At 43.3% G+C, this 274,847-nt stretch overlaps 3 protein-coding genes, 1 long non-coding RNA gene and 3 pseudogenes across 8 annotated transcripts; 2 read left to right on the top strand and 5 right to left on the bottom strand.

Moving 5' to 3' along the window:
- Nucleotides 1–22,533: 22,533 nt before the first annotated feature.
- Nucleotides 22,534–27,284, bottom strand: LOC127194880 (phosphoglycerate kinase 1-like; annotated as a pseudogene).
- A 115-nt stretch (nt 27,285–27,399) lies between these two features.
- On the bottom strand, nt 27,400–67,884 carry Strip2 (striatin interacting protein 2). The gene is made up of 21 exons (XM_051151813.1): nt 67,759–67,884; nt 62,198–62,267; nt 58,703–58,777; nt 57,650–57,787; nt 54,783–54,903; nt 54,030–54,098; nt 53,759–53,865; nt 53,030–53,157; nt 51,241–51,444; nt 49,897–50,132; nt 49,580–49,645; nt 49,255–49,318; nt 48,468–48,539; nt 44,073–44,147; nt 43,441–43,538; nt 42,865–42,991; nt 40,432–40,532; nt 36,756–36,822; nt 31,193–31,297; nt 29,139–29,343; nt 27,400–28,281 (listed from the first exon to the last, which is right to left on the bottom strand). The coding sequence occupies exons 1-21, from the start codon at nt 67,882–67,884 to the stop codon at nt 28,031–28,033; spliced, it is 2,505 nt and encodes an 834-aa protein (XP_051007770.1). The 3' UTR covers nt 27,400–28,030.
- Nucleotides 67,885–75,780: 7,896 nt separating this feature from the next.
- On the bottom strand, nt 75,781–232,938 carry Ahcyl2 (adenosylhomocysteinase like 2). 4 transcript variants are annotated; one of them, XM_051151795.1, is made up of 18 exons: nt 133,619–133,677; nt 133,365–133,447; nt 125,051–125,159; nt 118,397–118,540; nt 117,553–117,653; nt 110,334–110,436; nt 108,226–108,320; nt 103,866–103,972; nt 101,839–101,955; nt 97,291–97,354; nt 96,769–96,857; nt 92,152–92,222; nt 89,802–89,896; nt 82,458–82,556; nt 78,789–78,857; nt 78,608–78,686; nt 76,830–76,950; nt 75,781–76,280 (listed from the first exon to the last, which is right to left on the bottom strand). In XM_051151795.1, the coding sequence occupies exons 2-18, from the start codon at nt 133,419–133,421 to the stop codon at nt 76,274–76,276; spliced, it is 1,527 nt and encodes a 508-aa protein (XP_051007752.1). In that variant the 5' UTR covers nt 133,422–133,447; nt 133,619–133,677; the 3' UTR covers nt 75,781–76,273. The 4 variants fall into 4 exon arrangements, with proteins under 4 accessions (XP_051007752.1, XP_051007748.1, XP_051007750.1 ...); XM_051151791.1 differs by lacking the exons at nt 133,365–133,447; nt 133,619–133,677 and adding an exon at nt 232,511–232,938; XM_051151793.1 differs by lacking the exon at nt 133,619–133,677 and having other exon boundaries at nt 133,365–133,567.
- LOC127194432 (proteolipid protein 2-like) lies at nt 94,961–95,403 on the top strand (annotated as a pseudogene).
- LOC127194782 (60S ribosomal protein L29-like) lies at nt 143,163–163,519 on the top strand (annotated as a pseudogene).
- LOC127194436 (uncharacterized) lies at nt 177,944–200,452 on the bottom strand. Its single transcript, XR_007831253.1, has 3 exons — nt 199,985–200,452; nt 178,959–179,046; nt 177,944–178,867 (listed from the first exon to the last, which is right to left on the bottom strand). It is a non-coding gene; the product is annotated as an uncharacterized LOC127194436 (long non-coding RNA).
- Nucleotides 232,939–242,045: 9,107 nt separating the features above from the next.
- On the bottom strand, nt 242,046–272,445 carry Smo (smoothened, frizzled class receptor). Of its 2 annotated transcripts, XM_051151790.1 has the most exons (13): nt 271,638–271,786; nt 250,160–250,272; nt 249,155–249,360; nt 248,295–248,504; nt 247,947–248,119; nt 247,420–247,639; nt 247,199–247,322; nt 245,935–246,027; nt 245,444–245,552; nt 244,260–244,445; nt 243,788–243,936; nt 243,134–243,268; nt 242,046–242,885 (listed from the first exon to the last, which is right to left on the bottom strand). In XM_051151790.1, the coding sequence occupies exons 3-13, from the start codon at nt 249,299–249,301 to the stop codon at nt 242,452–242,454; spliced, it is 1,980 nt and encodes a 659-aa protein (XP_051007747.1). In that variant the 5' UTR covers nt 249,302–249,360; nt 250,160–250,272; nt 271,638–271,786; the 3' UTR covers nt 242,046–242,451. The 2 variants fall into 2 exon arrangements, with proteins under 2 accessions (XP_051007747.1, XP_051007746.1); XM_051151789.1 differs by lacking the exon at nt 250,160–250,272 and having other exon boundaries at nt 271,638–272,445.
- Between the last annotated feature and the right edge of the window lie 2,402 nt (nt 272,446–274,847).

Here is a 274,847-nt window from a genome sequence, read left to right on the forward strand (position 1 = left end):
GACCACAAACTCACACAGAGCCACGTGCCTCTGCCTCCCTGAGTGCTGAGATTACAGGTGTGTGTCACTGTGCCTGGCTCAACAAAAACAACTTTATGGTTGGGGGTCTCAACAACACAAGGCATTGTATTAAAGGGTCGAAGCATTAGGAAGGATACAAGCCATTCACTACAGACCTTCAGTTTGGCCAATATTTCTTCCCGGATATGACATCAGAAGCACCGCCCTGGTGCTGTGATTCGGCTATGAAGTGTCCCTCCCCGGCCCCGTTCAACTGAGTGTTTGGACACTTGGTTCCCAGCTGGTGGGGCTGTTTGGGACAGACACCTATTCCTCCTCCTGTAGGTGGCGCAGCCTTGCTGGAGCAAGCATGCCACTGTGCTGCTTGTGGGGTGCTGGTGGGGTGTACTTAGGTGTTTTACCACCCAGCTCCCTTGGCTAATTTCACACTGCTCTAGCCATGGTGTCCGTATCTCCTTTGGAACTGTAAGCCAACATAAGCCCTCTCTCCTCTAAGGTTTGCCACGGTAGTATCATACCAACAGAAAAGTAAATAACATGCCATGAAAAACAAGTTGCAAAGCTTGCAGTCAAAATGCAAAATGTCTGCTTTCCAAAAGGTGTTAAGCGAATGAAAGCTAAGCCAGGGACTGGGGAGGAAATACTTCTAAAGCATGTGACAAACGGTGCCCAAAACACAACGGGAAGAGAACCACCCAATACAAATCAACAAAATATTCAAATTAATTCTTTCCTGAAAAAGAGACACGGGAAATAGCACATGAACAGACACTCGACGTTGCTAGGCATCAGGCATTACAAGATACGAAATACACACCAATAAGAAAGGCTTGTTGTGTGACGGATGAAATCATGCAGGGGTGAGGAAATGCAAGAACCTGCCTCTCACTGTTGGTGGAGGCTGAAACCCACAGACCTGCTTCAGAAGATAGCCTGGTGGCTTCTTTTCAAATTGAACACGCCCCTAGCATTTGGCCTAGCAATTCTACTCCTTACGTAGTTACCCAAAGAAATGAAAGCATGTTCTATTTAAAGGCTTGTACATAACATCTCAAAGTAGCTTAATTTGTCACAGCTAAAGGCAGAAATACTCTCAGATGTCCATCAGCGAATAAATGGGTAAACACTGTGGTGTAACTACAAGACAGAACATTACAGAGCAATGAGAAAAGAGTAACTACACGGAGGATGTCAAAGTAAGTAAGTAATGCAAACCAGCCGGGCCTGGAGCACACGCCTTAAATCCCAGCACTCAGGAGGCAGAGGCAGGTGAATTTCTATGAGTTTGGGGCCAGCCTGGTTTATGTAGTGAGTTCCTAGGCGGCTAGGATGACATGGCGAGCGTCTGTCTCAGAAATAAATAAATACATACATAAATAAAAAGTCAGCCCTGCCCCAAAGCTGATAACGATAGAGCCTATATGGAGAATATATTGCTAGCACCTTTACCCATGGAGCCCCCTCACCAGCAACCTCATTCCTTCAGTTGGCTCAATGCAACTTTGTGGCTCCATTCCTGGGTCTCAGAAGACAACTTAAAACCTTTAAACACCATAAAGATGGCTACTTGGCTACAGCTCTGCTGGCTTTCTCTAAGGCTCCCAGACTCGCAAGTCCCTCCTGCTTCTGAGGCCTTGCCTTTCCTGCAGGCTTTCACAAAGAATGTGTTTCATCTTTTCCTTCGGAATCTACTCAAATATCACCTCTTTACAAAAACCTCCCTAGGCTCCTGGGGGCACTGGATACACCAATCAGCAGTAAAGCCTTTGCCCAGTATGCAGTGACCTGGATTCAACTCCTATAGCCAGTAAATAAGAAAAACTCCCATTTCCCCTTATACCTAGAGTAATCATATAACCATATTACCCAAACCATATATATAGCAACAACAACTGAACATAAACTGAGTCTGTCTAGCCAAGGTGTTGCTTCCAAGTGCTCACTCAGTCCACCCATCTGTAAACTACCCATCGAGATCTTTGCTTCTTAAGTGTCATTTGCTAGCTCCATACCTGGGGCATATTTTTTTCTTAAACTACAATATTAGTTACTTTTCTTTTGCTGTGATAAAACACTATGACCAAAAAAACAATTTACAGAGGAGCGAGATTTCTTTTGGCTTATAGAGGGAGACTTCCAAGCAGTGAGGGAGGCCTGGTAGCAGGTAGTCAGGGCAGGAAGCTGAGAATGAACAGGAAGTAAGGTGAAGCTATGAAATTTCAAAGCCCTCCCACAGGGATGTACTTCCTCCAAGGCAGCTGTACCACCTCCCTTACTTAGCAGCGCTGCCACCTGGAGACCAAGTGCTCAAATATCTGAGTCCATGGGGACATTTTCCATTAAAACCATTGCAACTACGGAATAGTAATTGACAGCAATCCAGAGGGTTTGTTTGTGAGTTTACCACTGAACTCCTGAGCCTAAACCATTGTCTGCCACAGCACATAGGAACAGCATTTGCTGAGTGAAAAAATAAATTGCAACCAGGGGTGAGAGAAATGCCTCAGCAGTTAAGAGCACTGTCTGCTCTTCCAGAAGTCTGGAGTTCAATTCCCGGAAACCACCGGGTGGCTCACAATAGTCTATAATGTGATCTGATGCCCTCTTCTGGCGTGCAGGTGTACATGCTGACAGAACACTCATATAAATAAAATAAATCTTAAAAAAATACATTGCAACCAGATGCTGTGTTGACGAATCTGAAGTGTCTGACAGAGTCACGTTTTGATTGTTTGTTCCCTAGAGGTCCTTGAGTAGATGGGGCTGGATAGCAGAAGCAGGTCTTTAGGGGTGGGTTTTTGGAAGTTGTATCTAGCCCTATCCTCTCTGCTTTCCGACCTGCCACCATGTGCACAGGTACTGTTGGAGTCCTGCTGCTGTGGCTCTACTGTGCCTTCCCCACTGTGAGGGACGGAAACTTGTGTGAACCTGAATACGCCCTTCCTTTCTCGAACGATTTCTTCAGTTATTTGGTCACGGCCACCTGAAAAGTAATTTAATATAGACGCAATGCAGGTACAGGGTGTAGAAAGCAAGTAAGTATTTCTGCCTCTGCCATTCTCAGTTTCAAAATGCCCTTTTCATTCATTTAACGAGTATTTCCAAATGTCCAGTGTTCCCGTCTCTATGCTAGATACGGAGGAAAGTAGATCTCAGTTGCTGTCTTCATGAGGCCCACAGTACAGCGAGACGGGGGTGGGGAGGGGTGGGGGGGAAACTAGCCCTTTCTCACAAATGCATTGACAAAACAGCAATTCTAGAAAGAAAAACGAGGCTGGGAGGGAGCCCACCAGTTGCAGAATGAGGCCTGAAGAACAGGAATACTGGCAGAAGCAGGGGACACGTAGGATGGCGTTAGGTGTAGTGTGGACACCTCCCCCCAACCCCAGGGCCAACCTTACTTTCTACATTATATGCAAAAAATGCCACCATGCAACTCAGGGCAGCCTAGACAGTCCCTACTGGCGTGTACTTAATTTTGGGGTTCCAAACCTCCTTGCTGATTTCCCTCTATTTTCCACACTCCGCCAAAGAATCTTCCAGGAGTGAAAGTAACTCCACAGACCGAGGGCAGAGCCTGGGATCTGCTGCTGCTGTGCAGCTGATGCAGACCGCTCCCTCCTAAGACCTGCACCCGGTGGCGGTGACAGAAGACCTGGGTCTCAAAGGCCACCCGGGTTAAGGAGAGAGCTTGAGAACGTCTCACTTCAAGGTGGGTATTTCTTTTTTCTTTCTTTCTTTTTTTTTTTCTTTTTTCTTTTTTCTTTTTTTTTTTTCAAGGTGGGTATTTCCACCGTCATTTCTTTCCCAGCTGAGCAGGTGATTGTGACACCAGTCCGCAGTCTCTAGATCCAGGCCCCACATCCTCACCCCCACCCTACCCCGCGCCCGGGCGCCCGCTCCCGCCGCCTCCCAGGCATCCGGTAGCGCTCTCACCGACGTGTTGCCGCCGGCCCCTGCCGTGGCCGCACCTCCTGATGGGCGCCCTCGCGGTGTGCGGAGGCGCAGATGCTCTCGGGGGAGCTGGGCGAGCTCAGCAAGCAGCCAGCCACCGAGCCGCTAGTACGCAAGGCCGGCTCACCCCACCCACTCCAGGCGCTGGCCGCGCGACACCCCGAAAGCAGGCTGCCCGGCGCGGGGGTCTGTGCTACGGAACCACGCACTGTTTACTTGTTGCCATGGCAGAGGGGCGGGGCGTGCAGAGGTGGGGCGGGGCCAGGCTAGTCATCCCTCTGTCTCTTTTCTCTTTGCTTTGCGTTTTCCTGACGGTGGTTATGAGTCCCAGCTAGGTAGGATAGTTTTCTCTCAGACAGTACGACTGGGCGGGCACGAGGAGAAGGGGCGGGGCGCCAAGAAGAGGCTAGTGAAAGAGTACAGGCTAAACCAGTCTCTTGAAGCCATCGGAAACTCCTTGACCTCTTCTGGAAAATGAGAATAAGGTCTTTGAGGGTTGAGGTGAGAATAACAGAAATGTTGGTAGAGTCCGATGCAGGCCTCAGAAGAGGAAGGTAGACAGGGTTCTTACATTTTGGGTGGGATTAGTTAGAGGAGGTAGGTATACAGTTCGCGACTAGCCTTGTGAGTTTTCTCCCCAAAAGGGAAAGCATTTGGGATATAACTCCAATTACTTTTTATATTTTTGGTTGCAAGCCTAGCCTTTAGCGGCTGACCCCACTCTTCCTTTTTTTTTTTTTTTTTCTTCCCGAGACAGGGTTTCCCTGGCTGTCCTGGAATCACTTTGTAGACCAGGCTGGCCTCAAACTCACAGCAGTCTGCCTGCCTCGACCTCCCGAGTGCTGGGATTAAAGGCGTGCGTCACCTCGCCCGGGTTAAAATGAATAAATCTAATAAAAAGTTTTTAAACTTTTAAACACCTAGAGTCCCAATAGGATGTCCTCACATTTATCTCACATTCCTGGTAGGTGAAGACTTTCATGGGACATGCTAGTCCCATGGGCTAGTGTCCAGTTATAAGTGAGTTTATACCTGCTTTGCTGGCAGTTGTACTGTTTTGCCGTGCTAGGGCCTGAGCCCAGGACCTCCTACTGGCAAAGCAGATGGCTCAGTGCTGTGCCATCCCTTCAGCCTCTGCAGGGTCCTTTTATTTTTTATTTATTTTATTTTTTATTTTTGGAAGGCTAATGATTTTTTAATTTATTTTTTTAATTTATTCATTCATATTACATCTCAATTGTTATCCCATCTCTTGTATCCTCCCATTCCTCCCTCCCTACCATTTTCCCCTTACCCCCCCCCCCCCCCAATGACTGTGACTGAGGGGGACCTCCTCCCCCTGTATATGATCATAGGTTATCAAGTATCTTCTTGGTAGCCTGCTATCCTTCCCCTGAGTGCCACCAGGCCTCCCCATCCAGGGGATGTGGTCAAATATGGGGCACCAGAGTTCATGTGAAAGTCAGTCCCCATTCTCCACTCAACTGTGGAGAATGTCCTGTCCATTGGCTAGATCTGGGTAGGGGTTCGATGTTTACTGCACATATTGTCCTTGGTTGGTGCCATAGTTTGAGCAGAATCCCTGGTCCCAGATCTGCCCGTCATAATGTTCTTCTTGTAGGTTTCTAGGACCCTCTGGATCCTTCTATTTCCCCAATCTCCCATGCTTCTCTCACCTAGAGTCCCAATAGGATGTCCTCCTCTCTATCCCCCTTTCCTGGTAGGTGGAGACTTTCATGGGACATGCTAGTCCCATGGGCTAGTGTCCAGATATAAGTGAGTATGTACCATTTGAGCCTTTCTGCTTCTGGGTTAACTCACTCATTGTGATCATTTCTAGTTCAATCCATTTGTCCACAAATTTCGGGAATTCCTTGCTTTTAATAGCTGAGTAGTCCCTGTCTCAACCCCCCCCCCCCCCCCCCCCCCGCCAAATAGCTGAGTAGTAGTCACAGTGTAAATGTACCACAGTTTCTTTGTCCATTCTTCAACTTTTAAGGCTAAGTTTTGCTCGATTTTCTCTGGACTGATCAAACAAGAGGATTTATGTTCTTTGAAATTTTCATCGACAAGACTATGTTTTGTCTGGCATCTTTTCCCATGAGTTTATATATCCGTGATATGGTAAATCCTACTTGTGTTTTTCCTTTGAGGACTGGCTTTTAATCCAAAGATGGGGGTGGCCCACTTTCCCTGATTTTTTTTTTTTTTTTTTTTAAGGTTTTCCAAGGTTAACTCCTACTGGGATCATTCCAAGGTTTGTTCCTGTTTTTCATGCAATCATCAACTTCTGGTGTGGTGTCATGGTGAAGTGGGTGCCTGACTGCAAATGAGGTTAAGAAGAAAATTTGGGAGTTTGAGGCCAGTCTGGTCTACAGAGTAAGTTCCAGCACAGCCAGAAATGTTACACAGAGAAACCCTGTCTGGGGTGTGTGTGTATGGAGTGTGGGGTGGGGAGTGTGGGGGGAGGGGAGGAAAATTTGGGAGTGATGATGGGGTGGTTTGAATTATAATAACCCCCATAGGCTTATATGTTTGAATGTTTGGTCCCTAGTTAGTGGAACTGTTTTGGGAAGGATCAAGAGTGTTATTAAGAGTCAGCTTAAAAAAAAAAAGTCAGCTTAAACTTTTTACATAACCATAGCCCCTAGTTGAGACCTACTTGAGTTCTTAGCATAACTTTAGTTCCTCTGTTAGCATCTGCTTTCGCTCTTAGCATATCAGAAGCTATTTTACTCCCACGTCTGGATTTTGATAATAAAGTGAAATTAAGTTCAAGTCCTTGGGCCCTAAGTACCTGAAATCAGGACACAATACCAGGTTCAGTACTGGCTGCTTAGGATAAAACAATACATGATAAATGTTCTGCTGGAGTTAAAGACCAATGATGTTCTATTAGAGTTAAGGCCGCAACATCTTGCTACTTTCCTTACTCCCATAGAACTGAAAAGCCCCCACAAGTTCCCCAACCCTAAATCCCAGCCAATCAGCTTAAAGTGCTTTGCCTAGTTACCTAGATACAACAGAAAATTAATTCTCAGTTGGATGAACACGTTGTACTGGAAAACACTGGTTGTGGTTTTTCACTTTAAAAACTCACTTGAAAAAATGGCTCAGTGAGCTAGGGGGTGGTGGCTCACTCGGGAGGCAGAGGCAGGTGGATTGCTGTGAGTTCGAGGCCAGCCTGATCTACAAAGTGTGTCCAGGACAGCCAAAGCTACACAGAGAAACCCTGTCTCGAAAAACTAAAAAAAAAAAAAAAAAAAAGCTCAGTGGTGGGGGAAGGGCCTGGCGCACGCCTTTAGTCCCAGCACTGGGGAGGCAGAGGCAGGTGGATCTCTGAGTTTGAGGCCAGCCTGGTCTACAAAGTAAGTAAGGACAACCAGGGCTACTCAGAGAAACTCTGACTCGGGCGTGGGGGAAGAAAGGCTCAATGGCACAGTCTGGCTCCTGAGTTCAGATTGTGTCCCTGGCCAGTTTTTTATTCATCGTTCAATAAATTTCTTTTGATCTGAGTCTGGTGTGCGACTATTCCTGAACCCTAACAAAGAGGTGTGGCCTTCATGGAGGATGTATGCTAGGGGCAGTCTCTGACATGGACTTTGTTCTAGCTTTTTGATCACTTCCCTGTGGCAGGACTGCCTTGCCAGGAACTCAGGGGAAGAGGACCTGCTCAGTCCTTATGCAACCTGATGAGCAGGGCGGGGGTGGGGGGTTGGGGGGTGTTGGGGGGCTGAAGGGGGTGGATGGGGAGGGGAGGGACTCCCTGTTTCTGATGAATAGGGAAAGGGGATGGGAGGAAGGAAGGGAAGATGGGACTTGGAAGAGGGGAGGGATAGGGAGGGCGATAACCAGGATGTAAAGTAAATAAACAAAGAAAAAGAAAAAAAGTCCATGCCAACCCCAGCCCTCCCTCTTCTACCTCCAACTTGTGGATAAGATGTAAGCACTCAGCTACTGCTCCAGCACCATGGCTGTCTGCTGCCATGTTTCCACCAAATCTTCTGAAACTGTAAGCCAGCTTCCCAAGTAAATGTTTTCTCTTATAAGCTGGCCATGGTGTCTTCACAGCAATGGGACAGTGGCTAAGACAGATGGTATAGTCTTTATTCTGAAGGAGGCAATAGTTACACAAATACAGGGTTCACTATATAGTCTGAATTTGCTCAATGCAAAATGAAAATAGAAGAAAAGAAAGCACTAATATCTCCCCCCGCACCCCCCCCCATCCCTCTTGACTTTCTCAGGTCTCTGTATAGCACCACGCACTCCCAGGATGCTTCAAACCTTCAAAGTACCTAGCATCACACCCTACCAAACCTGTCTTTAGCCTGATGTCCCTCCTCCCTCTGAGATCACTACCCTGTTCCGGGTTGTTTGGTCTTTACCTGGGCTGCTGCAGTCCTGATTTCCTGCTGCCCCTTTGGCTTCTACACTCATCCATTTTTGTTTTTGTTTTTTGAGACAAGGTTTCTCTGTAGCCTTGCCTGTCCTTGACTCACTTTGTAGACCAGGCTGGCCTTGAACTCACAGCGGTCTGCCAGCCTCTGCCTCCCGAGTGCTGGGATTAAAGGCGTGCGCCACCATGCCTGGCCTCATGCATGTTTTAAAGCACAAATTTAACTATGGATCATCCATTTTCCAAAACCGCCAGGGACTATTTCCTACAAAGAGTTATGAAGGCTTCGGTTTGGCATCTCTGGCTTTTCATCCCTCTGCCTGCTTTTCTAGCTCTTGGTTGTACAACAGATTTTTTTTTTTTTTTTTTTGGTCACACTCCTTCCTTTCTGGGGTTTGTTGTACTGTCACACCTCTTGGCCTCTGCTCCTGTGATCCTACTACTTCAAATGCCCTGTTGATCAGAAGCCTTGTTGAAGGTTAAGGCCAGGCAAACTGTACCACCTCTGCCTCTTAGCCTTGCTCTCGATCCCTGCTGCAACCGCCTGCACACAGTTAGGTACAGCATTTGCTTACTTCCTTTCTCCACAGTGAGCAGCATATTGTTCACCTAGATGAGAGCTGGCAAGCTTCCCACTTATTCTTTTTTTCCTTACAGTGCTGGGACCTAGCTCCGAGAGACACCTCTAGCCTAGTAACTACAGACAAGGAACAGTTTTCATGATTCAGTGGGAAGTAGTGTCCCCTCCGTCCTACCAAATCTGCTGACCATTTCATGCTCAGTGACCTCTGAGCACAAGTTACTAGAAGACACCACAGTCATTTTCTGTTGCTATAAGATACTCAAGCCTGGGAGTTGCAAGATTTATTTAGCACACAGTTTTGGAGACTGAAAGATCAGATGTCCCTTCTGTTTGTCCTTTTGTGAGGTCACAAAGGTAGATGGCATCAAATCAGGCAGGCATCAGAGAAGGCAGAAAATAGGGAGCCGGGAAGACCCAATGGTTATGCTCACTATTTTAAAAAATAATTTATTTCTTTTTATTTTTATGTACATCGTATGTCTGTGGGTGTCAGATTTTGGAGTTACAGACAGTTGTGAGCTGCCATGTGGGTGCTGGGAATTGAACCCTGGTTCTCCGGAAGAGCAGTCAGTGCTCCCAACCACTGAGCCATCTCTCCAGCCCTAGGCGCACTCTTTATACAATCCATTTTCCTTTATTTCTTCTCTTTGCCTCCTGAGTACTGGGATTGCAAGTATGTGCTATCATGTCTACCTAAACAAGAGCTGGCAAGCTTTCTACTTTTTTTTTCTCTACGGTGCTGAAGACGTAGCTCTGAGTGACACCTCTAGCCGAATAACCCACTTCAGCTAGCTCAATTCCAGTGACCTAACTAACTTCTAATAACCCCTGACTTTTTATGATTCATAATTGCTTGTATATGTGTGCACGTTTGCAGATGTGGAAGTCATAGGGTCACCTGTGGGAGTTGGGTCTTTCCTTTTACCACCCTGGGTATAGATCAGGCTGTCAGCTTTCTGCGAAGGGCCTTTGCCTACTCAGCCATCTTGCCAGCCTGTTTTTGTGTTTGTTTTTGAGACAGGATTTCAATATTTAGCCCTGGGGTGTGTGTGAGACTCACTGTGTAAAGCAGGCTGATCATGAACTCATGGATGTTTCTCCTGCTTCTGCCTCCTGAGTATTGCAGATTTTCTGCCCTCCACTCCAGAGACAGGTTTTCTCTGTGTACCCCTGGCTGTACTGAACTTGCTTTTTAGACCAGGCTAGCCTTGAACTTACAGCAATCTACTTGCCTCTGCCTCCCGAGTGCTGGGATCACAGGTATGCACAACCGTGCCAGCTGGAGCCTCGCCCGTTTTTTTGAGAGGGTTTCACTCTGCGTGCTCACTGCCAAGGAGAATGTTGGAGAAAGAGAGGAAGCAGTGGAAATGTTGTAAATACAATATGCTCATGCAGGAAAACTCTCAAAAATTCGAAGTTTAGAGAAACAAACAAACAAGTCATTTAACTACGATCCTCCTTGTCTCTGCCTCTTAAGTGTTGGGAGTCTGGGATTGTGTTACTGTGCTACCCCATCACTTCAGTATTGCCACACTGGACATCAAGCTTCTATCATGGGAAGGCGTGGTACCACTGATGGGGGAGACCAGAAGTGGCGAGAAGTGGCGCGGGGATGATGAGGGCTGAAGACTGGGCTCAGAGGAAGGTCATTAGTCATCATGGAGACTGTCTATCCTGCAAGATGACAAACTCCAGGGACATATGCCTTATTCAAACTACAGCATCTTCCCTCATCTCTCACTTGTTTCTGGGATATACATCTTGCTTCTGGCTCATCCTGTCCTCATGTGGACAGCCCATGTCTGTCTGCATCTTGCTGCCCTCCAAGTGGGAAGTGATTTCAAAGCCCAGTCCTCAGCCCTGTGTCCCACCTCGGTACCCCACGTGATGGCTAGTCTGGTGATGTCATCTTGCGAGATAAACAGTCTCCGTCATGACCGATAACCTCTCTCTGAGCCCAGTCTTCAGCCCCCGTCAGTGATAGCATGCTCTCCTCGTTGTGCACCTGTTATGTTCACTGACTCATTTCCACCAGTCTTGAATGATGACACCATTGACCTAGGCCTGGAAATCACCTTGTATCAGACCCTCCTGTGACATTCTCATTGTGACAGACTGCCACCCTTCCAGTACCGTAGATAATATTAAGAGAGTCTTGGCAGCAGACAGCCTAGTGAGCACTTTGCACATGTCATCATCACTTCCACCAGTGGGATAGCTTCTATTGTGTTCCGAGTTTCTCAGTGAAGTCAGAGAGTGACTAACTTGAACCAGGTTCATTTAGCAGAGTCAAAACCCCTCTCTGTTCCAGTTTGCTTTCTATTGCTGTGACAAACACCATGACCAAGAAGCAACTTGGAACAGGAAAGAGCTTATACATCCTGACCAAGGATGGACTCATCACTGAGCGAAGTCAGAGCAAGAGTGCAAACTGGCACAGAGGCAAGAACCATGAAGGAACGTTGCTTACTGGCTTGCTTCTTATACACCCCAGACCACCTTCCTAAGGGTGGCACCACCCACAGTGGGCTGGACCCCCCACATCAATCATTAACCAAGACAGTGCCCTACAGACATGGCCACAGCCAATTTGATAGGACACTGGGCAGAGCGCAGGGAGCCTTGTGGAAGGTGGGGGGAGGGGTGGGAGGGATAAAAGGACATGGAGGGACAAGAACTCCAAAAGAAGACCAACAGAGTCAACTAACCTGGGCATGGGGCGGGGCGGGGCTTGTGCACAGTGAATCGCCAACCAAGGACCATGCATGGACTGGACCTAAGCTCTCTACTCATATGAACCTGACAGACAGCTTGGTCTTCATGTGGGTCCCCCAGTACGGGGAACTTGGTCTGTCTCTGACAGGATGATCACTTCACCCTGATGGGTCTGCCTTGCCAGGCCACAGGGGAAGAGGATGCACTCATTCTTGATGTGACAGTATGCTGGGAGAGTGTAGGTGAGGAGCTCCCCTTTTCTGTGGGGGAGGGAAGGGGACAAAGGGGAGAGGGAGTAAATGGAGGGAGGGTGGGACTTGGAGGAGAGGAGTGAGGGGGCCATGACTGTGATGTAAAGTGAATAAATAAAATTAAATTTAAAAAAATATAATTTTTTTTTTACAAGAACAAATCCTGCAGTATAAATGGGAAGGCGTTAGTGTTGGCAGCTACTAAACCTCACTTCAAAAAAGCTATGGTTCACTTTATTTATGAATACACATCCTTATGTCTTCTTTATAAATAGTAAAATTAACTGTGCTGTTGTTAAGAAACATTACCAGAATTGAAGTGTGCATTCTTAGAACAGCTAAATTTAGGGTGTTCCCTCACTATCTTTCTTAGAAGTCACACTTGAAAATCCCTATTTCTTCCTTGCTGCTGTTCCCTTCTTCCTTTTTTCTTTTTAGTCAAGTGTTCACTTCACGCAGAACCCCACGTCCTCTATGGTCCTGATACTGAAGAAGGAGATGCTGAAACTACAGTGTGGAAGGAAGTTTCCTCGGGCAGCCGGAGGGGTTCCAGCAATGGACACCTAAGGCACCGTGAGGAGCTGGGGTGGGCCTTGGAGTGGAATCAGCAATTTCTGGGAAGGGACAGAATTAATATGTTTGAGTCGAAGGGCCTTAAATATTTTGTAAATACTAAACTCTACTGACAATACAAGAAAAGTTCCATATAACATATACATGAACGGACATGGCCATGTTCCAGTAAGGCTGTTGTGGAAAGTGAAATCTGAACTTCATAGAATTTTCATGTCAGAAAACATTTTTCTTCATTGGATCCCACACCCCCCCCCCCACTTGATCACTTAAAAACGTGAAACCAGTTGGTGATATAGTTCAAGAGGTACTGAGTACTAGTACTAGTACTGAGTACTTGCCTAGTTTACATGAGGCTGTGTGTTCGATCCCTGGCACCACATAAATTGCTCATAGTGGCACATGTCTACACTCTCAGTACTCAGAAGGTGGAGGCAGGAGCATCAGAAGTTCAAGGTTAGAGCGAGGAACAGGCTCAGCCTGTTAAATGCTTGCTGCTCAAGCATTTGGTCTGCAGCACCCATGTGAAAAAGTCTGCTACTAATCTCTGGCCTCCACATACACAGGTGTGTGCACAACCATGCACCTCCACCCAGGGAAGTTCCAGGTCACCCTGGACGACATAGTGAGCCTGAGACCAGATTGACCTACATAGATCCTGTCTGAAAAAACAAAATAAACAAAAACCGAAAAAGACATTAAAAACCTTTCTTAGTTCATAGGTTGTATAAAACTTGTGGTAGAAAAGAAAAAACTTGTGGTAGGCCAGAGTTGGCCATGAGCTGTAATTTGCTGACCCCTGATGTAGAAAATTGAAGTGCTCTTTATTCTTTGGGGGGCGGGGTGTCTTTGAGAGGGAGAGACCTGAAAAATAAGCCATAAATTATTTATCTGGCCAATTATTAATGCCTAAAGCCTGAGTACTTCCCAGAGGACGCTCAGACACACTCTGATTGCATTTATAGACTTGGCAGTCTGGATATCCAGATCTGCTTGGAGGAATATTTCAGACTCTTGGTCTATTGCTGCTATGGGAATTGAGTGAATCTCCCCACCCCGATTGCAAATTCCAGCACACACACACACACACACGCACACACGCACGCACGCACGCACGCACGCACGCACATCTCATTTTTCCACTTATCCCATTTTTTTGCTGAACTACTTAAAGGTGATATTAGGGAAGAATTATTTAATTGTTGAGTAACCACGATTGTCTATTTCTGTGATAAAACACCATAACTGAAAGCAATTTGAGGAAGAAAGTTTATTTCGCCTTACAGATTTTAAGTCCATCACGGAAGGAAGCCAGGGCAGGAAGTCGGCGTAGGAACCTGGAGGCAGGAGCTAAAACAGAAGCTGTGGAGGACACTACTCCGCGCTCCTTCCCCAGGGTTTACTCAGCCTGCTTCCTTATTCCATCCAGGACCTTCCCCCCCTTGCCCCCATGCAGCAGTGTCACCGCCCTCAGTGGGATGGGCCCCCCTACAGCAGTCTTGATCAAGAAAATGCCCACAACATACACTATGGAATACTACTCAGCTATTAAAAACAAGGAATTCCCGAAATTTGTGGACAAATGGCTTGATCTAGAAATTATCATAATGAGTGAGTTCACCCAGCCGGGCGTGGTGGGGCATGCCTTTAATCCCAGCACTCGGGAGGCAGAGGCAAGCGGATCGCTGTGAGTTCGAGGCCAGCCTGGTCTACAAAGTGAGTCCAGGATGGCCAAGGCTACACAGAGAAACCCTGTCTTGAAAAACCAAAAAAAAAAAACAAAAAACAAAAAACAAAAAACAAACAAACAAAACGAAAAGAGACAAACGGTATATACTCACTTATATCAAAACACTAGTCCAAGGGATACGTACCATGAAAAACTTTACTTACCAAGAAAGTGGGTCAGAGGAGAGGACATCCTATTGAGACTTTAGGGGAGAGTAGCATGGAAGAATGGGGAAATAGTAGGACACACAGGGTCCTGGAAACCTACAAGAAGAACTTTATGACAGGTAGATCTGGGTCCTGGGGTCCTCCTCAAACTAAGGCACCAGCCAAGGAGAATATAAGCAGTAAGCTTCGAACCCCTACCAGGATCTAGCCGACGAACATGATATTCTCCACCGTTGAGTGGAGAGTGAGATCTGACTCTCATGCGAACTCTGGTGCCCCTTTTCTGACCACGTCCCCTGGATGAGGAGGCCTGGTGGCACACAGAGGAAGGATAGCAAGTTACCAAGAAGAGACTCGATATTCTAAGAGCATATATAAGGGAAGGAGGTCTCCCTCAATCACAGACATATAGGGGAGAAGGGGGAAGTGGGAGGAGGGGAGGGAGGGAAGAATGAGAGGAAACAGGGGAAGGGCTAACAATCGAGATGTAATATGAATAAATTAATAAAAAATGTAAAAAAAAAAAAAAAAAGAAAAGAAAAGAAAATGCCCACAGGCCAATCTGGTCGGGTATTATCTCAAAAGTTCCCTCTTCTAAAATGACTCTAGCCTGTGTCAGGTTGACATTAAAAACCAGCCAGCAAGCTGGGCGGTGGTGGCACATGCCTTTAATCCCAGCACTCAGGAGGCAGAGGCAGGTGGATCGCTGTAAGTTTGAGGCCAGCCTGGTCTACAAAGTGAGTCCAGGACAGCCAAGGCTAACACAGAGAAACTCTGTCTCGAAAACCAAACCAAACCAAACCAAACCAAACCAAACCAAACCAAACACAAAACAAACAAACAAACAAACAAAAAACCCAAACCAACCAACCAAACAAAAACAAATCAAAACAAACAAACAAAAAAACCCAGCCAGCAGAACAGTATTGCAGAACTGCCTCTGACATGGCCAGACCTGTAATCCCAGCACCTGGGAACCTGAGGCAGGAAGGGAATTAGGAGCTTCAGGCCAGTCAGGGTCACAGAGTGAGGCTCTCAACTAAATGTAATAAATAAATAACTCCACAAAAAATACATAAGTGATAAAAGCAAATATAGAACAGGGTGTATTGCATTCCCAACAAGGCATGAGTATGTGGGAGGACATAGGAATTTTGGGAGTTTTCTGAAAGGATAAAAAAAGATCACATAGGTGGTGATTACTTCTGTGGAACAAGACAGGAAAGTAGCTGCGGGGAAACTACACTCTGTGTGGTGTGTTACTGGGTTCTTCATGTGTATCTTCTTAACAAAAATACTAGCAAATGACTCTAGCTTGATACTCCTTCATATATTTTTTTCTCAAGTCTGAAAAGTTTTACTTGATTCTTTAGTTTTACTTTTAAACAAAATAAATTACTTATAATGATAAAAGAAATGGTAAAATAAATAAATTAAAAAAAAATGATAAAAGAAAAACAACTTTGCCATGCTTTAGAGTTGCTTTTTTTTTGAGTGTGTGTGTACATGTATGTTGATGTACACATGCAGTGTGTGTGTGTGTGTGTGTGTGTGTGTGTGTGTGTGTGTGTGTGTACATGAATGTGGTGGCTGGAGGTCTTTCCCAGTTGCTCTGCACCCTGCTTCTTGAGACAGGGTCTGTCACTGGGCCTGGAGCTCGCCAATTTGGTTAGGCTGCCTGGGGACTGAGCCCTGGTCCTTCTACCCAGGGGTTCAGGTATGTCTTAACACAGGGGTGACAGGTTTGTGCCACTATGTCTGGCTTTACGTTGGTACCTGGGGTCCTCATTCTTGCCCAAGAAACACTTGCCCAACTGAGCCGTCTCCTCAGTCTCCTATTATTTAAACTTTTGATGAGCATTAGTTGGCGTGGTGAACTGGATCGTGGCTCCAAAGACAGATTGTCCACATGCTAGCCCCCAGAAACTGTGACTATTACATTGTTTAGCAAAACATTGAGACTTACTATATACGACAAAAGTTGTGATCAACTTCAGGCCTTTTTGAGAGAAGTTTAGCCAGGTGGATCCTCGTGAAAGCAAAGCTGAAGCCATCTCGAGAGGAGGAAACATTGTGACCACTGAGGCAAAGACTAGAGTGATGTGCTGCAAACATAGGCATCGCCTGAACTCCTGGACGCTGGAAGAGGCAAGGAGCAGCTCTCCCCCTAGGAACTCTGGGAGGGGGCAGTGCCAGCGAGCCCTTCACCTGACACTTCTGGTTTGTGGCAGTGGAGATTTAACGGAGGGGAAGGGAACTGTTTTACTGCTGAGCTCTATATTCTCAGGTCCATTTAGGTTGTTGTAAGGTCACCTCCGTTCCAATAATTTGAAACAACCCTAGGAAGTTAGTATTGTAAGAAAAATATGCAGCTAATGGCTAGTTTAGTTTTGTATTCCACAGAGACAATGGTTCTTCTAAACCATACCAAAAGTTGCCAGTATTGTATTGCTGCCTAATTCTGACACAGTTGTTATTAATGATACTGAAATGGTGAGGTTTTTAAAGAGACTTATTTAATTTTATTTATGTGTATGAGTGTTTTACCGGTATGTATGTAAGTGCACCATGTCTGTGAAATGCCAGTGGAGGCCAGAAGAGGGCACTGCATCCCCGAAACTGGAGCTACAATTGTGAGTTGCCAAGTAGGTGCTGGGAACTGAATGCAGGGCCCCTGCAGCAAGTGCTTTTATCCACTGAGCCATCTGTCCAGCCTCCAAATGGTGAGGTCTTGTCAGTGAAAACACCAGAGGTTGGGTGAGCACTTAGGAGATGCTATAGAAGGAAGTCCTCCTGTGCTTGGAGTTTAGCCTAAACAGCCCCAGATCCCTTTCTTTTAAAGAAAACACGTCTGTTCTGGCTGCCATAACAAAACATCATGACCTGGAGGCTGAGAAGCCCAGCACCAAAGCAGATTCAGTTGTCATGCTCGCAGCTGGTGCCTTCTGACTGCTCTCAACAGTGGGAGTGAAAGTTCTCTCCAGAATTTCGTTTTTGTTTTTTTCGAGACAGGGCTTCTCTGTGTTAGCCTTGGCTGTCCTAGAGTTACTTTGTAGACCAGGCTGGCCTCGAACTCACAGGGATCCACCTGCCTCTGCCTCACGAGTTCTAGGATTAAAAGCCTGTGCCACCATGCCCGGCTCTCTCAGGAATACAAGCACTACTCATGTTTAGGAGGCTCTGTCCTCATGACCTATGTCCCAAAGGCTCTACCTCCTAGCACTCTTACTTTAGGGACTAAGATTTTAACAGAAGAATTTGGAACAGGAGTACATATTCAGAAGGACATACTACCTGGTCTACAAAGCGAGTTTAGGACAGCCAAGGCTAAACAGAGAAACCCTGTCTCAAAAACAAACAAAAAATCTTGGGTCCAACAACAGGTTTGGTGTTTTAAGGAGTATAGTAGATAATATTTTGGAAGTTAACTTATCTGGCTATGTTCTTGAAAATGTATAAAGTGCTCAGGCCTTAATTTTTTAAAAGATTTATTTATTTATTTATTATACAGTGTTCTCCCTGCAAGCCAGAAGAGGGCACCAGATCTCATTATAGACAGGTGTGAGCCACCATGTGGTTGCTGGGAACTGAACTCGGGACCTTTGGAAGAACAGTCAGTGCTCTTAACTTCTGAGCCATCTCTCCAGCCTCTCAGGCCTTAATTTATCTGTACATTTTAGATAAGGATTTCTAAGAAAATCCCAGAAGTTACTGAAAGCTCACTAGGGGAAAATAACTGAAAACATGGGCTATGTCAACCCTCTGTCACTGCAACAAAATACCTGAGGTAGCCCGTCATGTAAGTACACGCTTTTTTTTTTTTTTTTTTCCGGGTTTTTCGAGACAAGGTCTCTCTGTGTTAGCCTTGACTGTCCTGGAGTCACTTTGTAGACCAGGCTGGCCTCGAACTCACTGCGATCCACCTGCCTCTGCCTCCCGAGTGCTAGGATTACAGGTGTGTGCCACCACGCCCTGCTGGAAGTACACGCTTTTAATCCCAGCACGTGGGAGGCAGAGGCAAGCAAACCCCTGTGAGTTCAAGGCCAGCCTGGTCATCATAGAGTCCCAGGCCAGTCAGGGCTACAAAGGGAGACTTGTGAAACAAATGAATAATCCCACAAAACAACAGCAGAAACATGAGAGAAATGTTATCGTGGCTCACAGCACTGGAGGGTCCACACTTGCTGCTTGGGTCCCTGTAAGGTTACCGCATGATGGCAGAAGCAAATGGCAGAGCAGCTGCTTATCACATGAGCCAGGAAACAAAGGAAGGGGCTAAGTCTCACGATCCATTTTGTGAGTGGGCTCCCCAGTTACCAAATATTTTCGCCCCAGCCTCCACCTCAAAGACCACACCTTTAATACATGGACTTTGATGGGAACATCCATCCAAGTTATGTTGAGCTGTAGCAATTAATGCATGCTTTCCAAAGCAACCTACTAGGATTTACTCACACCAACCAACCTTTCCAAAACCACCGCATGTTCCAGGGCCTTGCTGGTGAGTCAGGCCTCCTCTTGCTCTACCCCATCTTAGAGATTATGTGTATAGATTATCATGGTATAGACGTTCTTATTCCGAAATCTATGGTTTGTGTTTCATGTTGAAAAACATCATATAAAGTTGCATTAAATAGGGCTGGAGAGATGGCTCAGAGGTTAAGAGCACTGTCTGTTCTTTCAAAGGTCCCGAGTTCAATTCCCAGCAACCACATGGTGGCTCACAACCATCTATAATGAGATCTGGTGTTCTCTTCTGTCATGCAGGCACATATACAGACAGAATACTGTGTAAATAATAAATAACTATTTTAAAAAGTTGCATTAAATATGTGCAGTGTGATTAGGCCATGGGGGGTAGACTCTCATAAATATGATTAAGCCTGCAAGACTAGTACTGGCTGTTTAAAAACCTGCTGTTCCACAAAAATGTTGTTTACATCTCTTACTATAGAAAACATTGACTTATCACACAGAGATCCTCTTGCCTCTGTCTTCCCAAGTAGCTTTTAATTTTTAAATTTTGAGACAAGGTCTTACAAGTTGAGAAAGTCACAGCTGAAGATGCCACAGACCACTGAAACCAATGCTTCTCAGTAGCTCACTAAAAAGCTCTTGAGGTTCTCAGCATGTCAGACAGTCAGACTCCTTTTCTCAGAGCTATTTGAGAATCGCTGTGACTCATAGATCCTGTCTATCTGTATGTTTAATTGGTCGGAACTACTTTCAGAAGATAATGGACTTTTGCACTTTCTTTTGCTACTAGGTTTTTAACCTGGAATCCTGTAGTGTAGGGGATTCTGGGAGTTGTAGTTCAGGCTTTTTTTTTTTTCTTTTAAAGTTCACAGAGGCCCTGGACAGGAATGGTGATGATTCACAATTGCTGAGCTAGCATCTGGTCTACCTCTTTACCTCCATGTTTCTGAAGATATCATACAACTGTGGTAGACATTACTGCTGTTCCTAGTTATATGCCTTCCTGTAGGGAAGTAACAGTATTAAGCTTGGCCAGCTGAGGTGCTTTGCTGTGAGCTCCGGAAAGTTATGCCACGTCTGGCAAATCCATTTGTCTGACTTGGCCTCTTATTCCCATTTACTGAGAACAAAGTCTTTTTCCATGAGCCACCTCTGAGCTTAGAATCAAGAAAGAGAAGACAGGTCTGACAAACACCCACAATACATACTTAGACCCATACATTAGAAAGAAATTTTTAGCTGTTTTTGTTGTTGCTGCTTGTTTTTATGACACGGTTTCTCATTGTACATTCTAGCCTGGCCTCAAAGTCACTGAGAGCCCCCTGCCTCTGTCTCTTCAGTGCTGGGATTAAAGGTGTGGTCCTTCTGCCTCAGAGTGCTGGGAGTTCCACAGGCATGTGCCACCTCACCTGGCCAAAAGGTTTGTTGGTACAAGTCACTGAGAATCTTGGGGTTTTGTTGTTAGACACAGCACCAACAGTATGAGATTACCATAACACATTCTTCACACTAGTGGTTGCAACTTAGTGTTCTAAAGACTGACAACCTATGATACAGTGCAAAAAATTGACAAATCAATGCCTGTGGTCACTCGAAGATGAAAAGTGCATCTCTGGAGGCAGGTAGTATTGGAGATTGAACGACCAGTCATAAATATGTTAGGCAAACACCCTACCATTGTGCTATGTCCCCTAAAGTCCCAATCCTCCCCTCCCCTGCCTTGGTAATTTTTTATATGGAGTCTCACTAAATTGCCTGAGTTGGCCGTGAACTTTCAACCTTCCTGTGAGATTACAAACCAGTGCTACCAGGCTCTGCTACAGAATGTTCCTCCTCCTTTCTTTCCCCTTCCTTCTTCCTGCCTCCCTCCCTTCCTTTTTTCTTCCTTCCTTCTTTAAGGCAGGTTTCAAATAGCCCTGGAGGTCCAGGAACTCACTAATAGCCTAGGCTGGTCTTGAACTCCTAGGGATCCTCCTGTTTCTGCCTCCAGAGTGCTGGGATCACAGGTGTGTGTCATGTCTGACCTGGGTAAAAGGATTTGAAACCAGAAATGTTGGCAGCAGGAGTTGGTTAGTATGAACTGCATTTGTTAAAATATTACCAGAGGAATGGCTCCAAAAAGCTGGCCCATTTTCAATCAAGGATAGGGAAAAGGTAATTCAGAAATTTCAATATTTAACAAAGGTTGAACACTGTGATTATTTATCCAGCTTATAAGAAAAACTATGAAAATGGTTTGAATCAAAAGGCTGTTTTAGCACATTGCCCTAGGGTAAGGACCAAACAGAATGTGGTATTCAAAAGCCCTAGTAAATTCTTTCACTGGACAAAAAGGCTCAAAGAAAAGAGATTCTACAGAGACCTGCCACATTCAAAGGGCCTGTGATCAAATCTATAGAGTCATGTAAAGGAGTCGTGACTGCTGGCAAACTGGAATTGGACTTTTAAAAAGCATTTGATAATGACTGTTCAAGCAGAAAATGACACCTGTTTGTCAACAGTCCTTAACCAGGAAGTACACTAAGGAAGGTACTCAGCCACCGAGAGTACAGGACAAATATCTAGTCCCCTCTTCAGACATAGCAAAGGGTATTCGAGAAGGAACTAGCTGGGCGTGGTGGCACACCCCTGTAATCCCAGCACTCAGGAGGCAGAGGCAGGCAGATCGCTGTGAGTTCGAGGCCAACCTAGTCTACAAAGTGAATCCAGGATGGCCAGGACTACAAGAGAAACCCTGTTTTGAGTTAACTCAGAAGCAGGAATGGTATATACTCACTTATATCTGGACACTAGCCCAAGGGGCATGTCCCATGAAAGTCTTCACTTACCAGGAAAGTGGGACAGAGGGGAGGACGTCCTATTGGGACTCTAGGTGAGAGAAGCATGGGAGAATGGGGAAATATAAGGATCCAAAGGGTCCTAGAAACCTACAAGAAGAACATTATGATGGGTGGATCTGGGCCTAGGGGTCCTGCTCAAACTATGGCACCAGCCAAGGACAATATGTGCAGTAAACTTCGAACCCCTATCCAGATCTAGCCAATGGACAGGACATTCTCCACAGTTAAGTAGAGAGTGGACACTGACTTTCACACGAACTCTGGTGCCCCATATTTGACCACGTCCCCTGGATGGGGAGACCTGGTGGCACTCAGAGGAAGAATAGCAGGCTACCAAGAAGAGACTTGATAACCTATGAACATATATAGGGGGAGGAGGTCCCCCTCAGTCACAGTCATAGGGGAGGGAAGTAAGGGGAAAAGAGGAGTGAGGGAGGAATGAGAGGATACAAGGGATGGGATAACAACTGAGATGTAATATGAATAAATTAATAAAATATATTATTAAAAAAAGAAAAGAAAGAAAGAAAAGGAACTAACCCTGTGCCCCTTGTCCTCAGTGGACATCTTTATTGTTTAATGTCATTCATTTCTCTGAACCTAGAACTGAAATTTCATCTTATTTCCATGTAGAGCCATGAGCAGTATCCCACATGAGGAAGATAATTAAGCTGTTACAGCTTACTTTCTTTTACAGGTAGAATACAGACAGTGGTTTCATCACTAAGGAATTTAAAGGGGATCTCGAAGTGCAGTGAAGCACCCGTGCAGTAAAGATAAGCTGAGATGCTGGGCTCCTGATGTGACATCTCTTGGCAACTTGTGCTAACTCCAAATGGAGATATAGAAAATACTAACCGAACTTAGCAGCTGTGCACAGGAACCCAAAGGTAGGAAAATACTAACCATTGCTGAGAGCAACCATCCAGGAAGGACTTCACCCCCTGGGGCTTTTGGGTTGGCACCACTCCCAGTGTTCACTAGGCTGATCTTATCCTGTATGCCATTCGGCACAGTGTGTGGCACTGGAAGCATCCCCACTCTCCATGACAGTAATGCAACCCCTAAAAGTGACTTTCACTACTGCATCAGTGAGGAACTTGGCTTCCCTGGAAAAAGCTTCCCACTTAGATACCCTGAGTGGTATCCAAACAATCAATTTACCTGGAGCCATAGTTAAAGATATTTCTTGCTGCTGCAGCATTTGAGTCCAAACCTACCCAGTCAGCATCCAGTCTTGGCATTCTCATTAAACTTGTCAACGGGCAAGGTAATGTTTTGGACATGAAACCTTTGATGACAATGGCTACTTTGTCATACAGAGAAGTGAGAATCTCCATGTTGTTCACTTTAAAGAAGGTAAAAGCCATTCCCCCCACCAATGATTATCTTATTGAATTTGTTCAGCATTTATTAATCAGCCAGATCTTGCATGCTTTGCCCAAGACGGCCAGGGTCACTTTGAGCGCTCTAAAGCCTTGGCAAAGTAGTTCAGCTCCTTCATAAAAAAATAAAAAAATTCCAGCCTTCTGCATTAGATTCATACCCACATGGCCTGTGGGCACAGTTCCTAGAGCGTCACTGACATAGACACCCCTGCGTTTGGACAGTGGCCTCTGGAAAGCACCTATTTTGCCTGGCTTAGCTTTAGCTTTGTTCCCAGAAGCATCCTTCCCCCCTTCCTTCCTCCACACGGAAGAGGAGGTTCTCCAGCTGGATGACAGACCCAGCCGCTGGGTTGGCATGGAATTTCTCTATTTCTGGGCCCACACAATCCCTCAAGAACAGAACATTCTTGCCCAGCAGAGATTTGAGTTCTGTAGCAACTGCTTCTAAGGAGTACTTGTCACCCAGGGGAACACCATCATGTGGCTCACGAGGACAACCGGGAACAGCAACCACGATCCTCTGGTCATCACTCTCTGGTCATCCCAGGAACACTGGCATCCATTCTCACGGTGACCCACTCCCCTTCCACATCCTGCTTATCCAGAGTCGCTTGCTAGAAAGCAACATTTTGGCAGCACTTCAGGTGGAGAAGCCAGGAGCTGAAAAAGAGGAGACTACTACAGTTGGCATGGGCTCCCGAAGCATGCGCCTTTTTGTTTGTTTGAGACAAGGGTTTCACTATGTAGCCCAGGCTGGCCCTCAAACCACAGTCTTCCTGTCTCAGCTTCTTTCTTTCTTTTTCTTCTTCTCTTTTCTTCTTCTTCTTCTTCTTCTTCTTCTTCTTCTTCTTCTTCTTCTTCTTCTTCTTCTTCTTCTTCTTCTTCTTCTTCTCTTCTTCTTCTTTCTTCTCTCTCCCTCCCCCCCCCCCCCCCCCTTCTTGACAGGTTTCTCTGTGTAGCGTTGGCTGCTCTGGACTCACTTTGTAGATCAGGCTGGCCTTGAAACCACAGAGATCTGCCTGCCTTGGCCTCCTTGAGTGTGCCACTATGCCCAGCCCTGCGTCTTTCTTTCTTTTTTTTGTTTTTGTTTTTTGAGACAGGGTTTCTCTGTGCAGCCTTGGCTGTCCTGGACCCTCTTTGTAGACCAGGCTGGCCTTGAACTTACAGCGATCCACCTGCCTCTGCCTCCTGAGTGCTGGGATTATAGGTGTGTGCCACCACGCCCGGCTACTGCCTCAGTTTCTAACCCCAGAGAAGAACCCTGAGAGGTACGGAACTACATCTATAGAGTAAGTAGCGTAAAGATCTTCCCTACCCAAAAGACTGGGGATTTATTTTTATTTGTTCAGAGGATCACAGAATCACCATGGACTGATAGATACCAAAGTTTAAGTTCATTTTAAGTTCAAAGCAAGTACAGCCTGTACTGCGTGAGAACCCCACCTCAAAAACAGAGCAAAACAAATATAGCCTTAACTGAGACATCATTGACAAAAATATTGTATGTGTTTAAGTTGTATAAAGATGTCCTGGTATCAGGTGGTGGTTGTGCATGCCTTTAATCCCAGCACTCAGGAGGCACAGGCAGGCAGATCTCTTGAATTTAAGGCTAGCCTGGTCTACAGAGTGAGAAACTCTGTCTTGAAAATAGGAGAAAAAACAAAAGCAAAAACCCACCAAAATAAGTCTCAGGGTTGACAGACACTGCATCTGCGTCAGCATCAGCCTGAGACCCTGTGTCAATAAAGAAGAGAAAGGCACTGCACGCAGAGCTGATGAGATCCTGGACTTGGAGATCTCACTGGATAAGATTTGATAGGAACAGATACTCATTGGCATGACCACAAAAGCACTGCACCACCCCATACCTGTCACTCTCGGGCAGGGCATGCTTCTGCACACTGTCAGGCTTGCCCGTGTGAGCCAACTGCACGGCATCAGCCAACGGCACGAACAATCTCCTTTCTGCCACATCCAGGAGCTCTGAAATGCACTTGCATGGGATGGTCTGTCTCTTTCTTTTTCCATTAACTATGAAACAGTTTGTCCTAGATAGAAACAGCCAGGCAGAATAAGAGTAATTTTATAGAAAAGTCAATTCAGTAATCCAAGGTGAGTCAATGGCTGGGTCCAGACCCACGATGACGAAATAAACATTTGTTACATCATTGAGATCTATATTTAATCCTGTATCCTTTTCTATCAAACATGACTTCAAGATTATCTTGTGTTAAAGAATTAAAAACCGAATATCTAATTCCAGGTTTTTTTTTTTTTTTTATTAAAGTGGTTTGGTGAGATGAACAATATTATCAATCAACACAAATGACTGAGATAGTCACAAATAAGGTCCTTATTTTACATATCGTCCAAACAGCATGCTTCTGTGTGGTAACTGTAATCACCATTAAGTGTCAGTTAATCTAAAGCTATTCCTAACTAAATATACAAGCTCTCAATCTGGGAGACCTGACCCAGTTATCTTAGACGTGAGGCTAGCTGTCGATCCCAGAAAGCTAGCCACAGAAAATTGCAGGGAAAAAAAAAGATGTGATTTGAAATGAATCATTCATCCTTGCAAGGTATAGTAGCTTCTCCATCTGCACTGAGAATTAATCTTCTCAAGAGTTATAAATAATAGCACATGATATATTAAAGCCTAGCATACTTCTGTGCCTCAGAAAGCATTTGTGTGTGTTGTGTATATTGGGTGTGTTTTAAAGGCAACTTATTTTCTCTTTACACAATCGAATATGATACAACTTTAAAGTATATTGGTGAGGAGTTGGGGATTTAGCTCAGTGGTAGAGCGCTTGCCTAGCAAGTGCAAGGCCCTAGATTCAGTCCTCAGCTCTGGGAGGAAAAAAGTAGATTGGTGATTACTCTCTTTCCTGGAAAATTACCTTTTCACTCAGATGTCATTAAAATCACAGTAGCCTGACCCCAGATTAACAAAATGGCCTGCTGCTACACTCAGTGACCTGCTTGAAATGAGGATTGCTGTCATGCTTTGATACAAATGTGCAAATCACTTAAAACACTTAATCTGTTGCACACTTACACTTATTGTCACTTTCCACAGTAAGAAGCCCTGATACCCAAAGCACAGAGTTCCTGACTGCTCCTTTGGATAACGCTGGTCTCTAGCATGATTTAAAATGGTATTGTGGTCGACAAAAGGAAGAGGAAATGAGACAGTTTGGACCAGCTCTCTAGGAATAAAGCATCCTTGTGCCATCATAAGGTTCAGTAGTGTGTGGGCAGTAAGACCTTTGAAATAAAAAAGCTCAAAGATTTAAGTTGAAGAGCAGAAGTGAAAATAATATGACCATATCAATTTCTTTTTCTTTCTTCTTTCTTTCTTTCATTCTTTGTTTTTCAATACAGGGTCTTTCTGTGTAGCCTTAGCTGCTGTCCTGGACTCCCTCTGTAGACCAGGTTGGCCTTGAACTCAGAGATTCGCCTGCCTCTGCCTCCAGAGTGCTAGGATTAAAGGCATGCACCACCACGCTCGGCTTCAATTTATTTCTAAAAAATCTTATTTCTTAATAAAGGAGGAGTAGAGACATAAAATGTATACTTCCAGTACTAATCATATTGGAACTGTTAGCCATTAGAAAGAGAGACAGAAAGAAAAGGGTAAAAAATAATGAACATGAAAGAGAAAATATAAACTGATGCTGTTGCTTTTAATAAAAAAAAAAAAAAAAACCCCAAACCAACCAACCAAACAACAACAACAACAAAAGCAAACGGACAGATCTCAGTAAATAAAACCTCCTAAAATCAACTTATTTAAAAATGAATTGGCAGCCAGGCATGGTGGCACACGTCTTTAATCCCAGCACTCAGGGGGCAGAGGCAGGCGGATCGCTGTGAGTTCGAGGCCAGCCTGGTCTACAGAGGGAGTCCAGGACAGCCAGGGCTACACAGAGAAACCTGCCTCAAAAAAAAAAAAAAAAAAAAGAGAGAATTGGCTAGAGGTGGTGGCCCATGCCTATAATCCCAGTATTCAGGAGACAGAAAGAGGGTCATTACAAGTTCAAGGCCAGCCTGGCTACATAGTGAGTTCCAGTTCTGTCAGGGCTACATAGCCTGACCCTGTCTCAAACAGCACGACTCCTCTCCTACTCAAGTGAGGATTTGGGGTCATACTAGAAAGTGATTTTCCTCAGTGTACCCGGCCATTTTAGAACTGAAGTAATTTGTGAAAAATACAAGCTATTCTTAGAGAAGGCCATATTATATTAGCTGCAGTTCTTCCCAAACGGCAAATCATTCAATGCACTATAATACACGGGAAATATTTTTTTACATTGAACATATATCTTCAGGAAAAAACCCTACACAATACACTGTTCTGTAACATGCAATGTTTTAGAGACAATTATCCTTTATAAAGATGCAGTGCTCTCAAATCATCTTAGAGCCAGTGATCATTTCATAAAGAGGTGTCAATATTTTAAATGTGAAATACAGTCTAAAGTTGGTTTTGCTAAGTTATAAGTCCCAGGCATTTACAGTGAGCAGGAAGAAAATCTCATTTTATGGCCTATACCTATCCCACTGATTGAGGTGAATGTCATGGGTCAAAAGCCCTTTCACTATTTCACTATTGTGGCTAGCAAAGGCTAGTCTGGCTTTAGGCAAGACTAAAGCAGGTCTCATCAAAGAGCCTGTCCAGGACTGATCCATTGGGTGGTTTCAGGGCCAACTAGGTACCTAGCTGAGCCTGGGGCGAGCAGATGATGCATTTGCTTTGACTCCGGATCCCAGTCTTGTAACCACCTCCAGGCCTAATGGCAGCCAGGATAGCCCTGAATTACGCTGGACATCCCTGCTGCATGCTGAGCTGAAACTCTCCCTGTCACACGCTCCTAGAGCTCAGTATGAAGCCTGAATGGGCAGGATCCGCAAAGCGCAGCATTTGGAGCTCAGTGACTCTGGAGCAGCTCCTCCCAACAGATGGGCTGTGAAAACACCTCTCTCTCCAGCCAGAGCTCATAGGAGTAATAGAAATCTTCGGGCAGATCCAGCCTCTGCCCCAGCACGCTCTGCAGGCAGTTATCCACAGGTGAAAACTCTGAGTCCTGCGGTGTATCATACCGGCGGCTGTTAAAGGCCTCAATGTTGGCCCTCAGAGTACATTCTTCTGCTTGGAAGTCCCATGGCCTGGCATCGATGTCTGGCATAGCAAGAGAGGAAGGGAAAGATACATACAACCGGATGTTACTCTCTTCCACAGAGCACGGCTTATGGGATTCTAACAGTGAAACGGCTTAGAATTTACTGTTAAGAGCAGAGTATAAAGTAGATATATAGCATGCTTGCAGGTTTAAAAAGTAAACATATGTTCACATATAAACTAATATATACAGAAACGATTTTTGGCAGCTTAGAAACTAGTAACAGTAGTTACTGATGAGAAAGGAGATGGGAGGACTTTATACTGTAGTTCTTTGTTGTTTATTTCTTTCTAGGAGTTTATTATTTCATCCAAAAGAACGATTAAATTGCTTTTATTGAGCTTTCCCTAGGGAATTAAAATTTCCCATTGGAATACAATCACCTCTCAAGGAAAGGGAGATTGGAGCAGATCATGAAAAATCAGTCTGGCCAACTCAGCAGGGCACAGTGGCACAATCCTTTCCCCTCAGCATTTGGGGGCCAGAGGCAGGCAGATCTCTTGAGTTTGAGGTCAGCCTAGTCTACATAGTAAGTTCTTGGACAGCCAAGGTTATATAGTGAGACTCTGTCTCAAAACAAAACAACCAAAACAAAACCAAAAACAACTCCCCTCCCCCGAAAAACCCTAAAACAAAAACTATAAGTAGGCAAACATTTTACCATATCATAAAATCTGTATCATATTTAGGGGCTGGGGAGATGGCATAAGGACCCAACTTTGGGTCCCTAATACCTACATAAAAGCCAGGTGCAGCAGTACACATTTACAGCCACAGCGCTGTAGGATTCCCTGGAGCTCAGTGGCCCAGTCAGCCTGGCTGAATCAATGAGCTTGAGCTCCCAAAGAACACTCACCATTTCCAAAAGCCCAGTCATCGTTCATGCGGTGGCGTACTTTCTGGTAAATGGCTGACATGGTCTTCATATTGCTTTTCCTCCACTGGCGCCCAAGGTACTTAGTCTGTATCTTTAGTAGCTTCAAGACATAAAGCTGTAGCATGGCCTGCTTAACTTTGAGGGCTCTCTTTAAGATCGGAGCTGATTTAAACACCACCAGCATCTGCCCAGGGACACGGGTGACAAAAATCATCGTTATGTCAAATTTCTTAGGGTTTCCATCTCAGACAATATAGCAAACCTGGCTAAGACCTATGGTCCAAACTCTACATAGGAATTAGTCTTCAAGAATATAAAAGAACCACACACACACACACACACACACACACACACACACACACACACACATGCTTGTATGCGTGTGTGCGCACACACACACACACACACACACACACACACATGTGTACACTTGCAGATTAAGCCAGACATAGTGTCAAATGCCTGTAGTCACAGTATTCAAGGCTGATCATGAGTTCAAAGCCAGTCTTGTGATATACAACAAAACCAAAACCCAATTCATTTAAAGTTTATAATATCAGACTGGAGACATGGCTAGCATTTAAGAACACTTGCTGCTTTTTCTAGAGGACCTGGGTTCAATTCCCAGCACCCTCATGGTAGTTCACAACCATCTGTAACTCTAGTTCCAAGGGATCCAAGGCCTTCTTCTGACCTCTGAGGGTACTAAGCACAATGTGGCACATATACATACATAAAGGCAAACCATGAAATGAATAATTAAAAAAAATTAAAGTTTACAATATATAATTCAAAATAAACATTATCTACCATATATACCATTTCCACTATTACTAGTTTCTGCGTATAATTGGAGATTTTTGGTTTGTTTTTCAAGACAGGGTTTCTCTGTGTAGCCCTGGCTGTCCTGGAACTTGCTCTGTACAATTAGGCTGGCCTCCAAGCTCCTGAGTACTGGGATTGAAGGCATGAGCCATCACCACCTAGCCTTTTTGTTATTTTCTTAAGATTTAAAAGAACTTAGTTAAATTTTGTCACATGTATGTGTCTTTACACATGTATGCAAATACCTCATAGCACTAGTGCAGAGGTCAGTAGACCACTTTTAGTTCTCTCTTCCACTGAGGGTTCCAAGACTCAAACTCAAGGCACCAGGAATGCATAGCAAGCATTTTTGCCAGTTGAGCCGTCTCACTGGCCCTGGAGATAATTTTGTCTACGGGTATATAACATATATATTATTTTTATATTTTAACACAAGTAATAGCCAACTACACTGTTCTATATCTTGCTTAATTTTTAAAAAGTGTATGTGTGTGCACATGAATGTGAGTACAGGTGCCCTTGGAGACAAAGAGACATTGGCTCTCTCTGCAGGTACAGGCAGATGTGACCTGCCTGACATAGGTGTTAGGAACCAGACTTGGGTCAGCAAGAACAGTACATGCTCTTTACTACTGAGCCATCTTTCTAACCCCCACATCCCATAGGATCTTTTTATACATATCAGGCTGGCTTTGAAATCACAAAGATCCTCCCTGCCTCTTCCTTCTCTGAGTGTTGGGATTAAAAGCCTCATTTAATTTAATAATATATCTTGAAAATTATTCCATATCAGCAGAGAAATACCTCATTCTTTTAGTTTTCTTAGTTTAGTTTTTATCATATCCTACTGGAAGGACACATCATAATTTTTTTAAGCAGTTGGTCTTTATTAGTGCACATTTAGGTTGTTGCCAGCCTCTAATTATTACAAGCAGCATTGTAATAATGCTAGACTTGCAACATTTTTAGGATGTGAAGCATAATCCAAGCGTGTTTGGCTTCTCTTGTTAGAGCTGCCTTAAGAATGTGTCTATATGTAGTTCCCTGAAAAGAAACAGCCAGGGAACAAGTGCCTGGAATTAGGTAGCGCAGAACCATATGCAGCACTCACCGGTTATCTACAGATCTTTCCAAGTAGGCAATCTACAAACACTAATGATTTAAAGTACAGCGGAATGGACACTTGTGTGGGCTGAAGCGCCGCTTACCATGGTCCTCGAGTGCTTCCACTTGGTCAGTTTATTGAGTAGCCTCAGGAGGTTAATGCAGGAAAAGAGGTTCCTCCAGCAGAACTGGCTGTTGTCTCCAGCTTCCTGAAATAGGAGCATCCATCACCACCTCAGAACCCACACAGATTTCCTCCCCCTAGAAGATTGCATGTTTCTGTTGGTCAACTCAGGTGAGTATCCCAGTGTGAAAGGCTGCCTCCTCACTCCCTGCCCTTTACACACCAAAGGGCATAATATCCCTCACCCCAAAACTTATAGCTCAGTAACAAGAACTCTGCACCTGAACCCCAGGCAAACAAATGAATAAACAGAAATAAGATAAAACAACTGCAACAGTTGGGGGTGGTCGAGACAGGGTTTCTCTGTGTAGCCCTGGCTGTCCTGGAACTCAGATACCCACCTGCCTCCTCAGTGCTGGGATTAAAGGTGTGTGCCACCACAAGACTTTTTATCTAGAGCAAGTATTGGCTAGAAAGGCAATACATGAACAGGAACTTGACTCCAGCAAACTTTCTGTGCTTCTCACTTAGAAACAGATGAAATGTTTACTCCCGTATACTTTGTACTCATAAGTGATGTTTGCAATTGCTAGGAGTTTGGTCCCATTCTGGGAGATTGTACACTATTTTAGGAGACTGTACACTATTTTGGGTATAGCTGGCTCCCATGGGATCTAGGGATTGATCCAGGTTGCCAGAGTTGTTTGTAGCAAGTGCTTTCTTTTACTGGTTGGGCCATTGGATTATCTTGATTAGGTTAACTGATTGGGTGAGATCCACTCTAACAGTGGGTAGCACCATTCCCTGCGCTTGGGTCTTGGGTTGCATAAAAAGGAAAGAGAAAGCCAGCTAAGCTTACGCATTCATATCCCTCTTCCTTCCGACTGTAGTTATGGTGTGACCAGTTCCTGCTGCCAAGATGTCCTTACTGTGATGGGGCTGTGAGCCAACATAAACCCTTCCTCCTTAAACTGCTTATTCAGGGCATTTTTCATCACAGCAACAGGAAAAGAGAGAAGGAAAGCTCCAGTAAACTCATCCTAAATGGGCACTGTTATTTCATGTCTCTGACTGACTATTATGTAGTGGTAGTAGTAGTATATCTCTGTGTGTGTGTGTGTGTGTGTGTGTGTGTGTGTGTGTGTGTGTAGAACTTGAGGAAGCAGTCCTCATCTTCTACTACATGGATTCTAGGTCTGAACTCAAGTTGTCAGGCTTGACAGCAAATGTCCCTACTTGCAAGTGTCCCCAAAAACCTTTCTTTTGAAGGATCGTACCTGGTTAAACAGTGTCTACAGGAAAGCTACACACCTTGATACTTGAGTGCAGTGATTGCATTCCGGAAAGAAAGCGCAGACTAAGAGTCACACTGGGACACTGGAAGCACTTGGTTAGGGAGCTGTGAGACCTCTGATAAGGGTTAGGGAGAGGACTGGGCATCTAAATTTAAGTGAAGTAAACACATTTTATGTCTTTTTTCTACAAAAAAAAAAAAAAAAAAAAAAAAATCAAGCCCAAATTTGAACAATTTCCTAACGATCCATCTTTTAAACATTAACTTACAAATTCCATTCCCTAGATTTAAAAATAAGTTCCAAACATTTCTTTGCAAATGACTAGTCATGCAAATTTTGACTCACTGCTAACTTTCCACAGCCCTCTAAAAGGCTTTGGCTATCCAGTTCTACTCACATAGGACAATGAAAGGTGACACTGGACAAGGACAGTTTCTGACTGGTTTTTCATTATTTCATAAATACCACCTTGTCCTTATCCTTTGATCTTTAATCTACAGGTGGGCCACATGCATGCCCATATTGTTCAAAATATGCCATGACGGGTAAATATTGTCAACTTGCCAGGGTCTGGAATCACCTTGGAGACAAGCCTCTTGGTAACAAGTGAGAAACCTACGTTTAATGTGGGCGGCACTGTTCCATAGGCTAGTTTTGACTACAGGACAGGGAGAAGGTGCACTGAGCTCTCTGCCTCCCGAAATGCAATGTGTCCAGCTGCCTCAAGTTCCTGCTGCCACGTGAGTCCAAATAACCCCACGCTTCCTTAAGTTCCTTCATCAGTTTTGTTTTCTTTGGTCATAGCAACGTAGCAGGTAATGTTATGCTTCTGACTAAATCACAGGGATCACTGGGTTAGTTTTGCAGCAGTGACAATGGGTTTACACAGAATTTTCCACACTTTCTATGAAAAAGCATTTGGGAAGGGAAGGAAGGAGGATTTTGAGTTTGAGGGAATTTTGGGCTACACAGTAAGTTCTGGGTGAGCCTTGCCTACACAAATGAGCCCTGTTTCAGTAACAAATAAACAAGAGACAAAGGAAGGAAGATGACACATAACCTGTAAGATTCCCCTTTAGAATTAATAGGTCTACAAACAAATTATGGGACTGCAACTCTGAGCTCATTTCACTATACTCTAAAGCAGTAGTTTCTGCATATTTTCATCAAACATACTCAATATAAAATCATTTTATGTATACTTCCAAATAGATGTATGTTTGCTTATAAATTATAAATGTACTATTACAGTAATATGTTATAAAACATCCAATGTAAAAATGATGAATATATATAAAAGATGCAATATCTGCCCAACCATCAATGGTAATGTATCTGTTTAACATGTACTTGGATTTATATCCAATATGACTTAAAAATAAATTGCTTAATAAAATTTTACTGCAAATATGCAAATTTAACCATATTAAATAGAACATACATATGCAATAGATTTATATATAACTATAAAGTTTGTTAATGAAATTTTATATAAATGATTATGTACATTCTAGTTGTAGTAAAATATAGACAATGTTTATATGCAGGTCATCGGTAATATTTTTATTTTATTCCTCATACTTTTCTGTTTATTCATTTTTCTCCCATAAGCGTACTACTACTAGTTTTGTAATCAGGAAAAAAAGCTTGAAGTTATTGAAAGTAAATAACATATATCAAAGGCAGTAAATTTCTTGTGCTTGCAATTTGGTGAGCCTGAAAAGAAATAAACTTACTAGCCCTTTCTGCCTACAGGTATTATTAGTGTAGGTAAACAGACCACTACATTGAGAACCTGTGTGAGATAAATTTGCTAGGTGCCAAAATTGCACTGGTCTGGAGAAGCACATATATTTTAAGAAAAAAGTCTGTGGTTACTAAACAAAACCACCAGATGCCACTATTGTTTCCACCAAAAAGACTAAAATATCACTAAGACTTTTAATTAACTAAGTATATGCTTTTGTTCATTCTTCATAGTAATAAAGTCTTAACAGAAGGCATAGCCATATAAACAATTACTTGTTCATATCCCGAGAGGTCAGCTGGAAGTTATGTGAAATCATAACTCCCATTAACTCCTATGCAGGAGCTAGAGGAGCTGGAATGGAGGCCAGACACACACTGCTATCAAGAAAAACATTCAGGGGTGGCAAGATGGCTCAGTGGGTTAAGGTGCTTGCTGCTCAGCCTGATGACCTGAGTTTGATCCCTGGGATCCACATGTTGGAAGGTGAGAGCCAACTCCTGCAAGTTGCTCTCCGACCTCTACACCTGTGCTGTACCACACATGCACACAACACAAATAAGTCGATAAATATAAAATAAATGTAATAAAACTTTTTTTTTTTCATTTAAAAAAGTAATAGATTCAGGTCACAAAGGCTGAATTTACATTTGAAATACTCTACCAATAGTATAATGTTTGTTTTGTTTTGTTTTTGTGACAGGGTTTCTCTGTGTAGCCCTGGCTATCCTGGAACTCACTCTGTAGACCAGGCTGGCCTTGATCTCACAGAGATCTACCTGCTTCTGCCTCCTGAGTGCTGGGATTAAAGGTGTGTCCCACTATGCCAGGGCAATAGCAGGGTTTTAATGCAACTATGTAACACTGTTTATGCATTTTAATATATCATTCCTTCCAAATTTTAATCTCAGAGACACACTTTCCTACTTTCTTTTAAAGTTTATTTTATGTGTATGGGTGTTAGTCTTGCATATGTATTTTGTGCACCATGTGCATTCAATGCCATTAGAAGCCAGAATGAGGCATCAGATTTTCTGAAACAGAGAGTACAGATGGCTGTAAGCTGCCATGTGGGTGCTGGGAATTGAAGCAGCCAATACACTTAACCCCTGAGCCATCTCTCCAGCCCCAACTTTGTTATTTCCAACTCTAAAGTCTTAGCAGTTAACTTCTCCGCCTATAAAATAGTAATATTGAGCAGGGCATGGCAGCCTTTAATCCCAGCACTAGGGATACAGAGGCAGGCAGGTCTCTGTAAGGTCAAGGCCAAGCTGGTCAACATAGCAAGTTCCAGGACAGCCAGGACTAAATAGGCCCTATCTCCAACAGAAGAAAACAAACAAAAGAGTAACACCAGCTTCATAGAATTGTTTTACAGATTCAGTATTACCACGTTAATAATAAAGGTTAGGCGAGTTTTTACATCTCTGTAGGAGTAAAATTATTGCCGCTTCCTTGGCTGCTGAGATCACATTTAAATAAGACAGGGACTCTATTCCGATAGCAAGGAATGTGTTAGCTATGATGTTTCAGGACATGATCTTTTGACTCATGTCTAATTTGGGGTCTGTCATCCATGAGAAGTGGACTGTGACAAGTCAGTTCACCCACTGAGTTTTCATGTTTCTCATCTTTGAAATATAAAGGACTGAGTTAAATGGCTCTTGGCATGTGCCCCCCCTCCAAAAAACAACTCAACTCCTATGGCTTATAAAACCTGCACCACAGGAGGAATTTTCTATTTTTGCATAACGGACTTTCCTGACCTAGCATTCTGTAAGTATTAAAGTTGGGGACAAAGGGCTGAAGCACCCCTGGGTAATATCCTTTAGCATTACGGAGGTCTTCAACGTACCAGACACAGTGTTAGGCTCTAGGGATATGAAGATAGATGATGGACTGTTTTGATTTGCCTAGACCTGCTTTAGGATGAAGATCTTCCTGGGTAAGGAATTTTCTAAATCTATATTCCTGGGCTTGATAACTAACATGAAAAGGAGAAGCACATTGCCTATACCACAACATAAGGAAGATGGATTTGTGTGTGTGTGTGTGTATGTGTGTGTGTGTGAGAGAGAGAGAGAGAGAGAGAGAGAGAGAGAGAGAGAGAGAGAGAGAGAGTGTGAGTGAGAGAAACAGACAGAGAAACAGAGAGAGAGAGAGAGAGAGAGAGAGAGAGAGGTGGTGGTGGTGGGAGAGACACCAGAAGAGATTCTGCTGATAATTAGCATAGCTTCTGTTTCAATCTTATTATGTTTCTAAATTCCCTCTCCTCCTCAGTGTTTTCACTGACTTTCCTCTTCTCTGTAAGATGCTAGGCTCAGCTTTCCCAAATCCTTCAGCAGCTTTAAAGCCCTGCCGCCTCTGTGCTCTTGCCAATGTGCCTTCATTGGTCTGAGACACCCAAACTATGGAATCATGGAACTGGAGAAGACATGAAGAAGCAAATGTTAGCCTCTGCCATTAGCCACTTCAAAGGCCACAAATCCCCATCTGCTTACCAGACTCTCGGTAGTAAGCTCTGGCAAATCTTGGATGGTGCAGCACGGGTAATCCAGCACTGAAATGCTGTAAGATGCAGAGATAAGGACAAGCATTAGGCAAATGGCAACCACAGGAAATTCCTACCTACCTCTGAAAAGGCAGAAATGATTCCTCCCCAGCTTAGTGACCTTCGCTGAAATTGAGGGCACGGGTGCTGGCAACTCCCACTCTGATCTCATCTCCTCAGTTATCAAGGAACCATGGAATTCTTTTAGGCTGGTCCTATCTGGTACATGCAAAAGGATGGTCCCTTTCTGTCTTAGCTCTCTTAGGTTCTTTAGGGGATATGTAAACTTTAGTGTATTTGCCTCTGCATTTAAGTGTGCATGTGAATGTAATAGTATTCCCAGAGATGCCATCTGAACATACTTCACTAAATAATAATCTGTGGATATGAAGATGAAAAGAAGATCTCTTGGTTTTTCTCCTGATCCTTCTGAAAGCCAGGAACTCTGGGGGTAACTTCCAGTGCCACCCTAGAGGAAGCTGTAAGCACAGAGCAGCTCCTTATAGCACTGTTAATCAAACAGTAGCTCAAGAATAATAAATAATAATGTCTGTCCCCAGACAGTGAGAATTGCAAGAAAGCCACAGGCTCTGCAGTGAGCCCAAGGTATCAGGCAATCTGGCATGAGTCAGAAAAGGAAACAGGGCACAGTCGCTCAATAAGTAGCTGGTTTTTTCTTTCCTCTCTCCTTCACTAGTACAATGCAGAATTTGGGCTAGCTGATCCTCCTCCTCCTCCTTCTTCTCCTTCTGTTTTTTTTGAGACAGGGGTTTTCTTGGCCTTGGCTGTCCTGGACTTGCCTTGTAGACCAGGCAGGCCTCTAATTCATAGAGAGAGATCTGTCGGGCTCTGCCTCCCTGAGTGCTGGAATTACAGGTATGTGCCACCACGCCCCAGCTGTGGGCTAGATTTCTTTGCTCCTCTTCTTCCTCTTCCTCCTCCTCCTCTTCTTCTTCTTTTTCTTCTTCTTCTTCTGTTTTTTCAAGATAGGGTTTCCCTGTGCAGCCTTCGCTGTCCCGGACTCGCTTTGTAGACCAGGCTGGCCTTGAACTCACAGCAATCCACCTGCCTCTGCCTCCTGAGTGCTGGGATTAAAGGCGTGCGCCACCACCGTCTGGCGGGCTAACTAATTTCTAATGTTCCTTCCCCTCCTATTGGGACTCTAATAGTCAATGAAATTTCAACACTATCTGAACTAATGCAGGGCTAAGGGTGTTAGCGAAGCAGGGCCTGTAAACTGAGTATGACTGCTTTGGACCTGTCTCTACATTTTGAAAGTTAAAATTTCTAAAAGCAAATCATTTTCCTGGCTTGAAATGTTACCACTGTTCAAGAAACCCTGGTCATCTGACCTAGATCAGGGTAGGAGAGAAAGGTCTGCTCAGGAGAGAGCAGTGCATTTATAACACTGCTCATCTACCTAATTAAGTCTTCTGGGGTCTCTGGATTGGCCTGTTAGAATAAATATTCTTGGTTCAATCAACAACTTAGAAAGAACCATAGCAAAACAGGTGCTGCAACTAGGAAACGGAGGGCAGAGAATAAAGAGAGGGATATGTTCTAATGGCTCAGTGAACTGAAGTGTAGCTCTGTCATGTTGTTCAAAGACACACAAGTGCCGTGACCCCGAGAAACCATCTCCTTTGAGATTACGTGCTCAGGAAGTGGACGTCCAGGTCTCTGGGCTTCAGCCTTTAAAGGCTGCTACTCCACGGTAGAATTTCAAGCAGTACTGACTGACACATGAGATACTCCCTTTGCCCCTTCCCTCTCTACTCACACCACGTATGATATCAGTTTTAGACTACTTCAGGAACTCTGGTAAATTCTACTGACAAACTTGCTATGCCAGTTCATGTGGAAATAAATTAAAGAATAAGATCTACTCTACAATCCCCCAGGCTCAGGTTGGCTGGAGGAGTAGAAAGCAATCTGAATTCACAGAAAAGTCTGTGGTTTTAGTCTTTTTTTTTTTTTTTTAAAGATTTATCTATTTATTATGTATACAACATCTTGCCTGCATGTGTGCCTGCCCACCAGAAGAGGGCACCAGATCTCATTATAGATGGTTGTGAGCCACCATGAGGTTACTGGGAACTGAACTCAGAACCTCTGGAAGAGCAGCCAGTGCTCTTAACCTCTGAGCCATCTCTCCAGCTCCCTGTGTTCTTATTCTTATTTAAAAGGTTGATTGTGTTAATATTGTATGTGTGGTATATATTATTCATGTGTGTATGCATGTATGTTGATGACAGCTATTGCAGTACTTTGAATAGGTATGGCCCCTTGTTGGAATAGGCATGGCCTTGCTGGAGGAAGTGTGTCACTGTTGGGGAGGGCTTTAAGGTCTCAAGCTATTCCCAGTGGGGTTCGCAGTCTCCTTCTGCTGCTTAGGATCAAGATGTAGAATTCTCAGCTCTTTTAGCACCATGTCTGCCTGTACACTGCCATGCTTCCCGCCATGATGATAATGGACTAAACCTCTGAAACTGTAAGCCAGCCTCAATTAGATGTTTTCCTTTATAAGGGTTGCCTTGGTCATGGTGTCTCTTCCCAGCAATAACACCCTAACTATGACAGGCATCTCCCTCAGTTACTTTCTACCTACTTTTTTTGAGAGAGGGTCTCTCACTAACATGGAGCTCAGTGATCTGGTTATGCTGGCTAGCCAGTGAGCTCAGGAATCCACCTTCCTAGTTCTGGGATTACATATGTACACCACCACACCCAACTATTTATGTGGTTATAGGGGTCAGAACTCACATCCTCACGCTTGTATGGCCCTTTATTGACTGATCCATCTTTTTAGGTTTACAATCTTGTTGTTCTTGAGCAAACCAACTCACCTATCTAACTTTGTCTCCTAACTGGTGAGATGAGAACAAAACTTGTACTCTCTCTTAGCATTGTGAATGTTAAGTGGAATTATTAATGTAAAAATATGTTTTGGGCTGGAAAGATAGTTTAGCTCCTAATGCCAGCACCAACACTGAGTTCCACCCCCAGGACACATATGGTGAAGAAGAGAACCTATTCCTGCAAGTTGTCCTCTGACCTTTACAACATGCCTTTGACATGTGTGCACCCATACACAGGCACGAACATAAAAATTCAAAAAGTAATGCTTAAAAAGGCATATTTTAAATACAAATTGATCTACCCAAGTAAAGGTCTATTATTTACCTTTGGTTATAGATTCTAAAACTTCCCCTGGTGGTCTGGTGGGCAGGACTTGACTCTCTCATCATCATGAATTTTGCATAACACTTTTTGTTTACAAAGCAGTATAACTGGTCCAGTTACTGAAGCTTACAATTTCTACTAAGAGCAGAGCTGTTCACACAAATGGGCTGTTGTATAGCACAAAGATCTCCTATATCCGTTCATCTTGTAGCTTTATTTCAAAATATTTTTCAGGTTTTGAAATGATTAATTATGGAATCTACACGAAGAGAAAAACTCACATATTCCCATCAGTTAATTAACACTTCAAGAAGACTGAACTGAACAGAGAAAGCTCTAAGAAAGGAAGGACTAAGGGTGTCAGAAGAACTGAAAGGTGCAGAGACGTAGGAACTCCCTTAGTTATGCAAATTAGCACCCTGAGATCTGCCTGGAGTCCATACCTGTTTTTGGCAGTGATATAGGACAGGACATTTTGATTGAAGAATTTCAGGATCAAGGGGATGCAGTTGGCAAACACTAAATGCTGTGACACATATTCAAACTGAATTAAAAGATCAGAGCAGAAAGGTTTGCTTATTTGGGGGAAGATATGAAACATGTATATATAAAAAAAAATGGCAGGGAAGTACAAATATAACAACATCCATTCCTAAGAATATCTACTGTCTACTGTGTTACCAGTCTGTCAGGTTCTGAAATGGGCACACTCATATTTGGCCAGCCTATCTTACATACAGACTATCTTATACCCTATAGTGGATGCTACAAGTTCTTGGTCAAAAACACACATTAAACACACTAGAAAGGAAAGCATAGCCCAAACAAATAGCGGGATCTCTGTGAATTTTGTTCCTAAGCTCAGTGGGAAAGAAGGTCTCCCCAGGGAGCTGGCTTCACACCAGACCTCTGGCTCACGGTGTTTTGACGGTGACTGATACAGCAGAGACAGGTGCACTAACTCTTGGCAGCTGCTAGCACTCATGAGGCTGAAGACAGCACAGCGTAACCACTGGAGTGCAGGCCTCAGCAGCATGTCCAGTATATGGCGTTCTCTCTAATACTTAGAATACCCATGTACCAGGGAATGAACAAACAAGAGACTCTTCAGCCAGCAGACACCGCACTGAGAAACCCAGTCTGTCTCTGACGAGATAAACACCAGGACTTGGGGCTCCATATGGTTCTCTTAAATCCAAATGGGGTTTGTGTCCAGGAAGACCTAGCTGGGTCATAAAGGCAAAGTTACAGAGCTTGTTGCCCTGGATTCTGTTTATGACGCACCAAAGAGCACCAGAAAACAAAGGTGGTCTCCAACTTAGAGACTCGGAATGCGGGGACAGTACAGAAACAAGGTCGAAAAGGTGGAGAGCTGTGGTGTTTTAAACCCCTATCTCTGTGTCATCAGCAAGAAGTAGCCATGGCAGAAAGGTCAGCTGCTTTCTCTTCCTCAATATGTGGTTAGAGGTGGGGAGTCAGCCTCTGCCACAACCACTTCTCCCGGACGCCACCCAAATATATTTTCCAGAGTTCCAGACAGAGAAGCCAGCACATGCCTATCAAAAGACAGGAAGCTTTAAAATGTGAGCCATGCTCAGGCTCTGTCAGGACTTTATGACACGGCCAGGCCCATCAGCATATCTGTCATTTGGCTATACATCTATCTACTGTTTACCAAGAGAAACAATGTCTCCCATGCAGTCTGCTCTTTTCAATCCTGATGCTGGTCAGTAAACACTGCAGGAAGCCACAGTCACTGACTGGGTGGGCCTTTCCTGTTCGCTGACTCACTCTTCTATCAGGCTTTATTTTGAGTGCTTAGGTGGAAAATAGGGTAAAGCCTCGGGGCAGAGATGAGAAGGCTTTCTCAGTCCCACGCTCTCCCTAGAGTAGAAGCATCCATTTGCTTGTTTTGGGCATGCCAACAGCACCAAGGCAAACAGTGCATATGATGTGCTTACATCTTACAAAGCTTCTGTGAGCTGCTCATCCTTAAGGAATCCTTATTTTATCCATTTTTTTTTTGGTCGGGAGGGGGCTGGTAGGGCTTTTGGGGTACTTTTTCTCTAGTTGTTGTTTTGTTTTGTTTCGAGGCAGAGTCTCACTGTGTAGCTGTCCTGGAACTCACTCTGTAGACTAAAATGGCCTAGAACTCACAGAGAGCCTCCTACCTCCTGAGCACTTCGGCTTATCCCTATGTTATAGGTGAGGAGACTAGGGTTAAAAGTCAAGACTTTGCTTTCCCACACTGTGGCTTCACATATCACTAGGACTTCTCTATCATGCCCACTCGGAGGCAGAGCTCCAGCAACATTTAATTACTTTCTAAAAGTCCTCTGCTTGCTCTCCTTGAATTGGTTCTTTTCTTCCCTGGTAACCCCCCCCCCCCATTTCCTGGATAACATCTGTTTCTCTGGGACTCAGGTTAAATGTCACCTCTACCTCAAGTTGGCTTAGGTATTTCTACAGCATCCAGTGCCTGTCAGTATTACAGCACTCTACAATTGGACTGTATGGCTTGTAAGAGCATGAGCCGTGCCTCATTTAGAATTAGACCTCAGATGTCAGAGAAGTGCTCTGCACACAGCTGTGCAAGATGCCCGGTGACCTCTCAGGAATGTTTGAATGGATTCTGACTGGCTAGTACTCTTAAGAATCATTCCCCAGGCAGACTTTGAACTAACTTACAAAGAATACAGACTTTTGCCTCTCTCTAGGACAGCTCCCCACATCCCACTCCACATCCTCACCATACTCTCATGCTACAAGCAGCTGGGCTTTCTAACCAAGGCCAAAGGCAAGGCTCAGCAGTACAAGCATTCCTGTGCTGCCCCAGGGCACGAGGAGCGGATAACCCAGAACTTCTAACTACTCACCTGGTAGATATGGTTGAGTTTGAAGTGTTTGAGAAGCAGAAGGAGCAGGGCGGAGATACTCTTTACAATGATCTCCTTGTGTCTGTTCACGTCAATGCCTAACTTCATGCTCTGCAGAACAGTTATGCTACAAGGGAGAGAGGTAATGAAAGGAGGGCTAGGAGGACAGACCAAGTAGTTGGGCTAGATTTTATATATACAGTCTATACGGTTAGGACTTAGGAAACCTGATTTTCTGTGCTAGAGAACTCTCCAAAGTTCCCATTTACGATTCTGCCCAAGAAAAAGCTTTCGTGATCTCTTTGCTGATGTATCCTCTCTTGGGCAAACTCATCCATTGGCACTGTCTCCCCATATATACAGCAGCAAGTCACTAGCACTGAGGTTTTCTGTTGGACCCTAGTTCTGTGTTACACAGAGCTCAGTAGAAGCCCCTGCAGGGGACAGGAGGTATGTGTGGAAAAGGAGAGATTCCTCTGAAGACAATTCCTATAAGTGTTACTAAAGTGCAGTGGGACAGAGAAGCCCTGAAGAAAAGCACTAGTGTCTAGCAGCTGCCCCAGTGGAAGCACTCACGGCATCTCCTCAGGCAGGACATCTGCCAGGATATTGATAGAGTCTGTCTTAGCCTTGGAGGTGGGGGCTGCAGCCAGCAGAATCTTAAGCAGAGCAATCTGGGAGATAAAAAAAAAGAGGAAACCCACCCTTGTCTATCCCACTCAGCAAGACACAGGGTCTTCCAAACCCCTCTAGTCCAGATGAAAGGCATTTCAAAGCCTTTATCTAAGATTTTCTTTCAGTGACTAAGCCTTGCCAGCATATAGGAATGCAAACAGGTGTTTATCCTGAGGCCTGTCTGTGATGCCAAGGAAGAAAGCCAAAGCAAGCTTCTGGGCTGTTTTGCTTCAGGGCTCTTCCTTCTAAAGGTAGAACATAACAGAGTGGGAGGGTTGATGCAGAGAGATAAATGGGAGAATAAGCCCAACATTCTCCCCTCTTTTTCTTCCTCTAACCCTACCAGCATCTCACCACTCCCATCTAGAAGCTGCAGAGACATGGCAGACGTTGGCAGAACTCATGGCTCTGATGCACCCAGGCCCCAGGAAAGGCTAGGGAGAATGGCACCTTCTGAGGAGCCACAAGGACCGTTCAGAATTCTGAATTCCTCTTGGTGGAGATGGGCAGTACTGGCCCAGCCAACTCCTTACCATGTACTGGGGGAGGCTGTACAGCATGCCCTGGTAGAGGATTTCACTTGGCGTTTCTGGTACCACCTCTTCTCCCTAAGGCAGAAAACACAGACTGTTTTCAGGTTACTAAAGGCTACATGTTGTTGGTTGGTGAGGGGTAGTAGGAACAGAGAACTGCGCTGGGAATCAGCTCTGGTATACTATCCTGACTGTATTAATGATTCATTATATGGTTTTGGATAAGTGACCATTCCTCTTTAGGCTCTAGTTTTTTCTTTGAGCTGGCTTAGATGACTTCTGCTATCTTTTTCTGGTCCCAACTATTGATGAGACTGGTTTCCCCAGTATCTGCAATAATCACTCTTTCTTTCTTCTTCTTTTTATTTATTTATTTATTTATTTATTTATTTATTTATTTTTGTTTTTTGAGACAGGGTTTCTCTGTGTAGCCTTGGCCATCCTGAACTCACTTTGTAGACCAGGCTGGCCTCGAACTCACAGCGATCCACCTGCCTCTGCCTCCCGAGTGCTGGGATTAAAGGCGTGCGCCACCATGCCCGGCTCTTTCTTTCTTTCTTTCCTTTTATTGAATGTCTATGATTTACACGTAATACACCAAAATCTCTCTTCTCCCCCCAGTAAAATAAAACAAACAAACAAACAAAAAATTTTGTCACAGGGGCTGGAGAGATGGCTCAGAGGTTAAGAGTACTGTCTGCTCTTCCAAAGGTCTTGAGTTCAATTTCCAGGAACCACATAGTGGCTCACAACCATCTATAATGAGATCTGGTGCCCTCTTCTGGCATGTAGTAGTACACGCAGGTAGAGCACTCATATACATTAAATAAATAAATAGATAAATAAATAAATAAATAAATAAATCTTGTCACAGAAGCTGTAGTGTATCACGCAGTATAGCCTTTTGTCCACATATGTTTACTTTCAAATGTTCATTGCTCCGAGTAATGGGTCTGGTTTGAGGCCCACACTATCGTTACCGGATCCCCACTAGGACTGCTATCAGCTATCCTGTTGTTGCCGTGTGTCAAGGGCATTCTTAATCTTTGAATCTGCAGGTCTGGCCCCTTCATATGTTCCAGCAGGTCATACATGGGGTAGATGTTGGGGTGAGGTTCATTCAAAGCCCTGGATCAGAGCCTGCTCTCTTGTCCTCATGGCACGGCCAGCTCTCCTGCTCCTGTGTCCTCAGGGCAGGGCCCGCTAATAATCTTTCTATGTCATACGCTCAATCAGGAGTCAGAACTTCAACCTAGGAGTTGGCTTAAACCAATTCCTGCTTTAGTGCACACATACATACAAAACCACCCTAGATATACATGGGTTTAACCTAAGCTATAATACATCGGACATACTGAGATAAGCTACACAGAGAGACCTCCCCTGGTGTGAGTCAGAGATCAACCAAGAACCATAGAGTTTTTCTATCATCTAGGAAGGGGAGAGGGAAGATAGATAGTGCAATAGGAAGGGTTATTGATGGAGTTAAGTAGCTCATGATGAGAGAGACAAGATGAGTACTAGCAAGGAAGACTTTAAAGGGTTGGGAACTAATTTTCACCCTCTCCAGTATCCTCATCAACATCACTTTCTGACTAAGTGCCCCATGTGTACCTTTGCCTTCCTCATGACCCTAATGAATCCCTTTATTAGAATGGGACAAGTAGGGTTCTCAGATGCCCGAGGCAGCCCAGGCCTCACTGAAATCTTTGGCCAATACAGTCCTTTTTTCCTTGAGGTCCCCTATCACATAGTGAGAGTCACTGCCAAAAGACTTGGAGGCAAGGGGGAAAAATTGGGTCAATGGACACAAGTCTTACTTAGGCATTCAAGAGAGCCTGGTGAGCCTAGCATGTGCACCTTCCTGCTCCCCAAAAGGCCTACTACCTTCTCTCTCTTCAACCAATCCTCTCACCCCAGAGCCCCTCAAGTTGCTGACTCTGCCACAGAAAGACAGAGTAATCAGAAAGATATACTACAGGGCTGGAGAGATGGTTCAGAGGTTAAGAGCACAGTCTGTTCTTCCAGAGGTCCTGAGTTCAATTCCCAGCAACCACATGGTGGCTCATAAGCATATATAATGATATCTGGTGCCCTCTTCTGGCCTGCTGGCTCATATGCAGGCTAAATACTATATAAATAATAAATATATCTTTTTAAAAAAAAGACGTACTACATCTTTGGAATACCAGATCTGCCAGTCTCCTCTGCGTTCTGACATGTAAGGTAACTTCCTATGCTGAGAACATAAGCCAAAGCCTCTACTTGGGCTTGGGGGTTCCACAGTCCTTCTTTTTAAGGTTTATCTTTATTATTTTTAATTATGCATAGGTATGTGCATGTAGGTATGAGAGCAGGTGGAGTTACACATGGTTGTTAGGCAGCCATGTGTGAAGAGACTCTGCCCAGTGTGGCCAGCAAGGTCTGGCAGGCCTCGTCCTTCTCCCTGATCCCCTCTGCCATGCTAAACATCACTAGATTACATTCCTAGAGCTGGTCACTAGGGCCTATTCCTCATTTGTCTAATTCCTCCTCCTGAGGTGACTACCAAGGTCCAGCTATCAAAGTATTCAAGTCCAGCAATTGAAAGTCCCTTTCGGCTCACCTAATTGACATGTCCAATTAAAATTAAACACCTCATCCTAAGGCAGGGTTTCCCCTCTTACCTTTATAAACTGCCATTTGCCTATGGGTCCTCTCTATCCAGAGACAGTTCTTTGCTCCCTTCTGGGACAGACATCCCTGCTCTCTCTCCCTTGTTCCCTTCCCCTTCTCCCTCATCTTCCATCTCTTGTCTTTGCCTCTTACTCCCTGGACTTTGTCTCTCTGGGGCAAATAAATCTCCTTTGTGCTGAGAACTTGGTCTTGAGGTATCTTGAGTCAGCTTTTGAGGTTCCCTACAATGTGGGTGCTAGAAATTGATCTCAGGTCCACTGGAATAACAGAAAGAACTCTACGTGCTTAAGTATTCCTTCCAGTTTCTCTTGATAAAATCTATCAGACCTTTAGTTAGTTGCTTTTTTTGGATCATTGAATTTCCTTCCTTCCTTTCCTAAACAGGCTCTCATGTGGCCCACATTGGCCTCCAACTAGGTAAGTAGCTGAGGACGGCCTTGAACTCCTGACCCTCTGCTTCTGCCGCTCAAGTACTGGGATAATGCACACACCATAGTTTCTTTATGCTTTAGCATGATGCTCTCTACCCCACATCTTCTTGTAGCCACCATCTCACTTCTTTCTGTTTCCTTATGCTGTTACCTACTTGTTTTCTTCACGTTCCTTTTCAATGTACTTGGAACAAGCTTTCAGCCATTTTACTGTGGTCGTTCTTAACAAAGTCACCAATTACCTTAGTGCTGTCCAATGCAACAGGCACTTCTGTCCTTATCGTGTGCCATCTACCAGCAGCACTTGCGGCAGCCATCACTCCTTTTTTTAAGACTTGGTTTTTATGGTGTCAGACTTCCTTGGGATCTTAGCCTTGTCTATAGTTTTTACCAATATAACAAATCAATGACTCCCAAATTTCCTGAAGCCAGTCCTCTCCCTAGAACTAACTGCCTAGTAGTTCTGCATTTGTACTTAGTATGACCAAACTCCTCCTATATTCGAGGTGATACTTACTCCTGACTCTTCTCTTTGCCTCTTGATGTGCATCTAGTTGAACTGCAAGTCCTGTCAGCTATGCTTTCAAAAAATAACCCAAATTCATCTACAACCCTAGTCTAGGTCACTATCAACTTTCACTTTAACTGTTTTGAGATGTGTTAATGCCTCCCTTCTTTGTTTAGTCTAATCTTTGCACATAGACAGTGTTTTTAAAAACCTAATGTCTCTCCTCTGCTTAAAATCTCCAACAGTTCTCCTTTGTGCTGTGAATCAACTTCAAGCTCCCTCCCTCTGCTAGCAGGTTCTATGTAAAGTATTCCCTGTTCATCTGTCTGACACCATCTCCACATGTCCACCTCTTGCCCAGATTTCTTTTGCTGCCTCTTGCATTCTGTGCCCGCCCCTTCTACCCTGATTCTACTTACAGTGCTTTCTCCTCTGATGTTCCTATGGCTGGCCCCTTTCCATACTTCAGATCTTGGTTACATTTCACCTCTGAGACATCTCATCTACCCCAACTGCCCAACTGAAAACAATTTACAGATAGTTTTATGGTGCCATCCTATTTAAATTATCTTTATGGGATCTACCATTCTGTAATGGTCTTGTTTAATTATTTAACCAGTTTCCTTCTCTAACTTTACAACAGTATGGGGCCGCTGTCTTGCAGGACACACAAAGAGAACCTAACATGCTGGCTCAGTGCATGCAGAGTGCATGCTTTGTGACAGCACTGCAGACAGAGTTCTTTCTTCTCTCTCCTGTGCGCTGGATTCCTGGACTTACCAAAGACATGGGGCATTTCTCCAGCTCCTCCTCATTCTTCATCTGTATGTCTGCAATGGAGATATACTTGTGCTGGCAAAGATAAGAAAACACCAACAAGGGTTGAGAACCTAATTCACACATGTCCCAGTCTCCTCCTCAACTTTCTTTGTTCACAAGGAAATAGTCCATGGGTCTATCATCCCAAATGCACATAAAACTTTCAGAAGCAAGAATCTTACTGACCTCTGCATAATTAGCACTGAGGAGTGCTTTGTAAACAAATTCTGTATGTTAACTTTTCTGTATTTGTGGATACTAGCAAGTACTTAGTCATTTACCTTTGAAGTCCAAGGGGGAGCCAAGACCTTGGACTACTGCTCAGACATGTGTGATGTGTATGTATGTATGTAGCTATGACTCCACATTCTTTGTGTTTATACATACACTGGATATAAAAATTCCTATCTAATCTTTGGCCTTTAGAAGCTAGTGGTCTTATGAGGAGAGAGAAATAAAAAAAAAAAAAAAAAAAAAAGGAAGCAAAGAATGGGAAAGGAGAGAGAATGGCAGGAAGAGGGGACAGGGGCAAAAGAAAGAAATTGTCTTTTTTCATCCACCTGAATGCAGGAAACTGAGTTAAGCAGAGAGAGGCCTGACTTTTCTTAGTTGGCCAAAAGGCCTGCAGGAGGAGATGCAGAAGTCCTAAGTATATCTAGAAGAAGTCTACCCAGTACCCAAGGCAGTGGTAATCTGATTTGCTTTGATGGCTTCCTATGCCCGAAGAATGAAAGCCCACCCTCATCACCTGCTTTAGAGTCTTCACGCTCTCGTGGATGGGTCGAGGTAATCCAACCAAGGTATCTGTGTCTCTGTAAAAGACACAGAAAACCAAACCATAAACTCGATGGAAGAGAAGACTACCCATATACTCTGGGATCACAGGGACCACACGCGTCAGCATCTCCCCCTGGTAGCCTACACCTTCTTATGTAAGGTCACAAAAATGACAACAGCATGCAAGAAGCATTTCTGAAAATGAGGAGCTTATATCACACAGGCTAGGCTACTGGAGAGGATTCATGGCCTCCAGGATGGACTTCGTATCCAGTTGTGAATATCTAATCACTTACTGCCCCAGAGTGAATCCAATGAACTTGTTTCTGCTCATCTCCAAGAAGTGTTCAATGTCTTTCTGTCTGAGATGATGGTGAAGAGGCCAGTACCAGAGAGAGGAGGAAAACAGAACAAAATAACATTGAGAAAGAGAACGCCTCAGAGCCCAGTTCTTTCTTCTGGAAGGACTAGAGCAGGGGAAGAAGACAGAGGCCATCCTGGGGTTGGGATTACCTCACCAGGCTAGTGAACACTGAAAACGTGTGCTGTTCCACCCTGGCCCTTCAGTGACTGAAACCCCATTGCTCAGGATCCTGGGTGCCATTAAACCTACCTGACTTTTGGGGCCCAGGGAAGGCCTTTGGGAAAGGCCACCCGGTCAGCAGAGAGCGGTGTCTGTGAGGGTGGAGGTGGCACCAGAGGATCCTGTTCTAGCAGGTCTAACTCTCCATCCAAGGCTCGTTCTCCATCACCTGCAGGCTCGTCTTCCTCCTCGGTGGCTGGTTCCTCAGTCTTGAAGAGATCCCGTTCATTGTAGATGTCCAGGCTGTCTTGCTTGGTGAGGAGTTGCTGGGGGCGCATGGGAGAGAGGAAAGGATACAGAGCTCATGGCAGCCTCGTCTGAAGCCATTCTCTCTGGACCTCAGGAAACATGCGATGGAAAGCCATCTACTGTGAGAACACTGCATTATCCACTTCCACCTTAAAACTCACAAGATTCGGTCATAGGACAAGCTCTTGGGAAAATGACCGTGGCCAAGAAGCAGAGCCAGAGAGTACCAGTGTGATACCCAGCCAGCTTTCTGAAAGCTTCCTAATTATGCTCTGATTAGGCGAACATTCATTTAGTGTGCTTTCTGTCAGCACACACCAGCTGGCTGGCTGAGGAAGAGGAAGACAGAAGCTTGCTGCCAGGCAAAAAGAGAGTGAGTTTAGAATGTTAAATCTTATTGCATAAAGAAGAAGAAGAAAAAAGATTGGACAGAAATAGGCCAAAAAGTTAACAGTCACTGTCTCTGGTTGTTAAGCTTGTGGGTTATTTTTTTTTTCTCTTCAACACATTTTTATATTTGTTCTAAATTTTCTACAATGAGTAAGCATTACTTTATGAAACAAAAAAGAATGGTTAAAAAAAAAAAAACAGTCATACTGCCTACAGTTTAGACTGGATTGTGTGGCTCTGTTATCTTTAACTGGTAAACTCTAGTAGGTCAGATGAGTTCATTAAGATGTGCCCATGGCTCAATGTAACTCATTTAGAACTTCTCAAGACTGTACACTGCCCAGAGCCCTAAGTAGACATCTCTCAAACGTAAGCTTGTGGTCCAAGGCTAGACAGAATATGGTGGTGGCTCAAAATAAAACTTCTTGCTGCCAAGAAAATGGTGATTCATAATAGACATGAGATTTGCTTGATGCTCTTTTCAGGGTCCTCAGTCTCAGAATTCTAACTTAACTCATATTTAGGGTGCTAAGCAACTCAAGTCACTGAGGTCCAGACCAATAATTCACACATGGCCAGTGGAGGGGCCAACGGACAGACTCAAGGATTCATGCTGGCTACAGGGCCAACCTGGGTAGCTATTTACTGTCCTTTCCTACCACATCCATAACATCTTAGATTTTTGATTTTTTTAACCAGTTAATACCCCAATACTACTGTATGCTTGGTCCATACCCTTCGAGAACCACGGCGGCCCCGCAGCTTGGAGGGTGGAGGGGCCAGCTGAGATTCCCCCAGATCAAGAGTGTAAGAAGGCGGGGAGGCGGCACGCATACTCTTTACGACCTGGATACTGTCCTCAGCTAGTGGAGGCAGGCCCAACTCTGCACGCTTCTGTATTTTGAGAGCCTGCAGATGCTCAAATCCACCGAGGGTAAACTAAAGAGTGAAAAGGAAAGGGGAGGTTATCCAATACCAAATCCTCAGTATATTACATTTATGTATTTAGAAACACACACACACACACACACACACACACACACACACACACACACACACACACACACACCAGTAACTGAAAAAAAAAAAAAAAAGAGGCTACAGATTTCAGAGACAGCAAGGAGCAAGGGGTGGGTGCATGGAAAGTGTTAGAGAGAGGAAAGGGAAAGGGGAAATGATATATTATAATTTCAAAAAATTGTTATGAAAAAAGGAGAAAGAGAAGAGAGGAAGGGAGGACAGTCATAGAGAATAAAGTCAGAGAAACATGGATGGAAGGAAAGAACTTCAACTTCCAATTTCCTCACACTGCCTCTTGAACAAGGAAGCAGAAAAACATGAAGGAACAAACACGGTCACTACTTCAGTCGAAGGACATCTAGGGTCAGAATAAAACACAGCATCACTTATTGACCCAGGGCTGAAACAAGCACTAGAAATTAGAAGGGGCAGGGGCTCTGCTTTAAGAAACAGAAGACAATCCCCGCTTTGTTTTGTTTCCTGAGCAGGGTCTTACTGTGCAGCCCAAGCTGGCCTTACGCTTGCAGTTTGAGTCCTCTGTCTATCAAGTGCTAGTTTGCAACCATGCACCACCATCCTTAGCACAATCGTTCATTTTAAAAAATGTTCCTTTTGTTTTAATTAATTATTTGTTTTATTTCATGGGCACTGGTGCCTTGCCTGCATGTATGTCTATGTGAGGGAGTCGGATCCCCTGGGACTTTGAGCTGTGACAGCTGGGGGCTGCCATGTGGGTGCCATAACCTCTCATTTTAAGGAGGACATTCAGATGTTATGCTGTCCTAGAGTCACATAGTTTCCTCTGCAATCAAGAGATGATTCTCCTGATGAGACCCACTAAGAGGGTATGCTGTTCCTCTAGTTCTACAGGACGGGTGCCAGAGGGAGACCGTGGGAGGAAAGATCAGGTTGACTAATAAATAACAAAGTATTAACTATATACTTGTAAGGATGCTCATCCTCTATTGGAAGAAAAGGCATGCATTAATCTTTTTGTTTACTTTTTTGTTTTTTTGTTTTTGGTTTTTCAGGACAGAGTTTCTCTGTGTAGCCTTAGCTGTCCTGGATTCACTCTGTAGACCAGGCTGGCTTCAAACTCTCAGAGATGTGCCTGCCTCTGCCTCCCTGAGTTGGTATTACAGCCATGCTCCACCACTCCTGGCTGCATGCAGTATTCTAACATTTCATAATTACAAAAACAGGTACAGAATTGTCCAAAAGCCAGATTCCCAGTGGCCAGCTAGTGTGCTTTCTGTGAAACATTAATTCTGTTAGAGAAAGGTGCCACTGACACCATCAACTTAAGGAGTGATATCCATTAGACTCATCCAATAGAAACAGAGGCCTGATGATGCAGAGTGTGTGGTGGCTCCTGGAGGCCCTTTTGCTGTTCTTGGTTAGCTGGAGCTAATCCTGCCCTACTCTGCTGCCTAGCTTCAGCTCACAGAGACAGCTTAGAAGAGTCTGGCCAGGTAAGAGGGAATGGAGAAGCTCAGCAGCTCACCATGACCACCTTCCAGAGCAGAAGCAGAACCTTCTTTATTGGAAAGTGAGGGGCCAGGCCACTGCAGAACTTGGTGACCATGGAAAACAGCAGGAGGGCAAAAGGCTCTTCGTTGTGAGTGGAGAAGCCTGAGGTATAAAGAGAATCAAGAGAAAGTGAGATGAAGTTGCTGACATCTTGTCCTCACACCCCTGAGTCTGGGCACAGAGGAAGGCACTTGCCTCCCCTGAAATATTCCAGAGTACCTCGTCCTGTAAAGGAGCCACAGTGAGCCCCCAGAAGAAATTCCTTTAAAGGACAGGATTGAGCTACTGTGGTAAAATAGTGTACCCCAACCCCAGAGATTAAGGTAATGCTTTGAGGGCCATACAAAACAGGAAGTGACAGTAATGACGTGGCTAAAGGACTGGAGGTAGTTTGTGAACCACACTTCATTCTTTGCTTGCTTATATCAATAAATACATATTTTTAAATGCGTTCACATCTGATCCTTTGGTATTTAAGGCAATTCAACTCATTTCCCCCCATATGGGATTCATGATGAAATGAAAAGGGAATGACTATCTTCATTTCTAATCAAGGAAACCAAGAGACACAGGAGTGCAATCAAACCCAGTCCTCATGCCTTGTGCAGCATTTCTGTCTTAAAAAAGAAAACAAAACAGACATTCTGTTCCCATCCACCCTCAGGACTCTATGCACACCCCCTGCTCAAAAGCTATTTCTTACTCAGTTCAGTTCGGAAGGTCTCTCGGGCTGTCCTCCACCCACAGGGGTCTATTTCTCGTTCCAGTCGGATATTTTCCACCATTAGGTACATGACACTCAGCAGTACCCTGGGGTTACAAAAGGACCGTAAGAGATTCCCAAGACAGTTCCCAGCCTGTAGCCACAGACTTCAAAGATAACACCAGTGGGAGTCCCATCAGACAAGATTAGATAAAAGGTTAACATCCCACTCATGTCGGACACCCTCTGTCCAAAGCCCATGGTCACTCACCTGAGCTCGGTGCTGTCAGCAATGGAGACAGCTGGTTTCCGAAGGGTACCGCTAGAGGCCTGGTTGTTGCTGCCATGGAGAGGAAGGAAAGAAAGGAACCTGTGAGGCCCTTTTCTTCCCTGTGCTCTCTACAACACACAGACACCAGTATCTGCTATTCCTGGGGTACGTAGGCACTGGGAACCTGATCTAAGATAAAGGAACCCGCAGACTGCCCTTGCAACCTGGTAACTCCTCTCCATGGTGAACACAGGCAAGCGGTAGGGTCTGTGACATCAGAACAGATGTGAAATGGTATGACAAGTAATAAGCAGACTTCAGTGTATCCAAAACTCCTGCATGGCGGGTGCAAGAGAGAGAGGGGTCAGTGTGGTGGCAGCAGCAGATGAGGCCACGTCTGCAGCTGTAACTCAGGAGGGAAATATTAGGCACAATGACAGAAATTGGTCTATTCCTCTTGTGCTTATGATGGAAAAAGTTTCCTTTATGAATTCCAGAGTTGGGCTCAGCTGAAAAGGCGCTAGATTAAAAAGGCAACCAAGTCAGGAGAGGGCTGTGAAGCCCAGGGTTGTAGCCACTACTTGGTTCAACCTGGGGGAGGGAGAGCACAGTATCAGGAAAGAAACCTGGATAGAGGGGATCAGTGAGCTGTGAGTGGAGGTGTGAGTAGGCTCCGCCCCCACAGGGAATTCCATAGACAGTGTAAACCCTTCAAGAAAGTTTCTAAGCCAGCCCACCCCTAAGGCATCTCACTCGATTTCCATGTGGAGTAGCTCCAGGAAGGCCGAGAAGGTCCCCATCTGATAGAGCAGGAAGCAATTGTATCTGGACCAATGTAGCACATCGACCTCTGAATCACATTCCCCAAAAGTGCCTAGAGGATCAGACAACTGCTGTAGGATGGAGCTGGAGAGGGCAGGCATCCTGGGTCTTTCTACCCACGACATGATCTTAAAACTTTCCTAGGAGCTGGAGAGATGGCTTGGTGGTTAAGAGCACTGTCTGCAGTTCCAAAGGACCCAGGTTCAATTCCCAGCACCCACATGACAGCTCACAACTGTCTGTAACTCTAGTTCCAAGGGATCTGATGTCCTTACACCAATGCAAATAAAATAAATTATTAAAAAAAAAAAAAGCTGGGCGGCGGTAGTGGTGCATGCCTTTAATCCCAGCACTTGGGAGGCAGAGGCAGGTGGATCACTGTGAGTTCCAGGCCAGCCTGGTCTACAAAGCAAGTCCAGGATAGTCAAGGCTACACAGAGAAACCCTGTCTAGAAAAAAATGAATAAAAACAAACAAACAAACAAACAAACAACCTTTCCTAATACTTTACAGAATAATCAGGCTTACAGAATTTGGGCAGGGTCCATGAGAACTTCCTTAGATGAGTGAGTCAGTGGGGAAGTCAAATGTGTTCATCAATGGCCAATATTTTTTTAAAACCCATTTATTTATTTTTACTTTATGTGCACTGGTGTTTTGCCTAAATGCATGTCTTTTTGAAGGTGTCAAACCACTTGGAGCTGGATTACAGACAGGTGTGAACTGCCGCGTGGGTGCTGGGAATCGAACTCAGGTCCTCTGGAAGAGCAGCCAGTGCTCTTCTCCAATGAACGGTCTCTCCAGCCCCATCAATGGCCAGTCTTAAATCCCTCCAGAAGCAGATCCTGAGATAAGGATTCAAACACAAATAGTCTATTTGGGAACGGATCCCAGGGATCACCAGAAGAGAGACAGGGGAAGTGAGAGAGATAGAAGGCGGCAGCTGAAAGAGTTCAGTTCCAGGGAACTTTCTGGAAACAGTATAAAACACACCACTCAAGAGTTATTTCACCCAAGAGGAGTGAGGTCATCAAGACTGTCTTCTCAAGCTTGTTAGTCATTCTTTTTTTAAAAAAATTTTAATTAATTTATTCTTGTTACATCTCAATGGTTATCCCATCCCTTGTGTCCTCCCATTCTTCCCTCCCTCCCATTTTCCCCTTATTCCCCTCCCCTATGACTGTTCCTGAGAGGGATTTCCTCCCCCTGTATATGCTCATAGGGTATCAAGTCTCTTCTTGGTAACCTGCTATCCTTCCTCTGAGTGCCGCCAGGTCCCCCCCTCCAGGGGACATGGTCAAATATGAGGCACCAGAGTACGTGTGAAAGTCATACTTATGAGGACTGAGCATATCAACTCCCTCCGCTTCCTGACTGCCCAGCGCAGGCTGCAGACAGAGCCGTTAAGCAAAAGGACCTTTGTATTGGCAGCTGGAGGTTGGTTAGAACACCAGACCACAGAGAACCACCTTGTTTACCACAGCTTCCCTTTCCTAGCTCTACCTCCTATTTATTGTTTTTTTTTCTCTTTTATAATTTTTTTTGGCTCCCATTTTATTGGTGTGCCAGCAATGCTCACATGCTCAGAGCTTATTTTCATTGCTCTAGCAAGGCTATGTAGGTGCCCCTTCCAACACCTGGCTGACAAGGTTTCTTCTGGGAAGCATTACCCAATTAATCGTATTTAGTTCTGGTTATCTCCACATTACTCACAGCATCCCCTCCTGCTGCTGTGTTGGCTTGAGCCTCCAAATTGCCACGAGGAACCTCAGTGCAGGTGCCAGGGTATCAGCTCTTCCTACATGGATTCTCTTGCTAATCTCTACATACACCCAGATTAGAGGGGGAAATCCTTGTAAGAAGCCCTGACATTAGCCGGGTGTGGTGACACAAATCCTTGTAAGAAGCCCTGACATTAGCCGGGTGTGGTGACGCACACCTTTAATCCTAGCACTTTGGAGGCAGAGGCAGGTGGACTGCTGTGAGTTCAAGGCCAACCTGTTCTACAAAGTGAGTCCAGGACCGCCAAGGCTACACAGAGAAACTCTGTCTTGGAACGAAGAAGAAGGAGAAGGAGAAGAAAGAAGAAAGAAGAAGAGAGAAGAGAAGGAGGAGGAAGAAGAAGAAGAAGAAAGAAGAAGAAAGAAAGAAGAGAAGAAGAAGAAGAAGAAGAAGAAGAGAAGAAAAAGACGAAAGAAGAAAGAGAAAGAAGAAAAAGAAGAAGAAAGAAGAAGAGAGGAGAAGAGAAAAGAAAGAAGAAAGAAGAAAGAAGAAGACAAAGAAGAAGAAGAAGAAGAAGAAGAAGAAGAAGAAGAAGAAGAAGAAGAAGAAGAAGAAGAAGAAGAAGAAGAAGAAATTATCCTGACATGCACAGGGTATGTATGGCTTATGTCTATAATCTTAACTAAGGAGGTAGAGGCAGGAGTTCACAGACATTCTTAGAGAAATAGAAAGAATAGGAAAGAGAGAGCCAGGCATGGTAGCACACACCTTTAATCCTAGCATTTCTGAGGTAGAGGCAGGTAATCTCTGTGGATTCGAGACTAGCCAGAACTACAAAGTGAGATGCTGTTCTAAAAAAAGAAGAAAAAAGACGAATCTGATGCACTCACTGAGACAGAGGCAGGTTCCAAGAGATCCAGAGTGGCATCTTCCCCACAAGGACGGCTACTCTTAACACGGCAAGGCCTGCCATTGGGAGGTAAGGGTCCCTGCTTTCCTTCTCCCAGTAAGGTCGGCTTTATGCACTTCCCTCTCTAGCTCCTACCCCTATCAAATCAGCAAGAACAGACACTTACCTTGGGCTAGATAGAGAATAGCCCGGGCCACCTTAAGCCGTTGTTCCTTACTGACCACCTCCAGTCGGTCCAGAAGCCCCATCACATAGGTCTTTTGGGCATCTTCTTCCAACTCCAGCCATTCCTTAGTGTCTTGTACTAGGGGTATAAAGCCACACACAGCCAATGTTGGCTCCTCCCACTTCTTCCTGGAAAGGGCCCTGATAGGAAACCCACCTCGGATCTCAGCTCCAAATGATTCTTTGCTCCAAAACCTCTTCTTATTTTTATTTCTTTATTTTTTTAAATTAAAACATCTATTTATCTATATATCTATCTACACAGTACCGAGGATTGAACCCTGGGCCTTTCACATGCCAGACACGCTCTAACTCTAAGTTATGTCCCTAGCCCAAGCTTTCCTTATTTAGCCAAGAAAACATAAGGGATCGGAAAAGGGCCCAAGATGTCCTAATCTGAACCTACTCTGTATGCACATCTTTACCATTCCCACTTTTGTCCACACACCATGCTCTGTCCTCCGCTTCTCCTCAGGAGTCCCTCTGTCTCCATCCATGTCCAACTCCTAGTCATCCTCACAGGCCCAATACAAGAGGACCTCCTCCACGCAGACGCCCAACCCAAAAGCTCCATCCCCAATGCTCTGAGCCTTGGCTACTCTTGTGATATGCACCCAGTCCACTGCTACTGGACTAGGCAGCTTCTTTGTAGAAGCTGCAGATAACTTCCACCTCTGCCTCCTGTATCTCTGACGCAACAGATACTCAAAACACATTTGTTGAATTTAAAATTAAATTGCCACCGAGAAAGTAGTAAAACGGATCTGAAGGGATCACAGGAAGGGCACAGAAAACTGCTCTCGAAACCGAGAGGAGCAGAACAAAGCCTGGCTCTCAGCAAGGCCACTTCTCTTGGAGTCATCGTCTCTGTAAAGATGGGTATGTCGCTGTGAAAGGGGCGAAGAAGCAAACTTTGATTTGGCCTTTTACTATATCAGACTGGGATATCAGGGAGGAAAGTAGCATGTTTCTCTGAGTAAGGACATAACATCACCTTGAGTCCTGAAATCGTCTTCAAAGCACTTCCTGTTAGTGGTGAATTCCAGGTTCTCTGTGTAGCTGTACAATTCTGTAGCAGAAACATAAAACAGAGTCACATTTAGAACCCCCAGTAGAGAATCTAGAGTAGAGAGGATCGCTTGAAGGAGAGGAAGGTTCCAAAACATTCTTGTGTCCAATTCAGAGCAGTTAAAAATAGCTATGTGTGTCCCTGGGTGATTAAACTATCAAACCTGTCCTCCTGCCAGATGGCTGGCAGCAGAGAGGGAGGGCAGCCCTCAGCATTTGGTAAGGCCCGGGGCGAGGGTTGGCGCACAGAGGCCTTCATGCCATCACTTCTGTTTCCCAGGCCAGGGCCAATCTAACTGTGGGGAAGTAAAGGGCAACAGAACCCGGGATCTTGGAGGCAAGATTCTACGCTGTTTAGGAGGCCACAAGGTGGCTGGGAGCCAGTTTGATCTCTCTATGCTTAGTTTCCTTGAAGGGTATAGAAATGTAGGTTCCTACATACGGACACCGGGGCAGACATTGTAGCAAGTTGCGTGGAAAGCACCTAGGGTTGCAAAAGAGGATTTTGTATTCAGAAAAATCTAACCTTATTTATCACAGTCTCTGACTATAAGACAGAAGAAGGGCATCCCCTGCCCTTGCAGTATCAGAACATTCACTGTGCACCCTCATTTTACAATGAATTAAAACTAACAGATTGTCTATTCCATCTATACCACAAAGCAATAGAAGTTCACTTACACTCCAGCCCGCTAGGTGAAGGCTGAGAATTACCTCGGAGTTAGGACACTTAAATCCCGTGTCTCAGAATCTGAGGGCAGCCAGAAACAAATCTCAATTTTAAATCTTAAATATGTCCATCATTGGTTCATTAAAGGAAATGCGAGTATATGTGTATGTAGCTATTAATTTAGATCAGGAAGGTCAGGGAAGACAGGCCAGGAAGGTAAACAGTGCTGAACTTTATCCTTAATTTTAAAATGCTAGATAATGGAATTTCATATACAGATAAATGTAAGATAAATTTTAGATATGCATGTATCTTCTACTCAGACCAAACAAATATAACATGTGTCATATTTGCTTCAGACTACTCTGCAGCCTTATTCTTTTCTCTGGAAGTAACTACTATCATGAAATTGGCATGCATTCCTCATGTGCCCATTTTTAGAATTTTATTACATGTGTATGTGTCTATAAACACTATTCCCAGCACCCATATGGTGGCTCACAACTACCCATAACCTCAGGTTCAGGGCACATGTATAGTACACACACGGGCATGCATGCAAAACATTCATATACACCAAATAAAAATAAATATAAAATGAGTTAGACAATGTATACTGTTCTATTTTTATTTTGTTTTGTTTTTTTCTTTTGGTTATTTGGGGTTTTTTTTTCAAGACAGGATTTCTCTGTGTAGCCTTGGGTGTCCTGGACTCATTTCGTAGACCAGGTTAGCCTCAAACTCCCAGAAATCCTCCTGCCTCTGTCTTCATGAGTGCTGGGATTACAGGCAAACACCACTGCGCCTGGCAATATTGTTCTATTTTTTTAATCTTAGCATTATCATAACTGTATAAATTATTTTCTTTGCTTCAGTTTTGCTTTGGGTACATAGTCATACTGAAGTACGTTGACTCAGATGAGTTATATTAATGGCTATATGTAGACCGACTATGCTTATATGCTAGTTTATCTGTTTCCCTGCAGATGGGAATTTTAGGTTGTTTTCAACTTTTAATAACTAAAAACAATGCTGAAATAAACATGTTCTTCTGTGTAGGTATAAAGTTCTTTAGGTTAAACATCTAGGAATAAAAGTACTAAATCATAATATGTGTACATCTTCAACTTTGTTAGATATGACCTAATTGCTTTCCAGTTTTATATTCTGTGCCTTTATACTGTCCACATAGCAATGTAGAAAAATGCTCATTAGGCCTTTGAGGTGTTTTAAATTAATTAGTTAATTAAATTAATTGTGTGTATATGTATATGGGTATATGAGTGCCATACTGCACATATGAAGGCCAGAAGATAACATGTGGGAGTTGGTCCTCTTTTTCCACCACCATATGAGCCTGAAGCTGGAGCTCAGGTCATGAGGCTTGGAGGCAAGTTGCCTTACTTGCTGAGTCATCTTGCCAGCCTTTAAATTTTGCAGTCTGATGATTGTGGAAATAATATCCTGTTTTAAAAAATATTTTATTCCATTAATTAATGGGCTGAAAAAATGGCTCAGTGATTAGAAGCACTGGCTGCTCTTCCAGAGGACCTGGCATCCACATGGTGGCTCACACTGTCTGTAACTTCAGTTTTAGGGGGTTTGACAACCTCACACAGATATGCATGTGGGCAAAACACCAATGCACATAAAACACAAAAACAAAACCCAAAAAACCCTGAATGTCTTTTCAGACACACACACACACACACACACACATCTTCTGTGGTACTGTAGACACAACAGTGAGCCTCATGCATGCCCCTTCTTAGATTTATTGACTTTTTCTTTTTTGTGAGTTCATATTCTTTGTCTTCTTTTCTATCAAGGTTAGTCATCTCTTTGTTAGCTTTCTCTCTTTCTCTACACATATTCACATTCCAGATTCTAATCCTTTGTTCATTATTAAACCTAGCTATTTCTGTCACTCATTGCAAAATTTATTCTCTGTGCTTATTCACCAGAACTTCTGCAGAAATGTTTGTCTTTTTATCTGAGAAAGCATGTCTCAAAGTGTCATTTCCATGTGACAGAATATTTAACTTTCACACCATTTCCACCCGAAGCTCATTTATTAATAACTAGCATTCATAGCACATGTGATATGGAGGCCCGCAACGTGAGGAGATCACGTTTGCCCTATTCTGAAATTCCACACAGGGACAAGCAGCCCAGAATTGAGAGAGAAACGGGATCACTTAACTCCAGCTCACAAATATCCACAGCAGAGCTTGACTGTGACTGAGGCAGGTGATATGTCCAGCCTTGTTCAGCCAGACACTTACCTATAATCTCCTTCAGCTGCGGCTAGAATATTAATAAGGGGAGGTATTAGGAAAAGGAAGGAAGAAGGGTAGACAGAGAGAGATAGAATGTGATAAAGAAAGGGTGGCAGACAGAACAGGCATGCGGATACATAGATTATAGGTGGATACATAGATTTCAGGCAGATACATGGATTCCAGGAAGAGAGGTAGATAACAGAGAGTGGAGAGAACTGACTTGAGAGTGCAGCAAAAGAAAAATAATTACCAAGAAAGAAGAGTAGACTGAACAGATGATGAATACTTCTACCGTGGAGAATTCACAGAAGGAAATGTAGAACAGGTATTTGTTACTAGGTTGGGGAAGGAGCACAGTGATAGCAGCCCTTGTTCAATAACTATTTGCTAAGACCAGAGAAGCTGGCTGGGGAGAGTTCAGGCCTGTTCTCTCTCCCCAACCACACTTCCACTCAATACCACATCATACCTGACAGCTCTGCTGCATGCCCGTCTGCATCTCCATATTCAAACTCCAAAGTAGGGCAGTCCACAGAGCCCTATAATAAAGAAAAATTTCTGGTAATGGGAAAACAGGTTGCCAAAGAAAGAATATATCCCGGTTTCATGTTTTTCCCTCTTGGAGGCTAAGGTCAGGTCAGAGATGCGTTTCAAGCCAAAGTCTGAGGCCTGGCGCAGGGAGGGCTGGGGATTCCTACCCAGAACCAGAACAGGAGCAAGGTGTGGTAATATGAGCCCATGATGCTCCACTCTGGAAGCAGAGGCAGGAGGATCCATGTTTAAGGCCAGTCTGGGCTACACAGTGGGACATTGTCTCAGAAACAAACAAACGGGACTGGGGCTGTAGCTCAGTTGGTGGAACGTTTGGCTGGCATGCACAAAGCCCTGAGTTTGATCTCAAGCACCCCATAAACAGGGTGTGGTGGCATACACCTGTAATCCCAGTATGAAGCTGCATGCTGAGTTTGAGGTCAGTCTGGACAGCACAATTCTCTGTCTCACAAGACCAAACAAAAGGAAAGACGTGATTGGAGCCTGTGTCTGAACTCCATGAAACAGAGACCAGAGGAACATTTAGCTCATGTCTGGGAAGAAACATAGGCAAGACCCAAATGGAGAAAATGAAGTCTGGCCCAAGTTCTGTCATTAGCCCACAGGTCTGGGAAGAAACATAGGCAAGACCCAAATGGAGAAAATGAAGTCTGGCCCAAGTTCTGTCATTAGCCCACTAAATATGTCGCCTGCAGGAAAGTCCTCATCTACTAAAAAAAGAACATGGCTTTTGAGCTCTCACATTCAACAACTACCCAGAGTTAGTGTAATACAGTAGCATTTACAGGCCAAGCTGCATCAAATACTAAATTTCCTATGGTTCTGTATGTATAATCTACTTTAAAATATTTTAATATACTTTCACTCTCTAACCTCGTAAGATTTTATGAGAATTTCCTTTTAGTATACTTTTATATGAAGTCTGTTTATTTATTTAGACAATACTGCAACTGTAGACATGTGCCACCACCTAGTATATGAGTTGTGAGGGATTAAACCCAGGGCTTTGTGTGTACTAGGCAAGCACTTTACCAAATGTGCTCCATCCTAGCTTAGCTTCATTGAGACAGGGTCTAATTCTATAGTCCAGCATGCCCCAGAACTCATGATGTACTCCAGGCTGGCTCTGAACTCAAAGGACAATCCTGCCTCAGCCTCCTAACTGCTGGGATTTAAGTTACGACTCACTGTGTATGGCCCTATATGAATTTTAAAAATTCTGAATTTTGCCAGGCATGATGACATAGGCCTTTAATCCTACCACTCAAGACAGGGAGGCAGGAGGCTCTCTATGAGTTTGAGGTTAGCTGGTCTACATAATGAATTCGTAGTCTGCCAGAGCTACATAGTGAAAGAGACTCCTGTTTCAAAAAAATCCTGAATCTTAGTTCTGTTACATATTATGTGATCATGGTGAAGTTTACTTCGCCATGTCTCAGCATAGTATAAAGTACATATTTTGTCTTTGCCCTTGGTTCCTAGCACAGTATTCCTAAAATCCTTAAAATGTTCTGATGGTATTGCATGTTTCTCAGGAGCCCGTTAACTATACTAGAATTAGTGTTACTGCAGTAACTCATGGTGGGCCCTTACACAGTTCTAAGCAAGGGATTAGCCCTACCAAAATGACTAGGCATGCTTTGAAGCTGACCATTGCTGTTATAATGGGGATAGTGGTGGTGTGCACACACAGATTGAGTTCACTTTCATGGCCATGGTTCAATTGATCCCTATCACACTCCATATGAAAATCCTGAAACAGGGGCTGAGGCGTTAGCTTGGTTGGTTAATAAAGTACTTGCTGTGTAAGCATGAGGCATTGATAGCCCTTAGAACCCAAGAGTACATGCTTGTAATCCCAAGCCAGCCTGACCAGCTTAGGCTAGTTCTAGACCAGTAAAAGACTCTGGTGACTGGCTTAGGAATGACACTTGAGATTACCCTCTGGTCTTCACACACATGCACACGCATGAACACATCCATCTTCACAGAAAGAAAGGGGTAGGGGCAAGGGGTGAAAATATCCAAGGAACAATGACTTTGGTATTGCTGAAAAAATAAAATGGCTATACTCAGGCATGGCCATGCACGCCTTTAATCCGAGCACTTGGGAGGCAGAGCCAAGGGGGTCTCGGTGAATTCAAGGCCAGCCTGGTCTACAGAGTGTGTTCCAGGACAGTCAAGGCCACACAGAGAAACCCTGTCTCAATAAAAAACAAAAGAAACAGCTGTGCTAAGAGGATAGTGGCTTTAGAGAGGACATAGAATTGTACAGCAATCCAAGCCCATACTTGTCTGTGAGTGTCTTCTGTTTGGTTGTTTCTGATTTGTACCTTTTATTTTAAAATTAGAATCTGAATTCAGTCATTCTAGCAAATTATCAATCAGACTTGGGAGGGGGTAAGGAACAGTGAGCCCAGTTTGCAGTTGGTCACGTAGAAATGTGTACAATGAAGTGGGAACAGTCTTGTGTGCACACCGAGTCTGGGGAATTTGGTTGGCATCAGTAACTACTGTTGGAGAATGCTCAGCTTCCTCATCCATAAAATGAGGACAATAATAAGACTTTCTTCACCAGGTCACTGAAATACAAGAAAGGCCCATAGCATAGAGCTTTCTCGATTTGTGGCAATTATCTTGATCTTCTAGCAATTTTTTTCACAAGTCCTGGAAAATCATTTTCCCTAAGGACTGCCCTCTACTGGAAAGCAAAGAGAAAAAGCAGATCTGCGCAGTGCAGGGATGGCAGGGACCTAAGACAAGCACATCCTTTACATTGGAAGATGGAGGTGAAGCTATTTTTCCAGCAAGGCTTTTGGAGGCAATGAGCCCAGACAGAGATGATTACTGCAGTTGTTCATTTCCAAGCATGAAGAATGCAGCTGCAGAAATTCAGCAGGTAAACAGCAGTATCAGAGAACTCTGAGTATTAACACTGCGCTCACCGGCACAAGCAAAGCCCTATGAGAGCCTTTTCCTGATAGGTGAGGATCAGGCTCCTACTTCAGAAGGGAAATCTAGCATACCACTCTGCAGCCATTTTGTTTATTAGCATATTGCCCGCTCCCTGCCCTTCCTAGAACTCTACCTCCAGCAGGGGAAAGCTCCTGCCTTACTCACCTACACAGCTTCATCTCCTAATACCTTCATTTATCTCCTTGAAATAGTTGATCGAGAACAATGTCTCACTTCCTGTGCTTTGTGCTGCCAAGCTGTGAGCCTCACGTCTCTACCATGCCTTCACCACCACGACAGACCTCTGAAGCCATGACCCAAAACAAATCTTTTCCTCCATCGGAAAAAAGAATAATGTCTCTCTTGGGGAAGGAGGTACAAGGTACTTCTAAAACAAAATTCCTAGCAAGGGAACCTTGACTGTGCAAAGTGGTGACTTTTGGGGCAATCTCCCCTCTACTTTTACCTTTTAGAAAACAGGAGCTGAGGGTGGAACTTGTTTTGTGGGACACCCTCTGCCATTTAATGAGAATTGTGACAGTTGTAAGTACTGACCAATTAATTATGTGAACTGTGCTAAATACCGTATGTTCAATTATCTCAACCCTCTGAGTTATATACAGTGTTAACCCCATTTTACCAAAGAAACTGGAGCTCAGATAGGTTAGGTAATTTGTCCAAAGCCACACATAATAAATGAAGGTGCTGAAACAAACAAACAAACAAAAACCTGGCCCAACATACACTGAAACTTGGCAGACTTGGTCACTCACTCTGCCAAGTGTCTGATTTCAGGAAAGTTGGTTTTATCTATTTTACTCTCTAAATTCCCTCCCCGCCTCCATGCTAGGGTCCTAGGTCCAGTCCATGCATGTTCTTTGGTTGGTGCTTCCATCTCTGTAAGCCCCCATGGGTCTAGGTTAGTTTTCTCTGTTGGTCTTCTTATAGTGCTCTTGTCCCCTCCTGGTCCTTCTATCCTTCCCTCTCACTCTTCCACAGGACTCCCCAGCTCTGCCTAATGCTTGGCTGTGAGTCTCAGCATCTGATTCCATCAGTTGCTGTGGGGAGGTGTGTGTGTGTGTGTGTCTCAGAGAACAGTTAAGTTAGGCTCCTCTCTGTAAACATAGCAGAGTATCAATGATGTCGGGGTATGGCTCTCTCCTGTGGGGTGTGTGTATGTGTGTGTGTCTCTCTTTATCTGAGGACAAGGAGGGAGGATAGGGGAAGAGGATGGGAGGGAGGGGCAGGGAGTCGAGGAAGGAGGGGGCTACGATTGGGATGTAAAGTGAATACATAAATTAAAAATAATTAAAAAAAAAAAAAAGGATAAAAGAAAAACATAGCCTGGCATGATGGTGCATGCCTTTAATCCGAGCACTCTGGAGGCAGAGGCAGGTGGATTAAGTGAGTTCGAGGCCAGCCTGGCCTACAAAGTGAGTCTAGGACAGCCAAGGCTACACAGAGAGACCCTGTCTCGAAAAAAAAAAAAAAAGAAAGATGAAAGAAAAACCATTATTGTCTTTTAAATGCTAGGCAAGCACTCCACCACTGAGCCACCTCCTCAGCCCTATGTCTTTTACATACTAAAATGAATGTGTTACTTTCATTGTGGTAGCACAACCTGTAATCCCAACACTTCGGAAATGGAGGTAGGAGGATCAGTAGTTCGAGGCTTTCCTAAGCTACACAGAGAGTTCAAGCCCAGCCAGGGCAAATGAAACCTTCTTGTCAATAGACTTTGCCCTGGGCAGTCTCAAATAACAAATTAAGATGAAGTCAAATAAAATAACGTCTAAACCAGATGACCCCCACATCCCTTCCATACACATTTTGTTCCCCCAAGTCCCTGCTCGGATGCAGTTTTGCTCTTGGTTAATAGATGGAATATGGCTAGATAAAGGTGAGGGGGAGTGATCTGTCCTAGTTAGGTTGTTTTTTTTTTTTTTGAAGAGGAGTAAGGTATACAAATAGTCCATCCCTCTAGCTGCATCTTGGGACCGCTGCACTCAAATGCTGCTCTAGTTCTATCCCAGCTTGAATCGTGTCTCTTAACCCTCCGAAACAGGGGCTAGGTGCGAGAGGTCGGCGCTCCCTAAGCTACCTCCATCACCCCGAGGGCATGAGGTAGCGAGGGAAGGCTGGTGCTCCAGGCCGGTCTGGTCCAGCCCAGAGCCAGTTGCTGCAGTCTGAAGTGGGAGGGCGTGTTTCCCACCTGCCCACCCTTCTCTCCCGCTGCAGAGTTCGGCTCCCGCCCCTCGGTGCAGTCCTTGCACCTCAGCGCGTTGTCGTCCGCCCCCCGCCCCCCGCCGCCCTCCAAATCGGTAAATCCGGATCCAAATTCCGGCTTCACCATGCTGCAGCTATCAAGTATCTGGAAAGTATCTGTTACGCTCTTCGCGCGGGTTAGGAAAACCGCAGGCCACGGGCTAGAAAGCCGGCGACCCGCAGCGGGAAGGGACCACGCCGTGGGCCGCGTCACCTCGGCCGCCACTTCCAGCCGGCGGACGTCTCCGGGTTCCTCACCTCCGACTCCCGCCGCTGGCTGCGGAACGCTTCGCGGCCCTTGGGTGCAACCGGCTTCCCTTTGCCGCCGTTGCCGTTGTCAGTAGCGGGCGAGACGGCGGGCCCCGGCGCCGCCGGGTCATCCATGCTGGGCAGGCTCCCTTCAGCTGCTTTGCTTCCGCGGCTCCCCGGAGCGCCTGGGCAATCTCTGCCCGGGGCGACCCCGCCACAGCTCGCGCCCGGAGCCAGGCTCCGCCCTCTAAGCGTCTATTGGCTGTGACAACTCTCTGCGGCCCCGCCCCGCGTTGCGATTGGCTGATCAGCCAGTCGGAGGTGGGGGCTCTTTCAAGGAATATTTTCCCCTCACACCCCCGGCATTTTTTACTGCTCTGCTGCAGGCAGCTTAGGGCTAGTAGGCGCTCTGCCTTCTCGAATTCTGGACCCCGAGCGCAGGCGGTTTATCTCCGCGGTGCCTGCTCCTTTCAGAGCTGTCCAGACCCCTAATCCCAGCTGTTGGAAGTCTCTTATGTCCTGCTTTGTCGCAGTGAAGGGTTTGGCTCTCGGGATAGCCTGAGCCACCACACCACAAACTTACCTTCTCTGGAAGCTTTCTGAAGAGAACTCTTGACAGGGAGCGTGGTGGTCGCGGGAAAGGCCGTCATTGAAATCCCTGATGCCCTTGAGGGGCTGCTCCTGGGTTATCTGTCCCCAGCTATGTGGACAACCTTCCACGTGGTGAGGATAGCAAACTCTCACCCTCACCTGCTGCTCTTTTCTCTGAAGCAATCCCTAGGCGAGCAAGATGGCCCAGTAGGTAAAGGCACTTGCTTCTAATAGAATACTAAGGATTTTGATCCCTGGGTCCGCACATGGTGGAAAGAAAACAAACAAACAAACAAACAAACAACAACAACAACAACAAAAAAAAACCCAACAACCAAAGTTGTCCTCTGACATCTGACCTCCACACATGCTTCATGGTGCTCTTCCCAATTTCCACATATACAAATAAATATTTGAATTAAGGAAAAAACCCTACATTCTAAGAGCTCAAGGTAACCTGACAAAGCTGTAAGTTCTGTCTTTTTCTAAATGTATTGGCTGGTCTGGATTGACAATAGCTGAGGGCAATGAGGGACCAAATCGCTACCATAACCGATTTGCCTTAGGAAGACGGTGAAGGGATCATTGAGTTGGGGACCGGGCCAAGTATCACACTATGTGTTTTCTGAGTACTACACCTCTTTCTGACAGGTTATTTTCATGAATCCGTTTTTACTGATGAGGAAATCCTACAGCACAGAGAACACCAAGGTTCCCAAAATATTGAATTGCACCTTGTCTCAGTGTGGTAACTATGCCTCTCTCTGGAAGAAACTTCCGTTCTCTTGGTTTATCAGTCCTAGCGTTTCAACTGTGGTGATAAAACACCACAACCAAAAGCAAGTTGGGTAGAAGAGGATTTACTTCATCTGATGGCTTACAGTCCATTTCTGAGGGAAGCCAGGGCAGGAACTGAAGCAGAAGCCATGAAGGAATGCTGCTTACTGGTTTGTTTCTCATAGCTTGCTCAGCTTGCTTTTTTAAAAACACAACTCAGGATCACCTGCTCAGTGGTGGCACAGCCTACGGTGAGCCAGGCCCTTCCACACCAACCACCAATCAAGCAAATGCCCCATAAGCTTGCCCACAGGTCAATCTGCTGGGGGGCTTTTTCTCAATGGAGGTTCCCTCTTCCAAAATGACTCTAGCTTGTGTAAAATTCACACAAAACTAGCCCGCACAGCTACTGTTATGCTTATGACTCCTTCTCCTCTGGGAGGACCTGGGGCAGGGGTCTCTTAATTTCATTCAGGTGTGTTACTGTCAAACCAACTTTGCTGGGATCCTAAACTGTAGTATTTGTGTTTTCCTCAAACAATGGAATTATCCCTCCTTTCCTATATCTTAGGGACAGTTTTATTCTTTAGCCATGGTCTCACATTGTAGCCCAGGATAGCCTAGAACCATGTAGCCTAGCCTGGTCTCTTACGGTCATCTTGCTTCACCCTCCTGAATAGTGGGATTCATGAGACATTGCATGCATCTTAACTTCATATCTTAAAAAAAGAAAACATTACTTTTTTTATGTGTATGAGTGAGTGTTTTGCCTGTGCCCCCTCCTGGTGCCCATGGAGGCCAGAAGAGGGAGTTAGATCTCCTGGAACTGGAGTTACAGAGGTTGGGAGCTGCCATCTTGGCCCTAGAAGTTGAACTCAAGTCCTCTGCAAAACCAACTTGTGCTCTTAATCACTAAGCCACCTGCCCATACGCTCAACTCTCTTTCTCCCTTAGCTTTTTTGCTAGTAGGTAGGTGGCAGGGGAAGGGGAACACTGAACAAGACCGAATTCCTTGGAAATTTCTGGGCACCATTCATGGCCCCTAATATCTCACTAACACCAGTCTTCTATTCCCACTCCTACAGTGCAGTTCCATTGTTGTTGAGTCAAGGTCCCCTGTAGCTCAGGCTGGCTTCAAACATGGTTTAACTGAGGATGACCTTGAATTCCTGATCTTCCAGTCTCTAAAGTGCTGGGAGTACAGGTGTGCACCACTATGCCTGGTTCTTCCTTGGCTTTTGCACACATTTTGTACATTTAACACTGGGGTTCACAGTCTATGTGCTACTGATTTATCATAGGAGTGTCCCATACATTTTAAGCCATTTGGTAGACCTTTTGGGTATTCCTGAAAGATGCCAGTAACACTTTACCCTTAGTTATGACAACCAGAAATGTGTTTAAATATTGCAATATGCCCTTTGGGGAGTAAAACCTCCTGTTTTGTAAATAAACCTCTTGTTTTGTAAATAAACTCATGTAAATGTCCAAGAAAGTCTTTGTGGCTCAAGGCACAACTATTTGATTTTGGAAATTTTTTATAATTTGTTAAACTCATAAAAATGTACAATCTGCATTAAGATTCAAAACCCACGCCTAGTTTATCCCTGCTTCAGTGTGACAGACTTGCCATTAGCACAGTCCATTTGGTTTCTTACTAAAAAGAGTTCATTATCTATCTCTCCAGTACCTCTTCTCTTATGCAGTCTGAGCTCTAGGATTGACAGTCCCAGAAATGATTCTCCAGTGAGCAGTTAGTCAGCAGCATCCTCACAGACTAGTTTTGAGGACTCCTTCTCTTTCTGCTTATCCCTAGGGCAAAGGGCAAAGGGCAAAGAGCTGAGGTCATCTTTTCCTGTGGCTTCTATTGAAAGGCAACTGCTGAGCCTAGAGCTCCATTTGGCTTTGTTTCAGAGATGAGACTTGAAAATGTAAAGACTGCAAAGAATCATTTCCCAGTGGATTATAAAACAACAAAGCCCAGATAGATGTTCAGAACTTGTCATGAAGAGGAAGGTGTCAGGGGAAAACTGGATGACGCCACAAGAAACTTCAACTGAAAACTTTGAAACTGTAGGCTACTCAGCTTATTTGCTCACCAGAGTGACAATCTTGAGTACCACTGGTCACAGAAGCATGCATACCTGGGAGGTAATTTATCAGGCTGGTCTATGTGTCTTTCTGTTTGCTAAGAGATGTTGCCAGTATTTTAAAATCTATACTACTGGAGCTAGAGATGGCTCAGTGGTTAAGAGCACTTGCTGCTCTTCCAAAGAAAAGGAGTTCAATTAGCACCCACATCAGGTGACTCTACCTGTAGGTAGTTCGGCACTATCACTCACCACAGCACAGATACATAACTACAATTAAAAAAATCTTAATAATAATAATAATAATAATAATAATGATATTATTATTAATAACCAACCCCCAACAACATTATACTATCAAGTTCACTTGTCCCAAAATTCAGGCTTCTGACAGGGTTGATGGTACAAACAGGAACAGAACAAACTCCTTTCTCCATTTAAGCACTCCAATTCACAAGGTAAAACACTTCACTAAATAGATAGTACCTGGCTCTAAGGCAGCTTAAAAAAAGATGCAGGAAGTCTTCAAATATGTTGTTTTCTACATTACTAGGAAAACAAGATAAAGAGCATACGTGGCACATGATGCAGCAGAGGCAACAGGGCCCTAGTCTGAGACCCAAAACTGGAGGTCATGCAGTAATCAGTGTATACTTGTATCTTTGTTTGTTTTGTTTTTGTTTTTTCGAGATAGGGTCTCTTTGTGTTAGCCTTGGCTGTCCTGGACTTGCTTTGTAGACCAGGTGGCCTCGAACTCACAGTGATCTGCCTGCCTCGGTGTAATAGTGTCTTTAAGCAGTATACCCCTGCCCCCTTAAATGTGTATGAGAATATTGCCTGAAGTGTCTATGCACCATGAGCATGCAGTGCCAGTGAGGTTGCTGGATCATTAGTAACTGGAGTCACAGATGCTGGTGAGGACCTGTGTCCTCTGAAAGCACAGCCACTGCTCTTAACCACTGAGTTACCTCTCCAGTCCTTTTTTAAGCAGCATTTTTAAAAAATACAACAAGCTAACAAAACTTTAATACAGATTAAGTAATACATGGTTCACAAGCAAGTGAACTATAAGAAAATTACCCTCAACGGCTAACCTTCCAATTGTTGAGACAGAACAGGCAACTGGACTCATATTACAGTTACTGATTTAGAGATAAACTTCTACCTGAACCCTTCCCCCCAACATACACACTTTCCTTTGGCTGAATACAGTCTAATTCCGCTGTTCATCAGATCTTTGTTCCCACCAGAAGGACAACACAGTATATTGGGTGACCTAGATCCATGCTTTAAGACTAGTTGTTGTTTTTACTTTTTAAAACCCCACCGCCCTCATCTCAAGGTTATGGTTCTGAGGTGTGTTCCTTACACACATAGCCAGATGTGGGCTGAGGTGGAATGGTAGGGGAGGGACAAAGTACTTGCTAGCAGAGTGTCTCAGTATAAATCAAGACCACCTCTCAGTGCATTCCTTTAATCCCAGCACTTGGGAGACAAAGGCAGTTAGATCTCTGTTGAGCTTGGAAGGCCAGCCTGGTTTACAGACTGAATTCTAGGACAGCCAGGGCTGCACAGAGAAACCTGGGCTACCTTCTCTTTTTTGAAAAACAAAATAAAACAAACACCCCCTCCCCCCAAGACTCTCAGGTGATGGTCGCTTAAACATATCTGGTGCTTACTGCATCAGCTTTCTGTACCTTCATCCTATGGTAGGTGGCCTTGCTAGTTTGTTCCCCACACACCTCTTGTCCCTGAATTCCTAGTTCACAGAAGCAAGTGGCATTCTCAGGACACAGATCAGTTTTAAGAATACTTTATTTTTTGAGATTACATAGTCATTATTGCTGATCTAATACAATCACTTAGACATAAAGATTTCCAAGAGCTTCTCAGAACTGTGATCCTTAGAGCTTTCGTTCCTTTCAGTAAGATGACAATAAGAACTAGATGATTATTTATATAGATATGTATATATATATATAGTTTATACTTGTCATTATATAATTTGCTGGTGTTATCTATTTTCTTTCCATAATTTTCCTTTATTAAAAAAGCTTAATGCAACAATGCATTCTGATTATTTTTTAAAACCATGACAAAGTTAATTCTGAGGAAACCACAGGAGCAGCAATTTCAGATCTGTTCAGAGAAAAGCCAAGCAGCAAAAAAAGCTTTGCGGGAGTGTGTGGCCATGGGGAGCCGTGCTCTCACAGGAGGGAAAAACATGAGGAGGGAGGAGGGCAGAGGGAAAGTAGATTAAAGGCATTTTGTTTAACAAAAGAAAGGGAACATAATTCCACTAGGAAAGTAAGAAGACCTTGAAGTAGCACAAATTCATTGTAGATATATGGTATGTAACCCCTTGGGCCAGGGCCACATGCCTAGAGACAATCAGCCTTCTTTTCCTTGCCTCTTGGTAGCTAGGGTGCATTTAAGAGGAGGAGGTGGAATAAGAAGAGATTTGTGCTGATTCCAAGGTTATAGGGAACAGTGATTTGGTTCTAGCATTAGGACATATAGATAGGAGTAGGAGTGTGTTAGGGTGTACCCTGACTCCTAGATAGGAGTTCTGGGCTACTTCCCCTCTTTTTCCCCAACTCCCTACAAGCCCTCTGTACTGGGGATTCTCCCAGGCCTGGCACACGCTTATCAATGTCCTATCACTGACTTCCATCCCTATTTCTGGCTGCTTTCTTAATGGTTGATGACACAGAAGTCTCCAGATAGAAGGGAACAGCTGTCACCTGTAACTCACAGGCAAATACCTCAACCACGGGCAGCCGAGTGCAACTTAGCTTAGAAACCCATGTGGCTGCACACTATGGTGTGGCAGGGCATACTCTTTAAGAACCTGCCATGGAACGCTCTGTAGAGAGCAAGGCCTTGCTGAAAATAGGCAAGTTATGACTTGGGGCCCAGGCCAGATACCTGCCTAATGGAATCTGCTCTGGACATAAGATGAGGCACAGAGACCTGAGTCTTTTGCTAAAGAGATACAATTAAGAGGCAGCCAGGCATGGTAGCACATGCCTCAGGAGGCCAAGGCAGGAGGACTGCTGCGAGTTTGAGGCCAGCCTAGGTTATAGAGCGAGACTACCTCACAACAACAACAAACTCCAACAACAATAACAAAAACCCAACAGAGGTGGTAGTGGGAGAGTGATACAATCAGCTATTGATACTGAAATCAGAACGAGGCAAACAGAATCAAATATCCTGGAGGAATCTTTAGCCTTTATGATCTTCCTTACAAAGCAGAATACAGCCACATGATGCCCTGAGAGGGATCCATCTTCTGGGCTGAGCCAGCACACCATTTACTAAAACAAACAGCCTGCCCAAGTTCTGTTTCCCTATCTTCAAAAATAAGGACACTTCCAGACTAGCTTCCAGGGCACACACAAAGACCAAGGGACAATGGAGATGGTGGTAGCGGGGGAGAAAATCTAGACAAAGTTTTAGTGATTCTGCGTGTCCTCTGTGTGAATGGCCTTGGTCTTGAGACTTTGGAGCACAACAATATAAGAAATACATGGAAACAAACACGAGACTTCTAAATAGAGGGGCCACAGAAAGACTCATTCAACACAAGACTCCGAGGGTTCCGTGTTTTAATTCCCAAAACCAGTGGATCCCAATGGAAACCTTGAAACCAGTCAGTCACTCTCCAAAGGAAATCCCACTCTTGAGTGGAATGAGAAATTTCACACTGTTTACATTACTATTTTATAATGCTGGAGTTACTTAAGAAACTCCCTGAAACAGAATCCTTAAACAGAAGGGGCCAGATCATAAAGATGCAGCAGCAGCAAAGAAAGATGAGCTATCAGATTGCACGTCTCACTTTCACCAATGGCAAGAGCCAAAGGGAGGAATGTCTGATGAGGTTCAAATTAGATCCCCACCCCCTTCCCTGGTATCCAGTGATTGAGCCCAGGGCCCATACATACCAGGCAAGTGCTTTATCACTGAGCTATATACTCCAAGCCCTCAATCTAGTTTTCACCATCTGGATACACTTTAGAGTCACTGGTCTTCTGCAGCCAGGTTGCAAAGTCTTTCCTATTAAACAGGCAGACTTGCTTCTTTAGGAATCAAGCTGTACCCCACTCCAAAGTCTCAAGCTTCCAAATCTCTACCAAACATTTTTGCCAACTCAGTTCCAGAGGTCGCTTCAGGCAACAACACAAGTTTCAGGAAGCACCAGCCCCATCAAGCCCTCCTTTTCTGAGACAGTGCCAGTCTCGAGGGGGCCTCCTAGGAAATGGTCCAGTTAAATGACCAGGAAGCAGAACTATGGGCCCAGTGGAGCTGGTCCCCTACTTCCTGAGCAGAGTTTAGTGGGGTTAGAAATCAAAACAAATGCCTGGCCAACACCAGAGCTACTTAGATCATGGAGGCACAACCCTCTTGGAACTAGAAAGCATTGAAATGGACATAATATTGGAGGAGAAAAAAGAAGTCCTGGGTAAGAAGAGAGAGCCCAGTAGGCACAACACAGGCACAGCTGAGTTCTTGGTGCAGCTTCAAGGCCTTACCACTCCTGCCTCACCAGCCTTTTATAAGGAAGGCAGTGACAGTAACTACGAAGGCTGAGAATTCAGGCCCTGTTAAATCAGCGGCTTCCTAAAGGCCTCACCTGGGACAGGACCAAAGCTTTGAGAAAGGCAGCTGCTGAAAATTTATTCCAGAAAACCCTCAGTAACAAGGAATCTGGCATCCCTGAACTAACTCCTGAGCCTGGAAAGAAGAACAGCCATCACTGAGGATTCCACCAATGGGCAGTGATGCAAATGATGCACTAGGAATGGTCGGCCCATTTCTTTCCTTCCTCAGCCTGTCCTCGGTGGCTCTCAAGGCCCAAGGAGTAGTAACCACACTCTGGGCCAAGGCTACAGGCAGCGGATTCTAGATTTTAATAAATAAATAACCTAACACATAGTATGAGCACGGCGGGCAGCTCTGATTGGAGAAGCAGCTTGCTGGGTTCTTCCTTGGATAGTAGTGGAGTTTTAAAAGGCTTGGTTCTATTCCTTAAAATGTCTTCTGGCTTGCATTACAGGAACTCAATACCTGGAGGGAAAAAGAAAGATGAAACTGATGCTATCTGCCGGTGGGGCTGGAACATAAAGGAGTCTACCTAAAGGTGTAGCAAGGAGACACGGGCTTTTTTAATGTATATAGTAAGTAGGTATCTGTGGCTCTTTTTCATATTCATGAAAAAGGCTATGGGCCAGCGAGACGGCTCAGTGCACAGAAGCACCTGCCACCAAGCCTGCCGAGCCCCCTGGGACCCACATGGTACAAGGAGAACTTCCTCCCACAGGCTGTTCTCTGATCTTCGCAGCAATATGCATCGTGCACATGCACCCACCTTCCCCTCGACACACGACCACAAAGCAAATAAATAAAAACATAATTTTCAAAGGCTAGTATTTGGAGGGAAAGAGAACGTCAATGTTTAAAGAAGACCTCAGAATATTTGAGGTGGGAGACATGGAGTAAATGTGCTATTTTTCTGAGTTCATGTAAAGGTATGTGGTAGAATATGCAAGGATTAGCTGTACCCCAGGAAGCTCTTCACTACCCAGCCTTCCCTGATTTTTGGGGAGCCCAAGGCACCTGTAGTAATTGGGCTTGAAGGGCCCATTCTTGTTGAGTCCCAGATACTTGGCCTGTTCATCTGTCAGCTCTGTCAGGTGGGCATCAAAGGTGGGCAGGTGCAGGCTTGCCACATACTCATCTGCAAAGACCACAGAGGGCAGGGTGAGCATCCTGCTTCTGATCTGGCTGTTCTCCTCCAGCTAGGCCTTAAAACGCTGGAAGACACGTTCCAGTTCTTGGAGATGAGAAAAACGTTTGACTTTTGCTCTTAGGTCTTCAATTCTAAGGGATGATTGCCTTCAGCTTCCAGTCCAGTGACTCTCAAAGCCAAGCATTTTTTCCCAAGAACACTTCCCACCCTGAGCTTTTTCCCCAGAGAAGAAAGAAATAATGGGATATCATGGGACTTAAAAATAAGATACTCGCTGGGCGTGGTGGCGCACGCCTTTAATCCCAGCACTCGGGAGGCAGAGGCAGGCGGATCGCTGTGAGTTCGAGGCCAGCCTGGTCTACAAAGTGAGTCCAGGATGGCCAAGGCTACACAGAGAAACCCTGTCTCGAAAAACCAAAACAAACAAACAAACAAAAAACCCAAACAAACAAACAAACAAACAAACAAAATGAGATACTCTACCTGTAGTTCTGCCTTGACAGCTATACTACATTTATGAAAATACTAAATTAACACCCATGGGAGTTGGGGAGAAATATCAAAAAAGGATCTAAAACCATGCACATTTGTATCTTTTGAACACATTGTATTTACAGGTTCATTATACATCCAAAGAGAACACCGACTGACTGCTCTGTTCATTTCATACCTTCCAAACTCTGGTAGATTTTTATTTTTGTTTTTTTCCTTTTTTTCGACAGGGTTTCTTTATGTAGTCCTGGCTGTCCTAAAACTTATGTAGACTAGGCTGGCCTCAAACTCAGAGATCCAGCTGCCTCTGTCTCCTGAGTGCTGGGATTAAAAACCTGTGACACCACACCAGACCCACCCAAACTGTATTAAAGGGAAAACATAGCAACTTGTAACAGCAAAACCAAAGATGATTTATTTACTGAGTTTATAAACACAATGTATCTATCACCTAGGTGCCTGAGAAAGGCTCTTTAAAAATTTAAGACAGTTGAGTGTTTCTATTATACCAATCACCCACATAATTAACTCTGAACAGGAACCTGTATCCCTTAAAATGGCACAATCAGTTAGCATGTTTGGCTGTTAATTGAAAGGTTTGTGGTTCGAGCCCACCTGGGGCCATGTGACACAAAGAAGAGGCTATTCAGCATCTTAGAACTGAAGTTAGGCAAAGATCACAAGGCCAGAGGTATTCTTTTTTGGGGGAATGTTTTCCTCCTCCTTTGAGATTTTTGCATACATGATACCTTAAAAGAGAAACGTCTTTAAGATTCAATTGGTAGGCCAGGCATGATAGCACATACTATAATTCTAGACAGAAAACAGGAGTGAGCTCAATGCCAGCCTGCCCTGACTACACTGTGAGACCCTGTCTTAAAACATAATGTGATGCAATGCAATAGGAGTAACAAAATAATTCTCAGGCAGGTGTTCTAAATCACAGCAAAAAGCAAGAACCTTCTTAGAAAAACCTATATGGAAAATTACACAAGTCACCTTGGAATAAAGTCTAGCGTCCTAGCTCCTACTTTATATGATAAGGATATATTTTCTTCCTTACCCACCCCACAGGAAGTCAATGCCTCCAGGCTTCCTTCAGCTTCTGACAGTGAACTACTTTGGTGAGGATGGGGAAGGAAGAGCAGCTTACCCATTTTCTTGGGCAACAGGTACACATCTTGCTTATAGCGCCCCTCGGGAGCATTGTAAAGTTCTATCAAGGCGAGAGCCTAGAAAAGCAGAAACATATGTGCTACATCACCTTCCGCAGCTGTGGAAGCGGCTTGCTGAGGACCCTCTTCAGCCTGCTGCTGTTCCACTGCAGAGCTTACCTGAGTGGTAGCAGTGATGGAGAGCACAAATGTAGGCACTGTGGAGCAGCTCAGGTTCAGTAGACGGCCCTGGGGACCAAAAGAGGACAAAAGGGCATCAGGACACTTGCTGCCAATTTCCAACTTCTTCCCAACTGAGATTGCAAGACAAAGCAGGCACTCACCAAAAGATTAATTCATATCCTTTTAGCTATTTTTCTCTGCCCCCCCTTTTGAGACAAGGTCTCTCTGTATAGCTTTAACTATCCTAGAAGTTGCTATATAGACCAGGTTGACCTCAAACTCACAGAGATCCTCCTGCCTCTGCTTGCTAAGTGCTGGGATCAAAGGTATGAGCCACCGTGTTTTAAATGTTTAAACATTTTTAATCTAGCTGGGTGTGGTGGTGCACGCCTTTAATCTCAGCACTTGGGAGGCAGAGGCAGGTGGATCGATGTGAGTTCAAGGCCAGCCTGGTCTACAAAGTGAGTCCAGGACACCCAAGGCAACACAGAGAGACCCTGTCTCAGAAAACCAAAAACAAACAAACCAACAAAAAACAAAAAAAAAAAACCCCAAAACATTTTTAATCTAAAATTTATTTTTTAACTGATATATCAAAGCAAAATTTATACATACATATAGGGTACCATGTAATGTTTCCATATAATGAGTACATATATCTATTTCCTTAAAGTTTTTCATTTCTTTAAATCTTCTCTTCCAGCTTTTTAAAATATCTAGTTCATAACTGTTACCTATCATGACAGCATGAAGACAGCACGACAGAATTACTTACACTCCTAGCTACTGAAACTCAGCATTCTCTGATCATCCCCTACCCCAACCACCCCACAGTTCCAAGACTCTGGCAACCTTTGTTGTTGTTGTTGTTTTCTTTTTTCCCTGATTTTTGTTTTTGTTTTTTGAGATAGAAACTCACTGTGTAATCACAGAACTCTCAGTTCTCCTGCCTCAGCCTCCTGAGTGTTGGCATTACAGAGGTGTGGTACTATGCCTGGCTTACCAGTATTTATTCTTCTCACAACTTCTATGTGATCAATGTATTGGGCACAAGGCTCATAAATCTGGTGAACAGACTATTCTGACTTACTTTGACATTCTCTTGCTGATTTATACTTATTTGCTATTAAAAATAATGCTAGATCTAACCTTTTCTTTTTGTAGATAGTCTTATTATATTCTCTAAGCTGTCCTCAAACTTATTAAGTAATCAAGGCTGATCTTGAACTCCCAGTTCTTCTGCTTCCATCTCCTAAATGCTAAGAGCACTACTTCCGGCCCCTTCGCCAGCGCTTTCAGACCGCACAGGAGGATTGTGTATTACTTGTCTATGTCTGGCTGAGGTCTCGTCAGCAAATGACAGGAGTTATTTCTCTGGTAGGATGGCATCCATTGCAGGCACGCACCACATCTGCTTCAGTCAGTCCCACTTCTTGGCTGATGAGAACAGCCTGCGATGAAGCCCAGGTGTTTGATGTACTGACTTTGTTTCTTTAGATGTATAACAGCAGGATTACTGGAGTACACAGAAGTTCTGTTGTCAAGTTTTGAGACGCTCACACTGTTTTTCATAATTTGCTGTCTTCTACCTCTTTGGTAATGGCAATTCTTTTTAAAAAAATTTATTTATTATTTATTAAGTATACAGTGTTTTGCCTGAATGTATGCCTGCATGCCAGAAGAATCTCCTTATAGATGGCTGTGAGCCACCATATGGTTGCTGGGAATTGAATTTAGGACCTTTGGAAGAGCAGGCAGGGCTCTTAATCTCTGAGCCATCTCTCCATCCCCGATAATGGTAATTCTTACTGGGATGGCAGCTTAGTTTCATTTTCCTGATGACTAGTGATGATGAACAGTCTCCCTTTGTCTGTTGGCAATTTGCATGCCTTCTTTGGAATTAACTGATATCTAAGTGAAAGCACTGAAAATTTGGTAAATGTTCTGCTTAAATAACTTGTGGGAGTATATAAAAAGGAACGAAGGCAGTCATATGACATTGGGATTGTGCAAAGACTTGTGTTTCTCTCTCAATTTTCCCATTCTCTAGAGCAAAATACCCTTATTCTGAGGGTTGACATTTCTTTAACTGTCTCAGGAAAGGAGCGAGTCAAGGCAAGGAACAATCTCTCCTGGCTGGGAGGGGAAACAACTGTGGGTTTATGAAGCTGTGATGACTTCTGAGCTTCTTAGTTTGTCTCTCAGCTCCAAAGGCAGGTAGCCTTGAATTCCAAGTGAACAATAAAGACAGTAAAAGAGCTAAAACCTGTTCCATGATTTTTTCTTTCTTCCTTCCTTTCTTTCTAAGTCTGACCACTGTTTTTGCTCAGCTATAAAGCCAAAACCACCTCTAGTGCCTGCTTTTATCACCAAAATTGCCAAGAGGGACCTCCCAGGGCACTTTAGAAATGTTGCCAGACAGTGGGCTGACGTCAAGGCTATTAATAAACATTTAACAACCTGTTCTTCTATCCATACACATGCCTTCCCAGACATGCCCTAAAGCATTTAAGAATGTTAGCTAAGTGAGGACAAACAATAAAAAGAATAGTAGGGGCATGTAAAGTTGGTCTAATGTGCCCCTAGGTAAGGAGCTGATACTGTTTACATTCTCATATTCAGTTTCTTTAATAGAAGAAATAAAACCAAAGGAAACGGAAACCCAGGAAAGGTCTTTCTATCCTCTTGATATTTGGGGTCTTTTCTTAAAAGAGAAAGCTTCACAGGAAGAACAGGAAGCACTCCCAGTACCCAGGAACCCTGGGCCAGGTGGGCAGAGCCTTCACTGCAGGAAAAATGGTCATTAAATGACAAAGGCTACAAGACATGCTAGTCAAGACTGTGTGAGGGCCAGTGAGGCCGGCTCAGCAGGCTGCCAGCCAACCTGACTACCAGATTTTGATCCTCAAGATTCACATGGTGGAGAGAACTGACTCCTGCGAGTTGTCCTCTGACCTCCACAAGCACAAGTGGTAACATGCATATGACGCTCTCCCACCACAAATAAAAAATAAAAGTATTGGAAATATAGCTCATGGTGGAGCTCTTGCCTAGGATGTGTACATGTGTGAGGACTTGAGTTCAATTCCTAGCACTGGGAAAAAAAGAAGGCAGTATGTGTGAGCTGGATAAACAGGATGGGCAAGTATCCACCAAGGAACCTTAACAGAATGATTAAGCTGAGTACCTAACCACACATCTGGCTCAGTTCATCAGTTCAGAAGACACTAAAATAGAGACAACTACCAGCAAAGACACAACTTTCCCAAAGCTTCCCAAAGACAGCCTGATATATAGCCTGGAGTATCTACATTACTTACTGACTCAACCCCACAAAAGACGCTATCTCTCTGGAGCGTCACTCACACCACTGTGAGTGGTGTGGCATTGACTCTGTCTGCTAACTCCTTCTACAGTGATAGTCATTATCTGACTCATCCTGGAGAGTGACACAAAGACAGGATAATTGGTGAAAAGTGAGGAACCAAAATAGTTTCTTAATTGCTGAATGAAAAAAACTTTCACAATGAGAAGTAAAACCCATTGGTAAAGCAGTTAACACTGCGCTTAAGAGAAGAGTCAAAAGAAGCAGGGACACCAGGAGGAGGGGCTGGGAAGGGAGCCTCTCCTGTCCGTGGAGTAGCCCTATGTCAGCTTCAGTCTTACCTCTGCCAGCAGTACTATCCTTTTGCCATCAGGCCATATCACGTGGTCAACCTGGGATCTTACTCTCTCCCAGGTCAGCTCTGGTGTCCGCAGGCTCGCCTGGAACACACACAGTGAGAACATCATTAGCTGTGGCAGGTCCCTCACGTTGGGGACAGACAGATGTGGAAGGGAGCCATTTCAAACAGCAAGTCGAAAGAAGCAACCAGCATGCCAGATGGAGAATACCTGTCCTGGGTTGGTTAGGACTGTTCCATTTCAGAGAATTTAATCTTAGGCCCAGCCAGGGAGGGATCACTCAGGATGTCATTCCACAACATACACTGTACGCCCACTCTCTGCTGAGCACAGTAAAAGGTGCTATGGGAAATACAAAAGAAACCAAAGGCATGGTTTCCGCCTTCAAAAAGCTCACATTTTAGTTGGGGACACAAAACAATACATATGTGAGAAGAAAATACAAAGCAGCATGCAAACAAGTGCAGATTAATATGGTGCAAACCGAATGCATAAGTGCTAGAGACAGAAAACAGAAGATCAGAGCCAAGTGGAATTAGCTGGAGAAGGCTGAATGTCCTAAACACAGCATGCTGAGGACCATGGTTCTGCCCGCATGGTCCTGGGTCCCAGGTTACATACACCTTCTCAAAAGGCTGGTTTACCCTACAGCACCTCTGTGCCCTAAGTGCAAATGTGAGGTAGCTTTTAGAGGAATTCTAGTGGTGGAGTAAAGCACCTAATGGCTCACCCTCTTTCCACTTCTGTATATTGTATATTCAGAGAACAAAAGAAAAGACGGTAAGTTTATTATCAGCAGCAATCAGATGACAGTCACAGGGTGTGTAGACTTAGGACAACTATCTCCTTCTTCAATAAGCAATGGCTGAAACAGAAAGGGAGTCCATATTCCAAAACTACCCCATTAGTTCATCTGGCAGAACTGAAAAGTTCTGCTAAATACCAATCCTCAGACAAGAGAAACACTTTCAGTTACACAGCAGTTCTAGGCTCTGTAATAAAGGACAAACGCTGAGAAAGGAACACACGTGATTTCTGCATAGAGAGCATCTTTTCATGTCTAAAACTCCAGAGTTAAATCTCCAAACCTCTAGACACACAATGGGGTTTAGAAAATCATGATCTCTGTTTCTAAGGAAATGACAATCTAATAGTGCAAGAAGTGTATTCATGACTGCATTTACTCATATTCTTTATTAAGTATGTTGGAAATATACATTTTGAGACATAAGTTTCATAAATTGATTCAATCATTAAGAGCTATTTCACAATAACTATCAAAATGTTATAGATACCTAATTTTATCAATTAATTTAATTTTTAGACTCTTATAACAAAATATTTAATGCCTAAGAATTTTAATCTAAACCAGGTGTAGTGGTGCATGCCTTTAATCCCAGCACTTGGGAGGTGGAGGAAGGAGAATCAAGAGTTCAAGGCCAGCCTGGGCTATAATAAACAAAAGCAAAACCAAACAAAGAATGGTCATTCTAACATTATCTATAATGGCAGATAAGTCTAAACCAATAAGGGAATGACTAAATAAACCAGCTCCAGTGGGTTTATGTAACACATTAAGAAAACAGTAAGATGGCAAGGAAGAAGAGAAAGAGGATGAAATAGTAGTAATGATAATAGTCATCCTAACAACAACAGTGACAGAGGTTTGATATGTAGCTTACTATACTATTCTTGCCCAGCACGTGTGAAATCCTAGATTTGACCCCCAGATTAAAAACTGTAAGCAAATGATGTGAAGAGTTAAAAATAACTGAAATGGGGACTGGAGAGATGGCTCAGCGGTTAAGAGCACTGGCTGCTCTTCCAGAGGTCCTGAGTTCAATTCCTAGTAATCACATGGTGGCTCACAACCATCTATAATGTAACCTGATGCCCTCTGGCCTGCAGGTGTACATGCAGACAGAGCACTGTATATATAATAAATAAATAAATATTTTAAAAAATTAACTGAAGCAAGCAGACAACTGAAGAAGTTAAGGATATATAAAAAAATGAATCCTTTAGCCTTTGAAAATATCACATGGAGGGGTATGAGCGCCTCTGGCTAAAGAACACAGCTCTGTGGTGGCACAGGCATTTTATATTGAGATGAGATGAGATGTTGAGCAGTTCGGAATTTCCTTGTTTCACATATTACTTCCAGGGGAAAAGCAATCTCCATGACGGGGAACAAAGAGCTGACAACATGATGCTGTGAGTCTGCCATCTTAGGAAGTACTCCGTGGGAGGAATATGGTGGAATCAAGGAGTGGACAACTGTTTATGAATGTAAGAAGATGGTTGCTGGTGAGAAGAGGCAGTATAGTAAACAGTGCAGGAATGGCTACAACACAGGCATTGTTTAACACCCTTGGTGGTTAATTTAAAAGGAGGTTTAAAAAGAACCCCGGGTAACTTATCTCCACTTTCCAGGGCAGGTCAGTGTTCTGACTACGGAGATGCCTAGTTGGCATCACACTCCCTGCTGCTGTTTCCTTCCCTATGGTTGGCACAAGAATAGCTCTTAAAATCAACCACCTGGGGCTGGAGAGGAGTTCAGTGGTGAAACAAGTGTTTTGAGGTTCAGCCTCAGGAACCACACTCCGAAAAGGGTGGGGGCAGGGGGCGAGGGGCATTTAACTGGCTTTGCTGTGATTCACATTAATGCTTCTGCTTAGGAAGATGCTGTCTCCCACTGTGGGCACACGCCCTGGAAATGTTCTGTGCTAGCACACACTGATCTTACATGGTTCTGAACAGTGCACAGTGTCTCCCACATGCAGCACAGCTGTGGTTCCAGTCCTTTAAAACAGAATCGACAGCACAGCTTTGAAAAGGATTCTTTGAAAGCGTGTGTCTGTAAAGGTTTACCACTTGAACTGTGAAGCTGGCAATCACACAGGTCTTCCACGTGAGTCAGGAGGTATGAGAAAGAAAGAGCTGGCCAGCAAGTAGCCTACAGCAGGCTCTCCAGTAGTCACAGAACTCATAGTTTCCAGGGAAAAAGTACAGCTTTCTAAATGGCTAACATTTTTCATGAACTATTCTGTCCTGAAATATACAGCAAGTAATATCTCAAAGTTAGGCAAAACCAAAAATTCCTACCCAAAAGAGGAAAAGAAAAACCTAAGTAATTTTTGGGAGAGGGGAGACACACTCAGAGGCTGTCACTGCACACACAGCCCACGAGAGCCTGGAGCTCTCTAGGTAACCTAAGCAAGCCTCAACCCCATCACCCTCCCACCTTGACCCCCAAGTACTGGGGATTTACTCTAAATTTTTATCACAAAACTCTGGCTAGGCAGCAGGTGGATCTCTTTGAGCCCCTATAGATTGAGACCCTGTCTTAAAAACCAAACAATACAAATCTAGCTGGATAAATGTTACACAGTAACACTAACCTGATTTATAGAGAATTTCTTCTCTAAATTTTGGTTACAAAAGATCAATTATCTATCTGAATGAATATTTACCAAGTAATTCTACATATTAAAACTAAGATGACTTTAACAGAGAATCTCCTTTCTCTGTTCACACTCTGCATCTAGCTGAGTTAGCACAGCCCACTGGCTACACAGGGCCTTTCCACCTCTACTGCTTACCCGCCGAGCCCAGCAGCACCTCCACCATCTTGGGGAGCCTCCTGCTCTCCCTACACCTACTTGCGCCCAGCAGGGTCTTCTTTACACAAAAGCCATACTGGCATTTAAAAATATACACCGGATAGATTTTGTTGTTCATTTGTTCATCACTGTCCAGTGGCCTCTCATCTATTTAGATAAAAGTCTAGTTACTGTGACCCACAAAGCTCTGCCTTATCATCACCTCCTCAGGTTGCCTCCTCTACCCTCACCCACTTTCCTGTCCATTCTGTCACTGCCACCAGACTTTATCTTTTTAAAAAATTTTTATTAATTTATTCATATTACATCTCCATAGTTATCACCTCCCTTGTATCCTCCCATTCCTCCCTCCCTCCCACTTTCCCCTTACTCCCCTCCCCTATGACTGTGACTGAGGGGGACCTCCTCCCCCTGTATATGCTCATAGGGTATCGAGTCTCTTCTTGGTAGCCTGCTATCCTTCCTCTGAGTGCCACTAGACTTTATCTTTAAAGGTTACATTTACTTACTTATTGATCACTTATTTCTCTTTGTGTATGTGCTGGCATCTACACGGTGTGTGTATGTGTGCAGGTCAGAGGATCACGTATGTACAGGAACTGGTTCTCCCCTTCACGTGGGTTCCATGGATTCAACTCAGGCTTTCAGGGCTGGTTGCAAGTGTCTATACCTGCTGAGCCATCTTGCTGGCTCTACCACAGCTTCTTGGGCTCTTTTACTTGCCATCTTGGTTTTCCCTCTCTTTGCAATGTTGAGACTGAACCCGGCCCTTGTACACTCATTCCAGACAAGTACTCTGCCACTGAGCTACATCCCTGCTTGACCATTCTCTCTGAATACACAGTCCTCAGATGCCTTGCTCTGCCTTTCATTCAGCTTCCCCCTCCCAATATTATAGCCACAAAAATACCTTTCTTGGCCATTTCAATTAGAAGAGTGTTCTCAACACCCTTATCTTGTTTTTCATTCAATACAACAGACAATAGCTGTTGACTTATTTATTATCCATCTCTCACACATATAAACTCCATAAGCAGCAAGATGTTGTTCAGTTAAAACTTGGTATAGAGCAGGCCAAATATTCAGTATATACTTGCTAAATAATGAATGAGTGTCCCAGTTCTAATTATTGGCTGAGTGTGCTGTTTTCTTGCTTGTGTTTTTGAGAGAGATCTTATTATGCAGCCCTAGGTGGCCTTGAATTCCCAGCAATGTGTCTTACCTTTTTGAAGGGCTGGGATTACAACCTTGAGTTTTCTGTTACCTTAAGCTTTGTTTTACATGCTCTGTGACACCACCATTGAACACTAATAATTAACTTTCAAAAGCCCTCTGGGCAGCATCTTCTCTGGACTGTTTAATTTAGCATATGAATTCAAAGGAAAAAAGAGAAGGCTCTTGGCTCCTGTTGTGGCAAATATGTGAGTCTACCTAGCATTAATGGCAAAACCAAGCCTAGTTTCAACATGTTCTCCAGGGTGATCCTTCCCCCTCCCCCTCCGAGGCAGGGTTTCTCTATGTAGCCTTGTCTGTCCTGGGTCCTGGACTTGCTTTGTTGCCCAGGCTGGCCTTGAACTCACAGAGATCTGCCTGCCTCTGCCTCCCAGAGTGCTGAGATTACAGATGTGCGTAACCACCAGTTTGATGCTTCTATTTAAAATAACAACCTAGGGCTGGAGAGATGGCTTAGCCGTTAAAGGCTAGGCTCACAACCATAAATATAAAATAACAACCTAGGACTCGGTCTCCTCTACCATGCTCTACTTCGTTTTCCTGCTGTGTTTTCACTTTTTAACCTTAATAGCTTTATTTGTTTATTATGTTTACTTTTATTCTCACTCACGCATAAGCTCTAGGAGGACAGGAACTTGTTATGTTCACTGACTCTAAGCATCTGGAATTGCAGCTGCATGTAGCCATCAATCACACAATAACATCTATGGTGGAAGTTAAATGGCCTCCTGACCTTTATTCTGAGGAGTCACTCACATCTTTAAAGGGAAACCTAGGCCTTGGAGTCAAGACACCTGAGTTTTGTTTCTTTTCCTCCTCTTCTTCTTCTTCTTCTTCTTCTTCTTCTTCTTCTTCTTCTTCTTCTTCTTCTTCTTCTTCTTCTTCTTCTTCTTCTTCTTCTTTTTTTTTTGAGACAGGATTTCTCTGCATTGGCCTAGTTGCCCTGGAGCCTATACTCTGTAGACTAGGACAGCTTTGAGCTCAGAGATCTGCCTGTCTCTAACTCCTAAATGCTGGGATTCAAGGTGTGCACCACCACACACACCAGCTCAAATATCTAAATTTTGTGCTTAAATTTTATTTTGAATCAATTGTGTGACTTATCAGTGTACTTAATGTCCATGCTTCCCAGTTTAAAGTTAAGAATAACTCCTCACAGAATAGTCAAGGGAATGAGAAAAAGTAAAAGCATGAGAGGTAAATGATTGCATTAAAGTTATTTAGAGCTTCCTGGGGTTTTAGAAATAAACCCTCTTTCCCTCTTACTCTATCTTTGATAATTTAGTAAAGGTGCCCTTTTACTCACAGTACATAAGTGAAATGTAAGAGGATCCACTCCCCTGCCAAGAACCAACTATCAACTACAGTGACAGGACAGAGTAATGATGCCGCGGCACTCAGCCCCTAGACTAGCCATGGGCTTGGTGTGTTCTTGCTATTTCCTTCTTTCCCTCTGGTGCTGTGGTGCAGGGTTAAACCTAGAGCCTCAGTGTGAGGCAAACACTCTGACACTGAGCTATACCCCCAGCCAGCTATTTCTAATACCAAAGAACAGAATATGGGGTTAAAAACAGGAACCACAGAAAATTAAGATTATCCAAGAAGGCTCTCAGTGTCAGCTGGTCTTACCTGAAATGCTGAAGCTCAATCACAGCAGCCCTCAGTGGAGGTGAAAGCATGCTATGGTTGAGCCAGTTACCCATAGAGAAAGACAGATGTGCCAGAAAATACCATAAAAACTTAAAGCCAGAGTCAAAGTCATACTGAGGGATACTTTGGTAAGTCTGAAAAGAAATAAATACACCTCTATTAACTATTACTGGGACAACTTATTAGAGGTTTGGATGAATATAATCAGATTGGAGAACTACAGCAATAGACTTTGCAGGTTTAAGAACACATGCTGTTACACAGTGGCTCTGCACTGAAGGTGGTAACTACAGGCCCAAGTACTGCAGTTAGACAGATACGTTAAGGGGGGACGTACGCCAGTGAAAGAGGGAGAGAAAAGAAGAAAATACAGTGTCTGATAGACACAGCCACTCTAAGGAAAGGCACTCACTCTAGGCCACAGTTCTCTCTCCTTTGAGGGTTTCAACGGTCTAGCCTGTTTAGCTCATCTTTTTAGAAAACTGAACCTCCCCAAAATACTGACTACCATTCTGACTCACACTGAGTTTATCCAGCTCCCAATTCTTCACACAGAAAGAAAATGTTCCACAGTCTGAGTAGGTAGTCAAGCCTGTGTGGAAGGAGACAATCATTTGAAACAAGTGCGACGAAAAAGCTTTGTTTTGTTCCTAAGCACAGGCCACAGGACTGGAAGTGACAAGATGTGGACGCTGCACTGCAATCGTCATGCTTAGAATAGCTGATGGCCCTGCCTTTTCCTCTTTCAGCTTGTTACTTGGGGAAGAGAGAATGAATGAAAAATAAAAAATGCCCCAGTAATGATCAGTAATGATCTTACCACATCAATCTCAGTGTTGGAATGTCCCATGTTACAAACGATGCAGCTGTTCTTCATACGGTCCAAATGCTCTCTGGTTACCACATTCTTGTTACCTGAAAAACAGAAGAGATACCCACATGAAAAGGAATGAAGTTAGACCCCTACCTCATATAACATACAAACACAGATACACATATAAAATCAATATATAATGAAATATATAAAAATAAATTCTACAGAGATCATATATATATATATATATATATATATATATATTTTTTAAATTTGGGTTTTCGAGACAGAGTTTCCCTTGGCTGTCCTGGACTCACTCTGTAGACCAGGCTGGCCTTGAACTCACAGTGATCTGCCTGCCTCTGCCTCCCGAGTCCTGAAATTAAAGGCGTGCGCCACCACTGCCCGGCCATATTCTTAAGAGCAAAAACCGTAACAATCTAAGTTGTTATAGAAATCTCAGAGGAACATAATAGAGAATCCGGTGGCTTCAGGTTCGGAAACAGTCTACTCCCATATAGCACTTCAAACACAATCAACAGAAGAAAAATAGAGACTGGACTACATCAATAAACATACAAATCCTTGCTATAAGTGACCCCACTAAGGAAGAGTTTAATGGACAGCCCAGGGAATGGAACAGAATCTTTGTAAACAAATAGTGAAATAGGATTTCTACCCCAAATGTATTGGGGACTCTTACAACAAGAAAGACAAATAAAATGAACAAATGACCTGAAAGAATGTTTCTCTAGAGAAGATATGAATGGAGAACATCAGTAGCCATCAAAATCATGTACTGCTTTATGTTCACTGGGATGGCAATAATAAAAAACACAATAATACAGGTGTTGCTGAGGGTGTGGAGAAACTGGAGCCCTCGAGCATGGTAGGTGGAACAGTACAATAGTGCTGTCACTTTGAAAAACAGTTTGGTAATTCCTTAAAAGTAGAGTTACTATATGACAGTAATTTTATTCTTGGTTATACAGACAAGAGACCTGAAAACATGTCCACATGAGGACCTAGAGTCAATCTTTGTAGCAGCATTATTCATGATCACCACAAAGTGAAACCAACCCAAACATCCATCTATATTCAGCAGAAAAGATAAATTGTGTTATAGCCACACAGAAAGGAATGAAATATTAACACTTGTTATTATATAGATGGGACTTAGAAGGATCATGTCAAGTAAAAGAGGCCAGTCACAAAAGACGACATACTGTGTGACTTTGTTTTACAAGGAATGTCCAGGAAAAGCAAATACGCACAGACAGAAAGATCAATGGTTGCTTGGGTTACAGGTGTGTGAAGGATGTAATGAAGTGTGGTCATTTATGACAGAGGGCTTCTTGTGGGTATGATGCAAACGTTCTAGAATTAGATAACAGGATGTTCCATAATTTAGTGAAAACCACTACATTGTACACTTTCCAAAGGTGAACACTGTGCTATATGGATTACATCTCAATAAAAAGCTGCTGTAAGCACTGTGCAACCCTGTGAATTTCTTATAAAGCATTGAATTTTGGTACTGGGGATCACCCCTAGACCCTCAGAGCTATATTTACAGACAAAACTGCACACACATGGGTGAAATGCATGACATGGATTCACAGCCCAGTTAAGCTATTAAAATAAGTTCATTCAATCCCTAGCATGGGGAGGAGGGGAAGACCCATGGGACTGATGAACGAAGCAAGAACTGCTCCTCATAGCCATCCTCTGCCCCTGTTCTTGATGAAGCTATAAACACATTTTATCTCCTCGCTCTAACAGAAAACCAGTGCTCCTGTGGTCTATGGCTCTAGTGTACAATCTGAGGAAACCAGCCACTTTCAACATTCCTCCCGGATGTTAAAAATCTACCCATCTTAGAATTAACACAACCACTCCCATTTTTCCTAATTATTAACTAATTTTGCTTTCCCTGTCATAATTTATATTTGATTTTTTGTTTTGTTTTTGGAGACAGGGCCTTACTATGTAGCTCTGGCTGTCCTGGAACTCATGAGACCAGGATGACCTCAAACTCCTCTGCAACCCTAGTGTTATGAGTAACAGTGTGTGCCATCATGCCTAGCCAAATGTTTGCTTTTAGGGTAAAACAAAAGATAACAGGCTTAGAATGGAGCTCAGTGGTGGAGTACACATCCAGCAGGCTTAAGGTCCTGGTAGTAATCACTGGCACATACTCCTCAACCTAAAGTCTACATCCTAGGAGGCTGATACTTGTCCACCCTCACCTCTGGCTTTAACAGTCTGGCTTTATCCAGAATGCTTCCAATCACTTTTCACTTGCTCCGTGAAAGCATTCCCAAGCCCTGCCCCACTGGGTATATCACAACCATACCTGTACAGGTAATAACAATGTCCACTTGTCGGATGACTTCATTTAGTTTCACTAGTCGAAATCCATCCATACTGTAGAAATAAAGCGGGATCGATTAAACTCAGCCTTAAAAGCAAGCACCAAGTTCCCTGTTACAGTGTCACTCCTTGGATAGCTGGAATGTTCCCAGTCAGTTTATCTTGTTTGGTCTTTAAGACAGTGTCACTGTATAGTCCAGGCTGGCCTCCAACTCAGGCTCCTCTAGTGTGTTCCTCTCCAGTGCTGGCTCTTCACATCTGGCTGCAGCTACTCTTCAATCAAAAATCCAAATCATTTCCTTAGCTTATACAGCTTTGAATCCCTGGAACTATTTCTTCCAAATAACAGGGAGCCAAGCAAGGGCTACCATGAGATTCCCAACCTGAATTTTTCTAGAAGTGACATTAGCCGTTGAGTCTGTTCTCACTGAACTTGTTCTTGTAAGATCATCAATTATCTTCTGAAATAAAAAGTTTTTTTTTTTTTTTTAGTCCCTTAGTCACTTGATTTCTCTGCCACATTAGACATTATTTACCTTCTTAAAACATAACTCCTCCCTTTTTTGTGGTGCTGGGGATTGATCCCAGGACCGTGTGCATGTATGGCACTTGGCACTTGCCTCCATTCTCAGGCTCTCCCATACTTAAATACTGGCACTTTGTGGGGTTCTTCACTGGACTCTTCTCTCTTCTTTCAGCACTCATGTTTATCCTGCCTTTGGCTGTCAACCATCACTCACATAACAGGCACACTCCTTTCTCGCTGCCCAGTGCTGAGATTAGAACCCAGGATCTAGCAAACGAGGCTCTACCATTTACCTACACCTCCAGCTTAGATTTCTAGGTACTTCATAGCCAATGATTAAACACTCCCCCAGATATTTTCTCAAGGATCCCCAGAAGAAACTCCAACTTTGTCTGAAAGTAAGCTCATTATCCTCTCCACACCCTCATCTATTTTTCTTCTATATTTTCTACCCTGGGCAATAGCATTACTGCTTAATCCAACTGCATGAGCCAAGCAAAATAATTGTTTCTTCCTAATTGAAATTATAACCAAATCTTCTTGGTCTTTTTTCTCAGTTCCTTAAAAGTCTCTTGAATTTATGGCCCCACACAATTATTTTTGGTGGTTTTGAGACAGGGTCTGAATTTACTTTGTAGACCAGGCTAGCCTTAAATGTGAGGCAATTCTCTTGAGGTGTGTGTGCCACTGTGTCTAGTTCTGCCCCCTTTTACATACATTTACAGACACTCTGGCTGTGCTAAGCTCCGGTCAGCAAAGTATGGCCCAATCTCATTGACTCTAGGTTACATCTCTCAAAATCATTTTGCAGAGTGATTTCCCTAAGTGTGATTTGGAACATATTATTTACATGTTTAAAATTCTTCAGGATAAGACCTAAATTCTCATACTGATGAATGATTACTGCCATAGGATTCTAACCTCAGATATTACCACTCTCCTAATGCACCCTATCTGTGAACTCCTTAAATACTCTGTACTGGCCCTTGTTTGGCTATGTACTTGCTCCTTGTGGAAGACACATACTTTCAAACTGAGGAAGACAAAATAAAATATAATTGCATAAGTTTTAATACAGCTTTGCTACTTTTCTGCCTACAGTGCCTCAGTCTTCTGTTTAGACAGTTGTCCCCTGTGCTCCTACAGCACTGCATGCTGTTCACAGTGCTTATGACACAGCACAGGTGTTGTTTGTGTTCTTTTAAAAGCAGAGCCTTATAACAGGGCACAGTGGCACACACCTGTAATCCCAGCACTTGGGAGGCAGAGGCAGGCAGATCTCTGTGAGTTAGAGGCCAGCCTGGTCTACAGAGTGAGTCCAGGACACCCTGTCTTGAAAAACACCAAAACAAACTAGCAAACAAATAACTAAATAAAAGCAGAGCCTAGCCCCCTATGTCTACTCATCTTATTTACCCTCAGCACATAGCTTGGTACAGCATATACAACATAGTAAATGACTGGTTCATGGTTGTGAGATCATTTGAACTGCACTGTCATTAGTGTCTTGTTCAGGTGTCTGGAATGAACAGATAGGACTAGAAAAGTTATGGCCCCATGTACCAAAGCCAACTAGAGAAAGCCAATTATCTATTGTGGACTCTGCTTTGGCGCTGATGGCTGGGCTCTGTGAGTGGCAGGACAGAGGGAAAATGCTTTATTCCAGCCTTATTTTATCCCAATGTCCTTCTTCCTGAGGTTTAGTGGTGAACACTGCACAGAGAATATAAAACATAGATATACACTACATAAACTTGGACTTTGCAGTAGCTTTTTGTGACTATGGTATTTCTCACTCTGTAGAAGATGGAGGTAATTTTAGTAACAATTACCACTTAGTGAAGATCCATTTTGTGACAGCAGCTCTGAGCACTGTTATGTTTATTAGTTAATGTATGACAGTATCTAATAATTATGTGACTTAATTCTCATAATACTCTGAGGGAAGGATGATTATCTATATTTTATTTATTTGCTTGTTATTATATTTTAGTCAGAGTATGACTATGTAGCCCTGGCTGGCCTGGAACTCACTATGTAAATAGACTAGGCTAGTCTTGAACTCAAGAGATCCTTTTGTCTCTGACTCCCAAATGCTGGGATTAAAGGTGTGCCCTGCTAGAATCCACATTTACGAGAGGGAAAAGAAACTTAAAAGTTAAACATTTTTGAGACTGTGGGACAGACGACTGGGTGTGCGGCGAACTTGAAGCCGTGAGCCAGAGAGAAGAGCTTCTTTTGCATCCTGGGGACTCCAGCACACACCATGGCGGACTGTGAGCGCCTCTCAGCCCCTGCCTGCTGGTCAGCCTGCACCAGCTTTTCGAGCACCAGAAAGGGAATGCTCCTGTTTGCTGAGACTATACTGTGCCTTCATCTGCTTCAGTGTGTCTGCATCGGCATACTCGTCCCTGTCGGTGACTGAGATGATTTTTGCTGCTGTCCTATTTGTCTTCTACATGTATGACCTGCACTCCAAGATATTCATCAACTGGCCTTGGACTGACTTCTTCCGGTCCCTCATAGCAGCCATCCTCTACTGGTCACCCCCATAGCTGTCCTTGTAGAAGGAAGAGGCGGCTCCAGAAGCATTGCTGGGGGGCTGGGCCTACTTGCTGCAGTGCTCTTGGCTATGATGCACATTTCACCTTCCCTCTAAAGCAGCAAAGACATATGGCGGCCCCCACTGACCCTACAGATGGACCATGATCCTCTGTCTCTGCTACCTGCCAAAACAGCTCCTCCATCAAAAACTTCCCCCTGCCTGGTGTGGTGGTGCACGCCTTTAATCCAAGCACTCAAGAGGCAGAGGCAGATGTGAGTTCGAGGCCAGGGCTACACAGGGAGATTCTATCTAAAAAAAATACCTCTTCCTGTTTCTACAACATTCCCAGCCAATTCTCTGACCCCACTGAAAGCGTTTAGGGTACAAGAAATTGAACCTAGGCAAGCACTTTCCATTGAGCTATATTCCTGTAAATGTGCCTTTTTTGAGAGTTTTGTCTTCCAGCCTGCCAATCAGCCTTCCTGGGTGTGGTCACCTTTATGGGTATACCTAGGCTCCCCCTTCGCTCTGCAGTAACAGCAGCTGACATGAGTTCTGTTTGAACCATATTCCCCACACAAGCTACAAAATGAGTGACCCACTACAAATAACCTTTTTCTCTGTGTGAGGTGAGCTGTGAAGGGCTAAGTAAATAATACAAATATTGTTAAAGTCTAAAAAAAAAAGTTTACAATTTTTTTGAACCTTAAGAATGATAAGAATACAGCAGGGCCTGGTGGTACATGCCTTTAATCCCAGCACTCAGGGAGGCAGAGGCCGGCCTAGCGTACAAAGTGAGTCTAGGACAACCAAAGTTATATAGAGAAATTTCCCATATATTCTTTGCATGAGAGTTAGCAGATCTCACTTTAAGTTTAGATTTGTCTGATATTTTCTCATAGTTAGATTCACATTGTACATTTTTGGGAGGACTACCACAGAAGTCTTTTCAGTGTGTTACATTAGAAGGTCTCTGACAGCTTACTGGATTTCCTTCCCCTCTCTTCCTTCCTGCCGAAGACGGAACCCACGTCCCAGCACATGCTCCACACTAAACTGCACCCGCTCTCTTTCTTCCCCTCTCTTCCTGGCAGGATCTCACTCTGTAGCCCAGGCTGGTGAGACAAGGTCTTATTCTGTAACCAAGGCCTCAGCTTCGGGAATGCTAAGATTACAGGCCAAGGTATCCCTGTGGAGGTCAGGGAACACCTTTGTGAAGCTGGAGCCTGAATGCAGGCCCTCAAGCCTGCACAGTACGCACTTGGTCTAGTAAACCATCTTTCAGGCCTGCCTTTTCTATTTGATCATTATTTTCAAAGGGGCGGAGATTACATATGACGAGACATTAGTGGGATATTTGTCCCTCAAACCAAAGCATTCCCTGCTACTACTTCCACAGGAATTCTAAGTTTCACTTCTCTCAGAGCAGAACTCTTGACCTTTGCAAGGCAGACGCCTAGAGTTCCCTTAACAGCTCCCTAGGGGTCTGGGTCTAAGACGTGGCATGGCAGAAGCCCTGGCGTGCTTACCAGGCTTGCAGGGCACAGATGGGGTCAATCTCAGTTACATACACAATGGAGCCCATGGCTTTCAGAGCAGCACAGCACCCCTTTCCCACCTGAGCAGGAAAGAACACACACAGTAAGTCAGCGGAAACACTTCTCAAAGCTTCTGGTAAAGCAAGGTGACCCTCTTTCCTCCCTCCAAAGTAAGTTTGCTGAATAGATTCATGCTTGGGGAAAAAAACAAGAAAAACAAATAAATGTAGTTCAAAAACAAATCTTTGGCCCTCCTTAGCACATTCACATGCACGAGAACACCCACATTCACGACTTATAACCAAAACACAAGCTACAAGAACATCACAAACTGGTGCTGGAACAAGTCAGAAAATCAACTTGAGAAAAAACACAAGGGAATAGAAAGGTACTTAACTTGAGGCCTCCAAAGTGATGCGTTCCCATCTAAGATGTGGCACAGATGCACTTGTCTGTACATAACATTCTGGCACATCTTAATGAAAATATACAAGTAAATAAAAGGTTCTTTACCTCTCCATAGCCACAGACCACCACCTGCTTTCCACCAAACATCATGTCTGTTGTCCTTTTAAGTCTGAGGGAAACAAAAACAAAACCCAAAGCATTCAATCAGAAAAACACTCTTTTGTTTCTACCCGAGACTTGTTAATTTTGTTTTATGTTTTCATTTTTGAGGGATAGCAATACAGTACATATTTTGTCTATCTAACCATTTCTAGCTTTGTGAGTTTTATGCCCTCTGACTTTAATTTCCCTGTCTTTCCTGGGAGTGGTGCAAAAGGAAGATGCAGATTACACAGTAGCTTGTCAACACAAAAGCAACGTGCGCTTTTATATTTTGAATAGATATGAAAAAAAAAGATAAAAGGAGGAGACAGTATTTTTAATGTAGGAAGTATAAAGGTCTGGCTTAATGGAAACATTATTCTACCTTACTGTTTTAGAAAGATAGTATAACTAATGCATGCAGCAATATCAGAATGGCCAGTTAGTCCTGCATTGATTCAATAGGGGAAGTAATGGGCAATAATGCAGAGAGGCTAAGAAGCCGCTGATGGTGACATGCAGTGAGCTCTCTGGGGTTGGCTCGGAGCAGGTATAGTCTACCTTTGTCGGGGTCTCTATGAAACCATCCGTGCTGTCTCCAGAGATTTGTGCAAAGAATGTGTAGGAATAAGTTCCAGGATCTCTCCGGGTACAGTGAGATTAATATTTCTGAGAATCTTGGTCAAGACAAAAAGGATTGAACTAAAATCCAATCTATTTTGAAATACACAGTCTCTCCAAATACATGTAAACCTTCCTACTTATTTATCTGCTTACCCACTCTAGTGCAAAGGGTTTATAAAGGAAAATAAGAATCCTATTATTTTTGAGAATGATTTGGATACAGCTGCATGTGCCTAGATGAGGTTCATTTCACACTACTTAAGTGTGAGGATGCTTGTTCTCCCTGAAGAGGAACATCTGGTGGAGTACCACATACTCAGAAGTCATGGATCAGCAGAGTGGTTTTGCAGTGGCTAGCACAGCAAGGAGAATCAAAGGATCTATTTCTGGACTTCCTTTCCTTTGACCATGTTTCTGAAGCTTTTCCTCATCTCTTCCACAGGAAGTATCCTCTCTTTGTAACTACACATAGCTATGATGGTCTGGTAACTTCATTTATCCTGCTCCTCTGCAAATGATAGTCAGGCTACAGACATGGATGGATTCCAGTTAGGCAGTGATCTCAGGATCTTCCTCAAGGATAAAGGACAGAAAAGACTTCACTCAAGGAAGGATGGTGAGTTGGTGGTGGTGGTGGGGGCAATAAGCTACTTGGTGCTATTTAAGGGTCATGATACTCTCTTAACTTCTCTTTGGTTCTGCTACCCCCAGAGCCCAGGAATTGCCAAAACACTATTTCTCAATTTGAAAATCCTAGCTGAGCTCTTTGGTCAATAGTGATGTCAACTTGATGGGACAGACGGAGAATCAATCACCATGAACATGCCTTTGAGGAAGTTTCAAAATTAGGTTAGCTACTGCGGGAAGACCCTTAGTGTAGGCAGTGCCATCCCATGGGTGGGGGTCCTGGACATAATGAAGAGGGGAGAGGGTGCATCAGCATTCACCTCTGCTTCCTGATTATGGATACTATGTGATCAGCAGCCTCACTCTCCTGCTGCCATGCCTTCCCTTGCCATGACTTCCCTGTCACGTCTAAATAATCCCCCAAGTTGCTTTTGCCCAGTATTTGGTCCTAGCAATGTGTTAAGTAACCATCCATCTCAGAACTAGAGGAGATTAAACACCAACTTTCCTCACATGGATGCCCTCTTAGCCCAAGTGCCCACCTCTTCCCCACCCACACTCTCTTCTTTTTGGTTTTGTGAGACAGGATCTTATGGAGCACAGCTTGGCCTCAAATTTGTTATGTAAGAAAGAATAGCCTGAAACACTCAACTCACCTCCTTAGCCTCCTGAGTGTTGGGATTACAGATGTATGCCACTATGCCTGGCCTCTACTGCAGCTCTCTCTGGAGCAGTTTTCCTCTCCTTTCATCTCTCCTGCTCTCATTTCTACTGAGAGAACAACTGCCCTTGACCCAGCTGCAGTCTTGCACTGTCTGAGGTACCAGTGAGCTCTCCCTATTTAGATGACTAGCTGGAGCTGTCCTGTCTCCTGTCAAGTCTAACTTTAACTCTTTTTTTTTTCTTCTCTGTCTTTGGTTTTTTTTTTTTTTTTTTTATTTACACATTTTTAATTGAAAAACAAAATAATTCATATTACATCTCATTTGCTATCCCATCCTCCTATTCCTCCCTCCGTCCTGCTTTCACCCTATTCCCTTTCCCTATGACTGTGACTGAACATGATGCTAGGGTATCAAGTCTCTTCTTGGTAGTCTGCTATCCTTCCTCCGAGTGCCATCGGGCCTCCCCATCAAGGGGACATGGCCAAATATGGGGCACCAGAGTTCATGTGAAAGTCAGTCCCCAGTCTCCACTTAACTGTGGAGAATGTTCTGTCCCTTGGCTAGGTCTGGTAGGGGTTTGATGATGACTGCACGTGTTCTCTTTAACTCTTGCTACTGCTTCTCTCTTTCTCATGTTTGTACTTTACAACCGCATCTCTTTTACCTAAGGAGTAAACTATGGTTGGGAGGGATTCTATCCATTTTTCTGAACTAGAATAGTTATCTTCATGCGTCTTTTACTGACCCTGGCCAACTTTAGGTTCACAGGTCTGGTACTTGGAAAGTCTAAAAGACAGTTGTGGGTAGATAAGTATTAAAAAAAAAAAAAAAAAAAAAGAAATATATACAAGTTACTATAAATGTGGTCAGAATTGAGGTATCTGTCACAATGACCCTTACATATGGACACTCAATGGCTGACTACTGGGCTAAGAATTTATTAAAACAGTCAGTCTATCTGATACTATTGACTCCATAATAATGTAATAGGTATCAATAGTTAGAACATGCACTGAATATTCCACCGAACTGGAAACAAAACAAAACAGCAAAAACCTTCCCTGGATTCTAACTTAATCCTAAGACATACTATGCAGAGGTACAGATATACTAGAAAGACAGACTAGGGGTTGTGTTTGGTGCACATGCCTGTATTCCTTTGTAAGATCAGAGCAGAACTGTGCTATTGAGGCCATGGGCTATGTATCAAGTTCCAATCAGCTGGGTCTACATAGTGAAATACCACCCTGACTTTTTTTTAAAGGATGAAGGAAACAGTCAACAAATTACTCCTATCTCATTTAACCATCACAATAACTCCATGAAGTAGGTCATAAAGTTACCATTTTACAAATGAGGAAATTTGCACAGAGGATGAACAGCAGATGTAGTCAGTAAATAAATAATGGGACCAGTATTTAAACTGAGGTCTTTCTGGATCCTGTGCCAGTGGTGTCACTACCTAAAGTGAACGGTCACAAATGCAGAATCTTTCTTCATTTTTTCTGTTAACTCAAATGTGATAGAAACACCATACTTGGCATAGTCTAAGCTACCTGGGGGGTATGATTTGGGTCTAGAATGTTCCCAAAGGTTCATATGATAAAGGCTTGGTCCCCCTGCTAGCATTACTAAAGCATGCTGAAAACTGTAAGAGGTAGAGTCTAGTGGGAGGCTTTCTAGAAATTGGAAACATGCTCTTGAAGGGGTTGAGGGGACCCAGCTCCTTCCTTACTCTTATGTCCCATCAGAAGGCAATCAGCTTTGCTGCATCACGTGATCCTAACTAACCACATGCTGCCCCACTGCAAGCCCCAAAGTAAATACGGCCACCTGCCCACAGACTAACACCTCTAAACCCGGAGCCAAAATCAAGTTCTTATCAAAATTTGACTACATGTGGTGGTGGTAGTGGTGTCTTCCTAGCAGCGATGAAGGAATGCCAGAACACAAGAGTGGAGACAGGGCGGAGTACTGCCAGACTTGTAACCCTCATAGAGCAGAGAAAGCAGAAGTACCTCTGGGAACTAATTCTTTGCCTCCAGAAGGTTCTAGACAGTCAAGAAATTATATGACAGCAATAGCACAAGAACTATATGGTATGCTATGGGAACCATGACCTGATATAGGATCATCTCCTTCAAAAATCACACAAACTGTTTACCAGTAGCAGTTAATCTCATTTCTTTTAAAAATGTTGCTTATTTTTGTGTGTATGAGTGTTTTGTCTGCATACATACAGCTTGTGTATGGTGTGCATGCCTGGTACCTGTGGAGGCCAGAAGAGGGCACCACATCCTCTGAGACTGAAATTATAGACAGTTATCAGCTACCATGTGGATACTGGGAATCAAACACAGGTCCCCTGGAAGAGGAGTCAGAGATCTTAATGACTGCACCATCCCTCCAGGCCCCAGTCTCATTTCCTAAGTGAAACAGATTTTCTTGTAATGGTGATAGCAACAGAGCTCTGGCTTATACAGTGTCCTGGGTGTGATATGGTGAAACATGAAGCACTTCCAGAAATAACTAAAACCAAAGAAGCTGGAACCTTCAGTTAATAACCTAAGATCATCTCAAAGATAACAAGCATTACCCATCAAGAATAGATTCACGGCAACAGTAGAGGTTATCAAATTTCTGTTTAGTGACTGAGTCATTGACATTCATGGCCGGAACACACAGCTTCCCAGCTTTGGACAGTTGGTACAGCCTGAGAACGAGAGAAGGCAGAAGAACATAAGACAACGAGACATTACAATGTACTGTTGGTTCTGTCTGATCTCTAAAGTATACTGAGGGACTGAGCACGAAAGCCTAAGAAACAACCAATTTTATCCTACAAGACAGATACTGAGAAACATATACTTTTTTTTTCATTTTTAATTTTTAAAGACAAGAGACTTCTGTTTTGAGACAGGGACTCACTATGTAGACCAGGCTGGCCTGGAACTCATAGTGATCTACTGGCTTCTGCTGGCATCAAAGACATGCACTACCATGCCCATTCCAAGACTGAGACTTTTAAAAAATTGTTTTATTTCATGTGTATGAGTGTTTACTTGGATGCATATATGTGTAACACATGGGTTCCCGGTGCCTGTGGAGGGCAGACGAGGTGTCAGGTCCTCTGGAACTGGAGTTACCAATGTTGTAAGATGCCAGGTGGCTCCTGGGACCTAAACCTGAGTCCTTTACACATGCAGCAAGAGCTCTTAAACCACTGAGCAACCTCTCCAACCTTCATATACATTTATAGCCCTTTTGATGAAATATGAGGTAACGTGGGGGCAGGAGAAGTGGCTCAGTGGTGAGAGTGTACTTCCTGCTCTCCCAGAGGCCATGTTGATCCCATCCACCCATCACTGCAGCTTCAGGAAATCTAACACCCTCCTCTGGCCTCCATGGTCACCCACAAACAGCATGCATTCATACAAGCACTCACATACACATAAGTAAATACAAAAATAAATATTAAAAATAGCTTTAAAAGAACTAATTTTAAACAATACTTTAAAAATCCAGCTCAATCTTACTACTTTAGGGTAACAACTTTTACTTTTCAATAGTTTCAAATTCATAACAATATACAAACCCATAAATTGCATTGCTATACATACACAAGTCCATTAAAAACTAAGTTCATTAGAAATAATTAGTATTTATTTTAATAAAAATTCACCCCTGGGACTGTGAGGGCTCAGTGGGTAAATGCTCCTGCCAAGGCTGACAATCTTGAGTTCTGCAGGGCCGGTGTGGTGGTGGAAAGGAAGACTAATTTCCAAAGTTGTCCTTTCCTGTGATATGTTTGTGACATGCAAGTGTATAAATGTGTATTACACATACACACATTTTAAAATGTAGTCCTTTCTAAGAATCTAAAGGTACATTGTTGTTTGGTTTTAAATTTTATGTACATTGTTTTTTCCCTGCATGTGTGTCTGTGTGACGGTGTTGGGTCTCTCTTGGAACTAGAATTATATACAATTGTGAGCAGCCATGTGTGTGCTGGGACTTGAACCTGGGTCTTTTGAAAGAACAGCCAGTGCTCCTAACCACTGAGCCATCTCTCCAGTCCCAAGCTGTAGTTTTATATATTAAAAAAGATTAGAAAATATTAAAACGGCTATGGTGGCTTGCTTCAAATTGATTTCCCTAAAAGTTTTTTTGCCCCCATACTTTCAATTCTTTATGGGTAAGACTATCAGAAATTATTCCAATTTTATCCAAGGAATCACTGTTCTCTTGTGATGCTACTAAAGCCCTGCTGTCTGTGAGATGTGGGATCCGTGAGGGCAAAGGTGTTTTCTACTGTGGGTCTCCAGTACAGAACAGTGCCTGGCTCATTGTAACAGTTCAATAAATATTTATTGAATGGATTAAACCTGTACAAGAAGAGCAAGGAGCCACTGCATCAATGATAAGAAAACATAAGGACCCTACTTGCTTCTCCATCCAAGCTACTCACTATTTTAGGTTTGCAATTTGTGTTGTTAGTAAGTGTCCAGGCTTAGGCCCCTTACCTCATAAGATGGCTCCAATTTTTAGCATAATTGAATGTGTTTTACAGGCATGTGACCATAAGACTCTATATCTAAGCCACAGAAGTCTGCTAAATCTTACCTGTGGACTCCAGTAACACTCTCCTCGACTATGCCTTTGATTTTCTTAAACATGTTGGGATACTTTTTATAAATCCAGTGAGTAAGATCTCCTCCATCGTCCAATATCTGCAACAGAAGCATCCGGAACGTCATTTGTCTTGTGGAAGGGTTAGGCGGCAGTGCCACTCAGGGTCATCTATCTCAAGTCCTAATTACAGAGACCTAAACATTTCCACATAGTTATGAAAAGTAACTGAAAGCCAGAGTTAACACAGTAACTTGCTAAATCAAAGAGTCATTGCACTCAAGAGGAGCAGGAGAGAAAGGCCAGCTGCAAGTCTCTCAGTCAGATGACCCCAGCACATATCGACTTGATCAGCCCATGCTGCACTGTAAATGTTTTCTTAGGGATAATCATCAGCTCAGGAGGCCATCAGGACCTCTAGCTCTTGAATTTACTGCAGATCTTCAGAAAGCTCATTTCTAACCACTGATTTTAGTACTTTAAATAAATTCAGCTAAGGTTTAGCTTAAATGAAAGGACATATAATGAGTCTCCCTCTCAGAACAATGGCTTTTAAAACTGAAGTTGTTATTCCTTCACTTCTCACAAAGCACAGGCACTCTCCCACCCAGTGTATCAGGCAGCACTGGAGGTTTTGCCTAGCTCAACCTTCCACTCTGTATAAGCCAGATTAAAAATAACTGGAGAACCGTGCAGCATGTAGGTGTATAAGCATGTCTCTGAACAGCTCATCACTATTTCAGGTTGGGATGAGAGATAAATACAATGCTGTGCCAACTAGAGCCTCCATCAGCAGGGGAAGGCAGTGGTACGTCAGCCCTGCAGGACTGTTTGAAGAGCTCAAAAGGCCTTTTCCTGGACCATCGTCTCAGAGATCACTCTCTGCTGGCATGCATCTTTTTTTAGCTTCCAGGGTACCAGCACGTCAAGTATCAAAAATGCCACCCTGAATCCCAGGGCACATAAAGCACCCTACCTCAAGCCTGTCACCTGATCTGTGGCTTCTGCTCCTACTACTAATCTATTTTGTCTGACTCAGTCAAACCTTGCTTGAGGGCAGGGATGGAGGCAGGACTCTTGTTAGAACTCTTGGCCTTGCTACACAGCCACAAATAGAACTCCCAAGAACCACTGTCCTCAAGAAACCCAAATGAGAGGGCCAGGGATACAGATCAAGGGTAGAGACCCTAGTTTTAATCCCCACTATCATCCTTCACCGCCCCCAAAAGGCTGAGGAGATAGTTTAGTTAAAAAGTGCTTGCCTTACAAACATAAGGGCCTGAGTCCAAGCCCCAGCACCCACATAAAAAGCCAAGCACGGTAGTGCAATGCTTGGAAACAGTGCTAGGGAGGCAGAGATGGGACCAGTGTAGACTATTTGTGAGGCCCCACACCTCAGTGGGAGACAGCTCCTGAAGAATGACACCTGAGGTTGTCTTCCAGCCTCCACAACATGTGTACACACATACATATGTACCCACAAATCCCTCCAACTCTTCCCACACACAAGAAACCAAAACCAGTATGCATGGATTCTGTGAGGTTTTTCACTTGCACCTCTGATCCCTCGCCACAAGAAAGAATAGACAAACACCAGAGTAACTGGAAACTCTGCGGGGTAAGTCTCACTATGTTCATTTATTTTTCCCTTTATTATTTATTTTTTGAGACAGAGTTTCAGATAGCCCAGGATGGCCTTGAACTCACTGTGTATCTTAGTATATTGAATGACTGTACGTGTGTGCACTGGTACACTCACTTGTATATATATGTATAGCAGCCAGAGGTCCATGCTGAGCAACTTCCTCTATCACCCTCAATCTTAAAAAAAATTATTTTGGGGGGAGCTGGAGAGATGGCTCAGCAGATAAGAGTACTGTCTGCTCTTCCAGAGGTCCTGAGTTCAATTCTTGGCAACAATATGATGGCTTACAACCATCTATAATATGATCTGCTGGCCTCTTCTGGCAGGTTTACATGCAGATAGAACACTCATACATATTAAATAAATAAATTTAAAAATTTTTGTTGATGGCTTTTTTGCGTTATTTATGTATAGGTGTAGTGGATTGAATGAAAATACTCCCCCATAGACTCATAGGGGATGGCACTGTTTGAAAGGATTAGGACATGTGGCCTTGTTGGAGCAAGTGTGTCACTGGGGGTGGGCTCTGAGGTTTCAGAAGCTCAGGCTAGGCCCACCTAGACTCTCTCTTCCTGTGTCTGCCAATTTGGATGTAGAGCTCTCTGTTACCTCTCCAGCACCATGATAAGAATGGACTAAGCCAGCCCCAAGTAAATGTTTCTTCATAAGAGTTACCATGGTAAAAAAAAAAAAAAAAAAAAAAAGAGTTACCATGGTCACGGTGTCTCTTCACAGCGATAGAAAACCTAAGACAATAGGTATGGGTGTTTAGCCCGCACGCACATGTGTACCACACATATGCCTGTGACAATCAGAAGAGGACAACAGATCCCCTGGAACTGGAGTTACAGATGGCTGTGAGCTGCCATATGGGTGCTCTCCAAGATAAAAAGGTACTCTATTCTTCATCATCATCATCATCATCATCATCATCATCATCATCATCATCATCATCATCTTGGGTTTTTTCAAGACAGGGTTTCTCTGTGTAGCCTTGGCTGTCTTGGGCTCATTTTGTAGACCAGGCTGGCTCAAACTCACAGAGATCCTCTGGCCTTTGCCTTCCCCAGTGTGTTACAATGCCCAGCTCAACTCTTAACTGCTGAACCAACTCTTCAGCCCTACTTCCCACCTTACTTTTTGAGACAGGGTATCTTAACCTGAGCTTACTGTTTGGATGAGACAGGCTGACTACCCTGGGGCTGCCCTTTTTCCTCCTCCCCAGTGCTGTGTTAATAGGCCTGCCACCATACCTGGCTTACAGTGCTGGGGATCAAAGCCAGGGTTTCATGCATGCCAGGCAAACACTCTGAACTATATCCCAGCGCCCACTTTTCCCTTCAAACAAAGGTTTCTGGCACAGGTGAGGAGCCGCTATTTATAGTATTTATTCAATGATTGCAGCTTGTCCTTTCTGACCTACTGCAGAATGTTCTTGGCCTCAGATAATCTTCCTATTCCTTAGGTTGTAATGTAAGGAAAAGTCTTGGTCACTGAGTCCTGTTTTGTGAGGTGACAACTGTTTTGATCCTTGTAACTGTCTTCACTAACTTTTCTGGTAGCTGTGTTGGCTCCACAGATTTTAAAGGCTGTCTGGGTACAATGCCACAGCCTCTCTGTGTTCATGACTATAAAATTAGTTTTATACCCAAGAGATATGTTCCCTACACCCTAACTTCCCTATTGTCTGTCAGTCAGACTCCCTCTTTGTCACCTAAATTTGCTGCAATGAGCTGACTCATCTTAGAGCCACCACCATCCCCTCCCTCAAGCCATGTGACTTGGGCCACAGGTTTCAGCAGAAGCTGCTTCTGCTGGGCACCAATGATGCCATTTTGTGATTGTCAGCAGCAATGAATCATTTCTTTACTTTTTTTCTTTCTTTCTCTTTTTTAGCTGATTCTCTAATTTTTAAAATAATAATGCAGAATTGTTTGTAAAGCAGGAAATAAATCATATTTTGTGGCTTTCTTTTACTATGAATAAAATTCTGCTTTCAAGAATATATATATATGCATACACACACACACACACACACACACACACACACACACACACACACATATATAATGTGTAAATCCAGGGCTTCAAGCATGCTAAAGCAGGGCTCTCCCACTGAGCTATAACCCAGCCCTACATTTAATTGTTTTTATTCTTCAGTTCTCGGGACTAAACCTAGGGCTTTATGCATGTTAGGCAAGGGCTCTCTGCCACTGAGCTACATCCACAAAAGGACTGGATCTTACAAAATAAGAGAAGAAATTTGCACTTGAAAGCGCTCCAAGCTATGAAGAAAGGCGGTGTGCCTTTCCAAGTCTGTTTGTTGGTGCTGATGGTGACTGTCACTGGAGCAACTGTGAAGAGCCACAGGGGACAGAAACAGTTTGCTTCTGCATTTTAGCTGGTTATGTGTGAATGGTTATGTGTGAATGTTAATGTTACTGATCAGTGCAAATGCTTCTACGGTGGCCCCAAACTCATGATCTGCCTGTGTCAGCTTCTGTGTTGGGATTACCGATGCACACTGACCTAAGTAAGACTGCAGTTATAACAAGTTTAGTATCTAGAGGTATCCTAAGTAGATTTGCTAACTTTGGCTGGAAACCCAGGCACATTGGACAGAAGCAGACCCACTTCCCTCCTGACCCTCGCCAGTCTTTCCTACCATCACGCATGCCCTTTGAGCTGCATTAAGAGAATCTGACCCACCATGTTTGGCTGCCAGCCCTCCACATTCACACATCTGTCAATGCACCACCAAAAGTCATCTTCTGACTCTCCTTTCCAGGCAAAGACAGGAAATCCTAAAAACAACAAAAGAAACAAAGGGAAACCATTAAAGGCTACAAAAGGGCCAATCCCAAATTTTAACAGGGATGTGCTGAGTTCCACCAACTCCAACTTTCTCATTTTGCTACATCCTTTGGATTAACTCTTTCAAGCTGGTTATTACTGCCTTCATGTCCCCTATCCATTCACTTTCCTGTAGTGGCTCTTCTGCTCTTCTTGGCTCAAAAAGGACAAGCAGCAAGAATGTAAGAGCTGCTAAAAATAGGGCTGATGGGAAAAAAGAAGAAACCAGAAATAAGTACTTGATCCATCCAAGCTGGCAGTCTCATCATCTCCCAAATCCACTTGTTCCCTTCTGTCAGTAATGCCACATGCCTCACTGGAAAGCTCTCAGACTCTTATCTTGTAAAGGGCTCATCCCCCATCAGCGTGGTGAAGCGTTACGTCCACTATGCAGGCTGCTTAACTTAGCTGGGTGAGAACTAAATCAGTCGGAACTTTTCTAAATCCATTGTTTGTGCATTTCTGAACATAGATTTATTTAGTTTTGCAGTGTTAGGGAAAGTAGATTCAGAGTACACTTGGCAAGTGTTCTACCACTGGATTTCACCCCTAGCCCCAGTCGTTCATTCCTTCATTCGTTCAGGTTGTTTTGAGTCATCTCACCATGGAGTCCAGGCCAGCCTCACTCTTGTGGCCGTTCTCATGCCTCAGACTTCTGAGGGCTGACTGGAGGTGTGAGCCATAATCCCTAACTTTCTTTTTTTCTTCTTCCTTTCTTTTTCTTTTCTTTTTTCTTTCTTGACTTTTTGAGACAAGGTTTCTCTGTGCAATAGCCCTGGCTGTCCTGGACTCACTTTGTAGACCAGGCTGGCCTTGAACTCACAGAGATCCATCTGCCTCTGCCTCCTGAGTGCTGGGATTAAAGGAATGTGCCACCACGCCAGGCGTTGGTGGTATACTGGTGAGCATAGCTGCCTTCCCCAACTTTCTTTCAAAAATTTTTAAAATTTTGAACAAGATTTACTAAGATTCCCAAGCAGGTCCTGAACTATGATCTTTTGGCCTTAACCTTCCTAGTGGCTGGGATGACAGGAATATGTCACTAAACCTGGTCTTGAATATGGGATTATTAGTAGTGTGGCATTTTGTCAAACCAGTCTTTTTATTATCATTTATGTAAGTATGTTATCTTCTTTACCACAACATAACATTCTGAGAGCAAAGATATTTCTCATTATCTCTTAGAGCCAATACAATAGTCTCTTGTTGGGGAAAAAAAAGAAAAAGAAATGAATGTCTATGCACAATTTACTCTCTCTATATTTGATATTTGTATAATTTTCTATTATATATAAGCAATAAATTTTTACAAATAAGTGAAAAAACTAATGCAATACCAAGAATGCTAGCAAAAGGAGCTATATATTTACATATTTATAAAAATATTACACACACACACACACACACACACACACACTCTGCAGGGTTTGCTTGGTATCTCCTAAGGGCTCAGAAGCAGTTTTGGTACCCAGATCTGTGTATACTGCTACGCAGAGGGACAACAGACAGCTGACAGAATCCAAATTTCTCTTTCTTTTGTCCTTCAAGTGTTAGTAGATGCTGTGGTCATTTATCTGCCAGGGCAAGTCCTCTTCAGTGCTGAGGCAGACACACTAAACAGTAAACCAGGGAAGCCTTTTACTCGAAGACTTGCAGGCCACTCAGTATGGCTCAGACATACATGTTACCTCAAGTGGTGAGTGGTGTTCACTGGTGCTCTATGAGTCAAAGCAAAGTGATTAGCAAACACCAGGCATACGCAGCTGTTTGCCAGCTATAAGAAACCAAGCTAACTAGATCATGTTTGATAAAAGAAGCCCCCAAAGGGAACCAATCCATCAGTAATAGGGCTCTTTCCTTCAAAGGCAGCTGCCTTTCTGTCAATCATCCTTAAAGATTTACATTGAAACACTGGAACTTCTTGACTTATCTTAGCTAAAGAAGAGAACAAAACCAACTCTTACCACTTTCTGCCAGAGCAGCAGCCACTTCATTGAGAGTGGAGTAGATGTTGCAGGCGGCCCATCGGCACTGCGCCCCCAGGGCACCCAGGGTTTCCATAAGCACCTGTGTTACAGAGTAAGGTGATCAGCAAGCCTGTATCAAACACCTGCTCAAGACTTAGTGTATCTTTTGTTTTGTTTTGAGACAGGGTCCTACGTAACCCAGGCAACCCTTTCCCCTGTGTCCATTTCTTAAATGTTGTGACTACAGGCATTTGTCACCATCCCTGGCTAAGTTTATATCTTTGACGACACAATATGCCAAGAGTAAAGTAGGCCAAATTTCCCAAGTTGTGTTTTATAGAATATTTTTGGTATTTTCAACACAGGGCAGAGGAGCTGGCTCTAGTAAGACTCTATACTTTTCTCCAGTAAGATTTAATTAAGAGTATCAGAGAAAAAAATATTTTAAAATCAAAATGCAGACATTCAGTTGTGCTTCTGTTTAGGATACAGAAGGCAAGAGAGTCCCACCATGAAAAGGCTGGTAGGGTTGGGGATGCGGTTCAGTTGGTAGGGAGTTTGCCATGCATACAAGAAGCCTGGGGTTGGACGCTTAGTACCTAATCAAAGCAGGCACACTGGCACGGGCCTGGAATCCCAGCACTGGGCAAGTGGAGGGAAGATAACCAGATGTTTAAGGTGAGCCTTTAAAGTTTAGGGTCAGTTTGGAGTATAAGACCCTGATGTGGACTGGGATTGTTTCATTTTTTGCAAAGCACAGGAAGAAAAAGTAGTTGCATATACTACATATACGAAGATAAGAAAAATTAGCTAAAATGTAAATTAAAGGCTAAATGTAGGAAGAAAGTGTATAATTTGGAAATTTGTGTTGCTCCAATTAGACGTAAGCTTTCATACTTACAGGCAAGCTCTTTCCCAGGAGTACCTGCCCAGTACTCAGGTGAAAAACTAGAGTGGGGGGGGGGGGGGCCAGTGACTGCTACCACACTAGTCTCTTCCTGGAAGCAAATACCTTAAGTAACAGAATTTAGTAATCATGCCTGTGATGAGAGCCATGCAAAGACCCACTCAATTCTCATGAAAGGAGATGAAAGCAAAATTGGGAGGGTTGCAGAGAGCACTCTGAGGTAACCCTGGGGCTGGTCACTATTTATAATACTAAAGACCCATTATTCTCTTTCTCCACAAAAGACAAGAACATATCTTACACTAGACCTACCAACTAAAAGGAAAAAAAATGGCTGCTATAGAAAGCAATAGGGACACTAGGAAAGTCCGGCCCTCACAGAGGCTTGCTTACTACTGGCTGGATGAGAAGATTCAAGACTCTCCCTTTCTCTTACCAAGATGACTAGCCCTACCACAAAGGTCGGGCAGGCCCCTGAGGAGGGCCCCATCTGTGGCACACTGATGTTCAAGCGTATGAAAGCTGAGGGTGAACCAGAAAACACTAGTGAAAGCCCTTTAGGAACTTACATTCTGCCTGAGTAACCTATACTATGCACCCACTGCTGAGGAAACCCAAGGCCTGCAGCACACAGCACAGCTGAAATGGCTGGCAGTTCATGACTCTAATAGAAACTAAAAAGTCAAAGATTTTCAAGGTGTTGGTGGTGCATCTGTCTAGCATGCTGGAAGCCCTGGATCTGACCTGCAGCACTACATACCTCAGGCATGGAGGCACATGCCTAGAGTCCTAGCACTTAAGAGGAAGAAGCAGAACCAGAAGTTCAAGGTCACCCTTAGCTACAAGGTGAGTTCAGATTCAAGGGCAGCGTGGTTATAGTGAGATTGTCTCAGAAAGCAAAACAAATAAAACTATGACAAATGCCAGAAACACAAAAACCCACAACATAATGAAAAACCATATAAGGTACTGAGAATTCTTTCAACCATCTTTCCAGATTGGGCATTTTCACAGACAGAACCAGTCAACTTAAAGATAGCAGAATAGAAATTACAAAGTAAAATACAAAGTGAAAAAGAGAGTAGTAAAATAAAAACAAACAAACAAACAGAAGAGACCACCCAAGATGAATGGGACATCATCAGACTTGACACATGTCACTTAAGTTCCCAAAAGTGAAGATGGAGAGAGAGAACAGAGCAAAAGACATCCATTTAGAGTTAGTGAATGGTCACTTTCCAAAAATTAATGAAAGAGGATCCAGGAACAATATCTGAATAGTGCCAAGATCCACTGAAAGCAGTCCTTGTGAGTTCCTTTAAAAAGGTCCGATTCCAAGGTGTGTATGGGTAAGGGTAGACAGGAGAAGATAGATCATCATGTACCCAAATCAGGGATGTGCTCGAGGAATGAAAAGGAAGGGCCAAAGACAAGGAAAGGTGGGAGACAGTAAGTAAATGCTTGCCTAGCAAGCTCGAGGACCCAAGTTTGATCTACAGAATCATTTTGTAAAACAGAACAAAACAAAAAGTTGAAGAAAACAGATCCCTGAAGCTTGTTGACTGGCTAGCCTTGTCTACATGGAGAGCATCAGGCTAGCGAAGAGACCTTGTTTCAAAAATCAAGGTGGATGACTCTTAGGAAAAATGACACCTGATGTTGTTCTCTGGCCTCTATGCACATGGGCACACACTGGCATGTGTGGATAGACAGACAGACAGACAGACAGACAGACAGACAGACAGACAGACACACACACACACACAGAGAGAGAGAGAGAGAGAGAGAGAGAGAGAGAGAGAGAGAGGTTTTAAAGTGGGGGGGAGAGATGTCTCATTACGTAAAGTGCAATGCGGACCCAAGTGTGGATGGCCAGCACACATGTGAAAACTTGGCACAGAGTGTAATCTCAATGGTGTGTGCCTGCATTCAGCACTGGGGGTGGGGTGGGGGGTGGAGACAGAAGGGGCCCTGAGGCTTGCTGGCCAGATAGCCAGCTAGTCTAGCCAAAACAGTGAGCACTAGGTTCAGTGAGATTCTACCTCAAAAAATACAGTGGAATGTGATTGAGGAAGATATCTGAGGCTGACTTCTAGCCTCCACATGGACACACAGGTGTACACAAATGCATATGTGCACACATACATAGACCAAACACACACTTGGGGACACACACACACACACACATTTTTAAAAATTAAAAATAAAGCCACATTTGGGGATTCTTTTGGACAAGCTGAGAATAAAATAAAGCATCAAAATATTGAAAATAATAATTATAATGCATTAATAAGAATAGGAAACAATCGGTTGGGTATGGAGAAATGTTGAGGGAATGTCAAGGATTTCTGGAGCAATTTGTGAGTATAATGACTAAGAACTCACATTCAAAATGTTCAAGTAGGGTGTGGTGTATACTCATAAAACCAGCCCTCAGGGGCAGGAAGTTGGTTAGTTTGAGGACAGCCTGGGCCACACAGACAATTCAAGGCTAGTTTGGGTTACATTCATAGTGAGACCATCTAAAAAACTAAACACAAGGGACTAGCAGCATGGCTCAGAGGTTAAAGGCCCTTGCTGTCAAGCCTGAAGAGAGTATTGGATTACCGGGAACTGGAGTTACAGGCCATTGCAAGCCCCCCAGAATCAGACTCTGGTCTTTGGCAAGAACAGAAGCACTCTGAAGTGCTGGCACATCTCTCTCAGCCCCTTCACTTGACTTATTATAGTTTAGAAGCAGCAGCAATGGAATTAGGTTGGAAGAACTATGGGGTACACCTGAAGTAAGACATGATCAACTGCATACTTGAGGGAGCACAAGAGACTTTTCCTCCCTCCCTCTCCTTCTTCTTCTTTTGAGGGATGGAAGGAGGGTCTTATGTAACCCAATGACCCTGCTGGCCACAAGCTAGCCCACTATGTGGTGGAGGATGACCCTGCACTATTCTTCTTATCTCAACCTCCCTAGAGCTGGGATTACAGGTATATGCTACCGTCTTGGGTTTATATGGTGTCAGGGATCAAATCCAGGGCTTTGTGGTGCTAGGCAAGTACTCTACTAACTAAGCTACATCTCTGGCCCTCAGTCTTTATATTTCTATATTATACAGAGGTAATATTTGAATGTTATATAATTAATATGAACGTATAATTAGAAAAATTACAGAGATTAAAAAAAAAAAAAAAAAGGAAGAAAAATACTCCTGTAAGGATAAAGTAAAAATTTAGGGTGGAAATAATAAAATGATACTAAAATTGGTAAACTAATGATTAATTAATTCAGGAAAAATAGAGAGGGTGGTGACATTCAGTTAGTCTGGGGTAAAAACAAGCTAGATATAACTTAGCAACATGAGCCAGTAAGTAGAGAAGCACTTCCTATTTTAAGCTACCACACTCAATTCTCATGCGAGAGGCCCAGAAAGGGTTTTAAGCATGATTCTGCCTCAATTCATTAGTCTGTAGCTCCAAAAAGAAATTACTTTTTAACTTATTTTATTATTTTTAGAAACCCAAGATTCTCCTTTCCTCAGAGAACATGTGACCCAGCAAGGACTCTGAGGGAATGCAGATGTTATCTGCTCTCACAGAATCTACCAGCAAGAACTCTGAGGGAATGCAGATGTTATTTGCTCTGACAGAATCTACCTGCCCTTCGTTAACAATGTGACCATGTAAGTGTGTACTGAAGGACAGACAGTTTCTTTCAAGTTAACTGACATGCTGCGGGGAAGGCTCAGTGAGAGGATGTCTGTCCAGTCTACATAGGGCCCTGGGTGCAATCTCCAGTACTGAAAAAACAAACAAACAAACAAACAAAGCAAACTACCTAGCTAACTAACTAACTGGGTGTGGTGCACATGTCTGAAATCCCAGCACTCAGGAAGGAGAGGCAGGAAGATTAGGTGTTTGACCAATACTAGCTTCATCTGCTACACAGCAAGTGCAATGTTACCGTGGATGGTATGCGACCTTGTCTGAAAATAAAACAAAAGAGCTCAGTGGGTATAGTTCAGTGGGTAAAGTGCTTGCAGTGCAAGGATGGAGACTTGAATTCTTTTTTTTTTTTTTTGGATTTTTGAGACAGGGTTTCTCTGTGTACCCTTGGCCATCCTGGACTCACTTTGTAGACCAGGCTGGCCTCGAACTCACAGCGATCCGCCTGCCTCTGCTGGGATTAAAGGCATGTGCCACCATGCCCAGCTGAGACTTGAATTCTTATCACCAACAGCCAAGTAAAAGCTAGGTGCCATGGCGTGCCTCTGAAGGCCTGGTGATGGGGGAACGGGATAGGTCTATCTCTGGAGCTTGCTGGCCAGCTGGTCTAGCAAATTCAGTAAGCTGCAGGTTAGTGTGAAATTCTTTTAAAAAAAAAAATAAGGAAGAATGATTGAAAAAGATACCAACAACCTCTGGCCTCTATGAAAACACACACACACACACACACACACACCCCCCAGAGCAAATAGATGGAGAGAGCACATGCACGCTAGCTAGCCTTTTGCGTGGTGGCATACAGCCATCATTCTAGCATCTAGGAGGTTGAGACAGGAGGATCATGAATTCAAGATCACCCTCAGCTATACAGCAAGCGTGAGGCCTACCTGGGCTACATGAGACTGTCTCAGGAGAAGGAGAGACGGAGAAGGAAGATGACTTAGAGCATAGAAGTCCCATAAAAGGTACGAGAGCATTTTCAACACACCAATTCTCCTACTGATCTCGATGTATTTGGAACTCATCACCTACTACATTTTTCAGGGATGACTCAAGACAAGAGATGAAAAGTACTATGGGACCACTTAGTTTGTCACAGTGATTGTTCAAGGTTCTACTGCCATTAGTGGGAGGGCCAGGCATCTGTAACACTTAAGTATAGGATAGCCACTTATAACAAAAAACTGCTGATCTGGTATAACTTTCAACCGTTGCAATGAAAGTTCACATGGGTGAAAACCCTAACATAATTTTTTGTTTTTAGAAACTAATTCCATCTTACATAGTGACAAAAGTATTTTTTATAGCTTCAATAATAGTCTTTCTAAGAAAACAGCAATTGTATAAGTGAAGAGAGAATGCTGACTTTTTACTGTAGTTGTTGAAAAGTTGGAAAGAGTAGCTTTTTATTTCATAAAGTAATAAAATCAAAATGTTATTCTAATGCTGTGGATATAGTGCCACATTGCCAGCTGGGCATGGTGGTGGATGCCTATCATCACAAGAGAGAAGGATCAGAAATTCAAAGCTAGCCTTAGCTACAATAGCAAATTAGAGGCCAGTATAGGCCGGCGCTTTCTTCCACCCTCTGCAGGTACTGCATCACATGTACACACAAGAAAAACACCTGCTCATACAAGATAACCTCCCTACATATCCATCTCTGTGAGTCAGTCAACTGATAGCATCTACATGATAACAGTCTATTCCATTATAGTATTGCTTAAGCATTGACATGTTGAAATATATTTTTATTATAAATTACTTTATTTCTCTCTATTTTAGTTCTGGTTTTACATTTTAAAAATCACATAAAACACATAGGCTATGGTATATCTGAATTCCACCTCAGAGTAATTCAGGGGCACTGTAATTTTCTTATGAATAGAAGACAATCCTACTGAGTAGTGAATCCCTGGTCTAAGCCAGTCATGGGGATCCTACTCCCCTTCTTAGAACTAGTGGAGCCAGGGCACGTGACCCAGTCCTGCTCAGGGTAACATGGTAGCCTCTCCTGCAGGCCCTCAGCAGAGCTTTCCTTGCTCTCAAGAGGGCAGAACAAATTGTCCTTCCTTTTCATGGCTCCTGGTGACTAAGTAGCTGTAAGCACCTTCCTATCAGCTGGAAGATGAAGTAGGCAAACTGTGGAGACAGTGCCCCCCAAATCACAAAGAGGTAAAACAAGCCTCCCCTACCCCCGTGTGCACAGCCTTCCTTCCAGATGGAGTTTTAGCAACACAAATAATAAATTCCTGTATGCTGAGGCCAGGCTGAATCAATTTTCTGTTATTTGCTGCTGAAGGCAGCTCTATATGAAGACTGGTGGGGTGACACGGGGAGATGTGGGCTGCAGCAGGGAAAGCACTCACTGGCTCATGCTTCAGCCTGTGCTTTCCTAGCTGCACAACCCAGGACAAACTGCTCAAGCATTCTGGGCCTCAGTTTCCTTGTTTACAAAATGGAAAAAGGAATACTGGCTTACATAGCATTATGTGGATTAAGGAGCTAATACTGTTAGCCTGGTGCTGGCAGGTTGCAAGCTTTCAATAGCTGGTGCAATTATTAACTGTTATTAGGAGGGAAAGGACTCACAGCGGTCTGAGCAGTGATGTGCGTACAACCCACAATCTTGGCTCCAGCCAAAGGCTTTTCTCCTTGGGCTCTCTTCCTTAAGGCCATCAGGGCAGGCATCTCTGAAAAGGCCCCATATAAACACAGGATATTAAACAGAGGGAATAAGAGACAAAAACTACTCACTTAAGTTCCTGTGGTCAGCTTCTGTTAGATGACATTCAAGAATGTCCTCTGAAAGGCTTCCAGAGACAAATGCTCCCCAGTTTTGTCCCCTATACGCCAATCCTTCTCATCCAGGGGTTTCCTCTAGAACCATCGGAGTTCACATCTGCCCCAAAGTGCTTCCTTCCTAAGCTCAGACTTTTAAGTATCCTTCAGGAGGTAGACATACAGATTCACACTTCTAATCCCAGCACTTGGAAGGCTGAGATAAAGAACTATCTTGAGGGCTGGAGAGATGGCTCAGAGGTTAAGAGCACTTTCTGCTCTTCTAGAGGACCTGAGTTCAAGTCCCAGCAACCACATGGTGGCTCACAACCGTCTATAATGAGATCTGATGCCCTCTTCTGGCCTGCAGGTACACATGCAGAAGAGTACTGTATACATAATTAATAAATAAATAAGTAAATAAATCTTTGACCCTGTCTTGAAAAAAACAAAAACCAAAACAAACAAACAAAAAGCAAACCTGTCTTGGATGCAAGGTCAGCCTAGGCTACAGAGTGACTTGTTTCAGATTTAAAAAAAGAAAAAAGAAAAAAGTATGGTTTAGTACTGGACTGAAGTTTGGCAAGTCAGCTGACCCAGCATTATTAACAGGACAAAATGACACAGGCAGGTAAAAAGGCATTTACTTCTTTACCTTGCTCAGCAATTTCAATTTCTCTGCGCCCAAACTCTGCCTGTTTGATATTCTTGACACAGAAGTCACTGCTTCCCTTAGAGTTCTTTTGCTGCTTATCCCTGGGCGACGTCTCATCATCAGAGCTATCCGTATATGAAGCAGCTGGAAAACAAGTGACAAAATCAATCAGGGAAAAGACCGGCTTCCTCCAACATTCCAACCCCCTGGACCTTCACGAGTCATTAGCACCAAACAAATTAACACCTCTAGCAAGTTCCTTAGACAAACATGGAGCTGTACGACTCATCGCCTATACAAGGCACTCTCCACAGTTCAGAAAGGGGAAGCTGAGAGCTACGAAAGGCATTCTCTCTCCGTGGCATTCATTTGGAACCTAGCACTAGCTTTTCCTTTGGATCACAGAGACGTATAACACTTGAATGTACAAAGAAGGGGAAGCTGTCTGATGAAAGCCACAGGTTAAAGTTCCCAAGGGTTTTTAGCCTCACCACCACTCTTCTCTGCTTGCTGCTTAAACGTCTGAGCTAATGTGCTTTGTAGTGCAATAACAGAACAGATAAGACCTAAAAAACAAGGAACTCATGGGAAAGTAATTAAGAACTACACAGAAGGAGTTTGTTTGACATAACAGCTGTGTTCCTCAGGACTGGCTCTGATGAGGCAGAACTGTTCTTGCAGACCCAATTAGAAACTGACAATGAACAATTCAATGTGTTACCCTCCTCACTGGCCTCCACAAGAAGGGGTCCTCCATGTTTCAGATTCCCGAAGCAGCAAAGAAATGCCCTCTTTTGGCACATTCAATGCTCTGACAACTAACCAACTAGCAATACATACTAGAGCAAGGCACCTCAGCCTTCCTAATGCTGCGATCCTTTAACACAATTCCTCAGGGTGTGGAGGCCCCCAACCACAACATTTTTTTGTTGGTACCTCACAATTGTAATGTTGTTACTGCTATGAACTGTGATAAATATTTCTGCTGGTCTTAGATGACCCCTGTGAAAGAGTCATTTGACTCCCAAAATGGTCTGGACCCACAGGTTGAAACCCCCTGCACTAGAGGGTAAAGGGGCCACACTTGATTGTGGCCAACAGGCAGTTACTGCCACTGAATTCACAGCCTTAGTAGAGATCTTTTTAGTCTTCATATTTCCTAATCATTTACTAGACAATCTGAAGCAACTTTTTTCTTGATTTTTGTAACAGAGGATAGTTCTTCCTAATCCTTGAAGTTTGGTGGAGACTACAGGACAAATATAGTATTTGCATCTCTCAGAGCAGTTAGCACTGCCATCAGGTCCAGGGGAGAAAGCTGCCAACGCTCATAGCTCCTGTGGGCTGGGCGCTCTGAGCATTAAAGCCTTTCTGGGATTTCTTAGCAGAGGGTCTGTCCCGGTAGGCTGTAAAAGGCAAGTCTGACCTTGCCCAGTTAATCAGGCACAGTGCTGCATACTGTGGGGCTGGTCAGCAGGGGCTTGAGGATCTCTCTTTCTCTGGAAAACTGCCTTAGTGCAAAGTCCTAACATGAGTGCACAGGAATGAGTGCGCGCCAGGGGAGGCGAAAGAATTTGTAAACCCCAAAGGGACTTCTGTTCTTACAAGGAACTAATCTGTACAAAAACCTTTTGGTTTCTCTCCTAGGGTAAGAAAGCTCAAAGTACTTTTGGCAACAGAGCTAGAAATAGCTTTCTGAGCATCGTCTGTTTCATCAGTCAGCAGTCGGATACAGCTTAGGAACTACCCCTCTAGCCCTGAGAGAAAAAAATAATAATAGCTTCCCAATCTTGATCCGAACTTACAAGGAAACTGAATTTGAAAAAAAGAATACATGATTTTTATGTTTCTAGTGGCAAACACTAAGCAAGGTAAGGCATGCAGTCAGCTGACAAGGCTACAGATGGAAATAAAAAAGAAACTAATAAGGGCAGGTGGGATGGTGGACAGCTGAAATCGTAGCACTGGAGAGGCATGTGGCTAGCTGTAGTGACTCAACCATTGAGCCTGGCGTCCTCCCTCTACCCTGAATAGTTCCCTTCCTACTCTTTAGCTCAAGGAAGAATCAGGAGGGGAAGAAAGCAAACTAAAACAAACAACACAAGACAATATTCCTGCAAGAGAAGGAAGCACTCCAATTTTAACTGGTTTGTTTGTTTGTGTTTATTTTGTTGGTTTTTGAGACAGGATCTCTGTATGCAGCTCTAGCTATGTAGACCAGGCTGGCCTTAAACTCACAGAGATTCTCCTGCCTCTGTCTCCCAAGTGCTGGGATTAAAGGTGAGTGTCACAACACCACCTAGGCTCCAGTTTTTGTTGTTGGTCTTTTGTTTCAATTTAAAGAACAAAATGGTTACATCATTTCCTTATTCTAAAGCTGAGAAAACCATTTTACTTTCTTCTCAAACAGGGTCTCCTATGCAGCCTTGGCCGTCTTAGAAGTCGTTATGGAGACTAGGCAGCCCTCAAACTCACAAAGATCCACCTGCCTCTGCCCCAGGTGCTGGTGGTATGTGTGCCACCTTGTCAGTCTGTCCACCTCTACCTTAATAGCAGTCAGCTAATGCTTCCCCCAACCCCCAAAGGTTTTTTCCAAAGTCTTTTATTTAGAACTAAGGTTGGTAAGTACAAAAAGCAGCAACTGTCTCTTGGCCCAGACCAAGAGAAGGGTTTCCATGTGAACATGGTAGAAATTTTATTCAAGTAATACGACATGCATCTATTTAGTTTGAACACAGAAATTTTTGCCACTTTTTTTTTTTTTTTTTTTTGATAATTCATGCTATGTAGCCCAGGCAGGCCTGGAACTCTCTAAGCAGCCCAGGCTGGCCTTGAATTTGCCTGCTTTTGTAACCATTAGCATACTCTGAAGCTCAGTCACTAACAATAAGCAAGTGGTACAGTACTGCTGGTGTAGTGCTGAGCACAGCTGCCTTCTAAAAAAAAAAAAGAAGAAGAAATCAATACCCGCTGGAGAATCTAGCTTCGCTCCCAGTTATCCAAATAGGGAATATAACAGATACCCCCTCTCTATAGGCTCACCCTTTCACTTCAATACCACTAATGAAAAGATCTTACGGGGAAATGAGATAACAACGAAAATGGTTCAGTTTTTAGGCAGAAAACATTACTACTTAAAAAGTATATTATAATTTTACTATGGGATGCTCTTGTTTGATTTTCAAGAACTAAAGCAAAGCCTGATGAATTGCTAACCCACAGTCTATTCTGCTGCACACAAGTGCGCACACCGCCCTTGCCCAATTTCCTGTTATCTCCCAGCACCTGTGAGACTGTGGGAGCTCGTTAGGAGGCAAGCAGTAGGAATTCTGATTGAATTAGTCCTATTAAATGAATTGAAGTTAGGTGGCGCCTCTTGGGACCAATCTATTTATTTGTTAATGGAAATAACAGTAGGGACCTATGTTTGAACGTAAATGGACTGTACTAATGAGCGACTCAAGAGACAGGTGAGAAGTCATGTTAGCAGCCCAACACAAACAAAGCTTTAGTATTTGAAAAAAAAATCTATAATTCTCTCAAAATTTCTGAGTGCCAATTAGAAGTAAAGCATTTCAGTCCTTCTCTTCTGTAACCAATTCACTCATTGGAAAGACAACATTGCCATAAATGTTATCACTGAAAGTGGTCTAAGTTTGAAGAAAAGGTTCTTCTGCTCATTTGCTTTTGTGAGTTTTATTGCTTAGGAGAAGAGTTTTTTGTATTTAACAAGTGCTGCCAGGTTGCAGAGATAGGCAGTTCTCTCCAAGCTTGAGGCCAGCCTTGTCTACACAGCAAGTTCTGAGATAGCCAGGGCACGTAGAGAGACTGTCTCAAAACAGACAGACAGATATAGTACTGAGTTCATGGAAATAATACCCCCTAGAGATTAGCCCAGAAAATACAGTGAATACTACATACCTAAAATGAGCATAGCCAGGTTAGGAGACTATTCTAAAAGGATAGGGGAAACTGGCGAATTTTATTTCTAAGTATTTAAGTACTAGAGATTATGTAAGGGCTTAAGCTTATTGGGAAATAACTAACTAGGTAAGCCAGCAGCCCCGTCATTTAAATGCTCTCTATGAGGCTGGATGGACATTTGCCAGGGATGCTATGCTCACACAGATGACAATTCCAACATACCACATCTCTACTTTTGTCTCCGAAACCAGGTGTTTTGATTCCCTGTGCGTGGATTTAATGTCCTTCAGGAGGTACACTAGGCTGACAACTCTGTTTCCCCAGCGTAAGTCTACTGTGCACATACTTCTGACAGGAGATCCTCTCCACGTACAACATTCTCACTATGCCCTAGACTAGGGCAACGTAGGTCGGGTTGCAAAAGCCGTCTCTGGATCACCGTTTTCCTTAGTTTTTCTCACTCTCACAGCAAATATTAGCATCTACTATGATCTTGATGTGTTAGCAGCATGTCTGTGATACAGACACACCTGTCATAGAGACAGGCAGGGCTCTCATGCTCATGCAATACATAAGACAAACACGTGTGATAATTAAAAAAATAAATAACGATGGTGCCTTAGGGTTACTACTGCTGTGATGAAGCACCATGACCAAAAGCAAACTAGAGAAGAAAGGGTTTATTTGGCTTATGCTTCCACATCACTGTTTATCACCAAAGGAAGTCAGGACAGGAACTCAAGCAGGTTAGGACCCTGGAGCCAGGAGCTGATGGAGAGGTCAGAGAAGGGTGTTACTGACTGCTTTGCTCCTCATGGCTTGCTCAGCCTCCTTTCTTACATGTCTAGGGTCACCAGCACAAGGATGGCACCATCATGGGCTGGGCCCTCTCACATCAATCACTAAGAAGATGTCCCATAGGCTTGCCTACAGCCTGATCTTATGGAGACGTTTTCTCAATTGGGGTTCCCTCCTCTGATGACTCTACCTGTGTGAAGTTGATATAAAATTAGCCAGCATAGATGGCGATTTCATATAATTCAATCTACAAGATCCAAACTTATCAGAATGAGACCAGTTAAAATCATTCACCAGTGAGATATATACAAGCACTACATGCTTATTTGGAAACCAAGGGATCACCCACATTCTTCTAGGTCTACAGTATTTTTTAAGTATCCTCCCTACGAAACGTGCTTTCAAGAACACAGATGTGTGAAACCTTGTCTCAAATAAAATAAAAACAACAAAAACAAAAAAAACCAAACACAGATATATTGTTCTGGTTGTGTAGGAAAAATACTGAGCTGGAGTTAAAATTTTAAACTATTATTATTTAGTGTTGATCATTAGATCTCATGCAAACACACACTTAAAGTATTACAGACTATTTGACAATTCATTTCCACATTATGGCTTCCAGAGCTAAATCAACCAGTTCATAAATTTTCAACATAATAACTTTACTAGAGTAAGATGAGTATCAAAAAAAAAAAAAAAAAAAAAAAAACAAAAAAAAACAAAAAAAAGAAAAAAACAAAAAAAAAAAAAAAAAAAAAAAAAAAACAAAAAAAAAAAAAAAAAAAAAAAAAAGATGAGTATCAATTTCCCCATATTTAGATTTAAAAACAGACATTTATATCACACACTGTTCCTCACTTCCAATTCTTGTAGGTGGAAACTAAACACAGAATGCAAATAATGTTTAAAAACAACTTACCTAATCTAAAAGCTATGCTTCTCAAGCAACCACTCATTAACTGTATATAATAATAAAAAATTTTCCTTACTTGTGTGAAAATGAATACAATTTTAGTGACGATAAAAGTTTTCTAGCAGGGCAGGAGTGGTGCACACCTTTAATCCTGGCATTCAAGAGGCAGAGACAGGCAGATGTCTGAAAGTTCAAGGCCAGCCTGGTCTAGAGAGTGAGTCCAGGATAGCCAGGGCTACACAGAGAGACCTTGTCTTGAAAAAGGAAACAGCACAAGTTTCTAATGAGTATTACTATGTACAACGTTAAGAAGTAATCAGAGAAACTCTTGGCTCCCTATCACATTCTAACAGAAGGCAAAGTAAAATAGCCCCACATTAGATCAGACTCATGCTGGGCACTGCTGGGGGTCCTACATACTGATAACTCATGTGAGCTAAGTGATAACTCAGCCCTGTAAAGGAGGGAAGCAATACGATGCCACAGCTTTGAGGAGAATGCAACGTGCCCACTTACTTCAAATAGCTACAGCATCTTGCTTCTTGGAGCAATTAAGAGAATCAGAAGTTCAAAGTCATCTTTAACTACACAGGGAGTTTGAGCTGAGACCCTGTCCCTACCTTTCCCTACAAAAGAAGCTGGAGGTACAGCAGATGTACAGAGTGCCAAGTCCTGGTACTTACTTTGCAAGTGCCACACAAGGATGGGAAGCCCCCCCCCACCTCTCCCTTTTAAAGAATTAAAAATAATAATGAGATGTTTCCACATGTCATTGAGTGGAGGCCATTTCCTTCCCCATCCTTGTCTGCCTCTGTCAGAAACTGAAGCTTCAATAAAACTACTCTGCATTTCCAAGAAATCCAGAGACTCTATCCAGAATTTTAGTTTAAAATTTAATGCAAAGTACTTTTTTCAAGGCTTATATCGAGAAGGATTGGTGTTGAGTGGATGGAGGATCTGCTGCAGATACCAATTAACCTCGGCAGCAGGGTTTGTTTCTGGCACTTAGCACTCACCTGAGCTATAGCTGTCAGTAGATGACTGAGAGATGGAACGGGACAAGGAACGACGTCCAATTTTGGTGGGACGTTTGTTGAATTCCTGCTTCTGGTCAGCAAACTGGATCTGTTAAGGAAAAAAAAAAACCCTCATTATAGAAAGAAAAGGGACTCTAGTTATATATCTCAGCCACTGTTCTATTGCTGTGAAGAGACACCATGATCAAGGCAACTCTTAGAAAAGAAAGCATTTATTTAGTTGGGGGCTTGCTTTCAGTTTCAGTTCATCAACATGATGGGGAGTGTGGCAGCATGCAGGTAGGCACTGGAGCATCAGCTGAGAGCTACATCCTGATTCATAGATAGAGAAAAAGAAGGAGGCCTGGCATCAAAGCCCATCCACAATGACACACCAACTCCAACAAGGCCACGCGTTCTAATCCTTCTCAATTGGTGCCACTCCCTGATGATTAAGGATTCAAATATATGAGCCTTTGGGGGCTATTCTCATTCAAACCACATTAAATGAAAACACACCTCTATTTTGAGGAAGCAATTCATTAACAGCTTGCATTATTATAGATTGTTACCTTCCCCTGCAGTTTATTTGCTTGAAAAACCAACAAACCAACCAACCCACGCATATTTGGAATAAGACGACTCTTTGGGGCTGAGGATGTGGCTCAGTGGGCAGCAGGCTTTCCTTGCATGCCCTTGGTATAGTCCCTAGCACCGAATAAGCAGGGAGTGGGTGGTGCACCACTGTAATCCCAGCACCCAGGAGGCCAAGACAAAAAGTTCAAAGTCTCATTGGACGCACAGTGGAAACCTTTGTCTCCAAAAGCAACAAAACAATCAAAAGGACATTTCTGGAAAAAAGGAATAATTTTTCAATCTTCACAATTTCTATCAAATTTAAGTCTTTGATTTAATGACTATATACTTTGTACATTATAGCTGAGACACAGACAGCAGTATTATGATTAAATTACATTTTTAGGAAGGTAAGTCATATTCAGAAACACTTTCTATTGCTTCACTGAAAACACAGCCCTTGGAAAAAGAAACCTTTGGAATTCTCTGCACATCTACATATCTAGATGAAAAAACAGCACATTACAAAAAGACTAACAACTTGCCTCAAGCTTTAAGCTTCTCAATGTGGTATGCTAACTTTGAAAAAGGTTTTTCATTCAGACAGAACATTCTACATTTCACTGAAACCTCTGCTATGCCAGATTGGCTTTGCAATATTGGTTAAGATGATTTTGTAAACTTCGTTTTTCCATAAGAACAACAGAAATAAAAGTAGTTCCGTCACAGCCTTCAGAGAGGGCTAAATGGGACAGCGCATTATCATCTGTGAAGCACAACAGACCTGATCAACTCACTAACTCCTCCCCCTACAGCAGGTAACCATTTTTATTTGCTACAGATTTTCTTAAATATGTTAGCTTTTTAGATACTAGTAAATAAACTAGTGTTTAGTGTTTACACTTTAAGGTCACATGCCTGATTATTAACAATGACTTCAGATGTGGAGTGCGGATGACTGGACTGATTCATACTCAGATCACTCTGCAGGTTGTGTGTGAAGACTCAATAGTGACGTTCTTGTTAACTTTATCTGTGCCTCCTACAGCTGAAGGCTGCTACTGGTGCTTTACTGATCAAAGCTTCTATCACTTACTTTACTAAGTTTCTCCTAACTGAACATTTACATAACTGCTTAGCCGATTCTTCTGGATCCAGAGTGGTACGGAGAAAAGTTTACAGAAAAGAACCAAAGATCTGACAAGCAATTCTACCTTTAGCGATAAGCAGAGGGGTCCTCCATGGGCTGAACTCAGAATGGAATCAGCAGCTGCACTTCCTGCACTTAGAGGTGACTCTTGAGTCCCTGAGCACAGAGACAAGGGGACTATTGCCAAAATGAAAGCTTAGCACTCACTGCCTCTGGGGGAATTCATAGCATTTCCATGGCTATAACAACTACAACAACAAACATAAAACCTGCACAGCACTTCAGAGTTCACAAATAGCTTTTAGTAATAGGGCTATTCACTGCATTAGAAGCTCATTGCAAAACAGAAAATGACAAGTTTGATTATTTTGCTAAAGTACCAATTTATTCCAAAAAGGATAACGTGCCCTTTCTATGTTCTCCAACAGGAGGGCCATGAATCTTTATGTACTTCTAGCACAGCATTCGACATATTGTCTTCCTTTTTGTATTCTCTATGAATTATAGGCCCCATATGAGCTAACTTTTAATTAATCCTTAAATTCTCAGGCACAGATAGGTATCTGCTATATACTAGGCACCCAATCATGTGCTGAATCCAAGAGCCTATTCTATCTTCATTGTCTGCATTTGAAAGAATACTAATAAGCACTGTAAGCATTAAGTCTGCATAAAGTAATTTTTAAGAGTAAAAAAAAAACTGTCAAGAGAAAGGTGGGGAAGGGTGCAGGGGTGCACAGAAACCAGGTTCAAATGCTCACATTCAGCTAGTCAACTGGGTTCAAGCTAATCATATGCCTTCACTCTTTTAGAGGACCCTCAGGGAAAAGGATGAATGCCTTCCCAAAGACCTCACGATAAAGCAACATCTTCAGTAGTGCCCCTCTTTAAAAAAAGGCCTAAAAGATAAATCTTACCTCAGATATACAACACCACTTCCCGGTGTCAACCACACACACTGACATAATAGCCACATGTGTGTGCACACAGGCACACATGCGTACCTATCAACCGCTAGAGGGGGCCAGTCACTCCCTCTGAGTTACCCACACTTAGCACAGTAACACTGTCATGCAGAAACCCAGCTGCACTGTCATCTCCAGGCAGTATCATGAGGCTGAGCTCCTTGTCCTATAGTCTTTCAGTTGTCGTAATCCCTTCACCAACTTTGGCTCTTTGGGCACCAACAAAATAGGCCATACCTTGAAAACGGGTCTTGCTAAATTCTCACTTAATTCAAGGCTCCCCTCCATCTTCTTAATATATAAGAATACTAGTGAGAAACCACTTAACATAGTAAGTTTGCAATTTCCCAGTAAGTGTTTACTTTTCACTGATAACTGAAACATGAGTTAAGTGGGGCATCCGTGACATTCCTCACTCATATCCTCCATTCTGTGAAACAATGATCTGTCTGCCTGGCCAGGTACAGTAGCGTGGCACAATCTATCAAGATTTACCTAACTTTCCTACCTTGTCAAAAACGACAGTCCTTGCAGGAACCTCACCCCCTTCCACTTCAGCACTGCCTAAGATCAAGGGCAGGGAGGAAAGAAGCTGACAGAGATGGGTAGCTCACCACACGCCAGAGCAAAGGGTAAAGGCTGGACAGGAGGGGAAGGAGGGTATAAGCAGCTTGCCTTGGACAGTAACGGCCGCCGCAGCACCAGCAACAGCAGCAGCAGCAGCAGCAGGAGCAGCAAGCCTGGCAAACAGGAGCTTACCCTCACCTGGGCTTTAATCCCAGAGTTGCTATTGACAATATATTTCTTCTTGCTGCTCAGCATAGTGATGCAACCAGCCAGCAGACAGTGACATTACCGGCAGTAGGCCACCTCTTTGGTCCAAGGACCCTTGTGGTCAGGCTTTTAAACTTTCCTCATCAGCAATTCTGCTGGCTCTAGTTCCAGCTTGTTTTTTTTTTTTTCCCTTTTTCCCCTTTTGAGGAGGTGGCTATCTCTGCAGCAGCTCCAGCAACCCTTTCAGCCGCACAGCAGGATTTACTACAGCAGTTCTGTTAGCGGCTCATCAGCCATTTCTGATCCTGGATGTTTTGCTTTATTTTTCCTAACACATATTACATGGCTCCTTTGACCTCTAAACCTTAACAAGTTCCGAGACAAGGCCCAGCATGCATGCATACATCGATGGCTTATTTATATAACCAGTGCACTTTTTCCTGCTATAATTAACTTGCTAATTAGGTTCCCTTTTAACGTTACCTCCTCCTTTTCTATGTCAGATGATTTTAGTTATCCTCATCTCATTAGAAAAAAATTAACCACAGAGCCACTGAAACAATGAGGGGATTTATAAAGAGAAGAAAAAACATTAATGGCATTTAGTGGTCAGGCAGCCCTGTTTTACACTCTGCCCTTGGGTTAGCAAAGCAGGGGACACCAGATTCAGCTCCGTCACCAAAAAAAAAAAAAAAAACAAAAAAACAAAAAACAAAACAAAAAACAAAAAACAAAAAAACCCAAAAAACAAAAAAAACCCCAACTTTCTCTATCTCTCTCTCTGTCTGTCTCTCTCTCTCTTTCACTCTCACTCTCAGTTCTTTCCTTAATACTGATTTGTACACTTATTTAGACACAGAGTCTCACAGTGCAGCTCAGGCTGGCCTGGGGCTTAATATCTTCCTGCTTCGGTCTCCTAAAGGCACCACCATGCCTGAGTTTGCATATTTTCTATACAGGTTTTTACATTCACTATCTAGTTTTATCTCAAGACTGATGCTTATCGAGTGATCCTGTTCACTTTTTAAAAATTATTATTAAAAAACAAACCAAAACATGTTTTGGGGCTAAGGAGATGGCTAAGAGGGCTAACAGCTCTTGTTTTGCAAGCCCGGGGACCTAAGCTGGAACCTTCAGTACCAGTGTAAAATGCTGGGCATGGCTGTGTGCACCATTACCCCAGCACTCTGGTGCAGAGTCAGGTCCTGACAGTGCCCTGGCTAGCCAACCTAGAGGAAACGGCAAACTTCCAAGTTCCTGGGTCAGTGAAAGACCCTGTCTTAAGGCAATAAGGCAGACAGCAATAAAAGGCACTCAGCGTTCTCACTTCTGCTTGAGCACACACAGTGGGTGTGCATATGTACATACAGTGTGTATGCACACCCATACATTCATGTGCACACACATGCATATACCACAATACAACATACATATACAAACTTTAAAAAAAAAAAGCTCTCCTGGAAGGTATGATTACAAGGGAGAATTTATCACTGAGTTCTCAGATGCACAGCAACCTTATTACATTACATGCTAAATAAAGATTCAACCAAACAGAAACAGAATCATCTTATTTATTCTAATTTCTGAAAGGAACCTAAGGAATGCTACACTAGATTGCCTGCTATAGATCTGAGTGGTGATATAATTTGATGAGAGAAAAAGGGGGGAGGGGAGGAGAGAGGAGAAACTGCTTGTTGAGTCCAAGAATGGCCGAAATGATAGCTTATTTTGCAAGAAAGATAATCTTTCTTTGCAGAGAAAAGATCATATTGCATAGTGGTGACTGACTCTCTAGGAGAAGAGGTGGTGTGCAAATGTGTATCACGTGCCCACGTGTGACTTCCATTAGTGTATTCAAGAATCTTTTAAAAGGTTTTAAAATTACATTTATTTCATGGGGGGGTTGTCAGACCTGTGGAGTCAGTTCTCTCCTATTATGCGGGCTCTGAGGATTACACTCAGATCAGCTTGACAGTAAGCACCCTTGATCACTGAGCCATCTTGCTGGGGTATGTACAATAATCTGAGCAGTAGGCATCATTGTCTTCATTTGACAAACAGTACTATGGTTTTGTTGCTATTTAAGTAGGATGCTGGGACTTGAACTTAGAGCCCCTGGCATCGTGGACCCAATGCAAGATACTTTACCTAACAGGAGGGCCTAAAGACTTATCAGGGAAGATGGTGTATATTAATAAATCATTATAGAATGTGCTCTCCTGCTCCCCAGCAGTTTGACTACCTGGCTAATAAATCCTTCACATGGAAACAGCTGGGGAGTGGAGGCTTCAGCAGGAATTTTGAGTAATGGGAATGTCACCTGGAAGGTGTACCTTGTCATTTATTGAACTTGGGGTACTTCATACTCTGTCTGGGTTTGTATTCCTGCAAAGGCCTAAGAAATATTCGCCAAGAGCATGGTGTGAGCCTCTACCAATCTCAGGGCACATACACCCCGCCTTTGCTGATGATTACTAACAATAGATGTGGGGAGGGAGGCTCTACGTTCCTCCAGAAAAGGCCTGTGACTTTGGTAGCAGGCCACTGCACTGCTGAGTTCATTAAAGTAATGTGTACACTAAAATGTAAGGCAGACATTGGTTAAAACTCTCTTGATATTTTGGCCCCCTGTGGGAGCTGGTTCCAGAGTTTTCTATTGGAGATTAAAAGGCACTTCTGCACTTTGCAGGTGTGATCTGGAACGCTATAGGCAATGCACTAGAGGTGCATGGCAGCCAACTGCTGGCTAAGCAGCTCTCAGGTCACCTTCAGACCAGGTCAGAAGTTAATGACTTGTGCAGTATCTGAAAGAAAGTCTCAAACGTCAAAGAAAGAGAGCAAAGGAGCTCATAGCATTATTGAAGACAAGCTTCTCCCTACTGCTCCTCACAGCTTTTCTACTGATTAAATGGATTTTTATGGTGTTTAAAAAATAAAGGCTAAATGAGAGAGATACATTAAAACATTTAAAATGTTCTCCATGCACTAGGAAGCCCTAGGTCACAAGTGAAAGTCCTAAGTCCCTGAAAGCAGCTTTCCTGTCTACATAAACAGAAAGAGGCAAATGGAGCAGACTCAGGAGCAGCTCTATTTTGGAGGACATGCCTCGTTGTCAGGGGACAACAAGAACTGTCAGTTACAGAGCGGAAGTTTCGAGAAACTGTATATTGCTTTGGAGTGGTGTAGTTGTGTTCAGTGGGGTTCTTCTGCAGCAGGTTCTTTGTTGTTTTCAGAAACAACAAAAGTTAGTACCTCACTGTGGTCCCTCTCATAGCAACCCCAAATTTCCTACTCTCTTATTATTATTAAGTTGTTGGAGGTTCAAAAACAAAGAAACAAAGCCAGAACAAGAGTTAAAAAGCAAGCCAGAATAATTAAATGAATCATTTCCACTTGTCTAAATCAGCACATTTCAAATAGTCCTATGGATGAACAGAATTTCTTTCCATCAAATATCTTTTAAATGAACACAATGCTCTAAAATATCAAAACAACAGCAATAGCATCTATAAAAATAACATATAGTTATCCAGATGGTGGTGGCTCATGCCTTTATTCCCAGCACTCGGGAGGCAGAGGCAGAATCTTTGTGACTTTGAGGTCAGCCTGGTCTCCAAAGCGAGTCCAGGACAGCCAGAGCTACATAGAGCGACCATGACTTGTAAAACCAAAGATATATAGTATCAAGACGATGTCCAGGTAGAATTCTCTACTGGGCCTTTGTTAGGTCTGGTATATATTTAATCTCATTATTTTAATAGTTATTTCTTCAAGTTTCTAACTATAAACACTAAAGAGAACTTAGAATGTGTTGTAAAAGTGTAACAAGTTTACAATAGGGAAAAATATATCCAGGGTCCAAGAAGTCAGTTATAGGAAACCAGTTAGGACACTAAGGAGTTTTTTCCAATCAACTGTTAAGGGCCTGGAGATGGCTCATCAGATAGAGGAACCTGCTACCAAACCTGACTGATTCCCTAGAAGGGAGAACTGAATCTGGCAAGTCATCCTCTGACCTCCACCTGTATGCTGTGGCACATGTACCGGCCCTCGTAATAAAGAGTAATTTTAAAAGGCTTTAAAATCAACAGATCAAAGTGAATCCAAAATGTTAGAATTTATTGTCACTATCTGTTTCTGAGACAGAATCAGCTCTATAGCCCAGGTTAGCCTCAAACTCACTATTTAGCTGATCTGTTGCTACCTGGCAAGTGACGGGATGACAGGCCTGTGCCACCATGCTCCACAATGCTTGGTTTTATGTGCTAGTTCTCATCAACAAATATCAACTTAATAATTATTTTACTGAAGCTATCATGCAAATATGGTATCTGGGAGAACTGTATGAAGAGAAGCAAAGCTCTTGCTTTGTAGCAACACACAGACTAAGAGGGGGGAAAATAGACTGGTAAGGGAGAAATGTTTAAATTTTTCCAGAGACTGGAGAACGCAACAATTTTATAAGCTCTAGTTTTGCATCTTCCTTTCCCCCACATTCTCTTTTATTTTATACCCAAGAGCACAATTTAGCATTAACTTGAAAGAAAAATACAAAATAATAAAAGAATAATCCATCTGCATAGTACATTAGCACAGTAGGTCAGCACCAGCCCACCCGGCAATCCACTGCTCTGGTCTGCTTACTCTCAGCTACCTTCCCTGGCTTCACTGACAGTTAAAGAACAGGAGGGATCCAGCGCATAGGAGCTCATCAAAGAGTAATAACTGTCTTCCCAGCACAGATCTCAGCAGCGGCTTCTTGTCACAGACATCCTTGTCACCTGTCAGGAAAAGGCTCGCCTCTGTTATCAAGAAACAGCATAAAGGACAAAGTGACAGAACTCACCATCCACTCAGGCATGTGAAAAGCGGAGGTGCCCTCATTACTGTCCCACTTCTCCATAGTGCAGGCTTGGGTAAGGTATTGTCCTGAAGCAAAAGGGAAAGCTGGTTTGGAAAGGCCAGGGTTACCTGAAGGCCCCAGAGAACACCGCAGCCTAGTGATCTGGAAGGTCCGGGGTTAAAAGAAGCTGTTATCTCTTCACAGAAGCTTCCTGTTCAAATCAAGACCATGAGCCAAACACCTGGCAAATCTCTTACCAGCCAACCTCAAAGTCTTCTACCTGTTACTCAAAATCAGAGTGGATGCAAAGCTTTGCACTGCAGTTTCTACAAGGTGCTTGAGCCCACCTCCTCTGTGGGGACTTCCTGCAGCAACAGGTTGCCTTGCTTCTCTGCGTTTAAGGCCCTGGTTAATTGTCTCCCGCCCCTCAGGACACGTCACTGGAAGTGCTGATACCAAGATCAATAAAGATGGAGGTCAAGAAGGCACTCCCCTTTCTTGAGAGCTGCTGATTTGGATCAGTACAGTAAACAGGCGTTTCCCTGAAATCAGAGTTCCTTATGGTTTTCAAGTTCAAACGGTTACTGAAGCTCCCTGTCTGCTCCCACCAGGGGGCTGGCACCACCACCTATCTCAAGCTAAACTCTTATTACATTGGAGTTCAGATGAAGTCAGGAAAGATGTTTTTTGCAAAGTTAAAACTTGTAATACTGAAAAAAGTTCTGGGACCACAGCTCCCTCTGCTGGCTCCCCGTGGGATGGCACAGGAAGGCCTAAGGGGCTTTGGCTACACAAACCGCACAATGCTGACTGTCAGGACACCCTCTTCCCCAGTGTGGGTGTACAGGAGACCCCGGGGTTTCAGATAAGTGCCTCAGGTCCCAGGCTGGTTTTCTCTCATAGGTCTGGTGTCAGGATGATTCCTCCCTGTGCAACCATCTGATTAGAAAGGACCTCAGTTGTTCCTGCATTGTATTCCCCCATAGTAAGCTTCCTCTTCTCTGCACATTTCTGAAATTTGGAAACAAAACATAATTTGAAAAAAGGTGATTGGTATATATTAATATATATGCTAAGCAGATATATCATCTTAGTTTATTCCTAGAGGATGTTATCCAGTAAGAATACCATAGAGGCTGGGAACATAGAACATGGAAACAAACACAGGCAGATCTCTATGACTTTGAGGCTACCTTGGTCTACACAGTGAGATCCTGTCTTGAAAAAGGAGAAGGAGGAGAAGGAGAAAAAGGAGGAGGAGGAGGAGGAAGAGGAGACCACAGAAATGCCAGACCTAGTGGTGCATTTCTGCAATCTCAGTGTTAGGAGACGAAGGCAACATGATCACAAGTTCAATGCAATCCTCAGGTACACAGTATGAGACCAGTTTCAAGAGAGCAACAAAGAATACCACAAATGGCCTAGAGTCGCTAAGTGGTAAAGCAAGGCCCTAGGTTCAGTACCTCATAGAAAACTCAGTAGGATTGACCCCAAAACACCAGAGACTCTTTAAAGGATTATTGCTGGGTGTGATGGCGCACACCTATGATGCCAGCACACAGGAGGCAGAGGCAGGCGGATCTCTGTGAGTGTGAGGCCAGTCCGGGGCTGCATAGTGAAAATATTCATTACTGTTATGTGTGTGCATAATATGTGTGTAGGAGAACATGTGCCAAAGCACATGTGTGGCGGTCAGAGGACAACTTTTTGAACTCAGATCACCAGGCTTGTGCAGGAAGCACCTTTACCTGATGAACTATCCTGCTGGCCCAGGAGTAGTGTTAATTTCTGATCCAGGGGATAATTTCTTTGAAGCTAATAATCATAATATAATTATGATTACAAACTTGTTCTCCTTTGGGCTTCACAGCTTAAAAGAATGAATGCTTTGGCCATGGAACACAGAAAAGTATTGTAATATCTACAAGAATTTCTAGAAGATGCCAGACACAGCAGAACACCAGCAACTGACCAGTGGCCGAGACCAAGTCAGTTGTATCACCTGTTGTTTCCTGAGGTGAAGACCATATGGGTGGCAGCCATGAGCAAGCTGGTTTTGTAATCAATCACATAGCCTTGGGTGAGAATCCAGATGCTGCCATTGACTTACCCTCATTGTCCCACAAGCTTTCCAATGATGGAGACTTCAGGAAGAGCACATATCACCTCTTTAATAATGTCATTAATATGCTGTATTCTTTCTCACCTCAGGCCTTTGCTCATGACATTGTCTCAAGCAAATATGTGTTTAGTTTGTACTTTTACCTGCTTTATCCTCACTCAAATTCTTTAAGATTCAGTTGAAATAACAGTGTCCTCATGAGAACCTCACCTAAAATTAGGAATTTCTCTTTCCTTTAACATTGTTCTTTGGCCACAGCACCATTCCTAGCCTTCTGCATCACAGCTGCTGCATCCATGTGTTCATTCCTCATGAGACTGTAGGCTTTTTAGCAGCTTAGCCAACTTTGATTTGACTATAGTGCCTGGCTTGTAGGAGGAGCCTAAGAAATTATAAGTTTAAAGATTCTGTATGCTGTTTGTGTATCTTATAGTACTTTTGGGACAACTTGCACAAGTCAATATATTAAAAATGTTTATGTCCATTTTTATAAGCTTTGGCACACTGTCTTATGTCTATAAAGATTAATATTACTGACTTATTTCATGGTCATGACTTATTTGAAGGCACTTAATCCTTAATTGTATCATCTCAGCGGGAATGTATGATCTACTTTCCATTGCTTGATTCGAATCTATTATAAACCATTTTGATCTGTAGCACAATGGTGCCTTTAAGAACAAATCAAGGTCAAGAGTCTGTGTTACTGCTGAAGGGGAGCCTAGCTTTTACAATTACGATGACCTATTTCAATGACCAGCAAATTACGAGACACTTTTATTTATTTACATTCCTTGCATAATGACTAAGTAAACAGAAGATGACTGCCTTTATGGTAGTGTTAAACAATGGAAGCAAATGACTTTGAGAGAAACTATGATTAGCAATAAACCCGAGAAAACAGATCACGATGGCATCCTAAACCTAACTTTTGTTTTCTTAGTGTGTTAACTGAAATAGACTTTATTTGAAAGCTACAACTTTACTTCCCCTTTTTGTTCTGCCCCTAAAAAGAAAACAATAGCTATTACTTCTGAGAAGTTAGGGTTTATTAACTGACATGAACTATATAAGACATAAGATATAGGTATATGGACCAGATAGAAACTTGATTCCAACATAATCACATTTCACCTAGAAGATCCATCGACAGCCAGATTATAGCACATCAGCTATAGCAATACTTATAATAACAGACATTACAATCTCAACAGACTAGACTAGCTCTGGAAGCCATCTACATAAAAAAACTCAGAAGCAGCTTGCTTTAACTTCAAGAACAGCTAAATGCCCCCCTGTGTTAGCTGTGTGCCTACCAGTGGTGACTTGATAGTACAACCATAGCCTCTGAGGCCATGCCAGATAACCCAAAGTCAGAGCGAGCACATGCTCAGGGCTGAAAAGACAGAAACCCAAAATTTCTAGAGGTCAAAGCCAAAGAAGCACTCATAGCAGAGAAGTCACTGCAAATCTGGAGTCACTGTGAATCTGGAGCCTAGGGTCATAAAGCACAGGGCGATGACTTCAAGAATCCTCTACGATTATCACCATGGCTTTATTAGACTTCCCTGGATGATTTTCAGGATAAATTAAGGGGAAGAGTGGACTGTGAATGATCAAAAAATTCAGGCCCAACATTCTGTATTTCTGACTCATTTAGTTTCTCTGAGGCCATAAGAAAAAGCATTGTGATTCTTTAGTCACAATGGCTACTGGTTATTAAAGGCTAAAGTTTCCACCCACCAGAGTTCAAAGGTCAATCTTCTTAGTTATGAGGTTGGTTAGACTCGGCAGGCCTCCGATCTCCTTTGCCTGGTTATGGTTTGAATGTGTTGAAAACTTGATTACCAGACTGTGATGCTATTAGGCAGTAGTGGAAGCTATAAGAGGTGGAGACTAATTGGAAGGTATTAAACTATTGGGGATGTGCCTTTGAAAGGGATACTGGGATCCCAGCCCCTCCTCTCTTTGCTTCCTGATTGCCACGAGAGAACAAAGGGGGCTCTCATCAGGAAGTTCAGCCTCTCACCATAGGCCCAAAGCAAAGTGGTCATATGACCATGGACAAAAATCTGAAACCCGATACAAAATGACTTTCTCCTTTATAAGTTGTTTACCTCAAGCATCTTGTTACAACAGAATGCTGCCGTACTTCTTCAAGCTTGAAGTGCCAATGCTAACACAACAGCAGGACTCGAGCCCTCCCTCCTGCCTCACATCCTCAGTCATGGTAGGAGTCTCTGCGCTCAGTCCTTCCACGTTCTGAAGATTCAACCTGGTAAAAACTTACAGGCTTCTGGGTTAGCTCCAGCACTTACTGGAGGGTGGGGAGGGGGGCTGGAGAGATGGCTCAAAGGTTAAGAGCCCAAAGGTCCTGAGTTTAATTCCCAGCAACCACATGGTGGCTCACAACCATCTATAATGTGATCTGATGCCCTCTTCTGGCCTGCAGGTATATGTGCAGACAGAGCATTGTATCTTAAAAACAAAACCAAAAAACGCTTACTAGGCTATCCTCTGGCAAACTATATACTTTTTACAGCCTTTGTTTCCTCAAACATGCTAATACCATTCTTGTGTTGTTGGCTTTTAAGAGGTTTTTGTTTTATGTGTGTCAGTATGCTTGCATGTGCACTACATGCCCAGTGCCTGCAGAGGCCAGAAAAGGGCATCAGAGCCCTGGGACTGGAAATACAGACAGTTGTACGCTGCTAAACCTATGTAGGCGACATTATTTTACCTATTTTATTTTAGTTCTTATACCTCTACCTCCCTTTACTCCAATCTCTTCCAACATCGCAACATCAGGTAGGAGAGAACGATGGCTAGTGGGAAGAGAGGGCACAGCTCTCTTAGATTACTTTCCGCTGGTTAGGGCTGTTGGGTCCCCTGAAGTCCAATCTTCGGTTCAGGATATCTCCACTTCTTCTTGTCAAATCACATCAACAGCAACCAGGAACAGCAATGGGGAGCAGCAGCCTCCTCCTTTTCAGAGCCCCGTCTCTCTCTGGGCAATGGCATGTACTCCCTCTCCAGAGTTCGAAGAATTAAACTGTCTACAGTTAGCAAAGAGTCCCTCTCAGAGCCTTCACGAGGCAAATAGTTTGCTGCTGTGGACAATCTCAATCAGCCCTATATCCCACACATGGGATTAAAACAAACAAATAAAAGTTCACATAACATAACTGAGTTTTGTTTTGTTTTGTTTTGTTTTTTCTGAGGCAGGGTTTCTCTGTGTAGTCCTGGCTGTCCTGGACTTGATCTGCTTACCAGGCTGGCCTCAAACTCACAGGGATCCACCTGCCTCTGCCTCCCAAGTGCTGGAATTACTGGTGTGCGCCACCATGCCCCACTCACATAACTGAACTTTAAAAGACACCAAACTTCCACTACAAACCTAGATCCTTGAAAAAGCAGTAAGTACTCTTAACAGTTGAGAGTTGAACCATCTTTCTAAGCCTTATATTTTTAAAATAAAGATTAATATATGTTTACATAAACCCAGTACCAGGAAGTTGCACTGGCCCAGGCTAGGTCTAGCAGAATAGGATTAGACTGCCTAGTCAAACCTCTTCACTTACTGTGTAACTTGAACAAATTACCTATGCTCCTTGTGCCTATTTACTCATCTGTTAAAGGGAAAGTTTGCGAGGATCAAATAAGTTAATAAGTAAATGGCATAGTTGGGCACTGGAGCGATGGCTCAATGGGTAGAAGTGCTTCTCGCCAAGCCCGACAACCCCAGCTCAATGTCTGGGATCCAAATGGTGGGGCGACGACCAACTCCTGAAAGCTGTCCTCTGACCCGCATACGAGTACTACTGCACATGTTGTGTGTACACACACAGACACACAACAAACAGAAAAATGAAAACAAGACAGCAGAGCTGGGCACAGTGACCCACGTCTGTAATCCCACACATCCAGGAGGCTGAAGCCAGAGAGAAAGAAGCTCAAGGTAGCCGGTACTAAACGAGACCTTGTATCAAAACAAGCAAACGATGATAAAACAGTAACAACCGTCAGAAGCTGCCAGTGCCATGTGAAGTTTACTATTATTGCTAATAATATGTATAATCTGTTTCCCAACATTCCTAAGGCCAGTCTTGAATTCTTTTGAGACAGGGTCTCATGTAGCCCAGACCAGCTTCAAACTTTACATACAGCTGAGAATGACCTTCTACGTCTGATTCTCCTATCTCTACCTCCCAAGTACTGGGATTTAGGTTGTAGCACCAAGCCAAGTTATAAGTGGCTGGGAATCAAATCCAGGGCATCTAGGCAAGCATCCTACCAACTGTATCTTCAGCTACATCCTCAGCCCCAAATCTATCTTTTCTTCTTACACGCAGTGAATTCATCCATTTAATCAAACCACAAATATTCACAAATGCCTATCATGTGCTAGCAGCCCAGAGACAGTCCTTGCCTTCAAGATGCTTACAGCCTAGGAAGAGAGATTTCTTCTTTATAATGCTTCAAAACCGCCCCATTGTACTCAAAGTCCCAAGTCCTTAGCATATTTTGCCTTGGCTTTGGCAAGAGCTGCGGCCCTCCATATTCTCCTACTTCCATACAGTGAGTAACCATTCACAGAACACATGTGTCTCTTAAATTTCACAGCTTGGCTATAAATTCCTTCAGTATACATTTCCAGCTGTCAGTCTAGTTTAAGAATGAATTCTAGGCAGCCTCAACCACACAGTGAGTGTGAAGTCAACCAAGCTTACAAAAAACTTGTCTCAAAACATCAAACCAAGCTGGGCTGTGGTGGTGCACGTCTTTAATACCAGCACTCAGGATGTAGAGGCAGGCAGATCTCTAAGTTTGAGGCCAGTCTGGTCTACAAAGCAAGTCCAGGCCAGTCAGGACTGTTACATAGAGAAACCCTGTCATGAAAAAAACCAAATCAAACCAAAAACACCCCATCAAACCAATAGAGTTGGGAAGGTGGCTTTGTGGGTGAAAGTCTTTGTTATGCAAGCCTGACCCTTTGCTTGCACTCCTGGAACCCCCATAAAAAGCTGGATGCAGTAGTGAGCACCTGCAGTTCCAATGCTACTACAGGAAAATATGAGGCTGAAACAGGAGGATCACCAGAAGCTCACTCACCTAGAGGCAGCAGTACAGCAGCAAGACACAAGAGAATCCTTGCCTCAAAACAACGAAGGTGAGAACTGATTCCAGAAAGTTGTCCTCTGACCTCCCCACACATGCCATGGCAAGCATATGTGTACACTTATATACCATACATAACACACACACACACACACACACACACACACACACACACACACCATACTCATACACAAATAAAAAGGCCAAGCAAAGATTCAATTCTTGAAATTACTGAATAACTCCTGCTGTAGTATGTATTAATGTTGATACTGTGGTTGGTGATTTGCTTATTTCCACACTAGAGTTATAGGCATTTCACAGTGTGAGATTAGTGTATTTCAGTATTAGTGAGATTCCTATATTCCAAGTGCCTAACATTTAATACACAAATAGTGAGTATGTGCTGCTAAAAATAAGTAGCAAGTTCAGAGAAGATAATTATAGGACATGTACCTCAAAGGTAAAGGAAGGCAAAGGGGAACAGGTGTGAGTAAGAAATGGCAAAACCGACAGTCACAAGTATAACCAAGCTGTAACTAGCTCAGCTTAGTTTACCTTCTTGCCACTTACTAATCTAACCAGGTTTCTCAGATATGCAATTAAGCAATTAGAGACTGCAGTATACTTGAGCACCAAGCTACTGTCTTCACTTCCTGTTAGGTCTTTTAACCTGGGAGTGGTGTGGACTTAAACCCATAATTCTCCTGACAGAGCAAACACACATCTACTCAGGTCAGAGTTCAGCTCGCTGCACACTTAGCACCACCAGCTAAACTTGCCTCACAGAGGAGTGAAGCTTTACCTTCAAATTTCTCAACCCCCCAAAACAAAACAACAACAGAATGGTACAGAATTTCCATTCAGGACTCTCAATTTTATTACAGATTTAAGCATTGAAAGTGGCAGGTAAAATACTGAAGTGTGTTGTTATTAAATAAATGTCAAATAGAGTTTTCACTATATTCTCACCTTTTAAATAACCTTTCTAGAAGCACAATTTATCTACATAAAAAGTAAACAAATCAAAAGGTTGTAGCTTGATAAAGGTTTAGAAGTCACTACTCTGTATCTCACTCACAGATAAGAACACTTCCAATACCAGAGTTATCTAGGTTAGGGTAGCAATGTAGCTTTGTGGTAGAGTGCTGGCTTACAATGCATAAAATGCTGTGTTCATGTTTGTCAGTCGAGAAGCCAAGACCTAGAGACATGAAATAACTAACTTCCCATAGATTCTTTCAGCACTCATTTAGGGGTGGTGGTGGGGATGAGACATTTGTCTGTAATTTTTTTCTTTTTTTGCCCCCTTTTAGATACAGTCTTATGCAATCTTGGATGGCTTGGTACTGGCAGTGTGGCCAAGACTGGCTTTCAGCCTCCTGAGCTCCAAGATAAAGGCAAATAGCATCATGGCCAGCTCTGTCTTTGACCCTCTGTAATCAACATGGATTAAGCAGAGTTTATGCCTCAAGAGTAGGGGTTGGAGACTGGTTCCAGCACCCTCCCTCTCCCCCATATCAAAATCTGATAAGTAAATCGTTTTGTATTTATATAGAACACACATCTTCTGTATAATTCCTCTCTAGGTAGTTCATGATAATTAATAAAAAGTAAAAGCTATGTAGTAGTTATACTGTATTGTTTGGGGAATAATGACAAGAGGGAAAAAAAAAAAAGCCTAGCTTGATGCCTGGTTTGGGGGACAAAGCTGTCTTATGCCTAGGACTCACAAAAATCAAATCAAATCAAATCCAGGCAGTGACCTGCGGACCGCCATGCAACCCACAGATCTGCTCTCCAGCACATGGCACAGGAGGGCCATAGACACTGGCTGCTGCCACTTCATGAGGCATGAATGGAGGATGTCACCTAGGGGCCTGCTGCAGGAGCCCCCACAATGTAGGAGTATGTGGTAGTCAATGGGGGAGAAAGAGAAGTGGAGCAGCTTAAGCATGATGAAGAGAGATGGAACTAGAGACTGGAGGGTGAAGAGGAGTAGTAGCCTGTTGTGAGTGGCCATGGTGAAGTTTTAGCCTGAGCTGCCACTGAGAGCTATCTCGGTCCATGGCTATGCAGTGGCAGGGGTCAGTGGCTGTGGCTCATACAGAACATGGAGACTCCCATGTTCAGCAGCTGTCAGAGACCATATGGATTGTCCAGGGGCTGTGCATAGCTGGCTCCAACACTCACTGGAGAGCTGGCCCCACCTTTTACTGCTGGCAGCAGGCCCGGTAGCACTGGCATAGAGGTGATGCGCTCCTACTCCCTCACCACCTCTAGTCATGAGCTCTAGAGAGCAGGCCCTGCATCTCACCTGGATAGCATAGCAGAGCTGACCCTGATGGTAAGGGTACAGGTGAGCCAGCTCAGAGAGCAAGAGGTCAGGAGAGTTGGCCCTGACACTCTTCTGCCACGAAGTGGCCTGGGGTGGGGGAGAGATGTCCTCTGCCCTCTCACCCCTCACCATGTAACGCAGTCAGAAGAGCTGATCAGCAGGTGAGCCAGTTCCAAGGACAGAGTGAGGGAGAGCCGGCCCTGCCACTTGTCTGCTGTGAGGTGGCATGGGTGTGATGCCCTTCCCTGCCTCATCCCTCATGATCTGTGGCTGTTGGCAGAAACGGCCCTGGAGTTGTGAGAGTGGGCCCTACACCTCACCTGGGCAACACAGTGGAGCTGGCCCTGATGGCAAAAGCACAGGTGAGCCAGCTCTGAAGGTTTGAGAGCAGGAGAGCTGTCCCAGCCCCTCACAGGCTGCAGCACTTGGCAAGTGGCCCCTGTGCTTTGACTGGGCAGCACAGTAGAGCTCCCCCATGAGAGCGGGAGAGCTGACCTTGCTATCTGCTGACGGTGGCACGGGGTAGCCTGGCTGGAGCAGTGCTGAAGAGCTTGCCCTGGTGGTGCAGATAAGGGAGACAGGGGCATGCTGAAACCCAGACCCAGATTCAGGGCTCCCAGTTGGCCAACCCCAGAATTTATATTATCTGTGAATAGTTGGGACACATGAAGGGGCTTGTCCTGCTGACCCAGGGCTGCAGGATCTCATGACACAGAGCAACAACAGGATGACTTGGAGGAGTCCTGGGGAGGATATAATATTGATGGTGTCAGAGAAGCCAGAGATCTCAGGCCAGACTGATAAACTCATTGCAATGTACATGTGCAAGTGAAGATGTGTGGACAGAGGGAAATACAGTGGGACATACTGTGACATATTACAACTTACATGATGAGATATTTTTTATGCCTTAAGGCTTTTTTATTGTTGTTGTTTGTTTGTGTGTGTGTATTTTATTTTGGGGATGTGTTGCAAGGGTGGATGGTAGATATGAGGGGACAGCGAGATGAGCAGGACTTAAGTGCATGATGTGAAACTCACAAGGAATCAATAAAAAGTTAAAAAAAAAAAAAAAAAGAGAGTGAGACTTTAAGATTTAATGGTTCCAAAATTGCTGGTGCATTTTCTTACTTTTCAATATTAAGGATGTATAATATTGCTCATCTGTTAAGAGAAAAATAAATGTGTGGTAGACAGCATAATGTCCCAATAATACATTTATATTATTACATATAATTATATATTAATATTTATGTGTAAACGGAGAACAGGAATAAAAAGAGACAGCTCTATGGATTTAGTGACAATGGGATGAAAGAATTTACGTCTAACAGGACCCTCCTTCCACATTATGAGTCATGAGGCAAGGACATCAACTGTGAGGGGAAGGGACTGAAAAAGAACTAATGGGGGTTGGTAAAGAACGAGCTGGCAGGTAGTAATGGAGATAGGTAAGGAGCAGCCAAGCAAGTTTCTAAGTAGGGCAGCAATATCCCTGCAGAATGGTGTGATAAAAATACTCTGAGGGAAGATGGCTCACTGTGTAAGTGATACTTTCAAGGGAGAGTACAGCAGCCAGAAATGAGACAATTTAAGGTCAAGTGTAAAGCAGTTAGTCTGGATCTCCAGATTATAGGAAAGAAAAAGAACGACAAACTGGAGAAACCATGGAAAGGAAGAACTAGCAGGATCGCCACTTTATTGTACTACCCAGGTTCTACACACTGATAGCTTTGCCGGTCCTGATGGCTGTGATAAGCACTCTTGTCATCTCTTTACCTGCCACTCACTTGTCCAAATGAGTAGGATTACTTTACAAAAGTTCTTTAGCTTTTCAGCTTTCCTTATGATAACCAAATATACAATAGTCCAATGAGTTCCAAAGCAAATCAGACATAACTGTCATTAGAAAGTGGCTAATTTTTTGCATCCTAGGATAAACTACTGTTTATTTAAGAAACAGAAATATAATAAAAAAAATGTTGACCCCTTTTTTTGTTTTGTTTTTTGAGACAGTGTCTTTCTATTATGTAGCTTCAGCTGTCCTGGAACTCACTATGTAGACCTGGCTGGCCTCCTACTCTGAGAAATCTGTCTGTCTCTGATGGAATTAAAGGCATGTGCTACCATAGCTGGTAAATTGTTGACTCTTACAGAAGATCTACTCAAGGGTAGGAATGCAGCTTGGTGGTAGAGAGCAGTTGCCTAGCACATGCAAGCCCCTAGGTTCAACCCCAACACTGCTGAAAAATTACTGAATTTTTTCATGTCATCTAAATAAATCACTCAGTGCCTAGTAGCTAACTTCTGAAACTTGTATTCATAAGTAAGCTGAAATATCTGTTTGGCACTTCAAAAATCCATGGAGACAAATTTGTAATGCATACTGACTCTTATGGTTTGAGGTAGTTACATTCCATAAAGCTGACATGAGCAGCTGGGCGGTGATGGTGTACACCTTTAATCCCAGTGCTTGGGAAGGCAGAGGCAGACAGATCTCTAAGTTTGAGGCCAGCCTGCTCTACAGAGTGAGTTCCAGGACAGCCATGGGCACACAGAGAACACCTTTATTTGATTACATGTGCCTAAACCTGTATTTATTTTGCCTGGAAGCAGTTTTTCATTATTGGGAAATTTTATTTTGAGGAATCAATTCATCGACAGCTTACATTATTATATAGATTGTTACCTCACCATGCAGTTTATTTGCTTTGGAAAAAAAAAAAAAAAGAAGAAGGGATGAGGGAGGGTGGGATCAGGAGGCGATAAGGGAAGGGGCTACAATCAGGATGTAAAAAATTCAAACTGCAGAACAAGCAGGTAATTTATATTCCTAATCCTACTACATGGGAATAGCTCTGAGACTGGCTGAGACATGAATGTCTGTGCATAGACAAGGCTTCTTGTTGGTCACAGAATCCTTGTGATTTAGGATTAGATGCCATTCTTCCTATGGCATGAGTGAAGATTTACAGATGTCTTTCTTCTGCTCATACAAAGAGCAAAGAACTAGCCTTATTGTTATGTACATCACACACACCTCATATATTTATAATTTTAGGACTGTTTAATGCTTGTGAGGAATTGTTTTCAGAACAAAAGAACCAGACACTGATGCTGAATCAGACCTGACAGGATTCATTCCTCTCAGCATGCTGAATGCTGACATCCTGCATCCTTCATGTTCCAGCATCAAGTGCTTCAGTTGTTGTTCCTCATCAGAACAGGACAGCTCCCAAGACAGCTTCAAAGAAAGCTTCTAATCCCAATTGGTCCAGCATTTCAGACTGTCACCCAGGACTTCTATTAAGCCTGGAGTTTCTCAACATTTAGAAACTGGACCACAAATCCTATTCTTAACTTGTTTAATCATTTCCTCCAATTTTATCTGGGCCCCTACAAAGGTATTATTTGTCCCAAATCAGCAGGAAGAAACTGTAAAATAATGATGCCCAATTTCCCTTAAGGGTGGTTGGGTAGGTTTTTATTGCCTTCTTGGGCTATAGATGTTTATTTTCTTTCTTTCTTTCTTTTTCTTTCACTTTTATTGAATATCTATGATTTGCATGCCATGCACCAAAATCCCTCTCCTCCACTCAGTAAAATAAAACAGACAGACAAATAAAAAATCTTGTCACAGAAGCTGTAGTGTATCACGCAGTATAGTCTTTTGTCCACATATGTTTACTTTCAAATGTTCATTGCTACGAGTCATGGTTCTGGTTTGAGGCTTACACTATTGTTACAGGATCCTCACTGGGTCTGCTGTCGGATATACCATTGTTGTCGTGTGTCAAGGAGATTCTTAATCTTTGAATCTGCAGGTTTGGCCCTTTCATGTGTTCCAGCAAGTCATACATGAGGTAGATGTTGGGGTGAGGTTGACTCAGAGCCCTGGATCAGGGCCCACTACCTTCTCCTTAGGGCAGGGCCAGCTCAGGGCAGACCTGCTCTCCCACTCCCATGTTGTCAGGGCAGAGCCGGCTCACCCGCTCCCCTGTCCTCAGGGCAGAGCCACTCTCCTCCTGCTTTCATGTCACCAGGGCAGGGATGGCTCTTCTGGTCCTGTGTCCTCAGGGAAGGACCAGCTCTCCAGCTCTTGTGTCCTCAGAGTCAGCTCTCTTGCTTCTGTATTCACAGGGCCAGTTCTCTTGCTCCTGTTCAATTCACCAGATTGCTGCTGGCCATCAAGGCCTGGATGGCCTCCTACTCCTGTGGGTACTGGATCTTGTGGGCCATCAAGCAGGTGGAGGCCCCTCAAAGTTTTCATTGAGTTGCTCGCAGAAACCATTGTTGTTAGCCCAGCTCAGCTTCTTGTCCTGGGGAACTTGTGGCTTTGTTGATTCTCTGGTTCCATCATGTGCTCCATCCGCCATGGGTCCCCACCTTGGTGCTACTCTTAGTATCCACTTCTGCACGATCCAGTTCTTGGCACTGAGCATGGCCCCGGCCCATGAGAGGAGGCCCATGAGGCCTGTGCTGTGGGTGATGCAGTCCTCGCTTGGGCTCGACTCAAAAAGCACCCCCTCCTCTAATGCCATCTCCTTGGCCTGCACTGCACCGGGGTCCCTGGGAGCTCACCGGAGTAAGGTCCCATGGTCCTGCGGTGGGAGGGCATGGACGATCCACATGACAGGATTTCCTTCTTTCTGGGAAACATCAGCACTGTGTTTTGGAGCTCTCAGTATGGTCCTTTGGTGGCTGTGCAGTTACTGCTGTTCCGCGGATCAGACACAGTGTGCAGTCAACGTCATCTTGGATGATCTTGGCTTGGGTATTTCTAATACATTGTGCTAAGTGTTTCTTCCCTATCAAGCTGCTCTTGGGGGTGAACATGTCTGTGTAGCTCTGGAACACAATCATCCTCTTCATAAGGCATTGAGGACTTCATCTTTCAAACCCCTCAGCCTCGCGCCACAGTGTGGCCCTGTCTAGATGTTTATTTTCATTGGGAGTTGGACTCAGTGATGTCTCTCTTTTCCTTTATCTTTCTCTTTTAGGATTGGAGATAGGAGTTGAAAATCAAAGGGGTAATATGGAAATATATAGAGCTGACAGGAGAAAAAGTAGATTGAGTCTATTCCTCAACAAGGCCTTAATTGTTGCTCACAAGGTTATTTAATTTTTTAAAGGATTTTAAAAAAAATTATTTATTTTGCATATACATTTATATTATTATACATATATACAATGGATTACCTATGGAACAATCAGGAATTATATAAATGTTACATTCTTAGTGTTTTGGCTATTTGTATTTGACAGCCTTGAAGAAGACATCTTTCCTATCTTGTTGCATCTAAATTTCCGAATGTAAATCAATCTCCATCACATATTGCCATTATCAATTTAGAACACCTATCTAGACCTAAAAACATCTTAACCCCTAAACAATTAGGCTTCATTGTAAAACTAAGCTACCTGGTCTTCAACTTCCTCAGAGACTTGAGAAGGAGTAAATTTGATTATCTGAGTATGCCGGGAGTGCAGGTTAGTAGCTTTCCAAATGAAAAGATGACAGAGGCAGTTTTCTACCTGAATATTCACCCAAAACTCTCTATAATGTTGGAGCATCTTTTTCAGCCTTCTGGCCCAATATATCTGATAGATATATTTGTGAGACAGGAACTATTGAGGATTTGCTTACCCTGTCTTGGCAGAGTTTGGTCGTTGACTCTGCCTGCATCCAAGCTTGCCCTTTTTAAAGGCAGAATTCTGTCTGTGGTAGAAATAAGGACCTTTTGCCCAGTGGCTAATTTGTCACATTTGAAGCCATCTCCATAAGGAGGTTCTTTGATGCTCATCATCATCTTTGAGGTAGGCTGGGTGTTGCCAGGAGTTACCCTGTCTCATTGTCAATGAATCTTTAAAGTAATAAAAACATTTTTAAATGTGTGTGTATTTATGTGTGTGTGTACAGGAACTTGCATTTATACTAAATTTAACAGGTGCTAGTATAGAATTTTAAGCAAGGGAGTGACATGGAACAATTTATACTTACATCTACTGGTGTGTGGAAAATAGATTAGAGACAGGCAGGGAGGGAGGCTCAGTCAGAAAGCTGATGCAATAGATCAAGCGGAAGACATGGCAACAGGGGCAGGTTGACAGCCATGAAGATGGAAGGAAGCAGACAGCTGTGAGGTGACGCCGAGGGCAGAGCTCATTAGACTTGCTAACAGACTGGATCTAAGAGGTGACAAAATGAAAGACTGACTTGATTTAACATGGCACAATTAGGCTGAGGATGATTTACTGAGTGAAACTTTGGCAGGGTGAAGAAAAGTTTCATTAGAGAAGTCAAAAGCTCCACTATGGCCTTGTAAAGTCTACAATAACTACATTTGCTTCTTTAAATTTCTGGTGTTCTGAGGCAAGGTCTCACACCATAGGCTGGTCTGAATATCATCCCGGAAACTAGGTCTCTCAAACTTGTGGTAACCCTCCCTGAGCTCTTACACCCTGCTATGTGTGAAAACTTTATGTTGACACAGATCATACAGGCAGATATGAGACCATGGAGCTCAGTGAGAGGTCGACACTGGAAACAGCTCGACTAGAAGATGGCCAGTTCACAGTGACCAATTTAAGCCCTTATGTTCTGGTTTTCACCTGAAAGCTTCAACTTTGATTGTGGAAACCAACTTTCAGGATTCCTTTTCTTTCCCCTGACCCCTCCTACTTCTTTTCAGACTTCACTGAGATAACAGGTTCACTTTGTCCATTCTCAGAAAATGTCTACCAATACTCAACTGTCTATGAGTTGTCCTGTTAATTTGCTTAAGTAAAAATGATATTCCATTTCCAAGAGATAAAGGACGAAGGGAAGGAAGGAGAGAAAAGGAGGCTAGTTCTCTTTGTAATTGCATCTCACATAACTTGGGAGGCTGAGGCAAGAGGATCGCCACTTCAAAATACCAACCTGGCTACGCAGTAAAAGCCTGTCTCAAGAAACAACAAACAAAAACAAAAGCAAAGAATTGTGAGCCAGATTTGATATTTAATAAAATTAATGTGTTTAACTCATCAGAGACAGTCTAAAAGAAATAGGAAAACATTGCCGCCTTCAATTTCTTAAAAAAAGGATTTTAAATATTTTATCACTTCTTCAGTGCTCCTGCTATCTTTTATTATTTTTAATTGTGTGTGTGATGTGTCCATGTGAATACGAGTGCCTTCCAAGGCTAGAGACATCAAGGGTGCAGGGAGCTGAAAGGGTCTTCTGAAAAAGCAGAGCACCAAAAAACAAACTCTCAATTGCAAACTGGTAGACATTAGTCTGCTCCCACTGACTTGTGTTTATAATAGGGTAGGAGGAGTGTAATTTATCATTGCTCGAGAGCCATTACTGCAAATGCCAATGTGATAGAAAAGGCAACCAACACTACCGACCTCATGGACAGCCCCCCGCGCTCCCCTCCACCCCCCAGGTTCACAGGACCACACTTGGAGAGTCAGTAAGTAGTATTGATACATCATTGAGGACTGGAAACTTAAAGAGGCTCTCTGGAAGAATAAGCATGATGGCCACCTGCTCATCTTTACAAGCTTATAGCCTAATCTTCCATAACCCACCACTGTCAAGGGGTTCCACTCCATCTTCCCCTTTAATTTTCAGGAGCTTGTCAAAGCTTTTCAAAGCTGAAAGAATTTTCATGAAAATACTATAATGTCACTTGTCTTTTTCACTTTTCATTCTCTCACTAGTACAGACAGGACTTTCTAGAAGTTATATGATATTTAATAATGTCATTACTATACCGGTTAATGGAATGCATGATAGTATATTTTGTAGTTTGCCCAAGTTTCCTAAGGACTTTGATTTCGAGTATAAATATTTTACCTCATCATTTCTACAGTGTTCCTACTATCTTCAGCTATTCCCATTACAATCTCTGTAGCTTTACCTAAAAAACTGTTGCTTTTAATCCAATAGTTTCTTGAACCTAAGTGGAAACACAAAAAATTAGTACATTTGCTGACTTAAATGTATGTAACTTTTGGGGCTGGAGAGATGGCTCAGTGGTTAAGAGCACCGGCTGCTCTTCCAAAGGTCCTGAGTTCAATTCCCAGCAACCACACGGTGGCTCATAACCATCTGTAATGTGATAGGGCGCCCTCTTCTGGCTTGCAGGAGTACATGCAAGCAGAGCACTGTGTACATAATAATAAATAAATTTTTAAAAATGTTTGTAACTTTTATAAATTTAATTTTTTGCCTAAAATTGTTACTATCTTGGAATTTAATAATATCCTACAGTAAGAGTATATCCCAGTACTCAGGAAGCAGAGGCAGGAGGATCTCTGAGTTTGAGGCCAGCCTGGTCTACAGACTGAGTTCTGGGACAGCCAAGTCTACACAGAGAAACCCTGTCTCAAAAAACAAAAACAAACAAACAAAACCCAGCCAGCCAAACAAACAATCTAGTATTTTTAAAATATGTTTTATTAATTTATTCTTGTTACATCTCAATGGTTATCCCATCCCTTGTATCCTCCCATTCTTCCCTCCCTCCCATTTTCCCCTTATTCCCTCCCCTATGACTGTGACTGAGGGGGACTTCCTCCCCCCGTATATGCTCATAGGGTATCAAGTCTCTTCTTGGTAGCCTGCTATCCTTCCTCTGAGTGCCACCAGGCTTCCCTATCCAGGGGACGTGGTCAAATATGGGGCACCAGCGTTCGTGTGAAAGTCAGTCCCCACTCTCCACTCAACTGTGGAGAATGTCCTGTCCATTGCTAGATCTGGGTAGGGGTTCAAAGTTTACTGCACGTATTGTCCTTGGCTGGTGCCATAGTTTGAGTAGGACCCCTGGCAATTCAGTCTTTTTTAAAAGGTTAGAAGACTCAAATTTTACAACTCACAGCAAAGAGATTTTAAAAGTTTTTCCAAAAACAAAGGTACCAAAAAAGAGCAGAGTAACATATAAGGTGAATTCTCTGGCTGATGGAAAAAGAGTCTACTCTAAAGAGACAAAATTTGTAATGAAAATATAATGGATGCTATGGTTTCTCTATGACTACGTAGATCTAAGTTGGCCGGGAACCCATTGCCTGAGCTTCCTGGGTGCAGACACTTACCGTCCCTGGCTCTGTTCCTCTTCTCCCTTTCCTCCCTCCATCTCTCCCCACGTGCGGTGTACCCACTTGGTGTATGTAGGTGCATGAATCCATGCATGGGAATGCGGAAGCCAGGACAGGGATTAGGTGTCTTCTCTAGCACTTTCTACTTAGTCATTTGAGATGGGGTCTTTCACTGAACTCATGACTGTGACGGCCACAGCAGGAGGCAGACTGTCTTCTCTTGCTCTCCACATTGCTGCTTTGAGATTGGGTCACTGAGCTGAGAGCTCACCATTTTGGCTAGTTTAGCTGGCCAGCCAGAGTTCTCAGGATCTACCTGTCTCTGCCACCCAGTGCTAGGGTTACAGGTATGTCAGGCATGCCTGGCTCTTCAGGGGTGCTGGGAATGCACAGGTCCTTATGCACACAGAGTAAGTGCCCTCACCTACTGAAGCATCTCCATAGCCCTTCTCCTTTATCATCAACAAAACAACTGTGACATAAGCAATTAGAAAGAAGTAATTGTTACGAAACTTGTACAGCAATGAGATCTGGGAAGAAAACTAGCTCTTAATTCTTTTTTAAAGATTATTTTTGTTGGGGCAAGGGTGAGTGTGAGGGGGGGACGCACGCATGCGTGCATAAAACAGAGAGGTGGGGAGGGAGGGAGGGAGGGAGAGTGAGAGAGGGAGGGGGAGAGAGAGAGAGAGAGAGAGAGAGAGAGAGAGAGAGAGAGAGAGAGAGAGAGAGAATATGAATATGTGTGTAAGGCCACAGAAGTCCACGGAAGACAGAAGATGCCCTAGAACTGGAATTATTGGTGGTTGCAAGCCATCTGATATAGGAACTAGGAACCAAACTCAGATCCTCACAAAAGCAGCAGTCCATGTTCTGCTCTTACCCAATGAGCCATCTCTCTAGCCCCTAGTGCTTAATTCTGCTCATCAACAATTCTATTGATGCATTATCTGCATGTCCATATAATCTAAGGAACCCAAGTCTCTACAGAAAAGTGCATTCTAACCATTCTACCTCCAATGAAGTCCTCCCAGCTTATTGACAAAGTACAACAGAAGCCATCCCTTAGAGCAAAATCATCCAAGACATTCTGTTCTGGGGGTAATGGAGTGGGTGAACTCTCAAAACCTAAAGGTCATCAATCTGCCACTAAGAACATAAGAAGAAGAATACAGAAGTGCTGTGGTTTGCACATGCAACAGGCCTCACCAACTGAAGTGTGTGAGCTCTTGATGGTACTAATGTGTAAGACTGTGGAACCTTCAGAAGGTGAAGCCTTGCTACAAGTTAGTCACTTGGAGTGAGCTTTGGGCTTTTATAGTCAGGCCTCATTTGTTGTCAGTGCTTTACTTCCTAATCTCCCAGGTGTGAGGAGAGGTCCCGCTGCACACCCCTGCCATGAGGGCTAACCTGCTAAGGTGTGAGGAGAGGTCCTGCTGCACAGCCCTGCTACGAGGACATGTTTTCCTCTCCACACTGAACTGTATCCCTCAAACTGCAAGCAAAATCAAACCCTCTTCCGCGAGTTTCTTGTCAGATATTTGGCATAGCAACAAGGAAAAATAAGAATGAAGTTTATTCCAGGCTCAGACTCACTTTAGGAAGCTACTTTTCTTCCCAGCAAAGTTACTTCTGATAATAATATCTAAGTAATCTTTAATATTTAAGCTGCATATTGTTCAGACTTCTCAGATCTATTATGGTGGCTAGCAATCCTTAGAGCCTACAATAAAGTTAATGTAGAATTTTTATATATCAAGGCAGTATAATTAAATGGATGACACACACTAAAAAGGAATGCCTACAGATTAAAGTTCTCTGCTTATAAAATCCTGAATGACAGGGTAAAACATGGATGTAAAGGTTAAAATTTTAAATTAGCAAAAAAAAAAAAAAATGCAAAAAATTCCACTCGCACTTATTCAGGTGGAGAGGGAAAGCAGAGCTAGCTCTGAGAACAAATAAATGCAGACTAAAACTAAAACTCCGTGAGTAACACTCTATGACCATGGACTGCATGTTAGACCGGGGCCTGGAGCACGGGCTGATCCCCAAGGACCCAGGCTCAGTGCCCATGGTAGCTTACAACTGCTAGAGAATGACATCCTATCATGACCTCCGAGGGCAACAGTCATGTGGTGCACAGACATGCTTGCCAGCAAAACAGCAAACACATAAACTGAGGCAGGTGTGGCAGCTTACACCTGTAATCTTCGTACTTGTGGGGTGGAGGCAGGATATGGAGCCCAAGATTAGCTTGGACTATATGAGGACTTTAAAAAAATAAGTTAATATTGAACCCAAAGAACACATTCTGCAGGTACTGGCTCAAACATCACTTCCTTTAGGTCTCCTGATGGAGCTGAGGCCATTATTCTGTACCCATTTCTTTATTTTCTTCAATTACTTGCCACTACTTGAAACCACTTACTTTGTACTTTTCCCTTCTAGAATTTAAGCATCTTGAGGACAGACACCTTACATTACTCACTCAGTGTAGCACTTCACATATTCAGATAACATTCATTTTCTAAAAACGATACAGCTTCTGCCATGGAAAGCCTAACAGTTCTGAAGCAAGAGAGATTAAACTAACAAGGCAAGAGCTGGGAACACCGTTGTACCTGTGTGAGTTCTAGGGGCACACAGGGGAAATCACAGTGGTTTGGGGTTTTGAAGAAACAATGAGGTGTCATGGTGTTTTGCACTTCTCAGCCTTTAATCAAGGGTGTATGCTAACAGGAAGTCCATCTATGGAGTGCATTTGACATTCCAAATGCAATGCAGTTGGCCGTGTACTACCCCACTTAGTCCTTTTAATGACCCTATGTGCTAAGTGTTCTTTATTATCGCCATCTCACAACTGAGGAAACAACGTGGGCATGTCAAGTGATTAACCTAGGAACAGAGCTAACTTGAGCCCTAAGCCCCAAACCCAGGTACCTTTGCACTCTATCTGCCATGCCTATCCTCAGACACCTGCTGAGCATATGTACTCCTCTTACCCTCAACTCCCTTGGTGTCAAGAATCGCAGCCTCTATAGCATTGTGAAGCAACAGGTAAAAACATCTGTGCTAGGGATTTGGGATAAATGCTTTTGAGAAATTGGGTTGAGTAACAGTGTAAATAACTAAATAGACACCTGCATTAAAGTGTGTGGGTTGAAGTAAAGTAGGTTATAATTCTAACTTATGATAAACAGAAAGAGAGAATAAAGCAAGTCTTATTGTGTAGAATATAATATAATTCAGGGTTATATCTTTCTGTTTGTTTTATGGAGTGTCACCTCTGCCTCACAGAGCCACCTGGAGCATCTTGTGCGTGCAGCTTGATCTCATCAGTAACCTGGCTTCTTTCCCAGCATGAAGATGGGCCACGCCTACGAAGCCCTGAGTTGGGCCGGTCGGTGTGTGCTCTTACGTATCTATATACAAGATCAACAGCTTCACTCCTTGGTTCAAACTTACGTCTTTGCATAAGGACTTTTCTTTTTTAAAACATTTAATTAATTTATTCAGATTACATCTCAATTAAGGATTTCTCTTGGTTTATAACAACAGCTCTAATTTTCCAAAGCCCATACATGGTAAATGTAGAACGAATCCAAAGTTCATCCTTCCCACTTCATTTTCTGGATAAGAAACTGAGACCCACAACTTAAGATACCTCTCACAAACATGATATAATTAGAAGATAGATAGAAGTTATGTGGGTGCAATGGAATCACAGTCTTTCCTAGCTACGGGGAAAGGCAACCAGCAACTTATGGCAGAATGCTTTCATGGGAGAAAACAGCATTTAAACTAGTGTGTTGTAACTTTTTAAAGACGTATTTTATTACTTTTAATTATGTGTAGGTCTGTGTGTGTGCATGTGACTGCAGATGTCTGAGAAGGCAAGAGGTGGTAGGTCACTGGAGTTGGAATTACAGAAGGTGATCTGCCTGCCCTGGGGCTGGGTCTTCCGAAAGAGCAGCAAATGTTCTTAACCACTGAGCTATCTCTTCGCCCCTGTGTAAAAGTCAAGGGATGCCTTAGAAAACCAGATGAGTGAAGCCCAGGTGCAGTGGTACACGCCTTTAATCCCAGCACTTAGAAGGCAGAGGCAGGTGGATCTCTGTGAGTTCGAGGCCAGCCTGGTCTGCAAAGTGAGTTCAGGATAGTCAAGTTTATACAGAGAGACCCTGTCTCAAAACACAAAGAAAGACAATCTGATGAAAGGAACAACCACTTGCCTCTCTTGTGTGACAAGCACACCACAGATAGATACAGGCCTCATTTAATTCTCCTGACAATCCTGCAAAATACCTTTTTAAAGTCTGGGTTTTATTATTTGCTCCTTTTTAAAATTAGGTAACAGGCCCCTGGCACAAAGTTCAAGAGGTAGAGAATGTGTTGTGAAGTCAGTCTATTTTGGTCCCTTTCCTTCCACATCTAATTATTCTCTCTTAAGGGAAGTCTTACTTGTACGGTCTGTTCTAGAGACTCCTTTGCATAAGAGAATTGTGTGTGGAGGGGCGTGGCGTGTCTGTCCCTGCACCAATGGCAGTGTCTTATCATACAGCACTGCTCTCAGTTTTCCCCTCAGTATCTACAAAGCCTCTGACTCTCACTTCTGCACATTTCTCCATTTTATAGATAAATCCACTATTTACTTAACCAGTCACCAAGCAATAGACACTTCAATTGTTACATCTTTACAATCTGTTACTATGATATTATGCTGTAACATTCATTTTTAAGAGAATTTTTGGCCAGGTGTGGTAGCACGCACCTTTAATATCAGCACCTGTGTGGCAGGGGCATATAGATGATCCCTGAGTTCAAGGCCAGCTTGGTTTACATAGGGCGTCCCAGGACAGCCATGGCTACACAATGAGACACACACTCTATTTTTTTGGTTTTTTGTTTGAGAAAAAAATAGAAATAATTTTCCTAAGTACTAGCTAGCCAGTCTTGCTTGCTTGTTCATGTGCCTATGGAAGGAGGGGCATCTACTTGCCATGACGTGTGTGTGGAGGTCAGAGCAGCTTGCAGGAGTTAGGAGTTAGTTCTTTCCTACCTATGAATTCCAGGGATCAACTCCAGATCTCCAGGCTTGGTGGTACTTTTATCCACTGAGCCATGTGTGACAAACATTTGTAACATACAGTTCCAGAAATGTCTTCTTCCCTTTTGTGAACAAAAATTTCTTTGCCTTTTCATCTTAAAAAATCTGCATGCAACTAGAAGTGAAGAAAGGGGGCACTGGAGAGATGGCTCAGTGGTTAAGAGCACCAGCTGCTCTTCTAAAGGACATGAGTTCAATTCTCAGCACCTACATGGCAGCTCACAATTATCTGTAACTCCACTTCCAGGGGATCCGATATCCTCACACACACATACAAGCAGGAAGAACACCAATGAACATAAAACAAAAATAAATCATTTTAAAAATTTTAAAAAGAGAAAGAAATGAAGAGAGGGATTCGTCAGCCAGAGAGTTTTAGCTAACTTGTTCACCCAGTGTTATACACTCTCATCTACACATGTCTATAGTTCAAGATCTCCCCCCCATCTCGGAAGCTGTGTGGAATCCATAGGGAATGGGGCTAAAGTAATCCAAGTAGATTACTATATAGAATCTGCAAGGGCAGGCGACTCCTATATCTGACCGTAGCACTCAGAAGGCTAAGTCAGGAAGGTCAGGAGTCCTTGGCTAGCTTGAGCCATACTGCTGAGACCCTATCGCAAAAAAGTGTGTGGGTGTGCATGTGTATGTCAGAGTGGGACGCTTTCAAGTACAAAATGGTACTTAGGTATAAAAGCAAACGAGATAAAGCATATAATAGGTAGGCATAGTGGTGACTCCTACAACACACAGAAGATCACTCTGTGTTCCAAGCTAGTGAGGGTATATAGTGAGACTTTGTCTCAAAATCTCTCAATAAACAAAGAGCAAAGAGAGTGCCAGTGAGATGGCCCAGCAGGCACAGGTCAGGGGTCTGACCTCTGTCACCACTAAACAAACAAAAGATTGAATTGTAAGAGTTTTGTTTTGAAAAAAAAAAAAGAGTTTTGTTTTGTAAACAGTGTTTCACATAGCACAGGCTAACATTAAACTTACCATGTAGCCAAGGGTGGTCTCGAACACTGTAAGATTTCTTTATATGTTATATACACAGATATCAGTTCTTCGGTTCATGAATTACAAATTCATTGCCAGTGGCTTGTCTTTTCGTTTCAACTGCATCTAAAGGATTTTTATATGGAGTAATTCTGTTTATCAAGATTTTGTTTTAAGCTGGGCATGGTAACACATGCCGTTAATCTCAGCACTGGGAGGCAGAGACAGATGGGTCTCTGGAGTTCAAGGCCAGCCTGGTCTATAAAGCCAGGACACCCAAGGCTACACAGAGAAACCCTGTCTGGAAAAAACAAAACAAAAATGATTTTGTTTTACTAACTCACTATATAAACTTTTGTTTTAGAAAGGTGCCATCTTCCTTGCATGTGCTAGGCAAGTATTTATTCTACCTCTAAGTTACATCCTTGGCTCTACCCCAGAATTTTTTTTCCAAATTTTTTTGTGGTGGTGGTGGCAGGGTAGTGGTGGGGATGGGGGGTGGAGGATGGGGGTGGGTGTGTGGGTATGGTGGTGGTGGTGGTGGTGTGTGTGTGTGTGTGTGTGTTGTGTGTGTGTTTGTGTGCATATGTCTAAGTGCAGGTGCATGCTACACATGTGGACGTCAGTTGCCTTTCTGCTGTGTACTTCAGGTAGCTGGACTGAGAGCTTCAGAGAACTCTACCCACCTTCCGCCTAGTGGGTTTTAAGGAATCCAAACTTCTGCAAGTGCTTTACCTACTGAGCCACTGGCCGGGCCCATTTTAAAGTTTTTTGATTTTTTTGTTTGTTTGTTTGTTTGTTTGTTTGTACATGTACTAAGAAGTTTTCATCTATACCAAGGTTCTGAACATTTTCTCCTTTGCTTTTCTTGTGTAATCTACAATCTATTTTTTGGCTAACCCTATATATGGAATGAGATAACAATCAAAGATCACTTTTCCTCCAAAATGTATATATCTAATTGTTAGCATCACTTACTGAGAATAATATTCCTTGCCTGGTGAGTAACTTTGACTCCTTTGCCAAAGCACAACCCATTGTATAGCAGTGAGTCCAGTTGTGATTTTTTTTTTTTTTTTGATGCACTGGCCTATATGATTATGCTGTTCCCTTAGGGGTAAGTACCTACTGTGACATGAGCAAACGGTACTGAGTTTAAATCACTGCACAATCCTTTCCCACTTCTCCAAGCCATCACCTTCCCCTCCTTTATACATTTAGCACAAAATAGCCTTGAATGTGAAAATTGCTTTATCCACATATACCCAAATAAAAAGTGATCCTTTTATGAAGATTTTATTATATGATACAGGCCTAAAAAGAAAATAACATGAAATTTTGTTAGTCTGAATTTACTATGAACAGAACACTAAAATCAGTCAATACCTTTGTGCCCCCTAGTGGCAGAAAACAGTAGGAACCTGCCAAGCAAGAAAGAAAACAAACACTATTCATAAATACAATTAATACATCAATAATATGATTGATGTCTCCATGAAATCCTGATCCTCCTGTCTCTGTATCTTATGTCCTGACATCACACCACCACACTCATATTTTCAACTCTTTTTTTTTGTTTTGTTTTGTTTTTCGAGACAATATTTCTCTGTGTAGCCTTGGCTGTCCTGGACTTGCTTCACAGACCAGGCTGGCCTCAAACTCACTGAGATCCGCTTGCCTCTGCTTCCCGAGTGCTGGGATTACAGGTGTGTCCATCATGCCCAGTCTTTTAAACCCTTTTAATACAAAAACTTTTCATTAAAAATTAGACTGGTCAGCCAGAGATGGTCAAGTGTGACAACCCTTCGTTCAATCCCTAGAAAACAACTAAAAATACAAGAACAGACTCCACATATGTTGCTGTCACAACGGTGATGATGATGATAAATCAGGCTGGGCTGGATGTAGTTCAGCTGTTAGTGCGCGTGCCTACCATGCCCACAGCTCCGGGCGTGACCTGCAGCACTGTGTAGGAGTGGATAGACTCAGGAAGTGAAGGTAGGAAGAGCAGAAGGTCAAGGGCATACTTGCTACTTGGCAAATTCCAGTCTAGTTTAGACTACTTGAAACCAAGAAGGAAGGGCATAGAGGGAGGAACAGGAGGGATGTAGGTAGCAGGGAGCAGAGGTGGGGTGGCTGGGCTGCTGGGTGTGGTGACAGGCCGGTAATCCCAGTCCCTTGTCTAGGATGCCACAGGAGCAAGAGGATCATCACTGTCTCAGAAAAAAAGAAAAAGGGAAGAAAGTGTTTTGTGTCTTAATCCAATGTGAATGGAGTTAAAAACAGAAAATCAGTTGTAAAAGCAAACAGCATTTAGATACTTTCCTACACAAAAGAAATGAAGCCAGAGCCCAAAGGAAAAGAGTCAAGATTTTAGACAATTTTAAGAAAAAAATGTAAAAAATGGGTTTAAAATATGTAGTCTGTATACATTGTGAATAAACAACTTATAGTATGTATGTATACAACTGTAATATATAATGTTTAATATTAGTATGTACACAAAGCAAATTTCTCTGGAATGGAGCCCAAGAAGCTATCAACAATGATTGCTGTTGGAGCTAGGGTGAGTAGGGAGAAAGAGACACTTTACAGAGTTTTACACACACACACACACACACACACACGTATATATAATGGATAGTCTTTAAAATTGAAGGTCATTTAAAAATAGCCAAATAGTAACTTTATATGCTTACACATGAACAACAAACACAGGTACCATGTGAATGATACTTTGGTCAGAACAGTGTGTTCTAACAGTTGATTATAATTAACTAACCTTTGTTAGGTCCCTCAGGGCACACAGCCACAGTGCAGCACTCTCAAACACACAGAAAGAAAAATACAATATATTAAAAGTGCTTTTCATTATCAATGTTGCTCTACATGTTAACCCTCTGAATATTTTCATGTACCCTTGTCTCCATTTGAAGGAGGAAACTTCGAATGCCTGCTTTCTGCATAGCTGGCTCATGGCAGGTTCTTGCTCTTGTAGCTTTAATATCATCATCCCTACTAGAATACTGTAATGTCCAGTGGCTCCTGCAGAGTCCTTTGCTAATTCTGTACGTATCTCCCCTCAGGAGCCTCATTCTTAGTCATTCAGTTTATTTTCACTGAGTGTTTATACGTTCCTTCATCTCCTAATCAAAACTTGTTGGTCTACTCAGCAGCCCTTCCCATCTTCATCCCGTATTTATTTATTTTAGAGACAGGCTCTTACTCTGTAGCCCAAGACACATGCGGAGTAAGACCCTCCTGCCCTTAGTCTCCTAGGTGCTGAGATTATAGGCTTGCATCCCCACATCTGGCTTTCATTCCTATTTTGAAGGAACTAGTCTTTCTCATTAATCTTCAAACTTCCTCATCTTTATAGTTTCGTATTTTTTAAATCTCACTATTATTCTTTTGGAGTTACCTTTGAGTTAATTCAACAGAACGCAGAAAGAGCAGAAGACTTGGCTTTCTGGAGTCTGCAGTCAGCTGGTGGGTAACGATGGCTCTAGCTCGGGCTGGGAACACGTCTCAGTCCCCAGCTTGCACAGACCCTCCCCAGTCTGACACACAGATGCCTTCTCTTCCACAGGAAGCTCTGGTGGTTGCAACTACTGCCCGAAGACTTGCAGCCCATGCTCTGCTATGCTGGTATTTGACACTTGAAGACTCTGATAGTAGACTTTCAAAGTCACGAGCAGATTTTATATTTCTTTTCATTTACACTACCTTACCCAAAATAAGTTTCACAGGATAATATGTGCTTCCACCCTAGAGACTGACAGGGACTCCACAGGAAAGCTTTGAGGACAGCCATTTTATTGTTATCCATGACCCAAACACACTCACTTCTCCATTCCCACTTGACTGCAATACCACAGCCACTGCTACCCATCTACAGAGTATTCATGCTGTAGTTCAAGCTGGCCTGGAGCTCGCTAGGGGTCCCACGCATGCTTCAAACTCTTAGCAATCTTCCTGTCTCCACCTTTTTATTAGTTATTTCTCTCATTGCTGAAATAAACTACCTGACAAAAGCACCTTCAGGGAGGTGGTGGGTGTCTGCGCTCACGATTCAGAGGTGCAGCCTTTCATGACAGCATGAACTTGAGGCGGCGGGTCACATTGTAGTTTAGGGAGCACAGAGAGGCAAAGACTGATGCTCACTGCACCTTCTCCTAATGTAGTCCAGGACTCTCCAGGTGCCACCTACCTACGGTTAAGGAAAAGCTTCCCACCTCAGTTAACCCAATCTAAATAGTCCCTGACATGTATGCCCAGAGGCTAAGCTAATTTAGATGACCCACCACAGACACACCTTCTAGGTTAGTGGTTCTCAATCTGTTGGATATCAGATGGTATCATGTATATCAGATATTTACATTATGATTTATAACAGTAGCAAAATTACAGTTATGAAGAACCACAAAAATAACTTTAAGGTTGGGAGTCATCACACTGCGAGGAACTATATTAAAGGGTCACAGTGTTGGAAGGTTGAGAACCACTGCTCTAGGTGATCCTGTCAGTTGATTATAAATATTACTCACTATAGCCTCCCAAATGCTGTAAATACAGATGTAACCCACTATACCTGGCTCTGCCTTTAGCAAATTCTATGAAGGGTATGTACTGTCATAGCATATTTTTATGCTCTGGCAAAGCATTATTTTAAGCTGAAAGCAACGGGGGGGGGGGGGGGGAAACCAGATACAGAGAGTTTTCTATATTCCTTCCCACTACCTGAAAACAGAATATAAATTCCATTTTTAAAAGTGTCCCTGCCATCTTTCTCTTCTGGTCCCAGGTGCTGTGGGAGCCGTGGGTTACCGTGCAGACACGGCTAAGTCCAAGAACCACACCACACACAACCAGTCCTGCAAATGGCATAGAAATGGTCTCAAGAAACCCCGGTCACAAAGATACGAGTTTCTTAAAGGGGCTGACCCCAAGGTCCTGAGGAACATGCGCTTTGCCAAGAAGCACAACAAGAAAGGCCTGAAGAAGATGCAGGCAAACAACCAAAGGCAATGAGTGCCCGTGCAGAGGCCATTAAAGCCCTTGTGATGCCTAAGGCCGTTAAGCCCAAGATGCCGAAGGGCCCTAGCCGCAAGCTCAGCCGGCTCGCTTTCATTGCTCATCCCAAGCTTGGGAAGAAGATTCAAAGCTACATGAGCAAGGGCAGTAGGCTGTACCAACCACAGCCCAAGGTTCAAACCAAGGCGAAAGCTGCAGCTAAGGCCCAGGCTGCAGCCCCAGCTCAGGCTCCCAAAGCTGCCCAGGCCCCTGTGAAGGCCCCATAGAAACAGCTTCTGCCTATGTGAAGACAGATGGACTGGTGTGACACACCCACCTACACACTATTTACAGATGACCAGTGTTCTATGCTGTTTTTACAAATAAACGAGGCAAGCTCTGTTCAAAAAAAAAAAAAGTATCCCTACCACCTGGGCACGGTGGCACACAATTGTAATCCCAGCACTCAGGGAGGAAGAGGCAGATGGATTGCTGTGAGTTTTAGGCCAGCCTGGTCTACAAAGCAAGTCCAGGACAGACAGGGCTACACAGAGAAACCCTGTTTGAAAAACAAACAAAAAGTGTTACAACCAGCACCATTTCACTTGCCAAAGTGAGGATAAAGCTTTCTCGGGGAAGACAAGAAGACACCAGCAGTTTCCTATCTGTCTTCTCACAACACTCGCCCTAGTAGCTCTAAACTTCTTTTCTTTTGTTTTGTCACTTCTCTACAAAATTACATGTTGGTGTTAAAGTGTGGTATAAGTCTAAATTTGAACTACTCTGTTGAGTTATTCACTGAGATCTCCTGTATGCGTACAGCATGCACATATTAATGCCTTTGTTAATAACCTTTTGTTTGTTCCTCTTTCATTAATGTCATTAATAATTAATAAATACAAGGAGTAAAATAATAGAAATAAAAAATGGAGAGTGAGGAAATAGGAGATGCAAAAGAAAAACAAGTCAGCACATGCTGTGATTTTTTGCACAGCTGCATTGAGGAGGTGGACGGATAGGTGGGTTCATAACAACTAAAACACAGGAGGGGTTACCAGGCTCTTCCCATCACAAGCCTGCAGCAAATTCTAGAGTTCTTGTTTTTGTTTTTAGAGAAAACATCATATGTCCCAGGCAGGCCTCAAAACTCATGCCTTTAAACTCCCAATCCCCCTGCCTCTACCTCTCAAATGGCTGCCTTACTGGATATGGAGAAAACTCTTTTTTAGACATTCCTGGTGCAAGTGCGGTCAATCTGAAGAGGTGTTTGGGTGTCAATCTCTCAAACATAAAAACGTAGGTAGTTTTTGACCTAATGATTTCACCTTTAGGTTCACCCTATTGATATGCATTTAATACATATAACCGTATGTATTTTAAAATGCCATGTGTTTTAGGTCTCTGTTATTATCATTCTTTGGTTGTGACTGTAAATTTCTGATTAACCTATAGGTAATCTTTGCACAGAAACTCCAACAAAGTTATTCAGTCACTTAGGAACAAATGTAGCCCTTTGAGCCCCCAAATCATATACCCTGTATCATAATTATCACCATTCACTTTGGGTTTCCTGGTTCTGAAAGATAGCTTATATCAGTAATTTTAGCCCAAATAGGGGCAAGGTTCCAACATGCAATAGAATAAGACATACTAGTTATCTCTGAGCAGCTGAGAAGAGAGTAAGGCCCAAGCCCAGCAGCCCATGGAGAAACAAGGCAAGAAACACACTCTTCCTTCTCATATGGCCCCTTCTAGCTCTCCACATTCACTTCCTCTGGGGAGGGGGCACACACGCAGCAACTGCTTTACTCAGTGTTAGCTGTATTTTGTTGACATGGCAAGAGAAATACATGTAAAGGAAGGCACAAAAGAGTTATCTGCTTATAATTGGTTCAGATTCTTCCCACTTAAATCAACAGAAAAGAATTGGATAAAAGGGGAGATAAAGCAGGATTTTCTAGTACAGAGCTAAGAGAGGAGGCAGGATTGCACTGTGTGGTGCACTTCTCGCATCCATGTCCTGTCAGTGAGTGGCTGTGGTCCCAAATTACAGAACTGAGTAACGGCTTCAATTATATTTCTGAAAGACTTCACACCTTCAGATCTCAAACCAACACGGCTGTTTCAACATTCTAGTTTTTATAAGCTAGTGCCAAGAGGAAGTTCCAGGGATCAAGAATGAATACACCCAAACTAAGAACTATGTCTTCAGAACATAACCAAAAACACAGCAGTGGGCCAGGAGTATTTTTTTTAACCTACCCTCTCCTCCTGTTATGAAAGGAATACCTTTTAAAAACTTTAATTATGAAAGTCATCCACATTTACTGCAGATAACTTAAAAAGACAAAACTTTATCATAACAACACCCAAAATTACAACTGGTGACATTTTTTAATGCAGAGAAGTTTTTATATGCAAAAAGAGAAACAACATACTTGAAAGGCATAAGAAAGGGGACTTCTGACCACATGGTAGAATAAGACCCCCCCCAAACTGTCCTGTGACCTACACACACACACACACACACACACACACACACACACACACACACACACCACATGAAGTACATGCAGAGTACAGAGACAAAGAACAAGATTTAATATTAAAAAGCAAAAACAAAATCCTAGCTCTTCCTCTTTTTCATTTCTTTGTTTCTGTTTTTGGAGACAGGGTCTCACTTTGAGCTCTAGCTGGCCTGAGACTAACAATGTAAACCAGGGCAACCTTGACCCACAGAAACCTGCCTGCTTCTGCCTGCTCCGTGCACAGGTACACATGTAGGAAAACTACTCATACACAGAAAATTAATAAATTAAAAATTAAAAATCCCTCCCTATTGTCCCCCCAAATTCCAAATTGTCATAATTAACCTGATTCTAAGTTTATATTACAAATAGTAATTGAACACATGAACCAGTTTTTTTGTTTGTTTGTTTGTTTTGTTTTTAAGTATTCAGGATCAAGTCAGGACTTTGGGCATGTTCTATCACTGAGCTATTCCCGCGCCCCAACCCCCGTTTCCAGTCTTGATTTTTTAAAAAAGATTTATTTATTTATTATGTATATAGTGCTCTGCCTGCATGTACACCTGCAGGCCAGAAGAGGGCATCGATCACATAAATGGTTGTGAGCCACCATGTGGTTGCTGGGAATTGAACTCATAATCTCTGGAAAAGCAGAAAGTGCTCTTAACTGCTGAGCCATCTCTCTCGCCCCAGTTTTGGTTTTTGATAGAATCTAAATACACAGCTAAAAAGCTGTACTGAACTTGCTAGATAACCCAGACTGGTCTCAATCTCAAGGTCTTTTACCTCAGCCTTAAAAGTTCCAATTAAAGATGAGTACCACCATACCTAATCATTAAATCTAAATCTTTTTATTGCTGTTCTTTTTTGATGAGATCAGTTCTCATGTCGCCCAAGCTAGCAACCAATTTACTATGCAGCCAAGGATGACCTTGATCCTCCTGCCTCCACTTCTCAAGTGCTGAAATCACAGGCATGCACCATCAGTTTGTTTTCTGTGGTGCCGGGGATAGAAGCCAAGGCTTTCTGCATACAGGACAAGCATTTCTTCTGGAGTCGGGCTGGTTTCAAACTTGCTGTGTAGCCAATTTCTGATCTCCTGATCCCATCTCCTGAGTGCTACATTATAGAAGTGTGGGACTACACTGGGTCTTCTGTGGGGCTGGGGACTGAACAAAGCACTCTACCAGCTAAGCTGCATCCCTAGCACCCTTCTTTCTTTGTTTGTGTGAGGAAAAAGCAGCCTATGTAGCCCAGGCTGGCCTGTGATTCTCTTGTTTCCATGCAACGATTTGAATATGAATGTCCCTGCAGGTTCATGTATTGGAAATATGGTTGTTAGATGATGAGATTTTGGAAAGCGACTGGATCTTCTCTTCCTCTTTTTAGTTGAATGCAGGCCACCATTTGTTTATCATCATCATCATCATCATCATCATCATCCTCTGTGTGTGAATGTGCGCGCGTATGCGTGCGTGTGAGTGCAAGCATGCCTGTATGTGTGGAGGTCAGAGGACAACTTTTAGGATTTGGTTCTGTTCTTTCTCTCTGGAGTCCAGGGGTCAAACTTAGACTGTCAGGCTAGCACAGCAAGTGCTTTTACCTTCTAAGCCATAAGATAAGTGACCTGGTCAATTACTCTTCATTAAACTCAGAATATCATGGCATTACTGGGATATGTTTGTTTTTTTTTTTTTAATGGGTGAGGCTTCCTTGGAGGAAGGGTCACTGGAAGCACGTGCTCTTGGGCTGTATCTTGTCCTGGTCCGTTCAGTAGCTTTTCTACTTTCTTGTCCATCATTTTCTTTCCTTTCCTCATCCTCCTCTTTGTTTGTTTGGTTTTCGGAGACAAGGTTTCTTTGTATATCCTTCATTATCCTGGACTTGCTTTGCAGACCAGGCTGACTTCAAACTCACAGAGATCTGTCTGCGTTTGCCTCCCATGAGTGCTGGGATTACAAGTGTGAGCCACTGCACCTGGCTTGCCCTCATTTTCAGTGAACAGCCTTGTCCTTGACACATTCTTTGCTTTGTCATTGACCCAGAAACAGAACCAATGGACCATGGGCTGAAATCTCAGACAGTGAGCCAAAATAATTAATTCTTCCCTTTAAGTTGTTTGCTCTCTTTGGTATTGTGGTCACAGCTATGCAAAAGTAAGTAAAATAAAACAAAACAAAGTGAACTGGCAAGGTAAGTGTATACCACCATACCTGACTTACTTCTTTAAATTCCAAGGAGAATTCTAAGAAAAAAGAGGTAATATTCTCTATTGCTAATATGCTCACCAGAAAAATACCAATTTATATTCCCATCAGCATGAATAAACGATGTTCATCTCTACACTCCTCTGACTACACAGGCCTTTATACATCTTAGATATGAATGTCTTGTGGGGGCTGAAGAGATGGCTTAGCAGCTAAGAGCACTGGCTATTCTTCCAGAAGATCTGGGTTTAGTTCCCAACACTTACACGCTGGCTCACAACCAGCAAGAACTCCAGTTCCAGGGGACCTCCTCAGGCACCAGGCACGCACGTGGTACACATGTGTACATGCAGGCAAAACACTCATTCACATAAAACAAAACTCAAAAGTCTATAAAAACTTAAATAGAGGATTCTAACAGAAGAAGCAGAAGTTTCTTCTGCTCTTGTTATTTTTCTTTGTAGGTTAAGTTTTATGACTTATTTATTAATCCTGGGTTTTATGCCATTACAACTTCTTTCTATATTTTTATGATCTTACTTTTAAAATGTTATTCAATGTTTATTTAAAATATAAGATATAAAAAATAAAATTTTATTTTACACTTTCCTAGCAGTGACCATGAGTAACAATCATAGTTAGTTCATTCTTTGTAGATCTTTAGCTACCAATATATAGACACATGCATATATAATTCTTAAAAATATATTTTAAAGACAAATATGGATGGACATGGTAGTAAATGCCTACAATCCTTGCATTCGGGAGCTTGAAGCAATATATTACCATGGCCAGCCATATATATGATATTACTTAAGAAATCAATCTAAAAACATTAGAGGTCTAGAATTCTTGTAAAGAATTCTCTTACTAGGTTAACTATGAGCCTTCAATAATCACTCTGGGCTTAACTTTACCAAAATGGGTTTAGTTGATATGAAAAATCTAAAGTCTATTTTCTTATTACCTTGAAAAATACTGTATTAGAAGCACAATAAAACACTGCCTCTGTATATTAAAATCTTACGGGCCACCTAAAAGGTTTAGCAGGTAAAGGTGCTTGCCATCAAGCACGACGACCTAAGTTTGAAGCCCAGGACGACCTAAGTTTGAACCCCAGGACCTACACAGTGGAAAGAAAGAACCGACTCCTGCAAGTTGTCCTCTGGCACCCCCCCCCTCTCCTCCCTCCCTCTCGCTCCCCCTCCCCGCTCTCTCGCACACACACATACTTGATATGTACATGCCTACACATAATAAATAAATATAATAAATATGAGTTTTAAGAACCTAGCTAAGCCAGGCACTATGGCGCACACCTTTAATCCCAGCATTCAGGGAGGCAGCGGCAGGCGGATATTCCAGGACAACCAAAGCTACACGGAGTAACCTTGTCTCAAAAAAAAAAAAAAAAAAAAAAAAAAAAAAAAAAAAAGAAAGAAAGAAAAGAAAAGAAAAAGGAAAAGAAAGAAAGAAAAAGAACTTTGACAAATGAATTTTCTAAACAAAATAGAAGGACAAATGGCTTAAAGCCAATACTGACTAAAGATGTCACAAATAGAAGAAAACTAATAAGCAAACAGCTTTCATGTAGGATTAGAAAGCCAAGTCAGGAAATATAATACAACCAGCCAAAGAGAGTAATATGATAGTTTCTCATTATTTTAAAAATATTTTTCTCCATCACATCCTAGGTGTTTCACTTTGTTCAGGCTATTACAACAGAATACCATAGACTGAATAGCTTACACACTGAGAACTGATTTCTTACAGTTCTGTGGCCAAAAGCCAAGCAAAACCAGTGTGCCAGAAAAGTCTGCTTGTGAAGGATCCTGTTCAAGTCTGTTTCACGCTTGCCTAGCATACTCACATGGAGAGAGGAATCAACAGTGTTTCTTCCCCTTCTTCCGAGATACTAATCCTGTCAAGAATGTTCCTCCTTCAAGAACTCATCTACATCACCCCAACACGTCACCACACTGGAGGCCAGAAGTCCAGGCACATGGGACTGGCACGATGGCTCAGGGGGTAAGGACACTTTAATCATGTAAAGGTGAAAGGAGAGAACCAACTCCCACGAGCAACTTATCCCCTCCACATGCACACACACTTAAACTTTTCTTAAAAAGCCATTTTATAATAATAAAAAACCAAAAAAGCACTATACATAGTATATATATTGCTGATAAAAGTGTTGGAAAAGTAGTAACAGAATTCTCTTTACTTCATAAAGGGCATTTAACAAAAATGTACAGCTACCATCGGATTTAATAGTAAAAGACTGTGCTGGTTAGTTTTTATGTCCATCTGATAAAACATAAAGCATCTGGAAAGAGCACCTCAGCTTAAAAATTGCCTTGTCAGACTGAGACTGTTTTGACTCAAGGCTGGCATGGAAGGTCAAGTCTCCACATCCCTCCCCAACTGCAGACAAGTAGGCCTGGGCTATATAAGGAAGCTGCAAATTTCATGATTTCCTTGTTTTTAATAGCTGAGTAGTATTTCATTGAGTAAATGTACCAGTTTCTTCAGTTGAGGGACATCCAGATTGTTTCCAATTTCTGGCTATTATGAATAAAGCAGCTATGAACATAGTTGAGCAAATGTCCTTGTGTATGGTGGAGCATCTTTTGGGTATATACCCAGGAGTAGTAGGGTCTTGAGGTAGAGCTATTCGCAATTTTCTGAGAAAGTGCCAGATTAACTGCCAAAGTGGTTGTACAAGTTTGCACTCCCACCAGCAATGGAGGGGTGTTCCCCTTTTTCCATATCTTGGCCAGCATATGTTGTCACTTGAGGTTTTGATCTTAGCCATTCTGACATGTGTAAGATGGAATCTCAGCGTCATTTTTATTTGCATTTCCCAGACGACTAATACCACTGAGCTTTTCTTTAAGTGCTTCTCAGACATTAAGAGATTCCTCTGTTGAGAATTCTCTGATTAGCTCTGTACCCCACATTGGGCACCATATGTAAAAGTAACTTTCACTCTACTGTCTCAAATGTTGTCTGGGAGGTTTACTGCCTCCTTCTGCTAACCTATGACGAGTCCTGGAAGCTTCTAGCCTCCGTACAATCTAAGTTAGGCCTAGAATGTTTTCAGCCTCTGAGACTTACAGCTTAATAAGCTCACTGTTACTTGTTCTGTTCCTTTTTGTTAGTTTGTTTGTTTTTGTTTTGTTTTTTGAGACAAGGTTTCTCTGTGTAGCCTTGGCTGTCCTGGGCTTGCTTTGTAGACCAGGCTGGCCTCAAACTCACAGGGAACCTCTGCCTCTCGAGTGCTGGGATTACAGGCGTGTGCTGCCACACCTGGCTCTTCCTTACTTGTTCTTTCAGAGCTGGCTGGTTCAACTCAGCAGTTCTGGCTCAAACTCTTCTCCTAGCTGACTTATTTAATCTGGTTTCTCTCTTGGCCTGGAATTGGTCTGCTTGGCCTCAAACTAACTCAGCAATCTGTTATAATCTTCTGGCTTCTTCTCCTTTTCTGGCCTGTTCCATCTTCATTTGAGTTCTCTCTCTCTCTGCAACCCATCTCTCTATTACTGTCCTAGTAAATCTCCTCTTCTCTCCGTAAAACTGGCTTTTAAGTAGCTTCCCTTTCCTCTCTTCTCCTGAGAGTTGGGTGTATCCTATTTGGTCAAGTCTTCTTTAATTTGCCACGTTTTCTGCCACTCAATTAGACATCACTTTCAAACATGGGTGCTTCCTTCTACAAACTGACTTTACCTTCATTTGGTATTAAAGGTATGTATCATCACACCTGGACCTAAGCTTTTCTTTACATGATACTTGCTCTATACCAGGCTGGCCTTGAACTCAGATCTGTTTGCCTCTGTCTCCTGGATTAAAGGCCTGTTTGTATTCCAGCTGGATCACAGAGACCTAGAAGATCTTTGGACGTGGTATCTTGCCAGAACAGCCTGGTTCTGAATTAACATTCCTCCACAGTACCCGATTTTTAATTGGATTTGGTTTGTTGGTGTCTAATTTCTTGAGTTCTTTATATATTTTACCTATTAGCCCTCTGTCAGATATAGGGTTGGTGAAGATCTTGTCCTAGTCTGTAGATTGCCATTTTATTCTGCTGACAGTGTCTTTTGCCATACAGAAGCTTTTCAGTTTCATGAGGCCCCATTTATAAATTGTTGATCTTAGTGCCTGAGCTGTTGGTATTCTATTCATGAGGTTGTCTCCTGTGCCAGTGAGCTCAAGGCTCTTCCCCGCTTTCTCCATTAGATTTAGTCTATCTGTTTTTTGTTGAGAATACTTTGCTATGCTTGCAGACGGGAGCCTAGCATAGCTGGTCCTCTGAGTGGATCCACCCAGCAGCATATCAAAACAGATGCTGAGACTCACAGTCAAGCACTGGGAAGAGGACAGGGAGTGAGAAGAATAATAGAAGGACCCGGAAGGGACAGGAGCTCCATGGAAGACTAATAGAGCCAATCTGGGCCTAGGGGGGCTTAGAGAGACTGATGCATCAATCAAGGACTCCTACACATACATAGCTGATGGGGCAGCTTGGTCTTCACGTGTGTCCCCTAGTAAGTGGTGCAGGGGTTGTCTCTGATATGGACTCCATTACTGCTTTTTGATCACTTCTCCCTGGCAGGGATCGTGCTCCAAGGGTCCCCTCGATAGGGGAAGAGGATGCACTCAGTCCTGATTCAACTTATGTGCTGGTGTGGGTTGGTGGGGGAGGGGGGAGCTACCTTTATCTAAGTAGGAGAGGAGAACACCGGGAAGAGGGAGGGAGGGACTACAATCAGGATGCAAAGTGAATAAATATATAAATATGTTTTTTAAAAAGAAAGCTGATTATAAGCCAATGAGTGAGCCTGCATGCACTGTTCCTCTATGACCACACTGGGTACACTGTGACCTAGAAGTGTAAGCCAAATAAACTCTTTTCTCCAAGTGGTTCTTGGTCAAAGTATTTTATCGCAACAATAGAAAGGCAAATTAGAACACTAAGAAGAAGAATCTGTTTCTTTTCAATACAACTGCAAGCTCTAACCATTGCAATAAAAAATAGGCAAAACTAGTCTTGTAGATGGATGGTCATCTAAGAAACTCCTATGGAACTGATTTTTAAAATACTAATAATGGGCTGGAGAGATGGCTCAGTGATTAAAAGCCCTAGGTGCTCTACCAGAAGACCTAGATTCAATTCCCAATACCTAGATGGCAGCTGACAACCATCTTTAACTCTAGTCTCAGGAGAACTGATGCCCTCTGCTGGCATTTTTGGGCACAAGCATCCATGTGATACATAGACATGAAGACAAAACACCCATACACATTAAAACAACAATAAAACCACTAATATATGGCGTTAGCATGGTTGTAAGGATTCAAGGTTAGCATATAGAAATTTCTGAATTTTTCTAAGGTCCACCAGATGATGACTACAAACAAAATATAGAATACCTATACAACGTAGCACTGTTTAGCAATAAGGAATAAAGTATATATTATATATATAATTATTTTAATTTACATAATTAATGGCATAAAATTAAAATAAATAAAAATACACGCTAAGACATAGCTAAATCTTGGAAACAAACTGTGCTGAGTGAAAGAAACCAAATTTACAGATTTCATTTTTTTAAAAAACTAATACTTGCTACAGTATTTTAAAGATTTATTTATTTGGGCTGGAGAGATGGCTCAGCGGTTAAGAGCACTGTCTGCTCTTCCAGAGGTCCTGAGTTCAATTCCCAGCAACCACATGGTGGCTCACAACCATCTATAATGTGATCTGATGCCCTCTTCTGGGCTGCAGGTATACATGCAGGCAGAGCATTGTATTCATAATACTTAATAAATATTTAAAAAAAGATTTATTATGTATACAGTATTCTGCCTACATGTACACCTACAGGCAAGAAGAGGGCATCAGATCACATTATAGCTGGTTGTGAGCCACCATGTGGTTGCTGAGAATTGAACTCAGGTCCTCTGGAAGAGCAGTCAATGCTCTTAACCTCTGAGCCATCTCTCCAGCTCCAAGAAGCTAGATTTCTAAAAGATCTTATACTGTGTAATTCCATTTTTGTTAGTGTCTGAATAAGTAAGACCAGAGGCGAGGCGGAAAGCAGATTAGTGGGAGGCAGAGGCTGGATGAAAGAAGGTAGAAAGTAATTGCCAACAGTTAGATGAAGCCCAGGAGTTGGGGGTCATCCTGGGCAACACAGTGACATGCTATGGTTTAAATGTCAACTATCCTCCATTGCATCACACAGCTCAACACCTGCCATCTAGCTGGTGGTGATGGTTGAAGATAGTGGTTCACAGGGCTGGAGAGATGGCTCAGAGGTTAAGAGCACTGACTGTTCTTCCAGAGGTCCCAAGTTCAATTCCCAGAAACCACATGGTGGCTCACAACCATCTACAATGTGATCTGATGCCCTCTTCTGGCCTGCAGGTGTACATGCAGGCAGAACACTGTATACATAATAAAATAAATCTTTAAAAGACAGTGGTCCTCAATCTTCTTAATGCTGTGACCCTTTAATACAGTTCCTCATGCTATGGTGACCCCAACCATTAAATTATTTTTGTTGCTATTTCATAACTGTAATTTTGCTATTATGAGTTGCAATGAAAATATCTGATATGTAAGATATCTGACCCACGTGAAAGGGTCAGTTGACCCCGCCCCCAACAAGTTGAAAACCACTGTTTTAAGAAATTATGGCATTGTCAGGAGGTAAGACATACCTGGAGGACATGAGTGGACAGCAAATGAGACTTGAGGGTTATAGTCTGCCTACTACTAGTTCACTTTGCTTTTCTGTTAATTTTTATTTTTAGAATTTCATACATGTATATAATGTATCTGGGTCATTTTCAGCCCCACTATCCTTTGTTGTTCCTAATGAAAGGTAAAGAACAAGAAAGATAAACAGTATCTTTGAGTAATTCTTGTTGAGACTGTTTCTTTTCATAACCTTAAAATATGCATTAACTTGTTGTCATTTGCATATGTGCGTGTTTCTTGTGCATGCATGCATACACATGCCATGTGGCTATGTGGAGGTCAGAGGACAACTTTGAGGAGTCAGTTTTCTCCTTCTCCCTTATGAAGGCTCAGGGGACTGAACTCAGGTCATCTTGCTTGTGGCAAGTAATTATACCTGCTGAGTCATCTGGCCTTATCTTTTCATACTTTAAGAGACATTTATAAATGGGGTGGAGTGGTGCATGACTTTAATCTCAGTACTCAGAAGTAGAGGCAGGCATATCTCTTTGAGTTCACGACCAGCCTGGTCTACATAGTGAATTCCAAGGCAGCAAGGACTATGTACAGAAACCCTCTCTCAAAAAAACAAAAGAACACAAAACAAAACAAAAGGACATTTGTATTTCATGTCTTCTAAACCATTTGATCACCTTTTGCCAGTAATTTCTCAGTATACCAAGGAAAGCCAGCTACCCTGGCCATAAGTTGCAAATACTTTCCCTTTTTTGAAGGCGAGGGTAGAATGAGACAGTGTCACTATGCTGCCCGGGCTGGCCTACAACTTGCCCTTCTCCAGATTCAGCCTGTCATATCACAGACATGCGCCACCATGCCTCAGTCCTCTAGTGTGTAGTTTCTGCCATGCTTCCTGACTCACTCTCAGGCAGGTAGAGCGCCCAGGGCCCCCCACAAGCCTCTACCACTGAACTACACATGCTACTAGTCCCCACACTCTCTGCATCTGAATTTTCACATCGCAAACCCAGGTCCTCACCTACACTAGTGAACCTCTGAGCCACTCCCCAGCCTCAAATCTTTTAAGTAGTCAAATTCCAGTCTATTTTTGTGGCTTCTGGAATGTCTGCTCATGCTATACAAAGTTTTCAAGTTGGCTCCTGACTTCCTTTAGTGGAATGCCGTACTAACTACATCAGAGCTCACTCACTAGTACTACAGTCCATTTTCCCACATCTAAATATTTGATTCTTCTGGAATTTACTCTAGTACTTGAGATCAAGTACCCTTATTTCCCCTTATTTTAAGTAATAATGCCCTAAGTATCACAGTAGTGTTGCTAGTAACTCAGGTGTAGCAATGAGAAGCCATAAATTGCCTCCTTTAAATAAGAAAATGAAAGTTGTCAAATTAAACAAATCATATGCTGAGAACATATCAATGAAATTATGAAGAAAAAGAAACATATGATAGTTTTGCTGCCATACTTCAAACTACGGTAATTATGGCCAGCGTGTGATACACACTTAGTTAAGGTGGAAAAGCTATTAAACACATGTACATATACAAAGGAAGAAATTATATATGCAGGACTTGATGTCACCCATAGTTTCAGGCATCCACTTAAGGCCTTGAAATATGTGGCACAAAGACAGTCTACTCTGTTTTGACAGTACACCTAGAACAGTTGTTCTTAATCTTGTTAATGCTGTGATCATTTAATACAGTTTCTCATGTTGTGGTAACCCCAAGCATAAACTATTTTTGTCAGTACTTCATAACTATAATTTTGCTACTGTTATGAACTGTAATGTAAATATCTGCATTTCCCAGTGGTCTTAGGCAACCCCTGTGAAAAAGTCATTTGACCCCTGCAAGGGGTTACGACCCACGGTTGAGAACCACTGGCTTGAGAACCACATGGGACTTTATACATCTTGCTACAACACTGAGATCTCCTTCATAGAGACTATTGAATGGAGTATAGTCCAGCCACTAACTGACACCCCCATGAACACTGAGATCAGCCACACTCAGCCAAGTGTCCAGGCTCGGCAGGGGTAGCAACATCCACAGCTCTTTCACAGGGGTGACCTAAGACCATCAGAAAAACACAGATGTTTACTACATTACAGTTCATAACGGTAGCAAAATTACAGTTATGAAGTAGCAACAAAAATAATTTTATGGTTGGGGGTCACCACACCATGAAGACGCAGAGTTAGAAAGGGTGAGAACTACTGCTCTGTAGGACTCCAGAGAGCAGGCACGCTTTGCCTGAGGATTCTGCATGAGCCTATCTGGGATTTTCTCAGCTGAACCTTGTATGAAACATCTCCTACCCACCCTCATTCCCCTATGTTATCTCACAGGTAACAAACTTGAATCACATTTTGAAAACTCTTGCTGCTACTTCTGGCTTCTTTTCTCTTATTGTTCATAGGTGCTAAACCAATTCATCTTGCAATGTGGTCTGTCTTGACATTTGACACTTGGAAGTTCCACATTGACAGGGGCACATAATTTACTTCAGTGAGAAAAGACTCAGCTGCTTGTACCAATGGGACCTGGCACCATAGCTCCTTATAGTCAAGTAGTTAGAAACTAGGGAGTCCAGAAATGGGGAAAAAAAAAAAACCCAAGAGATTTTCTTTTTTGTCATTTTGTTTTGTTTTGTAAAAGTATGAGTTCCCTTGGTTTAAAACTCAAAGATATTTGCCTCAGAAAATAGAACTTATGTGTGAATTAATAATCATATTTTTCTTTGCTATATCCTTATATTTATTTTTATTTTACGTGTATGGGTGTTTCACCTGCATGAAGGTATACCACATGCATGCAGTGCCTTTGGAAGCCAGAAGAGGGTGTCAGAACCCCTGGAACTGAGTTACTGTGGTTGTCAGCTGACTAGCAAATGCTTCATACTAAATCTGGGATTCTGTGAGAGCAATCAATGCTCTGACCTATTGAGCCATCTCTCCAGTCCTCTTTGTCCTATCTTGAACTAAGAAATAACTGAGAGACCAGCCAGCAATCAAGGCAATAACACTTCTCTCTGGCATTTAAAACACCCTGGAAAATACGTTATCAGATCAAGGCTTCTTTATCACTATTTTTTTTAAATATTTTATTAATTTATTCATATTACATCTCAATGGTTCTTTTATCACTATTAACAAGGAAAATCAAATATACATGCAATGTCATCCCGTAAAAGGCAATAATCATTTAAATAGGACCATTTTCTTTCTTTTTTTAATTAATTAAACATTTTTAATTTTTACATATATATTTATATTATTACACATATATCCAATAAACTACCTATAGCAAGAAGAACCATTGCACAATCAGGAATTATATAAATGTTACATTCAAAGTGTTATGGCTGTTTGTACTTGGCAGCCTTGAAGACATCTTTCCCATCTTGGTGTGTCTAAAATCCTGAATGTAGATACCATTTCCTTTCTTTAAAAGTTGACATTTGACCTATTTCTACTACTATCTATTACAAAATGTTATGAAAATAATTAAAGTTCTTAAACTACTGGGACAAGTTCAAATGCATAAAGCCTATGACTTAACTGGCCAGTGGTTTTATTTCAGACCCTCAAGAACCATGTGCCCTGCTGTATATGGCGGCTAATATAATGTTTACAAAGATTAAACCAAACTGCTATAGCTTACTTTCTAGGAAAACTGTCCATGAGACCAAAATGTTCCTCCTATTTTTGGTTGTAAGCCTAGCCTTCAACGGTGGAGCCATCTCTCCAGCTCCCAAAATGTTTCTCAACCATTTCTCCAGGAAAAGCACTTCATTATCCTAACATGAGGCCTTACAGGTGCCACACTGTAAAGTGTCCAAAGAGGTGACAGCAGCAGAATTATAAAAAGCAATGATATGGGGCATCTCTTTGGGGGAGATTTACCTGCCCTTAGTTTCATGTTCTTATAAAGTTCTTTAAGGCAGGTGTGGTGGTGCACACCTTTAATCCCAGCACTTGGGAGGCTGAGGCAGGCGGAGTTCTGCAAGTTCAAGGACAAAATGGCCTGTACTGTTTCTCTTGCTCTAATGTTAACAGTCTAGATATTTGAGAGTGTCCTCTCCTGGGCCTTAAGAATTGCCAGAATTCAGTCAACACGGTGTGCTTCATTTTCTAACTTACCTTCCTGGATGTGTCTGAATATTCTTTCAGCACTGCAACTGCTCTCAGAGCCACCACCATCTGTTTCTGTCATGCTGACACAGTGCCAACCGTAATGTTCCCAGTGGGCTCCTGCTGGCTCCCTAACCTGTGACACAATTCCTCTTTGTTAGCTGCTCAGAATAGGACTAGCTTTTCTTGGACTATCAGATCACATTTCAAGCTCAAACCAAGTTTACCTGCCATTACTGTCTCTCCTGCCCTCTGGGGTTTCATTTATTTAGTTATTTTTCTCCTGTCAGATCTCTTGTATCTCCTCTTGAACCTCTGAAACAAAAGTAGAATTATGTCCCAATGTTAATTTTCCAGATAGATTAATATTGTACATGTCTTAGCCATCAAGAATTTAAATAGCATGCTGATAACTTTCATAATTCACAGGTGTTTCCCCCTCTATTGGACTACATCTACAGTATTTCCTTGCTAAACCTTCCTTCACACTTTTCTCCTTCTTCCATAACTATACTAATAGACTTCATTAATCTAATCATTAATTAGTTTCTTCAGTTTAATAAATGTTTATTAAATATCCTCAAGCAACTCACAATTTTTTCTGAAAGACTTTTGATTTATTTCACTATGTACAGTGTGCATGTTTGTATACAGAAAGGGGAGGGAGGGCGGGAGGGAGGGCAGCAGGCATGTGGAGGTCAGAAAACAACATGCAGAACAGCTCTCTCTTTTCATCTTGTGACTCCTAGGGATGAAACTCAGCTCACTGGTTTTGGTAGCAATGTGCCTTTATCCACTAAGCCATCTTGCTGGCCAGAGACTTTAAAATATACATTTACAACATGGTGTAATAATGAATAGAAAACACATCACAGTAGGGAATGGTAGTGACTCTCAAAATGGATACAAATTGACAGGATCCAGGAGACAAAGAGGAGATTCCAGCCAGGGAGATTCCAGAGCAAAGGCAAAGAATGTTGACCAGTGTATTTGGGAAACACGTGACATACCACCGTTGAAGCATAAGGAAAGAGCCTCAAATGTCTTCACTGCTAAGCTCATGTGTAAATGATGAAGGTAGGTCAAAGGAATGGATCAATGAAGACATCATATGCTATAAATGTAGGGAAGGATTTAGAGGAGGAACAAGAGCAAAATCTGCACAATAAGGAAAAGTGTAAGCAATTAAATTGACATACCAATTTCAAATATATTAAAATTGGAGAAACACAGGTATTCCTTAAAATGAATTATGTTACCTTAACTCTGGTGAACACTACTAATCTGTTTTTTATAGTGTGCAAGTCAAAAGACAACTTCCACGCCTCAGTTCTCTTTTCCCACCATGGATTCTGAGGATCATGCTCATGATTGAGGTTTGCACAGCACACACTTTTATTTCAGAACCATCTTCCCGACTCTAATGAATCTTTTAGCCATTTCACTAGTTTATATGTATGGGTACGTGGGCTTCATGCTTGTCTGTGCACCATGTGTGTCTAGTGCCTTAGTCAGAAGAAGATTCAGGACTTCTTAGAACTGGAGCTATGAAATACTTCGAGCCTCCATGTGGGTGCTGGGAATCAAATTGGGCTGTCTCAAAAGCAGCCAGTGCCCTTAACTTCTGAGCCATCTCCTCAGCCCCTGTATTTTCCCCCATAATGCCTATTTTATATATAATTCAAAAGCTAAGAAAAGTTTCTACATATGTATGTGTATGCATGTGTGGAGGAGGGAAAGAAAGAAGGACACAAAAGGACAAATAATGGTATATGTTTGATTTCTTTCTTTTTTTAATAGCTGAAAAATATAAAATAAAGGAACAATGTATCTGGCACATGGCAATTAGAGCAAATCCAAATTTCAGATTCCATAAATAAAGGTATTTGTGTATTACCTAAGGCTACATTTGTATGACACTAGTTGAACATTTACAATGAAGCCTGAAACACCTAAAATAACATTGCTGCCAATCGGCCAGAGTCAGCGTTGTGTACTTTTGAGAGAAGACCTTATCCAGCCCTGGCTGTCATTTTACTCATGACATAGCTGAAAGCTGTTCCGACTTTCCTGCCTCTCCCTCTGGGATGCCACAAGGACAGGTTCATGCCATCACGCCCAGCAAGGCCCTCTCTCTTGAAATTGTGTGATTCAGTAATGACAACGACAATCCTTTCTAAATGGACATAAGAAATTGGACATATCAAACATACAGTGCAAACGAAGCACTCATCAGAGTTCAGCTTTTTGGTTTATTTCTTGAAGCGCTTTGCACTGCTCTCTCTGAAATTATCTCACTAGCCAGTTTTAGTAAGAAGTTTCTATTGGTCTTCTACAACTTCCAGGAAAAGCTACATAAAGTTATAGTACTTAGCCACTGAGAACCTAGCTACGCAACTGTCAATCACCAAAGGGAAGAAGGGGAAAGCACATACTGCATAAAACAGCAAGTGGTCTGTGACCAGTAGATGGAGACAGCTCCTAATCAAATAGAGTGAACTCTGACAGATTAGTGGGGATTTAGCCTGTACTTCTGACTCTTTTCTTGAAATATTTAGTTAAATAGATAGGACAGACTGACTTATCCCTCCCCCACCTCTCAAAAACATCAAAAAGAAAATAGCCTATATTTCCTTATATATCCACCAAGAGATAAAAAAGGGTGTCCCCACTGGTGAACTCTCCATTCCTTTGATAGAGGGGGTGGAGGTAGGGGAAGAATTCAAGATTTTCTTCTCATGCCAGCAGAAGAGATTATAACCATTGCCACCTGCCCCAGTAAGATTAGCATCTTTCCTAGCAAATCAAAACTCAGACTTACTTCTTCCTTGTTTCTTCTCACTGTATGGGAAATGACTGTCATACTATTCAGCAGGTACTGGTTGTAACAGCTCCAAATCACCTTACCAAACACAAAAATACTTTCATGCATAAAAACATCTTTCTTAAATATTTTTTCATCTTTTAAAAAAGTAAAGCCATGCTACACCTGGAGCCCCTGTTCAGGAATCAGAGGCCATTCTGGGAAACACTGGAAGATTCCACCTCAAAAAATAAAGTAAATACATAGAAAAAGATAAGAAAGAGGAGGGAGAGAGGGAAGAAAGAGAAGAGGGTGTAACACACTGTGAACAATAGGAACAGAATCCTTTCCTGAGCCTTTGTTGTTGTTTCTTTGCTTTTGTTGTTGTTGTTGTTGACAGGTCTGACTATGTAGTTCTGGCTGTCCTGGAACTCACTATGTAGACTAGGCTGTCCTTGAACTTAGAGATAGCTGTTGTGTCTGCCTCCCAAGCATTGAGATTAAAGGCATGCACTACCACTTATAGCATAACCTCTGAGCTTCAGTCCAGAGCTCTACAGCAACTTCTAGCACTGCACAGGAAATTGCCAAGACAAAAGCACTCTCAACCTCCTATTTCCCAAACTCTGAGCCTGCTGTCACACCAGTACCTCATGTTCCTGTGCAGCTAGCTTACTGGTTTCCAAGGCAGGGCACTGGGGCTTCTGTTGGAGGCTTATCTGTCCTAGCTTTTTTCTGTACCTCTAATTTTAATAGCATGTACAACTCAGGGAGGTTTTAAGATGGAGTTCATCTCAAAGTTAAGCATCTTAAGTGCAAAGGACTCACAGGCACCTGTGACACCCCTGACACCTCCACAACCAAGAGTACACAAACACTACAAAAAAAATTATTTATTATGTATACAGTGCTCTGTTTGCATATACACATGCAGGCCAGAAGAGGGCATCAGATCACATTATAGATGGCTGTGAGCGCAGGACCCCAGGAAGAGCAGTCAGTGCTCTTAACCTCTGAACCATCTTAGCCCTCTTTATACTTCCATAAGCCTTTTTGCCTTATACATCCCAACCACCTCACTTTGTAGTAAAGACACAACAGGTAATACAGGTGACTGAGCTAAGACAGGAAGCAAATATATACGGAGCTTTGACAAATTAATCACTCATTTCAGTCAGGCTGAAATATACTAAATCTTGGGGATGGGGTATAAACTAATGTATTCAACTCTTAACTAACCAAGCAAGGGTAAGAGCTCAAACTGAGCACATTAAATAAATAAATACATGTTCTTCTCTTTTGTAAGCTTAGTTTCAAAGCCTATTGAGCATTCTTTTAAATCGCTAGTACTGCCTTATACTTTTTCAGTGAAATTGAGGTGTAAGACGGTTATCCTTTCCACAGTAATAAGTCCTAGGCATTTTTTTTTTAATCAACTGAGCAAGTTACTCCAGAGAGCTGAAAAAGTCCATTGAAGGCAACATATATCTGAGGACAAATTTATCTTCCTTTCTATGTTCTGACTTTGTGAGAAAGAATTTGAGAGGGAAAGTCTGTGACTGATGGTACATAATGGTGCTCTGCTATCTGGTGGCTTCTTACTACCTCCCTACAGTCTCTCTTCTCCGTGCATCATGTCCTCGATTTTCTACTGTCAATTAACTGTTTTCTCATAAGTATGGTGCTAAAATATTTATTTAAATTGTTTGCTTTTTTTGACACACACACACACACACACACACACACACACACACACACGGAGAGCACTAACATGGCTCTGACCCTGAGATCCTATTGCCTTGGCTTTCTGTGGCTGTACCACGAGGCAAACCACTAAAAAGGGTCTTTAAGTAACCATTTTAAGATAATCAGAGTTTCCCCTTGCTCCTGCTGGTGTTTTGTTGCTGTTGTTGCTACTGTTTACGTGTTTGTGTGTCTGTGTGCATGTATTTGTATGGTGACTTAAAGTGTGAAGGTGTACTCACCCACCCCTACATGAGCACGAGGAGGTCAGAGAAGGATGTAAATGTCTTCCCTTACCATCCTATAGCAACTGTCTTGAGATAGGGTGTCTCACTGACTGGAAGCTCACTGTTCTAGGTTAAGCTGACTGGTTGGCTCTCAGGTTCTGCCTGTTTCCTCCTCATAATGCCAGGGAGGGTTACAGGCATATGAAGCCATACCCCAGCTTTTTATGAGTACTAGAGATTTGAAATCAGGTCCTCATTCTTTCAGAACAAGCACTCTCACCCACTAAGACATCTTTCCAGCCCTATTTCGTTTGTTCTTCTTGAGACAGGGTCACACTGTGTAGATAGGTGGGCCTTAAACCCACTTCAATCATCCTGCCTCAGCCTCTTGCAAGCTGAGAGTAAAGGCTTGCACCAAGATGTCAGGCTAATTAATAACCATTTAAAAATCATCACAAAGGCTTTTGCATTGCATAAAACTCCTAGCAAGAACAGCCACTCTTTATAAAAAGGAATCAAGCAAGACCAGCCTAATTAAAGACAAGGCTGAGCTCTACCAGGGTATAGGGGAACTCTCCAGCATGCCTGTAATTACAACCACCATTTTGGTAGTTTCTCTGACAGTATACTGCCTTCATTTTTAAGGTAATAATTGAAATACTGTGATTTTTCTTTAAAGTTGGGTCTCACTATATACTTACCTTTGGCTGGCCTGGATTTTCTACAAAAACCAGGCTGACTTTGAGCTAACAGAGATCCAATTGCTTCTGTCTCCCAAGAGCTGAGATTGCAGGTGGGTCCTTAGTCATATACTTACTGTACTACTGCTGTGTGTTGTGGGCTTACCTTTAGGTTGGCTTTATTTTTTCATGACAAAGTCATGTTATGTAGTCCTGACTGGCCTGGAGCTACTATGTAGCCTAGGCTGACCTCAAACCTGCAGTAATGCTCCTGCTTCTTGCCTTCTCAATGCTAGGAATAAAGGCTTGTGCCACTGTGCACAACATGGTTCTCTTTCTGTACAGTAATTAAAAAATCCTTGAGTCAGCATACAAACTGAAACCTGAAGGGCTACCGAGCACTGCCTACACGAGGCCTGGGCTGTATCTAGGTTCTGCTTAGACACTGGGTTGCTGAGGACCATTCCCTGAACCTGCTAGGTGTTCTCCTCTCCATCTAAAGACATGGGCTGACTCAGATGCAGCATTTAGAAAGCTGCTGCTTTGCAATGTGCATCCCTCATAAAACCTTAATCACAGTGAATTTAGTTAAATCCTTTAAAACCAGATTGTGCCGGCTTCACAGACAAGTCTGGCTCTCAGCTTCAATTCCCCAGGGACAAGAGAGAAGCTCTACTCTATTATGAAACCAGCTTGCCTAATCCAATTCCCTTTCAGAGAAAGAGGTCAAGGAGAGTAACTGCTGTGCCGTTTTTCAATGCTTCCTTCCAAGAAATGGCTGTGATTGACAGATGCTATTTCTTTGAGTTTCAATGGCCTACTGCCAAGATCAACTAAGTGTTCCTTGGTTTAAAAAAAAAAATGATACCATTCACCAAGCCGCATGATGTGCCATAAGTCATAATGTATAATTTTTTTACATTAGTAAATTTTCAAGTTTCAAAGCTCACACAGACAAACATGCACCATTGGAAACATGGACAAATGTGATCTTCATTTACAGACTGGGAAACTACAACAAAGACAATTGTCACACACACATTCTTAGAGCTACACTCCAACTTAGCTGACCTAAGTCCTGTGATGTGCCCTCTTCTTAGTATGCCTACATATCCCATTATCTGCCCCATCTTACTGAAACACTAAAAGGAAGTTACTCTGTTTAGTTTAACAGCTGCAGTAGTATAGTAGACTACCTGTACGGTGTAAGAGAAAGAACAAGACTTGGGGACGCAGATGGGTTTAAATCATAGTCTTACCACTTAAAATTTGAGACAGGTTAATTAGCTTCAATTTTTTTAATGTATAAAACTGGTAGGGTGGGCTGGAGAAATGGCTCAGAGGTTAAGAGCACTACCTGCTCTTCTAAAGGTCCTGAGTTCAATTCCCAGAAACCACATAATGAGATCTGGTGCCCTCTCCTGGCAAAACACTGTATACATAATAAATAAATAAGTCTTTAAAAATACCTAATAGGTCATCTACCTCATAGAATTATAATAATTAAATTAGTTAAGACATGTTAAAAACATAATACATAAGTCACTAACTATGGGGCTGAAGAGCCATGTGATAGGGTGAGGGGTTAGGGAGGGCAGTCTGAAGCAAGAGTGAGGTGAAAGCATGCCCAAACCCCAAAATCTCTTGAGACCAGTAGGAGTAGGACTGTTCCCTGCCTGACCTGGGCCTGCATGTCCTGGTGCACACGCCCCTCAAGTAGTACCCTTGAAGTAGTCATATAGCCTGGTGGCTAGGTTACAGGTGAAAATTTCTCCTTACAAGGTCATGTCCTCTTCATGCAAATAAGACATGCCCAACCTTGGCCTTGGCCAATGATGTACACTCACCCCAAAAGCCTCTACCCACTTCCCCAAAAGTTAAGTCTTTGTCCCCCTTCCCCCATTAAAGGAACTGTCTCACTGAAGCCTATTTCCCAAGAGTCTGTTTTTGCTGCACTCATGGCTGCCACCTGAGGTCTCCTCCCCAACTGGTCCTGCTTTGCTCTTCCTCTCAGGCTACTGGTTGGACTATCAGCTATGAGTGGGAGAGTTGAGTAGGAACGACAAGCAAAGTGTTAATTTTTTCCCCATGCCACAGACCAAAACACACTACCACCCTCTAGAGAATGGTGATTTCAATGACCTCTAAAAATTAAGGATTAGGGAACTTGGAGCACGAACAGTTTCCTGGCACTTCTCTCAGACATGTGGGATTTTTTGGCTGCCAGTCTAAAGAGCAGCTTTTAGGGATACAGTCAACCCAATTAAGAATAAAATAGAAAAAGCCAAATGTGTCCAAATAAATAACATTTACCATGTGCACAGAAAGTAATTGTTCTACCAACTAAGCATCTATCTGAATTCAGCTAGAACAAACTATTCAGTTTCCCAAAAAGGACTAGGTGAACTAACCATTCTTCTCTTACAAAATGACTGGCTAAATTCATACAATGAGAATCCTATGTCACTTTAAGTGACCTTCTCCATTACTACTAAACAACACAATAAGATGAAGGCTTTTCATACACAGTGAATGATGAATCACGCTGACAGTAATTTAAGTTCCTAAGAGTGAATTAATACTCTTAAATTAATTCAAACTAAATCATTTCTTTTCTGAAACTATATTAGCAGGCTGAGCAACCCTAATGCAAATATAAAATCTGAAATCTGAACGCCTTCTAACCACTGACACGATGCTCAAAAAGCTTTCAGATTTTGGCCTGTAACTGACTAATCAGGCTGGTACTGAACTCACACATCCTCCCTCTGGCTCCCAGGATATTTCAATGCCAACATCCAGACTCCAATATTAGTTGAAGTAATTCATATTTGCTTTAACAGTTTTTCAACTTCTCAATCTGGAGAAATCAACAAAATATGACTTATCATAATAAGTTAAACACTGTTCTTACTTTTTATTTTTTTAATCACTTTTCCTCAGCAATTAAAGCTTAGTTTACTAGGGACTAGAGAGACTGCTCACCAGTTAATAACACTAGTTGGTTTTCCAGAGAACCTAGGATTAATTTCCAGCAATGACATCGTAGCGCACAATCAATCCTTAACTCCAGTTCCAGGGAAACAATGCCCTCTTCTGGGTTCCTTGGGCATCAGGCATGAAAGCAGTGCACAGACACGCAGGCAAAACATTCATACACATAAAATAAAGTTAAAATTAAACCTCAGCTTCCTGCCAAGTGCAGTGGTGTATAGCTTGCGCCCCATCATTTGGGAGACATAGAGTCAAGGAGATCTCTGCAACTTCTATGGCAGCTTGGTCTACATAGTAAGTCCCAGGCCAGACAGGGCTGCATAGTGAGACCCTGCCTTAAAACAAAACCCTGAAAAAGTTCCTAATGCAAAAAGTTAGGCTCCACAAAGAAAAGAATCCTAGCAGATGGCTTTGCTGTATCAATATAAGAAATGAGGTTAACCAGTACAGCTTTTAAGAGTACTGTTTCTATGATGAATGGTGGTCTACACCTGTCATTCCAAGCACTTGGTAGGTGAAGGATCAGGAATACTTCTAATTTGAATTCTAGCTAGATGAGTCCCTATCTCAAAATAAAACAACAAAAAGGTCTCTCTTGGGCTAAGGCTATAAATAATTCAATGGTTCAGAACACTAGCATACACAAGACCTTGGTTCAAATAGCACTGCAAAATGAAAATGAAGGTTTCATTTTGCTTCCTGACCATTACCTATAAAACGATGACTAGGAAGGCTGAGGGACGAGACTCGGTGGTGCAGCACTTGCCTCACACACAGAAGGCTCTAGGTTTGATCTCCATGTTGCAGAAAAAGCAGGGGAGGTGGTTCTAGGTTTGCAGACTGTTAGTGGTAGAACACTTGCTTAGAGCAAAATGCAAGGTCTGGATTTCATTCCCTGTTCCATAGAAAACAACCTGCTTAGCCATATTTACTTTTCCATATAAAATTAAACACCTTGTAAACAAACAAACAAAATACCTACTTGGACCAAATTCCTTAATGTCTGTGCCTCAGCAATTTCATCTATATCATGGAGATGTTAAAAGTCCTACCTACTCTCTTTTGCAGTGTTATGACAAGAATAAACAACACACATCCTTGTGAAAGGGTTCAGAACAGTACCCAGCATGTACCTAAAAGAAGTTTTGCAGCTGGGTGGTGGTGGCCCTCTTGCACCTTTAACAGTACTGCCAGCCAGTACTCGGGAGGCAGAGGCAGGCAGATCTCTGTGAGTTTGTGACCAGCCTGGTCTACATAGTGAGTTCTAGGGCTACACAGAGAAACCCTGTCTCAACAAATCAAAATAACAACAACTATAAAAGACATATATATTGAGTTCCAGGACAGCCAGAGCTACATAGAAAAACCCTGTCTTAAAAAAGAAACAAAACCACATCAACTTGGAAAGGATTTTGTTTTGTTTTGTTTTGGGTTTCTTTTGTTTTGTTTTGTTTTCTTTAATTTTAATTTTTGTTGTTGTTTTAGCCATCTAAAATGAGCTAGGAATACAGCTCAGTGGTAGAGCATGTACCTAGCCTGTGCAAGGCTCCAGATTCCCTGGTGTGCAGAACACAAGCTTTTCTATATTAAGGAAGTAAATAACTAGGAGTGAAAAGGGAGCTTTAAATATTATTTGTTATAGCAAGAAAAGTAAAAACAGGCTGACTTGGGGAGGGAGAGTTACTATGAAAGATCCATTAGGAACAATGGAACAAAACATCTTATGTCAGCTCGTTAGTAGCAATTAAATTAATATGGACACTTTCTAAACGTTTGAGTTTCAAGGACTCCAGGTAACTGGGTTTATAGGTGCCATCAACCTACTTAGCATTCACTTCTTTAAAAAGCATCGTCTTCCTTATATTTATGAAGTATTTCTTTACTTGTAATCCTTTCTCCCCTCAGATCAAGAAGGAAGAGTCATCCCTGACATTCTTTGTCATATCCTCAAAACGAAGTCATTGTGAAATGCTGAAAACATCAAATCATTAATTTGATAAACATTATCAGCCAGCCATGGTGGTGCACGCCTTTAATCCAAGCACTTGGGAGGCAGAGCAGGTGGATCTCTGTGAGTTAGAGGCCAGACTGGCCTACAAAGTGAGTTCCAGGACAACAGGGGTTACGCACAAAGAAACCCTGTTTTGAAAAAACAAAGCAAACAAAACAAAGCAAAACAGGAAAGAAAAAATAACATTATTGAAGACTAAGCTCTGAGGACACAAACGTAGTGAGACATGCCCTCATTTTCAAGCCTACTATACTAGAAGACGATGCATACAATTGTAAGAGACAAAATAAAGTGTAATAATAACAGCACTGGACTGAAACATACTTCAACATTGTTTAAATCAGGAGTTCACAATGATACCCAACCCTCCTAAACAAAGCAAAGCTAAGTGGTCACCACTGGAGAATGCCAATGAAGTCACTATTTTTGAAAACTATTGAAAAGGAGAAGAAAGAAGGAAGCATTCACCTGCCATGCCCACTTGGACTACACTGGATGTTCAACAGTAGGTACGAGGAGAGTTTTCTTTATACAACTACTTGGCTTATAAGCAAAGAAAGAACACGAAGTGGAACATTAGCATTCTATAGTCTAAATGATTTAATGGATATGTGCAATGATCAACAGCTACTGACTGCAGAAGAAGAGGCAGGCAGACATTATGTACTTTCTAATGGAAGAAAGTACTTATGAAGAGATCCAACCAAACTTCTAAATATAAATACCTTTTTTTTGCTTAAAACAAAACAAACACACAAACAAAAAAACACTTGAGATGTAATCAGTATAATTCAGATCTAGGGAAATTACAAGGCAAATGACTCATTTGCAGTGAATAGAGTGTGTAAAGAAACAAATCAAATAACTGAAATTTATTTGCATCCTGCTTCAAACATACCAAAAAAATATACATTTATGAATGGCACCAGAGAAATTATATGCATAGCTTCAATATTATTAAATAGCGATTAATTTTTAGTATAACATTATAATTGAGGTTAGAGATAAAATCCTTAACTTTATACCAATAATCCAGGCAACTGTGGCGGGAAGCAGGGTGCAGCAGCTGTCACCTTGTGAGGTAGAGCCCCAGTGTTCTAAACTGAGGGCCCTCATGCTGTAGTTGGATATGAGGAAGAGGAAACAGAAGATGTAAGAGGATGTCCTTTCTTCATATGCGCATCCTCATCTACATGGCCACACTATGAGTCCCTCCATTTATCTTAAAGCAAATGGAGAGCATATGAAGATTGGAAGTAAATGCATGATACGAAAACCTGGTTACAATTTCTCCTATCTGCAAATCAATTGACCCAAAGATTAGTTAGTAAGGGGGACCCAAGGTTAGTTAAGGAGTGTGGGGAAATGGCTCAGTAGTTAAAAGCACGGGTTACCCTAGCAGGGATCCAGGGACCCAGGTTCAATTCCTAGCACCCACTGTGGCTTACAACCATCCTTAACTCCAGTTCCAGAGGATCCACCACCCTCTTCTGGCCTCACAGGGACCAGGCACACAAGCAGTACAGACATACATGCAGGTAAAATACCTATGAACATAAAATAAAAATAAACCTTTTTAAAAGAACAAGTGGTGGAGCTGGAGAGCCATGCAATGGTCAATAACACTGGTTACTACACAGAGGACCAGAGTAGATTCCCAGCACCCACATGGCAACTCTGTGACAAAGAATCCAGTGCCCTCTTCTGGCCTGCATAGGCCCTACATACACATGGTACATAGGCATTCAAGCAGGCAAAACATTCGTGCTCATAAAATAAAGGCTCAAATGATTTTCTTAAGAATAGTCCTGTGTCCTGTGTATACCGTGTCTTCAGCAATAAGGGCCCACCCTTAAGCCCTGAAAGGCAACCAAGGATTTCAGCAATAATCTATATTGTTTTAGAAGTCATTTAGACTACCCTGATTCAGAAGGAGGTTTTTCATGCTTGGTACAGCGGGTTTTGTTAATTTATGGTTCTTGTAGAGAGCACTGTTAGCCCAAGTAGCTTATCTTCCTTAAGTATATATTAATATATATTATATATACACATATATGTGCATATATACATACTTATTATGCATTGTGTATAAATTTAGTAAAAACAAAATAATATGATTCCCAACAACCTTGGTGTTATTTGTTCCTTATCCCCCCTTTCTCATTCAACAGATTGTGGAAGCCCAGCCCCAGGAGATTTCTTCATTACGGCTCCTGCATCTACGGCTCAGGGAACATCTCTGAAGAAGGAGCAGAAAGACTGTAAAAGCCAGAATACCCGGAGGTTGGCTGTTAAACAGTCTCTCCTAGAAAAACTGCATAAGCAAGAGCAGAACAATGGTGACATCAGCGAACCTGTTAATGTGAGGGGGAAAGTGTTATGGGTCCTGCCCCAGACAACTAACTACAGACAACTACTGACTGTTGCTAGGAGATGGTCAAGTGCAGAGTGGTCAGGCCTAAACCATACGCAACAAGCAACAGAAACTAAGCAGGCTGTGTTGTATATATTTGTGCATACACACATGTAACAAGAATAACCAAAGAAAAGGGGGCTATCAATTTGAGAAGAGGGACGTGGGAGGGGCCAGAGGGAAGGAAGGAAGGAAGGGAAAGTGATAGACTTGAATTTCAGTTTTTTTTGGTTTTTTTCCCCCTTTCTTTTTTTAATTTCTAATTTATTTTATTTTTTATTAATTAAACATTTTTAATTTTTTCATATACATTTATATTTTTACACATATATACAATAAGCTACTTATAGTAAGAAGAACCATGAGACAGTTGGGAATTATGTAAATGTTACATTCTTAGTGTTTTGGCTATTTGCATTTGACAACCTTGAAGAAAACATCTTTCCTATCTTGGTGTGTCTAAAATTCTGAATGTAAATCAATCTCCATCATATATTGTCATTATCAACTTGAAACATCTATCTAGACCTAAAAACATCTTAACCCCTCAACAACTAAGCTTCATTGTAAAACTAAGCTACCTGGTCTCCAACTCCATCAGAGACTTGAGAAGGAATGTTTTTTAGCTTAGCAGTTAAAAGCACAGGCTGCTCTTCCAGGGGAACTGAGTTCTATTCCAATTGCCTGTAATTCCAGTTCTAGATCTGATACCCTCACACAGACATACATGTAGGCAACACACCAACGCACATAAAAACTATGTATTTAAAAAGTAAGAGCAATTTTACCAGTTGTTTTTACTTTATTAAATGTTACTTGCCATTCTAATTTCTAACTGTTCTGTTATAATACAATTTTTTAAAAAGATTTATTTATTTACTATGTACACAGTGTTCTGCCTGCATATACACCTGTACACCAGAAGAGGGCATTAGATATTATTATAAATGGTTGTGAGCCACCATATGGTAGCTGGGATTGAACTCAGGACCTTTGGAAGAGCATCTCTCCAGGCCCTACATTTTTAACAACTCGTTTTTGGAAAACAAATCTATCAAATTCTTTTACACTGATTTCATAGCTCAAATATAAAACTATTTGGGTGTACTCTTTTGCCTCTGATATTTTGCCTTTATTGAGTGTTTCTTTTTTAAGATTTATTTTTAAGTGTGCATGTGTGCATGTGTATGTGTAAGTATGTGCACTAATCATGCAGTTGCCCTTGGTGTTGGATTCCCTGGAGCTAGAGGCACAGGGAGCTGGCAACTGCCTATGTGCATGCTGGGAACTGAACTTGGGCCTTCTGCAAGGGCAGTCTGCTTTCTTAAGCCAAGCTGCCATTGCAGCCTCTGCACTGTGAGTGTTGAAGGCACTATGATCGATGTTAGTTATGCTGGGATTATGTTTTGGGTAGATAACGTAACAGTTGAAAAGATGACTACCTGCATTCTATCCCTGGGACCCACACAAGAGAAGAGAACCCATTCCTGAAAGTTGTCCTCTGAGCTCCATACATGAGCTGTGTGCCTCTCCCAAAATAATTAATTTAAAAAAAAAAAAAAAAAAAAAAAAAAAAAAAACACACACACACACAGTAAAGACCAATAGGGTAAAAAACGGAAAGAATAAAAACAGGCAGAAAGAAAAGGAGAGAAGTGAGGGAGAGATATTAACCAACCATGGAAAGCTGTTCCTCCAAACACTAGTCAGAATTGTTTTTAAAATGCAGGGTTAGGTTAGATGGACGCTAAGGTACTTTCCACATCGTAAAAGTCTTAAATTCTGTGACTCAGCTATCTTCAAAGGTTATTTTTATTTCTAAAATTCTTTAGTTCTTCTTTTCCAGGATTGAAGTCAATCCTAGTCCCTTGAAGAGTAGCAATAGTCTACAGAAAACGGTAACCGGGGGCTGGTGCAATGGCTCCACAGTGACGGTGCTTTGCTGCCCAGCCTGATGGCCTGAGTTCATCAGGACCTACTCCTGGGACCCACATGAAGGAAGAAGAGAATCCACTCCTGAAAGTTGTCTTCTGCAGCCGGGCATGGTGACACACACCCTTAATCCTAGCACATAGGAGGCAGAGGCAGAAGCAGGTGGATCTCTGTGAGTTCCAGGCCAGCCTGGTCTACAAAAGCTAGTCCAGAATAGCCAGGGTTGCACACAGAAACCCCGTCTTGAAAAATACATAAACAAACAAACAAAAAAGCTGTCCTCTGACTTCTACACATGAGCTATGTTACACATGCACCCACACCCAAAAATAAATATTACAAAAAACAAACATTTTTAACTCTGTGCAGCAAATGCTTTTAAAAAGTACATGAACTAGGACCAGCTATACCACCCACTTGAGTGCTTGGCGGGACCAGCTATACCACCCACTTGAGTGCTTGGCGGGACCAGCTATACCACCCACTTCAAGTCTAGAGTCTGGATGTTGCACTGCTTAATTAGGTTAAACAGCCTGTATTGATTAAACACGGAGCAATCTGCTGTGCTTAACAGTGATAACGCCTGTGTTTCTCTTTCCCATATATAAATAGTTGGGCAATAGTTGTCTCAAAGTGTGACTCCCTCAAAAAAAAAAAAAAAAAAAAAAACCAAAAAACAAAACAAAACAAAAAAACCCTAAAGTGTCCTTTCAAGGGATGCTTGATGTTAGAAGTTCTTTCAATACACGTTTAGTATCCCTAATCTGAAAAGGCCTGGATATAATAGCACAAGTGGAAAATTCCATACCATTGAACTTTATTTTGTATACAGGATTATTTTAAAATAACTGTGTTAAAGGGGTGGTGAGATGGCTAAGTAGGTAAATGCATTTGCCATTCAAGCCTAATCTGAGTTTCATCCCCAAACCCATATAAAGGTAGAGTCTGAGAACCAACTTTACAAAGATGTTCTATGACCTTCACCATTCCACTCATGCGCACACGCACACACATGAATAAATTGTTCAATGCTGTATAACGTTACTTTCATCTGGGTATGATGATAAAGGCTGAGGATATAAGTCTAGTTGTATCTTAGGAAGTGAGATATTAATGAGACTTGTAAAATTATGTAACAATGTGCCTTTCCTTCCTATCAGGAGGCAGGCAAGCATAGGAACAGTTTAGTAACCAGGGGCTCCTTTGATTGGGCTACATGCACAGTCCTTTTCTAGTAGCGATGCACTTGGCAGGGTGGGACGCCGACCTGCATGTGTTATGTATATACACCCCACTCCAAACAACAGTGTTTCTCCTCCACTTAACAACTATCAAACTTAGATTCTACTCAATTGTACTCTTCAAAAGTCCAGTACAAAAGAAGAAAGACTGATCCAGCCTAGGCTGGTTTTGGGTGCATGTATAGTAAAGTAAAACTGGATTCCCTGTGAATTAAAGGAGGTAGTGGCAGCACACACCTTTAATCCCTGTGCTCAGGAGGCAGAGGCAGGTGGATCTCTTGAGTTAGAAGCCAGTAAGGTCTACAGAGCAAGTTCTAGGACAGCCAAGGCTACACAAAGAAACACTGTCTTGAAAAATCAAAACCTAAAACAACAAACAAGCAAACAACAAAACAAAAACACTCAAATTCAATTTTTAGGAATAAGCCTCTTATTTACTACCTTATGCCTTGTGCATAATTGGACATGCATATGATTGAAATCAAATGCATTATGGGAAAGAACATATACAGTAGATTAAATCATTATATAACTTAATCTGTCAATCAAAATAGACAGCCACCCAAAGCATGACCTTAATATCAGTCCCTCCCTCCTTTAGACTCCAAAAATTGAAGAAAAAAAATTTTGAAAGCTTCAGGCTGTAGCCTGGGCTTCTTGAGTATCTTCATTTATGTGGCCTGGTATCACTCTTGACAGTGTATCTTACTTGCTCTATCTGTGGTTCTACATGGTCCGGAAGAGCATCTCCCTCAGGAGGGAGGTTGGCACTAAGTCCAAGGACTGAAGTTCTTTCTCTGATGATCTTTTCTCCTTTTCATTAAAACTTGCCAAAACCGGATATTCAGAGTCCCAAAGCCCCACACCATGACACAACAGGAAGACTGTGGCAAACACTCCCTCCTGTTCTGGGCAGGAGAAACTGGTCATTTCAGGACACAGAAATCTGTTAGTTTCTTTGCCTCTCAGATTCTCCATTAGGAGTCTCTGTGCTCTGAATTCTGCCCAGTTTGTCTAACAAAAACCTATAGTTTAGTTCAGTTCAACAAACTCGGGTGAGCTCCTACAAGAACAATTCAAGAAGTCCCAAATAGGAGGGGAAAAAAATAAAATAGGTCTAACCACAGCTGTTGCTATGAATACATGTGTGCAACATCGCCAAACTGTGAGCCATAAAGATATGAGGAAAGCCACCGTAAAGGAGAGCTGAGCCGTGAGGAGCCCGTGCTAGCCATACACATACGCACACAACCACAGCCCCACCCTCATCAGGGCCCCAGTGCCACTGGACCCCTCTGTGCCATATCTTCTAATTTTTATGTTGCAGGACATTTAAACATCTCCTCCTTATATTGGAGATATTCAAATTTTTCAGACCTTCCTAGATATATAATCCTATAAATGGCACTATAAAAGTTAGACTGGCTTCCAGTTTGCAAAAAATACAGCTCCAGAAACTAGTAAATTGGATTTTCCTATTTTGAAGAGAAATTTCTCTCCTTTTCTTTTTAAATAAGTAATTGTCTGTGTGTGTGCATGTGCACCTGCTTAGTTGCTGTGCATGTACTACATGTGTGCAGGTGCCTTGGCCAAAGGAGGGTATTAATCCTCTGGAACTGGAATTACAGGCATTTGTGAACCACCGAGGTCTTCTAAAAGGGCAGTGCTATTAAGCATTGAGCCATTCTCTCCAGACCTTCACTGTCCTTTTCAATTAATCAACAACTGTATACTGAACATAGGGGGAGAAAAGAGAAAGTAAGCAGGAAAATCTCAAGATAGAATCCTTCAAATATGACTTTTCACCCTCCCAGAGACAAGGATCACATTATCCCAGGAAGGCTGCCATTATTCTAAACTTGTTTCTTCAACTCTGGTCAGATGTCCCTACTGAGAAGACTAACAAATTCCCTCATCTGAAACCACACAATCACTCTACTCAAAAATCAATCCCATATCTTTCTTCCTTTATTATTCCACTAACAGAATTCATAGTCTCATCACTTTCCTTTAAATTATTCAACTAGAACACAGTCTTCTTAAATTAGGAAATCTTAGAAATCAATTATTTATAAAGAAACATTAACTAGACTAAAGGACAGTGCTTTGTTTTTTAGGGAAAATGAGTGCATTGTGGGAGTGCTTAAAGATATTAAATTTAAAAAAATTTGTATCTTCATTTTGTTTTCAAAAGCCTCAGGATGTAAAAAGTTTCTTTATTCTATTCCTAGGAGGTTTCTTCCATGAGGTCACAAGATCAAATTAAATGAAATAGATGGACTACTTTCAAAGTGAAAAACAAAAATGACCACCTGATGTAATTTGGAAACTAATATGAGAAATGAGGTTGCAATGTTTAGTTCAAACCCCAGGGCCTGTACTGCAAAAAGCATTTCTCTACTTATATAACCACAGAACAAACTAAATCTTTGTTTTGTAAATAAAAATCAAAACAAGAGGAATTAACCGAAAATACTTAAAAGGAAAAAAAAAAAAAGAAAGAAAAAAAGAAAAGGCAGGGTCTCACTAAGTAGCCCTAGGAGGCCTGGAACTTGCTACATAGACCAGGTACAAACCTCTGCCTCCTGACTGCTGGGATGAAAGGCATATTCGATCATGCCAGGCTTAAAAATACTTGAAATCTAAAACAATCTCTCAACTGATTGAAGAAATTTAAGTGTAGAAAAAGTAAAGTCATGCCTTTCCTTTGACAAGCATGCACATTTCACAGGTATGTTTATCATGAAGCATTTTAAGGACATTTGTGAAAAGCCAATGAGGTGCAGTGGCTCACATCCACAATCCCGGCATTCAAGAGGCTGAGTAAGTTAAAGGCACTGCCACAAGTTTAAAGCCAACTTGAGCTACAAATTCCAGGCCATACTTGCCTGAAAGATGCATACAGAAAGAATGTATACAAGCAATACAGGACAGTGAGTTCTAAGAGACAGGTAACAAAGTGAAGTGAGTTCTGTGAAAGCTGCTATCTCCTGTGGCCTTGAGAAGGGAGCCCCGAGGGCTATCTTAGTTGAGGAGATTGAATTAAGAGTCTGGGGAAACCAAGGCAGAGTCTGCAGGATGCTCAGTAGAGAGCCAAGGACTGCACAGGGGCATCTGGGATTCTGCAGGAGAACCCCTAAGTCCTCAGCAGAGGCGATGTGAAGTGGCACTCAGAACAGCATGATGCCTCTTCTCTCTACTCAGAGATGAGAACCCAAACCATGTGGCACTGAGCAAAGTAGCCCCATTGGATCTGGGAACAGCTTCTCTAGATGGCTGCATGGAAGTGAACAGAGGGAAAGATCAAACTGTACTGGTAACTCAATTGTGATGTGAAACAAAGGGAAAAACCTAATGTTGGGCTGGAGAGATGGCTCAGAGGTTAAGAGCACTGTCTGCTCTTCCAAAGGTCCTAAGTTCAAATCCCAGCAACCACATAGTGGCTCACACCCATAATGAGACCTGGTGCCCTCTTCTGGCCTGCAGATGTACATGCAGGCAGAGTACTGTATACATAATAATAAGTAAATCTTTTTTTAAAACCTCCTTATTTAATTATTTATTTAATTTTTTCCTAATATTTTAGGTCTAATAATGACTTTTTCTCCAAATGAGTTTTCTCTACAACTAATATGATTTACCAACTTTTTTTTAAGAATAGGCTTTTCTACACATTTACTTCCAATTTCTCTGATTCCTTACGCCCCCCCCCCCCTTATACATAGATATGTCTCTCATAAACTACAGAGCTAGATTATTTTCTATTCGGTCCTACAACATTCTATTTATTTACTGCTATTAAAAAATAAGTCCACTGAGCCAGGTGTGGTGATGCACACCTTTAATCCCAACACTCGGAGGCAGGCATTTCTCTGTGAGTTCAAGGCCAGTCTGGTCTACAGAGTGAATTCCAGGACAAAAGCTACATAGTGAGACGCTGTCTCAAAACAAAAAACAAAAAACAAACAGGGGCTGGAGAGATGGCTCAGTGGTTAAGAGCACTGGCTATTCTTCCAGAACACCCAGGCTTAATTCCCAGCACCCATGGAAGCTACAACTGTCTGTAACTCCAGTTCCAGGGGATCTGACAACCTCACAGATATACATTTGGGCAAAACACCAACGCACATAAAATAAAAATAAATTCTTAAAAAAACAGCAACAAAAAAATTACCCTGAAATGTAGTGGTGTGCTAAATAACTTGTTGCCATTTTATTGCTCTCATGATTTGTAGGAAGGACATTGGATCAGGGTACAGGAGAGACAGCTTATCTCTTATCCACAATGAATGAAACCTCAGGGAGGCAACTTGAATGGAATTTTAAAAATATAATTTATTTAATTTTTTATTTTATGTGCATTGGTGTGGGGGGTGTCAGATCCCTTGGAACTGGAATTACAGACAAATGTGAGCTGTCATGTGGTTGCTGGGAATTGAACCCAAGTCCTTTTGAAGAGCAGACAGTGCTCTTAACCACTGAGCCATCTCTCCAGCCCCAGAACTAGATTTTTTTTAATTGTATACTTACATTTAAAACTTAGGTGTTTCTTACAAGTATTTCTGTATACTATGTGACTGCCTAGCATACCAGGAAGCTAAAAAAAAGGGTAGGATTCCCTGGAACTGAAGTTACAAACAGGTGTGAGGAAACCTGCAAGTTCTGGGCATCAAACCCAGGTCCTCTCAAAGAGCAGCAAGTGCTCTTATTCACTGAGCTGTATCTCTAACCCTGGATGAGATGTCTCAACATGAACTAAATATTTGGAGCCTCTGTACATCTCCAAGTGCTGTCGGCTATGACCAGACTTTGCAAGATGAGTGCTCGCTCACTCACTCACTCACTCACTCACTCACAGTCAATGCTGGCTGGCTGTTAGTAGTTCACTGTGCTATCAGTAAGTACCTCTCCTCTGGCTTTGGTTTCTCACAGCATGACAGCTGCGTTCTGAGAGTGAGTTATTCCAAGAAAAAGAATTCCGAGTCCCACACAGAGAAGTTGATGATCTAGCCTCAGCAATTCCGACAAATGAAATCCCATTAGTTAAATGACTCACTAAAGCCAGACCACATTCAAAACAAGGAGAGAAACAAACTCGATCTCTGAACGGCAAAAAAAGGAAAAGACTGGCAGTGGCCACTTTGCAGTCAAACTACCACAGACCACCCTCTGGCCCCAACAACTCCCTCCACATGCAAAATACACTCACCCTTTCCTAAGACCTTCAAAATTCTCATCTCATTATGGCATCAGCTTGATGTTCAGTGTCTCGATATCTAAATCAGGTCCAGGTGTGGCTGGAGCTCCTCAGATGCAGTTCCTCAGGCACAGCTACTGGAGTCTATTCCTCTTGATCTGAATTAGAGAGACAAATTATCTGCTCCCACACACTCAACATACAGACACAGGGTACTGAGACTCACTCAGGATAACCAATAGACATTCTCATTCAAAATGTGAGGCAAAGTGGGAAAGAGCAGGAACCAGGCTTTAGTCAGACACATGTCACCAGTTCCTCTGTGACAACAAAGTCCTACTCTCTGTAACTATTCTCTACACTTCTTGCTCTAGCCTCTGGATTACTCTATTACAAAACAGATGGTTAGTGTACAATTTCTTAAAACCCTTGTATATTTTCCAATGAATCTTACGGTTGGCAGAAACCTAATATATATAAAATATATTTATTTCCTCAAGTTAAGTCCCATGTAAAGCTAATTAAAAACAAAAACAAACAACAACAACAAAAAACCCCTCAAGATCTACAAATATCCCCTTGTCCGAGGACAGGTCTGAGAGGTGCTCTCTGAAGATCTCTAGACTTGCTTGTATCTAACTGGAAGGTTCTATGTGCTATTGCCTCAAATCTTTGCAAAGTTTTAACAAGGGATTTACTTGAGGTCATTTTACTCACAACACCTTGACTTTTATCTTTGCTTTGAAGCCATGTTTTTAAGTCACTGGTTATCTGGAACTACCAGGAATGACAAGGTTTTATTTTCTAACACAATCAATCTTCAATTAGGAATATTTCCTTTAACATGGAATGCTAGGTGTAATCCTAGCATTTGGGAGGCTGAGGCATTGGGAACAATAAAACCCTGTCTCAAAATAAATTAATAAGAAAACAAATAAAATATTTCCTTTTAATAGCTCTTTTTTTGCCTCATCTCTACTTTTGTACCTATAAGGTACAAAAGATAGACAGCACTTTTCAACATTCTGCCTACAAATTAATTAATTTATTTCTTTAATTTTTTATTTATTGTGAAAGAGAGAGAGTGTGTGTGTTCATGAGACTACACACAGAGGGGGTTGGGTTGCCAGGGAGCAGTCAGAGGACAACTTTTGGGAGTCGATTTTTTCCTTCCACCTTGTTGAGGCAACATTTCTCTTACTGTTTCTGCCACGACACATACTGTAGACTAGCCGACCCAAAAATCTTCCAGGTGATTCTGTCTCTCATCTCACCATAGAGGGAGCTGGGATTACAGATGGGTGCACATTCAGCTTTCCCCTGTGAGTTCTAGAGACTGCGCTGAGGTCATCAATGTGGTGAGGAAAGCCCTGGTCTCCTCTGAGCCATGCTGTTTCATTTCCCATGTTATCACCACAGGCGATAGTGTCAATAAACCAAGTAAACCATGTACCAATGTCATGGTAAAGGTTCCATTTTTCTTAGCCTTCAGTACCACCTTTCTCACTGTTTCAAGTCTTTACTCAGTCTTCTGAAGGTCCCTTCATCTTCAACACTTACTCTCAGAGTCAGCAGACGTTAGCCTATGGCAGCATAAAGTTCTGTCTCAGTTGTCTGTGACTATAGACATCCACCATGAAGCTTTGTGGAATAAAACTACAACCACTTTACTATGCTCACTGATAGGGTTCAGGGTTCAGGAAAGATATGACAAAGATACTTCATGTTTACTTAGTGACCTCTAAGGCCAGGTGAGGTAGCTCCAAAGCTCGAGATGTGCAGACTGGGGCTATATGCCTGGAGTTAGGTTTTTACATATGACATACAACTGGAATGTCCAGTTGTCCAAAATGTTTCCTTTACTCACAGGGCTGGCTTTTGAGTACAGCTGATCTTCTCCCCTGGCTCGGGCTTCTCATCGCATGGTAACTTGGCTTCTAGGATGTGCTCCATAAAAGAACATTTAAAAAAAAGTTTAACGAGGCCTACATGGAGGACACTGCAAAATTTTTCATGATTTAATCTTCAAAATCTCCAAGTGCTACTTCTCCCACATTTTATGATCAAGTGACAAAAGCCAACTCAAATTCAAAAGAAACTGACCAATAAACTCTATCTCTAGATGGGGGATGGTAGACATATAGAAGAAAGGCACTAATGCCAGACTTCCTGGAAACATACTACCACAATGTGTATTTGAACTGATAACTATAACTTACATTCATATAATTACTGTTACATTTAGATTTCTACTATGTTTTATATATCCAATCATGCGGTTTTCTTTAGTATATCTGATCTTTTCTACAGTTACCACATTTTCCTTTCCTGCTTTTTATTTGAGCAAGCATACAAATCATACTCAATTAGTCACCATAAAGCATAGCAATCATGTAACTGTCACTCAGGTAAAAAGGCAATGTTTCTAGCTGGTCATGGTGTCACATGTCTACAGTCCAAGTATCTGCAAGGTGAAGGCAAGAAGATCAGGAGTTCCAGGTCATGCTCTTCCACATAGGGAGTTTGAAGACATCCTGGGCAACATTAGGCTCTGTCTTGAAAACAAACAAACAGAACTGGAGCGATGTCTCAGTGATCACGAGCACTGGCTGCTCTTCCAGAGGACCTGGGTTTGATTCCTATCACCCACGTAGCAGCTCATAGACATTTATAACTCCAGTCTAAGGGTATCCAATGGCCTCTTCTGGCCTCTGTGGGTACTGAAAGTCTACATGTGATATACAGACATACACGCAAGCAAAACACCCTTACACCATCATCATCATCACCACCACAGAAACAAAGGTTTTAAAAAATGAATAATCAAAAAGTAGTACCTTAGAAACTCACTTCATAGCCCTCCTAATTATTAACCCTTTCCTCTTTCTTAGAGATTACTAATGACTTCTCATTCTGTTACTATTTCTATTTTCATATAAATAAAACCATAGTGTTATTAATTTGTGTCTGGCTTCTTTTCTTCCATGTTATCTTTATTCAATTATGTATGGTCGTGTTTCATAGCAACAACTTAATAGTCTCTGTTGCTTAATAGTATTACACTGTATGGATGTATTATAATTGATCCATTCTACTACTGTGTAATAAGAATTTTGGTGTCTTTTAAAACCCAGTTATGCCCAGCTTGGTGGTGCACACCTGTAATCCCAGCACTTAGGGAGGCAGAGGCTACAGAGATGGCTCAGTAGTTAAGAGCACTGTCTGCTCTTCCAGAGGTCCTGAGTTCAATTCCCAGCAACTATATGATGGCACACAACTATCTATAATGAGATCTGGTGTCCTCTTCTGGTATGCAGACAGAACACCTATATGTAATAAATAAAGTTTAAAAATCTTTTTTAAAAAATCCTTACTATGGAGCTGGGCGTGATGCCCAGCACTTGGGAGGCAGAAGCAGGAGGATCACTGTGAGTTCAAGGACAGCCTGGTCCACAAAGCTAGTCCAGGACAGAGAGACCATATCTTAAAAAAAAAAAAAAAGAAAGAAAGAAAGAAAGAAAAGAAAAGGAAAAAGAAAAATGCTTACCACACCTGGTATCTGGCTCCTTCCCACATGCTGGCCTCATCTCCTCATCTCAAGAACTCACCCCCTCACTTCTCTTCTCCAACCATACCTGCCTCCTTGCTAGTTCTTTAAAATGCCTGGCAAGTGCCATGACACACCCCTGAGAACCTTTTGCTTGTTATATTTTCTGACAGAGCTTCTTCAGTCTCATAAAAAGGAGTTCCTTTCAGGGTTGTACCATTCAACTCTGTCATCTCTCCTCCCAGTTGCTACCACCTATCGAATTCCTCTCAGGTTCTAGTCATCCAGGAACCCAAGTCTATCATCAGATGATAAAGTCGGTGGAGCATCTAGGAATGCCTTGCTTTGCCCTTTACCCTTTCTCTTTCCTGGTTGGTACATACAAGAAATACCACCTTGAGCACCAACGGTCACGATGAACCATGAAAACCCCTAAGCATGGAAACATATTTAACATGAGCTGTGGTTAAAAATCTTGGCCATTGAGTCATCTTTGTGGAGTCACTATACCAATCTTACCACCTTTATCTTTATAAATCAAATATAATACATACAGTCTAAGGATAACAACTGAGGATCAGTAAATCATGCATATGTATTACTTAAATTAGAATATAATGTCACAAATGCTGTAAAATATGTGAAAAGCATATTTTATGAAAAATCCATGTACAAAGAAAAACCATGCTTATTGGGGATTATTGTTATGCACAGGTGAATTTAATTATTTTTAAAGATTTATTTATTTATTATTTGTACAGTAAGTATTCTGCCCACATGTGTGCCTGCAGGCCAGAAGAGGGCACGAGATCTCATTATAGATGGTTGTGAACCACCATGTGGTTGCTGGGAATTGAACTCAGGACCTCTAGAAGAGCAGTCAGTGTTCTTAATCTCTGAGACATCTCTCCAGTCCAGGTGAATTTAATTCTAAACAGCTTTTTGTTTGTTTGTTTGTTGCTTTGATGAATACTGCTAAGTTTTATCACAGGGAAGCAGAAACTGAACACATATTGAACAAATAGGATGTCATAGTAGATGGTTTCAACGTAGGCTGCCCATGAAAGTTGTAGCCTTGACTTCCTAGACCTTAATTCCAATAACATTCTCTTCCATTCTAGGTCAGTTAACCACTACCAAGGTCATACTTCAAATGTCTCTACTTGAAATGTCTCTATCTCCAAAACGGCACTAAGTGTCTTGTTTTCTGACTGCTGCTTTCAGCTTGCTCGCTTAATCAATCACCTATGCTATGACCTCACTGGCTGTAGCTTAATCTTTACTTTCAAACTTTTGGCCTTAGCCTTCTCCTTTTTAGCTTTTCTTGTTTATCCATGATATCTTGCCCATACATTCCATGATTTTTTTCTGGTAGTGTTGGGGATCAAACCCAGGGTTTTCCACATGACAAGCAAGCTATCTCCTAATGATCTATAATTCCAGCCCCACTACTCAACCATTTTAATAATATTTTCTATATCCTGTGAGCTTTATTCCAGTTTATCCAATTTGTTTACTAGTCATCTATGAACACCTCAGAATCAACATGTTTAAATTAAGATATCTTAATTATCTTCTACTACTGAAACCTCCTGTGTTGATCAATTCACCACCCAAACAGTAGACAACTGCATATTTCATTCTATCTTCCCTTTCTTTTATTCCTACTCACAATGAACCAACATCTGAAGTAACTCAAAAAGAATGCATCTACATCTTTACATGCCCACCATCACCCCTAGAATGTGCTTATGGATCAGAAACAAATCTCTCTTTCTGCACTAAGGAGTCTTCTGCTTCTATTCTTACTCGTTCTCCTCATTCTCTGCGCTATATCCAAAGCCATCTTTTTAAAATTTAAGTTTGGCCATACTTATAACTTACTTTTCTCGGGGCTGTGGCAAAGTACCCAACGAAACAACCTGAGAGAGGAAAGATTATCTCGGGGTTTGAGAGGATTTCACAGTGCATCAGGGTAGGAAGGCAGACAGAGCAGCTCAGCTTGTGGCAGCATGAAAGTCGGCAAAGAGTGAGGCAGGAACAAGGGGCCAGGTAAACCTTCAAAAGCCTAAATAAAACCTTCCACTAGTCATGGCTCCTAAAGGTCCCAAAGCTAAGGAGGAGGAATTCAGAGCATGGGCCTGCAGGGCCATTTCAGACTCAAACCATAGTACATGGTAGTCTCCTTATAGCACACAGACACAAACCAAAGTCTCAGGGTTAGAGTAGGCCAAGGAATACAAAAACTAACGTTTCCACGATAATTTGTGGTCCCTCACCGCCTCACTTGCTACCAGCATTATTCCAGTATACTACTGTACAGTCAATCAGACATCCAAGGTAATCACCGAGTGTTTAAAAAAAAAAAAAAAAGGATGTACACACACAGATTATATCATCCAAATTATTCACTGTTCCTCCCTGGTGGGGGTTAGGGCATCTCTTAAAAAACTGATGTCAGATTGCCTACACAAGTCGCTCAGTCAATGATACGTAAATAAGTGAAAGGAATGCTCAGTGTGGTTACTCGTGCTTGTAATCCCTGCACTTGGGAGGCTGAGGTAGGAGTACTGCTAAGAGGTCAAGGCCAGCCTGGGTTACAAAAGAAGTTCTAGAGAGCCAAACCTCTGTAACAAAGCCCTGTCTCAAAAATAAACATATAGAGAAGGAGAGGAAAGGAAAGGGAAGAGGGGAGGAAATGGCACAGCTCACATCTCAACAGCTTTCCAAGCAATCCTGTGTATATTCTCCCATGCCTCATTGCCTTCTGGCACAATAAAAACCTCAAATCATAGGCATATCTCCAGCCTGACATCAGCATGAGCAAAAACAAGTCATGTTTAGTAAGTACTGAAATCTGGGAGCTGCTTGCGACTACAACATAACAAAGACTACAATGGCTTATACAGTACATCATAAGATGGACAGGCTGGTTTGGTTTTAATCATGTGTCCTGCTTATAACCTACAAGTAGGGCCTGGAGAGATGGCTCAGAGGTTTAGAGCACTGGCAGCTCTTCCAATGGTCCTGAGTTCAATTCCCAGCAACCACATGGTGGCTCATAACCATCTATAATAAGATCTGGTGCCCTCTTCCATCCTGCAAGCATACAGGCAGGCAAAACACTGTATACATAATAAATAAATCTTTATAAAAATGTTAAAAAAAAAACCCTACAAGTGTTATTCCTGCATCTCCAATTGCACCCTAAAACTTAACTGTATACTCTTAATCTTTGTTTTAGAGATAGGATCTCATTATAGAATCCAAATGACCCCGGAAATCCACGTGCCTTAGCCTTTCAAGTGCTGGACTTGCAGGCACGTGCCACCATGACTGACCTAAGAAACTACTTTAAACAGATTTCTTCTGTAGAAAATTATATAAGCCTACACAGTGATTCCTAATTGGCTATTCTTTTCTCAGCTTCACCACAGAATGTCTTCGATCCTCTACTAGCCCTTATCTTGCTATACAGTGAATACTTAATCTCTCCAGCTATACTTTGACCTCCTAGAGAACAGAATATATCTTGCTCATCTCTGAAGTCCAAATATCTAATATAAAATTATGTTTTTCCAGCAAATTTGTGTATAAAAATACGACTTGTCCCTTTATTGTGTTAAAAAAAATTATAGAAAATTCTGGGTAATGGAGGTGCCACCACGCCCATCTCTGCTTAAATTTCTAATTCCAGAGGGGCGAAGAAAAAAGACTATATTCTTTAGGGGAGTTTAACAGAAAAATCCTACATTGGCCTATAATGGGACAGATAAGGTGAATGGAAAGAACCAGAAATCAGAATGACTCGCTAAAAATAAAGAAATGAACCATGCTAAACATATCTTTACTTTTGTGACACAACTGTGTGACTGAGAAGTAATGTAGAAAAGATCAAATACATATTATTGAACTTAAGTAATGTTTCTTATGCTAGACAGGTCATAGGTTCACCACTAGTTTAAAAAAAAAAAAATCTCTTGGATTAATAATCAATGGTTTACTCTCAATCTGGATAGACGTATCTAATGTTGCTATAGGGCTCTGGATTTGAATCCACTTTAGATGTTTATTACCACCTTGAAGATTTAAATATTTTATAAATGTTGCTAATGATATAAGGCTATCAATAAAATCAAGTGATAGCATGAAACAATTTAAAAAATCCCAAATTCACAAATAGAAATCAGTTGAAAATTAAAGATATAATTCATCATGGATAAATGTAATTCATTTATCATATACACACAGACACAGACAAACACACACACACACACACACACACACACACACACACACACACCATACATACACACAAAGAATTCAAAACAGAAAAGCCAGAGTGTACAATGGGTAATGAACCCATTTTGACATATGTTGATAAGAGGTCAGTTAACTGTAAGCTCAATATTAACTTCAGTATAGAAGATCAGCTTTAAAAAGCAAGGGCTAGAGAAACAGCTCAGTGGTTAAGAGAACTGGTTGCTGTTGCAGGGCACAGTTCAGTTCCTAGCACATACATGGTAGCACGCAATGATCTGTAACACTAATTCTAGAGTATCCAATGCCCTCTTTTGACCTCCATGGGGCACCAGGCATGCCTATAGTAGGACGTTCCTTCAGTCAAACACCTAAACACATAATAAAAATTTAAAGGCTATAAAAGATAACATAATCAATTGATAATAGTACAGTGATATTAACAAGGAAGGAAATTATTGGTCAAGAAGTATCTTGAGAATAACCATTTGGCATATGACCTCTTATCTAAGTGACATTACCAACAGATAATAAATAAGGTCAGGAAATGATCATCAGGATAGTTTAATGGATCTGACAGACAAAACCATATGAAGAACAACTAAGAGAATCAAGAATGATCCCCAGGGAGCTGGAGAGATGGTTCAGGAGTTAAAAGTGATTGCTGCAGATGGGCATGGTGGCACTCACCTTTAATCCCAGCACTCAGGAGGCAGAGGCAGGTGGATCTCTCAGTTCGAGGCCAGCCTGGTCTACACAGCAAGTCCAGGACAGCTAAGGCTCCCCCGCCTCCCAAAAAAGTGCTTGCTGTTCTTGCAGTAGACCCAAGTTTGGTTCCCAGTACCCATGTTGGGCATCTCATAACCACCTATAACTCCAGCTCCAAGATATCCAACTCCCTCTTCTGGTCTCCTGAGGCACCCACAGTCATACACACACACACACACACACACACACACACACACACACACACACACACACACACACACACGAGGCCTTTGTTGTAAGCTTCCTCCTGGCTTTTGGCTCAGGTCAGGAAAGTAAAGAGGAAGCCACCCATCTTGGAAGTTCCCCATCTTTTTTTTTATTTATTTTTATCTATTTATTTTCCCCCCATCTTTACTATCTTGTCATGGCCCCTTTCCCTTTCGGCCGATGAAGGACTCTGTCTAACTCCTAATCTCCCAGTAAAACAGGAGTATCTCTTATGATGGGAATGACTTGTACTTCCCTGCAACAGAATCGTTTTCACTCTTTTTTACCAAGAGGAAAACTGAAGCCGAGGGAAGAGATTTATATAGCACCACCGTCATAACAACCATTAACCTTGAATAAGAACCTCACACTTTTCACTGACAAGCCCTTTTTGAGAGCCACTAGGCTCTTGGAGGCAATAAACAAGTATAGTACTCCTCTTAGCAACTCAACCAGTTTGTAATTCCTCTGATTTCACTTTTATCTTCTCTTCAACTCATATAATGTCTAGATCCAGAAAGAATACCTTCATAAAAACAGAACATTTTGGCTGGGTGTGGTGGTGCATTCCCTTAATCCCAGCACTCAGGGAGGAAGGCAGATTGCTGTGAGTTCGAGGACAGCCTGGTTTATAAAGAGTCCAGGGCTATACAGAGAAACCCTATCTGGAAAAAAACAAAACAAAACAAAACAAAAAACAAAAAAACAAAAAAACAAAACAAAAACCCAAAAGCCCCAGAACATTTTATTTCTTAAATCTGAGAGGCTAAAACAAAAAAATAAGATGTGAGAATAAACATGTGTCTCTTGTGACTTGGCACTATCAGAACCAGTCTGTCTCCATCTTAGGTTTAAAAGCCATCTTACAGTAAAGATAAACTAGATTCGTTCCTGTTTATGATTAAAACTCCATTTCAAGGATTGGGCTTAATTACAAATGGTTCTGACCTGTCTATTCCAGGAAACAGCAATCATGCCTTTGTTTCAAAAGGTTATTATGCCATCTGTTGTTATGACTCCCTTGCTATGACCACCTTGCAACCATGTCTTTGTTTCAGGTTGCTATGACCCTCTTGTTATGCTTAGGTAACACTTCTATAGCCTCACCTATTTGTCTGCCAAATACCCATTTGGAAAGCCCCAACTCCTGGACTATAAAGCTCTTATCTTCCATATGTCCAATGCTGATCTTTTGAAATCTGCTTTTAGGGAGAGACAGCAACATATGTTCACACACACACACACACACACACACACACACACACACACACACACACATGCTTGCTTTAACTGCTTGATTTAATTAATTTGGCCATGATGATTTGGGTCATTGATCTTTCGACTTGAATCTTTAGGATTAAGAGTTCCACCATAAACCGGGCGTGGTGGCGCATGCCTTTAATCCCAGCACTCAGGAGGTAGAGGCAGGCGGATTGCTGTGAGTTCGAGGCCAGCCTGGTCTACAAAATGAGTCTAGGACAGCCAAGGCTACACAGAAAAACCCTGTCTCGAAAAACAAAACAACAAAACAACAACAAAAAAAAGAGTTCCACCATAAACCTGGTGGTGGTGGCGGCGGCGGCGCACACCTTTAATCCCAGTACTTGGGAGACAGGGGCAGGTGGATTGCTGTGAGTTCAAGGCCAGCCTGGTCTACAAAGTGAGTCCAGGACAGCTAAGACTACACAGAGAAACCTTGTCTCGAAAAACCAAAAAAAAAAAAAAAAAAAAAAAAAAAAAAAAAAAGTTCCACCATAACAATGGTCATCCTCAGTCATGAAGCTGCTTCTCTAAGTGGTTTCCTGTGGCTGCAGAACCACAATATCAGTGCCACAGAGCAGGGAGAAGGACTCTGTCAGTAAAGGAAGCAGAACTCTCAGCACATCAGAGAAGCATCTTTTTGTTTCATACATATATTATAACTTGGTGCTACTACCTTAAGATCAGCTACACCACTATTTGGAAACAGCAAAATCCTAGTCACTACAGTTGTTAATGTAATAAAGGAATACCTCTATACGTCCTCCCAAGAAGGCACATTTACATTATAATGGTTGCCATGGTTACTTTAATTCCATCACTTTGCCTTTCTGATTGCTAATCTGGAGCCTGGGTGGAACAAGTTAAAAACCAAAAACCTTAATTGAGGCTAACTCAAAGCTCAACCTACTCAAAAGTTCATGACCTACAAAAGGATTTTGTTCTAGCAACAAAACTGCCTAACGGTATAGACTGTTTTTTTCTATAGTCTATTCTATCGAAGATTTTACTGTTATCCCAGGGAATACTGAGAGTCATATTTTATCTGTCTTAATAGTTTCTTGTACAAAATAAAAAGATAAATAAAGCACGTTATTAAGGGCAATGAATCAAAGGAGTGATGGCTTGATTCCAAATATTTTTTGATTCCAAGTATTTACTATCCTAGGCTTTAATAAGAAAACAGCAACAACAAAAAGCCAACTCTCTTACATGAACAGCATTTTCCAAAAAATGCTAACATGTCCTTCTGGCAATGCAAGCAGCACCTAGTCATTTGTAGTAACAGAGCAATGCACAAACAGCACAGAACAGCAGTGAAGACAGCTCAGCAGCCATGAGTCTGCTCTTCCAGAGTCCAGGAGCAAAGATCACAGCACCCACACTAGGCACCACACAGCCATCTGTGCACCCAGGGGACCCAATGCCTCTGGCCTCCATGAGCACCTGCACTTGCATGCACATATCCGCAAAAGACAGACAGACAGACTGACTGACTGACACTCTGTCTCACACACACTAAAAATTAATCTTTCAAAACAGACAGGAGAGGAATGGTAGTACACAGCCTTCACCACAGCACTCAGGAAGCAGAGACAAGTGTATCTTTAAGAGTTCAAGGTCTACATAGCAAGTCCCAGCCCAACTGGGGCCACATAGTAAAACTGTCTAAAATTATTTAAAAAAAAAAGAGACAGAGAGAAAGAGTTGCTTTTCCAAAAAACCTTATAGTGAGAGGATGGCAAGATGATGCAGACACTTGATAAAAAGTAGACAGAAAAATAACATGAGAAATAAAATAAATAATATTAGTTTTTCTGGAGACAGTATACGAGCTTGTCCAGCTCCCAAATGTGATGTCTGACTTCTACTCCAGAAAAAGGACTCAGGGACAAAAGAGAATCCACAATGTCCACAAGTTTCTTTTTTCTGATGCCAAAAATCAAATGTAGGGCCACACATGGGTTGGGTGAGCATCCTCCACTGAGCTGCACTCCAGGCTTCTCACACAGCTTTCACACAACCTCTTTATGCAGTGTTGACAAGAGTTCAAGAAGGCAAAATGCCATGCCAACAGCAAATTCTTTCTATAGTTACAATATACTCATATGATGACCCTTCTAGAAATTTTATTTATTCTTGTATGTGTGGAGGGGTGACACTTATGCCACATTACACGTGTGCAAGTCAGAGGACTTTAGGGAACCCGTTTTCTCCTTGCTAAGGCGGGACTACCCTTGTTTCTGCCATGCTAGCTGGCCCACAAACCTCCAGAGTCTCCTGTTTCTGCCTCTAATCCACCTGTGTAAGTGCTGAGATTACAGATTCGTGCGAACACATCCAGGTTTTGTTTGTTTTTTTTTTAAAGATTTCTTTTGCTTTTAGTTATGTGTATGCATGTGTGCCTGTGTGTATGTGAATACAGGAGCTTATGGAGTCTAGAAGGTCATCGGATCCCCTGGAACTAGAGTTACTGACAATTATGAGCCACCATGTGGGTACTGAGAACCCGACCTGTGTCCTCTGGACAGCCGGTGTTCTTAACTGCTGAGCCATCTCCAATCCCACTTCTTTTTCTTCTCAGGAACAGGACAGAGGCTTGGAAAGCCTGACCCTTGACCCCAAACACTACCCCCATCGTTTTTACTTTCTTTTCCAGTTAACAGACCTCTTGTATATTCTGTGACTTCAAGGCAGATACAGAGAGTTACCATATCTGTCACACACTTAAGAGCCAATTTTGAAGAAAAAAATGATACACCTACAAAGTAGTTTAAGGCAAAGAAGTGGTATCTAAATTTTGTTTGTTTTTCAAGACAGGCTTCTCTGTGTAGCCTTGACTGTCAAGTATCTATCCTTTTGATACATGTATTATAGCTGCATATTTTATATATATATATATATTGCAAGTATATTATAATACACCTATGTGTGCATACACACATATATCTGTGTGTGTATTTATGTATATCATACACATTTATATATATTTAATATACATACACACATATATACACATATATTAGTGTTCCTGTTGCTACTACCTAGCCAGAGAGCACTTGGGCTCTTCCGAATGTGATATACAAGGCTGGGATTCAGCTCAGCTGCTGAGACACTTGCTTTGCATTTAATAATGCCCTGTGTTTAATCTCTAGCACTACATAAGACAGTTATGGAGGTACACATATACAATCCCAACAGTCTGGATATGTGGACAGAAGCATCAAAAATTAAAGGGTCAGGCCAAGACCTGGTAAGGACACTGACTAGAAACTTGAGTTCTATCCTTGGAATCTACAAAACGGGAGAATTGACTCCCACACATGTGCTGCCCCTGACCTATACACAGACATACATACAAACATGGACATGTAATAATAATACATGAATAAATATAAAAAATTATCTTTTAAAGTTCAAGATCATTGAGCTGGAGAGATGGCTCAGAGGTTAAAACCACTGACTGTTCTTCCAGAGGTCATGAGTTCAGTTCCCAGCAACTACATGGTGGCTCACAGCCATCTACTATGTAATCTAATGCCCTTTTCTGGCATGTAGGGAGAGCACTGTAGACATAATGAATAAATCTTAAAAAAAAAAAAATTTCAAAGTCATCCTTGGGTACATAGCAAGTTTTAAGTCAGTTTTCGGGAATGTAGAACTTGTCTTTTTAAAACAACTGAAAAACAAACACTAAAATGTCCACAGGTGTGACTGCATCAGACATTACATCCAAGGGACAGAGATAAACTAAAATGTCCACAGGTGTGACTGCATCAGACATTACATCCAAGGGACAGAGATAAACTAAAATGTCCACAGGTGTGACTGCATCAGACATTACATCCAAGGGACAGAGATAAACTAGTTTGCTAAGTGGAGACACGCATGCTACTAACCAATAGTTCACAGCTAAGGCTCAGCTCCATGATCAGCAGTATCATGTGTTTATTATGTGTGAGTCTAAGTGATGCACAGTCCACCAACAACTACAAGCCTCCTGAACATATCTAACAGTCCAGATAGACAAACACAAGAGGTGTAAATACACTAGTCTAACCGTGTATGGGAGAAGAACCTGTCCTCTCAGCACTCTTGAGGTTGAGGTAGGAGAATCACCAGACTTTAAAGCCAGCCAGGGTACAGAGAAAGACTGTCTCAAAGCAGAAGAACAAATAAAAAACAGTGAAGAAATTATAACCAAAATATACCACCCAATGTAAAAGAAAAAAACCCAATATATTATTTCTGAGACCCCCTCAAATAGTCTAAAGATTATAAAATTTATAAGCCATTATATAGTAACTCAAAGATAGTACAATAGGAAAAGAATATAGGCTCAGCTGTGTACACTAATGGTTGTACTGGAAGCAATGGGGTTTTTGTTTGTCTTTAGTTATCAAACTATGTGAGTTGCTAACACCAAGCATTATAAGGAAACTTAGTAACAAACTCATTCAAGCATCACTAAGGTGCAAGGATAGTAAGACTGTACACCAAACCCTGCAGTTCCACTACTGAGAAAATCCCAGCAGTCCTCCATGATGTACTGAAGGTCCTATTTAACAGAGTGAAACAAGTAGTCTGCAGAAGAGTCTCTGATACATTATATAAAACTTATAAACAATATACAATTGCGAATGTTAAAGAACTACAGCAAGAATTTACCAACAGAAAAGACTGGCTAACAGTAGTCTTTGTTTGTGATGGGATCGTGAGAGGTAATAAAAGAAAGTTAACAGAGAGGTTTTCTGTGTAGCCCTCCCTAGTTGTCTTGGAACTCATGCTGTAGACCAGTGTTAAGGACTGAACATAGGGCCTTGCACGTCCTTCACTCTACACTAAGCAACATCCCTAGTCCTCAGTTTTAAGATAGGGTGTCATGGTGTGGCACAAGTTGGTCTAGAACTCAAGATTCTCTGATCTCTACTTCCTATAAGCTGTGATTACAGGATGGACAGCCCAGTAAGATCAACACTATTAGCTTTCTCATGTGAGAACATACAGTATTTTTCTTTCTGTGCCTGTTTTCATTTCTGCCATAAATCTCAGGATTTCTTTCTTTCTTTCATTTGCTCTGGATATATATTCAGTAGTGGATTACCTGGCCAAGTGTAATTCCATATTATTGTGTCTAATGACTGTCTCTAATGACTACATTAGGTGACATTCCCATCACCATACATTAGTTTCCATGCTCTGTGGCTGTACCAGCACTGTTACTCTGTCCTTAGTAACAGTGATTCCTACTAAGGTGAGATAGTACCTCATGATTTGCATTTCTCTCACCAATGATACAAACTGTCTTTCCATATACTTCGCGACCACTTAAGTATCTTCTTATGAGAACTGTTTGTTCAAAATTTGCCCACTTACTCTTTAGGTTGTTTTTCACTGTTGTCTGAATTTCTTATAAATCCTAGATTCAATCCCTGGTTAGATGAACCATGTGCAAAGAGTTTTGTCCATTCTATAAGCTGTTGTTTTTGTTGATGGTTTTCTTTGTTACGGAGAATTTTTTTTTTTTTTTAGTTTGAAGACCCTACTTGTTAATTTTTGCTTTTTGTTGTTGTTGTTGTTGCCTAGCCTTTGGAGTCATGCAAAATCTTTGGCCAAACCAAAGTCTGAAATACTTGTTCTATGTTTTCTTCTAGTAGATTCATAGTTTTGGGCCTTATTTTTAAGGTGGCTTTTGCACATACTAAGTGTTAAAAGTCCCACTTCATTTTTCTAGGTATGAATATCCACTTTCCTCAGCACCATTTACTATTGGAGACTGTCCCTTCTCCAATAACACTTTTGGTGCCTTTGTTGAAAACCCAATTAGGTACACACATACAAGGTTTATTGCTAGTTTCTCTTCCTGTCCCACTGATCTCATGTCTTTTTATATACCAGTCCAATATCGTTTTGGTTACTGTAACTTTGTAGTCAGAGACTGTAACAATTCCAGCTTTCTTTTTGCCTAGTCCTTTGGTTATTCAATGGTCTCTCGTGGTCTATATAGATTTTACAAGGATTTTTTTTTCTGTATCTGTGAGTATCATTGGTATTTTGATAGAGGCTATACAAATCTATACACCACATTGGTTTTTGCTTGATTTTTCACATAACTTTGGATGACACAGATATTTTAACAATATTTATTCTTTCAATATATGAACATGTGACTTTTTCATCTTTTGAATGTTCTTTTCCATTTCTTTCATTAGTGTTTAATAGTGAAGTGTTCTACCATCTCTTTAAAAGTATTCCTAGACTTGTTTTCCTATTATAAACTGGATTCCTTTCTTGGCTCTTTTGCAGAAAGCTCACTGTTGAGATGCAGAAATGCTATTGATTACTTTATGTTGATTCTGCATGCTGATGCGTCACTGAATTCACTGACCAAGCTCCAATAGTTCTCTGGAATCCTCGGGCCTTTCTATATAAAGTCATGTCAGCTGTAAACAAGGAGAATTTTACCTTCTCTTTTCCAATTTGGATGTCCTTGTGGTTCTGTCCCTTGATCTGACTATGAAAACCACATACAATTGAGTGAGAAAAATAGGCTGCAGAAGAATGACTTTAATACATTACATAAAACTTACAAACAATATGCAACTGTGATTATTAAACAACTACAGCAAGAATTTACCAACACAAACAACTTAGTCAACAGTTGTCTTTGAGGTGGGAATGTGAGATGTGATAAAGGAAAACTAACAGAAAGGGTCTTCAGTTTTATTTACAATATTTTACTTCTTTAAAAGCTGACCAAAGGTTGGGTGTGTATATGGTAGAATATATGCTTAGCATGTGTGAGGTTCTAGATATAATCTCCACTGCCAAAAAATAAATAAATGTATTTATTTACTTATTTATTTATTTAGTTAAGGCAAGGCAAGGTTTCTCTTTGTGTAGCCCTGGCTGTCCTGACCAATTTTTTTTTTCATGTAAATAAAAATTCATAGCCTGTGTGGTAGCTTGGAAAAAAGAGACAGAATGGTAATGAGTTCAGTTATCTTCTGCTACATAGTAAATTCAAGGCCAACCTGGACTACTGGAAAAAGTACATAAAAGAGGATAGTACAATTTTCTCCATATTCTTCTGAGACATATAATATATATATATTTTCCCCCAAGACAGAGTTTCTCTGTGTAGCCCTGACTGTCCTGGAAAACTCACTCTGTAGACCAGGCTAGCCTCAAACTCAAGAGATCCACCTGCCTCTACCTCCCAAAAGCTGGGATTAAAGGCATGCACCACTACCACCTGGTTGAAATATAAAATTTTAAACAGACTGTTGGTCAAATGAACATACCTGTATTAAGCATCAATTAAAAAATATACTTAGTTCTAGAAGCTATATTTGTGAAACTATTCAATTTATGCCTCTACCGTCTAACACCCTCAGTGTGATAGAAAACCTCAAGTATTTACCCACACAAAGCTGTGTATGCCAAGCCTCCTTTTTACTAGTAAAATTCTCCACCAGAAAATGATGCCAGAGGTACTAACAACAAAAATCGAGCTACATACCTACCAATTATCAATGAGTTAATACAATCCTCTATAGGACAGGCAGGTCTTTAATTTCTAATCCTCCTGCCTCAGCCATTCAATTGCTAGAATTACTGATCTACACTACCAGGCCCAGCTTAATCAACACAATCCAAAGTGCCACTCTCATACACATCAGAGTAGTTGAAACATTTTAAGATTAATATCCTTTCCCTTCAGTTCTGCTGTTTGTTGTTTTGAATAGGGTTTTTGTAACCCAGGCTGGCCTGGAATTTGCTGTGTTGACAAGGACAATCATGAACTATCCTGATCCTCCTGGATCTACTTTCAGTGCTAGGATTACAGGCACGGACCAGCACAACCAGCTTCCTTCAGTTATTCTTAAATTTCAAGCAAATCTGCTATGTATGCACTATGCATACCGTGGACAATCCACCATGGTAAGAGAATTCTATAATAATTACAAGTCTTCCTACTGCTAACCTCTCTTCTACATTCCTCAGTTCCACACATCCATAGAGAACTCAGGGCAAGTTCCTCCACATAGGTGCAATGTGAAGCTTCCAATCCCGGGTGGATTTATGTAGCTCAGTGAGCACCCGGAACTATGTTAATGAGCACCAAGGGAAACTGAGCTTGGAACAAGCTCCTGAGGGAGAGAAAACTCAAGCACAAGTACGTCAAACTGGAAATGGTACCTAGGAACAAGCAGTCCTAGAGGCAGGAATTCAAACAACTGGCTTTGTTGATTCACTGTTCTACAGACCCAAAGGTAGCCCTTCTGTTTTTGCTTCATTTTCTGGCTCAGTTAAAAGTACCTTAGAGAAAATACTTGTTCCTTCTCAAAATAACTATGGAGAACACTACTGAAGTTCCATAAAAATCTGTTGGGTATCAAAGGGCAGGAATCAGGGTGTGGGTGTGTGGGTGTGAGGTCTCTCTGTTAGTACATACAAGACTCTGTGCAGATACATGGGGTTTCTTTCTGTCAGAGAACTGGCTCAACGGGGCGTTCTTACATGTGCACACATAGAAAATGCATGGGTGATTGTCTGTTAGTCTGTGTATCCATTTCTCTCTGGATCTCATCTTTTTGTACCCAACCCTATGTTTCTATTTCTCTGTGTCTGTAAAATGTTCTATAATTTTTTCTTACTATGTTTCTCAAAATTCTAAAATGACTTTTCCCGCCTCTCTAAAAGTTTTATAAAAGAGAAATATGAAGTCAGCAGTAAGTCACAACCTGAGACCCTGGCAAGCATTCCCTTGAATGAGACAGAGTTGCCTGGTTGAGTAGCAAAATTCAGTTGAGCAGTAGGAGTCTGTCCTAATGAATCCAAACTTTAAAAACCGGAGTACTCAGCCAGGTGTGCTGGTGCATGCATGTAATCCCAGCACCCAGGAAAGCAGAGGCAGGGGGATCACTGTGAGTTTGAGTGCAGCCTGGTCTACAAAGTGAGTCCAGGGCAGCCAAGGATACATAGAGAAACGCTGTCTTGAAAGAAGAAAAACAAAAACAACAACAACAACAACATCAAAAGCCAGAGTATTCTCTGTTTTACGGGTCACATCACAATCTAACCACAAACTAGAAGTTACCAATTTATTTTAAATAAGCCTTGTGTAAATTTGGTTTGCATGAATAAGTCCTAAGAGGCAAAAGGCTTATATAAATGTAGAGTATGAATTTCTCAACTTTCAAAGTTAGAACAAGGAAACAGTATAAAGGTTCAGCGAAACTGTGAAACTAACTAATTTCCAGGGGTGATACACCTCAATTTCAAAGGTGACCTCCTCAAACTATAATTTCTGCTTTCATTATTGCCCATATCAAACTAAATTATATTTACTTATTTCCTTATGTACATTTCCTATCCTCTTTTCTAGGGCAAGGATGGTAACTTGCTGATATTATCACCCTAGACTAAGCAGTGCTTAGCACACAATACATAACTAAATAAATGGGTTTGTATAAAGCAGCTCACAGTGTACTAGAGAAGCAAGAGTCATAATCCAACCTGGTGTGGGGCACATACCATACAGACATGGCACAAGACCTTTATCCCAGCTCTGGTACATACATCCTTTATCCTAGACTGGCCTCAAACGCACTCTGTAACTCAGGCTGGCCTTGAACTTACAGCCATCCTCCTGCCTCATTCTTCTAAGTGCTGAAATTACAGACATGGGCTACCATACTCTATATTTCTGTTTCTATAAAGAATGTGAAATAATGTAGTAAAAGTTTTATTCTACTTCTGTCTCCCAAAGCATAAAGTAACCTTGAACTCAATTAAGCTTGACCTAATACAGCTTTGTTGAAGACAAATCTTTATTTACGTTGTAGGAAAAAAGCCCCTCTTTAAGCCTGGAACATATAATGTCAACTTCAAAAGGTACATACACACACCACCACCAAACCAGGGAAAACCAAAACTTTTTCCTACACTTTTATCACACATACTCAAATCTTGATCATGTCTTTTTAAAAAAAAAATCAAATGTTGTTCTGGGAAAAGACTACATAGGAATATGCTCTTCCAACTTAGTAAAAGCATATTAACAATAGATAGTCTCCTGGAAGACGACCACTAGCACAAAGAGTTTTTGTCTGAAAAGCCACTGAGTCTCCAATTTCTATCAAAACTTAAACTATGGGGCTGGAGAAAAGGCTTAGAGGTTAAGAGCATCCTCTTGTACAGGGTCTGGGGTTCAATTCCCAGCACCTACATGATGGTTCACAACCATGCACAATCCCAGTTGCAAGAGATCTTACCCCCTCTTCTGACCTCTGTGACCGTCAAACACGCACGTGGTGCACGTACAAACACACAAGCAGAACATTCACACAAAAAGCAAAATGACTAAATCTAATAAATAAAAAAATTTTAAAGAAAAAAGTAAACTATATCAAACAAATAAGGAAAAACTGCTCAAATATCCAGTGTTTTTATAAGTAACTCACTGTAAGCTTCTACTGCCATTCTTGAGTTATTGAAAATGTACACTCTCCAGTCACTACTTGAACACGTACAGCTAAAAGTTAAGGGGAAAGTGCTGAGCATGATGGCTTGCTATAATCCCAGCACTTGGGAGGCAGAGGCAAGATGATCAGGACTTCAAGGACAGCTCAGCTGCACGTCAGGTTTGAGGCCACCTGGAATATATGGTATTATTTAAAAGACAACCAACCAACCAACCAGTTAACAATCCAGTTAAAAAAGATAAGTTAAGAGAAAAGAAACAACCACAACCATTAAAAGCAGGTGAAATACAGCATTTTATTTGGGGACCAATACACCATCTTGTATTACAAATAGTCCTTCACTTACATACATTACAAACAGAAGTTTTAGAAGGACTACAAAGCAAAATACAACAAATACAATCATGAAATTATAGAATCTTTATAAATGTGGAATAGAAAAGGCTAATTCAGATATAAAACATTTAAGCCACATGAAAACTGTAGTTATAAGCCAATAAGAAATAGAATAGGGAAATCAGGGTTTAACACCTTAATAACAGTGGTAGAATGCTGGCCTAACATGTCTGATCTCTGCATCACACACACAAAAAAAAAGAAAAAATATTTGTAGCATATACAAAAGGAATAAATATCCCAAAAACGTAAAAAAAAAAAAAAAAAAAAAAAAAAAAAGAGAGAGAGAGAGAGAGAGAGAGAGAGAGAGAGAGAGAGAAAGATCACCCACTGAAAGTATGGAGATTTTTTTTACCCATTTTATTCACTGCTTGCATCCTCAGGACCTGACATATAGCAGTCAGCTGCTATATGTCAGGTTTTCCCCATCAATTTTTTTAAAAATCTAGTATTGGTCAAGACAAATGGTAAGGGCCGTCTTGTTAGCAGATATGTAACAACACATTACCATACACTGAGAGATGGCTGCTTAGCTGGGCATGGTGGTGTACATGTATGATCTCAGTACTCAGGAGGCTGAGACAAAGATCATACCAAGACCACCTGGTCCACACTGCAGATTATGTTTGAACGTTCTACCTCTCAAAGGTTTTCTGACCTCCATATGTTCCTTTCAGATAAGGATCCTAGGGAAGCAGTTGTATAAGAGCACAAGGGAATGCATACATTTGAGTACTACAACACTGTTTATTGAGAGAGAAAAGGGGGCTGGGAAGATGGCTCAGCAGTTAAAAGCACTTGTTCTGGCAGAGGATTCCCAGTACCCACATGGCAACACACAGGTGTCCATAGCTACGATCCAGTTCCAGAGATCCACTCATCTCTTCTGGCCCCTAAGGGCACCATGTGTGCAGTGGTACATAGACAAATCTAAGCAAAACATTCATAAAATACTTTTTTTTAGCGCGGGGCGTGGTGGCGTATGCCATTAACCCTAGCACTTGAGAGGCAGAGGCAGAAGGATCTCTTTGAGTTTGAGGCCAGCCTGGTCTACAAAGTGAGTCTAGGACAGCCAGAGCCATTACACAGAGAAACCCTGTCTCAAAAAAGCAAAAAACAAAACAAAACTTTTTTAAAAAGGGAAAAAAGTTAGAGGTTGTAACCAAAGAATACTTTAATAAACATCAACTCAGCAGTTAAAAAGAGCGGAGTGGGGGTTGTGGAGAGATGGTTCAGATGTTAGGAGCACCGGCTGCTTTAACAGAGGACCCTGGTTCAGTTCCCAGTGCTCACACGGTAGCATACAGTCCCAGAGGATCTGACGCCCTCTTCTGGCCTCCCCAGGCACTGCATACATATGGTTCAGACATACACAGGCAAAACACTCATTCACGTAAAATAAAAATAAATCTTTTTTTTATAAAAATAAACCTTTATAAAAATAAATAAAGAAACAAAGAAAGACACCAGGTGTGATGACACATGCCTGTAATCCCAGCACTCGGGAGGCAGAGGCAGGTGGATCTCTGTGAGGTCGAGGCCAGCCTGGTCTACAAAGCGAATCCAGGACAGCCAGGGCTGCACAGAGAAACCCTGTCTCAAAAATACCAAAAAATAAATAAATAAATACAATCTTAGAACACACACAGACAAAGTATTCAACCAACTAGGAATAGAAAGGAAATTTCTGCAGCAAGGAAAGGTCATCACTGAAGAGCTCATAGCTCAGACCATCCCACTGAAAAAGGAAAGCCCTGCAGGATATCAGCTCTTACCTGTCCTAGTTAATGTTATACTAGACAGGTCTCTGTGACATCCAGGCCATCCAGCACTGTAACATAATGATACTCTGTCTCAAAAGAGGGGGTTTTAGTTGGATTGAAAGAAGGAATATCTGGATGGGGATGGGAAAAGTTTGACAGTTCCTAAAGATTAAAAAAAAATTTTTTTAAAGCCAGGCCTGGTGGTGCAAACCTTTAATCCCAGCACTCAGAGAGGCAGAGGCAGACAGACCTCACCTCTGTGAGTTCTAGTTCAAGGCCAGCCTGGTCTACAAAGTGAGTACAGGACAGCAAAGGCTACACAGAGAAACCCTGTCTTGAAAAAGAAAAACAAACAAAAGTTGGTCTTATAGAGGTCACAGATTCAATTCCTAGCACACACATGGTCACTCCAATCCAAGGGCCTCCCTGGGTACCAAGCAAGCACATGATTCACACAAGACACTCATACATATAAAATAAATTAAATTTAAAACAAACAAAATTCCGTTTTAGACACAAATCCATTGAGTTTGGTTGCAAACAGGCAGTTGTACAAACTTAAGATTGGCATTCAGAAGAGGATCTTAGCTAAAGGAATCCTTTTGGGATTTACTAGAATGACCCTAATGGACACAGGGAGTCCCTCAGGAGTGTATTGGGGAAAAAACCCAACGAACAGAACAGAAATCTCAAGACCTAGGAGGAAGTGTCAACAAAGAATGAGGTGCAGCCAAAAAAGTTAAATGGAAGCTAGTAAAGAAAAAACAGTGTCCTAAAGCTGGGCGTGGTGGCACACACCTATAATCCCACACTGGGGAGGTGGAGGCAGGAGACAGAAGGAGCTGAAGTTCAAGGTCAGCCTGAGCTCTGTAATAAGTGCTAGGATACATTAAGACCTTGCCTGCCTCCTAAGAACAAAAAAAAAAAAAAAAAAAAAAAAAAAGAGCTGCGTCATAGAAGCCTAAGGAGCAATGTGATTCATAAATAATTACCAAATGCTGCCAAAGCTAATAAGATGAGGGCTAAAAAACAAAACAAAACCAACATCGTTTCCCAATCTAATAGACATTAGTAATAAGTGTTCTGTCAGAGTATTAGAATGAACTATGGAGTTCATAAGGATTAAAAAGGTATGCATAGAAAAAACAAAGCTGGGCACGGTGGCACACACCTTTCATCCTAGCACTTGAGAGGCAGAGGCAGAGGCAGAGGCAGAGGCAGAGGCAGAGGCAGAGGCAGGAGGATCTCTGTGACTTTGAGGCCTGTCTGGTTTGGTCTACAAAGTGAGCCCAGGACAGCCAGAGCTGTTACACAGAGAAACCTACCTCAGAAAACTCAAAAATAAAATAAAATAAAATAAAAAGAAAGAAAGAAAGAAGAAAAGAAAAAGAAAAAGAAAAGTCCTTTACAAAGCTGGATTCCGAAAGACAAAAAGTCAGCAGGTTGAAGAATAGAGTTGCCAACATGAAGAAGACAAAGCAAGTCTGAATATTGACAAAATACTGAAGAGGAAACATGCAGTATGCAGTAGAACACCTCTCTCTCTCCCCCTCCCCCTTTGGTTTTTCGAGACAGGGTTTCTCTGTGTCACCCTGGCTGTCCTGGACTGCCTTGTAGACCAGGCTGGCCTTGAACTCACAGAGATCTGCCTGCCTCTGCCTCCTGAGTGCTGGGATTATAGGCGTGCTCCATCACGCCTGGCCGTAGAACACTTCTTTAACACTACCGAAAAGAACATGATCAAAGTGCCTGTGGAGGGACTTGTCTTTGGAAGAATGAAGACACTTCCTCTACTGTAACAATATGGAGAAAGTAGAGCCCGAGGTACACATAGGTCTGTAGATAGCAAGTATAGAGACGTTCCATGTGGGGTCTTCTATGTTTGTAATGAAAGAGAAAGCTTATAAGTGGTTTAAATTGAACATTACAGGGAAGAGGAGAAATACAGTATGAAACAGTCATTTGCAGCGGGAAGGTGAACTTGCTCAGCACATGCATAATACTGCTAGTCATGGCTGACTTCTCACAAGCCCGCGGATTACAAACTCATTGTGACACTGATCTGTCTAGCTTTCAGACTTTCTTCAGCAACTTTAGCTCCATGGGTTCAGGCAACAGGAAGATACAAGGGTTAAACCACACATTACTCAGTTTCAGAAGCACTAGAAGTCAAGCTGGACTAAAATAAACAGAAAAGGAATTTACAGAAAGAACATGAAATAGCTTCCAAGGTGGAAAACCTGTTTCAAGGATACACAGCTTTAAACAAACAAACAAACAAAATTATAAAACTGATTAGTCAAAGACATTATGAGTGATGGTGACAAGCAAGAGCTACTGCAGCCTGATTTGCATGTGACAGTTCTGGGCAGTAGCAACACTGTTTGCTGCCTAGAGAATGATACTACATGGAGATTTGCTGATAATGATTGCTGAGAAACATAAAGTAGAAAGGCTTGGGGAACTGAGTCAGCTGAAGGATGAAGACAACGGTAACACAGCTGAGTAAAGACGGATGATGAGACATCAGCGACCAAAGTAAGCAAGGATGTGATAACGCATGGTGGTTACTGCCTTCCCCAGCAACAGGGTAGATGCGAATGTCTAAAGGGTTCCACAGAAGCTCATGCAGACATCTCATGGGAGTTTGGTCAGAGCAGTACGGGGTTGGCAATGTGACAAAACCTCCCACAGTTGCTATGGGTAATGTTTCATCTCACTGATCCCAAAGGCATCACAGATTGGCAAAGCCTCAGGCATGTTAATTACTCTCTTTAAGCCTATATTTTCTCATCTGTAAAATAAAGATAATGCTACTCATCTGATACAAGTTGTTATGAGGATTAATAGGTGAGACAAAGGTCTGGATGGAATGTGTACTGAGTAGACTGGAGACACTGTAAGCATCACAAAGACCAAGAAGGGAATTTCCAAGAACAACATTATTACATTTTTTAATATTTATCTTTTTCTTTTTTCTTTTTCTTTTAATCTTTTAAAATTACATTTATTAATTGATTGTGTGGGTGGGTGGAGATTCATATGGAGGTCAAAGGATAACTTCTTTCGAGACTTGGTTCTCTCTTTCACCATGTGGATTCCAGGCACAGAACTCAGGCTATCAGGCTTGACGGCAGGAGCCTTTCCCTGCCGAGCCAACCTGCTGGTCCTTACATCTTTTAAAGTAATCAAAAAGGGCCACACTGGAGCACTGAAACTGACTAGAGAAGCCAGTTTTAGACTCAGGTATGCAATATTCAGAAAGGTTTTAAGGAAAGTCTAACTCACTAGTATGTAGCACCCTTGTTTCCATAAGTTGTCAGAACTCAGTGGCCCAAACTGACAGTTCTGACAGAACCTTGAAAACAAAAGTTAAAAAGCACTTAGTACAAGTGCCCAAAAAGAAGAAAATAGTTAATTGTTCAGAAGATAGTTGTGGAAGAGGAAGAAAAAAACTATACATGTCTTTAGCTATTTAACTTAAGCTAATTTTCGAGGGACCACAAGATGGCCTCCGACAGGAACCTACATGATGAACCAACTCCAGGCAGCTGTCCTCTGACCTTCATGCATACACAAGCACAGATGACTATAATACACATAAGATACATATGTAATACAAATTTTAAAATAGGAAGTTTAAACTTAAAATCTGACATAAGAAACTTTCTCCTTTGTTCTGTTCTCATCAAGTTTCTAACTATAAATACTAAGGCTATAAAAAGCTTCTACAAATTTTATTTTTAAAAATCTTATCAATAAAAAATTTTTATTAAAAAACCACTCCTTGGATGAGTGAAATTTAGGTCCTCTGTGTCTCCTACACGAACATAGGACAGGATGGGGGTATTTAGGCAGTAGCCAAGATGGCTCTCCTCCCATGCACCTCAATTATACCTCTCTGAATATTTAATATTAACTACTATAAACCAAGTATACATGATGCCTAATAATCCCTGCATTTGTGAAGGCTGAGGCAGTTGTGCTCAGGTTTAAAGTTAGCAGGCTACATAAAGGAGGGTTGTCTTAAAAATAAATTAACTAGGGGGCTGCAGAGATGGCTAAGAGCATTTCCTATTCTTGGAGAAGACTCAAGTTCAGTTCCCAGCACCACATGCAGTGAGTGATTCATAATGGCCTATAACTCCATTCAGCCCTAGGACTGGCTCCCTCTTGTGGTTTCCATGAGTTCCAAGCATGCACACAACATATAAACATGCAGCACTCACTCTTCTATATAAGACAGTAAATATTGAGTGGGGTGGCACACGCCTTTAATCTCAGCACTTGGGAGGCAGACCCGGGAGGCAGGGGCAGGCTAATCGCTGTGAGTTCGAGGCCAGCCTGGTCTCCAAAGCTACACAGAGAAACCCTGTCTCAAAAAAACCAAACAAAAAAAGATAGTAAATATTTTCTTAATTTTTAATGTAATTAAGTTTTTGAAAGTTTAAAGGCCAAATGATATAGCTCAGCAAGTAGACACTTGCTGTGCAAGCCTGGGAGCCTGAATTTCATATCTAGAATCCACATAAAAATAGGAGAGCCAGCTCCATGAGGGTGTCCTCTACATGCACCCACTGCATATACATGGCCCCATCTCTCCCTATTACGAAAACAGGAGATTACTTAGAAATTCAACTGAACAAAGACTCTGAATAAAGACTGCAAGTCTTTATTTCTCTCTTTCTCATTAATAGAAAGTATTCATTTGTATTTATTAATTTCTTCAATTAGTTGGAAACTTTTGATCTATGTGTCTTCCTCAAAGTAAACAAGCAAGTGAAACTTCAGCTTAGAGCAACCTCCTGTAATTTGAAAACCTACATAATTTGGTCTCTGAAGCCAAACAGATTAGAATCCTGTTCTATTTAGTATCTTACTGTGTGACTTTGAGACAAATTTCTTAATCTCGCTTCCTCAATAAAACAAGGATAACACTATCTTTAAGAGCTCTTAAAAGGATTAAATGAAATAGTACATATCAAGCTGTAAGTACAAGGCCTAGTACAAAGTGAGAGCATCTCACAAGGGGCCTGGAGGATGGCCCAGTGGTCAAGAACGCTGGGGGCTTTCCAGAGTGCCTAGCTTCAATTCCCAGCACCCACAGTGTGCCTCACAGACCAGCTGTAACTCCACTTCCAGGCGATCTACCACCCTCTCCTGGTCTCTTTCATTCAGTACCAGGTACACAAGTGGTGCACAGACATGTGTATAGGCAAAACACCTATACATACTTAAAACAAAACCTAACAGTATACTTCCTTTTATAATTCTCAAAGGCTTAATCAAAGACTGATTCATAGAGGAGGGACTTAATGAACAGAGGGAAACTGTTAAGGAACCAGATTCATAATTTAAAAATAAGGATAAAATCAGGCATGATGACACATGCTTAAGACTCCTAGGAGGTAGATATAGAACAATCTGGAGACTGAGGCTAATCTGGGCTGCACATGGAACTATAGGTTAACCTAGGGCCAACCTAGGGTAACCAGTTAAGTCCCTATTTCAAAAAAATAAAAATGAAATGAAAAATAAAAAAGTAAAAGGCAGTGAGGATACTTTATTAGGTTACAAGATAATTACAAATAGGAGGCTAAAATCACTGATCTTAAAATACTTTCCTATATAAAATGTTCTTCATGTCTTCTGATTTTACAATTCTTTGAGGTTCTACATTGTACAGTTTTCTCCCATTCTCTTCCTAAAGCCTGACTCACTCCTCTCACTTTGGTCTTGGAATGACCTAAGCCTTAGCCAGACAGACACACCTTAAGAGTTAACTCAGAAATCTACAGACTTCTGGGAGAAGACCAGAGGCCAGATCTAAGAGCTCAGGAAGAGTCTGTGTGGCACACTGGGAAAGACGTGAGCTCTGGAGACAGGCACGGGTTTAAATCCCACCTCTGGCATGTTTTAGATGTATAACATGGGCACAGCACTAACCCTCTCTGAACCACATTTCCTTGTCCGTGAAACTGAGATAACGCCATCTACATTTCATAATGTTCTTGTCAGGATTACAGAAATGCCTATGACAATTCCTGGCACATAAAAGGCCAATTAATGGTAACTATTATTAGGGTCCAACTGCCAATTGGCTTACTGAGCATTTTGCCAGGCTGTACTTTTCTAACTGGCAAGGGAGTCTCACTGCTCTCACATTCCCATGCCTCTATCCAAAACAGGCAATTTCGGTAATCTATAATTAACCAAATCAAGGGCTTAAACAATTCAGGGCAAGAAAGCACTAACATGGCTCAACTCATTCTCTCCTGACGGCAACAAAGCAAGCACAATGCAGATAGGTTTGCCAAGAAAAATACAGAGTCTGTTTGAACATGGTCATTACCAAAAGCATCATAAGCACACTCTAGCTGAGGTTCTTGGGCTTGTAGCCTTATCGTCGGAATTCTGACTTTTCGAAATCCTCTTCAGCCTTGTTTTCTCTGCTGGCCTAGCACCCATTTCTAAGAACACATGGGAGAAATGCTCTTACCTGCTGTGACGTTCACTTCCCATTTTATAAATTTCTACCTCAGAGATATTTACAGAATTCACTAAGAGTAGTAGGATATGAAGAGCACTCAGGAGGCAGAGGCAGGAGAATTGCTGTGAGTTGGAGGCCAGCCTAGTCTACAAAGCAAGTCTAGGACAGCAAGGACTAAAAGAGAAACCCTGTCTCAAAAAACATACCCCCGCCCCACCGCCAAAAAAAGAACTTTAAATACGAACATATCATAGCCACGGTGGCACGAGTGGCCTACAGCACCACAAGTTACAGGATGAAGGCAGGCCAAAGATAAAACGTGACCAAGTAACCTGCACCCCATGGGAGGTCTGACTCTTATAGATTTCCCTTGTATAGTTGACCAGAGTAACAAAACCAAGAAAAATTGATAACTGACACACAAACAGAAAAGGGAAAGCCATCAATGGACATATAATAACATGAATAAGACTGTCTGCTAGTTACAAAATCAAAGCAAGAGTCACTATTTACATCGTTAACGGCAGCTATTCTAACCCTAGTACACCCAGTCCCTCCACACTTTTAATAAAGCAGAAGGGAATCAAGCACAGAAGGACTTAACTAGACAATTTAAGAAGACAAAGGCTCAACAAATCAAAGCATCACTCAGTCGTCCCCCATTGGGTGACACTCTACTTGGAGACCATCTAGTCAATTCAATATTAAGAAAACTAAAGATTGTGCTCTTTAAAAACAGCAAGCCAAGGCTGGGTATGGTGGTGCAGGCCTGTAATCCCAACACTCCGGAGGCCGAGGCAGGTGGATCTCTGTGAGTTCAAGGACAGCCTAGGACAGCCAGGACTACACAGAGAAACCTTGTCTTAGAAAACAAAACAAAACAAAACAAAAACAAAAACCCAGCAATCCAAATGTGGTGGTACATACTTCAAATCCCAGCACACAGAAAGTTGAGGCAGAGGATCAGGAGTTGAAAACCAGCCTGCTTGTCTGGCCTCAAACTCACCCAAGGAAGATCCTCCTGTCTCCAGGCCCCCAGTACTGGGATTACAGGCAAGCACCATCATGCCTGCTTTGCATGTTACTGTGGATCAAACCCAGAGCTTCTTGCCTGCTAGGCAAACACCCTACCAAGTAAGCAATAAAGAAAAGTTCAGGCCTGTAATCTCAGAACTCAGGAGGACGAGACAGGAAGATTAGAGAGGCCAGCCTCAGCTACATAGTTCCAGGCAGCTTGGGCTATAGATTGAGACCCAAACAAGAAAAGAGGAGAGGAAGGAAAAGTGAAAAAAGGAGAGGGGAGAGGAAAAAAGAAAGACAAGCTAAGCTCAGCAATGTCCTTACTTATGTCAGACAGCTGCATCTTTGCCCAGGACTTCACCTGCTTAACTTTCAGGAAATCAGATGGGGTTTTGGAGTAATTAACAATGTAAGGCAAGCTCAGCCCTGTCTTCATAGCCTTGAGGCTGCTGAATAAATTTTGATACTGGGAAAAAAAAAAAAAAAACCAGGAAGAAGGTGGCTCAGCAATAAGGAAAATGTCCAAGAAGCACATTTAGAAGCAAATAAGAGACTCTAAGGTTCTGGCCTCTCTCTCTCTCTCTCTGTGTGTGTGTGTGTGTGTGTGTGTGTTTTAAAACTTCTTTATGCGGAATCTATTGAACTATTACTAACATGTGTGTACCTTTCAGAAGAGGTCACAGTGACATATACTTAAACCATGAGGAGAGAAATAATAAATCCTAATAACAGCTATTATTTAGAAGTCCACTATAGATAGGTACCAAGTTCTATATGAAGATCGCTTTTTAAATACTTAATCATAATTAGTACCCTCATTTTATAGAAGAAATTACTTGCAGACTTTTCAAATTATTCAAAAGTTAGTACTAGGGGGAAGGGCACTATATTGAAACCCAGGTCTATACTTATGTATAAACTTCACACTCTAAAACTAACACTTAAAAGAACTGCCACAAGAAAAAGATTTGGCCAAAGTTACAAAGCATCTTAACTAGTAAGAAATATGCTTTGGATTTCCTAACTTTTACCTAAGTACTTCCAGCCCTAACCCAGGCTGACTCTTAAGGTGTAATTCCTTCATTTAACTATAATTGCAAGGAGGCAGGGGACATGACACCAAATTGCAAAGGACAGACAAAGCATATCTTAAAGCACTGTCAAATTCCTTCAGTCTTGCCTCTGACATCATTTATCACTACATTTGGGAAACTAGAATGAAAAAGTTAACTGCCCTAAGTCATGAGGTAATTACAATAAAATGTTTTGCTGGATCCAAGGTTCACCTAAACCCTACACAGTAAACCCAGTGTACACTTCATATCATTTTTATTGTTGTTCTGACAGAATGAAAAGTCTTTATAATGGAAAAAAAATACGTAAATCACTGTGTTCATATTGTATCAAGGAAATCAAAGCCATAATTTCTTTTTAGATGATCCACATATCATCTTTTTCCTCCTGTGTTGACTTAGCATCGATAAAGGGGAGAAAAAATGAGGGGAGACGGTAAAGGTTAGCCAATGTACAAATAATACAGGGGTACTATTATTACTCGTTACTATGTGCGAAAGAAGCTGATCGCTGAGACAGCCCCAAGCCATCGCTTTCCCCAAAGTAGCAAGCATTTCTTCCTACACTTTCTGCTCACAATAAACATATGAATGAAATAAGTATCCTCTTCATATACAATGTAGTAGTCCTAGAGACCAGACCTCGTAAGAGTGAAGGGAGCATCTCCCCATTACCCTTCTACAGTCACGGAGCAGGAGAACTGTTAATAGCTAGAAAGGAAAGACACAGGATCACTACTGCCCTGTGGAAAGCTGTTGGCCACAGAAAGGCAGAAAGTCATCCTCTGTAAGGAAACCAGGCAACTCGGAGGGTTGGTTGCCTGAGCTCTCTTGAGAGCTAACTACTGCTTCCTCGTTCTCCAAGGAAAAAGATCTTGGTATCCTTATCGCTAGAGGGAAGGTTTTTCTATGCCGCCGAACAGCCCGGAAAATTACACGCGCGAGTGTGCTGGAGGCGGAGGGTGTAGTACTAGCTGCTTCTCCTCCCCCTGCCTCGTTCAAGTAGCAGCGAAGAGCGCTACCTCCATGTTATTCACAGCGAAGTACGGCGGGAGCACCTGGAGGCTCCGCTTCGCAGCGGAGCACCCGGCGGCGGCCGCTCTAAGAGCCGGCTCGGGGGGGTGGTGTGAGGGTGGTGGTGGTAGTAAGGCTCTCCGCTCCACGATCTAGAGGGCGTGGAACCGGGTGCCGTGGTGCCACGAAGGGCCGCCGCTCCCCTGCCCGCCCTCCCCGCCTCTCCGAGAGGCAGCCCGACCCCCAGTACCTTCTTGACCGTGCGCGGCGCCTCGGTGACCGTGCCGTCGGGGCTGACCAGGGCCTCGCCGCCGTCACGATGCCGCTGGTGCTGGTGATGCGGGTCGCTCCGCTTCATGGCCGACGCTTGGGGCACCTTCCCGGCCGCAGGGCTGAGAGCCGCGGTGGGCCCCGAGCCCGGGCCAGGGGCCGGGGGCCGCTCTGCCGCGGGAGCTGGAGCTGGAGCCTCTGGGTCTCCTCCACCCGCCGGGGGTACCATGGCGCCCACGGCCGCCGTGCTCAGTCCTAACTGGGGCTCCGCCTCGGAGGGGCTCAGATCCTTCAGCTCCACCTCAGGCACCTTGGCGGCCGCCGCTGCTGACACAACCTGCACCGACATCACCGCCTCCGCTGCAACCGCCGGCCCCGACTCTAGCTCTTGCTCCCACTCGGCCCCGCCTCCCGCCTCCCTTCCCGTCCCCTCCCCCCCTACCCCCACTCCTCCCCTCTATCGCCTCCGCTCCCACCCCCTTCCTCCGCCCGCTCCGCTCGCCGCCCGCCCGGCCTCTCGAGCCCCGCCCCACTCCTGTCTGACTCACGCGCGAGGTGCCACGGGACCTGTAGTGCGCTTGCTCCGGGCTGCACGCGGCTAGAAGACTGTGGGACCTCAGCACCCAACATGCACTGCGTGCGCGCGCGGGGGACAGACCGCAGAGCCCCCTGGATATTGTAGTCCCCTTTGGCTTTCCTAGGGAAAGTAGTTTTTTTTTTTTTTTTGTGGAGAGGGAACTCTCAGGACGGCGACTAGCGGAAAAGTATAAAAACGGATGACGCGACGGAATAGATGAGAAAAACATCTCCAGAGGGGTTGCGGCTTCCGGAAGGGAATGCTAGAAACCCCAGGGAAAAAGGGGGTGGGGGGGCTGGGGGAAGAGGAATGAGTGTGCGCATGTGTGCGATCACGTGGGCGCCCTTTAAAGGAAAAGCGGCACGTCATATGAGGTGGACGCCGGCTCCAGGCTGGCAGGCATGGGTTTTCTCCGTTTGGAGCTGGCTCTCTAAAGTTTTTCTTCAGTGGATTGGTCTCTAGAAGAAACAAAATAAGCCTTTTTCCCTGCTGCCATGATTTCCTGCATACTCTGAGTTAAGAAACTAAAATCAAACCCCAAAAGAAAGAAATTTCGTCAGGCCGTGTGTAGTATGCACGTAATACTAGCACTTGAACATCCGAGGCATAAGCATCACTAGTAAGTTCAAGGCCAGCTGAGCTATGAAGCAAAACCCTGTTTAAAAAATAAAATAAAGCCGGGCCGGGAGGTGCGGGCCTTTGATCGCAGCACAGGCAGCTGGGTCTGTGAGTTTGAGGGCTGCCTGGTCTACAGAGTACCAGGCCAGCCAAAACTACACAGAGAAATCTTGTGTCAAAAACCAAACAAACAAAAAGTTAGTTTGAAGTTGCAGTGCTGAGAATTAACACATTGCTTTTAAATGAGGCCTAGTCTTTTGACCTATTAATTCTATAGAAATAACCAGAAACTGCCCCACATGCACCCATGTAGCATAGCAGATACTGATTTCCCTAGGTGATACAAACTGATTTACCCTCAATATTTCCCAATTTTTCACTTAGAGTAAAAATAATTTTATTTAGTGAGACAAAGTCTCACCATTTGTCTCTGGCTCGCCTAGAACTCTCTGTAGGTTGTAGGCTGGCTTTGGATTCACAGAGATCTACGTGCCACTGCCTCCCTAGTGCTGGAGTTAAAGGACATGTGTCACCCCACCCATCGAAAAGTTGTAAGGTTGTGTGTGTGGTGTGTGTCCAGCTTTTGCCGTAGTGTACATGTGGAAGTTGGAGACAACTTTGTGGAGAGTGTTCCCTTCCTGATTTTCTGTGGGCTCCAGATATTAAATGTAAGTAGTCAGACTTGGAGGCAAGTGGTTTTAACAGCCAAACCATTTCACTGATCCAGTCCTTTCTTAAAATTTAACATTTCTCTAGATTTACTTATTGTTTTATGCATGTTGGTGCACTGCATGAGTGCCTGCTGAAGTCAGAGGCATTGGGTCCCCTAGGACTAGAGTTACAGGCTGTTGTGAAATGATGTGTGGGTACTGGGAATTGAACCTGGGTCCTGTGAAAGAGGAATAAATCCTCTTAACCATTAAGTCAGATCACCTCCTTCCAGTTTTGCTTTTTGGTTTGTTTGTTTGTTTTTCAAGACAAGTTTTCTCTGTGTAGACCTGGCTGTCCTGGACTTGCTTTGTATACCAGGCTGGCCTCGAAATCACAGAGATCCACCTGCCTCTGCCTCCCCGAGTGCTGGGATTATAGGCGTGCACCTAGCCCAGTTTTATTTTTAAGATTTTTTATTTTATTTATTATTTATACAGTACTCTGCCCCCATGTGTGCCTGCAGTCCAGAAGAGGGCACCAGATCTCATTATAGATGGCTGTGAGCCACCATATGGTTGCTGGGAATTGAACTCAGGACCTTTGGAAGAACCGACAGTGCTCTTAACCTCTGAGCCATCTCTCCAGCTCCCCAGTTTTATTTTTAATAGCAAAAGATAAACTAAGATTCCAAACCTATTGGGTAGGTCTTAGTGGTAATCCCAGCCTTCAGGAGACTAAGACCTGGGGATCAGGAATTTGTCAAGGTTGGCCTGGACTACTTAGCAAGCCCTGCCTCAAAAATAAGACACTTGGACTGGAGAGATGGCTCAGAGGTTAAGATCACTGGCTGCTGCTCTTCTAAAGGTCCTGAGTTCCATTCCCAGCAACCACATGGTGGCTCATGACCATCTATAATGAGATCTGGTGCCCTATTCTGGCATGCAGGCATATATGCAAGCAAAACACTATATATATAATAAATAAATACATCTTAAACTACTGTTTGAAACTACTGTTCTAGTGACAATAGATTTTTTTTTTCTTTTAAGAACTGTTTTTCCCTTTAATCCCAGCACTCAGGAGGCAGAGGCAGGCAGATCGCTATGAGTTCAAGGCCAGCCTAGTCTACAAAGTGGGTCCAGGACAGCTAAAGCTACACAGAAACCCTGTCTGGGCAGAACAGGGGCGGGGGTGGGGGTTGGGGAGGTGTGGGTTGTTTTTCGCTGGGCAGCCTGGTATATAGAGTGGTAGCCAAGGCTACACAGAGAAACCCTGTCTTTAAAAAAAAGGACAAAAATAATTGTTTTAAAATAATCTTTTAAAGATAAAAGCAAATGTTTATGATTTTAAAAACTACACTAAAAGCTAAGAGGTGGTAGCACACACCTTTAGTCCCAGCACTGGGGAGGCAGAGGCAGGCAGATCGCTGAGTTTGAGGCCAGCCTGGTCTACAAAGTGAGTTTTGGGACAGCCAGGACTGCACAGAGAGAGCCTGTCTTGAAAACAAACAAACAAACAACAACAAAAATGATTAAAAAGCAAAAGACTCCAGTACACATTCTAGGGCTTAGAGAGTTGGCTCGGAATTTATGAGCCCTTCCTGGAGTTTGTTCCCAACAACCACACTGGACAGCTCACAAGTGCCCAGAACTGCAGCTCCAGGGGATCTGATGCTTAAAGACCACACACACATATACATATACTTAAGAATATTTTTGATTGCACACTCTTTAAGATTTTGTATGAATATTACCTAAAGCGAAAATGCATTAAAATACAGTTATTCTTTTAACATGTTTTTATTCTTAAAGAAACTGAGGCAAAGAGTATCACACAGATCATAAACTGACATAGCCCTGACTACTCAAGTAGGCCACCCAGCTAGTCACTGAGAAGCTACTGTTACCTAAGCAAGGAGGCAAAGGAGAAATGACCAGTTTAGACTGGCTTCTTCCATGTACTACTAGCACCTTGGAAGTCTCTTCACTTCACTTGGGAGCTTTGGGAGCTTTCCTTTTCTGATCTCCAAATTTATGCTGGAAGGCACCTGGGCACTGTCGTTTCCACAAAACCCAAAACTCCGCCAGACACAAGAGCTTCTGGCTTTGATCATTTCCTTCCTGTTACGAAGAAATGGCCCAGAGCTTCGTCCTCCAGCTGTTGGGCAGAGGCTAACAACTCTATAACTGATTTCGTTCTTTCCCCCTAATGCACAAGGGAGCTTCAGCACAGCCACCTGGCATACGAGATGCTCATGCCCTGCAGCTGCCTACCTGGCCAGCCACTAGACTTGATTACTGAGCGGAAGAGCAAATTCTTCAGTGAGATGTGGTGATGAAACTTAAGGAGTTTGAGCCCTGAAAAGAGGCAGACATTCAGCATCTGTTTATCCAGATCCGTCCAGTACTTGGAACCAACTGTCAGATCATATTCTTCACCCTTTCTAGCTCATCCTATCCATCTGCTGACTCTGAGGCAGAGCTTTGTTGATGAGGCAAACCAAGCATAGGTGAGGGGGGAATTACAAGGCCAGAGGCAGGAAGGCTGTGCACAAATCTATTAACTATTTAAGGAAACGTCAAGCCTATGGGTCTTTTTCCTTCATCTGGTTCGGTAAGCTTCCAGAAGCCTGGCAGAAAGTAATAATCTTCCATGAGGTATCTGACCAGTCCAGCAGAGAAAATAAAAATACTAATGCTGAAGAATTCTCCAAGGGAAAAGGCTAGCCAGATGGCACACAGTGAAGATCATACTCTGTGAAGTCTAGTGCCACACTATGAGCAGACAGCCAGAGCCACCAGACTTAGGAAGCCAACCTCTAATGTGAAAGCAAGATAAGGAAGCAGGAATCATAGTATTCTGTGGGTCCCATCTCCAGAAGCACAAAAAAAGAGGTAAGGGTTCTTTTTAAATCATAAGGGCTATTTTTTAAATCATAAAACAACTGGTAGTGCACACATACAATGCCAGTACTTCGTAGGCCGAGGAGGAAGGATTGTGAATTCAAGTCTGGCCTGGAGAGTTCAAAGCCTGCCTAGGCTATATAAACTGTGCCCCACTATCACCAAATAACCAATTCGTCTGGAGACTTACAATACTGTATTTATGAAGGAGCATATATTACCAAGGATTAAACATTCAGAAAACAAAAACACATTTTAAGTGAAAGCCTGCTAGCAGAATATTTTTCATTAGAAAAATTTTAAAAGATTTATTTATTACATATACAGTGCTCTGCCTACATTACATGTGTGCCTGCACACCAGAAGAGGGCACCAGATCTCATTATAGATGGTTGTGAGCCACCATGTACTTGCTGGGACTTGAACTCAGGACTTCCGGAAGAGCAGACACTGCTCTTAACCACTGAGCCATCTCTCCAGCCCTTCATTAGAAATTTTTAAATAGAAAAGTTTTGTTGTGGTTGTTATTTGTTTGTTGGAGTGAGATCTTCCTGTGTAGCCTGGCTGGCCTAGAACTTCCCATTTAGACCAGGCTAGCCCAAGACTTCAGCAAGCCCTCCTGCCTCTGTCTCTTAAGTGTGCTGAGATCATACTCTGTGTAGTCCTGTATAAAAAAGATGTTTTCCATCTTTTTCTCAGATGTTGAAAATGGTAGCCTATATGCATTTCATGCATTTTAATGTATATTTTGACATAATACATGCAATGCATTGAATCACTGTAGTGTTCCGGAAAAGGAATCATTTTTCAGATGAACACATTGTTTTCTTTACATCTCAAAAGCAGAGCTGCAGGTACAGCTCAGTGGCAGAGCACTTGCTGCGTATGCGCCAAGGCCTGGGCTCCAGTCCTAGCCCCACAATAAGGGAGTACAAAAATCACACAAGAGAAAAACGAAGCTTGGGAGAGAGTGGGATGGAAATGATGTAGTACTCATTTCACGTTCACTAATGTTAAAAATACATAAAGCAAATTAGATGACTGGTTCACAAAACTCAAATAATAAATATTCTAGAAGGACAAAGAAAATAGCGAGGGGTGATAGGGTACAACAGTGGTAGAGGACTTGTCTGCCTGTATAAAACATGGGTAAAGCCAAGTGCTGGTGCACACCTTTAATCCAAGCACTTAGGAGGCAGAGGCAGACAGATCTCTGAGTTTAAGGCCAGCCTGGTCTACAGAGTGAATTCTAGGACAGCCAGGGCTACATAGGGAAAGCCTGTCTCAAAAAACAAGAAAAGAAAAAAACAAATGAACAACAACAACAAAACCAGATAAAAGCAAGAATACGAAAGGAGCCACTATATGGCTAACACAGCACATGGAAATAGACCTCTGTTAAATTATGTCACTTATGCATATAGGCAAAAAGGATGTCTTTCAAATGTCCAAAGTAGAACCACATAGAGAATATGAGTTCATTCTAGCTACATAGCATGAGCCTGTCTCAAAAACATACAAGGGGCTGGCAAGACAAGCAAGTCAGCAGGTGTGGGCACTAGCCACCAAGCCTGCCAACCTGAGTCCAAGCCCCGGATCTCATAGGGTAGAAGGACAGAGAACTGAGTCCCAGTTTGTTGTCTTCTGACCTCCACATGGCACCCAAGCATGCTTTTGTACACACAGACACACACACACACACACACACACACACAGACACACACACACACACACAAATGGGAAAAAGCTCAAGGACCAATAAAATGCAAAGCAATATGTAATAATATATGTGAATATATTAACTGCATCTGAAACAAGGCATGGAAATGCCTGTCTGTAATAACAGCTTATTAGAAGGCAGAAGCAGAATTGAGAATTTAAGGCCAGTATGAAGTGTACACAGAATTACAAGCCAATCTGAGCTATATCACAAGACTTGAGCTGGGTATGGTAGTGCATGCCTTTAACCTCAGCACTCAGGATCTCTTGAGTTTGAGGCAACTTGATCTACAAAGCAAATCCTGGGACAGCCAGGGCTACATAAACAAACAAATAAACAAACAAAAACAAGACTTGAGACCTAGTCTCAAAACACACATATTAGAAAGAAATACAGATGGTGCCTTTCAAGGAGCAAGAACTGGCTCCTGAAAGCTGTCCTCTGACCTCCTCACATGCGCATGGCACATGGGCACACACTCATGCACACACATGCACCACCTTGTGGGCTCTGGGGGTGAAACTCAGGTGGTCAAGTTTGGCAGCAAGCCTTTGCCTATTGAGCCATGGGGCTCCATGGATCAAGCTCAGCTTCTCATACTTGCAAGGCCGTTTTATCAGTGAGCTATCTCCCCAGCTCTGGAATGAGTTTCCAGTCTGTTCTTTGTGATTTCCCTTGTCTTTTCAATGTCTTACACTAAAAGCTCCAGTGGTCTGTATGGTTGGGGCAGTGCAGCCTGCTGGGATCAGCAGTAGGAACTGGGAATCTGCAGTTGAGTGTGTGGAGGGGAAGGAAACCCAAGGACCCAGGTGAGGCAGAGCTGGTGGGGAAGTGGTTCTCAGGACAGCTGGGAGCCAAACTTGGCACCTTTTGACCCGGAGGTGTTTCCTTAGGACTTGAATTCAAGACTTTTAGATGCAATGGCGGTCGGGTCATTGTTGTTCAGTGTGACTTCTGCCTGTAAGGTTATCTGTTTGCTAGGATGTCACATTCCTAGGCATCCAGCTGCAGTTTGAGTGTGCGTGCAGATGCACAGAAAAAAGATGAGTTAGTACTGGCCTCTAGTGCTCACAATCTGTCACTGCAACCATACAGCCTGGGTTTTTTGAAAGCCGAGACTGAACGCAATACTCCCTCATTTACACAAGAAATCCTTCTAAAGAGAAAGGGGGGGGGGGGGGGGGTGTCGGGAGGAAAGGAAACTAATGGTTAAATCTTCATGGAGATGAAATGAAGAAAAGCGTAGCAATTTTTATCCCAGAAAATATTAAGCAACACTGATAAGTGTTACTGTTTTAAATGTTGTCGATCATCTTTTAAGCCGTATCTCTGTACAGAGCTGTATTGGCAAGAATGAGCGTGGTATGTCAGTGCAGAGGGTGGGGTGGCCCAAGGAACAGAAAATGGGGAATCTGGGAATGAATTCCCACTGAGCCCAAGGGGTCAGGCCTTCAGAATCAGAAACACTGGGCCGGTGCCTGCACCCTTCCAGCTGTGGGGCTGTGCAAGTCTGTTTGCTTTGCTGCGCTTGTTTCCATGCAAAGTGTACCTCTGGCTGGACCCTGTCACACTGGAAGCAGAAGGCCCTGCCTGAAAGCCAGCATTACCTGTAGCTGAGTCATTCAGAGAAGCCTATTAAGTCTTGTGTGCCTCCGTGTCTTGAGAGGTATAAGAACCTGCAGGGCTGAGAGTCTGAGCTGAATCCTGGGGAGGGTTGGAAGAGTGGCTAGGCAAGCCAACACTCAGGGGTACCTAGGATAAGATCAGCAAGCCTCTTCCCCTCTCCCTGGAAGCTGGCTCTGGTCACAGCCTGTTATCCCCACCACACACACAGCCGACGAAGGGCAACAACTCCCCAAGGGAAGCCAGGTTAGCTGCCACAACACCCTTCAGGTCTATAGGTCTCACTGCCCGTCCTCCACAGATGTTCTTGCTGTATAATCTAGAGCCACTTGAATCTAGTTCCCAATCTTCTGCTGATATCTTGTTTGAATTTCTTTGTCAGCCCAGAAAGGAAGCTGTGAATTAGAGTGTACCTGACCTAACATCTCCAGTAGAAGGCAGGGCGTGCGACCCCTGCAATGCTGGAGCCCGGGACTGGCAGGACCTGGGCCCGTCTATACACCACCAGGGAAACACTTCTCACGGCTACTCCAAGGGCATCCTGCACGTTAGTCCTTGACTCTCTTATGCTGGGTGCTTAGGGATGCAGCTGTGGCCACTGAGCATCTTTTGTCCATTTGCAGCCAAGTAGCTGGGGAGGGCAGCCAGCATCCTAAGCTGACTCAGCCCAGCATCTGGCTGTCAGTCATGACTCATCAGCAAGCTCTCCACTGGTCAGAAAGCCTCAGGAGCACATGGGCAGGCTTGACCATGTACATAAGGCAGAGCTGGGGCTGCGGAAAGACGCACACATGAGCTTATACGAAAATGTTTTATTTACTGTTTAGATTTCTTCTTCTCATACCGATCCCCTGGCCTGGAACCCAGCCAGCTTCTAAGCCATCCTGTTGTCTGATTCTTGAATGTGGGGCACTTTGAAAATGACTAGACCCTGTAAAATGTGGGGCGTCCCCCCTCCTACTAGATACAGGAGAAGCTTTCTTGCCTGGCTGAAGCTGGGTTTCTCAAGGTATTCCCCCTTAAGTCAGAGGGTCCATCCCCACTGCATGCTGTGAGGAAGAAATACCATGTCTCTCAGAGGCCTGGAGCTGAACCAGTCTCTCACCTGGAGACTGAGTTCAGCAGTAAGGGACGTGTGTGTGTGTGTGTGTGTGTGTGTGTGTGTGTGTGTGTGTGTGTGTGTTGTAGTTTTAGGGTGCTAAACAGGAAGAGGTTGGTCTGGTGGAACTGAGATGTAACTGTGGGGGATAGTACAAGACAGCAGAGGATGTGTTTGGGTAGAGCCATCTGTTGTGAGCAGTTATAGCCCTTAGAGGAGTGGGCATCCACAACTACCCAGAAGAGGAAGAAAAAAGTCCTGTCCCTACTCAGACAAAGGACAAATGACACAATAAACACTTTTGGTCTGAGAGTGCCATGCCAGAATAGGACACTCCCTGGCACAGAAAAGAGCAGCCAGCCCTCATCTGCCAGACGTGGGCTTGGTTGCCTCTCTGGCCACCACAGCCCATGCTGGGCACTGTCACCCTGCCTCTGCCATTCCTGCCCTAGTACAAGCTCTTTGGAGACTGACTCTACTAGCCAGACTAGCTGGTGGGCAGAAGCAAGGGCCCTGAGCTACAGCATCCTGCGGCTGCCATGAGGCCTACCAATGGTCATAATCATTGATAGAGCTTGTTCCCATGGTCTGGCTGCTTCCAGCCAGACATACACAACTCTTCTAGGCAGGTGCTTGGCACATAGACTCTGTCCGATGAGACCCAGGGGTATGCTCTCAGAAGGGTATGCATTCATCTTTCCTGTCCTAGGACCTGCCCTGCCCTGCAGGCTCAGAAGTCTGAGTCTGCATCCAGGAGTTCAGCCTCCATTAGGTTAGTGCGGGAATGAATGGATCCCAGCCCCTGGAGGCGGCCCTGAGCCCAGACCCTAGGGGCTGAGGCACCAGGGAGAAATGGGTCTTGACGGGGACTGGGCTCTGGGCAGAAGGGGTTGGAGACTAGAGTCCAGGCTCCCTGTCGGCAAGAGTCCCCTGCTCCCCAGGCATTTGCAGCCACTAGGCACTTCTGCCGGGGCAGCTGAGGCAGCCGAGGAACTGCGCTGGTGGCAGGGGGAGGGGTGGAGTGGTGAAGGTCGGGGGCTGGCGCCAAGGGGCACACCTCCTTCTTCCTCTTCCTTCGCTTCTTCTTTCGGCCCACGCGCTTCTCTAGCTCTGGGGAGATCTCAGCCTCAACCAGCCACAGGTTGGCTTGTTCTTCTGGTGGCACTGTCCGGAGGAAAAAGAACACGGGCTGGGGCTTTAACTCTGTTCATGCCACTCTTCCCTCCCCCAATCCCCTATTCTTGAGCTCTGGGGCCCATCACTCTAGGCTCCCCAAACCTTGGCACCTCCTTCAGATCCTCTGGGACCTTTCCTCCCCAGCCCACCCCACTCCGTAGCCGCAGATACTTCAGTCCAGGATCTCCTAGCCTCTGTGTCCCCATCACTTCCTGCAAAAGACAGAGCCCTCATACCTGGAGTTGCCACAGGGGTGACAGACACATCCTGGGGCAGTATGGCTCCTCTCCGAGCCACCATTTTGGTGACATGCTGGGCCCAGGCAGAGGAGACGTCAGCTGAGGGCTCATTGAGGTCAAAAGCCAAACCCGCTTCGAGGATGAAAGGAAAGAAAGAACAGTGACTCCTCCTTTAGGTAACATCATTCATCTTTCCCAGCCAGTCCTTCCCACTGCAGCTGGCAGAGCAAGTCCACCCTGCAAGCAGTGATATTTGCCCATTCAGAATCTGAGGGGAGTGGCCTCTGATCCTCAAAAGCCATAACTTGAGGTCATAAGTCCAGTACCAGCACCCTGACTTACCCTGGCCTAGAAAAGCCACTGGAGCTGGCAGAGAAGAAGAGAGAGGGAGCAGAGTCCTCAGAGAATTGCAATACCAGTGAACAGGCCGAGGGAAGAAAGGGGGTGCAGTGAGCAGGGGATGGGGTGGTTTGGGGTGGGGAGGGGGAGGTATGACAGGTCAGCCAAGAGGGAAGACTAGAGCAGAGTGTAAGTGAATGCAAGTGCCTCGTTCCTCAGTTTGCCAGACGTTCAGGTATCCTGACTAGAATTAGGCTCGGTACTGTGGAGGCCAAGTTTCTCAGCCGGAGGACAGAACAGACTGAGGCTCACCCACAGGCCCATCATGGGAGACAGTGTGCATGCTGAAGGACAGCTCCTGGCCCGGGTTCTGCAGCAGCTCACGGCGCTTAGAGAAGGCCTTGGCGATCATCTTGCTCTTCTTGATCCTCTTGGGCTCATCGTCACTCTGCCCAGTCAACCTGAGAACAGGAGAGGTGGGGCTGTCAAGCTGAAGAGCAGCAGCTTTCTTTCAAAGCACACCTCAAAAGCAGGGCTCCAGCAGGCCCTCCCAGCAAAGCACTGGCTCTCAGACTCAGTTCAGGCCCAGACCTCATGGGGGACAGAATCTGTCACTAGAGGGCAGTAGTGAGCTGCTAAGAAGTTAGCCACATAGCTAAGCTGTGCTTTGGAGAACAGTTGCCCCAGCCTGTGTTTTGGAAGCAGGATTAGTCAAGGCCTCCAGTGAGGACATTAGGCTAAGAGTAAGACAGGAAGAACAAGATTCGATGGCTGCTGACCCCACCTGCACCAGGTGCGCCTCCAGATGAGCAGGGTGGCCTTGGTCCAGACCCAGGTGCTCATGGCAATGCCAGTGCCAAACATGGCAAATAGATTGATCTTCTCCACCAGGAGGCTTGGCCGATTCTTGATCTCACAGTCAGGAATGGGCTTCTTGGTAGGCAGCCCAATGGTAACGTTGGCTTGGCATCTGCGGTGAGGGATTGTCAGCAGCTGAGGCTACCGGAATCCAGTAAGAAGTCACCCGAGCCCCACTGCGTAATTCTCATGGTGCTTCTGGTTGGATGTGTTGTCTGTGTGTCTGTGCCTGCGGGTGCTGAGGATGGAACCAGGGCCTCATTCGTGCTAGACTCTACCACTGAGCTATACGGTTAGCCCCTCGTGACACTCTCTGGAGTCATCTAGGAGCGTTTATAAACTAGTGATGTCTGAGTCTCACATCAAGCCTCTGGGACAAGAGTCCTGCATCCCCACTGGTTACAGTTTCCCAGACTGAAAGGGGGAAACTTTATGAACAATCTGGGAGCAGTCAGGGCAAGCATCCCCTACCCCTATTTTACTAAAATTTCCTTTAGACTTATTTATATTTATGTGTCTGTATGTGTATGTCTTGTGTGTGTATGTCACTTCTGTCTACGTGCTTGCAGAGTTCAGGAAAGGGTGTTGGATCCCTGGAGCTGGACTTATAGGCATTTGTGAGCTACCAGGTACAGATTCTGGGAACTGACCCTGGGTCCTATGGAAGAGTAGCAAACACTCCTAAAAGCAGAGCCATCTCTCCAAGCCAGAGGCTCCCTTTTACGGGACGTTTTAACCATGGCTCCCAGTAGCAGCAGGCATCCTTTTAGCAATGGAGATGCCCAGCTTGCTCTGGTTCACCTTCACTGGGATACAGAAAAGCTCAAGCAAAACTGGCCAAGGTGACCAGGCTGCCGAACTGTCAAGAGGGCCTGCTCCTGTGCAGTGACTCAGAGAAAGTGCAGAATCAGGCAGAGGAGCATGGGTTGGCTTCTGAACAGTTGCAAACACACAGGACATCCTGCCCAGGGGGTGCAGACAGCCATGTGAAAGCTGTGCCTATCTGAGGCAGGACCCTGGAAGACCATAAGCAGATATTCGAATGCAGCCTTAGGGCTGGACCTCTAACTCTGACCACACCCACAGCCACGCCCGGGGCCCCTCACTCACAGCACATAGTCCCGGAAGCTACGCTCCCACTCAGCCTGGTTGAAGAAGTCATAGAAATGGCAGCTGAAGGTGATGAGCACAAAGCCAAAGGCCAGGAAGCCAAAAATGCCTGTGGAGTTCAGGGGCAGGAACCATTACCACAACAGACAGAGTAGCAGCACCAGGGAGGAAGGCCTCTGCCCCCACCGAATACAGAAGGCATCTGAATCCAGCATGACTATAGGCTAGGCTCAGGTCAAGAACTGCATGCTCCAAATAAACCCAGAAGGACACGGAGGCAATATGGAAGGCCACAGGGAGGGATCGGGCCTGTGGAAGTAGTCTTGGCACTGACCTGGACTCTTCCACTTACAGGGAGTTGCTGCCTCCACTATCACCGACACCTTGGCTTTGACCCTGGAATACCTGGTTCTCCCCACTGTTTCTCTGTGCCCTGGAGGCCCCAGGAGAATTCAGTACTGAGCTGAGCAGAGTCTCCTGGCACCACTCACCCAGGCGCAACATGGTCTCGTTGATTTTGCTAGCGGCCTTCTCACTCAGAAGCCCAGGGTGGTTGCTCTTGATGGAGAACAGGGTCATGACCCCTGAAAAGAAAGAGAGCTCAAGGGTCAGCAGGGGAGAGGCTGCTCTCCTGGGGGTGGGGGTGAGGGACACGGAGGAAGGTCCCATAGCACTGGAGTCCTAGGACTAATTATGCCCACCCTGACTTAAAGGTTGGGGACCAGAGAACGAGAGAACAGCTGTTTGCAAGTGTGCTTGGGTAACTGGGGCAGAGCCTAGACAGCAGTCAAGGACAGAGAGAGGGAACCAGGTCAGACCTACTCTGATGGAAAACATGTGAAACAGAGCCAACAACAGTATTGCCCAATAGACATACATTGTGTGACATATTTTTAAAATCTCAAATAGCCACATTAACAAAAGAAACTATATTTTACTATATTTTATAAACCAAATATATCCAAAATCGAGCCACCTCTGCATTCCACACAACAAATTATTAGTAATATAGTTTGTTTTTTCCCTCTTTTTCATGTTAAATTTCAAATGCACTGTGTTCTTTATAGATACAAAAAGCATCTCAGTTTGGCCTTGTTTCAACATCCATGGTTACTGGCTACTGTATGGGAGGCACAGACGTGAAATATACACCAGAGGCTCGGATGCTCTGCCAGAAAGTTTGGGAGGGAGGCTGAACAGAAGGCTGACAGTTCAGTGGGAGGAAACCAAAACTGACAAAGAAAACCAAGCAAAACGAGCTAGAAACCAAGGCAAATCGTGGGGTGGCAGATTGAGATGGGAAAATTAGGGACTGGTAAATCTGTATATGTTGTGAAAACTGTTTGTGTATGTTAGGGATTGGCATGACGTGGAAACCAAGCTCCAAGACTATGACAACATATATAAAACTAGTGTGAACGCACACAAGCAATGGTCTCAAGATGATCCATGTGGACCAGCTAGGTGTCCCAGGGCATTCATCATATGTGTACATAAGGGGTGAGAGGGCCTGGGACCCGGGCCAAGTTCCCTTCAAAAAAGCCAAGCGCCTTGGTCATGGCGTTAGAGGAAAAGGCACATTTTTCTGTACTCACAAAAGTGCTGCCCTGCCTACCTAGTCATCTTCTATGTCGCATCAATGTTTAGGTCTCATGTCAGTGGAAGGCAGCAGAGCTGGAAGCTCCCATTCCTACTTCCACAGAGCAGGTGCTCACCTCACTGTGTTACCTGGCTCGCCCTGGCTGAACCACTCACCTCGGATGAGGAAATAGCCTCCCACGATGAGCACCAGGCCAATTGGGGCCAGTACAAAGCCAGCACGGTACCGATAGTTCTTGTAGCCCACAAAACAGATGCCGCTCACAGAGTCTCCATCTACCTGTAGCAGGAAGGTATGTGATATGTGAAGAAAGGTTAGTTACGGCCCTTCCTCCAAGCTCACCCCACTCAGGTCCCCAGGCCCCCAACCAGTATACCTGGGCCACAGCGAGGATTGCCACAGTGAGGACAAAGGGGAGTGACCACGTGAGCAGGTGGAAGTAGGAGGTCTTTCCCGAGAGAGGCTGGTAGGTGGTACCCAGGGCTTTGAAGGAGGTGTGCCAGGCATAGGTGAGGACCACGAACCAGACTACTCCAGCCATCAAGGCGTAGTACACGATGACAAAGATAATGACACAGGACAGGGTCTCGCTGGAGCTGTGAAGACATGGGGTGTCCTTGGGGAGGCCACTTGTACTCTTCTGCCAGGTTGCTCCACCCACCCTGTCCCCAGGTCCTAGTCTTAGTAAATGTGAGGGTCCCCAGGGCTCCGGGGTACATCTCTGAAGGATGCTGACAATTCCAGTGCTGAAGCTAAAGCCCTGGTCGTAGCATTGAATACAAAAAGGTAGTGCTAAATCCTATGTAGAATGGCTGCTGCAAAGCCCAAGCCCCTCCGTTTGTGGAAAATGTACATTACAGTCTTTTCGTCCCACCCTCACCTCTGGGTCCCCAAGGTACTTACGTGGGCTCCCCAAATCTCATGGTGCCATCTGCCCGGCAAACAATCTCCCGGCGGGCACCATCCATGAACTGGGCCAGCCAGCCAATGCTGCCCACGAAGAAACACGCATTGACATAGAAGAGAATAACCGCAGGGTAGCGATTGGAGTTCCGCCAGTCAGCCACAAAGGTGGCCTAAAGGGAGAAGTGGCCGTGCAGTGAAGTGAGGGTCTGCTCTACGGCAGATGCCCTGATCTGAACCCAAGACACCCTCATACTCTTCTGTGGGCCCCTCCCCAGGCCCCTCCACTTTAGAGTCCCTGCTCCTTGGGCTGCCAGTCCACACCCTTGCCCTCAAAGCTCTGCTCACCAGTGTGAAGAGCGTGCAGAGGCCGGTGACAGCCCCGAAGGCCGCGATGTAGCTATGCATGTCCCGGTGCTCAGCCTCCGTGAACAACGGGTTCTGGCACTGGATCCCGCAGCCCTCCACGTCCTCATACCAGCTCTTGGGGTTGTCTGTCCGTACCAAGGGTGCTTCACATTGGCCTGAACTGTTGAACTTGATGTTCTGCACCTCGTTCTGGTACAGGGAAGGAGAAAGAAAGGAAGTGCCAAGGGGAAAGGTTAAGTCAGGGCTGAGGATCTTGTTGAGAAACCAGGCAAGTGCAGGTACCCTGGCTGGGGCCCATTTGCTGCTCAGTGGCTTTACAGCCAGACAAATTATTTGACTGCTCTATCTCATTTTTCTCATCTGAGAGAGTAGCCCCTACCTCGTGATAGGACTGAAGATTAGATTAATAAAGAAGCTAAAGTTCTCATAATGGTATTTGCACATAGTAAATGATAATTAGTGCTATCACTGTTGTTATATTATCACTGTAGATGTCTCTTTTCCAACCCACACCAGCTCACACTTGTCTTCCTGCTTCTCGTGCTTCGTGTGTGTCTTCCCCAACTTCTGCATGTGACAGAAACCACTGAAGGCAGGCTCCTGTCACTCATAACCCCTGTAACACTACAACCCTAACCATGAGCACTCAAAAGCTATTGCTGAACATGCTACCTCGGGTCAACAGAGAAGCCTCCACGGGCGCCCAGACAATGCTTTAAAGCTTGGATATATGGTTCAACAATCCCGTGACTGCAGACATCTATGGCTGCCCTGCATCCAGTTCAATGCTGCTCGGTACCAAGGTTAGAATGCCCTCTCTTGCCCCACAGAGCACTTACTGGGCAGCCTTCAGGGAAGTAGTCTGGAGTGCAACGCAGGAAATCAGGCCACCCTCGCTCCCGCTCCACAATGGCACAGGGGCCTCGGGTGGCCTGGCAGAGGGTGCGGCTGGGCAGCTCTACTCGGTCATTCTCACACTTGGGCATGTAGACAGCACACAGCAGGGGCTGGATCACTGCCCAGCAGCGGGGGGCATTCCGGAGGCCTGGGAAATGGTGACAGTATGGGTGCATTGTGGCAAAGACCTCTCCTCATTGACCCACTGATACAGTTGTAGCTCCTGCCCCCTAAGCCTTCGCCATACCATTTCTCAATAGGACATCTGGACAGGGCCATCTTGTGCTACAGGGCTGCCCCATGCATTACGGGACACTGAGCACCCCTAGGCTCTGCTCTCCAAATGCCAGCAGAGCCCTGAAGTCACGTGACAACCAAAAATGCACCCCAACTAAATGTCAACTAAAAAAAGGGCTGGAAGGGGGCGGGGCAGAATCACTGGGTAGCTCTTTCAAAACTAATTTGGTTAAATTTCTATATCTTATCTTATGTGAGAATGTCTTGTCTGCATGTATACACCACGTGTATGGTGTCCTCAGAGGTCAGAGAGGGTATCGGAGCCCCTGGAAATGGAGGTACAGATGGTTGTGAGCTGCCGCATGGGTGCTCTTAATTGCTGAGCCATCTTTCCAGCCCCACACTGTCTCATTCTTGATCAGATGTTGGTAACCTGAGTGCATGTACGTTGTGCAAGCCAAACTTGTGGGTCATTCACTAGTGCTCAATGCTCAGTTAACAGTCTTAAAAACAGCTGCTACTTTCAAATGCCCTGCTGGGGAGTGGTAGGGCCTCTGACTGAGAACCCCAGGTTAGGACTATCAGGGTGTTTGTTCTTCAAACCCTTCGATAGGCCTCTGTCTCCCAATGCAGAAGGGCTGTGGGGCCCACTCCCTAGAACCAAGAGATGTTTCCCCATGCCCAGCCCCAAGAGCCCCTTTTCCTCTTACCAAGCTGAGGCAGAGAGAGAAGAGATGGGGGCTTAAGAAGAGGTACTCAGAGGAGCCAGGAACTCGAGAGCCAGAGGAGGAGACAGGTCAGATGGAGAGAAACAGAAGAGGTTCTGTCCAGTGCAGAGAGAGGAAAGATCCTGTCAGCACAGGGACACAGATGGCTCCCCAAGCCCCAGCCCAGCCTAGGTTCACTTGTTCATCCCAGGAGCTCAGTTTGCTCTGCTTTCTGCCCTCATGGGCCTCTCTAAAATCACTCCTACTTTGGGAACTCCAACATCCCAGGCAAGTTGTACTAGAAGAATCTTCTGAAGGTGTGAGAGCCATTTTGGATAGCTGTGCCACTGCCAGCTGGGGCAGGTAACCGCTCTTTTGGTGGGGGTTAGCAATAGAGTACAGGGGTGAGGAGTAAGGACATTGTGGCTAGCCTGCCTGGGAACTGACCTTGGCCCACCATACCCTGGCTGTGAGGTCTTGAACAAAGTACGTTATCTCTAGCCTCCGTCTCCTCATTGGTAAAATGGAGATGACAGATTTACCTTGTGGAACACTGGGTGAGTGAGAAATGGTACAATATGTGTGTCTGGCACATCCTTGAGAAAGACAAGCTGTTTTCAGTACCAGTCTTAGGCTTCACAGCTCCAAGAATACCACATGGTGCCAGGAAAGGTACTGCCAGTTATGATGCAATGTCCTCAGGAAACAGCTCCTCCTCTGGGGCCAGTCAGAACCACCTGGGAACCTCTATCACCCAGAGGTAGGGCCCAGTCCTGGAAAGTCTGAGCCTGAGGTTATGTGGAGAACAGAGCAGTTGGGAGGCCACTGTGAGGGGGCTGTGCAATGTGTCTTGACTTGTGAGAAGTATACGTCCTCACTAACACATCACAAAGTAAAGACACTTTAAGAAGTAAACACATTTAGAACCCTTGAACTACTGGGAAGTTAGGTTTAGCAACACGGTATGCTCCGTATAGCATGTTGGCTATTTCCCCATGTGATCCAATGGCTGAGTGGGGGCTGTGGCTAATGGCTGTTGCCCAGCATCTAGAGAGAAAAGTCAGACTGCATGTTGCTAGCTTGGGAATGGATCCAAATTCAAAAGTAGTGGCATGATTTCTACTTAATGCTCATCACTTCTGCACCATCTTTAGGACAACAACAACAACAACAACAACAACAACAACAAATTGTTTAAGCTGAACCATTGTAAATTGGGGATTGTCTGTTAAATGCTGACAGGGGCCAGTGAGATGGCTGAGGAGATATAGAAGCTTGCCATCAAGTCTGATAGCCTGAGTTTGAATTCTGGGGCCACATGATGAAAGGAGAGAACCAACTCCTTTAAATTGTCATCTGATTGCCACATGTCTACCATGACACATGACACACATGCATGTGTGTGCACATTCAAATAAAAATTGCTCTAAAATAAAGAATAAAACCAGATGGGACTATTCTCTATCTTTAATGTGGTGACTAGTCAGTTACACACTCCTACGTTTTTTATTTTAAAAGTTTTTTAAAATAACATACAACTCTATGCTTTTGTCTAAATTTACAAAACTATAAGAAAAGGAACACGGTTCTGGGGATATAGTTCAGTTGGTAAGGCGCTTGCCTAGCTCAAATGAAGTCCTAAGTTTGATCCTCAGCATAACATAAACCCTGACTAGCAGGACATGCGTGCAGTCCCCTCCTGGGAACCAGGCTAGGGACACATGCCTGCAGTCCCCTCCTGGGAACCAGGCTAAGGACAAATGCCTACAGTCCCCTCCTGGGAGCCAGGCTAGGGACACATGCCTGCAGTCCCCTCCTGGGAGCCAGGCTAGGGGCACATGCTTGCAGTCCCCTCCTGGGAACCAGGCTAGGGGCACATGCCTGCAGTCCCCTCCTGGGAGCCAGGCTAGGGACACATGCCTGCAGTCCCCTCCTGGGAGCCAGGCTAGGGACACATGCCTGCAGTCCCCTCCTGGGAGCCAGGCTAGGGGCACATGCTTGCAGTCCCCTCCTGGGAACCAGGCTAGGGGCACATACCTGCAGTCCCCTCCTGGGAGCCAGGCTAGGGACACATGCCTACAGTCCCCTCCTGGGAACCAGCCTAGGGGCACATGCCTGCAGTCCCCTCCTGGGAACCAGCCTAGGGACACATGCTTGCAGTCCCCTCCTGGGAGCCAGGCTAGGGACACATGCTTGCAGTCCCCTCCTGGGAGCCAGGCTAGGGGCACATGCCTGCAGTCCCCTCCTGGGGACCAGCCTAGGGGCACATGCCTGCAGTCCCCTCCTGGGAGCCAGGCTAGGGGCAATGCCTGCAGTCCCCTCCTGGGAGCCAGGCTAGGGACACATGCCTGCAGTCCCCTCCTGGGAGCCAGGCTAGGGACACATACCTGCAGTCCCCTCCTGGGAGCCAGGCTAGGGGCACATGCCTGCACTCCCCTCCTGGGAGCCAGGCTAGGGACACATGCCTGCAGTCCCCTCCTGGGAGCCAGGCTAGGGGCACATACCTTCAGTCCCCTCCTGGGAGCCAGGCTAGGGGCACATGCCTGCAGTCCCCTCCTGGGGACCAGCCTAGGGGCACATGCCTGCACTCCCTTCCTGGGAGCCAGGCTAGGGGCAATGCCTGCAGTCCCCTCCTGGGAACCAGGCTAGGGGCACATGCCTGCAGTCCCCTCCTGGGGACCAGCCTAGGGGCACATACCTGCAGTCCCCTCCTGGGAGCCAGGCTAGGGGCACATGCCTGCAGTCCCCTCCTGGGAACCAGGTTAGGGGCACATGCCTGCAGTCCCCTCCTGGGGACCAGCCTAGGGGCACATGCCTGCAGTCCCCTCCTGGGAGCCAGGCTAGGGGCAATGCCTGCAGTCCCCTCCTGGGAACCAGGCTAGGGACACATGCCTGCAGTCCCCTGCTGGGAGCCAGGTTAAGGGCACATGCCTGCAGTCCCCTCCTGGGGACCAGCCTAGGGGCACATGCCTGCAGTCCCCTCCTGGGAGCCAGGCTAGGGGCAATGCCTGCAGTCCCCTCCTGGGAGCCAGGCTAGGGACACATGCCTGTAGTCCCCTCCTGGGGACCAGCCTAGGGGCACATGCCTGCAGTCCCCTCCTGGGAGCCAGGCTAGGGGCACATGCCTGCAGTCCCTTCCTGGGAAACAGGCTAGGGGCACATGCCTGCAGTCCCCTCCTGGGAGCCAGGCTAGGGGCAATGCCTGCAGTCCCCTCCTGGGAGCCAGGCTAGGGACACATGCCTGCAGTCCCCTCCTGGGAGCCAGGCTAGGGACACATACCTGCAGTCCCCTCCTGGGAGCCAGGCTAGGGGCACATGCCTACAGTCCCCTCCTGGGAGCCAGGCTAGGGGCACATGCCTGCACTCCCCTCCTGGGAGCCAGGCTAGGGACACATGCCTGCAGTCCCCTCCTGGGAGCCAGGCTAGGGGCACATACCTTCAGTCCCCTCCTGGGAGCCAGGCTAGGGGCACATGCCTGCAGTCCCCTCCTGGGGACCAGCCTAGGGGCACATGCCTGCACTCCCTTCCTGGGAGCCAGGCTAGGGGCAATGCCTGCAGTCCCCTCCTGGGAACCAGGCTAGGGGCACATGCCTGCAGTCCCCTCCTGGGGACCAGCCTAGGGGCACATACCTGCAGTCCCCTCCTGGGAGCCAGGCTAGGGGCACATGCCTGCAGTCCCCTCCTGGGAACCAGGTTAGGGGCACATGCCTGCAGTCCCCTCCTGGGGACCAGCCTAGGGGCACATGCCTGCAGTCCCCTCCTGGGAGCCAGGCTAGGGGCAATGCCTGCAGTCCCCTCCTGGGAACCAGGCTAGGGACACATGCCTGCAGTCCCCTGCTGGGAGCCAGGTTAAGGGCACATGCCTGCAGTCCCCTCCTGGGGACCAGCCTAGGGGCACATGCCTGCAGTCCCCTCCTGGGAGCCAGGCTAGGGGCAATGCCTGCAGTCCCCTCCTGGGAGCCAGGCTAGGGACACATGCCTGCAGTCCCCTCCTGGGGACCAGCCTAGGGGCACATGCCTGCAGTCCCCTCCTGGGAGCCAAGCTAGGGGCACATGCCTGCAGTCCCTTCCTGGGAAACAGGCTAGGGGCACATGCCTGCAGTCCCCTCCTGGGATCCAGGCTAGGGACACATGCATGCAGTCCCCTCCTGGGAGCCAGGCTAGGGGCACATGCATGCAATCCTTGTCTGCAAGATGAAGATTGGATAATCAGAAGTTCACGTTCATCCTGGATAATAATATATAGAAAGTTCAAAGCTAGTCTTGGATATACGACACTCTGTCTCAAGGTAGGGAAGGTGGATTTTATTGAATGTTTATTAAATAATACATTTAAAATACAGAAGGGGGAGTTACCTGGAGTATTCTAAGAAGTATGGAGCAGTTTTTATTTTTTTAATTTTTAAATTTTTTTTCAGTTTTAGAAAACTGTTATTTTTCAAGATTTTGTGACATTGTTTTCCCCTTTTTTCTAATTTAAAATGTTTTATTTCATAATTGAAAAACAAATTCTCCAAGGAAAAATAATTTGTTTTTGTTTTGGTGCGTGCTTTTAACCCCAGTCTACAAAGCAAGTTCCAGGACAGCTAGAGCTGTTACACAGAGAAAACCGGTCTGGAAAGAAAAAGCAAAACAACAACAACAACAACAAAGTTTTGCTTTTTAAAGACAGAGTCTTACTATGTAGCTCTGGCTGGCCTGGAACTTGATAGTAGGTCAAGCTAGCCTGGAACTCACAGAGATCCCCCTTTCTCTGTGTCCCAGGTACTGGGATTAAAGTCATGTGCCCAGCCACCAGTGCAAAAGGAATCTGGTAGCCCAGCCCTGGGGAAGGCTTGCTTCCTCAGTCTCTGAAGCAGCCATGCTGTGCCGTAACTCAACACTGACTGTCATGATAGTGGATAAAATAAAATGACAATTTTAGGCAATAAATAAATAAAGACATGTGCCAATATGTCTAGCAAAAGACGATGACGCTTAAGAACAATTGAGGAGCCAATTCTTTTTTTCTTTTATTAAGATTTGTTTATTTATTATGTATACAATGTTCTGCCTGCATGTATGCCTGCATGTGTTTCAGCATGCCACAAGAGGGCAGATCTCATTATAGATGGTCATGAGCCATCATGTGGTTGCTGGGAATTGAACTCAGGACCTTTGGAAGAGCAGTCAGTGCTCTCACCCTCTGAACCGTTTCTCCAGCCCCTAACCCCAATTCTTACTTCAAAGAAAACTCAAGGGGCTGGAGAGACAGCTCCGTGACTAGGAGGGCTTACTGCTTTTCATGAGGTCTGAGCCTCGCTTCCACATCAGGAAGCTCACGAGCCCTGGACTTCCAGTTCCAGGAGAATCTGCGTCCCTGGTCATCCTGGGCACCTGTACTCACACGCACACGCACACACACACACACACACACACACACACACACACACAATTCATAATAATAATTTTTTTAGAAAAGAAAATTCCATGTAGATAAAAAATAAGTACAATATTTTAAAAATTAAAGTAGTAGAAGAAAAGATGGGCAACAACGGGGTATTGTTTCTTTCTTTCTTTCTCTCTCTCTCTCTCTCTCTCTCTCTGTGTGTGTTTGAGTGTGCAGGCCAGAGATTAACATCAAGTGTCTTCTTCTATCACTCTTTACTTTTTTCTTTAAAAATTAATTTTTATAATGGTGGTATCTCAGAAAATTGGGAATAATTCTACCTCAAGACCCAGCTATACCACTCCTGAGCATACACCCAAAAGATACTGCACCATACCACAAGGACACCTGCTCAACTACGTTCACAGAAGCTTTATTCATAATATACAAAAAAAAAAAAAAAAAAAAAAATGCCACCTCGATGTCCCTCAACCAAAGAATGGCTAAAGAAACATTTACACAATGTAGTACTACTCAGCTAATAAAAACAAGGAAATCATGAAAATTTCAGGCAAATGGATGGACCTAGCAAAGATCATCCCGAGTGAGGTAAATCGGACCCAGAAAGACACACATGGTATGTACTCACTAATAAGTGGACATTAGCCACAAAGTACCAGATAACCATGCTACAATTCACAGACCCACAGAAGCTAAATAACAAGGAGGGTCCAAGGGGCCTTGGAAGGGGAAACAGATGGACACCGGAAGTGGATAATGAGAGAGAACTGGGGGTAGAGAGGGTGGAAAGGGGACCGAAGATGGGGACCAGGTCAGGGGAGAACAGGGGTGGGAGGTGAGGGCTAGGAGAAAGAAGGAAAACCAACGTGGGGGCACATCTCTGGGATAAGCTGGAGACCCAGGACAGGATAGGCTCCTGGGAGGATATAGGGGTGACTCTAGCTGAGACTCCTAGCAGCAGGGGACATGGAGACTGAAACTGGCCACCTCCTATAGCCAGGCAGGACTTCCAGTGGAGGGGGGAGACACCAACCCATCCACAAAACCTTTGATCCAAAATTTACCCTGCCTACAAGGTACACAGGGATAAAAATAGAGCAGAGATTGAGGGAAGGGCCAAACAATGACTGGCCCAACTTAAGACACCCCCCAATGGGAGAGAGCCACCTCGACACTATTAACTATATTCTGCTATGCTTGCAGACAGGAAATTAGCCTAACTATCCTCGGAGAAACTCCACCCAGCAGCAGCTAGAAACAGATGCTGAGACCCACAGGCAAACATTAGGTGGAGCCCTTGTGAGAGCGTTGGGGGAAGGATAGAAGGACCTGGAGGGCGTAAGAACTCCACAAGAAGACCAATGGAGTCAACTAATGGAAGACCATGGGGGCTTACATACACAAAGCATGCACCTAGACTGGACCTAGGTCCCCTACGGTCTTCATGAGGGTCCCCTAGTAATTAGCGTGGAGGCTGACTTTGACATGGACTCTGTGCCTGTTTGTGGATCACCTTCCCCTACCTGGCTGCCCTGTTGGGTCTTCATGGAAGAAGATGCACTTAGTCCTGATGCCACTTCCTGTGCCAGGGTAGGTTTTGTGGGGGGAAGGCTTCCCCTCTTCTGAGGAGAAGGGGAGGGGGAAAAAGGGGAAGAGGGTTGTAGGGTAGGACCAGGAGGAGAGGAGGGAGGGAGGGGGCTGTGATATGGATGTCAAATGAACAAACAGAGAGATAAAGGTGAATAGGAAAAAAGAAAGAAAGGGGGGGGGGAGGAAGAAAGAGAAAAAAAGAAAATTCCAGGTAGATAAAAAAAAACCTACCATATCCGGCATGGTGGCGCACGCCTTTATTCCAAGCACTCAGGAGGCAGAGGCAGGTGGATCGCTGTGAGTTTGAGGCCAGCCTGGTCTACAAAGTGAGTCCAGGGCAGCCAAGGCTACAGAGAGAAATCTTGTCTTGAAAAACAAAAACAAAAGAACAAACAAACAAAACACCTCCACAATCAAAAAACAAAAATAAAACAAAACAAGAAAGAAAAAAGAAAACAAAAAACCCTAAAATAATCTAATAATTAAAGTAGTAGAAGAAAAGATGAGAAACATCTCTCTCTCTCTCTCTCTCTCTCTCTCTCTCTCTCTCTCTGTAAGTGTGTGTGTGTGTGTGTGTGTGTGTGTGTGTGTGTGAGTGTAGTAACATCAAGCTCCTTACTTTTTTCTTTAAGAATTGTTACATTTTAGTTGTGTTGCTGGGGGAAGGGGCTGTGCATGGGTGCACACATGATCAGGACTTGGTTGGAGCAGCTTTCTGGAGTCAGCCCTCTCCTTCCACCATGTGGGTCCTGGGGGATTTGACTACAGTTCTCAGACTTGGCAGCGGGTGCTTTCACTCATTAGGCCATCTGACCAACCTTCCAGTTTATGCTTTGAGACAAGGCCTCTCACTGAACCTGGAGCTCATTGACTTGGTGAACTGGCTGGCTCCTAAGCCTGTGGGGTCCTGCTGCCTCTGTTTCCCAGTACTGGGATTACAGCAGTGCCCATCCATACCTAGATTTTTACAGAGATGATGGGGGCCTGAATTCAAGTCCTCATTCCTGCACAGCACGCACTTTAACCACTGAGCTGCTTCTCTAGCTGTGGTGGTTTGAACAAGAATGGCCCTCATAGGCTCATATATTTGAATACTTGCTTCCTAGTAGATAGAACTGCCTGGGAAGGATTGGGGGACGTGGCCTTGTTGGAAGAGGTATGTCATTGGGGACAGGCTTTAAGGTAGCCCACACCATTCCCGGTTAGCCTTTTCCCCTCTGCCTCATGCTTATAGATCTCAGCTACTGCTTCAGCCGTGCCTGCCTGCTGCTACCAGACTCCCACCATGACGGCTGGGACTCTAACCTTCTGAAACTGTAAGCCCCAAATAAATTTCTTCCATAAATTGCCTTAATTGTGGCGTCTTGTCACAGCAATAGGACAATAACTAAGAAACTAACCTTATTTTGCTGTTTGTTTTTTAAGACAGGGTCCCTATATAATCTCGTCTGGCATATGACTCACTATGTAGATCAGTCTGGCCTTGAACTGTTGACAATCCACACGAGAGAACCTCCCAAGGCTGGGGGTGTAAAGTCGTCATGTCTGTCTTTGAGGGAAAAATTTAAGCCTTAGAGTGAGAATGACCTTTTGAAGCATGACACATACAAACAACTTGAAGCTATGAGATAAACAAAAACAAAAACAAGCAAACAAAAAACATGACAAACTTAATACAGTAAAAAATAAAACCATAAGGATAGAGAGATGGCTACGCAGGTAAGAGCACTTGCAGCTATTCCAGAGAACCCAAGTTACGTTCCCAACACCCACATCTGGAAACTAACAACCAGCTCAAACTCCTGGAGAGCCAACTTCCTCTTAACTCCGAGGGCACCATGCACATGTAATGTGCACACACACATATGTACAAATAAATATTTGTTTAATTATAATTATAAGAAAAGTATATAATTATAATTACACATATATGTAATTATAATTATAATATAATTGTAAGAAAAGCAGCATACTGAGCAAGTACATTTCTAGTATATATTGATGGTAAAAAGGCTCAGAGGTTTAAGAGCACTGTCTGTTCTTCCAAAGGTCCTGAGTTGTTCAATTTACAGCAACCACATGGTGGCTCATAATCATCTATAATGGGATTTGGTGCCCTCTTCTGGCCTGCAGGCAAACCTGTGGAAGACAGAAGACTGTATACATAGTAAAAAAAAAAAAAAAATAAAATAAAATAAAATAAAAAAATTTTTTTCTTTTTGAGACAGGGTTTCTCTGTGTAGCCTTGACTGGACTTGCTTTGTAGACCAGGCTGGCCTTGAATTCACAGTGATCCAACTGCCTCTACCTCCTAAGTGCTGGGATTAAAATAAATAAATCTAAAAAAGGGAAAGGAAGAAAGAAAGAAGGAAAGAAAATTGCCTAGTATGTACAAGGCCCTGGCTTCCAGTGCCGGCAACACACACACACACACACACACACACACACACACACACACACACACACACACCTCAAAAGCAATATAATACAGCTACAGCACAGGGCTGGAAAGAGGGCTCAGCAGTTAAAAGCAAAGGCTGCTTTTCCAGAAGAATAGTCTGTGAGTCCCAGTACTCACATAGCACCTCACAACTATCTCAGGCGTGCACACAGTGCATAGGACATACACACAGGCAAAATATGTACACTGTGATGGTTTGGGTGAGAATGGCCCCCATAAGCTGAGGTAATGTGAACACTTGGTTCTGGTTGGTGGAACTGTTTGGGAAGGATTAGGAGGTGTGGCCTTTTTGGACAGGTGTGTTGCTGGGGGAGGGCTTTGAGGTTTCAAAAGCCCACTCCATTCTGAGTTAGTGCTCTCTCTGCCTGTGGTTGTCTCAACACGTAAGTTCTCAGCTTCTGTTTCAGCAGCATGCCTGCCTGCCAGGCTGCCTGCTACCAATGCTGTCTGCCATGATGATCATAGACTCACTCCAGAAACGTTAATGAAGCCCCAATTAAATGCCTTCTTTTATAAGCTGCCTTGATCTCTTCACAGCAAGAGAAAACTAACTCAGATATAGCCATAACACACAAAAAAATTTAAACACACAATAGAACACAGTTCAGAACTGAACCATGTATACTGAAATGGGATGATGTCCAATATGGTCCAATATGCATTGTTAAGTGAACACAGTTGACTGGAACCTGTTGGGGGAACCTGAGGAAAGATGAAGGACATCTAGAAATACACCAGGCATCACTAAAAGGACACAAAAAAGCCAATAATAGCAGCTGCCTCTGAGAGAAAATGGGTGCCAGGAAGCAGAAGTGAAGTCTAATTTGTTTCTTTTCAATTCTATGCCACATGTATGTGCCACGTGTCCTTAAAGGCAATGCATGGTGCGCACACCCTTAATCTCAGCATTCAGGAGGCAGGGGCAGCCCACTGTGAGTTCAAGGCCAGCCAGGCCTACATAGGAAGTTCCAGGCAGACAAGCAATGCTACACTGTGAGGTTCTGTCTGGCTTTATTTGTTTTTTAATAATGCTTTTTAATTCTATATATTTTTGGCATTTTGAGACAGAATGTCACATAGCCAAGCATGACCTTGACATTTAATCCATATGCCTCTGTCCCAAATGCTGGGATTACAGTTGTACACCACCAAGACTGGCTGTTGTTTTTGTTTGTTTGTTTTTTTCCTTTTTGTTTTTGGCAATTAAGCTTAAAAGTAAAATAAGAAATGCATAAATTACTAGGACTAGGACAACTTCCAAGAGAAGGAAACGAATCCAGAAAAAGGAAAGTCTTGTCTATTAATCTTTTTTAGAAGTTATGCTATATTTATTCATTCATGTGTGTGTGTGTAACAGTTTAAGTGTGTCAGAAGGAGTTGGCTCTCTCTTTCTACCTTGTGGGTTCTGGAAATGGACTTCACCAGGCTTGGTAGCAAGCACCTTTATAACCTGAGCCACCATAATACACACACACACAAACACACACACACACACATATGTATATATGTGTATATATATATATATGTATATGTTTTGTTTGTTTAGGGGTGGGAGTTTCACTATGTCTCCCACACTGGCACTGAACTTAGGATCCTCTGATGTCATTCTCCAGGATAACTGGAATTACCAGCACTTACTGCTACACGTGATTCTCTTATATTTTAACAAAATATGAAACAAAAAGAAAAACAAGACAGTGTTATAATAATATTAGTATATATTACATATATATGATTTTATATTCATGGAGTTTTAACATCTTTTCCTTGTTATTTAGTTATTGGGACAGGATCTCACTATGTAGCCCTGGTTCACATGGAATTCACTTTGTACATCAGGCTGGTTTAGAACTCAAGGAGATCCACCTACCTTTGCCTCCCAAGTGCTGTGCTACTATGACCAAGCACTGACAGAATTTTAAGATAACATTTTCTACAACAACTGGATTCAGACTTTTGTTTTGTTTTGTATTTTGAGACAGGGTTTCTATGTGTAGCCTTGGTTGTCTTGGACTTACTTTGTAGACCAGGCTGCCTCGAACTCACAGTGATCCACCTGCCTCAGCCTCCCAAGTGCTGGGGATTCAGACTTCTTAAACTTAATGTGTGCATCCTATAGGGTACTTGTAGAGGTTAGAGGACAACTTGGGACAGAACTCAGGTCATCGAGTGTGGGACTGCCCACATGCACACCCCACAATAAATAAGTGAATATTAAAAGTAATAAAAGAATTAATTTTGAGATATATGTGTATATACATGTGAATATCTATGTATTAGCTAAATGTGGTGGCTTACACCAGTAATCCAGAACCCAGAAGGCTGACAGGAGGATTACTGAGAGTTCAAGGCAAGCTTGGGCTACATAGTGAATTCCAGACTACATGATAATGAGTTTCAAGCCAACCTGGGTTACATGAGACCTTGTCTCAAACACCACACACACACACACACACACACACAAGAGAGAGAGAGAGAGAGAGAGAGAGAGAGAGAGAGAGAGAGAGAGAGAGAGAGACAGAGAGAGACAGAGAGAGACAGAGAGACAGAGAGAGACAGAGACAGAGAGAGAGACAGACAGAGAGACAGACAAAGACAGACAGACAGACAGACTGACTGACTGACTCAAGAATAGCCCAAACTCTCCATCTGATGCCGACAGAGTACTATACAGTAGAGGGTCGTGGTTTGTGGTTCGTGAAGGATGCTTGTAATGCCATCAGAGCTGTGGCTCCACTACCGTGGAACCAGCTGCTTCAGATGCCTAAAATACTATCATGCTCATCATCACGTAGACATGACAGAGGCTGCTATACCTGTGACAGGTCTTATTTACTGTGGCAATAAAGCACACATGCATTAGCTCACACACTTTCTTCTTTATATTTCATAATTACATTGTGTGTGTGTGTGTGTGTGTGTGTGTGTGTGTGTGTGTGCGCACGCGTGTGTGCGATGGAACCTGGGGCCTCACCTCTGGGGTACTAGTCCACAGAGTCACACCTCCACCCTGTACTTTAATATAACGTGTTCTCTTTATGCTATATTGATTTTGTAAATTTATTTTATTTGTGTGGGTCTGGAAGCCTGCATGTAGAGGTGTGGGCACACTTTGCCTCATCACGCATGTGGAGGCCAAAGGATGACTTGCAGGAGTCAGTTCTCTTCTTTTACCATGTGGACCCTGGAGGCTGAACTTCAATTACCAAGCCTGGCAGCATGCACCTTTACCCACTTAGCTGTCCTACAAGGCCCCATTTTATAATTAAAAACAAAGCAAAAACTGTCCTTAGATTTAGTCACTCTGTTTTATGTGTATGAATGTTTTGCCTGCACATATGTATTTACATAGCATCCATTCCTGGTTTCTTTGGACATCAGAAGAGGGGGTCAGATCCCCTGGAACTGGAGTTATGGATGTGAACCATCCTGTGGTTGCTGGGAACCAAACCTGGGTCCTCCACAAGAGCAGCAAGCGTTCTTAGCACTGAGCCTTCTCTCTGGACCCCAACAAGTTGTAGAATATTAATTAGTACACAAACCCCACAAATGTTGTGCATATTAATCAGGTACCATGTAATCTTTCAGACATGCATAAACTGGATAGTGTTTAAATCTAGTTAAACATATTTCTCTCCTGAAACCTTTGCCATTTCTTTGTGGTGAGAACTTTCAGAATCCTTTCTTCTGTTTTTGTTTTTTAAGTTTTTCTTTCTTTTTTTAAAAAAAAATGTTTATTTATTATTTTGTATACAGTGCTCTGCCTGGATGTACAGCTGCAGGCCAGAAGAGGGCATCAGATCACATGAGCTGCCATGTGTTGCTGGGAATTGAACTCAGGACCTCTGGAAGAGCAGTCAGTGCTCTTAACCTCTGAGCCATCTGTTGTTTGAAATCCACAATAAATAACTGTTCTCAAGAGTCATCAGAACTTCTGTTCCCTGACTGTAGCTCAGCACCAATGGTCCACCTGCTCCATCCCTCCTACACCAATGTAGTCTCTAGCTGCTGGTAACCACCATTCCATTCGCAACCTCAACCCCCCCCCCTTTTTTTTTGAGGCAGGGTTTCTCTGTGTAGATTAGGCTGGCCTCAAACTCAGAGATCTGCCTGCTTCTGCCTCCCAAATGCTGGGATTAAAAGCATGTGCCACCAATGCCCAACTCCACTCTCAATTTCTATTCAACCAACTTTTATATTCACACAGTACTTATGTTTGTGTGGTCTCTAACTCCATCCATGTTGTCACATGACAGGATCTCATTCTCCTTAGGATTGAGGAGTATTTTATCCCGAATCTGCATCAGGATGTGTTTTGTTTCTGAAATAGAGCTGGAACCCACAGGCCTGCTTCTGCCTCCATAGGGTGTCACTGTGTAGCCCTGGCTGGGCTCGAAACTGCAGGCCTGCCTCTGCCTCCAGAGTGCTGGGATTAGGGGTGTGCACCACCACACAGGGCATGCTTCTTTTCCAATTCATCAGCAGATGGATGCTCTGGTTGCTTTCACTTCCTAGCTGTGTGAATCTTGCTGCAGTAAGTAGGGGCATGATGCTGATGTCTCAGCCCACGGATCTTGCTTCCTCTGGGCATGTAGCTATAAGGGGATATCTGGTCACAGAAGAGTTCTGTTTTCAGTCTTTTAGAGGAACCTACATAGTGATTCACACAAAGGGCAAATTTATACACACACACACACACACACACACAAAGTGTGTAAGGATTACCCTCTTTTTTTTTTTTTTTTTTGTTCACGTCTTCACTATACCTTGTCTTTGGTAGTTTTATATTAGCCATTCTTACTGGGGCGAAGTGACATCTCACTGTGGTTTTGAGTGTCATTTCCCTAGTGATCAGTGATGGGAGCGTTCTGTCATGTGCTTATTGGCATATGTCTTCTTTCATTTCTTTTAAGGAATGCCTACTTACATATACTGCCTCCTTTTCAGACCAGCTTGTTTATTTTCACTTGGTTTTTCTATCAAATGTAATGAGTTTTGAAGTTCTTAATATATTCTGGATATATGATCCTACACATTGCTTTAAATCCCATGTGTTTTACTTTATAGATTTAGAGAGTGTATGGCTTTACCAGATGTCAGAAAGGGTGAAGGCCATGCTATAAAGACATGGTAACTAAGACAATGTGATATGAACAGAACAAAGATCCAGAAACACACACATATATTAGATTTATGGCAGAGCAGTAGAGAACAGAAGTTCATTTTAACAAATGATATTGAGGCAATATTATGTAAAAAAAAAAACCTCCAGGTGAATTATATCTCTAAAAGTGACCAGAAAAATCTATAAAGTTTCTCATAAGAGAGTAAATGCATGATTTGGACAGAGAAAAAGATTTTTTTCTAAACAAGACACAAAAATGAACAAATCATAAAAAGTTTGATAAATGACTACATTAAAGTTAAAATATCCTACATAAAAAAGTTCAAATATTCTGTTCAACTGAGGACAACACAAAGACAAAAATGTGAAAGCAAGCCATGAAAATATTTTTAACATTCACAATAAATAAAAGGTTCACATCTAGCATATATGAAGAATTCTCATCAGTCTAACAAAGATGAAGATAGCCCTCTAGAAATATAGGCCAGCAATTTCAACAGATACTTAACAAGAGAAATTCAAATGGGCAACAAACATTTGCAAAGATATTTAGCTTTATGAACAATCAAGGAGCCAGGCGGTGGTGGTGCACTTAGGAGGCAGAGGCAGGTGAATCTCTGTGAGTTCAAAGCCAGCCTGGTCTACAAAGTGAGTTCAGGACAGCCAAGGCTACAGAGAAACCCAGTCTTGAAAAACTAAAACAAACAAACAAACAAACAAACCCCAAACATTTAAGGAAATGCAAATTAAAGTAAGAAGGACTAACAGTGTAGGTTCAAGTCCCAGCATGGCAAGAAAACTCAAAATTAAAATTACATTTGCAAGTACTTTAATCCCAACACTCAGAAGGCAGAGGCAGGAGGATCTCTGTGAGTTTGAGGCCAGCCTAGTCTGTCTACAGAGTAAGTTCCAGGACAGTCAGGACTATACAAAGAAACTTTGTCTCATAAAACCAAACCAACCAACCAACCAAACAGTAAATAAAATGGACAAATTGCATTATGCCCATATGACAAAACAGTATAACACTATGCAGTAATGAAAAGGATCTATAATAATATGGGTGAATCTTATGTAATAAAGCAGAGAAAAAGAAGCAAGCCATCTGGGCATGGTGGCTAATACCTGTAATCTCAGCATTTGGGAGGCTGAGGCAGGTGGATTACCATGAGTTTGAGGCCAGCCAGAGCTACAGAATAAGACTCTCTATCAAGATAAATACATAGCTAGCTAGCAAGACTTGGGAATTGGGGCATTGCCCAGCAGCAGAGCACTTGCTAGCACACATGAGACCATGGGTTTGCTCTCCAGCATTAAAGGACTGAGGGTACGGAACCGAAACACAAAGGGTATAGCTCAGCTGTAGAGTGCTTTGATACAAGGTCCCAGGCTCAGGCCTCAGATGTTGCTTTATAATTACTTTTATCCAGTATCTTTGGTTTTTATGTACTTTCCTGTATGCCTAGAGTATTTCACAATTAAAAGAATAAAATATGAAGTAAGGCTGGGCAGTGGTGGCGCATGCCTTTAATCCCAGCACTTGGGAGGCAGAGACAGGCGGATCTTTGAGTTCAAGGCCAGCCTGGTCTACAGAATGAGTCCCAGGACAGCCAGAGCCACGCAGAGGAACCCTGTCTCCAAAAACCATTTTGGAAAATTTAAAATGTTTAAAAAGTGGAGCAAAAAAGAAAATTTTGGCCTATGGATGTTTTCTATATTTAAATAACACACACACACACACACACACACACACACACACACACACACAGAGAGAGAGAGAGAGAGAGAGAGAGAGAGAGAGAGAGAGAGAGAGAGAGAGAACTTAATTGCCATCATAATCAACTAGTTTTCGAAGCAGCCAAAACAGAATTCTTCCTGAACTATCCTTGCAATTACCCACCATCACCAATAACATCCCAACTTGAGGTCTGAAAGACCAGTGAGAAATTCTTGCCAGTTTTCCGGTCTTTTTCCTGCTGGCTGGACTCTGGCTAGGCAACAGAGCCACACATCGTGCATACACAGACATAGCCCAGTAGTGGTTGGCTCTACTTGCTGGCTCTCAGGAACCCATCCCCTCACCAGCTGCAGGCTTCTCCTTCTTGCCCCACTTACCAGAACAGATTTGGCCCAGGGTGGACTATGGCCTGGACATTATGTTTGTCTGGTCAGGTTGGAATGCGTGGTAGGAGACACTTCCAGCTGTACTGGAGAGTGACACTAAGAGAGTAAAGAAGCCCAAGTCTGGACGGATCCGAATTCTACACACACCCAGGAGTCAGAATGACCTGCTTATAAACTTATCACTCACAGATTTGGCAATCTGGGTGAAGGAGGCATAGGATGGCTTGTTCTCTGTGGCAAGTTTTCTGTCTAGCTCTGTTAGAAACCCCCATGCAGCTCTCCACCGAGAGTCTAACTAACACACAGAGCCAAACCCACACTTTCTTTCTCAACCTTCCTCCTCCCATCAGTAGGAGGGAAAGGCTCCACCATCCACAGCACCTCATGCTTCCTCCTGCTCAGGCCGACAGCCAACTCATCAGCAAGTCCCCACCCCAACACTCTGTAATCTTCCTAACCTGTTACCCTCATTCTGACCACCAGCACCCCGCTAGATTACTTCACCCATGTCCTGAACAAGCAACCAGGCTCCAGGTTCCCCCTCTCTGGTGGCTGTTTCATACAGCAGACCCTGGCCCTCAGATGCATATGTGGGCGGCCAAGTGTGCATATGTACACCACATATGCAGGGGTTCACTGTGGCCAGAAGAGAGCATTGGATCCTCTGGAATTGGAGCTAAAGGTTACAGTTAGGTGTGGATGGTGGGAATCAAAGCCGGTTCTCTGCAAGATCAGCGAGTGCTCTTAACCACTGAGTGATTGATTGCTCCAGCCCTTCCCTCTTCCTGTGGGTTGTTGGTTTTGGAGATAGGTTCACGAGCTTTAGCTGGCCTGTTATTTAGTTCCTGCACAGGCTGACCTAACACTCACAATTATCCTCCTGTCTCAGCCTTCCAAAAGCTACGATAGTAAGCATGCATCACCACCCCAGGCCCAAGGAAATCTTTAAAAAATGCAGGTACAATTACATTTCTCCTTTGCTTAAAAACCTTCTTTGGGGCGGGAGAGATAGCTCAGTGATTAAGAGCACTGTCTGCTCTTCCAGAGATCCTCAGTTCAATTCCCAGCAATCACATGGTGGCTCACAACCATCTATAATGTGATCTGATGCCCTCTTCTGGCATGTAGGTGTACATGCAGGCAGAGCACTGTATACATAATAAATAAATAAATCCCTAAAAAAACAAAAACAAGCCAGTGGTGGTGGAGCACACCTTTAATCCCAGCACTAGGGAGGCAGAGGCAGGTGGATCGCTGTGAGTTCGAGGCCAGCCTGGTCTACAAAGCGAGTCCAGGACAGCCAAGACTACACAAAAGAAATCCTGTCTCGAAAAACATAAAAACAAAAAACAAAAAAAAAACAAAACAAAACAAAACAAAAACAAACAAACCTTCTTTAACAGAGGCTCCTTGCCATCTTTTACTTACTAAGGGGTAAGAAGCCTATGCTTTCTAGTCCCCTGGTCCAGTTCTGTGCCGTTCTTATAGTTCTTTCAAGTACCCTGCTGTCTTCCTCCAACACTCTACACATGCGATCACCTCTTCCCATCCCCTGTCTCAGGCCTCCCTTGGCATTCCTGCCTATTTCTCAGGCCACTGATTAGACGTCAGTTGCTCTGGCTAGCTTCCCTGGCTTCCCAAAGCTCTGTGTACCTTCAGCACCTACAATGCCACCATACTTTTCACAGGTATTTCTGACACTTGTTTAATTGTCCTTTTTCCTCCTGAAGTCAGAGAGCTCACTTCTGTAATCTCCATCTTGATACACCCCAGCCCCTGCCCCAGGATGTGGTGCATGCTATAAAAGAAATTGAGTGAATATGTGGATGGGTCTATACTCAGCCTCCAGAGGCTCTGAAAACCATGAAGGTCAGATTTCTAGCCTCAAAAGCTTATGATGATCATAAGCTAGAATATCTTTATTACCCACAAAATGACCTGCCAAAGTTAGACAATCTCTGATTCCAGACAGAACAAACAGTAGCTCCTGGCTTAAACCTGCCTGTGACTCTCACATCCAGCTCCCTTACACTGATCCAGCCTGTGCCAGCACCTGCGTCTGCTCCACACACAGAAGAGATATAAGCTGTAAACCAACAGTGGGTGGCAGCAAGAAAGAGTTCAGTGTGACCCAGGAGCTCTGGGCTCAGAGCTTGCGCCTCATGCAACCCTCATTAGACAGCTAGTAAGACTGGACCTGACCAACTGGCAGATGCTTCTAACCCACATGCACTCCCGCAGCTCAGCAGTGACTCTTTGGCATGTGGGCTGGGAAAGGTGTGCCTCTTTCCGCCTTGATCTGATGGCGACTTCACATGTCATTTGGGAGGATTCAATCATAAGCCCCCCACAAAAATTAATATACATAGAGAAACAGACACACACACAGAGGGGTAGGGTAGGGGTAGGGGGAAGAGGTGGAGGGAGGAGAGAGAGAGGGAGAGGGAGAGGAAGGGAGAGAGAGGGAGGGAGGGAGGGAGAGAGAGGGAGGGAGAGGAGGAGAGGGGGAGGGAGAGAGGAGAGAGGGAGGAGGAGAGAGAGAGAGGGAGAGGGAGGAGAGGGAGGAGAGAGAGGAGAGAGGAGGAGAGGAGAGAGAGGAGGATAGAGGAGAGAGAGAGAATCCTTTCAGCAACACAACTTGGTGATTATCTAGTGCTGAAAGATCTGGATTTTTCATATGGCTGCCTCCTAAACTCAAGTCTTATTTCAGATGGTGTTCAGAGATACCTTGTTGAATCTTTCTTTTATTTTTTGTTTTTTATTTTATTTTTTATCTTTTGTTCTGTTTTAAGACTGGGTCTCAATATATAGCTCTGGTTGTCCCGAAACTCACTCTGTAGACCAGGCTGGCCTCAAACTCATGGAGACCCACCTGCCTCTGCTTCCTGAGTGCTGGGATTAAGGTCATGAGCCATCACACCCAGCTGAATGTTTAAAAAATTTTTTTGGTTATTAGTGAGAGAGCAGGAACATGGGTGACAAGGTGCGCACTCAGGAATTAGACAACAATTCTCAGAGTTAATCTCTTCTTCAGTCTTGAGTTCTGGAATGGAGCTCGGAGCTCGCCGTGCAAGCCCCTCTACCTAAGCCACCCTGGTGACTCTTTTTTTTTTTTTTTTTCCGAAACAGGGTTTCTCTGTGTAGCCCTGGCTATCCTGGACTCGCTTTGTAGACCACGCTGGCCTCGAACTCACAGAGATCCACCTGCCTCTGCCTCCCAAATGCTGGGATTAAAGGCATGCACCACCACCGCCCGGCTCACCCTGCTGATTCTTAATCTTTCTTTCATGTTCCTTTTTCATTCCGTCAGTCTTTTGCACGTATATAACTTTAAAGACTACAATTATATTTCCTCTGTATATCCATTCTTATATCTTCTATACTACATTTATGCAAACATATCATCATAAGTGTGTATATGTGAAATCACACAAACCTTACATTATAGTAATTTATGGACTTTTTTTCAAAGCTACTGTTGATTACACATAGCTTCTGCCTTAGATTCTGCCTTTAGATTTTAAGGTTCTCAGCTTTCCTAATGCTGCGACCCTTTAGTACAGTTCCTCATGTGAGTTGGCCCCCAACCATAAAATTCTTTCACTGCTACTTCATGACTTATAATGTTGCTACTGTTATGAATTGTAATTTAAGTATCTGTGTTTTCCTGTGGCCTTTGTCAACCAGAGGTCACAACCCACAGGTACCAGCCATCCTCCAAGTTCCTCCTCCAACATCTGCATCAAACCAAGAACCTTATGACCTCAGGCAGCATCAGCTACAGCTGAGAACTCCAGTGGCCAGGCTGACAGCCTACACACTACACACTAGTACCCTCACCAGGCTCAGGGTAAGTGCTAAGGCTAGGAGCACTGCAGGTCCTCTGGTTTGCTCCATCAAGGATAGCTTTTACGTGGGTGGGGATGAGGGATGGGAAGGTGACAGTGCCCGCTCCTCCCCAGCACCCTACATGCTCTCCGTCCACACTGGGCGACAGGTAGGTAGATAAACTAGCCTTTCTGAATAATCTAGGAAGGATTGTTTGGCAGACTCCGAAGTTTTCAGGCACAATCCTACCCCTAGTAGAAGGTCCCATGGCTGAAGGCCATGGGACCTTCAGCTAGCCTGGCCACTGCCCAAACCCCAGATTTAATGTTCTTCCACAGCACACACTGGCCTGAGGCTCTACATTTGCAAAGAGCCACAAGCAATTGTTAAAACTGTCTCCTTAACCAGAGTGGAAAAGCAAGGCAAAAACACCGGTTCCCTAGAACTATCTAAATCAAGATTACCAGACGGCTCATTTAGTTTTTCAGTTATTCCAAGAAGACATTTTTTCCCCTCACCAATTTCACAAGTTTTTCCTCACCTTTTCCCTCCAAATCCTTAAATGTCTTCCACCCTCATCCTTCCCTTTCTTCTCTCCAACTCAGATTTCCCCAAGGTCTGAACACTGCCTGGAGACCCTGTGGACCTTGGTTCATTAATTCATCTCCTCTCCCTTTGCTGTGGCTGAGAGCTCCCTCCTCACTGGTCCCCGCGTCCCCCTACCCCATCGTTGCTCAGGGTCTTTGTGACCGACCTGCTTCCCTGGTCCTTCGCCCCCATCCCTTCTCCATCACAGTGGTTCCCTTTCCCACACGCAAGCTGGCCCCCAAAGTTCCAGACTCATTCCTCCAGCTCTCCCGGGTGCAAGCCGCGCCCGCTCAGCAGTTCAGGCCTGAGCTTTTTCTTTCCGTCAGTGTCCGGTCCCATCACCTCTGAGTCGCAGTCCCCGCTCCCGCGCGCTTACCCGACCAGAGCACGAGCTTGCCGTGCGCTTCCTCCTGCGAGTCCGAGTCCCCAGCCAGCAGCGTGGAGGTGGCTCCGTAGGGCAGTGCGGAGCCCAGGCACACGTTGTAGCGCAAAGGTTCGCAGTGGGCGGCCCGGCCACAGTGGCTCAGCAGCGGCGGCGGCGGGCTGGTCACCGGCGCGTTCCTCCTGGCGCTCCCGCCGGCGCTGCGAGGCCCAGGCCCGGTCGCGTTCCCGCTCAAGGCCGCCCCCGGGCCCGGGCCCCCCAGCAGTACCAGCAACAGCAACTGCAGCAGCCTCGGGGGCGCCAGTGCGGGCCCACGCACGGGGCGGACAGCGGCCATGGCCAAACCCGCCAACTCAGCAGAAGCCGAGGCGCCCCTGTGCTCCCCGGAGTCCCCTGGCCACACACACGACCCCGGGGGCCGCGGAGGCTACTTAGGCGACTGGTGCACCCCGCGAGCCTGGAGCCAGATTTCTCCAGGCGCCGCGCGCGTCCGGGCCCCTCGGCTCCCAACTTTGCAAACTTTGGAACCCGGGCCCCATGTTGGGCAGCGCAGGCCCGGGCCAGGATGCACGGACTCCGGACTCCCTCGCCTGGCGATCGGAGTTGTCTTCAGCCCTGGGAACACCCGGGAGCCCCTATCTCCAGCCCCATTCCCTCTCCAACCATTAAAAACAACTCCCAGCCCCTCGATGGAGGCCAGGCGCGGGCCGGGGGGTGCGGGAGTCGGTCCTCGGCTCCGCCCCCACGCCAGCCCGCGGCCCAGCAGCCACCTTCGCGTGAGCGCGCCGCAGCCCCCAGAGCTCTCCCTACTCCTTTGTTGCTCTAGCTGGCCCTGCTCTCTGGAATGCACGGGCCTCGCGGAGCCAAGCCCGGCCCCCCTCCGCCGAGGCTGGAGGAGGGCCTGGGCGAGGGAGAGCAAGAGAAGAGAGAAGCAGGAGAGGAGGAGCCCCGAGCTTCGGCGGCCTAAGCGCCCTCAGGGGCTGGGGTTGGGGTATTTGGAAACCTTCACCCAGCTGTCGATCTGCGCCAAGTGAGGAGAAAGATGCCTGCAAGTCGTGTCCCAGAGCTGCTACGAGGCACTTGACTGAACGTTGAGTTGATCCTACGGTTGTTCGACGTAATGATTTTCAGGAGAGGACATTTCTGTTGGTTTAGGGTGGCTGGGGATGCTTAAGGCAGGCAAGAGTTTTCACTCCATCCCTGTCCAATTTCCCAGCCCCGCCAAGCTTTCTTGCGTTTTGTCAGATCTTTCGACTTAACTTGGAACCCTGGTGGAGAAGAACCGGGGTTTGATGTTTCTGCTTCTTCAGATTTTTCCGTTTCTAGATATATGTGGGGGAATGACCTCAGAGACATCCAGAGTAACTGCTGTTACCTGTGGGAACAGATGCTGGCATGAGAACATGTCAACACCAAGCCTTTATTGCTCAGATATGTCAAGTCTGGACTGTGACTGCCACCACTGTCTCTGCTGCGCCTTCAGTTTTGTCCTTAGGAATCCAGGCCTTCTTGGATGAATCCTTGTTGCTCACCCGCCCCATGAAGTTCCTGACATCCCTTCCCCACTCAGCTCCGCTATTTCCTTACTATTTCAGGCAGCCAGCCCCTTTGAATCACAGCTCCCTTAAGCGAGGGTGAGGTTAACCTTGAGTAACTTTTCCTTGTGATCAGTTGGGCGACTCAGTAGTGCAGCTGTTTTTGTTTGTTTGTTTGTTGTTTGTTTTTTAATTACGTCTGTAAGAGACTAGCCCGCATAGTAGAAATAGATCGATTCTGTTACCTCTGTTGTGTAAGAGCAAATTAGCTACAAAACTTCAGATACATCCTTAAGTGGTACCTGGGTCCCCAGAGTTATGTGAGGAATTCAATTCCATTCTGGGGCTTGCTTTGTGTTTTAGTTCCGTTCTTGTTGTTGTGATAAAATATCCTGACAAAAGCAACTTTAAGGGAGAAAGGGCTTATTCTGGGCTCACAATTCCAAGCCACAGTCCATCACTGGGGAGAAATTTAGGCAGGAAATTAAAGCAGCTGGTTGTACTTACAAGGTCCAGGGTCCCCTGCCTAGGGAATAGTGCTGCCCATCATAGGCAGGCTGCCTCTATCAGTTAGTGTAATCAAGACACACCAACAGGTTGCTTCATCTAGAGATCTTGCATTAAGATTCTCTCCCCCAGAGGATTCTAGATTGCATCGGGTTGACAATGAAAACTACCAACAGAAGCCTTTCTAAAATCCTAGGATGTACTCAGGCGCGGCGGCATCCTTGTAGAATATGAGGATTTTAATTTTTACTGTGCTCACAATGCTTGCCCTCAGGAAGCATCCACAATGTCATGATAGAGCAGCGACATTTTCTCCTCCAGTAGAGGGGCCTTATCTTTTTATGCTCTTTGTGTCCACATAGCATTTGGTTCAGTTGCATATTCACACATACTAATCGCTTGATTAGATGCTAAAAATGAGGTACATTTGAGAGTGTCATGGAATTTATAGCAAAGAGAAATCAGTGTGAAAAGTGAATTGTGTGGGATTTGAATCCATTACTAAAGTGTGACTAGGAGGGACCAGAAAAAAAGAGAGAAATAGACAATGCATGTGGGAAAAGCATGACTGCAACTGAGAGTGTGGTTGGCCTGGCAACTGGATATTATTGAGGATAAACTGGGAAGCTTATTAATAAAAAGCCTCTCTTGACAGAGATAATAATACTTACTTCTATAGGTAATTTTAAAAAGTCCCAGTGAGCTGGGTGTGGTGGCGCACGCCTGTAATCCCAACACTTACAGAGGCAGAGGCAGGTGGATCTCTGTGAATTCGAGGCCAGCCTGGTCTACAAAGTGAGTTCAGAACAGCCAAGGCTACACAGAGAAACCCTGTTTCAAAAAAAAATGTGCAAAGTATCTTGGGAGTGATATTAATCATTCATAACTAGTAAGATAATGCAATGGTAGCATGAAGGGCAAGAAGCTGGAGGCAAAGGACCATTTGGAAGGGAGTCATTTGTAATTTATGGAAAAAGAAAAGTAGAATAGATTTATGGAAGAAGCAAAATGTCCTATATCATTAGGGCATAACATCCTCACAGGAAAGATAATTTAAAACATAATGATCTTCTCCAGTGTTTCTTTCTTTCTTTCTTTCCTGTGATAAGAATGAAATGGATGTTATAACCTGTCCCCATCTGTGCTGCACAGGAAACTTCCC

The sequence above is a fragment of the Acomys russatus genome, chromosome 10 (assembly GCF_903995435.1).
Source record: "Acomys russatus chromosome 10, mAcoRus1.1, whole genome shotgun sequence".
Lineage (NCBI taxonomy): Eukaryota > Metazoa > Chordata > Mammalia > Rodentia > Muridae > Acomys > Acomys russatus.

Bases quoted from the DNA above. Each gene is read 5' to 3' on its own strand.
- Strip2 (XM_051151813.1), bottom strand. From the start codon at position 67,884: ATGGATGACCCGGCGGCGCCGGGGCCCGCCGTCTCGCCCGCTACTGAC. The intron at 43,539-44,072 runs GTAAGGAGTTGG...TTTATCTCCCAG, and splicing joins ACAGCCTCCCCCAGTACATG to ATTGCTCTGCTTAAGATTCT. The intron at 36,823-40,431 runs GTATGGACTCCA...TGCATCTTACAG, and splicing joins TATATCACTGCCAAAAACAG to CATTTCAGTGCTGGATTACC.
- Ahcyl2 (XM_051151791.1), bottom strand. From the start codon at position 232,879: ATGTCGGTGCAGGTTGTGTCAGCAGCGGCGGCCGCCAAGGTGCCTGAG. The intron at 125,160-232,510 runs GTACTGGGGGTC...TTTCCTTAACAG, and splicing joins CGCCGCGCACGGTCAAGAAG to ATCCAGTTTGCTGACCAGAA. The intron at 78,858-82,457 runs GTAAGACTGAAG...TTTGGTCCCCAG, and splicing joins GGATAGTACTGCTGGCAGAG to GGCCGTCTACTGAACCTGAG.
- Smo (XM_051151789.1), bottom strand. From the start codon at position 271,980: ATGGCCGCTGTCCGCCCCGTGCGTGGGCCCGCACTGGCGCCCCCGAGG. The intron at 248,505-249,154 runs GTAAGTGCTCTG...TCCCTGTACCAG, and splicing joins ACTTCCCTGAAGGCTGCCCA to AACGAGGTGCAGAACATCAA. The intron at 243,269-243,787 runs GTGAGCCTCAGT...TCATCCTCGAAG, and splicing joins CTCCCATGATGGGCCTGTGG to CGGGTTTGGCTTTTGACCTC.